General features: G+C 47.3%; 1 protein-coding gene across 2 annotated transcripts; it reads left to right on the forward strand.

Moving 5' to 3' along the window:
* Positions 1 to 87,060: 87,060 nt before the first annotated feature.
* Positions 87,061 to 235,606, forward strand: KCNC1 (potassium voltage-gated channel subfamily C member 1). 2 transcript variants are annotated; one of them, XM_072131873.1, is made up of 4 exons: positions 87,062 to 87,858; positions 208,043 to 208,976; positions 232,961 to 233,149; positions 234,828 to 235,606. In XM_072131873.1, exons 1-4 carry the CDS (start codon positions 87,289 to 87,291, stop codon positions 234,860 to 234,862), a joined length of 1,728 nt encoding a protein of 575 aa, XP_071987974.1. In that variant the 5' UTR covers positions 87,062 to 87,288; the 3' UTR covers positions 234,863 to 235,606. The 2 variants fall into 2 exon arrangements, with proteins under 2 accessions (XP_071987975.1, XP_071987974.1); XM_072131874.1 differs by lacking the exon at positions 232,961 to 233,149 and having other exon boundaries at positions 87,061 to 87,858.
* Positions 235,607 to 255,000: the final 19,394 nt, after the last annotated feature.

Consider the following 255,000-nt stretch of genomic DNA (forward strand, 5'->3'; position numbering starts at 1 on the left):
ATATGATATATCAGTGCGGGGGGGGGGATGATATTATATGATATATCAGTGCGGGGGGGGGGGAGATGATATTATATGATATATCAGTGCGGGGGGGGGGGATGATATTATATGATATATCAGTGCGGGGGGGGGGGAATGATATTATATGATATATCAGTGCGGGGGGAGATGATATTATATGATATATCAGTGCGGGGGGAGATGATATTATATGATATATCAGTGCGGGGGGGGAGATGATATTATATGATATATCAGTGCGGGGGGAGATGATATTATATGATATATCAGTGCGGGGGGGGATGATATTATATGATATATCAGTGCGGGGGGGGGATGATATTATATGATATATCAGTGCGGGGGGGGAGATGATATTATGATATATCAGTGCGGGGGGAGATGATATTATATGATATATCAGTGCGGGGGGGAGATGATATTATATGATATATCAGTGCGGGGGGGGGAGATGATATTATATGATATATCAGTGCGGGGGGGAGATGATATTATATGATATATCAGTGCGGGGGGAGATGATATTATATGATATATCAGTGCGGGGGGGAGATGATATTATATGATATATCAGTGCGGGGGGAGATGATATTATATGATATATCAGTGCGGGGGGGGATGATATTATATGATATATCAGTGCGGGGGGAGATGATATTATATGATATATCAGTGCGGGGGGGAGATGATATTATATGATATATCAGTGCGGGGGAGATGATATTATATGATATATCAGTGCGGGGGGGATGATATTATATGATATATCAGTGCGGGGGAGATGATATTATATGATATATCAGTGCGGGGGGAGATGATATTATATGATATATCAGTGCGGGGGGAGATGATATTATATGATATATCAGTGCGGGGGGGGAGATGATATTATATGATATATCAGTGCGGGGGGAGATGATATTATATGATATATCAGTGCGGGGGGGATGATATTATATGATATATCAGTGCGGGGGGAGATGATATTATATGATATATCAGTGCGGGGGGAGATGATATTATATGATATATCAGTGCGGGGGGGGGATGATATTATATGATATATCAGTGCGGGGGGAGATGATATTATATGATATATCAGTGCGGGGGGGAGATGATATTATATGATATATCAGTGCGGGGGGAGATGATATTATATGATATATCAGTGCGGGGGGGTGATGATATTATATGATATATCAGTGCGGGGGGAGATGATATTATATGATATATCAGTGCGGGGGGAGATGATATTATATGATATATCAGTGCGGGGGGGGAGATGATATTATATGATATATCAGTGCGGGGGGAGATGATATTATATGATATATCAGTGCGGGGGGGGGGAGATGATATTATATGATATATCAGTGCGGGGGGGGATGATATTATATGATATATCAGTGCGGGGGGGATGATATTATATGATATATCAGTGCGGGGGGAGATGATATTATATGATATATCAGTGCGGGGGAGATGATATTATATGATATATCAGTGCGGGGGAGATGATATTATATGATATATCAGTGCGGGGGGGATGATATTATATGATATATCAGTGCGGGGGGAGATGATATTATATGATATATCAGTGCGGGGGGGATGATATTATATGATATATCAGTGCGGGGGGAGATGATATTATATGATATATCAGTGCGGGGGGGAGATGATATTATATGATATATCAGTGCGGGGGGAGATGATATTATATGATATATCAGTGCGGGGGGGGATGATATTATATGATATATCAGTGCGGGGGGGGATGATATTATATGATATATCAGTGCGGGGGGGAGATGATATTATATGATATATCAGTGCGGGGGGGAGATGATATTATATGATATATCAGTGCGGGGGGGGGTGATATTATATGATATATCAGTGCGGGGGGAGATGATATTATATGATATATCAGTGCGGGGGGGGTGATATTATATGATATATCAGTGCGGGGGGAGATGATATTATATGATATATCAGTGCGGGGGGGGGAGATGATATTATATGATATATCAGTGCGGGGGGGAGATGATATTATATGATATATCAGTGCGGGGGGGGGGAGATGATATTATATGATATATCAGTGCGGGGGGAGATGATATTATATGATATATCAGTGCGGGGGGGGAGATGATATTATATGATATATCAGTGCGGGGGAGATGATATTATATGATATATCAGTGCGGGGGAGATGATATTATATGATATATCAGTGCGGGGGGGAGATGATATTATATGATATATCAGTGCGGGGGGGGATGATATTATATGATATATCAGTGCGGGGGGGGGATGATATTATATGATATATCAGTGCGGGGGGGGGATGATATTATATGATATATCAGTGCGGGGGAGATGATATTATATGATATATCAGTGCTGGGGGGGAGATGATATTATATGATATATCAGTGCGGGGGGGGAGATGATATTATATGATATATCAGTGCGGGGGGGAGATGATATTATATGATATATCAGTGCGGGGGGAGATGATATTATATGATATATCAGTGCGGGGGGAGATGATATTATATGATATATCAGTGCGGGGGAGATGATATTATATGATATATCAGTGCGGGGGAGATGATATTATATGATATATCAGTGCGGGGGGGGGAGATGATATTATATGATATATCAGTGCGGGGGGGGAGATGATATTATATGATATATCAGTGCGGGGGGAGATGATATTATATGATATATCAGTGCGGGGGGGGGAGATGATATTATATGATATATCAGTGCGGGGGAGATGATATTATATGATATATCAGTGCGGGGGGAGATGATATTATATGATATATCAGTGCGGGGGGAGATGATATTATATGATATATCAGTGCGGGGGGGGGGATGATATTATATGATATATCAGTGCGGGGGAGATGATATTATATGATATATCAGTGCGGGGGAGATGATATTATATGATATATCAGTGCGGGGGGGGAGATGATATTATATGATATATCAGTGCGGGGGAGATGATATTATATGATATATCAGTGCGGGGGGGGGGATGATATTATATGATATATCAGTGCGGGGGAGATGATATTATATGATATATCAGTGCGGGGGGGGTGATATTATATGATATATCAGTGCGGGGGGGGAGATGATATTATATGATATATCAGTGCGGGGGGGGATGATATTATATGATATATCAGTGCGGGGGGAGATGATATTATATGATATATCAGTGCGGGGGAGATGATATTATATGATATATCAGTGTGTGGGGGGGAGATGATATTATATGATATATCAGTGCGGGCGGAGATGATATTATATGATATATCAGTGCGGGGGAGATGATATTATATGATATATCAGTGCGGGGGAGATGATATTATATGATATATCAGTGCGGGGGGGGGATGATATTATATGATATATCAGTGCGGGGGGAGATGATATTATATGATATATCAGTGCGGGGGGAGATGATATTATATGATATATCAGTGCGGGGGGGGATGATATTATATGATATATCAGTGCGGGGGGAGATGATATTATATGATATATCAGTGCGGGGGAGATGATATTATATGATATATCAGTGCGGGGGGGAGATGATATTATATGATATATCAGTGCGGGGGAGATGATATTATATGATATATCAGTGCGGGGGGGGGATGATATTATATGATATATCAGTGCGGGGGAGATGATATTATATGATATATCAGTGCGGGGGGGGGGGGGATAATATTATATGATATATCAGTGCGGGGGGGGGATGATATTATATGATATATCAGTGCGGGGGGGGATGATATTATATGATATATCAGTGCGGGGGGAGATGATATTATATGATATATCAGTGCGGGGGGGGAGATATTATATGATATATCAGTGCGGGGGGGAGATGATATTATATGATATATCAGTGCGGGGGGGGGGAGATGATATTATATGATATATCAGTGCGGGGGAGATGATATTATATGATATATCAGTGCGGGGGGAGATGATATTATATGATATATCAGTGCGGGGGGGAGATGATATTATATTATATATCAGTGCGGGGAGATGATATTATATGATATATCAGTGCGGGGGGGGGGGAGATGATATTATATTATATATCAGTGCGGGGGGATGATATTATATGATATATCAGTGCGGGGGGGGGATGATATTATATGATATATCAGTGCGGGGGGAGATGATAGTATATGATATATCAGTGCGGGGGGGGGATGATATTATATGATATATCAGTGCGGGGGGGATGATATTATATGATATATCAGTGCGGGGGAGATGATATTATATGATATATCAGTGCGGGGGAGATGATATTATATGATATATCAGTGCGGGGGGAGATGATATTATATGATATATCAGTGCGGGGGGAGATGATATTATATGATATATCAGTGCGGGGGGGGGGATGATATTATATGATATATCAGTGCGGGGGGGAGATGATATTATATGATATATCAGTGCGGGGGGAGATGATATTATATGATATATCAGTGCGGGGGGGGGGAGATGATATTATATGATATATCAGTGCGGGGGGAGATGATATTATATGATATATCAGTGCGGGGGGAGATGATATTATATGATATATCAGTGCGGGGGGAGATGATATTATATGATATATCAGTGCGGGGGGAGATGATATTATATGATATATCAGTGCGGGGGGGGGATGATATTATATGATATATCAGTGCGGGGGGGATGATATTATATGATATATCAGTGCGGGGGGAGATGATATTATATGATATATCAGTGCGGGGGGAGATGATATTATATGATACATCAGTGCGGGGGGGGGGATGATATTATATGATATATCAGTGCGGGGGGGGATGATATTATATGATATATCAGTGCGGGGGGGATGATATTATATGATATATCAGTGCGGGGGGGATGATATTATATGATATATCAGTGCGGGGGGAGATGATATTATATGATATATCAGTGCGGGGGGGGGGAGATGATATTATATGATATATCAGTGCGGGGGGGGAGATGATATTATATGATATATCAGTGCGGGGGGAGATGATATTATATGATATATCAGTGCGGGGGGGGGATGATATTATATGATATATCAGTGCGGGGGGAGATGATATTATATGATATATCAGTGCGGGGGGGAGATGATATTATATGATATATCAGTGCGGGGGGGATGATATTATATGATATATCAGTGCGGGGGGGGGTGATATTATATGATATATCAGTGCGGGGGGAGATGATATTATATGATATATCAGTGCGGGGGGGTGATATTATATGATATATCAGTGCGGGGGGTGGGGGAGATGATATTATATGATATATCAGTGCGGGGGAGATGATATTATATGATATATCAGTGCGGGGGAGATGATATTATATGATATATCAGTGCGGGGGGGGGGAGATGATATTATATGATATATCAGTGCGGGGGGAGATGATATTATATGATATATCAGTGCAGGGGGAGATGATATTATATGATATATCAGTGCGGGGGGGGGGGTGATATTATATGATATATCAGTGCGGGGGAGATGATATTATATGATATATCAGTGCGGGGGGGATGATATTATATGATATATCAGTGCGGGGGGGGATGATATTATATGATATATCAGTGCGGGGGGAGATGATATTATATGATATATCAGTGCGGGGGGAGATGATATTATATGATATATCAGTGCGGGGGGGGATGATATAATATGATATATCAGTGCGGGGGGGGATGATATAATATGATATATCAGTGCGGGGGGAGATGATATTATATGATATATCAGTGCGGGGGGGGGGATGATATTATATGATATATCAGTGCGGGGGGGGGGATGATATTATATGATATATCAGTGCGGGGGAGATGATATTATATGATATATCAGTGCGGGGGGGGGATGATATTATATGATATATCAGTGCGGGGGAGATGATATTATATGATATATCAGTGCGGGGGGGGGGGGATGATATTATATGATATATCAGTGCGGGGGGGGGATGATATTATATGATATATCAGTGCGGGGGTGATGATATTATATGATATATCAGTGCGGGGGGGAGATGATATTATATGATATATCAGTGCGGGGGGAGATGATATTATATGATATATCAGTGCGGGGGGGGGGGAGATGATATTATATGATATATCAGTGCGGGGGGAGATGATATTATATGATATATCAGTGCGGGGGGGGGGAGATGATATTATATGATATATCAGTGCGGGGGGAGATGATATTATATGATATATCAGTGCGGGGGGGAGATGATATTATATGATATATCAGTGCGGGGGGAGATGATATTATATGATATATCAGTGCGGGGGAGATGATATTATATGATATATCAGTGCGGGGGAGATGATATTATATGATATATCAGTGCGGGGGGATGATATTATATGATATATCAGTGCGGGGGGAGATGATATTATATGATATATCAGTGCTGGGGGGGATGATATTATATGATATATCAGTGCGGGGGGAGATGATATTATATGATATATCAGTGCGGGGGGGGATGATATTATATGATATATCAGTGCGGGGGGGGATGATATTATATGATATATCAGTGCGGGGGGGTGATATTATATGATATATCAGTGCGGGGGGAGATGATATTATATGATATATCAGTGCGGGGGGGAGTGATATTATATGATATATCAGTGCGGGGGGGGGGGAGATGATATTATATGATATATCAGTGCGGGGGGGGGTGATATTATATGATATATCAGTGCGGGGGGAGATGATATTATATGATATATCAGTGCGGGGGGGGGGGTGATATTATATGATATATCAGTGCGGGGGGGGGAGATGATATTATATGATATATCAGTGCGGGGGGGGGATGATATTATATGATATATCAGTGCGGGGGAGATGATATTATATGATATATCAGTGCGGGGGGAGATGATATTATATGATATATCAGTGTGGGGGGGGGGAGATGATATTATATGATATATCAGTGCGGGGGGGATGATATTATATGATATATCAGTGCGGGGGAGATGATATTATATGATATATCAGTGCGGGGGGGGGATGATATTATATGATATATCAGTGCGGGGGGGGGGGGATGATATTATATGATATATCAGTGCGGGGGGGGGGAGATGATATTATATGATATATCAGTGCGGGGGGGGGAGATGATATTATATGATATATCAGTGCGGGGGAGATGATATTATATGATATATCAGTGCGGGGGGGGAGATGATATTATATGATATATCAGTGCGGGGGGGGGAGATGATATTATATGATATATCAGTGCGGGGGGGGGGATGATATTATATGATATATCAGTGCGGGGGGAGATGATATAATATGATATATCAGTGCGGGGGGAGATGATATTATATGATATATCAGTGCGGGGGGAGATGATATTATATGATATATCAGTGCGGGGGGGATGATATTATATGATATATCAGTGCGGGGGAGATGATATTATATGATATATCAGTGCGGGGGAGATGATATTATATGATATATCAGTGCGGGGGGAGATGATATTATATGATATATCAGTGCGGGGGAGATGATATTATATGATATATCAGTGCGGGGGGAGATGATATTATATGATATATCAGTGCGGGGGGGGGATGATATTATATGATATATCAGTGCGGGGGGGGATGATATTATATGATATATCAGTGCGGGGGGGATGATATTATATGATATATCAGTGCGGGGGAGATGATATTATATGATATATCAGTGCGGGGGGAGATGATATTATATGATATATCAGTGCGGGGGGGGATGATATTATATGATATATCAGTGCGGGGGAGATGATATTATATGATATATCAGTGCGGGGGAGATGATATTATATGATATATCAGTGCGGGGGGGGGGAGATGATATTATATGATATATCAGTGCGGGGGGAGATGATATTATATGATATATCAGTGCGGGGGGAGATGATATTATATGATATATCAGTGCGGGGGGAGATGATATTATATGATATATCAGTGCGGGGGGAGATGATATAATATGATATATCAGTGCGGGGGGAGATGATATTATATGATATATCAGTGCGGGGGGGGAGATGATATTATATGATATATCAGTGCGGGGGGAGATGATATTATATGATATATCAGTGCGGGGGGAGATGATATTATATGATATATCAGTGCGGGGGGGAGATGATATAATATGATATATCAGTGCGGGGGGAGATGATATTATATGATATATCAGTGCGGGGGGGAGATGATATTATATGATATATCAGTGCGGGGGGGGGGGAGATGATATTATATGATATATCAGTGCGGGGGAGATGATATTATATGATATATCAGTCGGGGGGGGGATGATATTATATGATATATCAGTGCGGGGGGTAGATGATATTATATGATATATCAGTGCGGGGGGAGATGATATTATATGATATATCAGTGCGGGGGAGATGATATTATATGATATATCAGTGCGGGGGGAGATGATATTATATGATATATCAGTGCGGGGGGGGATGATATTATATGATATATCAGTGCGGGGGGAGATGATATTATATGATATATCAGTGCGGGGGAGATGATATTATATGATATATCAGTGCGGGGGGAGATGATATTATATGATATATCAGTGCGGGGGAGATGATATTATATGATATATCAGTGCGGGGGGGGGATGATATTATATGATATATCAGTGCGGGGGAGATGATATTATATGATATATCAGTGCGGGGGGGTGATATTATATGATATATCAGTGCGGGGGGGGGAGATGATATTATATGGTATATCAGTGCGGGGGGGGGAGATGATATTATATGATATATCAGTGCGGGGGAGATGATATTATATGATATATCAGTGCGGGGGGAGATGATATTATATGATATATCAGTGTTGGGGGGGGAGATGATATTATATGATATATCAGTGCGGGGGGGAGATGATATTATATGATATATCAGTGCGGGGGGGGATGATATTATATGATATATCAGTGCGGGGGGAGATGATATTATATGATATATCAGTGCGGGGGAGATGATATTATATGATATATCAGTGCGGGGGGGGGAGATGATATTATATGATATATCAGTGCGGGGGGAGATGATATTATATGATATATCAGTGCGGGGGGGGGATGATATTATATGATATATCAGTGCGGGGGAGATGATATTATATGATATATCAGTGCGGGGGGGGGGATAATATTATATGATATATCAGTGCGGGGGGGGGGATGATATTATATGATATATCAGTGCGGGGGGGGATGATATTATATGATATATCAGTGCGGGGGAGATGATATTATATGATATATCAGTGCGGGGGGGGAGATGATATTATATGATATATCAGTGCGGGGGGGGGAGATGATATTATATGATATATCAGTGCGGGGGAGATGATATTATATGATATATCAGTGCGGGGGGAGATGATATTATATGATATATCAGTGCGGGGGGGGAGATGATATTATATTATATATCAGTGCGGGGGGGATGATATTATATGATATATCAGTGCGGGGGGGGGATGATATTATATGATATATCAGTGCGGGGGGAGATGATAGTATATGATATATCAGTGCGGGGGGGGGTGATATTATATGATATATCAGTGCGGGGGGGATGATATTATATGATATATCAGTGCGGGGGAGATGATATTATATGATATATCAGTGCGGGGGAGATGATATTATATGATATATCAGTGCGGGGGGAGATAGATATTATATGATATATCAGTGCGGGGGGAGATGATATTATATGATATATCAGTGCGGGGGGAGATGATATTATATGATATATCAGTGCGGGGGAGATAGATATTATATGATATATCAGTGCGGGGGGGAGATGATATTATATGATATATCAGTGCGGGGGGGGATGATATTATATGATATATCAGTGCGGGGGGGATGATATTATATGATATATCAGTGCGGGGGAGATGATATTATATGATATATCAGTGCGGGGGAGATGATATTATATGATACATCAGTGCGGGGGGGGGGGATGATATTATATGATATATCAGTGCGGGGGGGGATGATATTATATGATATATCAGTGCGGGGGGGATGATATTATATGATATATCAGTGCGGGGGGGGATGATATTATATGATATATCAGTGCGGGGGGGATGATATTATATGATATATCAGTGCGGGGGGGGGGGGAGATGATATAATATGATATATCAGTGCGGGGGGGGGGAGATGATATTATATGATATATCAGTGCGGGGGGGATGATATTATATGATATATCAGTGCGGGGGGGGGGGAAGATGATATAATATGATATATCAGTGCGGGGGGGGGAGATGATATTATATGATATATCAGTGCGGGGGGAGATGATATTATATGATATATCAGTGCGGGGGGATGATATTATATGATATATCAGTGCGGGGGGGGGAGATGATATAATATGATATATCAGTGCGGGGGGGGGGGGAGATGATATTATATGATATATCAGTGCGGGGGAGATGATATTATATGATATATCAGTGCGGGGGAGATGATATTATATGATATATCAGTGCGGGGGGAGACGATATAATATGATATATCAGTGCGGGGGGGGGGATGATATTATATGATATATCAGTGCGGGGGGGGGGATGATATTATATGATATATCAGTGCGGGGGGAGATGATATTATATGATATATCAGTGCGGGGGAGATGATATTATATGATATATCAGTGCGGGGGGATGATATTATATGATATATCAGTGCGGGGGGAGATGATATTATATGATATATCAGTGCGGGGGAGATGATATTATATGATATATCAGTGCGGGGGGTAGATGATATTATATGATATATCAGTGCGGGGGGAGATGATATTATATGATATATCAGTGCGGGGGGGGGAGATGATATTATATGATATATCAGTGCGGGGGAGATGATATTATATGATATATCAGTGCGGGGGGAGATGATATTATATGATATATCAGTGCGGGGGGGGGGAGATGATATTATATGATATATCAGTGCGGGGGGGAGATGATATTATATGATATATCAGTGCGGGGGAGATGATATTATATGATATATCAGTGCGGGGGAGATGATATTATATGATATATCAGTGCGGGGGAGATGATATTATATGATATATCAGTGCGGGGGAGATGATATTATATAATATATCAGTGCGGGGGGGGGGGGGGAGATGATATTATATGATATATCAGTGCGGGGGGGAGATGATATTATATGATATATCAGTGCGGGGGGTAGATGATATTATATGATATATCAGTGCGGGGGGAGATGATATTATATGATATATCAGTGCGGGGGGATGATATTATATGATATATCAGTGCGGGGGAGATGATATTATATGATATATCAGTGCGGGGGGGGGGAAGATGATATTATATGATATATCAGTGCGGGGGGATGATATTATATGATATATCAGTGCGGGGGGAGATGATATTATATGATATATCAGTGCGGGGGGGATGATATTATATGATATATCAGTGCGGGGGAGATGATATTATATGATATATCAGTGCGGGGGAGATGATATTATATGATATATCAGTGCGGGGGAGATGATATTATATGATATATCAGTGCGGGGGAGATGATATTATATGATATATCAGTGCGGGGGAGATGATATTATATGATATATCAGTGCGGGGGGGGGGAAGATGATATTATATGATATATCAGTGCGGGGGATGATATTATATGATATATCAGTGCGGGGGGAGATGATATTATATGATATATCAGTGCGGGGGGGATGATATTATATGATATATCAGTTCGGGGAAGATGATATTATATGATATATCAGTGCGGGGGGATGATATTATATGATATATCAGTGCGGGGGGAGATGATATTATATGATATATCAGTGCGGGGGGGATGATATTATATGATATATCAGTGCGGGGGAGATGATATTATATGATATATCAGTGCGGGGGGGGAAGATGATATTATATGATATATCAGTGCGGGGGGATGATATTATATGATATATCAGTGCGGGGGGGAGATGATATTATATGATATATCAGTGCGGGGGAGATGATATTATATGATATATCAGTGCGGGGGGAGATGATATTATATGATATATCAGTGCGGGGGGGAGATGATATTATATGATATATCAGTGCGGGGGGGAGATGATATAATATGATATATCAGTGCGGGGGGAGATGATATTATATGATATATCAGTGCGGGGGGAGATGATATTATATGATATATCAGTGCGGGGGGGGGTGATATTATATGATATATCAGTGCGGGGGAGATAGATATTATATGATATATCAGTGCGGGGGAGATGATATTATATGATATATCAGTGCGAGGGGAGATGATATTATATGATATATCAGTGCGGGGGGGGGGGGGAGATGATATAATATGATATATCAGTGCGGGGGGGGGGAGATGATATAATATGATATATCAGTGCGGGGGGGGGGATGATATTATATGATATATCAGTGCGGGGGAGATGATATTATATGATATATCAGTGCGGGGGGAGATGATATAATATGATATATCAGTGCGGGGGGGGATGATATTATATGATATATCAGTGCGGGGGGATGATACTATATGATATATCAGTGCGGGGGGGGATGATATTATACGATATATCAGTGCGGGGGAGATGATATTATATGATATATCAGTGCGGGGGGGGATGATATTATATGATATATCAGTGCGGAGGAGATGATATTATATGATATTTCAGTGCGGGGGGGGGGGAGATGATATAATATGATATATCAGTGCGGGGGGGGGGAGATGATATTATATGATATATCAGTGCGGGGGGGGGGAGATGATATTATATGATATATCAGTGCGGGGGAGATGATATTATATGATATATCAGTGCGGGGGGGGGGAGATGATATAATATGATATATCAGTGCGGGGGGGGGGGAGATGATATTATATGATATATCAGTGCGGGGGGGGGGAGATGATATAATATGATATATCAGTGCGGGGGGGGGGAGATGATATTATATGATATATCAGTGCGGGGGGGGGGAGATGATATTATATGATATATCAGTGCGGGGGAGATTATATGAAATCTTTGTGCTCTCAGATAGATTTCTCTGGACCTCCCTGTTGCCCCCGAAGAAGGGAACAACGACCACAAGGACTTCTACCCCCAGTTACCTAATGGTGAGTAGAGCAGCATCACATAGGTCTTGTGTCACCCTATCTATCTATCTATCTCCTATCTATCTCCTATCTATCTATCTATCATCTATCTATCTATCTATCTCTATCTATCTATCTATCTATCTCCTATCTATCTATCTATCATCTATCTATCTATCTATCTATCTATCTATCTATCTATCTATCTCCTATCTATCTATCTATCTATCTTCTATCTATCTATCTATCTCCTATCTATCTATCTATCTTCTATCTATCTATCTATCTATCTATCTCCTATCTATCTATCTCCTATCTATCTATCTATCTATCTATCTCTATCTATCTATCTCCTATCTATCTATCTATCTCCTATCTATCTATCTCCTATCTATCTATCTATCTATCTATCTATCTATCTCCTATCTATCTATCTCCTATCTATCTCCTATCTATCTATCTATCTATCTATCTATCTATCTATCTATCTATCTATCTCCTATCTATCTCCTATCTATCTATCTATCTATCTATCTATCTATCTCCTATCTATCTATCTCCTATCTATCTATCTATCTATCTCCTATCTATCTCCTATCTATCTATCTATCTATCTATCTATCTATCTATCTATCTATCTCCTATCTATCTATCTATCTATCTCCTATCTATCTATCTATCTATCTATCTATCTTCTATCTATCTATCTATCTATCTATCTATCTCCTATCTATCTATCTATCTATCTATCTATCTCCTATCTATCTATCTATCTATCTCCTATCTATCTATCTATCTATCTATCTATCTATCTATCTCCTATCTATCTATCTATCTCCTATCTATCTATCTATCTATCTATCTATCTATCTCCTATCTATCTATCTATCTATCTATCTCCTATCTATCTATCTATCTCATATCTATCTATCTATCTATCTATCTATCTATCTATCTATCTCATATCTATCTCCTATCTATCTATCTATCTCCTATCTATCTCCTATCTATCTCCTATCTATCTATCTATCTATCTATCTATCTATCTATCTATCTCCTATCTATCTATCTCCTATCTATCTATCTATCTATCTCCTATCTATCTATCTATCTATCTATCTATCTCTCCTCTATCTATCTATCTCATATCTATCTATCTATCTATCTATCTATCTATCTATCTATCTATCTCCTATCTATCTATCTCCTATCTATCTATGTATCTATCTCCTATCTATCTATCTATCTCCTATCTATCTATCTATCTATCTATCTATCTCCTATCTATCTCTCTATCTATCTATCATCTATCTATCTCCTATCTATCTATCTCCTATCTATCTATCTATCTATCTATCTATCTCCTATCTATCTATCTATCTATCTATCTATCTATCTATCTATCCATCTATCTCCTATCTATCTATCTATCTCCTATCTATCTATCTCCAATCTATCTATCTCCTATCTATCTATCTATCTATCTATCTATCTATCTATCTCCTATCTATCTATCTCCTATCTATCTATCTATCTATCTATCTATCTCCTATCTATCTCCTATCTATCTATCTCCTATCTATCTGTCTCCTATCTATCTATCTCCTATCTATCTATCTCCTATCTATCTATCTCCTATCTATCTATCTATCTATCTATCTCCTATCTATCTATCTATCTATCTCCTATCTATCTATCTCCTATCTATCATCTATCTATCTATCTATCTATCTATCTATCTATCTATCTATCTATCTATCTCCTATCTATCTATCTATCTCCTATCTATCTATCTATCTATCTATCTCCTATCTATCTATCTATCTCCTATCTATCTATCTATCTATCTATCTATCTATCTCCTATCTATCTCCTATCTATCTATCTATCTCCTATCTATCTATCTATCTATCTATCTCCTATCTATCTATCTATCTCCTATCTATCTATCTATCTCCTATCTATCTCCTATCTATCTATCTATCTCCTATCTATCTATCTATCTATCTCCTATCTATCTATCTATCTATCTCTCCTCTATCTATCTATCTCATATCTATCTATCTATCTATCTATCTATCTCCTATCTATCTATGTATCTATCTCCTATCTATCTATCTATCTCCTATCTATCTATCTATCTATCTATCTATCTATCTCCTATCTATCTCTCTATCTATCTATCTATCTATCTATCTATCTCCTATCTATCTATCTATCTCCTATCTATCTATCTATCTCTATCTATCTATCTATCTATCTATCTATCTATCTATCTATCTATCTATCTCCTATCTATCTATCTCCTATCTATCTATCTATCTATCTATCTATCTATCTATCTATCTATGTATCTATCTATCTCCTATCTATCTATCTATCTATCTATCTATCTCCTATCTATCTATCTATCTATCTATCTATCTATCTATCTAGACAACAGAAAATGGCAGCACTCCAATTGTGTGAAAAAAAGGGAGTTTATTCCATCCTATGCAACGTTTCAGCTGTATCCAGCCTTTTTTCACACAATTGGAGTGCTGCCATTTTCTGTTGTCTACATTTGGACTCGACTGAGACTATGGCAGACAGTGGTCTCCTCTCCCTCCTCCATGGAGCAGAAGCAGGTGAGTGTCCCTCACTGCTGAGTATCTGGAGCAGTGTGGCAGACAGTGACGTATTGTGCGGCCATTGTGGTCTCCTCTCCCTCCTCCATGGAGCAGAAGCAGGTGAGTGTCCCTCACTGCTGAGTATCTGGAGCAGTGTGGCAGACAGTGACGTATTGTGTGGCCATTGTGGTCTCCTCTCCCTCCTCCATGGAGCAGAAGCAGGTGAGTGTCCCTCACTGCTGAGTATCTGGAGCAGTGTAGCAGGCAGTGACGTATTGTGCGGCCATTGTGGTCTCCTCTCCCTCCTCCATGGAGCAGAAGCAGGTGAGTGTCCCTCACTGCTGAGTATCTGGAGCAGTGTAGCAGACAGTGACGTATTGTGCGGCCATTGTGGTCTCCTCTCCCTCCTCCATGGAGCAGAAGCAGGTGAGTGTCCCTCACTGCTGAGTATCTGGAGCAGTGTGGCAGACAGTGACGTATTGTGCGGCCATTGTGGTCTCCTCTCCCTCCTCCATGGAGCAGAAGCAGGTGAGTGTCCCTCACTGCTGAGTATCTGGAGCAGTGTAGCAGGCAGTGACGTATTGTGCGGCCATTGTGGTCTCCTCTCCCTCCTCCATGGAGCAGAAGCAGGTGAGTGTCCCTCACTGCTGAGTATCTGGAGCAGTGTAGCAGACAGTGACGTATTGTGCGGCCATTGTGGTCTCCTCTCCCTCCTCCATGGAGCAGAAGCAGGTGAGTGTCCCTCACTGCTGAGTATCTGGAGCAGTGTGGCAGACAGTGACGTATTGTGCGGCCATTGTGGTCTCCTCTCCCTCCTCCATGGAGCAGAAGCAGGTGAGTGTCCCTCACTGCTGAGTATCTGGAGCAGTGTAGCAGACAGTGACGTATTGTGCGGCCATTGTGGTCTCCTCTCCCTCCTCCATGGAGCAGAAGCAGGTGAGTGTCCCTCACTGCTGAGTATCTGGAGCAGTGTAGCAGACAGTGACGTATTGTGCGGCCATTGTGGTCTCCTCTCCCTCCTCCATGGAGCAGAAGCAGGTGAGTGTCCCTCACTGCTGAGTATCTGGAGCAGTGTAGCAGACAGTGACGTATTGTGCGGCCATTGTGGTCTCCTCTCCCTCCTCCATGGAGCAGAAGCAGGTGAGTGTCCCTCACTGCTGAGTATCTGGAGCAGTGTAGCAGGCAGTGACGTATTGTGCGGCCATTGTGGTCTCCTCTCCCTCCTCCATGGAGCAGAAGCAGGTGAGTGTCCCTCACTGCTGAGTATCTGGAGCAGTGTAGCAGGCAGTGACGTATTGTGCGGCCATTGTGGTCTCCTCTCCCTCCTCCATGGAGCAGAAGCAGGTGAGTGTCCCTCACTGCTGAGTATCTGGAGCAGTGTAGCAGGCAGTGACGTATTGTGCAGCCATTTGTGGTCTCCTCTCCCTCCTCCATGGAGCAGAAGCAGGTGAGTGTCCCTCACTGCTGAGTATCTGGAGCAGTGTAGCAGGCAGTGACGTATTGTGCGGCCATTGTGGTCTCCTCTCCCTCCTCCATGGAGCAGAAGCAGGTGAGTGTCCCTCACTGCTGAGTATCTGGAGCAGTGTAGCAGACAGTGACGTATTGTGCGGCCATTGTGGTCTCCTCTCCCTCCTCCATGGAGCAGAAGCAGGTGAGTGTCCCTCACTGCTGAGTATCTGGAGCAGTGTGGCAGGCAGTGACAGTGTGCGGCCATTGTGGTCTCCTCTCCCTCCTCCATGGAGCAGAAGCAGGTGAGTGTCCCTCACTGCTGAGTATCTGGAGCAGTGTAGCAGGCAGTGACGTATTGTGCGGCCATTGTGGTCTCCTCTCCCTCCTCCATGGAGCAGAAGCAGGTGAGTGTCCCTCACTGCTGAGTATCTGGAGCAGTGTAGCAGGCAGTGACGTATTGTGTGGCCATTGTGGTCTCCTCTCCCTCCTCCATGGAGCAGAAGCAGGTGAGTGTCCCTCACTGCTGAGTATCTGGAGCAGTGTAGCAGGCAGTGACGTATTGTGCGGCCATTGTGGTCTCCTCTCCCTCCTCCATGGAGCAGAAGCAGGTGAGTGTCCCTCACTGCTGAGTATCTGGAGCAGTGTAGCAGGCAGTGACGTATTGTGCGGCCATTGTGGTCTCCTCTCCCTCCTCCATGGAGCAGAAGCAGGTGAGTGTCCTCACTGCTGAGTATCTGGAGCAGTGTAGCAGACAGTGACGTATTGTGCGGCCATTGTGGTCTCCTCTCCCTCCTCCATGGAGCAGAAGCAGGTGAGTGTCCCTCACTGCTGAGTATCTGGAGCAGTGTAGCAGGCAGTGACGTATTGTGCGGCCATTGTGGTCTCCTCTCCCTCCTCCATGGAGCAGAAGCAGGTGAGTGTCCCTCACTGCTGAGTATCTGGAGCAGTGTAGCAGACAGTGACGTATTGTGCGGCCATTGTGGTCTCCTCTCCCTCCTCCATGGAGCAGAAGCAGGTGAGTGTCCCTCACTGCTGAGTATCTGGAGCAGTGTAGCAGACAGTGACGTATTGTGCGGCCATTGTGGTCTCCTCTCCCTTCCTCCATGGAGCAGAAGCAGGTGAGTGTCCCTCACTGCTGAGTATCTGGAGCAGTGTGGCAGACAGTGACGTATTGTGCGGCCATTGTGGTCTCCTCTCCCTCCTCCATGGAGCAGAAGCAGGTGAGTGTCCCTCACTGCTGAGTATCTGGAGCAGTGTAGCAGGCAGTGACGTATTGTGCGGCCATTGTGGTCTCCTCTCCCTCCTCCATGGAGCAGAAGCAGGTGAGTGTCCCTCACTGCTGAGTATCTGGAGCAGTGTAGCAGACAGTGACGTATTGTGCGGCCATTGTGGTCTCCTCTCCCTCCTCCATGGAGCAGAAGCAGGTGAGTGTCCCTCACTGCTGAGTATCTGGAGCAGTGTAGCAGACAGTGACGTATTGTGCGGCCATTGTGGTCTCCTCTCCCTCCTCCATGGAGCAGAAGCAGGTGAGTGTCCCTCACTGCTGAGTATCTGGAGCAGTGTAGCAGACAGTGACGTATTGTGCGGCCATTGTGGTCTCCTCTCCCTCCTCCATGGAGCAGAAGCAGGTGAGTGTCCCTCACTGCTGAGTATCTGGAGCAGTGTAGCAGACAGTGACGTATTGTGCGGCCATTGTGGTCTCCTCTCCCTCCTCCATGGAGCAGAAGCAGGTGAGTGTCCCTCACTGCTGAGTATCTGGAGCAGTGTAGCAGACAGTGACGTATTGTGCGGCCATTGTGGTCTCCTCTCCCTTCTCCATGGAGCAGAAGCAGGTGAGTGTCCCTCACTGCTGAGTATCTGGAGCAGTGTGGCAGACAGTGACGTATTGTGCGGCCATTGTGGTCTCCTCTCCCTCCTCCATGGAGCAGAAGCAGGTGAGTGTCCCTCACTGCTGAGTATCTGGAGCAGTGTAGCAGGCAGTGACGTATTGTGCGGCCATTGTGGTCTCCTCTCCCTCCTCCATGGAGCAGAAGCAGGTGAGTGTCCCTCACTGCTGAGTATCTGGAGCAGTGTAGCAGACAGTGACGTATTGTGCGGCCATTGTGGTCTCCTCTCCCTCCTCCATGGAGCAGAAGCAGGTGAGTGTCCCTCACTGCTGAGTATCTGGAGCAGTGTAGCAGACAGTGACGTATTGTGCGGCCATTGTGGTCTCCTCTCCCTCCTCCATGGAGCAGAAGCAGGTGAGTGTCCCTCACTGCTGAGTATCTGGAGCAGTGTAGCAGACAGTGACGTATTGTGCGGCCATTGTGGTCTCCTCTCCCTCCTCCATGGAGCAGAAGCAGGTGAGTGTCCCTCACTGCTGAGTATCTGGAGCAGTGTAGCAGACAGTGACGTATTGTGCGGCCATTGTGGTCTCCTCTCCCTCCTCCATGGAGCAGAAGCAGGTGAGTGTCCCTCACTGCTGAGTATCTGGAGCAGTGTGGCAGACAGTGACGTATTGTGCGGCCATTGTGGTCTCCTCTCCCTCCTCCATGGAGCAGAAGCAGGTGAGTGTCCCTCACTGCTGAGTATCTGGAGCAGTGTAGCAGGCAGTGACGTATTGTGCGGCCATTGTGGTCTCCTCTCCCTCCTCCATGGAGCAGAAGCAGGTGAGTGTCCCTCACTGCTGAGTATCTGGAGCAGTGTAGCAGACAGTGACGTATTGTGCGGCCATTGTGGTCTCCTCTCCCTCCTCCATGGAGCAGAAGCAGGTGAGTGTCCCTCACTGCTGAGTATCTGGAGCAGTGTAGCAGACAGTGACGTATTGTGCGGCCATTGTGGTCTCCTCTCCCTCCTCCATGGAGCAGAAGCAGGTGAGTGTCCCTCACTGCTGAGTATCTGGAGCAGTGTAGCAGACAGTGACGTATTGTGCGGCCATTGTGGTCTCCTCTCCCTCCTCCATGGAGCAGAAGCAGGTGAGTGTCCCTCACTGCTGAGTATCTGGAGCAGTGTAGCAGGCAGTGACGTATTGTGCGGCCATTGTGGTCTCCTCTCCCTCCTCCATGGAGCAGAAGCAGGTGAGTGTCCCTCACTGCTGAGTATCTGGAGCAGTGTAGCAGGCAGTGACGTATTGTGCGGCCATTGTGGTCTCCTCTCCCTCCTCCATGGAGCAGAAGCAGGTGAGTGTCCCTCACTGCTGAGTATCTGGAGCAGTGTAGCAGACAGTGACGTATTGTGCGGCCATTGTGGTCTCCTCTCCCTCCTCCATGGAGCAGAAGCAGGTGAGTGTCCCTCACTGCTGAGTATCTGGAGCAGTGTAGCAGACAGTGACGTATTGTGCGGCCATTGTGGTCTCCTCTCCCTCCTCCATGGAGCAGAAGCAGGTGAGTGTCCCTCACTGCTGAGTATCTGGAGCAGTGTAGCAGACAGTGACGTATTGTGCGGCCATTGTGGTCTCCTCTCCCTCCTCCATGGAGCAGAAGCAGGTGAGTGTCCCTCACTGCTGAGTATCTGGAGCAGTGTAGCAGACAGTGACGTATTGTGCGGCCATTGTGGTCTCCTCTCCCTCCTCCATGGAGCAGAAGCAGGTGAGTGTCCCTCACTGCTGAGTATCTGGAGCAGTGTAGCAGACAGTGACGTATTGTGCGGCCATTGTGGTCTCCTCTCCTCCTCCATGGAGCAGAAGCAGGTGAGTGTCCCTCACTGCTGAGTATCTGGAGCAGTGTAGCAGGCAGTGACGTATTGTGCGGCCATTGTGGTCTCCTCTCCCTCCTCCATGGAGCAGAAGCAGGTGAGTGTCCCTCACTGCTGAGTATCTGGAGCAGTGTAGCAGACAGTGACGTATTGTGCGGCCATTGTGGTCTCCTCTCCCTCCTCCATGGAGCAGAAGCAGGTGAGTGTCCCTCACTGCTGAGTATCTGGAGCAGTGTAGCAGGCAGTGACGTATTGTGCGGCCATTGTGGTCTCCTCTCCCTCCTCCATGGAGCAGAAGCAGGTGAGTGTCCCTCACTGCTGAGTATCTGGAGCAGTGTAGCAGGCAGTGACGTATTGTGCGGCCATTGTGGTCTCCTCTCCCTCCTCCATGGAGCAGAAGCAGGTGAGTGTCCCTCACTGCTGAGTATCTGGAGCAGTGTAGCAGGCAGTGACGTATTGTGCGGCCATTGTGGTCTCCTCTCCCTCCTCCATGGAGCAGAAGCAGGTGAGTGTCCCTCACTGCTGAGTATCTGGAGCAGTGTAGCAGACAGTGACGTATTGTGCGGCCATTGTGGTCTCCTCTCCCTCCTCCATGGAGCAGAAGCAGGTGAGTGTCCCTCACTGCTGAGTATCTGGAGCAGTGTAGCAGACAGTGACGTATTGTGCGGCCATTGTGGTCTCCTCTCCCTCCTCCATGGAGCAGAAGCAGGTGAGTGTCCCTCATCACTGCTGAGTATCTGGAGCAGTGTAGCAGACAGTGACGTATTGTGCGGCCATTGTGGTCTCCTCTCCCTCCTCCATGGAGCAGAAGCAGGTGAGTGTCCCTCACTGCTGAGTATCTGGAGCAGTGTAGCAGACAGTGACGTATTGTGCGGCCATTGTGGTCTCCTCTCCCTCCTCCATGGAGCAGAAGCAGGTGAGTGTCCCTCACTGCTGAGTATCTGGAGCAGTGTAGCAGACAGTGACGTATTGTGCGGCCATTGTGGTCTCCTCTCCCTCCTCCATGGAGCAGAAGCAGGTGAGTGTCCCTCACTGCTGAGTATCTGGAGCAGTGTGGCAGACAGTGACAGTGTGCGGCCATTGTGGTCTCCTCTCCCTCCTCCATGGAGCAGAAGCAGGTGAGTGTCCCTCACTGCTGAGTATCTGGAGCAGTGTAGCAGGCAGTGACGTATTGTGCGGCCATTGTGGTCTCCTCTCCCTCCTCCATGGAGCAGAAGCAGGTGAGTGTCCCTCACTGCTGAGTATCTGGAGCAGTGTAGCAGGCAGTGACGTATTGTGCGGCCATTGTGGTCTCCTCTCCCTCCTCCATGGAGCAGAAGCAGGTGAGTGTCCCTCACTGCTGAGTATCTGGAGCAGTGTAGCAGGCAGTGACGTATTGTGCGGCCATTGTGGTCTCCTCTCCCTCCTCCATGGAGCAGAAGCAGGTGAGTGTCCCTCACTGCTGAGTATCTGGAGCAGTGTAGCAGGCAGTGACGTATTGTGCGGCCATTGTGGTCTCCTCTCCCTCCTCCATGGAGCAGAAGCAGGTGAGTGTCCCTCACTGCTGAGTATCTGGAGCAGTGTAGCAGACAGTGACGTATTGTGCGGCCATTGTGGTCTCCTCTCCCTCCTCCATGGAGCAGAAGCAGGTGAGTGTCCCTCACTGCTGAGTATCTGGAGCAGTGTAGCAGACAGTGACGTATTGTGCGGCCATTGTGGTCTCCTCTCCCTCCTCCATGGAGCAGAAGCAGGTGAGTGTCCCTCACTGCTGAGTATCTGGAGCAGTGTAGCAGACAGTGACGTATTGTGTGGCCATTGTGGTCTCCTCTCCCTCCTCCATGGAGCAGAAGCAGGTGAGTGTCCCTCACTGCTGAGTATCTGGAGCAGTGTAGCAGACAGTGACGTATTGTGCGGCCATTGTGGTCTCCTCTCCCTCCTCCATGGAGCAGAAGCAGGTGAGTGTCCCTCACTGCTGAGTATCTGGAGCAGTGTAGCAGACAGTGACGTATTGTGCGGCCATTGTGGTCTCCTCTCCCTCCTCCATGGAGCAGAAGCAGGTGAGTGTCCCTCACTGCTGAGTATCTGGAGCAGTGTAGCAGACAGTGACGTATTGTGCGGCCATTGTGGTCTCCTCTCCCTCCTCCATGGAGCAGAAGCAGGTGAGTGTCCCTCACTGCTGAGTATCTGGAGCAGTGTAGCAGGCAGTGACGTATTGTGCGGCCATTGTGGTCTCCTCTCCCTCCTCCATGGAGCAGAAGCAGGTGAGTGTCCCTCACTGCTGAGTATCTGGAGCAGTGTAGCAGGCAGTGACGTATTGTGCGGCCATTGTGGTCTCCTCTCCCTCCTCCATGGAGCAGAAGCAGGTGAGTGTCCCTCACTGCTGAGTATCTGGAGCAGTGTAGCAGACAGTGACGTATTGTGCGGCCATTGTGGTCTCCTCTCCCTCCTCCATGGAGCAGAAGCAGGTGAGTGTCCCTCACTGCTGAGTATCTGGAGCAGTGTAGCAGGCAGTGACGTATTGTGCGGCCATTGTGGTCTCCTCTCCCTCCTCCATGGAGCAGAAGCAGGTGAGTGTCCCTCACTGCTGAGTATCTGGAGCAGTGTAGCAGGCAGTGACGTATTGTGCGGCCATTGTGGTCTCCTCTCCCTCCTCCATGGAGCAGAAGCAGGTGAGTGTCCCTCACTGCTGAGTATCTGGAGCAGTGTAGCAGGCAGTGACGTATTGTGCGGCCATTGTGGTCTCCTCTCCCTCCTCCATGGAGCAGAAGCAGGTGAGTGTCCCTCACTGCTGAGTATCTGGAGCAGTGTAGCAGGCAGTGACGTATTGTGCGGCCATTGTGGTCTCCTCTCCCTCCTCCATGGAGCAGAAGCAGGTGAGTGTCCCTCACTGCTGAGTATCTGGAGCAGTGTAGCAGACAGTGACGTATTGTGCGGCCATTGTGGTCTCCTCTCCCTCCTCCATGGAGCAGAAGCAGGTGAGTGTCCCTCACTGCTGAGTATCTGGAGCAGTGTAGCAGGCAGTGACGTATTGTGCGGCCATTGTGGTCTCCTCTCCCTCCTCCATGGAGCAGAAGCAGGTGAGTGTCCCTCACTGCTGAGTATCTGGAGCAGTGTAGCAGGCAGTGACGTATTGTGCGGCCATTGTGGTCTCCTCTCCCTCCTCCATGGAGCAGAAGCAGGTGAGTGTCCCTCACTGCTGAGTATCTGGAGCAGTGTAGCAGACAGTGACGTATTGTGCGGCCATTGTGGTCTCCTCTCCCTCCTCCATGGAGCAGAAGCAGGTGAGTGTCCCTCACTGCTGAGTATCTGGAGCAGTGTAGCAGGCAGTGACGTATTGTGCGGCCATTGTGGTCTCCTCTCCCTCCTCCATGGAGCAGAAGCAGGTGAGTGTCCCTCACTGCTGAGTATCTGGAGCAGTGTAGCAGGCAGTGACGTATTGTGCGGCCATTGTGGTCTCCTCTCCCTCCTCCATGGAGCAGAAGCAGGTGAGTGTCCCTCACTGCTGAGTATCTGGAGCAGTGTAGCAGACAGTGACGTATTGTGCGGCCATTGTGGTCTCCTCTCCCTCCTCCATGGAGCAGAAGCAGGTGAGTGTCCCTCACTGCTGAGTATCTGGAGCAGTGTAGCAGACAGTGACGTATTGTGCGGCCATTGTGGTCTCCTCTCCCTCCTCCATGGAGCAGAAGCAGGTGAGTGTCCCTCACTGCTGAGTATCTGGAGCAGTGTAGCAGGCAGTGACGTATTGTGCGGCCATTGTGGTCTCCTCTCCCTCCTCCATGGAGCAGAAGCAGGTGAGTGTCCCTCACTGCTGAGTATCTGGAGCAGTGTAGCAGGCAGTGACGTATTGTGCGGCCATTGTGGTCTCCTCTCCCTCCTCCATGGAGCAGAAGCAGGTGAGTGTCCCTCACTGCTGAGTATCTGGAGCAGTGTAGCAGGCAGTGACGTATTGTGCGGCCATTGTGGTCTCCTCTCCCTCCTCCATGGAGCAGAAGCAGGTGAGTGTCCCTCACTGCTGAGTATCTGGAGCAGTGTAGCAGGCAGTGACGTATTGTGCGGCCATTGTGGTCTCCTCTCCCTCCTCCATGGAGCAGAAGCAGGTGAGTGTCCCTCACTGCTGAGTATCTGGAGCAGTGTAGCAGACAGTGACGTATTGTGCGGCCATTGTGGTCTCCTCTCCCTCCTCCATGGAGCAGAAGCAGGTGAGTGTCCCTCACTGCTGAGTATCTGGAGCAGTGTAGCAGACAGTGACGTATTGTGCGGCCATTGTGGTCTCCTCTCCCTCCTCCATGGAGCAGAAGCAGGTGAGTGTCCCTCACTGCTGAGTATCTGGAGCAGTGTAGCAGACAGTGACGTATTGTGCGGCCATTGTGGTCTCCTCTCCCTCCTCCATGGAGCAGAAGCAGGTGAGTGTCCCTCACTGCTGAGTATCTGGAGCAGTGTAGCAGACAGTGACGTATTGTGCGGCCATTGTGGTCTCCTCTCCCTCCTCCATGGAGCAGAAGCAGGTGAGTGTCCCTCACTGCTGAGTATCTGGAGCAGTGTAGCAGGCAGTGACGTATTGTGCGGCCATTGTGGTCTCCTCTCCCTCCTCCATGGAGCAGAAGCAGGTGAGTGTCCCTCACTGCTGAGTATCTGGAGCAGTGTAGCAGGCAGTGACGTATTGTGCGGCCATTGTGGTCTCCTCTCCCTCCTCCATGGAGCAGAAGCAGGTGAGTGTCCCTCACTGCTGAGTATCTGGAGCAGTGTAGCAGGCAGTGACGTATTGTGCGGCCATTGTGGTCTCCTCTCCCTCCTCCATGGAGCAGAAGCAGGTGAGTGTCCCTCACTGCTGAGTATCTGGAGCAGTGTAGCAAACAGTGACGTATTGTGCGGCCATTGTGGTCTCCTCTCCCTCCTCCATGGAGCAGAAGCAGGTGAGTGTCCCTCACTGCTGAGTATCTGGAGCAGTGTAGCAGGCAGTGACGTATTGTGCGGCCATTGTGGTCTCCTCTCCCTCCTCCATGGAGCAGAAGCAGGTGAGTGTCCCTCACTGCTGAGTATCTGGAGCAGTGTAGCAGACAGTGACGTATTGTGCGGCCATTGTGGTCTCCTCTCCCTCCTCCATGGAGCAGAAGCAGGTGAGTGTCCCTCACTGCTGAGTATCTGGAGCAGTGTAGCAGGCAGTGACGTATTGTGCGGCCATTGTGGTCTCCTCTCCCTCCTCCATGGAGCAGAAGCAGGTGAGTGTCTCTCACTGCTGAGTATCTGGAGCAGTGTAGCAGACAGTGACGTATTGTGCGGCCATTGTGGTCTCCTCTCCCTCCTCCATGGAGCAGAAGCAGGTGAGTGTCCCTCACTGCTGAGTATCTGGAGCAGTGTAGCAGACAGTGACGTATTGTGCGGCCATTGTGGTCTCCTCTCCCTCCTCCATGGAGCAGAAGCAGGTGAGTGTCCCTCACTGCTGAGTATCTGGAGCAGTGTAGCAGACAGTGACGTATTGTGCGGCCATTGTGGTCTCCTCTCCCTCCTCCATGGAGCAGAAGCAGGTGAGTGTCCCTCACTGCTGAGTATCTGGAGCAGTGTAGCAGGCAGTGACGTATTGTGCGGCCATTGTGGTCTCCTCTCCCTCCTCCATGGAGCAGAAGCAGGTGAGTGTCCCTCACTGCTGAGTATCTGGAGCAGTGTAGCAGACAGTGACGTATTGTGCGGCCATTGTGGTCTCCTCTCCCTCCTCCATGGAGCAGAAGCAGGTGAGTGTCCCTCACTGCTGAGTATCTGGAGCAGTGTAGCAGACAGTGACGTATTGTGCAGCCATTGTGGTGTCCTCTCCCTCCTCCATGGAGCAGAAGCAGGTGAGTGTCCCTCACTGCTGAGTATCTGGAGCAGTGTAGCAGACAGTGACGTATTGTGCGGCCATTGTGGTCTCCTCTCCCTCCTCCATGGAGCAGAAGCAGGTGAGTGTCCCTCACTGCTGAGTATCTGGAGCAGTGTAGCAGACAGTGACGTATTGTGCGGCCATTGTGGTCTCCTCTCCCTCCTCCATGGAGCAGAAGCAGGTGAGTGTCCCTCACTGCTGAGTATCTGGAGCAGTGTAGCAGACAGTGACGTATTGTGCGGCCATTGTGGTCTCCTCTCCCTCCTCCATGGAGCAGAAGCAGGTGAGTGTCCCTCACTGCTGAGTATCTGGAGCAGTGTGGCAGACAGTGACAGTGTGCGGCCATTGTGGTCTCCTCTCCCTCCTCCATGGAGCAGAAGCAGGTGAGTGTCCCTCACTGCTGAGTATCTGGAGCAGTGTAGCAGGCAGTGACGTATTGTGCGGCCATTGTGGTCTCCTCTCCCTCCTCCATGGAGCAGAAGCAGGTGAGTGTCCCTCACTGCTGAGTATCTGGAGCAGTGTAGCAGGCAGTGACGTATTGTGCGGCCATTGTGGTCTCCTCTCCCTCCTCCATGGAGCAGAAGCAGGTGAGTGTCCCTCACTGCTGAGTATCTGGAGCAGTGTAGCAGGCAGTGACGTATTGTGCGGCCATTGTGGTCTCCTCTCCCTCCTCCATGGAGCAGAAGCAGGTGAGTGTCCCTCACTGCTGAGTATCTGGAGCAGTGTAGCAGGCAGTGACGTATTGTGCGGCCATTGTGGTCTCCTCTCCCTCCTCCATGGAGCAGAAGCAGGTGAGTGTCCCTCACTGCTGAGTATCTGGAGCAGTGTAGCAGGCAGTGACGTATTGTGCGGCCATTGTGGTCTCCTCTCCCTCCTCCATGGAGCAGAAGCAGGTGAGTGTCCCTCACTGCTGAGTATCTGGAGCAGTGTAGCAGGCAGTGACGTATTGTGCGGCCATTGTGATCTCCTCTCCCTCCTCCATGGAGCAGAAGCAGGTGAGTGTCCCTCACTGCTGAGTATCTGGAGCAGTGTAGCAGACAGTGACGTATTGTGCGGCCATTGTGGTCTCCTCTCCCTCCTCCATGGAGCAGAAGCAGGTGAGTGTCCCTCACTGCTGAGTATCTGGAGCAGTGTAGCAGGCAGTGACGTATTGTGCGGCCATTGTGGTCTCCTCTCCCTCCTCCATGGAGCAGAAGCAGGTGAGTGTCCCTCACTGCTGAGTATCTGGAGCAGTGTAGCAGACAGTGACGTATTGTGCGGCCATTGTGGTCTCCTCTCCCCCCAGCAGGATGGATCTTCTCTCCCTCCTCCATGGAGCAGAAGCAGAGCTGGGGGATCTTTGTGGAGATGCAGTTGGGACTCCGCACTTGTTGTGATGTCTTTGCTGCTGTAATATACAGGCAGTCCCCGGGTTACATACAAGATCGGGTCTGTAGGTTTGTTCTTAAGTTGAATTTGTATGTAAGTCGGAATTGTATATTTTATCATTGTAATCCCAGACAGAACTTTTTTGGTCTCTGTGACAATTGGATTTTAAAAATGTTGGGTTGTCATAAGAACCAGGATTATTAATAAATCTTCATTACAGACGCCGGTGATAACTGTTACAGCTGATTATTGTAGCCTAGGACTAAAGTACAGGAAGTTACCAATATCCAGAGGTCCGTCTGTAACTAGGGGTCGTCTGTAAGTTGAGTGTTCTTAAGTAGGGGACCGCCTGTATATGCTTGAGGTCGGTGAGGCGCTTTAACCCCTGTGGATTTGTCTCATCCACCCTTCTGGGGCTTATTCTTGATTCCTGGACTGTTTGTATGCCAATAATGTTTTTGCCCATTTGGAGGATGGCAGGGGGCAGAAGGGGCCGGTGTGCGGAGGTATTTGTGCAGGGGGGGCGACTACAGCCAGTCTCTGCTCCATCCATGGTCGGGAAGTCCTGCCATTGAGGTCTCCATAGATGAGGACTTTGTCCAGACTTTGGATATGAGCGGCTTCCCTCTCTAGAACATGGAAGCAGGACCCCGTCTTCTGGATTTACTTGGAGTGTACTCATAGAGTTAGAGGACCCGGGTCTGGTCCTATCAGCCCGCACCCGCTTGTCTGTTATCCCTTTGTCTGTTGTGCTGCTCGGACTTTCCGCAAGTCTTTATCTATTTCTTTCTCTCCACATAGATACGAGGACGTCAGGGAAGTCTTCCACAGTCTCCAGCTTAGACTGTCTGTCCAGCATCGTGGAGAGAATCTCTACCGGGAGCCCCAAGTGCCAGGATGGGGAGACACGGAGCGACACGTCCATCAGCATTCCCTCCCCCGACGCCTGTGGTCACCTCCCAGGAGACAGCTCTGTATATGAGGCGCTATAGATGGGACCGCATGATAGAAGAGACTGCTGGGTGGAAGAGACCGCTGGATGGAAGAGACTGCTGGATGGAAGAGACTGCTGGATGGAAGAGACCGCTGGGTGGAAGAGACCGCTGGATGGAAGAGACTGCTGGATGGAAGAGACTGCTGGATGGAAGAGACCGCTGGGTGGAAGAGACCGCTGGATGGAAGAGACTGCTGGATGGAAGAGACTGCTGGATGGAAGAGACTGCTGGATGGAAGAGACAGCTGGATGGAAGAGACCGCTGGATGGAAGAGACTGCTGGATGGAAGAGACTGCTGGATGGAAGAGACAGCTGGATGGAAGAGACGGCTGGGTGGAAGAGACTGCTGTATGCAAGAGACTGCGTGGTAGAAGAGACTGCGTGGTAGAAGAGACTGCTGCATTGAAGAGACTGCGTGGTAGAAGAGACTGCTGCATGGAAGAGACTGCGTGGTAGAAGAGACTGCTGCGTGGTAGAAGAGACTGCTGCGTGGTAGAAGAGACTGCTGCATGGTAGAAGAGACTGCTGCGTGGTAGAAGAGACTGCTGCGTGGTAGAAGAGACTGCTGCGTGGTAGAAGAGACTGCGTGGTAGAAGAGACTGCGTGGAAGAAGAGACTGCGTGGTAGAAGAGACTGCGTGGTAGAAGAGACTGCGTGGAAGAAGAGACTGCGTGGTAGAAGAGACTGCGTGGTAGAAGAGACTGCGTGGAAGAAGAGACTGCGTGGTAGAAGAGACTGCGTGGTAGAAGAGACTGCGTGGTAGAAGAGACTGCGTGGAAGAAGAGACTGCGTGGAAGAAGAGACTGCGTGGAAGAAGAGACTGCGTGGAAGAAGAGACTGCGTGGAAGAAGAGAGCCTTGGCTGCTCCTGACTGCACTGAGGCCGCGCCGGGCTCCGGACCACTTTTATAAGATTTTCTATATCCCTGTAATTTATAGACTGCTATATAATGCTACTGACCTGTGTGTAACATGGAAACTTTATATATTTATATGGAGGAAACGTCTTCTAATAAAGGAGCAAAATTAAAAAAAACAGACTCACCCGAAACCCAAAACACGACGTACCGGAGATGATGGAGTATTGTTAGATGAGGTGATGGAGATGATGTAGTATTGTTAGATGAGGTGATGGAGATGATGGAGTAGTGTTAGATGAGGTGATGGAGATGATGGAGTATTGTTAGATGAGGTGATGGAGATGATGGAGTAGTGTTAGATGAGGTGATGGAGATGATGGAGTATTGTTAGATGAGGTGATGGAGATGATGGTGTATTGTTAGATGAGGTGATGGAGATGATGGAGTATTGTTAGATGAGGTGATGGAGATGATGGAGTATTGTTAGATGAGGTGATGGAGATGATGGAGTATTGTTAGATGAGGTGATGGAGATGATGGAGTATTGTTAGATGAGGTGATGGAGATGATGGAGTATTGTTAGATGAGGTGATGGAGATGATGTAGTATTGTTAGATGAGGTGATGGAGATGATGGAGTAGTGTTAGATGAGGTGATGGAGATGATGGAGTATTGTTAGATGAGGTGATGGAGATGATGGAGTATTGTTAGATGAGGTGATGGAGATGATGGAGTATTGTTAGATGAGGTGATGGAGATGATGGAGTATTGTTAGATGAGGTGATGGAGATGATGGAGTAGTGTTAGATGAGGTGATGGAGATGATGTAGTATTGTTAGATGAGGTGATGGAGATGATGGAGTATTGTTAGATGAGGTGATGGAGATGATGGAGTATTGTTAGATGAGGTGATAAAGATGATGGAGTATTGTTAGATGAGGTGATGGAGATTATGGAGTATTGTTAGATGAGGTAATGGAGATGATGGAGTATTGTTAGATGAGGTGATGGAGATGATGTAGTATTGTTAGATGAGGTGATGGAGATGATGTAGTATTGTTAGATGAGGTGATGGAGATGATGGAGTATTGTTAGATGAGGTGATAAAGATGATGGAGTATTGTTAGATGAGGTGATGGAGATTATGGAGTATTGTTAGATGAGGTAATGGAGATGATGGAGTATTGTTAGATGAGGAGATGGAGATGATGTAGTATTGTTAGATGAGGTGATGGAGATGATGGAGTATTGTTAGATGAGGTGATGGAGATGATGGAGTATTGTTAGATTAGGTGATGGAGATGATGGAGTATTGTTAGATGAGGTGATAAAGATGATGGAGTATTGTTAGATGAGGTGATGGAGATGATGTAGTATTGTTAGATGGGGTGATGGAGATGATGTAGTATTGTTAGATGCGGTGATGGAGATGATGCAGTATTGTTAGATGAGGTGATGGAGATGATGGAGTATTGTTAGATGAGGTAATGGAGATGATGGAGTATTGTTAGATGAGGTGATAAAGATGATGGAGTATTGTTAGATGAGGTGATAGAGATGATGGAGTATTGTTAGATGAGGTGATGGAGATGATGGAGTATTGTTAGATGAGGTGATGGAGATGATGGAGTATTGTTAGATGAGGTGATAAAGATGATGGAGTATTGTTAGATGAGGTGATGGAGATGATGTAGTATTGTTAGATGAGGTGATGGAGATGATGGAGTATTGTTAGATGAGGTGATAAAGATGATGGAGTATTGTTAGATGAGGTGATGGAGATGATGTAGTATTGTTAGATGAGGTGATGGAGATGATGGAGTATTGTTAGATGAGGTGATGGAGATGATGGAGTATTGTTAGATGAGGTGATGGAGATGATGCAGTATTGTTAGATGAGGTGATGGAGATGATGGAGTATTGTTAGATGAGGTAATGGAGATGATGGAGTATTGTTAGATGAGGTGATGGAGATGATGCAGTATTGTTAGATGAGGTGATGGAGATGATGGAGTATTGTTAGATGAGGTAATGGAGATGATGGAGTATTGTTAGATGAGGTGATAAAGATGATGGAGTATTGTTAGATGAGGTGATAGAGATGATGGAGTATTGTTAGATGAGGTGATGGAGATGATGGAGTATTGTTAGATGAGGTGATGGAGATGATGGAGTATTGTTAGATGAGGTGATAAAGATGATGGAGTATTGTTAGATGAGGTGATGGAGATGATGTAGTATTGTTAGATGAGGTGATGGAGATGATGGAGTATTGTTAGATGAGGTGATAAAGATGATGGAGTATTGTTAGATGAGGTGATGGAGATGATGTAGTATTGTTAGATGAGGTGATGGAGATGATGGAGTAGTGTTAGATGGGGTGATGGAGATGATGGAGTATTGTTAGATGAGGTGATGGAGATGATGGAGTATTGTTAGATGGGGTGATGAAGATGATGTAGTATTGTTAGATGAGGTGATGGAGATGATGGGGTATTGTTAGATGAGGTGATGAAGATGAAGTAGTATTGTTAGATGAGGTGATGGAGATGATGGAGTATTGTTAGATGAGGTGATGGAGATGATGTAGTATTGTTAGATGAGGTGATGGAGATGATGGAGTATTGTTAGATGAGGTGATGGAGATGATGGAGTATTGTTAGATGAGGTGATGGAGATGATGGAGTATTGTTAGATGAGGTGACGGAGATGATGGAGTATTGTTAGATGGGGTGATGGAGATGATGTAGTATTGTTAGATGAGGTGATGGAGATGATGGGGTATTGTTAGATGAGGTGATGGAGATGATGGAGTATTGTTAGATGAGGTGATGGAGATGATGTAGTATTGTTAGATGAGGTGATGGAGATGATGGAGTATTGTTAGATGAGGTGATAAAGATGATGGAGTATTGTTAGATGAGGTGATGGAGATGATGTAGTATTGTTAGATAAGGTGATGGAGATGATGGAGTAGTGTTAGATGGGGTGATGGAGATGATGGAGTATTGTTAGATGAGGTGATGGAGATGATGGAGTATTGTTAGATGGGGTGATGAAGATGATGTAGTATTGTTAGATGAGGTGATGGAGATGATGGGGTATTGTTAGATGAGGTGATGAAGATGAAGTAGTATTGTTAGATGAGGTGATGGAGATGATGGAGTATTGTTAGATGAGGTGATGGAGATGATGTAGTATTGTTAGATGAGGTGATGGAGATGATGGAGTATTGTTAGATGAGGTGATGGAGATGATGGAGTATTGTTAGATGAGGTGATGGAGATGATGGAGTATTGTTAGATGAGGTGACGGAGATGATGGAGTATTGTTAGATGGGGTGATGGAGATGATGTAGTATTGTTAGATGAGGTGATGGAGATGATGGGGTATTGTTAGATGAGGTGATGGAGATGATGGAGTATTGTTAGATGAGGTGATGGAGATGATGTAGTATTGTTAGATGAGGTGATGGAGATGATGGAGTATTGTTAGATGAGGTGATGGAGATGATGGAGTAGTGTTAGATGAGGTGATGGAGATGATGCAGTATTGTTAGATGAGGTGATGGAGATGATGGAGTATTGTTAGATGAGGTGATGGAGATGATGGAGTATTGTTAGATGGGGTGATGGAGATGATGGAGTATTGTTAGATGAGGTGATGGAGATGATGCAGTAGTGTTAGATGAGGTGATGGAGATGATGGAGTATTGTTAGATGAGGTGATGGAGATGATGTAGTGTTAGATGAGGTGATGGAGATGATGTAGTATTGTTAGATGAGGTGATGGAGATGATGGAGTATTGTTAGATGAGGTGATGGAGATGATGCAGTAGTGTTAGATGAGGTGATGGAGATGATGCAGTAGTGTTAGATGAGGTGATGGAGATGATGGAGTATTGTTAGATGAGGTGATGGAGATGATGTAGTATTGTTAGATGCGGTGATGGAGATGATGCAGTATTGTTAGATGAGGTGATGGAGATGATGGAGTATTGTTAGATGAGGTGATGGAGATGATGCAGTATTGTTAGATGAGGTGATGGAGATGATGGAGTAGTGTTAGATGAGGTGATGGAGATGATGGAGTATTGTTAGATGAGGTGATGGAGATGATGGAGTATTGTTAGATGAGGTGATAAAGATGATGGAGTATTGTTAGATGAGGTGATAGAGATGATGGAGTATTGTTAGATGAGGTGATGGAGATGATGGAGTATTGTTAGATGAGGTGATGGAGATGATGGAGTATTGTTAGATGAGGTGATAAAGATGATGGAGTATTGTTAGATGAGGTGATGGAGATGATGGAGTATTGTTAGATGAGGTGATGAGATGATGTAGTATTGTTAGATGAGGTGATGGAGATGATGAGTATTGTTAGATGAGGTGATGGAGATGATGGAGTATTGTTAGATGAGGTGATAAAGATGATGGAGTATTGTTAGATGAGGTGATGGAGATGATGTAGTATTGTTAGATGAGGTGATGGAGATGATGGAGTAGTGTTAGATGGGGTGATGGAGATGATGGAGTATTGTTAGATGGGGTGATGAAGATGATGTAGTATTGTTAGATGAGGTGATGGAGATGATGGTGTATTGTTAGATGAGGTGATGAAGATGAAGTAGTATCGTTAGATGAGGTGATGGAGATGATGGAGTATTGTTAGATGAGGTGATGGAGATGATGGAGTATTGTTAGATGAGGTGACGGAGATGATGGAGTATTGTTAGATGGGGTGATGGAGATGATGTAGTATTGTTAGATGAGGTGATGGAGATGATGTAGTATTGTTAGATGAGGTGATGGAGATGATGGGGTATTGTTAGGTGAGGTGATGGAGATGATGGAGTATTGTTAGATGGGGTAATGGAGATGATGGAGTATTGTTAGATGAGGTGATGGAGATGATGCAGTAGTGTTAGATGAGGTGATGGAGATGATGGAGTATTGTTAGATGAGGTGATGGAGATGATGTAGTGTTAGATGAGGTGATGGAGATGATGTAGTATTGTTAGATGAGGTGATGGAGATGATGTAGTATTGTTAGATGAGGTGATGGAGATGATGGAGTATTGTTAGATGAGGTGATGGAGATGATGGAGTATTGTTAGATGAGGTGATGGAGATGATGGAGTATTGTTAGATGAGGTGATGGAGATGATGCAGTAGTGTTAGATGAGGTGATGGAGATGATGCAGTAGTGTTAGATGAGGTGATGGAGATGATGGAGTATTGTTAGATGAGGTGATGGAGATGATGTAGTATTGTTAGATGAGGTGATGGAGATGATGTAGTATTGTTAGATGAGGTGATGGAGATGATGGAGTATTGTTAGATGAGGTGATGGAGATGATGCAGTAGTGTTAGATGAGGTGATGGAGATGATGCAGTAGTGTTAGATGAGGTGATGGAGATGATGGAGTATTGTTAGATGAGGTGATGGAGATGATGGAGTATTGTTAGATGAGTGATGGAGATGATGGAGTATTGTTAGATGAGGTGATGGAGATGATGCAGTATTGTTAGATGAGGTGATGGAGATGATGCAGTAGTGTTAGATGAGGTGATGGAGATGATGGAGTATTGTTAGATGAGGTGATGGAGATGATGGAGTATTGTTAGATGAGGAGATGGAGATGATGTAGTATTGTTAGATGAGGTGATGGAGATGATGCAGTATTGTTAGATGAGGTGATGGAGATGATGGAGTATTGTTAGATGAGGTGATGGAGATGATGCAGTATTGTTAGATGAGGTGATGGAGATGATGGAGTATCGTTAGATGAGGTGATGGAGATGATGTAGTAGTGTTAGATGAGGTGATTGAGATGATGGAGTAGTGTTAGATGAGGTGATGGAGATGATGGAGTATTGTTAGATGGGGTGATGGAGATGATGGAGTATTGTTAGATGAGGAGATGGAGATGATGGAGTAGTGTAAGATGAGGTGATGGAGATGATGTAGTATTGTTAGATGAGGTGATGGAGATGATGGAGTATTGTTAGATGAGGAGATGGAGATGATGGAGTATTGTTAGATGAGGAGATGGAGATGATGGAGTATTGTTAGATGAGGAGATGGAGATGATGGAGTAGTGTAAGATGAGGTGATGGAGATGATGTAGTATTGTTAGATGAGGTGATGGAGATGATGGAGTATTGTTAGATGAGGAGATGGAGATGATGGAGTATTGTTAGATGAGGTGGTGGAGATGATGGAGTATTGTTAGATGAGGTGATGGAGATGATGGAGTATTGTTAGATGAGGTGATGGAGATGATGCAGTAGTGTTAGATGAGGTGATGGAGATGATGCAGTAGTGTTAGATGAGGTGATGGAGATGATGGAGTATTGTTAGATGAGGTGATGGAGATGATGTAGTATTGTTAGATGAGGTGATGGAGATGATGTAGTATTGTTAGATGAGGTGATGGAGATGATGGAGTATTGTTAGATGAGGTGATGGAGATGATGCAGTAGTGTTAGATGAGGTGATGGAGATGATGCAGTAGTGTTAGATGAGGTGATGGAGATGATGGAGTATTGTTAGATGAGGTGATGGAGATGATGGAGTATTGTTAGATGAGTTGATGGAGATGATGGAGTATTGTTAGATGAGGTGATGGAGATGATGCAGTATTGTTAGATGAGGTGATGGAGATGATGCAGTAGTGTTAGATGAGGTGATGGAGCAGAGGGTATTGTTAGATGAGGTGATGGAGATGATGGAGTATTGTTAGATGAGGAGTGGAGATGATGTAGTATTGTAGCTGGGTGATGGAGATGATGCAGTAATTGTTAGATGAGGTGATGGAGATGATGGAGTATTGTTAGATGAGGTGATGGAGATGATGCAGTATTGTTAGATGAGGTGATGGAGATGATGGAGTATCGTTAGATGAGGTGATGGAGATGATGTAGTAGTGTTAGATGAGGTGATTGAGATGATGGAGTAGTGTTAGATGAGGTGATGGAGATGATGGAGTATTGTTAGATGGGGTGATGGAGATGATGGAGTATTGTTAGATGAGGAGATGGAGATGATGGAGTAGTGTAAGATGAGGTGATGGAGATGATGTAGTATTGTTAGATGAGGTGATGGAGATGATGGAGTATGTTAGATGAGGAGATGGAGATGATGGAGTATTGTTAGATGAGGAGATGGAGATGATGGAGTATTGTTAGATGAGGTGATGGAGATGATGGAGTATTGTTAGATGAGGTGATGGAGATGATGGAGTATTGTTAGATGAGGTGATGGAGATGATGTAGTATTGTTAGATGAGGTGATGGAGATGATGGAGTATTGTTAGATGAGGAGATGGAGATGATGCAGTATTGTTAGATGAGGTGATGGAGATGATGGAGTATTGTTAGATGAGGTGATGGAGATGATGGAGTATTGTTAGATGAGGAGATGGAGATGATGGAGTAGTGTTAGATGAGGTGATGGAGATGATGCAGTAGTGTTAGATGAGGTGATGGAGATGATGGAGTATTGTTAGATGAGGTGATGGAGATGATGGAGTATCGTTAGATGAGGTGATGGAGATGATGTAGTAGTGTTAGATGAGGTGATGGAGATGATGGAGTATTGTTAGATAAGGAGATGGAGATGATGGAATAGTGTAAGATGAGGTGATGGAGATGATGGAGTATTGTTAGATGGGGTGATGGAGATGATGGAGTATTGTTAGATGAGGAGATGGAGATGATGGAGTATTGTTAGATGAGGTAAAGGAGATGATGGAGTATTGTTAGATGAGGTGATGGAGATGATGGAGTATTGTTAGATGAGGTGATTGAGATGATGGGGTATTGTTAGATGAGGTGGTGGAGATGATGGAGTAGTGTTAGATGAGGTGATGGAGATGATGGAGTATTATTAGATGGGGTGATGGAGATGATGGAGTATTGTTAGATGAGGTGATGGAGATGATGGAGTATTGTTAGATGAGGTGATGGAGATGATGGAGTATTGTTAGATGAGGTGATGAAGATGATGGAGTATTGTTAGATGAGGTGATGGAGATGATGGAGTATTGTTAGATGAGGTGATGGAGATGATGGAGTAGTGTTAGATGGGGTGATGGAGATGATGGAGTATTGTTAGATGAGGTGATGGAGATGATGGAGTATTGTTAGATGGGGTGATGAAGATGATGTAGTATTGTTAGATGAGGTGATGGAGATGATGGTGTATTGTTAGATGAGGTGATGAAGATGAAGTAGTATCGTTAGATGAGGTGATGAAGATGATGGAGTATTGTTAGATGAGGTGATGGAGATGATGGAGTATTGTTAGATGAGGTGACGGAGATGATGGAGTATTGTTAGATGGGGTGATGGAGATGATGTAGTATTGTTAGATGAGGTGATGGAGATGATGTAGTATTGTTAGATGAGGTGATGGAGATGATGGGGTATTGTTAGGTGAGGTGATGGAGATGATGGAGTATTGTTAGATGAGGAGATGGAGATGATGCAGTATTGTTAGATGAGGTGATGGAGATGATGGAGTATTGTTAGATGGGGTAATGGAGATGATGGAGTATTGTTAGATGAGGTGATGGAGATGATGCAGTAGTGTTAGATGAGGTGATGGAGATGATGGAGTATTGTTAGATGAGGTGATGGAGATGATGTAGTGTTAGATGAGGTGATGGAGATGATGTAGTATTGTTAGATGAGGTGATGGAGATGATGGAGTATTGTTAGATGAGGTGATGGAGATGATGCAGTAGTGTTAGATGAGGTGATGGAGATGATGCAGTAGTGTTAGATGAGGTGATGGAGATGATGGAGTATTGTTAGATGAGGTGATGGAGATGATGTAGTGTTAGATGAGGTGATGGAGATGATGTAGTATTGTTAGATGAGGTGATGGAGATGATGGAGTATTGTTAGATGAGGTGATGGAGATGATGGAGTATTGTTAGATGAGGTGATGGAGATGATGCAGTAGTGTTAGATGAGGTGATGGAGATGATGCAGTAGTGTTAGATGAGGTGATGGAGATGATGGAGTATTGTTAGATGAGGTGATGGAGATGATGGAGTATTGTTAGATGAGGAGATGGAGATGATGTAGTATTGTTAGATGAGGTGATGGAGATGATGCAGTATTGTTAGATGAGGTGATGGAGATGATGGAGTATTGTTAGATGAGGTGATGGAGATGATGCAGTATTGTTAGATGAGGTGATGGAGATGATGGAGTATTGTTAGATGAGGTGATGGAGATGATGGAGTATTGTTAGATGAGGTGATGGAGATGATGGAGTAGTGTTAGATGAGGTGATGGAGATGATGCAGTAGTGTTAGATGAGGTGATGGAGATGATGGAGTATTGTTAGATGAGGTGATGGAGATGATGGAGTATCGTTAGATGAGGTGATGGAGATGATGTAGTAGTGTTAGATGAGGTGATGGAGATGATGGAGTATTGTTAGATGAGGAGATGGAGATGATGGAATAGTGTAAGATGAGGTGATGGAGATGATGGAGTATTGTTAGATGGGGTGATGGAGATGATGGAGTATTGTTAGATGAGGAGATGGAGATGATGGAGTATTGTTAGATGAGGTAAAGGAGATGATGGAGTATTGTTAGATGAGGTGATTGAGATGATGGGGTATTGTTAGATGAGGTGGTGGAGATGATGGAGTAGTGTTAGATGAGGTGATGGAGATGATGGAGTATTATTAGATGGGGTGATGGAGATGATGGAGTATTGTTAGATGAGGTGATGGAGATGATGGAGTATTGTTAGATGAGGTGATGGAGATGATGGAGTATTGTTAGATGAGGTGATGGAGATGATGTAGTATTGTTAGATGAGGTGATGGAGATGATGGAGTATTGTTAGATGAGGTGATGGAGATGATGGAGTATTGTTAGATGGGGTGATGGAGATGATGGAGTATTGTTAGATGAGGAGATGGAGATGATGGAGTAGTGTAAGATGAGGTGATGGAGATGATGTAGTAGTGTTAGATGAGGTGATGGAGATGATGTAGTATTGTTAGATGAGGTGATGGAGATGATGGAGTATTGTTAGATGAGGAGATGGAGATGATGGAGTATTGTTAGATGCGGTGATGGAGATGATGGAGTAGTGTTAGATGAGGTGATGAGGATGATGGAGTAGTGTTAGATGAGGTGATGGAGATGATGTAGTAGTGTTAGATGAGGTGATGGAGATGATGTAGTAGTGTTAGATAAGGTGATGGAGATGATGGAGTATTGTTAGATGAGGTGATGGAGATGATGTAGTATTGTTAGATGAGGTAAAGGAGATGATGGAATATTGTTAGATGAGGTGATGGAAATGATGGAGTAGTGTTAGATGAGGTGATGGAGATGATGGAGTATTGTTAGATGAGGTGATGGAGATGATGGAGTATTGTTAGATGAGGTGATGGAGATGATGGTGTATTGTTAGATGAGGTGATGGAGATGATGGAGTAGTGTTAGATGAGGTGATGGAGATGATGGAGTATTGTTAGATGAGGTGATGGAGATGATGTAGTATTGTTAGATGAGGTGGTGGAGATGATGGAGTAGTGTTAGATGAGGTGATGGAGATGATGTAGTAACGTTAGATGAGGTGATGGAGATGATGTAGTATTGTTAGATGAGGTAAAGGAGATGATGGAATATTGTTAGATGAGGTGATGGAAATGATGGAGTAGTGTTAGATGAGGTGATGGAGATGATGGAGTATTGTTAGATGAGGTGATGGAGATGATGGAGTATTGTTAGATGAGGTGATGGAGATGATGGTGTATTGTTAGATGAGGTGATGGAGATGATGGAGTAGTGTTAGATGAGGTGATGGAGATGATGGAGTATTGTTAGATGAGGTGATGGAGATGATGTAGTATTGTTAGATGAGGTGGTGGAGATGATGGAGTAGTGTTAGATGAGGTGATGGAGATGATGTAGTAACGTTAGATGAGGTGATGGAGATGATGGAGTATTGTTAGATGAGGTGATGGAGATGATGGGGTATTGTTAGATGAGGTGATGGAGATGATGTAGTGTTAGATGAGGTGATGGAGATGATGGAGTATTGTTAGATGAGGTGATGGAGATGATGGAGTATCGTTAGATGAGGTGATGGAGATGATGTAGTAGTGTTAGATGAGGTGATGGAGATGATGGAGTATTGTTAGATGAGGTGATGGAGATGATGGAGTATTGTTAGATGAGGTGATGGAGATGATGGAGTATTGTTAGATGAGGTGATGGAGATGATGGAGTATTGTTAGATGAAGTGATGGAGATGATGGAGTAGTGTTAGATGGGGTGATGGAGATGATGTAGTATTGTTAGATGAGGTGATGAAGATGATGGAGTATTGTTAGATGAGGTGATGGAGATGATAGAGTAGTGTTAGATGAGGTGATGGAGATGATGGAGTATTGTTAGATGAGGTGATGGAGATGATGGAGTAGTGTTAGATGAGGTGATGGAGATGATGCAGTATTGTTAGATGAGGTGATGGAGATGATGGAGTATTGTTAGATGAGGTGATGGAGATGATGTAGTATTGTTAGATGGGGTGATGGAGATGATGTAGTATTGTTAGATGAGGTGATGAAGATGATGGAGTATTGTTAGATGGGGTGATGGAGATGATGGAGTAGTGTTAGATGAGGTGATGGAGATGATGGAGTATTGTTAGTTGAGGTGATGGAGATGATGTAGTATTGTTAGATGAGGAGATGGAGATGATGGAGTATTGTTAGATGAGGTGATGGAGATGATGGAGTAGTGTTAGATGAGGTGATGGAGATGATGGAGTATTGTTAGATGAGGTGATGGAGATGATGGAGTGTTGTTAGATGAGGTGATGGAGATGATGGAGTATTGTTAGATGAGGTGGTGGAGATGATGGAGTATTGTTAGATGAGGTGATGGAGATGATGGAGTATTGTTAGATGAGGAGATGGAGATGATGGAGTATTGTTAGATGAGGTGATGGAGATGATGTAGTATTGTTAGATGCGGTGATGGAGATGATGCAGTATTGTTAGATGAGGTGATGGAGATGATGGAGTATTGTTAGATGAGGTGATGGAGATGATGGAGTAGTGTTAGATGAGGTGGTGGAGATGATGGAGTATTGTTAGATGAGGAGATGGAGATGATGCAGTAGTGTTAGATGAGGTGATGGAGATGATGGAGTATTGTTAGATGAGGAGATGGAGATGATGCAGTATTGTTAGATGAGGTGATGGAGATGATGCAGTAGTGTTAGATGAGGTGATGGAGATGATGAGGAGATGATTGTTAGATGAGGTGATGAAGATGATGGAGTATTGTTAGATGAGGTGATGGAGATGATGGAGTAGTGTTAGATGAGGTGATGGAGATGATGGAGTATTGTTAGATGAGGTGATGGAGATGATGGAGTAGTGTTAGATGAGGTGATGGAGATGATGCAGTATTGTTAGATGAGGTGATGGAGATGATGGAGTATTGTTAGATGAGGTGATGGAGATGATGTAGTATTGTTAGATGGGGTGATGGAGATGATGTAGTATTGTTAGATGAGGTGATGAAGATGATGGAGTATTGTTAGATGGGGTGATGGAGATGATGGAGTAGTGTTAGATGAGGTGATGGAGATGATGGAGTATTGTTAGTTGAGGTGATGGAGATGATGTAGTATTGTTAGATGAGGAGATGGAGATGATGGAGTATTGTTAGATGAGGTGATGGAGATGATGGAGTATTGTTAGATGAGGTGATGGAGATGATGGAGTATTGTTAGATGAGGTGATGGAGATGATGGAGTATTGTTAGATGAGGTGATGTAGATGATGGAGTATTGTTAGATGAGGTGATGGAGATGATGGAGTGTTGTTAGATGAGGTGATGGAGATGATGGAGTATTGTTAGATGAGGTGGTGGAGATGATGGAGTATTGTTAGATGAGGTGATGGAGATGATGGAGTATTGTTAGATGAGGAGATGGAGATGATGGAGTATTGTTAGATGAGGTGATGGAGATGATGTAGTATTGTTAGATGCGGTGATGGAGATGATGCAGTATTGTTAGATGAGGTGATGGAGATGATGGAGTATTGTTAGATGAGGTGATGGAGGTGATGGAGTAGTGTTAGATGAGGTGGTGGAGATGATGGAGTATTGTTAGATGAGGAGATGGAGATGATGCAGTAGTGTTAGATGAGGTGATGGAGATGATGGAGTATTGTTAGATGAGGAGATGGAGATGATGCAGTATTGTTAGATGAGGTGATGGAGATGATGCAGTAGTGTTAGATGAGGTGATGGAGATGATGGAGTATTGTTAGATGAGGTGATGGAGATGATGGAGTATTGTTAGATGAGGTGATGGAGATGATGTAGTAGTGTTAGATGAGGTGATGGAGATGATGGAGTAGTGTTAGATGAGGTGATGGAGATGATGGAGTATTGTTAGATGAGGTGATGGAGATGATGTAGTATTGTTAGATGAGGTGATGGAGATGATGGAGTATTGTTAGATGAGGTGATGGAGATAATGCAGTATTGTTAGATGAGGTGATGGAGATGATGGAGTATTGTTAGATGAGGTGATGGAGATGATGGAGTAGTGTTAGATGAGGTGATGGAGATGATGCAGTAGTGTTAGATGAGGTGATGGAGATGATGTAGTATTGTTAGATGAGGTGATGGAGATGATGTAGTATTGTTAGATGAGGTGATGAAGATGATGTAGTATTGTTAGATGAGGTGATGGAGATGATGTAGTATTGTTAGATGAGGTGATGAAGATGATGGAGTATTGTTAGATGAGGTGATGGAGATGATGGAGTATTGTTAGATGAGGTGATGGAGATGATGGAGTATTGTTAGATGAGGTGATGGAGATGATGGAGTATTGTTAGATGAGGTGATGGAGATAATGCAGTATTGTTAGATGAGGTGATGGAGATGATGGAGTATTGTTAGATGAGGTGATGGAGATGATGTAGTATTGTTAGATGAGGTGATGAAGATGATGGAGTATTGTTAGATTAGGTGATGGAGATGATGTAGTATTGTTAGATGAGGAGATGGAGATGATGGAGTATTGTTAGATGAGGTGATGGAGATGATGGAGTATTGTTAGATGAGGTGATGGAGATGATGGAGTATTGTTAGATGAGGTGATGGAGATGATGGAGTATTGTTAGATGAGGTGATGGAGATGATGGAGTATTGTTAGATGAGGTGATGGAGATGATGGAGATGATGCAGTATTGTTAGATGAGGTGATGGAGATGATGTAGTATTGTTAGATGAGGAGATAGAGATGATGGAGTAGTGTTAGATGAGGTGATGGAGATGATGGAGTATTGTTAGATGAGGTGGTGGAGATGATGGAGTATTGTTAGATGGGGTGATGGAGATGATGGAGTGTTGTTAGATGAGGTGATCGAGATGATGGAGTATTGTTAGATGAGGAGATGGAGATGATGGAGTATTGTTAGATGAGGTGATGGAGATGATGTAGTATTGTTAGATGCGGTGATGGAGATGATGCAGTATTGTTAGATGAGGTGATGGAGATGATGGAGTATTGTTAGATGAGGTGATGGAGATGATGGAGTATAGTTAGATGAGGAGATGGAGATGATGGAGTATTGTTAGATGAGGAGATGGAGATGATGCAGTAGTGATAGATGAGGTGATGGAGATGATGGAGTATTGTTAGATGAGGTGATGGAGATGATGTAGTAGTGTTAGATGAGGTGATGGAGATGATGTAGTATTGTTAGATGAGGTGATGGAGATGATGGAGTATTGTTAGATGAGGTGATGGAGATGATGGAGTATTGTTAGATGAGGTGATGGAGATGATGGAGTATTGTTAGATGAGGTGGTGGAGATGATGGAGTATTGTTAGATGAGGTGATGGAGATGATGGAGTATTGTTAGATGGGGTGATGGAGATGATGGAGTATTGTTAGATGGGGTGATGGAGATGATGCAGTATTGTTAGATGAGGTGATGGAGATGATGGAGTATTGTTAGATGAGGTGATGGAGATGATGGAGTAGTGTTAGATGGGGTGATGGAGATGATGGAGTATTGTTAGATGAGGTGATGGAGATGATGGAGTATTGTTAGATGAGGTGATGGAGATGATGGAGTATTGTTAGATGGGGTGATGGAGATGATGGAGTATTGTTAGATGAGGTGATGGAGATGATGGAGTATTGTTAGATGAGGTGATGGAGATGATAAAGTAGTGTTAGATGGGGTGATGGAGATGATGGAGTATTGTTAGATGAGGTGATGGAGATGATGGAGTATTGTTAGATGAGGTGATGGAGATAATGCAGTATTGTTAGATGAGGTGATGAAGATGATGGAGTATTGTTAGATGAGGTGATGGAGATGATGCAGTATTGTTAAATGAGGTGATGGAGATGATGGAGTATTGTTAGAAGAGGTGATGGAGATGATGGAGTATTGTTAGATGAGGTGATGGAGATGATGGGGTATTGTTAGATGGGGTGATGGAGATGATGGAGTATTGTTAGATGAGGTGATGGAGATGACGGAGTATTGTTAGATGAGGTGATGGAGATGATGGAGTATTGTTAAATGAGGTGATGGAGATGATGGAGTATTGTTAGATGGGGTGATGGAGATGATGGAGTATTGTTAGATGAGGTGATGGAGATGATGGAGTATTGTTAGATGAGGCGATGGAGATGATGGATTATTGTTAGAAGAGGTGATGGAGATGATGGAGTATTGTTAGATGAGGTGATGGAGATGATGGGGTATTGTTAGATGAGGTGATGAAGATGATGGAGTATTGTTAGATGAGCTGATGGAGATGATGGAGTATTGTTAGATGAGGTGATGGAGATGGAGATGATGGAGTATTGTTAGATGAGGTGATGAGGATGATGGAGTATTGTTAGATGAGGTGATGGAGATGATGGAGTATTGTTAGATGAGGTGATGGAGATGATGGAGTATTGTTAGATGAGGTGATGGAGATGATGTAGTATTGTTAAATGAGGTGATGGAGATGATGGAGTAGTGTTAGATGAGGTGATGGAGATGATGGAGTAGTGTTAGATGAGGTGATGGAGATGATGGAGTAGTGTTAGATGAGGTGATGGAGATGGAGATGATGGAGTATTGTTAGATGAGGTGATGGAGATGATGCAGTATTGTTAGATGAGGTGATGGAGATGATGGAGTATTGTTAGATGAGGTGATGGAGATGATGGAGTATTGTTAGATGAGGTGATGGAGATGATGCAGTATTGTTAGATGAGGTGATGGAGATGATGGAGTAGTGTTAGATGAGGTGATGGAGATGATGTAGTGTTAGATGAGGTGATGGAGATGATGTAGTATTGTTATATGAGGTGATGGAGATGATGTAGTATTGTTAGATGGGGTGATGGAGATGATGGAGTATTGTTATATGAGGTGATGGAGATGATGGAGTATTGTTAGATGGGGTGATGGAGATGATGGAGTATTGTTAGATGAGGTGATGGAGATGATGTAGTGTTAGATGAGGTGATGGAGATGGAGATGATGAAGTATTGTTAGATGAGGAGATGGAGATGATGGAGTATCGTTAGATGAGGTGATGGAGATGATGGAGTATCGTTAGATGAGGTGATGGAGATGATGGAGTATTGTTAGATGAGGTGATGGAGATGATGCAGTATCGTTAGATGAGGTGATGGAGATGATGGAGTATTGTTAGATGAGGTGGTGGAGATGATGGAGTTTTGTTAGATGAGGTGATGGAGATGATGGAGTATCGTTAGATGAGGTGATGGAGATGATGGAGTATCGTTAGATGAGGTGATGGAGATGATGGAGTATTGTTAGATGAGGTGATGGAGATGATGTAATATTGTTAGATTAGGTATTGTATACACAGCCTCCCCCAGTATACACAGCCTCCTTCAGTAACCCAAGCCTCTCCATATACAAAGCCTCCCCCAGTATTTAAAGCCTTCTCCAGTAACCCAAAGTATACACAGCCTTCCCAGTATGCACAGCTTCCCACAGTATACACAGCCTCCCTCCTTATTCAGAGCCCCCCCCCCCCCCGCAGTGTCTCACAGTATACACAGCCTCCCTCCTTATTCAGAGCCCCCCCCCCCCCCCGCAGTGTCTCACAGTATACACAGCCTCCCCATATACAAAGCCTCCTCCAGTATACACAGCCTTTCACAGTATGCATAGCTTCCCACAGTATACACTGCCTCCCCCACTATCCCACAGTATACACGGTCTCCCCAGTATACAAAGCCTCCACCAGTGCCTCACAGTATACACGGTTTACCCCAATGGCTCACAATATGCACAGCCTCCCCCCATATTCAGAGCTTCCACCCAGTGCCTCACAGTATACACAGCCTCCCCCAGTATAAACAGCCTCCCCCAGTGCCCCACAGTGTACACAGACTCCACCAGTATACACAGTCTCCACTAGTATACACAGCCTCCTTCAGTAACCCCAGCTTCACCCAAATACAAAGCCTCCCCAGTGCCCCACAGTATACACAGCCTCCTTCAGTAACCCAAGCCTCCCCCATATATAAAGCCTCCCCCAGTATTCAGAGCCTTCTACAGTATACACAGCCGCCCCAGTATACTCAGCCTCCCCCAGTGCCTTACAGTATACTCAGCATCCTCCAGTGTCCTCCAGTATACACAGCCTCCCCGAGTATACACAGCCTCCCCCAGTGCCTCACATTATACACAGCCTCCCCCAGTATACACAGCCTCCCCGAGTATACACAGCCTCCCCCAGTGCCTCACATTATACACAGCCTCCCCCAGTATACACAGCCTCCTTCAGTAACCCCAGCCTCCCCCAGTATTCAGAGCCTTCCACAATATACACAGCCGCCCCAGTATACTCAGCCTCCCCCAGTGCCTCACAGTATACTCAGCATCCTCCAGTGTCCTACAGTATACACAGCCTCCCCCAGTATACACAGCCTCCCCCAGTGCCTCACATTATACACAGCCTCCCCCAGTATACACAGCCTCCTTCAGTAACCCCAGCCTCCCCCATATATAAAGCCTCCCCCATATATAAAGCCTCCCCCAGTATTCAGAGCCTTCCACAATATACACAGCCGCCCCAGTATACACAGCCTCCCCCAGTATACACAGCCTCCTTCAGTAACCCAAGCCTCCCCATATACAAAGCCTCTCCAAGTGCCCCACAGTATACACAGCCTCCTTCAGTAACCCCAGCCTCACCCAAATACAAAGCCTCCCCCAGTATTCAGAGCTTCTACAGTGTCTCACAGTATACACAGCCTCCCCCAGTGCCCCCCAGTATACACAGCCTTCCCCAGTATACACAGCCTCCCCCAATGTACACAGCCCACCCCAGTGCCTCACATTACACACAGCCTCCCACAGTATACACAGCCTCCTTCAGTAACCCAAGCCTCCGCATATATAAAGACTCCCCCAGTATTTAAGGCCTTCTCCAGTGTCTCACAGTATACACAGCCTCCCCCAATATACACAGCCTCCCCCAGTGCCCCACAGTATACACAGCCTCCCCCAGTATACACAGCCTCCTTCAGTAACCCAAGCCTCCCTCAGTATTTAAAACCTTCTCCAGTGTCTCACAGTATACACAGCCTCCCAGTGCCCCACAGTATACACAGCCTTCCCCAGTATACACAGCTTCCCCCAGTGCCCCCCATTATACACAGCCTCCCCCAGTATACACAGCCTCCCCCAGTGCCTCACAGTATACACAGCCTCCTTCGGTAACCCCAGCCTCACCCAAATACAAAGCCTCCCCCAGTGCCCCACAATGTACACAGACTCCCCCAGTAAACATAGCCTCCTTCAAAAACCCCAGCCTCATCCCAATACAAAGCCTCCCCCAGTGCCCCACAGTGTACACAGACTCCACCAGTATACATAGCCTCCCCCAGTATACACAGCCTCCCCCAGTATACACAGCTTCCTTCAGTAACCCCAGCTTCACCCAAATACAAAGCCTCCCCAGTGCCCCACAGTGTACACAGCCTCCTTCAGTAACCCAAGCCTCCCCCCCCCATATAAAAAGCCTCCCCCAGTATTCAGAGCCTCCCCCTGTATACACAGCCTCCCCAGTGCCCCACAATATACACAGCCGCCCCAGTATACTCAGCCTCCCCCAGTGCCTCACAGTATACTCAGCATCCTCCAGTGTCCTACAGTATACACAGCCTCCCCGAGTATACACAGCCTCCCCCAATGCCTCACATTATACACAGCCTCCCCCAGTGCCCCGCAGTATACACAGCTTCCTTCAGTAACCCCAGCTTCACCCAAATACAAAGCCTCCCCAGTGTACACAGCCTCCTTCAGTAACCCAAGCCTCCCCCCCCCCATATAAAAAGCCTCCCCCAGTATTCAGAGCCTCCCCCTGTATACACAGCCTCCCCAGTGCCCCACAATATACACAGCCGCCCCAGTATACTCAGCCTCCCCCAGTGCCTCACAGTATACACAGCATCCTCCAGTGTCCTACAGTATACAGAGCCTCCCCCAGTGCCTCACATTATACACAGCCTCCCCAAGTATACAAAGCCTCCCCCAGTGCCTCACATTATACACAGCCTCCCCCAGTATACACAGCCTCCTTCAGTAACCCAAGCCTCCCCATATACAAAGCCTCTCCAAGTGCCCCACAGTGTACACAGACTCCCCCAGTATACACAGCCTCCTTCAGTAACCCCAGCCTCACCCAAATACAAAGCCTCCCCCAGTGCCCACAGTGTACACAGCCTCCTTCAGTAACCCAAGCCTCCCCCATATATAAAGCCTCCCCCTGTATACACAGCCTCCCCAGTGCCCCACATTATACACAGCCGCCCCAGTATACTCAGCCTCCCCCAGTGCCTCACAGTATACTCAGCATCCTCCAGTGTCCTCCAGTATACACAGCCTCCCCGAGTATACACAGCCTCCCCCAGTGCCTCACATTATACACAGCCTCCCCCAGTATACACAGCCTCCTTCAGTAACCCAAGCCTCCCCATATACAAAGCCTCTCCAAGTGCCCCACAGTGTACACAGACTCCCCCAGTATACACAGCCTCCTTCAGTAACCCAAGCCTCCCCATATACAAAGCCTCTCCAAGTGCCCCACAGTGTACACAGACTCCCCCAGTATACACAGCCTCCTTCAGTAACCCAAGCCTCCCCATATACAAAGCCTCTCCAAGTGCCCCACAGTATACACAGCCTCCTTCAGTAACCCCAGCCTCACCCAAATACAAAGCCTCCCCCAGTATTCAGAGCTTCTACAGTGTCTCACAGTATACACAGCCTCCCCCAGTGCCCACCAGTATACACAGCCTTCCCCAGTATACACAGCCTCCCCCAATGTACACAGCCCACCCCAGTGCCTCACATTACACACAGCCTCCCACAGTATACACAGCCTCCTTCAGTAACCCAAGCCTCCCCATATATAAAGACTCCCCCAATGTACACAGCCTCCCCCAATGTACACAGCCTTCCCCAGTATACACAGCCTCCCCCAGTGCCTCACATTACACACAGCCTCCCACAGTATACACAGCCTCCCCCAGTATACACAGCCTCCTTCAGTAACCCAAGCCTCCCCATATATAAAGACTCCCCCAGTATTTAAAGCCTTCTCCAGTGTCTCACAGTATACACAGCCTCCCCCAGTATACACAGCCTCCCCCAGTGCCCCACAGTATACACAGCCTCCCCCAGTATACACATCCTCCCCCACTGTCCCACAGTATTCACAGCCTCCCCGCAGTAAACACAGCTTTCCTCTAGTGCCTCACATTATAAACAGTCTCCTCTAGTCTCCCACATTATACACAGCCTCCCCCAGTGCCTCACAGTATACACAGCCTCCTTCGGTAACCCCAGCCTCACCCAAATACATAGCCTCCCCCAGTGCCCCACAATGTACACAGACTCCCCCAGTAAACATAGCCTCCTTCAAAAACCCCAGCCTCATCCAAATACAAAGCCTCCCCCAGTGCCCCACAGTGTACACAGACTCCACCAGTATACATAGCCTCCCCCAGTGCCTCACAGTATACACAGCCTCCCCCATATTCAGAGCCCCCTCAGTGCCTCAAAGTATACACAGCCTCCTTCAGTAACCCCAGCCTCACCCAAATACATAGCCTCCCCCAGTGCCTCACAATGTACACAGACTCCCCCAGTAAACATAGCCTCCTTCAAAAACCCCAGCCTCATCCAAATACAAAGCCTCCCCCAGTGCCCCACAGTGTACACAGACTCCACCAGTATACATAGCCTCCCCCAGTATACACAGCCTCCTTCAGTAACCCCAGCTTCACCCAAATACAAAGCCTCCCCAGTGCCCCACAGTGTACACAGCCTCCTTCAGTTACCCAAGCCTTCCCCCCCTATATAAAAAGCCTCCCCCAGTATTCAGAGCCTCCCCCTGTATACACAGCCTCCCGAGTGCCCCACAATATACACAGCCGCCCCAGTATACTCAGCCTCCCCCAGTGCCTCACAGTATACTTAGCATCCTCCAGTGTCTTACAGTATATACGGTCTACCCCAGTGGCTCACAATATACACAGCTTACCCCCATGTTCAGAGACTCCCCCAGTTTATCACAGCATACACAGCCTCCCCCAGTGCCCCATAGTGTACACAGCCTTCCCCAGTATACACAGCCTCCTTCAGTTAACCCAGCCTCCCCCAAGTACAAGGCCTCCCCCAGTGCCAAACAGTGTACACAGCCTCCCCCAGTATACACAGCCTCCTTCAGTAACCCAAGCCTCCCCCATATACAAAGCCTCCCCAGTATTCAGAGCCTTCACCAGTGTCTCACAGTATACACAGCCTCCCCCAGTATACACAGCCTCTCCCAGTGCCCCACAGTATACACAGCCTCTCCCAGTATACAAAGCCTCTCCCAGTATACACAGCCTCCACCAGTATACACAGCCTCCAAGAGTATACACAGCCTTTCCCAGTATGAACTACCTCCGCCAGTGCCCCCAGTATACACAGCCTCCCCGCACTAAACACAGCTTTCCCCTAGTGCCTTACCTTATACACAGTCTCCCTAGTAAACAAAGCCTTCAACTGTACAACCTCCCCCAGAGCCTTACAATATACATGGCCTCCCCCAGTGGCCCACAGTATACACAGCCTCCCCCAGTGTACAAAGTCTCCCCCAGTGCCTCACAGTGTACACCCCCCCCCAGTGCCTAACAGTATGCACAGCCTCCCCCAGTGTACACCCCCCCCCCAGTGCCTAACAGTATGCACAGCCTCCCCCAGTATACACAGCCTCCTTCAGTATCCCCAGCCTCACACAAATACAAAGCCTCCCCAGAGCTCCACAGTGTACACAGACTCCCCCAGTATACACAGCCTCCTTCAGTATCCCCAGCCTCACACAAATACAAAGCCTCCCCAGAGCTCCACAGTGTACACAGACTCCCCCAGTATACACAGCCTCATTCAGTAGCCCCAGCCTCATGCAAATATAAAGCCTCCCCCAGTGCCCCACAAAGTACACAGCCTCCTTCAATAACCCAAGCCTCCCCCATAAAAAAAACCTCCCCCAGTATTCAGAGCCTTCACCAGTGTCTCACAGTATACACAGCCTCCCCCTGTGCGCCACTGTATACACAGCCTTCCCCAGTATACACAGCCTCCCCCAGTGCCCCTCAGTATACACAGCCTCTCCCAGTGCCTAACAGTGTACACAGCCTTCCCAGTATACACAGCCTCCCCAAGGATACACAGCCTCTCTTAGTGCCTAACAGTATACACAGCCTTTCCCAGTATACACAGCCTCCCCCAGTGCCCCACAGTGTACACAGCCTCCTTCAGTAACCCAAGCTTCACCCATATAAAAAGCCTCCCCCAGTATACACAGCCTCCTCCAGTTTCCCACAGTATACACAGCCTCCCCCAGAATACACAGCCTCCCACAATGCCTCACATTATACACAGCCTCCCCCAGTGCCTCACATTATACACAGCCTCCCCTGTATACAAAGCCATCCCCAGTACAGACAACCTCCCCCAGTGTCTCACAGTATACACAGCCTCCCCCAGTGCCCCACAGTATACACAGCCTCCCCCAGTATACACAGCCTCCCCCAGTATACACAGCCTCCCCCAGTGCCCCACAGTATACACAGCCTCCCCCAGTATACACAGCCTCCCCCAGTGCCTCACAGTATACAAAGCCTCCCCCAGTGCCTCAAATTACACACAGCTTCCCCCAGTATACACAACCTCTTTCAGTAACCCAAGCTTCCCCATATACAAAGCCTCCAGCCTCCACCAAATACAAGGCCTCCCCAGTGCCCCACAGTGTTCACAGCCTCCCCCAGTATAAACATCCTCGCCAAGTGCCTCACAATATACACAGCCTCCCCCAGTATACACAGCCTCCTTCAGTAACCCAAGCCTCACCCATATCTCCCTCAGGATTCAGAGCCTTATCCAGTGTCTCACAGTATACACAGCCTTCCCCAATGTACACAGCCTCCTCCAGGGCCCCACAGTATACACAGCCTCCTCCAGTGCCCCACAGTATACACAGCCTTCCCCAATGTACACAGCCTCCTCCAGGGCCCCACGGTATACACAGCCTTTCCCAGTGCCTCACATTATACACAGCCTCCCACAGTATACACAGCCTCCTCCAGTGCCCCACAGTATACACAGCCTTCCCCAATGTACACAGCCTCCTCCAGTGCCCCACAGTATACACAGCCTCCCCCAGTGCCCCACACTATGCACAGCCTCCCCTAGTATACATATCGTCCCCCAGTGCCTCACAGTATACACAGCCTCCCCCAGGGTCCCACACTATGCACAGCCTCCCCTAGTATACATATCGTCCCCCAGTGCCTCACAGTATACACAGCCTCCCCCAGGGTCCCACACTATGCACAGCCTCCCCTAGTATACATATCGTCCCCCAGTGCCTCACAGTATACACAGCCTCCCCCAGTGCCACACATTATACACAGCCTTTCCCAGTATACACAGTCTTCCTTAGTGCCTCAAAGTATACACAGCCTCCAAAAGTATGCACAGCCTCCCCCAGTATACACAGCCTCCTTCAGTAACCCAAGCCTCCCTCAGTATTTAAAGACTTTTTCAGTGTCTCACACTATACACAGCCTCCCAGTGCCCCACAGTATACACAGCCTTCCCCAGTATACACAGCTTCCCCCAGTGCCCCCCATTATACACAGCCTCCCCCAGTATACACAGCCTCCCCCAGTGCCTCACAGTATACACAGCTTCCCCCAGTGCCCCACAGTATACACAGCCTCCCCTAGTATGCACAGCTTCCCCCAGTGCCCCACAGTATACACAGCCTCCCCCAGTTCCTTACAGTAAACACAGCCTCTCCCAAATACAAAGCCTCCCCTAGTGCCCCACAGTGTACACGGCCTCCCCCGGTATACAAAGCCTCCCCCAGTGCCCCACAGTATACACAGCCTCCCCCAGTGCCCCACAGTATACACAGCCTCCTTCAGTAACCCAAGCCTCACCCATATAAAAAGCCTCCCTCAGTATTCAGAGCCTCCTCCAGTGACTGACAGTATACACAGCCTCCCCAGTGCCCCACAGTATACATAGCCTCCCCTATTATGCAAAGCCTCCCCCTGTGCCCCACAGTATTCACAGCCTCCCCTAGTATACACAGCCTCCGCCAGTGCCCCACAGTATACACAGCCTCGCCCAGTATGCACAGCCTCCGCCAGTGCCCGACAGTATACACAGCCTCCCCCAGTATACACAGCCTCCCCCAGTGCCTCACAGTATGCACAGTCTCCCCTAGTTCCCCGCAGTATACACAGCCTCCCCTAGTATACACAGCCTCCCCCAGTGCCCCGCAGTATACACAGCCTCGCCCAGTATACACAGCCTCCCCCAGTGCCTCACAGTATGCACAGCCTCGCCCAGTATGCACAGCCTCCGACAGTGCCCCACAGTATACACAGCCTCCCCCAGTATACACAGCCTCCCCCAGTGCCCCACATTATACACAGCCTCCCCCAGTGCCCCGCAGTATACACAGCCTCCCCCAGTGCCTCACAGTATACACAGCCTCTCCCCTTATGCACAGCCTCCGACAGTGCCCCACAGTATACACAGCCTCCCCCAGTATACACAGCCTCCCCCAGTGCCTCACATTATACACAGCCGCCACCAGAATACACAGCCTCCCCCAGTGTCCCACAGTATACACAGCTTCCCCCAGTATACACAGCCTCCCCCAGTGCCTCACATTATACACAGCCTCCCACAGTATACACAGCCTCGTCCTGCACATCACAGTATACACAGCATCCCCCAGTGCCTCACATTATACACAGACTCTCCCATTGCCCCACAGTATACACAGTCTCCCCCAGTGCCTCACAGAATACACAGCCTCCCCCAGTGCCTCACATTATACACAGCCTCACATTATACACAGCCTCCCCAAATATACACAGCCGCCTTCATTTACCCAGGCCTCCACATATACAAAACCTCCCCCAGTATTCAAAGCCTTCTCCAGTGTCTTACAGTATACACAGCCTCCTCCATTGCTCCACAGTATACACAGCCTCCCCCAGTATACACAGCCTCTCCCAGTCCTCACAGTATACACAGCCTCCCCCAGTATACACAGCCTCCCCCAATGTACACAGCCCACCCCAGTGCCTCACATTATACACAGCCTCCCCTGTATACAAAGCCATCTCCAGTACAGACAACCTTCCCCAGTGGCCCACAGTATACACAGCCTCCCCCAGTATACACAGCCTCCCCCAGTGCCTCACAATATACACAGCCTCCCCCAGTGCCCCACAGTATACACAGCCTCCCCCAGTATACACAGCCTCCCCCAGTATACACAGCCTCCCCCAGTGCCTCACAGTATACAAAGCCTCCCCCAGTGCCTCAAATTACACACAGCTTCCCCCAGTATACACAACCTCTTTCAGTAACCCAAGCTTCCCCATATACAAAGCCTCCAGCCTCCACCAAATACAAGGCCTCCCCAGTGCCCCACAGTGTTCACAGCCTCCCCCAGTATAAACATCCTCGCCAAGTGCCTCACAATATACACAGCCTCCCCCAGTATACACAGCCTCCTTCAGTAACCCAAGCCTCACCCATATCTCCCTCAGGATTCAGAGCCTTATCCAGTGTCTCACAGTATACACAGCCTTCCCCAATGTACACAGCCTCCTCCAGGGCCCCACAGTATACACAGCCTCCTCCAGTGCCCCACAGTATACACAGCCTTCCCCAATGTACACAGCCTCCTCCAGTGCCCCACAGTATACACAGCCTTTCCCAGTGCCTCACATTATACACAGCCTCCCACAGTATACACAGCCTCCCTCGGTGCCTCACAGTATACACAGCCTCCTCTGGTGCCCCACACTATGCACAGCCTCCCCTAGTATACATATCGTCCCCCAGTGCCTCACAGTATACACAGCCTCCCCCAGGGTCCCACAGTATACACAGCCTCCCCCAGTGCCACACATTATACACAGCCTTTCCCAGTATACACAGTCTTCCTTAGTGCCTCACAGTATACACAGCCTCCAAAAGTATGCACAGCCTCCCCCAGTATACACAGCCTCCTTCAGTAACCCAAGCCTCCCTCAGTATTTAAAGACTTTTTCAGTGTCTCACACTATACACAGCCTCCCAGTGCCCCACAGTATACACAGCCTTCCCCAGTATACACAGCTTCCCCCAGTGCCCCCCATTATACACAGCCTCCCCCAGTTCCTTACAGTAAACACAGCCTCTCCCAAATACAAAGCCTCCCCTAGTGCCCCACAGTGTACACGGCCTCCCCCGGTATACAAAGCCTCCCCCAGTGCCCCACAATATACACAGCCTCCCCCAGTGCCCCACAGTATACACAGCCTCCTTCAGTAACCCAAGCCTCACCCATATAAAAAGCCTCCCTCAGTATTCAGAGCCTCCTCCAGTGACTGACAGTATACACAGCCTCCCCAGTGCCCCACAGTATACATAGCCTCCTCTATTATGCAAAGCCTCCCCCTGTGCCCCACAGTATTCACAGCCTCCCCTAGTATACACAGCCTCCGCCAGTGCCCCACAGTATACACAGCCTCGCCCAGTATGCACAGCCTCCGCCAGTGCCCGACAGTATACACAGCCTCCCCCAGTATACACAGCCTCCCCCAGTGCCTCACAGTATGCACAGTCTCGCCTAGTTCCCCGCAGTATACACTGCCTCCCCTAGTATACACAGCCTCCCCCAGTGCCACGCAGTATACACAGCCTCGCCCAGTATACACAGCCTCCCCCAGTGCCTCACAGTATGCACAGCCTCGCCCAGTATGCACAGCCTCCGACAGTGCCCCACAGTATACACAACCTCTCCCAGTATACACAGCCTCTGACAGTGCCCCACAGTATACACAGCCTCCCCCAGTATACACAGCCTCCCCCAGTGCCTCACATTATACACAGCCTCCACCAGAATACACAGCCTCCCCCAGTGCCCCACAGTATACACAGCTTCCCCCAGTATACACAGCCTCCCCCAGTGCCTCACATTATACACAGCCTCCCACAGTATACACAGCCTCGTCCAGCACATCACAGTATACACAGCCTCCCCCAGTATACACAACCTCCCCCAGTGCCTCACATTATACACAGCCTCCACCAGAATACACAGCCTCCCCCAGTGCCCCACAGTATACACAGCTTCCCTCAGTATACACAGCCTCCCCCAGTGCCTCACATTATACACAGCCTCCCACAGTATACACAGCCTCGTCCAGCACATCACAGTATACACAGCTTCCCCCAGTATACACAGCCTCCCCCAGTGCCTCACATTATACACAGCCTCCCACAGTATACACAGCCTCTTCCAGCACATCACAGTATACACAGCATCCCCCAGTGCCTCACATTATACACAAACTCTCCCATTGCCCCACAGTTTACACAGTCTCCCCCAGTGCCTCACAGAATACACAGCCTCCCCCAGTGCCTCACATTATACACAGCCTCACATTATACACAGCCTCCCCAAATATACACAGCCGCCTTCATTTACCCAGGCCTCCACATATACAAAACCTCCCCCAGTATTCAAAGCCTTCTCCAGTGTCTTACAGTATACACAGCCTCCTCCATTGCTCCACAGAATACACAGCCTCCCCCAGTATACACAGCCTCTCCCAGTCCTCACAGTATACACAGCCTCCCCCAGTATACACAGCCTCCCCCAATGTACACAGCCCGACCCAGTGCCTCACATTATACACAGCCTCCCCTGTATACAAAGCCATCTCCAGTACAGACAACCTTCCCCAGTGGCCCACAGTATACACAGCCTCCCCCAGTATACACAGCCTCCCCCAGTGCCCCACAGTGTACACAGCCTCCTTCAGTAACCCAAGCCTCACCCATATAAAAAGCCTCCCCCAGTATACACAGCCTCCTCCAGTTTCCCACAGTATACACAGCCTCCCCCAGAATACACAGCCTCCCACAATGCCTCACATTATACACAGCCTCCCCCAGTGCCTCACATTATACACAGCCTCCCCTGTATACAAAGCCATCCCCAGTACAGATAACCTCCCCCAGTGTCTCACAGTATACACAGCCTCCCCCAGTGCCCCACAGTGTACAAAGCCTCCCCCAGTATACACAGCCTCCCCCAGTGCCTCACAATATACACAGCCTCCCCCAGTGCCCCACAGTATACACAGCCTCCCCCAGTATACACAGCCTCCCCCAGTATACACAGCCTCCCCCAGTGCCTCACAGTATACAAAGCCTCCCCCAGTGCCTCAAATTACACACAGCTTCCCCCAGTATACACAACCTCTTTCAGTAACCCAAGCTTCCCCATATACAAAGCCTCCAGCCTCCACCAAATACAAGGCCTCCCCAGTGCCCCACAGTGTTCACAGCCTCCCCCAGTATAAACATCCTCGCCAAGTGCCTCACAATATACACAGCCTCCCCCAGTATACACAGCCTCCTTCAGTAACCCAAGCCTCACCCATATCTCCCTCAGGATTCAGAGCCTTATCCAGTGTCTCACAGTATACACAGCCTTCCCCAATGTACACAGCCTCCTCCAGGGCCCCACAGTATACACAGCCTCCTCCAGTGCCCCACAGTATACACAGCCTTCCCCAATGTACACAGCCTCCTCCAGTGCCCCACAGTATACACAGCCTTTCCCAGTGCCTCACATTATACACAGCCTCCCACAGTATACACAGCCTCCCTCGGTGCCTCACAGTACACACAGCCTCCCCCATTGCCCCACACTATGCACAGCCTCCCCTAGTATACATATCGTCCCCCAGTGCCTCACAGTATACACAGCCTCCCCCAGGGTCCCACAGTATACACAGCCTCCCCCAGTGCCTCACATTATACACAGCCTTTCCCAGTATACACAGTCTTCCTTAGTGCCTCACAGTATACACAGCCTCCAAAAGTATGCACAGCCTCCCCCAGTATACACAGCCTCCTTCAGTAACCCAAGCCTCCCTCAGTATTTAAAGACTTTTTCAGTGTCTCACACTATACACAGCCTCCCAGTGCCCCACAGTATACACAGCCTTCCCCAGTATACACAGCTTCCCCCAGTGCCCCACAGTATACACAGCCTCCCCCAGTATACACAGCCTCCCCCAGTGCCTCACAGTATACACAGCTTCCCCCAGTGCCCCACAGTATACACAGCCTCTCCCAAATACACAGCCTCCCCTAGTGCCCCACAGTGTACACGGCCTCCCCCGGTATACAAAGCCTTCCCCAGTGCCCCACAGTATACACAGCCTCCCCCAGTGCCCCACAGTATACACAGCCTCCTTCAGTAACCCAAGCCTCACCCATATAAAAAGCCTCCCTCAGTATTCAGAGCCTCCTCCAGTGACTGACAGTATACACAGCCTCCCCAGTGCCCCACAGTATACATAGCCTCCCCTATTATGCAAAGCCTCCCCCTGTGCCCCACAGTATTCACAGCCTCCCCTAGTATACACAGCCTCCGCCAGTGCCCCACAGTATACACAGCCTCGCCCAGTATGCACAGCCTCCGCCAGTGCCCGACAGTATACACAGCCTCCCACAGTATACACAGCCTCCCCCAGTGCCTCACAGTATGCACAGTCTCCCCTAGTTCCCCGCAGTATACACAGCCTCCCCTAGTATACACAGCCTCCCCCAGTGCCCCGCAGTATACACAGCCTCCCCCAGTGCCCCGCAGTATACACAGCCTCCCCTAGTATACACAGCCTCCCCCAGTGCCTCACAGTATGCACAGCCTCGCCCAGTATGCACAGCCTCCGACAGTGCCCCACAGTATACACAGCCTCCCCCAGTATACACAGCCTCCCCCAGTGCCCCACATTATACACAGCCTCCCCCAGTGCCCCGCAGTATACACAGCCTCCCCCAGTGCCTCACAGTATACACAGCCTCCCCCAGTATACACAGCCTCCCCCAGTGCCTCACATTATACACAGCCTCCACCAGAATACACAGCCTCCCCCAGTGCCCCACAGTATACACAGCTTCCCCCAGTATACACAGCCTCCCACAGTATACACAGCCTCCCCCAGTGCCTCACATTATACACAGCCTCCCACAGTATACACAGCCTCGTCCAGCACATCACAGTATACACAGCATCCCCCAGTGCCTCACATTATACACAGACTCTCCCATTGCCCCACAGTATACACAGTCTCCCCCAGTATACACAGTCTCATCCAGTGCCTCACAGAATACACAGCCTCCCCCAGTGCCTCACATTATACACAGCCTCACATTATACACAGCCTCCCCAAATATACACAGCCGCCTTCATTTACCCAGGCCTCCACATATACAAAACCTCCCCCAGTATTCAAAGCCTTCTCCAGTGTCTTACAGTATACACAGCCTCCTCCATTGCTCCACAGTATACACAGCCTCCCCCAGTATACACAGCCTCTCCCAGTCCTCACAGTATACACAGCCTCCCCAGTATACACAGCCTCCCCCAATGTACACAGCCCACCCCAGTGCCTCACATTATACACAGCCTCCCCTGTATACAAAGCCATCTCCAGTACAGACAACCTTCCCCAGTGGCCCACAGTATACACAGCCTCCCCCAGTATACACGGCCTCCCCCAATGCCCCACAGTGTACACAGCCTCCTTCAGTAACCCAAGCCTCACCCATATAAAAAGCCTCCCCCAGTATACACAGCCTCCTCCAGTTTCCCACAGTATACACAGCCTCCCCCAGTATACACAGCCTCTCCCAGTCCTCACAGTATACACAGCCTCCCCCAGTGCCCCTCAGTATACACAGCCTCCCCCAGTGCCTCACATTATACAAAGCCTCCCACAGTATACACAGCCTCCCCCAGTTCCTCACAGTATACATCGCCTCCCCCAGTGCCCCACAGTGTACACAGCCTCCCCCAGTATACACAGCCTTCCCCGTATACACAGCCTCCCCCAGTGCCTCACAGTATACACAGCCTCCCCCAGTGCCCCACAGTATACACAGCCTTCCCCAGTGCCCCACAGTATACACAGCCTCCCCCAGTATACACAGCCTCCCCCTGTATACACAGCCTCCCCCAGTGCCCCACAGTATACACAGCCTCCCCCAGTATACACAGCCTCCCCCTGTATACACAGCCTCCCCCAGTGCCCCACAGTATACACAGCCTCCCCCAGTATACACAGCCTCCCCCTGTATACACAGCTTCCCCCAGTGCCCCACAGTATACACAGCCTTCCCCAGTATACACAGCCTCCTTCAGTAACCCAAACCTCCACCATACACAAAGCCTCCCCAGTATTTAAAGCCTTTTCCAGTGTCTCACAGTATACACCGCCTCCCCCAGTATACACAGCCTCTCCCAGTGCCCCACAGTATACACAGCCTCCCCCAGTATACACAGTCTCCCCCAGTGCCCCACAGTATACACAGCCTCCCCCAGTGCTTCACAGTATACAAAGCCTCCCCCAGTGCCCCACAGTGTACACCGCCTCCCCCAGTATACACAGCCTCCCCCATTGCCCCACAGTATACACAGCCTCCCCCAGTGCCTCACAGTATACACAGCCTCCCCCAGTGCCCCACAGTATACAAAGCCTCCCCCAGTGCCCCACAGTATACACAGCCTCCCCCAGTGCCTCACAGTATACACAGCCTCCCCCAGTGCCCCACAGTATACAAAGCCTCCCCCAGTGCCTCACAGTATACAAAGCCTCCCCCAGTGCCCCACAGTATACACAGCCTCCCCCAGTGCCTCACAGTATACAAAGCCTCCCTCAGTGCCCCACAGTATACACAGCCTCCCCCAGTGCCTCACAGTATACAAAGCCTCCCCCAGTATACAAAGCCTCCCCCAGTGCCCCACAGTATACACAGCCTCCCCCAGTGCCTCACAGTATACAAAGCCTCCCTCAGTGCCCCACAGTATACACAGCCTCCCCCAGTGCCCCACAGTATACACAGCCTCCTTCAGTAACCCAAGCCTCACCCATATAAAAAGCCTCCCTCAGTTTTCAGAGCCTCCTCCAGTGACTGACAGTATACACAGCCTCCCCAGTGCCCCACAGTATACATAGCCTCCCCTATTATGCAAAGCCTCCCCCTGTGCCCCACAGTATTCACAGCCTCCCCTAGTATACACAGCCTCCGCCAGTGCCCCACAGTATACACAGCCTCGCCCAGTATGCACAGCCTCCGCCAGTGCCCGACAGTATACACAGCCTCCCACAGTATACACAGCCTCCCCCAGTGCCTCACAGTATGCACAGTCTCCCCTAGTTCCCCGCAGTATACACAGCCTCCCCTAGTATACACAGCCTCCCCCAGTGCCCCGCAGTATACACAGCCTCCCCCAGTGCCCCGCAGTATACACAGCCTCCCCTAGTATACACAGCCTCCCCCAGTGCCTCACAGTATGCACAGCCTCGCCCAGTATGCACAGCCTCCGACAGTGCCCCACAGTATACACAGCCTCCCCCAGTATACACAGCCTCCCCCAGTGCCCCACATTATACACAGCCTCCCCCAGTGCCCCGCAGTATACACAGCCTCCCCCAGTGCCTCACAGTATACACAGTCTCCCCCAGTATACACAGCCTCCCCCAGTGCCTCACATTATACACAGCCTCCACCAGAATACACAGCCTCCCCCAGTGCCCCACAGTATACACAGCTTCCCCCAGTATACACAGCCTCCCACAGTATACACAGCCTCCCCCAGTGCCTCACATTATACACAGCCTCCCACAGTATACACAGCCTCGTCCAGCACATTACAGTATACACAGCATCCCCCAGTGCCTCACATTATACACAGACTCTCCCATTGCCCCACAGTATACACAGTCTCCCCCAGTATACACAGCCTCACCCAGTATACACAGTCTCCCCCAGTATACACAGTCTCCCCCAGTATACACAGTCTCCCCCAGTGCCTCACAGAATACACAGCCTCCCCCAGTGCCTCACATTATACACAGCCTCACATTATACACAGCCTCCCCAAATATACACAGCCGCCTTCATTTACCCAGGCCTCCACATATACAAAACCTCCCCCAGTATTCAAAGCCTTCTCCAGTGTCTTACAGTATACACAGCCTCCTCCATTGCTCCACAGTATACACAGCCTCCCCCAGTATACACAGCCTCTCCCAGTCCTCACAGTATACACAGCCTCCCCCAGTATACACAGCCTCCCCCAATGTACACAGCCCGCCCCAGTGCCTCACATTATACACAGCCTCCCCTGTATACAAAGCCATCTCCAGTACAGACAACCTTCCCCAGTGGCCCACAGTATACACAGCCTCCCCCAGTATACACAGCCTCCCCCAGTGCCCCACAGTGTACACAGCCTCCTTCAGTAACCCAAGCCTCACCCATATAAAAAGCCTCCCCCAGTATACACAGCCTCCTCCAGTTTCCCACAGTATACACAGCCTCCCCCAGTATACACAGCCTCTCCCAGTCCTCACAGTATACACAACCTCCCCCAGTGCCCCTCAGTATACACAGCCTCCCCCAGTGCCTCACATTATACAAAGCCTCCCACAGTATACACAGCCTCCCCCAGTTCCTCACAGTATACATCGCCTCCCCCAGTGCCCCACAGTGTACACAGCCTCCCCCAGTATACACAGCCTTCCCCGTATACACAGCCTCCCCCAGTGCCTCACAGTATACACAGCCTCCCCCAGTGCCCCACAGTATACACAGCCTCCCCCAGTGCCCCACAGTATACACAGCCTCCCCAGTATACACAGCCTCCCCCTGTATACACAGCCTCCCCCAGTGCCCCACAGTATACACAGGCTCCCCCAGTATACACAGCCTCCCCCTGTATACACAGCCTCCCCCTGTGCCCCACAGTATACACAGCCTCCCCCAGTATACACAGCCTCCCCCTGTATACACAGCCTCCCCCAGTGCCCCACAGTATACACAGCCTTCCCCAGTATACACAGCCTCCTTCAGTAACCCAAACCTCCACCATACACAAAGCCTCCCCAGTATTTAAAGCTTTTTCCAGTGTCTCACAGTATACACCGCCTCCCCCAGTATACACAGCCTCTCCCAGTGCCCCACAGTATACACAGCCTCCCCCAGTATACACAGTCTCCCCCAGTGCCCCACAGTATACACAGCCTCCCCCAGTGCTTCACAGTATACAAAGCCTCCCCCAGTGCCCCACAGTGTACACCGCCTCCCCCAGTATACACAGCCTCCCCCATTGCCCCACAGTATACACAGCCTCCCCCAGTGCCTCACAGTATACACAGCCTCCCCCAGTGCCCCACAGTATACAAAGCCTCCCCCAGTGCCTCACAGTATACAAAGCCTCCCCCAGTGCCCCACAGTATACACAGCCTCCCCCAGTGCCTCACAGTATACACAGCCTCCCCCAGTGCCCCACAGTATACAAAGCCTCCCCCAGTGCCTCACAGTATACAAAGCCTCCCCCAGTGCCCCACAGTATACACAGCCTCCCCCAGTGCCTCACAGTATACAAAGCCTCCCCCAGTGCCCCACAGTATACACAGCCTCCCCCAGTGTCTCACAGTATACAAAGCCTCCCCCAGTGCCCCACAGTATACAAAGCCTCCCCCAGTGCCCCACAGTATACACAGCCTCCCCCAGTGCCCCACAGTATACACAGCCTCCCCCAGTGCCCCACAGTATACAAAGCCTCCCCCAGTGCCTCACAGTATACAAAGCCTCCCCCAGTGCCCCACAGTATACACAGCCTCCCCCAGTGCCTCACAGTATACAAAGCCTCCCCCAGTGCCCCACAGTATACACAGCCTCCCCCAGTGCCCCACAGTATACACAGCCTCCCCCAGTATACACAGCCTCCCCCAGTATACACAGCATCCCCCAGTATACACAGCCTCCCCCAGTATACACAGCATCCCCCAGTATACACAGCCTCCCCCAGTATACACAGCCTGCACAGCATGGACGAGGTCTGTTACGCCTGGACCAAGTGATCGTGACCCGGTCTAGCGCTGCTCCCAAGCCCAAAATCCATGTAGTAGTAGTAATCCTCAGGATGTAATTGCTAGTAATCTGGAGCACGGGTCCTGTAGGTTTATTATACTCCTGTTGTACAATCTTCCACATGAATTTCTGTGCAGAATGATGATGTGTGGCTTCTGTCCGTTCACCTGGAGGGTTTGGATCTCTTCCTTCAAGGCTTAGTCTTCAGGATTCTTTATCATGTAGAGACTTTTACCCTTCATTCTGACAAAGGAATAGTGCAGCACGTGCTGTACCACTGGCGTCCTGCAGATGTCGCTATTCTTCCATTACTGATCGCTGCACATGACAAACATTCTGCCATGATAGTGAATGGAAGTATTTCCCAACATGCACTGATAACTGCAACAAGAAAAGATATACAAGACAACAACTTAAAGGCAATGTCAAAAGACCTGACTAGTGGGGAGATATGAAGCCATCTGGATCACATCTTTAGATAGTGGGGCTCATTTACTTACCGTCCAGAGGAGTTCACTTCCCCGCTCAGGTCCCCGGAGTTCACCTTCTTCTTCCTGGTGCATGTAAGTGTATTGTCCGTGTATAATGCGCTGTGCAGGGAGTCACTAAGATCCTGTGCCCGATATCCTGCATGTGTCACTTCCCCGCTCAGGTCCCCGGAGTTCACCTTCTTCTTCCTGGTGCATGTAAGTGTATTGTCCGTGTATAATGCGCTGTGCGGGGAGTCACTAAGATCATGCGCCCGATATCCTGCATGTGTCGCTTCCCCGCTCAGGTCCCCGGAGTTCACCTTCTTCTTCCTGGTGCATGTAAGTGCATTGTCCGTGTATAATGCGCTGTGCAGGGAGTCACTAAGATCCTGCACCCGATATCCTGCATGTGTCACTTCCCCGCTCAGGTCCCTGGAGATCACCTTCTTCCTGGTGCATGTAAGTGCATTGTCCGTGTATAATGCGCTGTGCAGGGAGTCACTAAGATCGTGCGCCCGATATCCTGCATGTGTCACTTCCCCGCTCAGGTCCCTGGAGTTCACCTTCTTCTTCCTGGTGCATGTAAGTGCATTGTCCGTGTATAATGCGCTGTGTGGGGAGTCACGAAGATCCTGCGCCCGATATCCTGCATGTGTCGCTTCCCCGCTCAGGTCCCCGGAGTTCATCTTCTTCTTCCTGGTGCATGTAAGTGCATTGTCCATGTATAATGCGCTGTGCGGGGAGTCACTAAGATCCTGCCCCCGATATCCTGCATGTGTCGCTTCCCAGCTCAGGTCCCCGGAGTTCACCTTCTTCTTCCTGGTGCATGTAAGTGCATTGTCCGTGTATAATGCGCTGTGCAGGGAGTCACTTAGATCCTGTGCCCGATATCCTGCATGTGTCGCTTCCCCGCTCAGGTCCCTGGAGTTCACCTTCTTCTTCCTGGTGCATGTAAGTGCATTGTCCGTGTATAATGCGCTGTGCAGGGAGTCACTTAGATCCTGTGCCCGATATCCTGCATGTGTCGCTTCCCCGCTCAGGTCCCTGGATTTCACCTTCTTCTTCCTGGTGCATGTAAGTGCATTGTCCGTGTATAATGTCCTGTGCAGGGAGTCACTAAGATCCTGTGCCCGATATCCTGCATGTGTGGCTTCCCCGCTCAGGTCCCCGGAGTTCACCTTCTTCTTTCTGGTGCATGTGCAACATCCCCCACCGGGGCCTAGCCTTTTCTCGGGCCGGGGCCCGCAGTACCTGAGTGGCTGGCGGTTGCGGCCTAGGCATGCTAGTGTCACGGTGCTTGGTACGTTGGAACCGGAGGGCTGTCCTACAGCCTGGCAGGTCTCCAGCAGGGTGGTGTTGGCAAGAAATGATGAGGGAGAGGCTGCTATAGCGGATCTCCCTGCGGCAACCCTTTGGTCTCTAGAGGATGAGTCTCTGTGTGGTGGACAGGATGCCTGTGATGATGGCAGCTGTAGTAGCAGGGACCAGACGGAGGCAGAGGTTGAACAGAAACAACTTACAGTTCTTTATTGGAAACGACAGGAACATCAGCAACGTGCCTTTAACAAGATGGTGGAGTACTGGAGAGGTATTTGGAGGGAGCCACAGGATGTAGATCACCAGCCTGGATGCAATGGCAGGCTGGGAGGTAGCTGTGTCCTGGAAGGATGCTTCAGCTTGATCCTGGATATCTACAGGTATCACCCTTGAAGGTAGGATGATACCCCTTTCCTCACTACCTAGCTATTAGCTCCACTTCAGGCAGGGGCTAGGCTCTTCCTGCTCTGGTCTGGTGTGCTAGCTGTACAGACTCCCAAGAGTCTGTACTGGAGAGACTCCAGTCTGCTTCTGAGCTACTGCTCAGCTAACTGCTCTCCAGAATATTCTTGGCCAGGGGGTTTTATTATCTCCCCTTGGTCAGGTGGTGGCTGCTCCTCCAATTACCTCTCAGCTCACAGAGACAGGATGTAACACAGATCATTGGATAAGCAAATCTTACATCATACAAAACACTTAACTCCTGCCCTGCCAGGCAGGATTAACCACTGCAATGTCCCCTGTGTGATGTGGTGACATGCTATGGGGCTTATTCGCAAGTACTCCTTCGCCATTGCATCGGTGAGGGTGTTGCATACCCCCGGGGCAATTGAAAGAGCCGCCCTCGGCTCGACTACAGATGGTTGGGGGCGCAGAGGTGGATACGGGCACTTCGGGGAAGTGCAGGCTATGTGAGGTGTAGGGACAAACCGCCCATGGTCCTGGAGACAGGCACCTGGGTTGGTGTCGGACTAAGACAAAAACATGTAAGTGCTTGACAGTTGGTCGCTGACGCCATTAAACCGAACTGTACAGTAGGAAAGGTGTGGTGTCATGTCCTGTAATCCACTCCTTGCACCAAGGCCTGTATATTTGTTATGTAAACACTTCTTCCCTGGCGACAATTATATAGTGTGTATATCTGCATTGCGTTAGCATATGCGACACGAGTACCTCCTGACTGACAACCTTACCCATAGTATGAGCGGCATCCAGGTGCTATCTTTGTAACAAACCCGGTCCCCTAAAGACCCGCAGTTTACGGACTTCCCCCACGTGCAAACCTCGGTTTGAGGGATAAGGTAGCGGTCAGTGTTTTACACAAAAAGACGGTCCGACACAGCCACACTACAACCTGTAAAGCCTATGAAAGGGTTAATGCAGACTACTGGCATATATTCTGACAGTGTGCAAACATGTTGTAAACTCACATTGGCTTAGGAGCCCAATGGGTAGACATCTTGAACGTTACAAACGTTACAGAGGTAGGCTACACAGGGTAGCAGAATAAAATGTCTCTTTACCTGGAAAGGAAAAGGCATAAAAGTGCATGCAGAATGTCCATACCTAGAAGGAAGGCATTAAGTGCAAAATGATAATAAATTACATGGCAACTTTTCCTTGGAGTTGGCAAAAGTCTCACAGAAGGTCTTTAATGACAAAGTCCATCTTCTGGGTACAGCCCTTGAGGTGGGGAAAAGTGCACTAAGAAGCAAAGGGTCTCCTCTATATGCAGAGGGACAGAGTCCTTTGTAGGAATCTTCTGCTGTGGCAGAGGAAGGGGTGCTATCATAGCACATGACAGTGGGCAGTTCAAGGAAAGTCTCTTGACTGAGATAAATAAGGGTAAGAGTCTCAGGACAGTTTCTGGCTCTTTGGGGTAAGGACAGAAATAAATATTTACAATGGACACAGTACCTGGAGAAGGCTACAGCCCTTCAGGGGTTAATCTTCTTGTTGCTCAAGAGCAATGGCTGCAGGCATGGGAGCAGGAACTGCAGCAAGGACTTCATCAGCCTGGGTGAAGAAAGCAGTGTTGAGGTCCGTCACCTGAAGACATCTGGTGGTAGAAACTGGAACTGCTGACATGGGACACCCAGAAGCTGGAGCTGGAACAGCAGGGAGGTCACCTGCGGCGGCAGGCATCTAAGCAAAGGAAGAAGACAGGCACTTCTCTGGCTGAACTTCTGTAGCTGGGGGCGCTGTGGAGCGCATGATGATGACCGCAGAAGCAGTAACTTCTTCACTGCTGACAGCTGAAGGATTGTTGTTCCTGGACTGACCTGTAGCTCTTGGGGGTGCTGTTGCGCTGGCGGTGGTAACCTCTGTAGCTGGCAGGGCGTTCTCACTGGACAGCCTGGGCCTCTTAGCAGGTGGTCCTGGATACTCCGCAGGACGGTCAGCAGCATTAGATAAGGGGTCAGGCCCCTTTAAGAGAGTCCCTTTTGTAGCCGGGCCTCCTATGGGGAGATGTTGACCCTCTGCAGGGAGGCCGGACTGTACCCCAGCCGGGGCTAAGGGAGATATAGTAACAGTCACTGTGATATAGGCCCTGGGGGCCATGGTACTCACATCCGCGGTGGTCCTCAGGAGGTCTGGAATCGGAGGAGGCAGCCGCTGTGGAGAATCCGCCATTGGAGACTGCGTACAGGAGACAGCAGTAAGCGGTGCAGCAGAGGAAGGGGCCCGAGGCTCGTGGGCAAGCCATGCGACACTTGGTTCTTCATCTCGGAGACTGTGCGGCATGTCGGCAGAACAGGAGACAGCCCGTGGAGAAATCCAAGACGGCCGATTAACCTCTCTGATGCTGGATGGCGGCTGCGCTGACTCTGAGGTACCTCGTGGGCTCTCACTGGCGTTGCAGCACGGGAGAGTTTCGCGCCAGTGGGCGGAGCTTGAGTCTTTCCCGCCAGGAGCTGTGGCGGGCTGAACTTTCTGCTGCGCCACAGCGTGCTGAGGCAGGATTCGGGCCATACGCACAGGGGCGGAGCTTAGCGATGCCTCTGGGTTTTCCCGCCAGTGAAGGTTTTGGCGGGCTGGAATTACTTGCTGCGCCACAGTTTCTGAGGTAAAATCTTCAGGCGCGGCAGCACTGGATGTAGCAGAGCTGACACAGTTCTTGCAAGGATTAACCTCTTGAGTGCTGGAGCGGTGCTCGACAGCGCGTGGAGCATTAACACAGTTCAATCCAGAAACACACAATCACTTGGGCCTAAACCCGGATGGCAGCAGGGTTAGGCAGCACAGTCTTTTCAATAAAGGATAGTCTCTAGTGCCAGAATAAGGCACAGAAGTAATGATCCTGTTCGTGACGCCACTTGCAACATCCCCCACCGGAGCCTAGCCTTTTCTCGGGGCCTGGAGTCAGCCGGGGCCCGCAGTACCTGAGTGGCTGGCGGTTGCGGCCTAGGCACGCTAGTGTCACGGTGCTTGGTATGGGGGAACCGGAGGGCTGTCCTACAGCCTGGCAGGTCTCCAGCAGGGTGGTGTTGGCAAGAAATGATGAGGGAGAGGCTGCTATAGCGGATCTCCCTGGGGCAACCCTTTGGTCTCCAGAGTATGAGTCTCTGTGTGGTGGACAGGATGCCTGTGATGATGGCAGCTGTAGTAGCAGGGACCAGACGGAGGCAGAGGTTGAACAGAAACAACTTACAGTTCTTTATTGGAACCGACAGGAACATCAGCAACGTGCCTTTAACAAGATGGTGGAGTACTGGAGAGGTATTTGGAGGGAGCCAAAGGATGTAGATCACCAGCCTGGATGCAATGGCAGGCTGGGAGGTAGCTGTGTCCTGGAAGGATGCTTCAGCTTGATCCTGGATATCTTCAGGTATCACCCTTGAAGGTAGGATGATACCCCTTTCCTAACTACCTAGCTACTAACTCCACTTCAGGCAGGGGCTAGGCTCTTCCTGCTCTGGTCTGGTGTGCTAGCTGTACAGACTCCGAAGAGTCTGTACTGGAGAGACTCCAGTCTGCTTCTGAGCTACTGCTCAGCTAACTGCTCTCCAGAATATTCTTGGCCAGGGGTTTTATTATCTCCCCTTGGTCAGGTGGTGGCTGCTCCTCCAATTACCTCTCAGCTCACAGAGACAGGATGTAACACAGATCATTGGATAAGCAAATCTTACATCATACAAAACACTTAACTCCTGCCCTGCCAGGCAGGATTAACCACTGCAATGTCCCCTGTGTGATGTGGTGACATGCTATGGGGCTTATTCGCAAGCACTCCTTCGCCATTGCATCGGCGAGGGTGTTGCACATGTAAGTGCATTGTCCGTGTATAATGTGCTGTGCGGGGAGTCACTAAGATCCTGCACCCGATATCCTGCATGTGTTGCTTCCCCGCTCAGCTCCCTGGAGTTCACCTTCTTCTTCCTGGTGCATGTAAGTGCATTGTCCGTGTATAATGCGCTGTGCAGGGAGTCACTAAGATCGTGCCCCGATATCCTGCATGTGTCACTTCCCCGCTCAGGTCCCTGGAGTTCACCTTCTTCTTCCTGGTGCATGTAAGTGCATTGTCCGTGTATAATGCGCTGTGCAGGGAGTCACTAAGATCCTGTGCCCGATATCCTGCATGTGTGGCTTCCCCGCTCAGGTCCCTGGAGTTCACCTTCTTCTTCCTGGTGCATGTAAGTGCATTGTCCGTGTATAATGTCCTGTGCAGGGAGTCACTAAGATCCTGCGCCCGATGTCCTGCATGTGTCGCTTCCCCGCTCAGGTCCCTGGAGTTCACCTTCTTCTTCCTGGTGCATGTAAGTGCATTGTCCGTGTATAATGCGCTGTGCGGGGAGTAACTAAGATCCTGCGCCCGATATCCTGCATGTGTCGCTTCTCCGCTCAGGTCCCTGGAGTTCACCTTCTTCTTCCTGGTGCATGTAAGTGCATTGTCCGTAAATAATGCGCTGTGCGGGGAGTCACTAAGATCGTGCGCCCGATATCCTGCATGTGTCACTTCCCCGCTCAGGTCCCTGGAGTTCACCTTCTTCTTCCTGGTGCATGTAAGTGCATTGTCCGTGTATAATGCACTGTGCGGGGAGTCACTAAGATCCTGTGCCCGATATCCTGCATGTGTCGCTTCCCCGCTCAGGTCCCTGGAGTTCATCTTCTTCTTCCTGGTGCAGTGTCCGTGTATAATGAGCTGTGCAGGGAGTCACTAAGATCCTACCCCTGATATCCTTCATGTATCGCTTCCCCACTCAGGTCCCCGGAGTTCACCTTTGCAACCCTTTGTAAATGAGCCCCATTGACTTTTAAGGAGTACTAATTTCCCTATTTCCTGCGGCAGAATTTTATAGTTCGCTCATTCCTGAAACCTCCTTCTTTTAGAGCCTGCTTTTCCATAGCCCCTTTCTTATGAGGACAGGCCACAGAAAAGGGAACATTAGAAGGCGACTGCTCCCGTAAATAAGACAATGGGGCACATTTACTTACCCGGTCCATTCGCGATCCAGTGGCGCGTTCTCAGACGCTGATTCGGGTCTGCCTGGATTCACTAAGGTCGTGCGCCCGATGTCCACCAGGTGTCACTGCTGATGTCCGCCGGAGTTCGCTGGAATTCACCTCCTTCGTTCCGGTGTATGTGAGTGCTACTCCCCACACTCGGGATTGGCTGTGGAGGAGCAGGGGGCGTCGCTAAGCCAAGTGATGGGTGTTTTCATATATTTGAAAAGGACACATGGAGGAGCTGTTTCACAAGGGTGGGGGGGATTGACTGCTCCTTTCCAGCCCCTCCCAGTGGGCAACTGCCTAGTCACACAGCAGATGGTAATGAAAGGTACAATATAACATATCTTTTTTTCTGTAAAACCTATTTTTAATACAAAAACACTTGTATGTACTATGCTCTGTGGGGTCTGGGGGAGTGCTAAAATGGGTCTCCTGGTGACAGGTTCCCTTTAAGAAAAGTGGAACTCCACTTAGTTGGTATATTACATATGGGGCAGAATGTGAGTCAGAGTGCCTCCTGCCTCAGGACCAGCCACCACTACATGAACCCAGTGGGAAGTTTAAAGGAAATCAACCACTGAAAAAAAAAACAACAAAAAAAGGCTACAAATACTCACCACCGCCCATAAAAGTTCTTGGGAACTTGGAAATATATCTCTGGGGTAGGTGGATGGGCCACAGATCTCCAACTAGGAGAGTCATTCAACAGCAGGACTGACTGCTCCATGACTTGAGGCTGAAATGGCGAGGTGGAGGTCTCTGCAATTGAGGATAATCAATACAATGGAAGTAAATGCACAGTCGGCCATTAAATTGATCTATACCTCAACTTTATGTGGTCTACTAGGGCCTATCAGTACACGCTGCACACACTGGTGCCTAATTACAGCAGAGGAACTTAGAGCAGGCAGAGACAAAGGGAACAAAGCATTCCCCTTGTCCCCCTACATGCCTGTAAACTCAAACTATGCGATTCTAAAGCTATGAGGTCCTAAATTATAGATTTGGGTCCATTGAGCCATTTTCATATTCAGCAGTCCAGGTTATTCATGAGTGTCAGGTACAGCCACCGTCCAAATGACTGAAAGTGGTTATAATAATGCGACACTCCTGGTGCTGGCATCCGCAATGTGCTTCCTGGTTCTGGCTGCAAACTAACTGCAGTCTGTGTGTATAAGAGAAACGAGTGCTACAGGATACAGCTATGCGTATAGGAAGAGAGAACATGTCAGGTATTTCTGTAGCTGATGTCTGTGTCTCTCACATGTGTATAGGAGGAGAGAACATGTCAGGTACTTGTGTAGCTAATGTCTGTGTGTCTCACACATGTGTATAGGAGGAGAGAACATGTCAGGTACTTGTATAGCTGATGTCTGTGTCTCACATGTGTATAGGAGGAGAGAGCATGTCAGGTACTTGTGTAGCTGATGTCTGTGTCTCAATATGTGTATAGGAGGAGAGAACATGTCAGGTACTTGTGTAGCTGATGTCTGTGTCTATCACATGTGTATAGGAGGAGAGAACATGTCAGGTACTTGTGTAGCTGATGTCTGTGTCTATCACATGTGTATAGGAGGAGAGAACATGTCAGGTACTTGTGTAGCTGATGTCTGTATCTCACATGTGTATAGGAGGAGAGAACATGTCAGGTACTTGTGTAGTTGATGTCTGTTTCTCACATGTGTATAGGAGGAGAGAACATGTCAGGTACTTGTGTAGCTGATGTCTGTGTCTCACATGTGTATAGGAGGAGAGAGCATGTCAGGTACTTGTGTAGCTGATGTCTGTGTCTCACATGTGTATAGAAGGAGAGAACATGTCAGGTACTTGTGTAGCTGATGTCTGTGTCTCACATGTGTATAGGAGGAGAGAACATGTCAGGTGCTTGTGTAGCTGATATCTGTGTCTATCACATGTGTATAGGAGAAGAGAGCATGTCAGGTACTTGTGTAGCTGATGTCTGTGTCTCTCACATGTGTATAGGAGGAGAGAACATGTCAGGTACTTGTGTAGCTGATGTCTGTGTCTCTCACATGTGTATAGGAGGAGAGAACATGTCAGGTACTTGTGTAGCTGATGTCTGTGTCTTTCACATGTGTATAGGAGCAGAACATGTCAGGTACTTGTGTAGACGATGTCTGTGTCTCACATGTGTATAGGAGGAGAGAACATGTCAGGTACTTGTGTAGCTGATGTCTTTGTCTTTCACATGTGTATAGGAGCAGAACATGTCAGGTACTTGTGTAGCTGATGTCTGTGTCTCCACATGTGTATAGGAGGAGAGAACATGTCAGGTACTTGTGTAGCTGATTTCTGTGTCTCACATGTGTATAGGAGGAGAGAACATGTCAGGTACTTGTGTAGCTGATGTCTGTGTCTCACATGTGTATAGGAGGAGAGAACATGTCAGGTGCTTGTGTAGCTGATGTCTGTGTCTCTCACATGTGTATAGGAGGAGAGAACATGTCAGGTACTTGTGTAGCTGATGTGTGTGTCTCTTACATGTGTATAGGAAGAGAGAACATGTCAGGTATTTCTGTAGCCGATGTCTGTGTCTCTCACATGTGTATAGGAGGAGAGAACATGTCAGGTACTTGTGTAGCTGATGTCTGTGTCTCTCACATGTGTATAGGAGGAGAGAACATGTCAGGTACTTGTGTAGCTGATGTCTAGGTCTCTCACATGTGTATAGAAGGAGAGAACATGTCAGGTACTTGTGTAGCTGATGTCTGTGTCTATCACATGTGTATAGGAGGAGAGAACATGTCAGGTACTTGTGTAGCTGATGTCTGTGTCTCACATGTGTATAGGAGGAGAGAACATGTCAGGTATTTGTGTAGCTGATGTCTGTCTCTCACATGTGTATAGCAGAACCTGTCAGGTGCTTGTGTAGCTGATGTCTGTATCTCACATGTGTATAGGAGATGAGAACATGTCAGGTACTTGTGTAGCTGATGTCTGTGTCTCTCACATGTGTATAGGAGGAGAGAACATGTCAGGTACTTGTGTAGCTGATGTCTGTGTCTCTCACATGTGTATAGGAGGAGAGAACATGTCAGGTACTTGTGTAGCTGATGTCTGTGTCTCTCACATATGTATAGAAGGAGAGAACATGTCAGGTACTTGTGTAGCTGATGTCTATGTCTCTTACATGTGTGTAGGAGGAGAGAGCATGTCACGTACGTGTGGAGATGAAGACTGTATCTCACATGTGTATAGCAAGAGAGAACATGTCAAGTACTTGTGTAGCTGATGTCTGTGTCTCTCACATATGTATTGGAGTAGAGAGCATGTCAGGTATGTGTGGAGATGATGTCTGTATCTCACATGTGTATAGGAGGAGTGAACATGTCAGGTACTTGTGTAGCTGATGTCTGTGTCTCTCACATGTGTATAGGAAGAGACAACATGTCAGGTACTTGTGTAGCTGATGTCTGTGTCTCTCACATGTGTACAGGAGGAGAGAACATGTCAGGTACTTGTGTAGCTGATGTCTATGTCTCTCACATGTGTGTAGGAGGAGAGAACATGTCAGGTACGTGTGGAGATGATGTCTGTATCTCACTTGTGTATAGGAAGAGAGAACATGTCAGGTACTTTTGTAGCTGATGTCTGTATCTCACTTGTGTATAGGAAGAGAGAACATGTCAGGTACTTTTGTAGCTGATGTCTGTGTCTCTCACTTGTGTATAGGAGGAGAGAACATGTCAGTTACTTTTGTAGCTGATGTCTGTGTATCACATGTGTATAGGAGGAGAGAACATGTCAGGTACTTGTGTAGCTGATGTCTGTGTCTCTCACATGTGTATAGGAGGAGAGAACATGTCAGGTACTTGTGTAGCTGATGTCTGTGTCTTTCACATGTTTATAGGAGGAGAGAACATGTCAGGTACTTGTGTAGCTGATGTCTGTGTCTCTCACATGTGCATAGAAGGAGAGAACATGTCAGGTACTTGTGTAACTGATCTCTGTGTCTCTCACATTTGTATAGGAGGAGAGAACATATCAGGTACTTGTGTAGCTGATGTCTGTGTCTATCACATGTGTATAGGAGGAGAGAACATGTCAGGTACTTGTGTAGCTGTGTGGGTCTCTCACATGTATATAGAAGGAGAGAACATGTCAGGTACTCGTGTAGCTGATGTCTGTGTCCCTCACATGTGTATAGAAGCAGAGAACATGTCAGGTACTTGCGTAGCTGATGTCTGTGTCTATCACATGTGTATAGGAGGAAAGAACATGTCAGGTACTTATGTAGCTGATGTCTGTGTATCACATGTGTATAGGAGGAGAGAACATGTCAGGTACTTGTGTAGCTGATGTCTTTGACTATCACATGTGTATAGGAGGAGAGAACATGTCAGGTACTTGTGTAGCTAATGTCTGTGTGTCTCACACATGTGTATAGGAGGAGAGAACATGTCAGGTACTTGTATAGCTGATGTCTGTGTCTCACATGTGTATAGGAGGAGAGAGCATGTCAGGTACTTGTGTAGCTGATGTCTGTGTCTCACATGTGTATAGGAGGAGAGAACATGTCAGGTACTTGTGTAGCTGATGTCTGTGTCTCACATGTGTATAGGAGGAGAGAACATGTCAGGTACTTGTGTAGTTGATGTCTGTGTCTCTCACATGTGTATAGGAGGAGAGAACATGTCAGGTACTTGTGTAGCTTATGTCTGTGTCTCTCACATGTGTATAGGTGGAGAGAACATGTCAGGTACTTGTGTGGCTGATGTCTGTCTCTCACATGTGTATAGGAGGAGAGAACATGTCAGGTACTTGTGTAGCTGATGTCTGTGTCTCACATGTGTATAGGAGGAGAGAACATGTCAGGTACTTGTGTAGATGATGTCTGTGTCTATCACATGTGTATAGGAGGAGAGAACATGTCAGGTACTTGTGTAGCTGATGTCTGTGTCTCTCACATGTGTATTGGAGGAGAGAACATGTCAGGTACTTGTGTAGCTGATGTCTGTGTCTCTCACATGTGTATAGGAGGAGAGAACATGTCAGGTACTTGTGTAGATAATGTCTGTGTCTATCACATGTGTATAGGAGGAGAGAACATGTCAGGTACTTGTGTAGCTGATGTCTGTGTCTCTCACATGTGTATAGGAGGAGAGAACATGTCAGGTACTTGTGTAGCTGATGTCTGTGTCTCTCACATGTGTATAGGAGGAGAGAACATGTCAGGTACTTGTGTAGCTGATGTCTGTGTCTATCATATGTGTATAGGAGGAGAGAACATGTCAGGTACTTGTGTAGCTGATGTCTGTCTCTCACATGTGTATAGGAGGAGAGAACATGTCAGGTACTTGTGTAGCTGATGTGTGTGTCTATCACATGTGTATAGGAGGAGAGAACATGTCAGGTACTTGTGTAGCTGATGTCTGTGTCTATCACATGTGTATAGGAGGAGAGAACATGTCAGGTACTTGTGTAGCTGATGTCTGTGTCTCACATGTGTATAGGAGGAGAGAACATGTCAGGTACTTGTGTAGCTGATGTCTGTGTCTCTCACATGTGTATAGGAAGAGACAACATGTCAGGTACTTGTGTAGCTGATGTCTGTGTCTCTCACATGTGTATAGGAGGAGATAACATGTCAGGTACTTGTGTAGCTGATGTCTGTGTCTCTCACATGTGTGTAGGAGGAGAGAACATGTCAGGTACTTGTGTAGCTATTGTCTGTATCTCACTTGTGTATAGGAAGAGAGAACATGTCAGGTACTTTTGTAGCTGATGTCTGTGTCTCTCACTTGTGTATAGGAGGAGAGAACATGTCAGTTACTTTTGTAGCTGATGTCTGTGTATCACATGTGTATAGGAGGAGAAAACATATCAGGTACTTGTGTAGCTGATGTCTGTGTCTTTCACATGTTTATAGGAGGAGAGAACATGTCAGGTACTTGTGTAGCTGATGCCTGTGTCTCTCACATGTGTATAGGAGAAGAGAACTTGTCAGGTACTTGTGTAGCTGATGTCTGTGTCTCTCACATGTGCATAGAAGGAGAGAACATGTCAGGTACTTGTGTAACTGATGTCTGTGTCTCTCACATTTGTATAGTAGGAGAGAACATATCAGGTACTTGTGTAGCTGATGTCTGTGTCTATCACATGTGTATAGGAGGAGAGAACATGTCAGGTACTTGTGTAGCTGTGTGGGTCTCTCACATGTATATAGAAGGAGAGAACATGTCAGGTACTCGTGTAGCTGATGTCTGTGTCCCTCACATGTGTATAGAAGCAGAGAACATGTCAGGTACTTGCGTAGCTGATGTCTGTGTCTATCACATGTGTATAGGAGGAAAGAACATGTCAGGTACTTATGTAGCTGATGTCTGTGTATCACATGTGTATAGGAGGAGAGAACATGTCAGGTACTTGTGTAGCTGATGTCTTTGACTATCACATGTGTATAGGAGGAGAGAACATGTCAGGTACTTGTGTAGCTGATGTCTGTCTATCACATGTGTATAGGAGGAGAGAACATGTCAGATACTTGTGTAGCTGATGTCTGCGTCTCACACATGTGTATAGGAGGAGAGAACATGTCAGGTACTTGTGTAGCTGATGTCTTTGTCTATCACATGTGTATAGGAGGAGAGAACATGTCAGGTACTTGTGTAGCTGATGTCGGTCTATCGCATGTGTATAGGAGGAGAAAACATGTCAGATACTTGTGTAGCTGATGTTTGTGTCTATCACATGTGTATAGGAGGAGAGAACATGTCAGGTACTTGAGTAGCTGATGTATGTGTCTATCACATGTGTATAGGAGGAGAGAACATGTCAGGTACGTGTGTAGCTGAAGTCTGTGTCTCTCACATGTGTATAGGAGGAGAGAGCATGTCAGGTACTTGTGTAGCTGATGTCTGTATCTCACATGTGTATAGAAGGAGAGAACATGTCAGGTACTTGTGTGGCTGATGTCTGGGTCTCTCACATGTGTATAGCAGAACATGATAGGTACTTGTGTAGCTGATGTCTGTGTCTCACATGTGTATAGAAGGAGAAAACATGTCAGGTGTTTGTGTAGCTGATGTCTGTGTCTCACATGTGTACAGGAGGAGAGAACATGTCAGGTACTTGTGTAGCTGATGTCTGTGTCTCTCACATGTGTATAGGAGGAGAAAACATGTCAGGTACTTGTGTAGCTGATGTCTGTGTCTCTCACATGTGTATAGGAGGAGAGAACATGTCAGGTACTTGTGTAGCTGATGTCTGTGTCTCACATGTGTATAGGAGGAGAGAACATGTCAGGTACTTGAGTAGATGATTTCTGTGTCTCACATGTGTATAGGAGGAGAGAACATGTCAGGTACTTGAGTAGCTGATGTCTGTGTCTCACATGTGTATAGGAGGAGAGAACATGTCAGGTACTTGTGTAGCTGATGTCTGTGTCTCTCACATGTGTATAGGAGGAGAGAACATGTCAGGTACTTGTATAGCTGATGTCTGTGTCTCACATGTGTATAGGAGGAGAGAACATGTCAGGTACTTGTGTAGTTGATGTCTGTGTCTCTCACATGTGTATAGGAGGAGAGAACATGTCAGGTACTTGTGTAGCTGATGTCTATGTCTCACATGTGTATAGGAGGAGAGAACATGTCAGGTACTTGTGTAGCTGATGTCTATGTCTCACATGTGTATAGGAGGAGAGAACATGTCAGGTACTTGTGTAGGTGATGTCTGTGTCTCCACATGTGTATAGGAGGAGAGAACATGTCAGGTACTTGCGTAGCTGATGTCTGTGTCTCTCACATGTGTATAGAAGGAGAGAACATGTCAGGTACTTGTGTAGCTGATGTCTATGTCTCACATGTGTATAGGAGGAGAGAACATGTCAGGTACTTGTGTAGGTGATGTCTGTGTCTCCACATGTGTATAGGAGGAGAGAACATGTCAGGTACTTGCGTAGCTGATGTCTGTGTCTCTCACATGTGTATAGAAGGAGAGAACATGTCAGGTACTTGTGTAGCTGATGTCTGTGTCTCACATGTGTATAGGAGGAGAGAACATGTCAGGTACTTGTGTAGCTGATGTATGTGTCTCACATGTGTATAGGAGGAGAGAACATGTCAGGTACTTGTGTAGCTGATGTCTGTGTCTCACATGTGTATAGGAGGAGAGAACATGTCAGGTACTTGTGTAGCTGATGTCTGTGTCTCACATGTGTATAGGAGGAGAGAACATGTCAGGTACTTGTGTAGATGATGTCTGTGTCACACATGTGTATAGGAGGAGAGAACATGTCAGGTACTTATGTAGATGATGTCTGTGTCTCACATGTGTATAGGAGGAGAGAATATGTCAGGCACTTGTGTAGCTGATGTCTGTGTCTCTCACATGTGTATAGGAGGAGAGAACATGTCAGGTACTTGTGTAGGTGATGTCTGTGTCTCCACATGTGTATATGAGGAGAGAACATGTCAGACACTTGTGTAGCTGATGTCTGTGTCTCACATGTGTATAGGAGGAGAGAACATGTCAGGTACTTGTGTAGCTGATGTCTGTGTCTCACATGTGTATAGGAGGAGAGAACATGTCAGGTACTTGTGTAGCTGATGTCTGTGTCTCTCACATGTGTATAGGAGGAGAGAACATGTCAGGTACTTGTGTAGCTGATGTCTGTGTCTCACATGTGTATAGGAGGAGAGAACATGTCAGGTACTTGTGTAGCTGATGTCTGTATCTATTACATGTGTATAGGAGGAGAGAACATGTCAGGTACTTGTGTAGTTGATGTCTGTGTCTCTCACATGTGTATAGGAGGAGAGAACATGTCAGGTACTTGTGTAGCTTATGTCTGTGTCTCTCACATGTGTATAGGAGGAGAGAACATGTCAGGTACTTGTGTAGCTGATGTCTGTGTCTCACATGTGTATAGGAGGAGAGAACATGTCAGGTACTTGTGTAGCTGATGTCTGTATCTATTACATGTGTATAGGAGGAGAGAACATGTCAGGTACTTGTGTAGTTGATGTCTGTGCCTCACATGTGTATAGGAAACGAGAACATGTCAGGTACTTGTGTAGCTGATGTGTGTGTCTATCACATGTGTATAGGAGGAGAGAACCTGTCAGGTACTTGTGTAGCTAATGTCTGTGTGTCTCTCACATGTGTATAGGAGGAGAGAACATGTCAGGTACTTGTGTAGCTTATGTCTGTGTCTCTCACATGTGTATAGGAGGAGAGAACATGTCAGGTACTTGTGTAGTTGATGTCTGTGTCTCTCACATGTGTATAGGAGGAGAGAACATGTCAGGTACTTGTGTAGCTGATGTCTGTGTCTCTCACATGTGTATAGGTGGAGAGAACATGTCAGGTACTTGTGTGGCTGATGTCTGTCTCTCACATGTGTATAGGAGGAGAGAACATGTCAGGTACTTGTGTAGCTGATGTCTGTGTCTCACATGTGTATAGGAGGAGAGAACATGTCAGGTACTTGTGTAGATGATGTCTGTGTCTATCACATGTGTATAGGAGGAGAGAACATGTCAGGTACTTGTGTAGCTGATGTCTGTGTCTCTCACATGTGTATTGGAGGAGAGAACATGTCAGGTACTTGTGTAGCTGATGTCTGTGTCTCTCACATGTGTATAGGAGGAGAGAACATGTCAGGTACTTGTGTAGATGATGTCTGTGTCTATCACATGTGTATAGGAGGAGAGAACATGTCAGGTACTTGTGTAGCTGATGTCTGTGTCTCTCACATGTGTATAGGAGGAGAGAACATGTCAGGTACTTGTGTAGCTGATGTCTGTGTCTCTCACATGTGTATAGGAGGAGAGAACATGTCAGGTACTTGTGTAGCTGATGTCTGTGTCTATCACATGTGTATAGGAGGAGAGAACATGTCAGGTACTTGTGTAGCTGATGTCTGTCTCTCACATGTGTATAGGAGGAGAGAACATGTCAGGTACTTGTGTAGCTGATGTCTGTGTCTATCACATGTGTATAGGAGGAGAGAACATGTCAGGTACTTGTGTAGCTGATGTATGTCTCTCACATGTGTATAGGAGGAGAGAACATGTCAGGTACTTGTGTAGCTGATGTGTGTGTCTATCACATGTGTATAGGAGGAGAGAACATGTCAGGTACTTGTGTAGCTGATGTCTGTGTCTCTCACATGTGTATAGGAGGAGAGAACATGTCAGGTACTTGTGTAGCTGATGTCTGTGTCTCTCACATGTGTATAGGTGGAGAGAACATGTCAGGTACTTGTGTGGCTGATGTCTGTGCCTCACATGTGTATAGGAAACGAGAACATGTCAGGTACTTGTGTAGCTGATGTCTGTATCTATTACATGTGTATAGGAGGAGAGAACATGTCAGGTACTTGTGTAGTTGATGTCTGTGTCTCTCACATGTGTATAGGAGGAGAGAACATGTCAGGTACTTGTGTAGCTTATGTCTGTGTCTCTCACATGTGTATAGGAGGAGAGAACATGTCAGGTACTTGTGTAGCTGATGTCTGTGTCTCACATGTGTATAGGAGGAGAGAACATGTCAGGTACTTGTGTAGCTGATGTCTGTATCTATTACATGTGTATAGGAGGAGAGAACATGTCAGGTACTTGTGTAGTTGATGTCTGTGCCTCACATGTGTATAGGAAACGAGAACATGTCAGGTACTTGTGTAGCTGATGTGTGTGTCTATCACATGTGTATAGGAGGAGAGAACCTGTCAGGTACTTGTGTAGCTAATGTCTGTGTGTCTCTCACATGTGTATAGGAGGAGAGAACATGTCAGGTACTTGTGTAGCTTATGTCTGTGTCTCTCACATGTGTATAGGAGGAGAGAACATGTCAGGTACTTGTGTAGTTGATGTCTGTGTCTCTCACATGTGTATAGGAGGAGAGAACATGTCAGGTACTTGTGTAGCTGATGTCTGTGTCTCTCACATGTGTATAGGTGGAGAGAGCATGTCAGGTACTTGTGTGGCTGATGTCTGTCTCTCACATGTGTATAGGAGGAGAGAACATGTCAGGTACTTGTGTAGCTGATGTCTGTGTCTCACATGTGTATAGGAGGAGAGAACATGTCAGGTACTTGTGTAGATGATGTCTGTGTCTATCACATGTGTATAGGAGGAGAGAACATGTCAGGTACTTGTGTAGCTGATGTCTGTGTCTCTCACATGTGTATTGGAGGAGAGAACATGTCAGGTACTTGTGTAGCTGATGTCTGTGTCTCTCACATGTGTATAGGAGGAGAGAACATGTCAGGTACTTGTGTAGATGATGTCTGTGTCTATCACATGTGTATAGGAGGAGAGAACATGTCAGGTACTTGTGTAGCTGATGTCTGTGTCTCTCACATGTGTATAGGAGGAGAGAACATGTCAGGTACTTGTGTAGCTGATGTCTGTGTCTCTCACATGTGTATAGGAGGAGAGAACATGTCAGGTACTTGTGTAGCTGATGTCTGTGTCTATCACATGTGTATAGGAGGAGAGAACATGTCAGGTACTTGTGTAGCTGATGTCTGTCTCTCACATGTGTATAGGAGGAGAGAACATGTCAGGTACTTGTGTAGCTGATGTCTGTGTCTATCACATGTGTATAGGAGGAGAGAACATGTCAGGTACTTGTGTAGCTGATGTATGTCTCTCACATGTGTATAGGAGGAGAGAACATGTCAGGTACTTGTGTAGCTGATGTGTGTGTCTATCACATGTGTATAGGAGGAGAGAACATGTCAGGTACTTGTGTAGCTGATGTCTGTGTCTCTCACATGTGTATAGGAGGAGAGAACATGTCAGGTACTTGTGTAGCTGATGTCTGTGTCTCTCACATGTGTATAGGAGGAGAGAACATGTCAGGTACTTGTGTAGCTGATGTCTGTCTATCACATGTGTATAGGAGGAGAGAACATGTCAGGTACTTGTGTAGCTGATGTCCGTGTCTCCACATGTGTATAGGAGGAGAGAACATGTCAGGTACTTGTGTAGCTGATGTCTGTGTCTCTCACATGTGTATAGGAGGAAAGAACATGTCAGGTACTTGTGTAGATGATGTCTGTATCTCACATGTGTATAGGAGGAGAGAACATGTCAGGTACTTGTGTAGCTGATGTCTGTGTCTCTCACATGTGTATAGGAGGAGAGAACATGTCAGGTACTTGTGTAGCTGATGTCTGTGTCTCTCACATGTGTATAGGAGGAGAGAACATGTCAGGTACTTGTGTAGCTGATGTCTGTCTATCACATGTGTATAGGAGGAGAGAACATGTCAGGTACTTGTGTAGCTGATGTTTGTCTATCACATGTGTATAGGAGGAGAGAACATGTCAGGTACTTGTGTAGCTGATGTCTGTGTCTATCACATGTGTATAGGAGGAGAGAACATGTCAGGTACTTGTGTAGCTGATGTATGTCTCTCACATGTGTATAGGAGGAGAGAACATGTCAGGTACTTGTGTAGCTGATGTGTGTGTCTATCACATGTGTATAGGAGGAGAGAACATGTCAGGTACTTGTGTAGCTGATGTCTATGTCTCTCACATGTGTATAGGAGGAGAGAACATGTCAGGTACTTATGTAGCTGATGTCTGTGTCTCTCACATGTGTATAGGAGGAGAGAACATGTCAGGTGCTTGTGTAGCTGATGTCTGTGTCTCTCACATGTGTATAGGAGGAGAGAACATGTCAGGTACTTGTGTAGCTGATGTCTGTCTATCACATGTGTATAGGAGGAGAGAACATGTCAGGTACTTGTGTAGCTGATGTCCGTGTCTCCACATGTGTATAGGAGGAGAGAACATGTCAGGTACTTGTGTAGCTGATGTCTGTGTCTCTCACATGTGTATAGGAGGAAAGAACATGTCAGGTACTTGTGTAGATGATGTCTGTGTCTCTCACATGTGTATAGGAGGAGAGAACATGTCAGGTACTTGTGTAGCTGATGTCTGTGTCTCTCACATGTGTATAGGAGGAGAGAACATGTCAGGTACTTGTGTAGCTGATGTCTGTCTATCACATGTGTATAGGAGGAGAGAACATGTCAGGTACTTGTGTAGCTGATGTCTGTGTCTCTCACATGTGTATAGGAGGAGAGAACATGTCAGGTGCTTGTGTAGCTGATGTCTGTCTATCACATGTGTATAGGAGGAGAGAACATGTCAGGTACTTGTGTAGCTGATGTCTGTGTCTCTCACATGTGTATAGGAGGAGAGAACATGTCAGGTACTTGTGTAGCTGATGTCTGTCTATCACATGTGTATAGAAGGAGAGAACATGTCAGGTACTTGTGTAGCTGATGTCTAGGTCTATGACATGTGTATAGGAGGAGAGAACATGTCAGGTACTTGTGTAGCTGATGTCTGTGTCTCTCACATGTGTATAGGAGGAGAGAACATGTCAGGTACTTGTGTGGCTGATGTCTGTGTCTCTCACATGTGTATAGGAGGAGAGAACATGTCAGGTACTTGTGTAGCTGATGTCTGTATCTCACATGTGTATAGGAGGAGAGAACATGTCAGGTACTTGTGTGGCTGATGTCTGTCTCTCACATGTGTATAGGAGGAGAGAACATGTCAGGTACTTGTGTAGCTGATGTCTGTGTCTCTCACATGTGTATAGGAGGAGAGCATGTCAGGTACTTGTGTAGTTGATGTCTGTGTCTCTCACATGTGTATAGGAGGAGAGAACATGTCAGGTACTTGTGTAGTTGATGTCTGTGTCTCTCACATGTGTATAGGAGGAGAGAACATGTCAGGTACTTGTGTGGCTGATGTCTGTCTCTCACATGTGTATAGGAGGAGAGAACATGTCAGGTACTTGTGTAGATGATGTCTGTGCGCAGGCGGCAGGTGAGGCAGAACCACTAGTAATGATTTACCACACATTACACACAGATGTGAACACATTGAAGGGTAACAGGGGTGATATCACTTTCTCTCTCCATGTGCTCAGCCTCATTAGCATAATGAAGTAAATATGATTTTAGAATGATTAATCTTTGCATTATTGAGATAGAGCAGAGACCTGATGACAGGTGTCCTGTAATAGGAATGTACAGTGTGACAGCTCCTATTCACTGACAGGCAGCACTGTACGGGGAGAGCTGATGATGCTGGGGATGTCTCATCTCCCTACAGTCAGGGGGACCATCCTCCGCCGGTAGGTCGTCCTGCTCTCGGCTGGGAGGGAGGCAGCAGAGAGGAGACCGCGCCGCCCGCAGGAGCAGGAGGAGGAGGCTGCGTGTCCCCTCCCGCCGAGCATCGTCCCTCCCGTGGAGCTGTCCCTTCAGCACCTGGATGGAGCCCTAGCAGCCGCCGATCACGACATGCTCGATAGACGACGCCGACATGGGCCAAGGGGACGAGACCGACCGCATCGTGATCAACGTGGGCGGCACGCGGCACCAGACGTACCGCAGCACCCTGCGCACCCTGCCCGGCACCCGGCTGGCCTGGCTGGCGGAGCCCGACGCCCACAGCCACTTCGACTACGACCCCCGCGCCGACGAGTTCTTCTTTGACCGTCACCCGGGGGTGTTCGCCCACATCCTGAACTACTACCGCACGGGGAAGCTGCACTGCCCGGCCGACGTGTGCGGGCCCCTGTACGAGGAGGAGCTCGCCTTCTGGGGCATCGACGAGACCGACGTGGAGCCCTGCTGCTGGATGACCTACCGCCAGCACCGCGACGCCGAGGAAGCCCTGGACAGCTTCGGGGGCGGCCCCGTGGACCTGGGATCCGACGACGGCGACGGCACCGGGGACTCCATGGCCGATGGGGAGGACGAGCTGGAGGTGACCAAGCGGCTGGCGCTCAGCGACTCCCCCGACGGCAAAGCGCCCGGGGGCCCCTGGAGGAGGTGGCAGCCCCGCATCTGGGCGCTATTCGAGGACCCCTACTCGTCTAGATATGCAAGGGTAGGTGCTGCCGGCATGCCGGGGGGACAGTGCCCGACACGACTACAAGCCACTAGAGCTACTCTGCCACATCCACTACAGCACCATATATACTACACCATATATACTACACCATGTATACTACACCACAACCTCTACTACACCATATATACTACACCACATCCACTACTACACCACATCCACTACTACACCATATATACTACACCATATATACTACACCACATCCACTACTACACCATATATACTACACCACATCCACTACTACACCATATATACTACTCCATATATACTACACCACATCCACTACTACACCATATATACTACACCATGTATACTACACCACAACCTCTACTACACCATATATACTACACCACATCCACTACTACACCATATATACTACACCATATATACTACACCATATATACTACACCATATATACTACACCACATCCACTACTACACCACATCCTCTACTACATCATATATACTACACCATATATACTACACCACATCCACTACTACACCATATATACAACACCACATCCACTACTACACCATATATACTACACCATATATACTACACCACATCCACTACTACACCACATCCACTACTACACCATATATACTACACCACATCCTCTACTACACCACAACCTCTACTACATCACATCTCTACTACACCATATATACTACACCATATATACTACACCACATCCACTACAGCACCATATATACTACACCATATATACTACACCATATATACTACACCATGTATACTACACCACAACCTCTACTACACCACAACCTCTACTACACCACATCCACTACTACACCACATCCACTACTACACCATATATACTACACCATATATACTACACCACATCCACTACTACACCATATATACTACACCACATCCACTACTACACCATATATACTACACCACATCCACTACTACACCATATATACTACACCACATCCACTACTACACCACAACCTCTACTACACCACATACACTACTACATCATATATACTACACCACATACACTACTACACCATATATACTACACCACATCCTCTACTACACCATATATACTACACCACATCCACTACTACACCATATATACTACACCACATCCTCTACTACACCATATATACTACACCACATCCACTACTACACCACAACCTCTACTACACCACATACACTACTACATCATATATACTACACCACATACACTACTACACCATATATACTACACCACATCCACTACTACACCATATATACTACACCACATCCACTACTACATCATATATACTACACCACATACACTACTACACCATATATACTACTCCATATATACTACACCACATCCACTACTACACCATATATACTACACCACATCCACTACTACACCATATATACTACTCCATATATACTACACCACATCCACTACTACACCATATATACTACACCACATACACTACTACACCATATATACTACACCACATCCACTACTACACCATATATACTACACCACATCCTCTACTACACCATATATACTACACCACATACACTACTACACCATATATACTACACCACATCCACTACTACACCATATATACTACACCACATCCACTACTACATCATATATACTACACCACATACACTACTACACCATATATACTACACCACATCCACTACTACACCATATATACTACACCACATCCTCTACTACACCATATACACTACACCACATCCACTACTACACCATATTTACTACACCACATACACTACTACATCATATATACTACACCACATCCACTACTACACCACATCCTCTACTACACCATATATACTACACCACATCCACTACTACATCATATATACTACACCACATACACTACTACACCATATATACTACACCACATCCACTACTACACCATATATACTACACCACATACACTACTACATCATATATACTACACCACATCCACTACTACACCATATATACTACACCACATCCACTACTACACCACAACCTCTACTACACCATATATACTACACCACATCCACTACTACATCATATATACTACACCACATACACTACTACACCATATATACTACACCACATCCACTACTACATCATATATACTACACCACATCCACTACTACACCATATATACTACACCACATCCACTACTACACCACAACCTCTACTACACCATATATACTACACCACATCCACTACTACATCATATATACTACACCACATACACTACTACACCATATATACTACACCACATCCACTACTACACCATATATACTACACCACATCCACTACTACATCATATATACTACACCACATACACTACTACACCATATATACTACACCACAACCTCTACTACACCATATATACTACACCACATCCACTACTACATCATATATACTACACCACATACACTACTACACCATATATACTACACCACATCCACTACTACACCATATATACTACACCACATCCACTACTACATCATATATACTACACCACATCCACTACTACACCATATATACTACACCACATCCACTACTACACCACAACCTCTACTACACCACATACACTACTACATCATATATACTACACCACATCCACTACTACACCATATATACTACACCACATCCACTACTACACCATATATACTACACCACATCCACTACTACATCATATATACTACACCACATCCACTACTACACCATATTTACTACACCACATACACTACTACATCATATATACTACACCACATACACTACTACACCATATATACTACACCACATCCACTACTACACCACATCCTCTACTACACTACATCCTCTACTACATCACATCCACTACTACACCACATCCTCTACTACACCACATCCTCTACTACACTACATCCTCTACTACACCACAACCTCTACTACACCACATCCTCTACTACACCACATCCTCTACTACACCACATCCTCTACTACACTACATCCTCTACTACACCATATATACTACACCACATCCACTACTACACTACATCCTCTACTACATCACATCCACTACTACACCACATCCTCTACTACACCACATCCTCTACTACACTACATCATCTACTACACCACAACCTCTACTACACCACATCCTCTACTACACCACATCCTCTACTACACCACATCCTCTACTACACTACATCCTCTACTACATCACATCCACTACTACACCACATCCTCTACTACACCATATATACTACACCACATCCACTACTACACCACATCCTCTACTACACCACATCCTCTACTACATCACATCCACTACTACACCACATCCTCTACTACACCATATATACTACACCACATCCACTACTACACCACATCCTCTACTACACCACAACCTCTACTACACCACATCCTCTACTACACCACATCCTCTACTACACCACATCCTCTACTACACCATATATACTACACCACATCCACTACTACACCATATATACTACACCACATCCTCTACTACACCATTTATACTACACCACATACACTACTACACCATATATACTACACCACATCCTCTACTACACCATATATACTACACCACAACCTCTACTACACCACAACCTCAACTACACCACATCCTCTACTACACCATATATACTACACCACAACCTCTACTACACCACAACCTCAACTACACCACATCCTCTACTACACCATATATACTACACCACATACACTACTACACCACAACCTCTACTACACCATATATACTACACCACATCCTCTACTACACCATATATACTACACCACATCCTCTACTACACCACATCCTCTACTACACCACAACCTCTATTACACCATATATACTACACCATAACCTCTACTACACCATATATACTACACCACATCCTCTACTACACCACAACCTCTACTACATCACATCCACTACTACAGCATATATACAACACCACAACCTCTACTACAGCATATATACTACATCACATCCACTACTACAGCATATATACAACACCACAACCTCTACTACACCATATATACTACATCACATCCACTACTACAGCATATATACAACACCACAACCTCTACTACAGCATATATACTACACCACATCCACTACTACATCATATATACTACACCACATCCTCTACTACACCATAACCTCTACTACACCATATATACTACACCACATCCTCTACTACACCACAACCTCTACTACACCACATCCACTACTACACCATATATACTACACCATATATACTACACCACAACCTCTACTACACCACATCCTCTACTACACCACATCCTCTACTACACTACATCCTCTACTACATCACATCCACTACTACACCACATCCTCTACTACACCACATCCTCTACTACACTACATCCTCTACTACATCACATCCACTACTACACCACATCCTCTACTACATCACATCCACTACTACACCACATCCTCTACTACACTACAACCTCTACTACACCACAACCTCTACTACACCACATCCTCTACTACACCACATCCTCTACTACACCACATCCTCTACTACACCACATCCTCTACTACACTACATCCTCTACTACATCACATCCACTACTACACCACATCCTCTACTACACCACAACCTCTACTACACCACATCCACTACTACACCATATATACTACACCATATATACTACACCACAACCTCTACTACACCACAACCTCTACTACACCACATCCACTACTACACCACATCCTCTACTACACCACATCCTCTACTACACCACATCCTCTACTACACCACATCCTCTACTACACTACATCCTCTACTACATCACATCCACTACTACACCACATCCTCTACTACACCATATATACTACACCACATCCTCTACTACACCATATATACTACACCATAACCTCTACTACACCATATATACTACACCACAACCTCTACTACACCATAACCTCTACTACACCACATCCTCTACTACATCACATCCTCTACTACACCATATATACTACACCATAACCTCTACTACACCATATATACTACACCACAACCTCTACTACACCACAACCTCTACTACACCACAACCTCTACTACACCACATCCTCTACTACACCACATCCTCTACTACACCACATCCTCTACTACACTACATCCTCTACTACATCACATCCACTACTACACCACATCCTCTACTACACCATATATACTACACCACATCCTCTACTACACCATATATACTACACCATAACCTCTACTACACCATATATACTACACCACAACCTCTACTACACCATAACCTCTACTACACCATATATACTACACCATAACCTCTACTACACCATATATACTACACCACATACACTACTACATCATATATACTACACCACATACACTACTACACCACAACCTCTACTACACCATATATACTACACCACATCCTCTACTACACCACATCCTCTACTACACCACATACACTACTACACCATATATACTACACCACATCCACTACTACATCATATATACTACACCACATCCACTACTACACCACATCCTCTACTACACCATATATACTACACCACATCCACTACTACACCACATCCACTACTACACCATATATACTACACCACATCCACTACTACACCATATATACTACATCATATATACTACACCACATCCTCTACTACACCATATATACTACATCACATCCTCTACTACACCATATATACTACACCATAACCTCTACTACACCATATATACTACACCACAACCTCTACTACACCATATATACTACATCACATCCTCTACTACACCATATATACTACACCATAACCTCTACTACACCATATATACTACACCACAACCTCTACTACACCACAACCTCTACTACACCACAACCTCTACTACACCACATCCTCTACTACACCACATCCTCTACTACACCACATCCTCTACTACACTACATCCTCTACTACATCACATCCACTACTACACCACATCCTCTACTACACCATATATACTACACCACATCCTCTACTACACCATATATACTACACCATAACCTCTACTACACCATATATACTACACCACAACCTCTACTACACCATAACCTCTACTACACCATATATACTACACCATAACCTCTACTACACCATATATACTACACCACATACACTACTACATCATATATACTACACCACATACACTACTACACCACAACCTCTACTACACCATATATACTACACCACATCCTCTACTACACCACATCCTCTACTACACCATATATACTACACCACATCCTCTACTACACCACATCCTCTACTACACCACAACCTCTATTACACCATATATACTACACCATAACCTCTACTACACCATATATACTACACCATATATACTACACCACATCCTCTACTACACCATATATACTACACCACATCCTCTACTACACCACATCCACTACTACACCATATATACTACACCAGATATACTACACCACATCCACTACTACACCATATATACTACACCACATCCACTACTACACCATATATACTACACCACATCCACTACTACACCACAACCTCTACTACACCACATCCACTACTACACCATATATACTACACCACATCCACTACTACACCATATATACTACACCACATCCTCTACTACACCACATCCTCTACTACACCACAACCTCTTTTACACCATATATACTACACCATATATACTACACCACATCCTCTACTACACCACAACCTCTACTACACCACATCCACTACTACACCATATATACTACACCACAACCTCTACTACACCATAACCTCTACTACACCGCATTCACTACTACACCATATATACTACACCACTTCCACTACTACACCATAAATACTACACCACATCCACTACTACACCATATATACTACACCACATCCACTACTACACCATATATACTACACCACAACCTCTACTACACCACAACCTCTACTACACCACATCCTCTACTACACCATATATACTACACCACATCCACTACTACACCATATATACTACACCACATCCTCTACTACACCATATATACTACACCATAACCTCTACTACACCATATATACTACACCACATCCTCTACTACACCACATCCACTACTACACCACATACACTACTACACCATATATACTACACCACATCCACTACTACACCATATATACTACACCACAACCTCTACTACACCACAACCTCTACTACACCATATATACTACACCATATATACTTCACCACATCCACTACTACACCATATATACTACACCACATCCTCTACTACACCACAACCTCTACTACATCACATCTCTACTACACCATATATACTACACCACATCCTCTACTACATCACATCCTCTACTACACCACATCCTCTACTACACCATATATACTACACCACATCCTCTACTACACCATATATACTACACCATAACCTCTACTACACCATATATACTACACCACATCCTCTACTACACCACAACCTCTACTACACCACATACACTACTACACCATATATACTACACCACATCCACTACTACACCATATATACTACACCACAACCTCTACTACACCACAACCTCTACTACACCATATATACTACACCATATATACTTCACCACATCCACTACTACACCATATATACTACACCACATCCTCTACTACACCACAACCTCTACTACATCACATCCACTACTACACCATATATACTACATCACAACCTCTACTACACCACAACCTCTACTACACCACATCCACTACTACACCATATATACTACACCACAACCACTACTACACCATATATACTACACCATATATACTACACCACATCCTCTACTACACCACAACCTCTACTACATCACATCCACTACTACACCATATATACTACATCACAACCTCTACTACACTACAACCTCTACTACACCATATATACTACACCACATACACTACTACATCATATATACTACACCACATCCTCTACTACATCATTTTTACTACACCACAACCTCTACTACAGCATATATACTACACCACAACCTCTACTACACCATATATACTAAACCACAACCTCTACTACACCATATATACTAAACCACAACCTCTACTACATCATATATACTACACCACATCCACTACTACACCATATATACTACACCACAACCTCTACTACATCATATATACTACACCATATCTACAACACCACAACCTCTACTACAGCATATATACTACACCACAACCTCTACTACACCACATCCTCTACTACACCACATACACTACTACACCATATATACTACACCACATCCACTACTACACCATATATACTACACCATATATACTACACCATATATACTACACCACAACCTCTACTACACCATATATACTAAACCACAACCTCTACTACATCATATATACTATACCACATACACTACTACACCATATATACTACACCATATATACTACACCACATCCTCTACTACACCATATATACTACACCACATCCTCTACTACACCACATCCTCTACTACACCATATATACTACACCACATCCACTACTACATCATATATACTACACCATATATACTACAGCACATCCTCTACTACACCATATATACTACAGCATATATACTACACCATATATACTACACCACATCCACTACTACACCATATATACTACACCACATCCACTACTACACCATATATACTACACCATATATACTACACCATATATACTACACCACAACCTCTACTACACCGTATATACTACACCATATATACTACACCACATTCACTACTACACCATATATACTACACCACATCCTCTACTACACCATATATACTACACCACATCCTCTACTACACCATATATACTACACCATAACCTCTACTACACCATATATACTACACCACATCCTCTACTACACCATATATACTACACCATATATACTACAGCACATCCTCTACTACACCATATATACTACACCACATACACTACTACACCATATATACTACACCACATCCTCTACTACACCATATATACTACACCATATATACTACACCATATATACTACACCACATCCACTACTACACCACATCCTCTACTACATCATATATACTACACCATATATACTACACCATATATACTACACCACATCCACTACTACACCACATCCACTACTACACCATATATACTACACCACATCCTCTACTACACCACATCCACTACTACACCATATATACTACACCATATATACTACACCGCATCCACTACTACAGCATATATACTACACCACATCCACTACTACACCACATCCACTACTACACCACATCCTCTACTACACCATATATACTACACCATATATACTACACCACATCCACTACAGCACCATATATACTACACCATATATACTACACCATATATACTACACCATGTATACTACACCACAACCTCTACTACACCATATTTACTACACCACATCCACTACTACACCACATCCACTACTACACCATATATACTACACCACATCCTCTACTACACCACAACCTCTACTACACCGCATCCACTACTACACCATATATACTACACCACAACCTCTACTACACTATATATACTACACCACAGCCACTACACCACATCCACTACTACACCATATATACTACACCACATCCTCTACTACACCACAACCTCTACTACACCACAACCTCTACTACACCATATATACTACATTACATCCTCTACTACACCACATCCTCTACTACACCACATCCTCTACTACATCACATCCACTACTACAGCATATATACAACACCACAACCTCTACTACACCACAACCTCTACTACACCGCATCCACTACTACACCACATCCACTACTACACCACATCCTCTACTACACTACATCCTCTACTACACCATATATACTACACCACATCCACTACTACACCATATATACTACTCCATATATACTACACCACATCCACTACTACACCATATATACTACACCACATCCACTACTACACCACAACCTCTACTACACCACATCCACTACTACACCATATATACTACACCACATCCTCTACTACACCATATATACTACACCATATATACTACACCACATCCTCTACTACACCATATATACTACACCACATACACTACTACACCATATATACTACACCACATACACTACTACACCATATATACTACACCACATACACTACTACACCATTTATACTACACCACATACACTACTACACCATATATACTACACCACATCCTCTACTACACCATTTATACTACACCACATCCTCTACTACACCATATATACTACACCACATCCACTACTACACCATATATACTACACCACATCCTCTACTACACCATAACCTCTACTACACCGCATTCACTACTACACCATATATACTACACCACATCCACTACTACACCATATATACTACACCACATCCACTACTACACCATATATACTACACCACATCCTCTACTACACCATTTATACTACACCACATACACTACTACACCATATATACTACACCACATCCTCTACTACACCATTTATACTACACCACATACACTACTACACCATATATACTACACCACATCCTCTACTACACCATATATACTACACCACAACCTCTACTACACCATATATACTACACCACATACACTACTACACCATATATACTACACCACATCCACTACTACACCATATATACTACACCACATACACTACTACACCATATATACTACACCACATACACTACTACACCATATATACTACACCACATCCTCTACTACACCATATATACTACACCACATCCTCTACTACACCATATATACTACACCACATCCACTACTACACCATATATACTACACCACATCCTCTACTACACCATATATACTACACCACATCCTCTACTACACCATATATACTACACCACATCCTCTACTACACCACAACCTCTACTACACCACATCCACTACTACACCATATATACTACTCCATATATACTACACCACATCCTCTACTACACCATATATACTACACCATATATACTACACCATATATACTACACCACATCCTCTACTACACCACAACCTCTACTACACCACATCCACTACTACACCATATATACTACACCACAACCTCTACTACAGCATATATACTACACCATAACCTCTACTACACCATATATACTACACCACAACCTCTACTACACCATATATACTACACCATAACCTCTACTACACCATATATACTACACCACATCCTCTACTACACCATATATACTACATCATATATACTACACCACAACCTCTACTACACCATATATACTACACCACATACACTACTACATCACAACCTCTACTACACCATATATACTACACCACATACACTACTACACCACAACCTCTACTACATCACATCTCTACTACACCATATATACTGCTCCACACAGCTCATTTACTAAAGCACACCCCTGTACAACATACCATATACTACTGCACACCTCTGTACAACACTCCATATACTACTGCACACCTCTGTACAACACACCATATACTACTGCACACCCCTGTACAACACACCATATACTACTGCACACCTCTGTACAACACACCATATACTACTGCACACCCCTGTACAACACACCATATACTACTGCACACCACTGTACAACACACCATATACTACTGCACACCCCTGTACAATACACCATATACTACTGCACACCCCTGTACAACATACCATATACTACTGCACACCTCTGTACAACACTCCATATACTACTGCACACCTCTGTACAACACACCATATACTACTGCACACCCCTGTACAATACACCATATACTACTGCACACCCCTGTACAACACACCATATACTACTGCACACCCCTGTACAACACACCATATACTACTGCATACCACTGTACAACACACCATATACTACTGCACACCACTGTACAACACACCATATACTACTGCACACCCCTGTGCAATACACCATATACTACTGCACACCTCTGTACAACACACCATATACTACTGCACACCCCTGTACAACATACCATATACTACTGCACACCCCTGTACAACACGCCATATACTACTGCACACCCCTGTACAATACACCATATACTACTGCACACCCCTGTACAACACACCATATACTACTGCATACCACTGTACAACACACCATATACTACTGCACACCACTGTACAACACACCATATACTACTGCACACCCCTGTGCAATACACCATATACTACTGCACACCTCTGTACAACACACCATATACTACTGCACACCCCTGTACAACATACCATATACTACTGCACACCCCTGTACAACACGCCATATACTACTGCACACCCCTGTACAATACACCATATACTACTGCACACCTCTGTACAACACACCATATACTACTGCACACCCCTGTACAATACACCATATACTACTGCACACCCCTGTACAACACACCATATACTACTGCACACCCCTGTACAGCACACCGTATACTATTGCACACCCCTGTACAATACACCATATACTACTGCACACCTCTGTACAACACACCATATACTACTGCACACCCCTGTACAACATACCATTTACTACTGCACACCCCTGTACAACACACCATATACTACTGCACACCCCTGTACAGCACACCGTATACTACTGCACACCTCTGTACAACACACCATATACTACTGCACACCTCTGTACAACACACCATATACTACTGCACACCCCTGTACAATACACCATATACTACTGCACACCCCTGTACAGCACACCGTATACTATTGCACACCCCTGTACAATACACCATATACTACTGCACACCTCTGTACAACACACCATATACTACTGCACACCCCTGTACAACATACCATTTACTACTGCACACCCCTGTACAACACACCATATACTACTGCACACCCCTGTACAACACACCATATACTACTGCACACCCCTGTACAGCACACCGTATACTATTGCACACCCCTGTACAATACACCATATACTACTGCACACCTCTGTACAACACACCATATACTACTGCACACCCCTGTACAACATACCATTTACTACTGCACACCCCTGTACAACACACCATATACTACTGCACACCCCTGTACAGCACTCCATATACTACTGCACACCCCTGTACAATACACTATATACTACTGCACACCCCTGTACAACCATATGCTACTGCACACCCCTGTACAATACACCATATACTACTGCACACCCCTGTACAACCATATACTACTGCACACCCCTGTACAATACACCATATACTACTGCACACCCCTGTACAACACACCATATACTACTGCACACCCCTGTACAATACACCATATACTACTGCACACCCCTGTACAACACACCATATACTACTGCACACCCCTGTACAGCACACCATATACTACTGCACACCCCTGTACAATACACCATATACTACTGCACACCCCTGTACAACACACCATATACTACTGCACACCCCTGTACAACACTCCATATACTACTGCACACCCCTGTACAATACACCATATACTACTGCACACCCCTGTACAATACACCATATACTACTGCACACCTCGTACAACACACCATATACTACTGCACACCCCTGTACAGCACTCCATATACTACTGCACACCCCTGTACAATACACTATATACTACTGCACACCCCTGTACAACCATATACTACTGCACACCCCTGTACAATACACCATATACTACTGCACACCCCTGTACAATACACCATATACTACCGCACACCCCTGTACAATACACCATATACTACTGCACACCCCTGTACAATACACCATATACTACTGCACACCCCTGTACAACACACCATATACTACTGCACACCTCTGTACAACACACCATATACTACTGCACACCTCTGTACAACACACCATATACTACTGCACACCCCTGTACAACACACCATATACTACTGCACACCCCTGTACAACACACCATATACTACTGCACACCCCTGTACAACTCACCATATACTACTGCACACCCCTGTACAATACACCATATACTACTGCACACCCCTGTACAACACACCATATACTACTGCACACCCCTGTACAACCATATACTACTGCACACCCCTTTTCAATACACCATATACTACTGCACACCCCTGTACAACACACCATATACTACTGCACACCCCTGTACAATACACCATATACTACTGCACACCCCTGTACAACACACCATATACTACTGCACACCCCTGTACAACACACCATATACTACTGCACACCCCTGTACAACACACCATATACTACTGCACACCCCTGTACAGCACACCATATACTACTGCACACCCCTGTACAACACACCATATACTACTGCACACCCCTGTACAACACACCATATACTACTGCACACCCCTGTACAACACACCATATACTACTGCACACCCCTGTACAACACACCATATACTACTGCACACCCTTGTACAACACACCATATACTACTGCACACCCCTGTACAACTCACCATATACTACTGCACACCCCTGTACAATACACCATATACTACTGCACACCCCTGTACAACACACCATATACTACTGCACACCCCTGTACAACACACCATATACTACTGCACACCCCTGTACAACACACCATATACTACTGCACACCCCTGTACAACACACCATATACTACTGCACACCCCTGTACAACTCACCATATACTACTGCACACCCCTGTACAACACACCATATACTACTGCACACCCCTGTACAACACACCATATACTACTGCACACCCCTGTACAACATACCATATACTACTGCACACCTCTGTACAACACACCATATACTACTGCACACCCCTGTACAATACACCATATACTACTGCACACCCCTGTACAGCACACCATATACTACTGCACACCCCTGTACAATACACCATATACTACTGCAAACCCCTGTACAACACACCATATACTACTGCACACCCCTGTACAATACACCATATACTACTGCACACCCCTGTACAACATACCATATACTACTGCACACCCCTGTACAATACACCATATACTACTACACACCCCTGTACGACACTCCATATACTACTGCACACCCCTGTACAACACACTATATACTACTGCACACCCCTGTACAACACACCATATACTACTGCACACCCCTGTACAATACACCATATACTACTGCACACCCCTGTACAACATACCATATACTACTGCACACCCCTGTACAATACACCATATACTACTGCACACCTCTGTACAACACACCATATACTACTGCACACCCCTGTACAGCACACCGTATACTACTGCACACCCCTGTACAATACACCATATACTACTGCACACCCCTGTGCAACACACCATATACTACTGCACACCCCTGTACAGTACACTATATACTACTGCACACCCCTGTACAACACACCATATACTACTGCACACCCCTGTACAACACACCATATACTACTGCACACCCCTGTACAACACACCATATACTACTGCACACCCCTGTACAACACACTATATACTACTGCACACCCCTGTACAACACACCATATACTACTGCACACCACTGTACAACACACCATATACTACTGCACACCCCTGTACAACACACCATATACTACTGCACACCCCTGTACAACACACCATATACTACTGCACACCCCTGTACAACCATATACTACTGCACACCCCTGTACAACCATATACTACTGCACACCCCTGTACAATACACCATATACTACTGCACACCCCTGTACAACACACCATATACTACTGCACACCCCTGTACAATACACCATATACTACTGCACACCCCTGTACAACACACCATATACTACTGCACACCCCTGTACAACACACCATATACTGCTGCACACCCCTGTACAACACACCATATACTACTGCACACCCCTGTACAACACACCATATACTACTGCACACCCCTGTACAACACACCATATACTACTGCACACCCCTGTACAGCACACCGTATACTACTGCACACCCCTGTACAATACACTATATACTACTGCACACCCCTGTACAACACACCATATACTACTGCACACCCCTGTACAATACACCATATACTACTGCACACCCCTGTACAACACACCATATACTACTGCACACCCCTGTACAGCACACCGTATACTACTGCACACCCCTGTACAACACACCATATACTACTGCACACCACTGTACAATACACTATATACTACTGCACACCTCGTACAACACACCATATACTACTGCACACCCCTGTACAACACACCATATACTACTGCACACCCCTGTACAGCACACCGTATACTACTGCACACCCCTGTACAACACACCATATACTACTGCACACCCCTGTACAACACACCATATACTACTGCACACCCCTGTACAACACACCATATACTACTGCACACCCCTGTACAACACACCATATACTACTGCACACCCCTGTACAACACACCATATACTACTGCACACCCCTGTTCAGTACACCATATACTACTGCACACCCCTGTACAACCATATACTACTGCACACCCCTGTACAACACACCATATACTACTGCACACCCCTGTACAACACACCATATACTACTGCACACCCCTGTACAACACACCATATACTACTGCACACCCCTGTACAGCACACCATATACTACTGCACACCCCTGTACAACTCACCATATACTACTGCACACCCCTGTACAACTCACCATATACTACTGCACACCTCTGTACAACACACCATATACTACTGCACACCTCTGTACAACACACCATATACTACTGCACACCCCTGTACAACTCACCATATACTACTGCACACCCCTGTACAACTCACCATATACTACTGCACACCCCTGTACAATACACCATATACTACTGCACACCCCTGTACAACACACCATATACTACTGCACACCCCTGTTCAGTACACCATATACTACTGCACACCCCTGTACAACCATATACTACTGCACACCCCTGTACAACACACCATATACTACTGCACACCCCTGTACAACACACCATATACTACTGCACACCCCTGTACAACACACCATATACTACTGCACACCCCTGTACAGCACACCATATACTACTGCACACCCCTGTACAACTCACCATATACTACTGCACACCCCTGTACAATACACCATATACTACTGCACACCCCTGTACAACACACCATATACTACTGCACACCCCTGTACAACTCACCATATACTACTGCACACCTCTGTACAACACACCATATACTACTGCACACCTCTGTACAACACACCATATACTACTGCACACCCCTGTACAACTCACCATATACTACTGCACACCCCTGTGCAACTCACCATATACTACTGCACACCCCTGTACAATACACCATATACTACTGCACACCCCTGTACAACACACCATATACTACTGCACACCCCTGTTCAATACACCATATACTACTGCACACCCCTGTACAACACACCATATACTACTGCACACCCCTGTACAGCACACCGTATACTACTGCACACCCCTGTACAACACACCATATACTACTGCACACCACTGTACAATACACTATATACTACTGCACACCTCGTACAACACACCATATACTACTGCACACCCCTGTACAACACACCATATACTACTGCACACCCCTGTACAGCACACCGTATACTACTGCACACCCCTGTACAACACACCATATACTACTGCACACCCCTGTACAACACACCATATACTACTGCACACCCCTGTACAACACACCATATACTACTGCACACCCCTGTACAACACACCATATACTACTGCACACCCCTGTACAACACACCATATACTACTGCACACCCCTGTACAGTACACCATATACTACTGCACACCCCTGTACAACACACCATATACTACTGCACACCCCTGTACAACACACCATATACTACTGCACACCCCTGTACAACACACCATATACTACTGCACACCCCTGTACAACACACCATATACTACTGCACACCCCTGTACAACACACCATATACTACTGCACACCCCTGTACAACACACCATATACTACTGCACACCCCTGTACAACACACCATATACTACTGCACACCTCTGTACAACACACCATATACTACTGCACACCCCTGTACAACACACCATATACTACTGCACACCCCTGTACAACACACCGTATACTACTGCACACCCCTGTACAACACACCATATACTACTGCACACCCCTGTACAACACACCATATACTACTGCACACCCCTGTACAACACACCATATACTACTGCACACCCCTGTACAACACACCATATACTACTGCACACCCCTGTACAGTACACCATATACTACTGCACACCCCTGTACAACCATATACTACTGCACACCCCTGTACAACACACCATATACTACTGCACACCCCTGTACAACACACCATATACTACTGCACACCCCTGTACAACACACCATATACTACTGCACACCCCTGTACAACACACCATATACTACTGCACACCCCTGTACAACACACCATATACTACTGCACACCCCTGTACAGTACACCATATACTACTGCACACCCCTGTACAACACACCATATACTACTGCACACCCCTGTACAACACACCATATACTACTGCACACCCCTGTACAACACACCATATACTACTGCACACCCCTGTACAACACACCATATACTACTGCACACCCCTGTACAACACACCATATACTACTGCACACCCCTGTACAACACACCATATACTACTGCACACCCCTGTACAACACACCATATACTACTGCACACCCCTGTACAGTACACCATATACTACTGCACACCCCTGTACAACCATATACTACTGCACACCCCTGTACAACACACCATATACTACTGCACACCCCTGTACAACACACCATATACTACTGCACACCCCTGTACAACACACCATATACTACTGCACACCCCTGTACAACACACCATATACTACTGCACACCCCTGTACAACACACCATATACTACTGCACACCTCTGTACAACACATCATATACTACTGCACACCCCTGTACAACACACCATATACTACTGCACACCCCTGTACAACACACCATATACTACTGCACACCCCTGTACAACACACCATATACTACTGCACACCCCTGTACAACACACCATATACTACTGCACACCCCTGTACAACACACCATATACTACTGCACACCCCTGTACAATACACCATATACTACTGCACACCCCTGTACAATACACCATATACTACTGCACACCTCTGTACAACACACCATATACTACTGCACACCCCTGTACAATACACCATATACTACTGCACACCCCTGTACAACATACCATATACTACTGCACACCCCTGTACAATACACCATATACTACTGCACACCCCTGTACAACACACCATATACTACTGCACACCCCTGTACAACACACCATATACTACTGCACACCCCTGTACAACACACCATATACTACTGCACACCTCTGTACAACACACCATATACTACTGCACACCCCTGTACAACACACCATATACTACTGCACACCTCTGTACAACACACCATATACTACTGCACACCTCTGTACAACACACCATATACTACTGCACACCCCTGTACAACACACCATATACTACTGCACACCTCTGTACAACACTCCATATACTACTGCACACCCCTGTACAATACACCATATACTACTGCACACCCCTGTACAACACACCATATACTACTGCACACCCCTGTACAACACACCATATACTACTGCACACCTCTGTACAACACACCATATACTACTGCACACCCCTGTACAACACACCATATACTACTGCACACCTCTGTACAACACACCATATACTACTGCACACCCCTGTACAACACACCATATACTACTGCACACCCCTGTACAATACACCATATACTACTGCACACCCCTGTACAACACACCATATACTACTGCACACCTCTGTACAACACACCATATACTACTGCACACCCCTGTACAACACACCATATACTACTGCACACCTCTGTACAACACACCATATACTACTGCACACCCCTGTACAACACACCATATACTACTGCACACCCCTGTACAACACACCATATACTACTGCACACCTCTGTACAACACATCATATACTACTGCACACCCCTGTACAACACACCATATACTACTGCACACCCCTGTACAACACACCATATACTTCTGCACACCCCTGTACAACACACCATATACTACTGCACACCCCTGTACAACACACCATATACTACTGCACACCCCTGTACAACACACCATATACTACTGCACACCCCTGTACAATACACCATATACTACTGCACACCCCTGTACAACACACCATATACTACTGCACTCATCCCTTATTCCTGTAGGTGTATATATCAGTGTATAGATGTAGAAATGTGTGAGTATACATCGGGGCACATTTACTTACCCGATGCAGCGGCGGGTTCTCCGACGAGGATTCGGTTCTCCCGCGATTCACTAAGGTCGTGCGCCCGATGTCCTCCAGGTGTCGTTGCTGCGCCGAGGTCCACCGGAGTTCACCATCCTATTCCGGGTGCATGTAAGTGCGTGTCAAGCTACAGTTTTCTTTTTTTAAATAGCGTGATTTTTCCGAATCCGTCGGGTTTTCTGACGCCCATCCCCCCATTTTTTCTCACATGCGCCGATGCGACACAATCCATTTGCGTGCGCCAAAAACCCGGGACAATTCGCCGCAAAACGATAAAATTTGGAAAACCTGGTGGAAAAACGTGATTTGGACCCTTAGTAAATGAGCCCCTATGTATTAGTAAGGACACGTACATCAGTGTATTATGTGCCGGAGGGTGCGAGGTCCTTCATCAGGTCCAGCGTTCTCCTGGTAGTAATGAATGACCCCCCCCCATGTTCTGGCTACTTGTGGGTGCTCAGACACTCGGGAGCTCGGTGCCCCAGTGGTTAATCCACCCCCGTTCCCGCCCTACATGACATTGTTGGGAGAAGGACCTTGAAGGGTCCGTGCTGAAGGTCAGGCATTCACTCCTTCTGTGATGGGGAGCAACGATCTGCAGGATATTAGCAGAAGGAGGGTCGTAAGGGTCTTCAGAGGGTTATAAGAGATGCCGGCCATGTGCGTGGCACAGGACCCTCACCCAGCTGCAATGCTCTGCAGAGTGGTGGCCAGGATCAGTGCTGCAATGCTCTGCAGAGTGGTGGCCAGGATCAGTGCTGCAATGCTTTGCAGAGTGGTGGCCAGGATCAGTGCTGCAATGCTCTGCAGAGTGGTGGCCAGGATCAGTGGTGCAATGCTCTGCAGAGTGGTGGCCAGGATCAGTGGTGCAATGCCCTGCAGAGTGGTGGCCAGGATCAGTTCTGCAATGCTCTGCAGATTGGTGGCCAGGATCAGTGGTGCAATGCTCTGCAGAGTGGTGGCCAGGATCAGTGCTGCAATGCTCTGCAGAGTGGTGGCCAGGATCGGTGGTGCAATGCCCTGCAGAGTGGTGGCCAGGATCAGTTCTGCAATGCTCTGCAGATTGGTGGCCAGGATCAGTGGTGCAATGCTCTGCAGAGTGGTGGCTAGGATCAGTTCTGCAATGCTCTGCAGATTGGTGGCCAGGATCAGTGGTGCAATGCTCTGCAGAGTGGTGGCCAGGATCAGTGCTGCAATGCTCTGCAGAGTGGTGGCCAGGATCAGTGCTGCAATGCTCTGCAGAGTGGTGGCCAGGATCAGTGCTGCAATGCTCTGCAGAGTGGTGGCCAGGATCAGTGCTGCAATGCTCTGCAGAGTGGTGGCCAGGATCAGTGCTGCAATGCTCTGCAGAGTGGTGGCCAGGATCAGGGGTGCAATGCTCTGCAGAGTGGTGGCCAGGATCAGTGGTGCAATGCCCTGCAGAGTGGTGGCCAGGATCAGTTCTGCAATGCTCTGCAGATTGGTGGCCAGGATCAGTGGTGCAATGCTCTGCAGAGTGGTGGCCAGGATCAGTGCTGCAATGCTCTGCAGAGTGGTGGCCAGGATCGGTGGTGCAATGCCCTGCAGAGTGGTGGCCAGGATCAGTGGTGCAATGCTCTGCAGAGTGGTGGCCAGGATCAGTGCTGCAATGCTCTGCAGAGTGGTGGCCAGGATCGGTGGTGCAATGCTCTGCAGATTGGTGGCCAGGATCAGTGGTGCAATGCTCTGCAGAGTGGTGGCCAGGATCGGTGGTGCAATGCCCTGCAGAGTGGTGGCCAGGATCAGTTCTGCAATGCTTTGCAGATTGGTGGCCAGGATCAGTGGTGCAATGCTCTGCAGAGTGGTGGCCAGGATCAGTTCTGCAATGCTCTGCAGATTGGTGGCCAGGATCAGTGGTGCAATGCTCTGCAGAGTGGTGGCCAGGATCAGTGCTGCAATGCTCTGCAGAGTGGTGGCCAGGATCAGTGCTGCAATGCTCTGCAGAGTGGTGGCCAGGATCAGTGCTGCAATGCTCTGCAGAGTGGTGGCCAGGATCAGTGCTGCAATGCTCTGCAGAGTGGTGGCCAGGATCAGTGGTGCAATGCTCTGCAGAGTGGTGGCCAGGATCAGTGGTGCAATGCCCTGCAGAGTGGTGGCCAGGATCAGTTCTGCAATGCTCTGCAGATTGGTGGCCAGGATCAGTGGTGCAATGCTCTGCAGAGTGGTGGCCAGGATCAGTGCTGCAATGCTCTGCAGAGTGGTGGCCAGGATCGGTGGTGCAATGCCCTGCAGAGTGGTGGCCAGGATCAGTGGTGCAATGCTCTGCAGAGTGGTGGCCAGGATCAGTGCTGCAATGCTCTGCAGAGTGGTGGCCAGGATCGGTGGTGCAATGCTCTGCAGATTGGTGGCCAGGATCAGTGGTGCAATGCTCTGCAGAGTGGTGGCCAGGATCAGTGCTGCAATGCTCTGCAGAGTGGTGGCCAGGATCGGTGGTGCAATGCCCTGCAGAGTGGTGGCCAGGATCAGTTCTGCAATGCTCTGCAGATTGGTGGCCAGGATCAGTGGTGCAATGCTCTGCAGAGTGGTGGCCAGGATCAGTTCTGCAATGCTCTGCAGATTGGTGGCCAGGATCAGTGGTGCAATGCTCTGCAGAGTGGTGGCCAGGATCAGTGCTGCAATGCCCTGCAGAGTGGTGGCCAGGATCAGTTCTGCAATGCTCTGCAGATTGGTGGCCAGGATCAGTGGTGCAATGCTCTGCAGAGTGGTGGCCAGGATCAGTGCTGCAATGCTCTGCAGAGTGGTGGCCAGGATCAGTGCTGCAATGCTCTGCACGTTTAGGATGGGCTCCCTGCAGGAGTGGTACCCTAATCCATGGGGGCGCGTACACCACCTTCTTCCTGGTGTATGTAAGTGCATTGTCTTGCGACACAATTTTAAAGTTAAATCTGAATCCGTCGGATCGTCCGGCATCACACTCCCCGATTTCTGTTGCATTAAAGGAAACCTACCACTTAGAATGGCAGGGGTAAGCTGTAAGTACCGAGCACCAGCTCAGGGTGAGCTCAGGGTGAGCTGTAAGTACCGAGCACCAGCTCAGGGTGAGCTCAGGGTGAGCTGTAAGTACCGAGCACCAGCTCAGGGTGAGCTCAGGGTGAGCTGTAAGTACCGGGCACCAGCTCAGGGTGAGCTCAGGGTGAGCTGTAAGTACCGAGCACCAGCTCAGGGTGAGGTCAGGGTGAGCTGTAAGTACCGAGCACCAGCTCAGGGTGAGCTGTAAGTACCGAGCACCAGCTCAGGGTGAGCTCAGGGTGAGCTGTAAGTACCGAGCACCAGCTCAGGGTGAGCTCAGGGTGAGCTGTAAGTACCGGCACCAGCTCAGGGCGAGCTCAGGGTGAGCTGTAAGTACCGAGCACCAGCTCAGGGTGAGGTCAGGGTGAGCTGTAAGTACCGAGCACCAGCTCAGGGTGAGCTGTAAGTACCGAGCACCAGCTCAGGGTGAGCTCAGGGTGAGCTGTAAGTACCGAGCGCCAGCTCAGGGTGAGCTCAGGGTGAGCTGTAAGTACCGAGCGCCAGCTCAGGGCGAGGTCAGGGTGAGCTGTAAGTACCGAGCGCCAGCTCAGGGCGAGCTCAGGGTGAGCTGTAAGTACCGAGCACCAGCTCAGGGTGAGGTCAGGGTGAGCTGTAAGTACCGAGCACCAGCTCAGGGTGAGCTCAGGGTGAGCTGTAAGTACCGAGCGCCAGCTCAGGGTGAGCTGTAAGTACCGAGCGCCAGCTCAGGGTGAGCTCAGGGTGAGCTGTAAGTACCGAGCGCCAGCTCAGGGTGAGCTCAGGGTGAGCTGTAAGTACCGGCACCAGCTCAGGGTGAGGTCAGGGTGAGCTGTAAGTACCGAGCGCCAGCTCAGGGTGAGCTCAGGGTGAGCTGTAAGTACCGAGCGCCAGCTCAGGGTGAGCTCAGGGTGAGCTGTAAGTACCGAGCACCAGCTCAGGGTGAGCTGTAAGTACCGAGCGCCAGCTCAGGGTGAGCTCAGGGTGAGCTGTAAGTACCGAGCGCCAGCTCAGGGTGAGCTCAGGGTGAGCTGTAAGTACCGAGCGCCAGCTCAGGGTGAGGTCAGGGTGAGCTGTAAGTACCGAGCGCCAGCTCAGGGTGAGCTCAGGGTGAGCTGTAAGTACCGAGCGCCAGCTCAGGGTGAGCTCAGGGTGAGCTGTAAGTACCGAGCGCCAGCTCAGGGTGAGCTCAGGGTGAGCTGTAAGTACCGAGCGCCAGCTCAGGGTGAGCTCAGGGTGAGCTGGTGCCGGTACTTACTTTCGTTAGTGTTATAAACCGCGGTATCGCGGTTTTAACACTTTTTAAACTTTAGAGCAGAAGAGGCTTCGGCGACCGTGCGCGCGCAGCATCTCCGCTATTTCCTATGTAGGTGCGCGCACGATCGTGCGCACGCAGCGCCGAAGCCTGTTCTGCTCTAAAGTTTAAAAAGTGTTAAAACCGTGATACCGCGGTTTATAACACTAACGAAAGTAAGCACCGGCACCAGCTCACCCTGAGCTGGCGCTCGGTACTTACAGCTCACCCTGAGCTGGCGCTCGGTACTTACAGCTCACCCTGAGCTCACCCTGAGCTGGCGCTCGGTACTTACAGCTCACCCTGAGCTCACCCTGAGCTGGTGCCGGTACTTACAGCTCACCCTGAGCTCACCCTGAGCTGGCGCTCGGTACTTACAGCTCACCCTGAGCTCACCCTGAGCTGGCGCTCGGTACTTACAGCTCACCCTGAGCTCACCCTGAGCTGGTGCCGGTACTTACAGCTCACCCTGAGCTCACCCTGAGCTGGCGCTCGGTACTTACAGCTCACCCTGAGCTCACCCTGAGCTGGCGCTCGGTACTTACAGCTCACCCTGAGCTCACCCTGAGCTGGCGCTCGGTACTTACAGCTCACCCTGAGCTCACCCTGAGCTGGTGCCGGTACTTACAGCTCACCCTGAGCTCACCCTGAGCTGGTGCTCGGTACTTACAGCTCACCCTGAGTTCACCCTGAGCTGGTGCTCGGTACTTACAGCTCACCCTGAGCTGGCGCTCGGTACTTACAGCTCACCCTGAGCTCACCCTGAGCTGGTGCTCGGTACTTACAGCTTACCCCTGCCATTCTAAGTGGTAGGTTTCCTTTAAAGTCGGCGCCAAAATCCAATTGCGTGCGACACAATCCATTTAAATAGCTGTCACAGCCGCGCAAATCCCCCAAATTTCTAAAATCAGGCAAAAGTGCGATCCGTGGACCCCATAGTCACCATTGACCTCTCTAGAGATCTGCAGAGTATTGCTCTCTTCACCCACAGATGTATGCATAGCGAGCTGTCCTGCAGAGCATTGCTTCCATGTTGTGTATTCTGCAGATGATCGCTTCCAGCAGCGCAGAATATCTCATACGTTTAGATTTGTAATAAACCTGAAAATTGACTGTTACTGCAGTTTCCATGGTAACGCTAGCTGCGCTCACTGTTCTGCTGCATTAACCCTCTGTCTGCTGGAGGGGAGTGCGGCCACAATCCTCAGCCGCTTCTCTTCTATTGCTCCCTGTGGACGGCAGATGATATCGGAGGCGCAGTCACTGCTTTCTAATGGATTTTTCCTCGAAACCGCTCGCTGGCCAGAACACGTCAGCAGCGCAGAGGATTTAAGGAGAAAAGTGGAATCTTCTTCTCGAAGCTCATCCACTCCTGACTTATTCACACAGAACTAATAGGTTACAGATCTTCAGGCGCGGCCACATGTATGTCCTGTACACGTATGACCGCTATCCGAGGCCATCCCCTGACTCCAGACCCCACCATTCTAGGCCATGCCCTGACTCCAGACCCTGCCATCCCCTGACTCTAGACCCCTGCCTTTCTTGACAATCCCCTGACTCCATACCCTTCCACCCTAGGCCATCCCCTTACTCCAAACCCCAACCATCCTAGGCCATCCCCTGACTCCATAACCCTGCTATTCTAGGCCATCCCCTGACTCCAGACCCCTGACATCCTAGGCCATCCCCTGATTCTGGACCCCTTCCATCCTAGGCCATCCCCTGACTCCAGACCCCAGCCATCCTAGGCCATCCCCTGACTCCAGCCATCCTAGGCCATCCCCTGACTCCAGCCATCCTAGGCCATCCCCTGACTCCAGCCATCCTAGGCCATCCCCTGACTCCAGCCATCCTAGGCCATCCCCTGCCTCCAGCCATCCTAGGCCATCCCCTGCCTCCAGCCATCCTAGGCCATCCCCTGACTCCAGCCATCCTAGGCCATCCCCTGACTCCAGCCATCCTAGGCCATCCCCTGACTCCAGCCATCCTAGGCCATCCCCTGACTCCAGCCATCCTAGGCCATCCCCTGCCTCCAGCCATCCTAGGCCATCCCCTGCCTCCAGCCATCCTAGGCCATCCCCTGCCTCCAGCCATCCTAGGCCATCCTCTGACTCCAGCCATCCTAGGCCATCCTCTGACTTCAGCCATCCTAGGCCATCCTCTGACTTCAGCCATCCTAGGCCATCCTCTGACTTCAGCCATCCTAGGCCATCCCCTGCCTCCAGCCATCCTAGGCCATCCCCTGCCTCCAGCCATCCTAGGCCATCCCCTGCCTCCAGCCATCCTAGGCCATCCTCTGACTCCAGCCATCCTAGGCCATCCTCTGACTTCAGCCATCCTAGGCCATCCCCTGACTCCAGACGCCAGCCATCCTAGGCCATCCGCTGACTCTGGACCCCTTCTATCCTAGACCATCCCCTGACTCCAAACTACTGCCATCCTAGGCCATCTCCTGACTCCACACCCTGCCATCCTAGGGCATTCCCTGACTCCAGACCTTGCCATCCTAGGCCATCCCCTGACTCCAGACCCCAGCCATCCTAGGCAATTCCCTGACTCCATAGTCCTGCTATCATAGGCCATGCCCTGACTCTAGACCCTGCCATCCTAGGCCATCCCTGACTCCTGACCCCAGCCATCCTAGGCCAACCTAGTCCATCCCCTGACTCCGTACCTTTACCATCCTCTGACTCCAGACACCTGCCACTCTAGACCATCTCCTGCCTCCAGACCCTGCAATCCTAGGCCATTCCCTGACTCCAGACCCTTCCATCCTAGGCCATCCCCTGACTCCAGAGCCCTGCCATCCGAGGCCATCCCCTGTCTCCATACCCCTGCCATCCTCTGACTCCAGACCCCTGCCATCCTAGGCAATCCCTGGACTCCAGACCCTGACTCCAGAACCAGCCATCCTAGGACATCCCCTGACTCCAGACCCCTGACATCCTAGGACATCCCCTTACTCCAAACCCCAACCATCCTAGGCCATCCCCTGACTCCAGCCATCCTAGGCCATCCCCTGACTCCAGCCATCCTAGGCCATCCCCTGACTCCAGCCATCCTAGGCCATCCCCTGACTCCAGCCATCCTAGGCCATCCCCTGACTCCAGCCATCCTAGGCCATCCCCTGACTCCAGCCATCCTGGGCCATCCCCTGACTCCAGCCATCCTGGGCCATCCCCTGACTCCAGCCATCCTAGGCCATCCCCTGACTCCAGCCATCCTAGGCCATCCCCTGACTCCAGCCATCCTAGGCCATCCCCTGACTCCAGCCATCCTAGGCCATCCCCTGACTCCAGCCATCCTAGGCCACCCCCTGACTCCAGCCATCCTAGGCCATCCCCTGACTCCAGCCATCCTAAGCCATCCCCTGACTCCAGCCATCCTAGGCCATCCCCTGACTCCAGCCATCCTAGGCCATCCCCTGACTCCAGCCATCCTAGGCCATCCCCTGACTCCAGCCATCCTAGGCCATCCCCTGACTCCAGCCATCCTAGGCCATCCCCTGACTCCAGCCATCCTAGGCCATCCCCTGACTCCAGCCATCCTAGGCCATCCCCTGACTCCAGCCATCCTAGGCCATCCCCTGACTCCAGCCATCCTAGGCCATCCCCTGACTCCAGCCATCCTAGGCCATCCCCTGACTCCAGCCATCCTAGGCCATCCCCTGACTCCAGCCATCCTAGGCCATCCCCTGACTCCAGCCATCCTAGGCCATCCCCTGACTCCAGCCATCCTAGGCCATCCCCTGACTCCAGCCATCCTAGGCCATCCCCTGACTCCAGCCATCCTAGGCCATCCCCTGACTCCAGCCATCCTAGGCCATCCCCTGACTCCAGCCATCCTAGGCCATCCCCTGACTCCAGCCATCCTAGGCCATCCCCTGACTCCAGCCATCCTAGGCCATCCCCTGACTCCAGCCATCCTGGGCCATCCCCTGACTCCAGCCATCCTGGGCCATCCCCTGACTCCAGCCATCCTGGGCCATCCCCTGACTCCAGCCATCCTAGGCCATCCCCTGACTCCAGCCATCCTAGGCCATCCCCTGACTCCAGCCATCCTAGGCCATCCCCTGACTCCAGCCATCCTAGGCCATCCCCTGACTCCAGCCATCCTAGGCCATCCCCTGACTCCAGCCATCCTAGGCCCTCCCCTGACTCCAGCCATCCTAGGCCCTCCCCTGACTCCAGCCATCCTAGGCCATCCCCTGACTCCAGCCATCCTAAGCCATCCCCTGACTCCAGCCATCCTAGGCCATCCCCTGACTCCAGCCATCCTAGGCCATCCCCTGACTCCAGCCATCCTAGGCCATCCCCTGACTCCAGCCATCCTAGGCCATCCCCTGACTCCAGCCATCCTAGGCCATCCCCTGACTCCAGCCATCCTAGGCCATCCCCTGACTCCAGCCATCCTAGGCCATCCCCTGACTCCAGCCATCCTAGGCCATCCCCTGACTCCAGCCATCCTAGGACATCCCCTGACTCCAGCCATCCTAGGACATCCCCTGACTCCAGCCATCCTAGGACATCCCCTGACTCCAGCCATCCTAGGACATCCCCTGACTTCAGCCATCCTAGGCCATCCCCTGACTCCAGCCATCCTAGGCCATCCCCTGACTCCAGCCATCCTAGGCCACCCCCTGACTCTGGACCCCTGACATCCTAGGCCATCCCCTGACTCCAGCCATCCTAGGCCATCCCCTGACTCCAGCCATCCTAGGCCACCCCCTGACTCCAGCCATCCTAGGCCACCCCCTGACTCTGGACCCCTGACATCCTAGGCCATCCCCTGACTCCAGCCATCCTAGGCCATCCCCTGACTCCAGCCAGCCTAGGCCATCCCCTGACTCCAGCCAGCCTAGGCCATCCCCTGACTCCAGCCAGCCTAGGCCATCCCCTGACTCCGGCCAGCCTAGGCCATCCCCTGACTCCAGCCACCCTAGGCCATCCCCTGACTCCAGCCATCCTAGGCCATCCCCTGACTCCAGCCATCCCCTGACTCCAGCCATCCTAGGCCATCCCCTGACTCCAGCCATCCTAGGCCATCCCCTAACTCCAGACGCCTGCCATCCTAGGCCATCCGCTGACTCTGGACCCCTTCTATCCTAGACCATCCCCTGACTCCAAACTACTGCCATCCTAGGCCATCTCCTGACTCCAGACCCTGCCAACCTAGGCCATCCCTTGACTCCAGACCCTGACTCCAGACCTTGCCATCCTAGGCCATCCCTGACTCCAGACCCCAGCTATCCTAGGCAATCCCCTGACTCCATACTCCTGCTATCCTAGGCCATCCTAGTCCATCCCCTGACTCCGTATCTTTACCATCCTCTGACTCCAGACACCTGCCGCTCTAGACCATCTCCTGCCTCCGGGCCCTGCAATCCTAGGCCATTCCCTGACTCCAGACCCTTCTATCCTAGGCCATCCCCTGACTCTAGACCCCTGCCATCCGAGGCCATCCCCTGTCTCCATACCCCTGCCATCCTCTGATTCCAGACCCTTGCCATCTTAGGCAATCCCTGGACTCCAGACCCTGACTCCAGACCTTGCCATCCTAGGCCATCCCTGACTCCAGACCCCAGCCATCCTAGGCAATCCCCTGACTCCATACTCCTGCTATCCTAGGCCATCCTAGTCCATCCCCTGACTCCGTATCTTTACCATCCTCTGACTCCAGACACCTGCCGCTCTAGACCATCTCCTGCCTCCGGGCCCTGCAATCCTAGGCCATTCCCTGACTCCAGACCCTTCTATCCTAGGCCATCCCCTGACTCTAGACCCCTGCCATCCGAGGCCATCCCCTGTCTCCATACCCCTGCCATCCTCTGACTCCAGACCTTTGACTTCCTAGGCAATCCCCTGACTCCAGACCCTTCCACCCTATGCAATCCCCTGACTTCAGACCCCTGCTATCCTAGGCCATCCCCTGACTCCATACTCCTGCCATCCTAGGCCATCCCTGACTCTAGACCCTGCCATCCTAGGCCATCCCTGACTCTAGACCCCAGCCATCCTAGGCCATCCTAGTCCATCCCCCGACTCCGTACCTTTACCATCCTCTGACTCCAGACACCTGCCACATTAGACCATCTCCTGCCTCCGGGCCCTGCAATTCTAGGCCATTCCCTGACTCTAGACCCTTCCATCCTAGGCCATCCCCTGACTCCAGAGCCCTGCCATCCGAGGCCATCCCCTGTCTCCAGACCCCTGCCATCCCAGGCAATCCCCCGTCTCCAGACCCCTGCCATCCCAGGCAATCCCCTGACTCCAGACCCTTCCACCCTAGGCAATCCCATGACTCCAGACCTTGCCATCCTAGGCCATCCCCTGACTCCATACCCATGCCATCCCCTGTCTCTAGACCCCTGCCATGCTATGCCATTTCCTTACTCCAGACCCCTGCCATCCTAGGCCATCCCCTGACTCCAGACCCTGCCATCCCCAGACTGCCGACCACTGCCATCCTAGGCCATTCCCTGACTCCAGACCCCTGCCATCCCCTGACTCCATACCTCTGCCATCCGAGGCCATACCCTTACTCCAAACCCCTGTCATCCTAGGCCATCCTATCACTCCAGACCCTGCCATCCGAGGCCATCCCCTGACTCCAGACCCCAGCCATCCTAGGCAATCCCCTGACTCTATACTCTGCTATCCTAGGCCATGCCCTGACTCTAGAACCTGCCATCCTAGGCCATCCCTGACTCTAGAACCTGCCATCCTAGGCCATCCCTGACTCTAGACCCTGCCATCCTAAGCCATCCCCTGACTCCGTACCTCTAACATCCTCTGAGTCCAGACACCTGCCACTCTAGGCCATCTCCTGCCTCCGGGCCATGCCATTCTAGGCCATGCCCTGACTCCATACCCCTGCTATCCTAGGCCATCCCCTGACTCCAGACCCCACCATTCTAGGCCATGCCCTGACTCCAGACCCTGCCATCCCCTGACTCCAGACCCTGCCATCCTAGGCCATCCCCTTACTCCAGACCCCAGCCATCCTAGGCCATGCCCTGATTCCAGACCCCTGCCATCTTAGGACATCCCTTTACTCCAAACCCCAACCATCCTAGGCCATCCCCTGACTCCATAACCCTGCTATTCTAGGCCATCCCCTGACTCCAGACCCCTGACATCCTAGGCCATTCCCTGACACCAGACCCCTTCCATCCTAGGCCACCCCCTGACTCCAGACTCTTCAATCCTAGGCCATCCCCGACTCCACACCCCAGCCTTCCTAGGCCGACCCGTCTCCAGACCCCTCCCATCCTAGGCCATCCCCCCATGGCCCTTCTCAGCCTAACATAAGCTCCTGTTTTATTGCCCCAGCTTATCTTAGTTGTATTTCTCTATATGTACTAATCATTTTAGTGTCACATCCCTCAAATGTTGTGTTTCTCTCTCAGTACTTTATTTTTATCCTCGCCTGATGAAGGGGCCTGTGCGCCTTGAATGCTAGCAACAAATATAATTATTCTGGTTATCCAATAAAGGCATCATTCCTTAAGCACTTTTGTAGTTTAAGGCAGAATAATTTATTGGGTTCTATGTAAATACGAAAAAACTTTCGGCAAGCAGTTTGGATAAAGCTTGATTCTAACGTGATTTGTGTGTCTGAATGACAACAAATTTTAATCCATGTGGCCTCTATTGGCCTACAGTACAATAGTTCAAATGTTGTAAACAATGAAAGGGACAATTGATATAAACAAATATATAATCTTACAGTTCGAGGCCGGGAGTCTCAATATAGAAACTAGACAGTCGGTAATGCCATTTAGTACTTGATTCACATAGCCAACATATAACTCGGGAACTTTTGTAGAAGTTACGTCCAGCAGTAATGGGAAATAATAAGCTGTCTCTTTCATGACTTAAAATATTTTCTGGACAACTGATTATGTTGTATAATTTTTGTTACCTGCACCTTCTAACCTCTGATCATAGAGCAGCCGGGAAGGGTGTAAGGCAGATCGAGGGAAAGTCCACTTGGATGCTACCCCAAAGCAGGTATGAGTCCCGGCATGCCCTCTCCCCCTCTGAAGAGAGAGAGGACACTCATCCTTTGCTCCATAGGGATAGAAAGGCACTGGCGGGATATAGGGGAGAGAGTTTATAACCTGTCCCTTCAGGTGCCCATGGCAACCAATCAGAGCTCAGCTTTCATTTTATAAACTACCGAGGGAAATTAACCCCCAAAACTGAATATATTTTAATAAATTGCTACTAGAAATCATTGCCCCTATCCATTCAACAATCAAGTCCTAAATCTGTATGCAAATAACCTGAGGTCCAATGACTCAAAATGAGTGGGAGGCACAGCCACACCCCCTACTGCTTGACTGACAGCATTTATAATGATGTGACACTCCTGGTGCTGGCTCCTCTCTATACTTCCCGGTACTAGCGCCCCCTGCTCCCTGTGCAACATGTGTAAGGGAGAATACAACATGTCAGGTACGTGTGTATCAGATGATGTATGTGTCTCTCACATGTGTATAGGAGGAGAGAACATGTCAGGTACTTGTGTATCTGATGTCTGTGTCTCTTACATGTGTATAGGAGGAGGGCACATGTCAGGTACTTGTGTAGCTGATGTCTGTGTCTCACATGTGTATAGGAGGAAAGAACATGTCAGGCACTTGAGTAGCTGAAGTCTGTTTCTCACATGTGTATAGGAGGAGAGAACATGTCAGGTACTTGTGTAGCTGATGTCTGTCTATCACATGTGTATAGGAGGAGGACATGTCAGGTACTTGTGTGGCTGATGTCTGTCTCTCACATGTGTATAGGAGGAGAGCATGTCAGGTACTTGTGTAGCTGATGTCTGTGTCTCACATGTGTATAGGAGGAGAGAACATGTCAGGTACTTGTGTAGCTGATGTCTATGTCTCACATGTGTATAGGAGGAGAGAACATGTCAGGTACTTGTGTAGCTGATGTCTGTCTATCACATGTGTATAGGAGGAGGACATGTCAGGTACTTGTGTGGCTGATGTCTGTCTCTCACATGTGTATAGGAGGAGAGCATGTCAGGTACTTGTGTAGCTGATGTCTGTGTCTCACATGTGTATAGGAGGACAGAACATGTCAGGTACTTGTGTAGCTGATGTCTGTCTCTCACATGTGTATAGGAGGAGAGAACATGTCAGGTACTTGTGTAGCTGATGTCTGTGTCTCACATGTGTATAGGAGGAAAGAACATGTCAGGCACTTGAGTAGCTGAAGTCTGTTTCTCACATGTGTATAGGAGGAGAGAACATGTCAGGTACTTGTGTAGCTGATGTCTGTCTATCACATGTGTATAGGAGGAGGACATGTCAGGTACTTGTGTAGCTGATGTCTGTGTCTCACATGTGTATAGGAGGAGAGAACATGTCAGGTACTTGTGTGGCTGATGTCTGTCTCTCACATGTGTATAGGAGGAGAGCATGTCAGGTACTTGTGTAGCTGATGTCTGTGTCTCACATGTGTATAGGAGGAGAGAACATGTCAGGTACTTGTGTAGCTGATGTCTGTCTCTCACATGTGTATAGGAGGAGAGAACATGTCAGGTACTTGTGTAGCTGATGTCTGTGTCTCACATGTGTATAGGAGGAGAGAACATGTCAGGTACTTGTGTAGCTGATGTCTGTGTCTCACATGTGTATAGGAGGAGAGAACATGTCAGGTACTTGTGTAGCTGATGTCTGTGTCTCACATGTGTATAGGAGGAGAGAACATGCCAGGTACTTGAGTAGCTGATGTCTGTGTCTCACATGTGTATAGGAGGAGAGAACATGTCAGGTACTTGTGTAGCTGATGTCTGTGTCTCTCACATGGGTATAGGAGGAGGACATGTCAGGTACTTGTGTGGCTGATGTCTGTCTCTCACATGTGTATAGGAGGAGAGCATGTCAGGTACTTGTGTAGCTGATGTCTGTGTCTATCACATGTGTATAGGAGGAGAGAACATGTCAGGTACTTGTGTAGCTGATGTCTGTGTCTCCATATGTGTATAGGAGGAGAGAACATGTCAGGTACTTGTGTAGCTGATGTCTAGGTCTATGACATGTGTATAGGAGGAGAGAACATGTCAGGTACTTGTGTAGATGATGTCTGTGTCTCTCACATGTGTATTGGAGGAGAGAACATGTCAGGTACTTGTGTAGCTGATAGATAAAACAGAAGGCAAGATGGCACTCACCGGTGGTGATAAGTCTTCTTTATTAGTGCAAAAACATACACAGGGAGGCAGGCAGTACCGATGAACCGGCTCAACGGTACTGCTTTCCTCCCTTTGTATGTTTTTGCACTAATAAAGAAGACTTATCACCACCGGTGAGTGCCATCTTGCCTTCTGTTTTATCTATTGGACTGTTGTTGCCTTTGGGATTGAGCACCGCCACGGTGTAGTCATATGCCTATATACCCCCTGTCCGCTTCATCACGCTGCCCTATCCGAACCCGGTGCCGGCTGTGCCCACGAACTCTTTGCCTTCTATTTTTGATTTCTTGTGTAGCTGATGTCTGTGTCTCTCACATGTGTATAGGAGGAGAGAACATGTCAGGTACTTATGTAGATGATGTCTGTGTCTCACATGTGTATAGGAGGAGAGAACATGTCAGGTACTTGTGTAGCTGATGTCTGTCTATCACATGTGTATAGGAGGAGAGAACATGTCAGGTACTTGTGTAGCTGATGTCTGTGTCTATCACATGTGTATAGGAGGAGAGAACATGTCAGGTACTTGTGTAGCTGATGTCCGTGTCTCCACATGTGTATAGGAGGAGAGAACATGTCAGGTACTTGTGTAGCTGATGTCTGTGTCTCTCACATGTGTATAGTAGGAGAGAGCATGTCAGGCACTTGTGTAGCTGATGTCTGTGTCTCTCACATGTGTATAGGAGGAGAGAACATGTCAGGTACTTGTGTAGCTGATGTCCGTGTCTCCACATGTGTATAGGAGGAGAGAACATGTCAGGTACTTGTGTAGCTGATGTCTGTGTATCACATGTGTATAGGAGGAGAGAACATGTCAGGTACTTGTATAGCTAATGTCTGTGCCTCTTACATGTGTATAGGAGGAAAGAACATGTCAGGCACTTGTGTAGCTGAAGTCTGTCTCACACATGTGCATAGTCGTAGAGAACATGTCAGGTAATTGTGTAGCTGATCTCAGTATCTCGTGTATAGGGGGAGAGAGCATGTCAGGTACTTGTGTAGCTGATGTCTGTGTCTATCACATGTGTATAGGAGGAGAGAACATGTCAGGTACTTGTGTAGCTGATGTCTGTGTCTATCACATGTGTATAGGAGGAGAGAACATGTCAGGTACTTGTGTAGCGGATGTATGTGTCTCACATGTGTATAGGAGGAGAGAACATGTCAGGTACTTGTGTAGCTGATGTCTGTGTCTCACACATGCGTATAGGAGGAGAGAACATGTCAGGTACTTGTGTAGCTGATGTCTGTGTCTCTCACATGTGTATAGGAGGAGAGAACATGTCAGGTACTTGACTATACATTACACACAGACATGAGCAGGGGGAGGAGAGGGGAGGGGTAACAGGGGTGTCACCATTTCTTTTCTCCATGTGCACAGCTATATTTACATAATCAAGAAATTATGATTTTAGAATAATTAATGTATGAATCTTCTAGATCAGGGGTCTCAAACTCGCGGCCCGCGGGCCAACTGCGGCCCGCGGGACAATATTTTGCGGCCCCCACCTGGTCGCGCTGCATGGAGAGGGCTCACGGGCTGAGCCCTCTCCATAGCCGGTAAGTCTTTTCTGCATATTGCAGCAAAGGCTTACCGGTAACACCCGCGATCGGTGCTAGCACCGATCGCGGGTGCTTTCACAGCGATGGCTGCCGACAAAGCTGCCGGCAGCCTCAAAAAGATAGCGGCGCATGGGCGCCGCCATCTTACCTGGGATCACCGCTCCCCGTGACGTCATCGGGGGGCGGAGATCCGTCTCCATGGTAGCCTCAGGTCTTCCGAAGACCCGAGGCTATTTCGTTTTAACCCCTTCATTACAATGTGCTGATAGCACATTGTAATGAATGAGGAGGAAAATCTCCATATACTGCCATACTGTAGTATGGCAGTATATGATAGGATCGATCAGACAACCTAGGGTTAAAGTACCCTAGGGAGTCTGAAAAATAGTATAAATAAAAATAAAAAAAAGTTTAAAAACTTTCCCTAGAACTGACATAAATATAAATAAACAGTAAAAATCATAAACATATCAGGTATCGACGCGTCCGCAAATGCCCGATCTATCAAAATATGATGACGGTTTTTCAGTGCGTTTAACCCCGTTACGGAAAATAGCGCCCAAATTCGAAAATGGCACTTTTTTGCCATTTTGAAAAATATAAAAAAATCTATAAAAAGTGATCAAAAGGTTGTACAGTCCTAAAAATGATATCATTGAACATATTATCAAATTTCGCAAAAAATGACAGCACCCACAGCTCCGTACACCAAAGTATGAAAAAGTTATTAGCGCCAGAAGTTGGCAAAATAAAAAAAAATATTTTTGTACAGTAGGTTTTAATTTTTGTAAATGTATGAAAACATTATAAAACCTATACAAATTTGGTATCCCCTTAATCGTACCGACCCAAAAAATAAAGTAGACATGTCATTTGGGGCATTCAGTGAAAGACGTAATATCCAAGCCCACAAGAAAATGGCGCAAATGCATTTTCATTGCATTTGGAATTTTTTTCCCGCTTCCGAGTACATGGCATGGAATATTTAATACCATCACTATGAAGTGCAATTTGTTACGCAGAAAACAATCCATCACACAGCTCTTTACGTGTAAAAATAAAAAAGTTATAGTTTTTTGAAGGTGGGGAGTGAAAAATGGACATGAAAAAACAGGAAAGGGCCCATAACCGGTTAATCCCCTTCCCTCCGGTACTTGAAGAAGATGAAGTCGCCGCTCTGAACGCACTTGGTGCAGGTCAGAGCGGCGACTTCATCTTCTTCGATGGGAGGGACACGGGGAGACAAGTACCGGGTGGGGGGGGGGGGGGGGAATGGAGTGTCCCTGACTGGGCTCAGTGCGGTAGGAGCTTGGGACCCCTCGGTGCACAGGACGCGTTCATAGAGAAAACACGTCTCCCAGCTCGGGGCTTTCCTTGCACTGGGAGACGCCGTGACATTTGAATCTGAATAATGATATTTTGTAAGCGCATTTTGTGTGGAAAACTTGATGCGGCCCAGCCTTACCCAGAATCTACCTCCAACGGCCCCCAGGTAAATTGAGTTTGAGACCCCTGTTCTAGATAAAGGGTTAGAGTGGTGGTGACAGAATTAGCTACAGAGACCTGATGACAGGTATCCTGTAAAAGCTGAATTAGGGAGATTAGTTGCCTTGGGGAACTGGAGCCGTCCTTTTTAGACACTTCTGATAAATCTTCCACTATAGAGATTATCACTAGACATGTACGAAATGTACATGTATGTCCGTTTTATAGTTCAAGGGAAGTAAGAGTTTTCTTTATCAAGACTTCGTCAGTTAGAGTCGCCTCTAGGCACGTGGAGACTTATAGTCATGTACAGGGGGATTCTGGAGAATATGCAAATAAGTTTTCCACGTTTAGGGTTAGGGATAAGGAAAACAATGGGGTTCATTTACTAAGGGCCCGATACGCGTTTTCCTGACGTGTTACCCGAATATTTCCGATTTGCGTCGACTTTCCCTGTATTGCCCCGGGACTTTGGCGCACGCGATCGGATTGTGGCGCATCGGCGCTGACATGCACGCGACGGAAATGGGGGGGCGTGGCCAAACGAAAACCCGACGGATTCAGAAAAAAACACCGCATTTAAAAAAAAAAAAAAAGTGTTGCGGAACTTGCACTTGCCTTCACCAGGAATAGGCCGGTGTACTTCAGGGCATTCCAGCGGGCCTCGGGGAACTTCAGTACAGCAGCGCCACCTGGTGGACTTCGGAGGAACTACCTTAGTGAATCCCGGCCGGACCCAAATCCTCCGCATAGAACGCGCCGCTGGATCGCGAATGGACCGGGTAATTAAATCTGCCTCAATGCCTCTTAGCACATTGGAGCTCCCTTAACATCAAACATGATGCAGGACTAAACTATGTTGGCCAGATGCCCCGCAGGAGTATCACACAGAAGACTTCCCAGTGCTGGACCCCCCGCAGGGGAATTACACAGAAGATTCCCCCAGGCTGGACCCCCCGCAGGAGGATCACACAGAAGATTCCCCAGTGCTGGACCCCCCACAGGAGGATCACACAGAAGACTCCCCTGTGCTGGACCCCCCCACAGGAGGATCACACAGGAGACTCCCCAGTGCTGGACCCCCCACAGGAGGATCACACAGAAGACTCCCCTGTGCTGGACCCCCCCCGCAGGAGGATCACACAGGAGACTCCCCAGTGCTGGACCCCCCCCCCCCTCCCCACAGGAGGATCACACAGAAGACTCCCCAGTGCTGGACCCCCCACATGAGGATCACACAGAAGACTCCCCAGTGCTGGACCCCCCACATGAGGATCACACAGAAGACTCCCCTGTGCTGGACCCCCCCACAGGAGGATCACACAGGAGACTCCCCAGTGCTGGACCCCCCACAGGAGGATCACACAGAAGACTCCCCTGTGCTGGACCCCCCCCGCAGGAGGATCACACAGGAGACTCCCCAGTGCTGGACCCCCCCCCCCTCCCCACAGGAGGATCACACAGAAGACTCCCCAGTGCTGGACCCCCCACATGAGGATCACACAGAAGACTCCCCAGTGCTGGACCCCCCACATGAGGATCACACAGAAGACTCCCCTGTGCTGGACCCCCCCACAGGAGGATCACACAGAAGACTCCCCAGTGCTGGACCCCCCACATGAGGATCACACAGAAGACTCCCCAGTGCTGGACCCCCCACATGAGGATCACACAGAAGACTCCCCTGTGCTGGACCCCCCCACAGGAGGATCACACAGAAGACTCCCCAGTGCTGGACCCCCCCCCCCCCTCCTCACAGGAGGATCACACAGAAGACTATCCAGCGCTGGACCCCCCCCCCCCCCATAGGAGGATCACACAGAAGACTCCCCAGTGCTGGACCCCCCCACAGGAGGATCACACAGAAGACTCCACTAGGCTGGACCCCCTGCAGGAGGATCACACAGAAGACTCCCCTGTGCTGGACCCCCTGCAGGAGGATCACACAGAAGACTCCCCTGTGCTGGACCCCCCGCAGGAGGATCACACAGAAGACTTTTCCAGGCTGGACCCCCCACAGGAGGATCACACAGAAGACTCCCCAGTGCTGGACCCCCCACATGAGGATCACACAGAAGACTCCTCCAGGCTGGACCCCCCACAGGAGGATCACACAGAAGACTCCCCAGTGCTGGACCCCCCACATGAGGATCACACAGAAGACTCCCCAGTGCTGGACCCCCCACAGGAGGATCACACAGAAGACTCCTCCAGGCTGGACCCCCCACAGGAGGATCACACAGAAGACTCCTCCAGGCTGGACCCCCCACAGGAGGATCACACAGAAGACTCCTCCAGGCTGGACCCCCCACAGGAGGATCACACAGAAGACTCCCCAGTGCTGGACCCCCCACAGGAGGATCACACAGGAGACTCCCCAGTGCTGGACCCCCCACAGGAGGATCACACAGAAGACTCCCCAGTGCTGGACCCCCCACATGAGGATCACACAGAAGACTCCCCAGTGCTGGACCCCCCCACAGGAGGATCACACAGAAGACTCCCCAGTGCTGGACCCCCCGCAGGAGGATCACACAGAAGACTCCTCCAGACTGGACCCCCCGCAGGAGGATCACACAGAAGACTCCTCCAGACTGGACCCCCCGCAGAAGGATCACACAGAAGACTCCCCAGTGCTGGACCCCCCACAGGAGGATCACACAGAAGACTCCTCCAGGCTGGACCCCCCACAGGAGGATCACACAGAAGACTCCCCAGTGCTGGACCCCCCCACAGGAGGATCACACAGAAGACTCCCCATTGCTGCACCCCCCGCAGGAGGATCACACAGAAGACTCCCCAGTGCTGGACCCCCCGCAGGAGGATCACACAGAAGACTCCCCTGTGCTGGACCCCCCGCAGGAGGATCACACAGAAGACTCCCCAGCGCTGCACCCCCCGCAGGAGGATCACACAGAAGACTCCTCCAGACTGGACCCCCCGCAGGAGGATCACACAGAAGACTCCCCAGCGCTGCACCCCCCGCAGGAGGATCACACAGAATGATTTTCCTTAGTAGGAAATATAATGCAGCTGATTTCCGGTAATGAAGAAAATGTCATTGATTCTTGAGAACTCGGTCTTCAATATGAAATGCATCAGATTCGAGTGATAGGATTTCATGTGTCTCCAGGAGAGAAAGCTGAGCAGATCAGATGTGTCCCCACAAGGACAAAAGCCGCCCTCAACCCCACAACAATAGCAAGAGCAGCAAGAAACACAGCAGATTCTGTGACCACCAACCACATCCGGTGTCAGATTAATACTATAATTATATATATACTAATATAATGTATACAAGCCTGTACATGTTATATATATATATATATATATATATATATATATATATATATACTGCCCTTACATAGGATGAGGCCTCTGTGGATGTAATATATATATATATATATACTGCCCTTCCATAGGATGAGGCCTCTGTGGATGTAATATATATATATATACTGCCCTTCCATAGGATGAGGCCTCTGTGGATGTAATATATATATATATACTGCCCTTCCATAGGATGAGGCCTCTGTGGATGTAATATATATATTTACTGCTCTTACATATGTGTTAAATTTGGGGAGTTTATATGTGAAGCTATGATAGAAAGGTCTTAAGAGCTTTGTGAGAATTTGTTGGCTTTATCGATGTGGGCCTTGTATTTGTGTTGTTTTTAATATGTATACCTAGTGAGATATAGAGACATCTTACAATTCATGTGTGGTCTTCCCAGAAGCATTTTAGGCAATGTCTAGTATTTATCTCGAATGGTATCCTAACTCTCTGAATTGACTCCTTCTGCACCTTAATTGCTTCCTGGCTTCTGCTAGGACAAGCTTCTGACCTTGCTTGGAACCACAACCAGGTGAAATGTTCTGGGAGAGGCTGCTTGAGTTACAGGTCAGTCAGGTGACTTGTGTGACAGTTGTATGATCCAATTGGCTGAAGGGGTGGCTTCTGGTCACTCAATTTATACCTGCCACCTGTTATTGACTTTGTATAACTTGCTTCGTTCTTATCTTCTAAAATCTGTGATTCTGACCTTTTGCCTCTATCTTGACTACGCTGCCTTACTTTTTAGTACCTCGTCATCATGTTGATTTTTGGCCTGGTTTGTTAGATTTGCCTTGTTATCTGTATTGTGTCGGTGTGTTTTTTATCTGACCACCAATTGTCAGCTGCAGCATCCACCAGCTTAGGTGGATGTAGGCAGGAGCAGAGCTTAAAGATCACTTCTTCCCTGGCATGGATGGAGTTTCAGAACTCTTGACATTGAAGGCTGCATGCAGTGTGGTGAGACTGGAGCACTTGACCCAAAAGGATGTGCAACACCCCTGCCAACGTTTAGGCAAGGGGGTAGTTGCAAATAGGGCCCTTTCCCTCTCATGATCCATCTGGTGAGCCTGCGCAGGGAGAACTTAGGTATCTTGCAGCTGTAGCCTCTGCCTGGAAAGGCAATAGTTAAATGTGCGCAAGTTGTTATCTAATCAGTTAGCTCAATTGTAAACTGGTGTGTGATTGTAGAGGTGCTACCACCTGACCAGGACTAAGGGGCCTTAGTCCAGTCCAGTCTGCAGATGGTCAAGTCCACTCTGCAGAGTCAGAGTGAACAGAGTCAGTGTGTAGCACACCTTTAGTGCTGCCACAGAAACAAATCCCAGGAACTGAGTCATGAGACTCTAACCCAGAGCTGCAGCTTCCACAGTTTGGACACAGCTCCATCTAAATTCTCCCAGCATCTACTACCAGGCTGGTGCCTTAACCTGAGGACCACTCTAGACAACCACTCCAGTACCAGAATCCGAATCTGCTGTTTGACCATTCTGGCCCGTTGCCTGCTACCTGTTGTTCAATTAAGAACCGTGATTTGATTTGCACAACGTTGCCTCTGTCTGATCCCTGGATATGGCTGTTACCACCACGGCTTCCCCATCCATTACCCAGGGACTTATCTTACAGACACTCAGGGGTTGCCCCAGGGAGAACCAGTACATCAGCCTCTCCCTCCATATTTCTTGCACACACCACCTGCTGGAGAGCTGCCAGGTTGTAGGACAGCCCTCCGGTCCCCATACCAAGCACCGGGACATCAGCGCGCCCTAGACCACAACTGCCAGCCACTCCGGTATTCTGGACCCCGGCTGGGGATGTTGCAGATGAAAATTTCTCGTTATCGTTTCTGGAGATGTACTTCTATACTTCCAGTCCCTTAAAGGTGTAGAAGAAAGAACAAGTGGAAAGCAACATCATTTTGACTTTTTCTTTTGCGCCTCCAAAGGTTACAAATCACCATCATCAATATATAGATTTATTTCTTGACCGATGCTGGATAATAAATTTGCCACATCCCTTTATAGGTAAACCATACCTCTGGCCCCTGTATATGGCAGTCATATAGACCAGACACAGCACGTTCTAGGAGACAGTTAGGGCCTGGAGTCTAGGATCTGGCGTCTTGTCTAGGTACGTTTTGATGGAAGCCATGAAGGTCCATGGTCCATGTGTAACTATGGCTAGACATGAGCCTTGGGAATGCTTAGCAGCATTTTCTGCTGATCCGCAGCAGTGATTTCTCCAGCTCTGCCCTTTAAGACCATTGCACAGCAGCGTTAATCAAAGAGAACGTGATGAATATTTTATTAGCAGCAGGTCAATACATTGAGAGCCTTTACATATCACTGGAAGGCTTGTACTTAGCAGTATGGAGGCTCCTGGTAGCAGCGAGGGGCAGACATAACCTCCTTGATGTGGCTTTGGTTTTACATCTTCAGCAGTGTTTGACATTTAGTATTGGCGGTCTATATGGTCAGGCTTGGCTCAGTTCTAGGACATTTTCCCATCTAGTGTACAATTGCCTCCACAATTACAGTGGGGTAAGATCCCCTTCTTATACATCTACTACACCTAGGAATGGAGTAATATATTACACTTATCAGTACAGACCTAAAAACGAACAATGCTTCAAATTCAAAGCCGCAATCGGTTCTATCAAATGTCTTATCTCCACTCCAGAAAATGTTAGAGATAATCTTCAAAAATGTTCTTCAGCACCTCATGTACTTGTAGTCGCCGCGTGGACTCGTCGTTGTCCGTAATAGGGCACTTACACATCCAGCAGCCTGTTCTAGATCCTATGCACGGGGCAAGCATATGGTGCAGATCACACGCAAGACAGAGAAAGAATTAGTTATTCTTTATACTCACAAAAAATTTTTTAACACTTTTACATACAAAAAGGAGTTCACCTTTTTTCTAAAAAAAAGTATTTGTTTGTATAAAGTTGAATCATGACACCACCGAACCAAACAATTCATACCCTTATTGCTATGATAGTTGTATGGTCCCATTATCCTCATAGTTACTGTACGAGCTCGGACACAAAGCTGTTAAACTGTTTCTACATTTTTCACAATAAGGTTCTATATTCTTGCTATGGGTCCTCTTTTTAATGTTTAGGTTTAAACAGAGATTCCAATTTTTTTTACATTTTTACATTATTCTTTCATTAAGAAGTGTCCACCTATCAGAACTTAGGGTTACACACCCCCTCCTTGTTAACCAATCTGCATTCTCCGAATAACACTCCCTCTTTTCACTTTTTACCTACACAGTTCTCCTTCCAGTCCGCTCACCGCTATGCCAACCAATCGTCAGCATAATCTCCACCCATCAGTTCTCCTTCTAGTCCGCTCACCGCTGTGCCGACCAATCGTCAGCATAATCTCCACCCATCAGTTCTCCTTCTAGTCCGCTCACCGCTGTGCCGACCAATCGTCAGTATAATCTCCACCCATCAGTTCTCCTAGTCCGCTATGCCGACCAATCGTCACTATTCTCTCCGCCCATTAGTTCTCCTAGTCCGCTATGCCGACCAATCGTCACTATTCTCTCCACCCATCAGTTCTCCTGCCAGTCCGCTCACCGCTATGCCAACCAATCGTCAGTATAATCTCCACCCATCAGTTCTCCTTCTAGTCCGCTCACCGCTGTGCCGACCAATCGTCAGTATAATCTCCACCCATCAGTTCTCCTAGTCCGCTATGCCGACCAATCGTCACTATTCTCTCCACCCATCAGTTCTCCTAGTCCGCTATGCCGACCAATCGTCACTATTCTCTCCACCCATCAGTTCTCCTGCCAGTCCGCTCACCGCTATGCCAACCAATCGTCAGTATAATCTCCACCCATCAGTTCTCCTTCTAGTCCGCTCACCGCTGTGCCGACCAATCGTCAGTATAATCTCCACCCATCAGTTCTCCTAGTCCGCTATGCCGACCAATCGTCACTATTCTCTCCACCCATCAGTTCTCCTAGTCCGCTATGCCGACCAATCGTCACTATTCTCTCCACCCATCAGTTCTCCTTCCAGTCCGCTCCCCGCTATGCTGACCAATCGTCACTATTCTCTCCACCCATCAGTTCTCCTTCCAGTCCGCTCCCCGCTATGCCGACCAATCGTCACTATAATCTCCACCCATCAGTTCTCCTTCTAGTCTGTTCACCGCTATGCCGACCAATCGTCACTACAATCTCCACCCATCAGTTCTCCTTCCAGTCTGCTCCCTGCTATGCCAACCAATCGTCACTATTCTCTCCACCCATCAGTTCTCCTTCCAGTCCGCTCATCGCTATGCCGACCAATAGTCACTATTCTCTCCACCCATCAGTTCTCCTGCCTGCCCTCTCACCGCTATGGCGACCAATCGTCAATACAATCTCCACCCATCAGTTCTCCTTCTAGTCTGCTCACCACTATGCCGACCAATCGTCACTATAATCTCCTCCCATCAGTTCTCCTTCCAGTCCTTTCACCGCTATGCCGACCAGTCATCAATATAATCTCCACCCATCAGTTCTCCTTCCAGTCGGCTCACCGCTATGTCGACCAATCATCACTATTCTCTCCTCCCATCAGTTCTCCTTCCAGTCCGCTCACCGCTATGCCGACCAATCGTCACTATTCTCTCCACCCATCAGTTCTCCTGCCAGTCCACTCACCGCTATGCCAACCAATCGTCAGTATAATCTCCACCCATCAGTTCTCCTTCTAGTCCGCTCACCGCTGTGCCGACCAATCGTCAGTATAATCTCCACCCATCAGTTCTCCTAGTCCGCTATGCCGACCAATCGTCACTATTCTCTCCACCCATCAGTTCTCCTAGTCCGCTATGCCGACCAATCGTCACTATTCTCTCCACCCATTAGTTCTCCTAGTCCGCTATGCCGACCAATCGTCACTATTCTCTCCACCCATCAGTTCTCCTGCCAGTCCACTCACCGCTATGCCAACCAATCGTCAGTATAATCTCCACCCATCAGTTCTCCTTCTAGTCCGCTCACCGCTGTGCCGACCAATCGTCAGTATAATCTCCACCCATCAGTTCTCCTAGTCCGCTATGCCGACCAATCGTCACTATTCTCTCCACCCATCAGTTCTCCTAGTCCGCTATGCCGACCAATCGTCACTATTCTCTCCACCCATCAGTTCTCCTTCCAGTCCGCTCCCCGCTATGCTGACCAATCGTCACTATTCTCTCCACCCATCAGTTCTCCTTCCAGTCCGCTCCCCGCTATGCCGACCAATCGTCACTATAATCTCCACCCATCAGTTCTCCTTCTAGTCTGTTCACCGCTATGCCGACCAATCGTCACTACAATCTCCACCCATCAGTTCTCCTTCCAGTCTGCTCCCTGCTATGCCAACCAATCGTCACTATTCTCTCCACCCATCAGTTCTCCTTCCAGTCCGCTCATCGCTATGCCGACCAATAGTCACTATTCTCTCCACCCATCAGTTCTCCTGCCTGCCCTCTCACCGCTATGGCGACCAATCGTCAATACAATCTCCACCCATCAGTTCTCCTTCTAGTCTGCTCACCACTATGCCGACCAATCGTCACTATAATCTCCTCCCATCAGTTCTCCTTCCAGTCCTTTCACCGCTATGCCGACCAGTCATCAATATAATCTCCACCCATCAGTTCTCCTTCCAGTTGGCTCACCGCTATGTCGACCAATCATCACTATTCTCTCCTCCCATCAGTTCTCCTTCCAGTCCGCTCACCGCTATGACGACCAATCGTCACTATTCTCTCCTCCCATCAGTTCTCCTTCCAGTCCGCTCACCTCTATGCCGACCAATAGTCACTATTCTCTCCACCCATCAGTTCTCCTTCCAGTCCGCTCACCTCTATGCCGACCAATAGTCACTATTCTCTCCACCCATCAGTTCTCCTTCCAGTCCGCTTATCGCTATGCCGACCAATCGTCAATACAATCTCCACCCATCAGTTCTCCTTCCAGTCTGCTCACCACTATGCCAACCAATCGTCACTATAATCTCCACCCATGAGTTCTCCTTCCAGTCCGCTCCCTGCTATGCCGACCAATCGTCACTATTCTCTCCACCCATCAGTTCTCCTTCCAGGCGCTCACCGCTATGCCGACCAATCGTCACTATTCTCTACACCCATCAGTTCTCCTTCCAGTCTGCTCACCACTATGCCGACCAATCGTCAATATTCTCTCCACCCATCAGTTCTCCTGCCAGTCCGCTCCCCGCTATGCCGACCAATCGTCACTATTCTCTACACCCATCAGTTCTCCTGCCAGTCCGCTCCCCGCTATGCCGACCAATCGTCACTATTCTCTCCACCCATCAGTTCTCCTTCCAGTCCGCTCACCGCTATGCCGACCAATCGTCACTATTCTCTCCACCTATCAGTTCTCCTGCCATCCCGCTCACCGCTATGTCGACCAATCGTCACAATACTCTCCACCCATCAGTTCTCCTTCCTGTCCGCTCCCTGCTATGCCAACCAATCGTCACTATTCTCTCCACCCATCAGTTCTCCTTCCAGTCCGCTCCCTGCTATGCCGACCAATCGTCACTATAATCTCCACCCATCAGTTCTCCTTCCAGCCTGCTCCCTGCTATGCCGACCAATCGTCACGATACTCTCCACCCATCAGTTCTCCTTCCAGTCTGCTCCCTGCTATGCCAACCAATCGTCACTATTCTCTCCACCCATCAGTTCTCCTTCCAGCCCGCTCCCCGCTATGCCGACCAATCGTCACGATACTCTCCCCCCATCAGTTCTCCTCCCAGTCCGCTCCCTGCTATGCCAACCAATCGTCACTATTCTCTCCACCCATCAGTTCTCCTTCCAGCCCGCTCCCCGCTATGCCGACCAATCGTCACGATACTCTCCACCCATCAGTTCTCCTCCCAGTCAGCTCCCTGCTATGCCAACCAATCGTCACTATTCTCTCCACCCATCAGTTCTCCTGCCAGTCTGCTCACCGCTATGCCGACCAATCGTCACTATAATCTCCACCCATCAGTTCTCCTTCCAGTCCGCTCACCGCTATGCCGACCAATTGTCACTATTCTCTCCACCCATCAGTTCTCCTTCCAGTCCGCTCACCGCTATGACGACCAATCGTCACTATTCTCTCCACCCATCAGTTGTCCTTCTAGTCTGCTCACCGGTATGCCGACCAATCGTCACTATAATCTCCACCCATCAGTTCTCCTTCTAGTTTGCTCACCGCTATGCCGACCAATCGTCACTATAATCTCCACCCATCAGTTCTCCTTCCAGTCCGCTCACCGCTTTGCCGACCAATCGTCACTATTCTCTCCACCCATCAGTTCTCCTTCCAGTCTGCTCACCGCTATGCCGACCAATCGTCACTATTCTCTCCACCCATCAGTTCTCCTGCCAGCCCGCTCACCGCTATGCCGACCAATCGTCACAATACTCTCCACCCATCAGTTCTCCTTCCTGTCTGCTCCCTGCTATGCCAACCAATCGTCACTATTCTCTTCACCCATCAGTTCTCCTTCCAGTCCGCTCCCCGCTATGCCGACCAATCGTCACTATAATCTCCACCCATCAGTTCTCCTTCCAGCCCGCTCCCTGCTATGCCGACCAATCGTCACGATACTCTCCACCCATCAGTTCTCCTTCCAGTCCGCTCCCTGCTATGCCAACCAATCGTCACTATTCTCTTCACCCATCAGTTCTCCTTCCAGTCCGCTCCCCGCTATGCCGACCAATCGTCACGATACTCTCCACCCATCAGTTCTCCTTCCAGTCCGCTCCCTGCTATGCCAACCAATCGGCACTATTCTCTCCACACATCAGTTCTCCTTCCAGCCCGCTCCCCGCTATGCCGACCAATCGTCATGATACTCTCCACCCATCAGTTCTCCTCCCAGTCCGCTCCCTGCTATGCCAACCAATCGTCACTATTCTCTCCACCCATCAGTTCTCCTTCCAGTCCGCTCACCGCTACGCCGACCAATCGTCACTATACTCTCCACCCATCAGTTCTCCTGCCAGTCTGTTCACCGCTATGCCGACCAATCGTCACTACAATCTCCACCCATCAGTTCTCCTTCCAGTCTGCTCCCTGCTATGCCAACCAATCGTCACTATTCTCTCCACCCATCAGTTCTCCTTCCAGTCCGCTCATCGCTATGCCGACCAATAGTCACTATTCTCTCCACCCATCAGTTCTCCTGCCTGCCCTCTCACCGCTATGGCGACCAATCGTCAATACAATCTCCACCCATCAGTTCTCCTTCTAGTCTGCTCACCACTATGCCGACCAACCGTCACTATAATCTCCTCCCATCAGTTCTCCTTCCAGTCCTTTCACCGCTATGCCGACCAGTCATCAATATAATCTCCACCCATCAGTTCTCCTTCCAGTCGGCTCACCGCTATGTCGACCAATCATCACTATTCTCTCCTCCCATCAGTTCTCCTTCCAGTCCGCTCACCGCTATGACGACCAATCATCACTATTCTCTCCTCCCATCAGTTCTCCTTCCAGTCCGCTCACCTCTATGCCGACCAATAGTCACTATTCTCTCCACCCATCAGTTCTCCTTCCAGTCCGCTCACCTCTGTGCCGACCAATAGTCACTATTCTCTCCACCCATCAGTTCTCCTTCCAGTCCGCTTATCGCTATGCCGACCAATCGTCAATACAATCTCCACCCATCAGTTCTCCTTCCAGTCTGCTCACCACTATGCCAACCAATCGTCACTATAATCTCCACCCATGAGTTCTCCTTCCAGTCCGCTCCCTGCTATGCCGACCAATCGTCACTATTCTCTCCACCCATCAGTTCTCCTTCCAGGCGCTCACCGCTATGCCGACCAATCGTCACTATTCTCTACACCCATCAGTTCTCCTTCCAGTCTGCTCACCACTATGCCGACCAATCGTCAATATTCTCTCCACCCATCAGTTCTCCTGCCAGTCCGCTCCCCGCTATGCCGACCAATCGTCACTATTCTCTACACCCATCAGTTCTCCTGCCAGTCCGCTCCCCGCTATGCCGACCAATCGTCACTATTCTCTCCACCCATCAGTTCTCCTTCCAGTCCGCTCACCGCTATGCCGACCAATCGTCACTATTCTCTCCACCCATCAGTTCTCCTGCCAGCCCGCTCACCGCTATGCCGACCAATCGTCACAATACTCTCCACCCATCAGTTCTCCTTCCTGTCTGCTCCCTGCTATGCCAACCAATCGTCACTATTCTCTTCACCCATCAGTTCTCCTTCCAGTCCGCTCCCCGCTATGCCGACCAATCGTCACTATAATCTCCACCCATCAGTTCTCCTTCCAGCCCGCTCCCTGCTATGCCGACCAATCGTCACGATACTCTCCACCCATCAGTTCTCCTTCCAGTCCGCTCCCTGCTATGCCAACCAATCGGCACTATTCTCTCCACACATCAGTTCTCCTTCCAGCCCGCTCCCCGCTATGCCGACCAATCGTCATGATACTCTCCACCCATCAGTTCTCCTCCCAGTCCGCTCCCTGCTATGCCAACCAATCGTCACTATTCTCTCCACCCATCAGTTCTCCTTCCAGTCCGCTCACCGCTACGCCGACCAATTGTCACTATACTCTCCACCCATCAGTTCTCCTGCCAGTCTGCTAACCGCTATGCCGACCAATCGTCACAATACTCTCCACCCATCAGTTCTCCTTCCTGTCCGCTCCCTGCTATGCCGACCAATCGTCACTATTCTCTCCACCCATCAGTTCTCCTTCCAGTCCGCTCCCCGCTATGCCGACCAATCGTCACTATAATCTCCACCCATCAGTTCTCCTTCCAGCCTGCTCCCTGCTATGCCGACCAATCGTCACAATACTCTCCACCCATCAGTTCTCCTTCCAGTCTGCTCCCTGCTATGCCAACCAATCGTCACTATTCTCTCCACCCATCAGTTCTCCTTCCAGCCCGCTCCCCGCTATGCCGACCAATCGTCACGATACTCTCCCCCCTTCAGTTCTCCTCCCAGTCTGCTCCCTGCTATGCCAACCAATCGTCACTACTCTCTCAACCCATCAGTTCTCCTTCCAGCCCGCTACCCGCTATGCCGACCAATCGTCACGATACTCTCCACCCATCAGTTCTCCTCCCAGTCCGTTCCCTGCTATGCCAACCAATCGTCACTATTCTCTCCACCCATCACTTCTCCTTCCAGTCCGCTCACCGCTACGCCGACCAATCGTCACTATACTCTCCACCCATCAGTTCTCCTGCCAGTCTGCTCACCGCTATGCCGACCAATCGTCACTATTCTCTCCACCCATCAGTTCTCCTTCCAGTCCGCTCACCGCTACACCGATCAATCGTCACTATACTCTCCACCCATCAGTTCTCCTGCCAGTCTGCTAACCGCTATGCCGACCAATCGTCACAATACTCTCCACCCATCGGTTCTCCTTCCTGTCCGCTCCCTGCTATGCCAACCAATCGTCACTATTCTCTCCACCCATCAGTTCTCCTTCCAGTCCGCTCCCCGCTATGCCAACCAATCGTCACTAAAATCTCCACCCATCAGTTCTCCTTCCAGCCTGCTCCCTGCTATGCCGACCAATCGTCACGATACTCTCCACCCATCAGTTCTCCTTCCAGTCTGCCCCCTGCTATGCCAACCAATCGTCACTATTCTCTCCACCCATCAGTTCTCCTTCCAGCCCGCTACCCGCTATGCCGACCAATCGTCACGATACTCTCCACCCATCAGTTCTCCTCCCAGTCCGCTCCCTGCTATGCCAACCAATCGTCACTATTCTCTCCACCCATCAGTTCTCCTGCCAGTCTGCTCACCGCTATGCCGACCAATCGTCACTATAATCTCCACCCATCAGTTCTCCTTCCAGTCCGCTCACCGCTATGCCGACCAATCGTCACTATTCTCTCCACCCATCAGTTCTCCTTCCAGTCCGCTCACCGCTATGACGACCAATCGTCACTATTCTCTCCACCCATCAGTTCTCCTTCCAGTCCGCTCACCGCTATGCCGACCAATCGTCACTATTCTCTCCACCCATCAGTTCTCCTTCCAGTCCGCTCACCGCTATGACGACCAATCGTCACTATTCTCTCCACCCATCAGTTGTCCTTCTAGTCTGCTCACCGCTATGCCGACCAATCGTCACTATAATCTCCACCCATCAGTTCTCCTTCTAGTTTGCTCACCGCTATGCCGACCAATCGTCACTATAATCTCCACCCATCAGTTCTCCTTCCAGTCCGCTCACCGCTTTGCCGACCAATCGTCACTATTCTCTCCACCCATCAGTTCTCCTTCCAGTCTGCTCACCGCTATGCCGACCAATCGTCACTATTATCTCCACCCATCAGTTCTCCTGCCAGCCCGCTCACCGCTATGCCGATCAATCGTCACAATACTCTCCACCCATCAGTTCTCCTTCCTGTCCGCTCCCTGCTATGCCAACCAATCGTCACTATTCTCTTCACCCATCAGTTCTCCTTCCAGTCCGCTCCCCGCTATGCCGACCAATCGTCACTATAATCTCCACCCATCAGTTCTCCTTCCAGCCCGCTCCCTGCTATGCCGACCAATCGTCACGATACTCTCCACCCATCAGTTCTCCTTCCAGTCCGCTCCCTTCTATGCCAACCAATCGGCACTATTCTCTCCACACATCAGTTCTCCTTCCAGCCCGCTCCCCGCTATGCCGACCAATCGTCATGATACTCTCCACCCATCAGTTCTCCTCCCAGTCCGCTCCCTGCTATGCCAACCAATCGTCACTATTCTCTCCACCCATCAGTTCTCCTTCCAGTCCGCTCACCGCTACGCCGACCAATCGTCACTATACTCTCCACCCATCAGTTCTCCTGCCAGTCTGTTCACCGCTATGCCGACCAATCGTCACTACAATCTCCACCCATCAGTTCTCCTTCCAGTCTGCTCCCTGCTATGCCAACCAATCGTCACTATTCTCTCCACCCATCAGTTCTCCTTCCAGTCCGCTCATCGCTATGCCGACCAATAGTCACTATTCTCTCCACCCATCAGTTCTCCTGCCTGCCCTCTCACCGCTATGGCGACCAATCGTCAATACAATCTCCACCCATCAGTTCTCCTTCTAGTCTGCTCACCACTATGCCGACCAATCGTCACTATAATCTCCTCTCATCAGTTCTCCTTCCAGTCCTTTCACCGCTATGCCGACCAGTCATCAATATAATCTCCACCCATCAGTTCTCCTTCCAGTCGGCTCACCGCTATGTCGACCAATCATCACTATTCTCTCCTCCCATCAGTTCTCCTTCCAGTCCGCTCACCGCTATGACGACCAATCGTCACTATTCTCTCCTCCCATCAGTTCTCCTTCCAGTCCGCTCACCTCTATGCCGACCAATAGTCACTATTCTCTCCACCCATCAGTTCTCCTTCCAGTCCGCTCACCTCTATGCCGACCAATAGTCACTATTCTCTCCACCCATCAGTTCTCCTTCCAGTCCGCTTATCGCTATGCCGACCAATCGTCAATACAATCTCCACCCATCAGTTCTCCTTCCAGTCTGCTCACCACTATGCCAACCAATCGTCACTATAATCTCCACCCATGAGTTCTCCTTCCAGTCCGCTCCCTGCTATGCCGACCAATCGTCACTATTCTCTCCACCCATCAGTTCTCCTTCCAGGCGCTCACCGCTATGCTGACCAATCGTCACTATTCTCTACACCCATCAGTTCTCCTTCCAGTCTGCTCACCACTTTGCCGACCAATCGTCAATATTCTCTCCACCCATCAGTTCTCCTGCCAGTCCGCTCCCCGCTATGCCGACCAATCGTCACTATTCTCTACACCCATCAGTTCTCCTGCCAGTCCGCTCCCCGCTATGCCGACCAATCGTCACTATTCTCTCCACCCATCAGTTCTCCTTCCAGTCCGCTCACCGCTATGCCGACCAATTGTCACTATTCTCTCCACCTATCAGTTCTCCTGCCAGCCCGCTCACCGCTATGTCGACCAATCGTCACAATACTCTCCACCCATCAGTTCTCCTTCCTGTCCGCTCCCTGCTATGCCAACCAATCGTCACTATTCTCTCCACCCATCAGTTCTCCTTCCAGTCCGCTCCCCGCTATGCCGACCAATCGTCACTATAATCTCCACCCATCAGTTCTCCTTCCAGCCTGCTCCCTGCTATGCCGACCAATCGTCACGATACTCTCCACCCATCAGTTCTCCTTCCAGTCTGCTCCCTGCTATGCCAACCAATCGTCACTATTCTCTCCAACCATCAGTTCTCCTTCCAGCCCGCTCCCCGCTATGCCGACCAATCGTCACGATACTCTCCCCCCATCAGTTCTCCTCCTAGTCCGCTCCCTGCTATGCCAACCAATCGTCACTATTCTCTCCACCCATCAGTTCTCCTTCCAGCCCGCTCCCCGCTATGCCGACCAATCGTCACGATACTCTCCACCCATCAGTTCTCCTCCCAGTCCGCTCCCTGCTATGCCAACCAATCGTCACTATTCTCTCCACCCATCAGTTCTCCTTTTAGTCTGCTCACCGCTATGCCGACCAATCCTCACTATAATCTCCACCCATCAGTTCTCCTTCAAGTCCGCTCACCGCTATGCCGACCAATCGTCACTATTCTCTCCACCCATCAGTTCTCCTTCCAGTCCGCTCCCTGCTATGCCAACCAATCGTCACTATTCTCTCCACCCATCAGTTCTCCTTCCAGCCCGCTCCCCGCTATGCCGACCAATCGTCACGATACTCTCCACCCATCAGTTCTCCTCCCAGTCCGCTCCCTGCTATGCCAACCAATCGTCACTATTCTCTCCACCCATCAGTTCTCCTTTTAGTCTGCTCACCGCTATGCCGACCAATCCTCACTATAATCTCCACCCATCAGTTCTCCTTCAAGTCCGCTCACCGCTATGCCGACCAATCGTCACTATTCTCTCCACCCATCAGTTCTCCTTCCAGTCCGCTCCCCGCTATGCCGACCAATCGTCACTATTCTCTCCACCCATCAGTTCTCCTTCCAGTCCGCTCACCGCTATGACGACCAATCGTCACTATTCTCTCCACCCATCAGTTGTCCTTCTAGTCTGCTCACCGCTATGCCGACCAATCGTCACTATAATCTTCACCCATCAGTTCTCCTTCTAGTTTGCTCACCGCTATGCCGACCAATCGTCAATATAATCTCCACCCATCAGTTCTCCTTCCAGTCCGCTCACCGCTTTGCCGACCAATCGTCACTATTCTCTCCACCCATCAGTTCTCCTTCCAGTCTGCTCACCGCTATGCCGACCAATCGTCACTATTCTCTCCACCCATCAGTTCTCCTGTCAGCCCGCTCACCGCTATGCCGACCAATCGTCACAATACTCTCCACCCATCAGTTCTCATTCCTGTCCGCTCCCTGCTATGCCAACCAATCGTCACTATTCTCTTCACCCATCAGTTCTCCTTCCAGTCCGCTCCCCGCTATGCCGACCAATCGTCACTATAATCTCCACCCATCAGTTCTCCTTCCAGCCCGCTCCCTGCTATGCCGACCAATCGTCACGATACTCTCCACCCATCAGTTCTCCTTCCAGTCCGCTCCCTGCTATGCCAACCAATCGGCACTATTCTCTCCACACATCAGTTCTCCTTCCAGCCCGCTCCCCGCTATGCCGACCAATCGTCATGATACTCTCCACCCATCAGTTCTCCTCCCAGTCCGCTCCCTGCTATGCCAACCAATCGTCACTATTCTCTCCACCCATCAGTTCTCCTTCCAGTCCGCTCACCGCTACGCCGACCAATCATCACTATACTCTCCACCCATCAGTTCTCCTGCCAGTCTGCTAACCGCTATGCCGACCAATCGTCACAATACTCTCCACCCATCAGTTCTCCTTCCTGTCCGCTCCCTGCTATGCCGACCAATCGTCACTATTCTCTCCACCCATCAGTTCTCCTTCCAGTCCGCTCCCCGCTATGCCGACCAATCGTCACTATAATCTCCACCCATCAGTTCTCCTACCAGCCTGCTCCCTGCTATGCCGACCAATCGTCACAATACTCTCCACCCATCAGTTCTCCTTCCAGTCTGCTCCCTGCTATGCCAACCAATCGTCACTATTCTCTCCACCCATCAGTTCTCCTTCCAGCCCGCTCCCCGCTATGCCGACCAATCGTCACGATACTCTCCCCCCATCAGTTCTCCTCCCAGTCTGCTCCCTGCTATGCCAACCAATCGTCACTATTCTCTCAACCCATCAGTTCTCCTTCCAGCCCGCTACCCGCTATGCCGACCAATCGTCACGATACTCTCCACCCATCAGTTCTCCTCCCAGTCCGTTCCCTGCTATGCCAATCAATCGTCACTATTCTCTCCACCCATCAGTTCTCCTTCCAGTCCACTCACCGCTACGCCGACCAATCGTCACTATACTCTCCACCCATCAGTTCTCCTTCTAGTCTGCTCACCGCTATGCCGACCAATCGTCACTATTCTCTCCACCCATCAGTTCTCCTTCCAGTCCGCTCACCGCTACGCCGACCAATCGTCACTATACTCTCCACCCATCAGTTCTCCTGCCAGTCTGCTAACCGCTATGCCGACCAATCGTCACAATACTCTCCACCCATCAGTTCTCCTTCCTGTCCGCTCCCTGCTATGCCAACCAATCGTCACTATTCTCTCCACCCACCAGTTCTCCTTCCAGTCCGCTCCCCGCTATGCCGACCAATCGTCACTAAAATCTCCACCCATCAGTTCTCCTTCCAGCCTGCTCCCTGCTATGCCGACCAATCGTCACGATACTCTCCACCCAATAGTTCTCCTTCCAGTCTGCTCCCTGCTATGCCAACCAATCGTCACTATTCTCTCCACCCATCAGTTCTCCTTCCAGCCCGCTACCCGCTATGCCGACCAATCGTCACGATACTCTCCACCCATCAGTTCTCCTCCCAGTCCGCTCCCTGCTATGCCAACCAATCGTCACTATTCTCTCCACCCATCAGTTCTCCTGCCAGTCTGCTCACCGCTATGCCGACCAATCGTCACTATAATCTCCACCCATCAATTCTCGGTCCAGTCCGCTCACCGCTATGCCGACCAATCGTCACTATTCTCTCCACCCATCAGTTCTCCTTCCAGTCCGCTCACCGCTATGACGACCAATCGTCACTATTCTCTCCACCCATCAGTTGTCCTTCTAGTCTGCTCACCGCTATGCCGACCAATCGTCACTATAATCTCCACCCATCAGTTCTCCTTCTAGTTTGCTCACCGCTATGCCGACCAATCGTCACTATAATCTCCACCCATCAGTTCTCCTTCCAGTCCGCTCACCGCTTTGCCGACCAATCGTCACTATTCTCTCCACCCATCAGTTCTCCTTCCAGTCTGCTCACCGCTATGCCGACCAATCGTCACTATTCTCTCCACCCATCAGTTCTCCTGCCAGCCCGCTCACCGCTATGCCGACCAAACGTCACAATACTCTCCACCCATCAGTTCTCCTTCCTGTCTGCTCCCTGCTATGCCAACCAATCGTCACTATTCTCTTCACCCATCAGTTCTCCTTCCAGTCCGCTCCCCGCTATGCCGACCAATCGTCACTATAATCTCCACCCATCAGTTCTCCTTCCAGCCCGCTCCCTGCTATGCCGACCAATCGTCACGATACTCTCCACCCATCAGTTCTCCTTCCAGTCCGCTCCCTGCTATGCCAACCAATCGGCACTATTCTCTCCACACATCAGTTCTCCTTCCAGCCCGCTCCCCGCTATGCCGACCAATCGTCATGATACTCTCCACCCATCAGTTCTCCTCCCAGTCCGCTCCCTGCTATGCCAACCAATCGTCACTATTCTCTCCACCCATCAGTTCTCCTTCTAGTCCGCTCACCGCTACGCCGACCAATCGTCACTATAATCTCCACCCATCAGTTCTCCTGCCAGTCTGCTAACCTCTATGCCGACCAATCGTCACAATACTCTCCACCCATCAGTTCTCCTTCCTGTCCGCTCCCTGCTATGCCGACCAATCGTCACTATTCTCTCCACCCATCAGTTCTCCTTCCAGTCCGCTCCCCGCTATGCCGACCAATCGTCACTATAATCTCCACCCATCAGTTCTCCTTCCAGCCTGCTCCCTGCTATGCCGACCAATCGTCACAATACTCTCCACCCATCAGTTCTCCTTCCAGTCTGCTCCCTGCTATGCCAACCAATCGTCACTATTCTCTCCACCCATCAGTTCTCCTTCCAGCCCGCTCCCCGCTATGCCGACCAATCGTCACGATACTCTCCCCCCATCAGTTCTCCTCCCAGTCTGCTCCCTGCTATGCCAACCAATCGTCACTATTCTCTCAACCCATCAGTTCTCCTTCCAGCCCGCTACCCGCTATGCCAACCAATCGTCACGATACTCTCCACCCATCAGTTCTCCTCCCAGTCCGTTCCCTGCTATGCCAACCAATCGTCACTATTCTCTCCACCCATCAGTTCTCCTTCCAGTCCGCTCACCGCTACGCCGACCAATCGTCACTATACTCTCCACCCATCAGTTCTCCTGCCAGTCTGCTCACCGCTATGCCGACCAATCGTCACTATTCTCTCCACCCATCAGTTCTCCGTCCAGTCCGCTCACCGCTACGCCGACCAATCGTCACTATACTCTCCACCCATCAGTTCTCCTGCCAGTCTGCTAACCGCTATGCCGACCAATCGTCACAATACTCTCCACCCATCAGTTCTTCTTCCTGTCCGCTCCCTGCTATGCCAACCAATCGTCACTATTCTCTCCACCCATCAGTTCTCCTTCCAGTCCGCTCCCCGCTATGCCAACCAATCGTCACTAAAATCTCCACCCATCAGTTCTCCTTCCAGCCTGCTCCCTGCTATGCCGACCAATCGTCACGATACTCTCCACCCATCAGTTCTCCTTCCAGTCTGCTCCCTGCTATGCCAACCAATCGTCACTATTCTCTCCACCCATCAGTTCTCCTTCCAGCCCGCTACCCGCTATGCCGACCAATCGTCACGATACTCTCCACCCATCAGTTCTCCTTCCAGTCCGCTCCCTGCTATGCCAACCAATCGTCACTATTCTCTCCACCCATCAGTTCTCCTTCCAGTCCGCTCACCGCTACGCCGACCAATCGTCACGATACTCTCCACCCATCAGTTCTCCTGCCAGTCTGCTCACCGCTATGCCGACCAATCGTCACAATACTCTCCACCCATCAGTTCTCCTTCTAGTCTGCTCACCGCTATGCCGACCAATCGTCACTATTCTCTCCACCCATCAGTTCTCCTTCCAGTCCGCTCACCGCTATGACGACCAATCGTCACTATTCTCTCTACCCATCAGTTCTCCTTCCAGTCCGCTCACCGCTATGACTACCAATCGTCACTATTCTCTCCACCCATCAGTTCTCCTTCTAGTCTGCTCACCGCTATGCCGACCAATCGTCACTATTCTCTCCACCCATCAGTTCTCCTTCTAGTCTGCTCACCGCTATGCCGACCAATCGTTACTATAATCTCCACCCATCAGTTCTCCTTTTAGTCTGCTCACCGCTATGCCGACCAATCGTCACTATAATCTCCACCCATCAGTTCTCCTTCCAGTCCGCTCACCGCTATGACTACCAATCGTCACTATTCTCTCCACCCATCAGTTCTCCTTCTAGTCTGCTCACCACTATGCCGACCAATCGTCACTATAATCTCCACCCATCAGTTCTCCTTCCAGTCCGCTCACCGCTATGACTACCAATCGTCACTATTCTCTCCACCCATCAGTTCTCCTTCTAGTCTGCTCACCGCTATGCCGACCAATCGTCACTATAATCTCCACCCATCAGTTCTCCTTCCAGTCCGCTCACCGCTATGACTACCAATCGTCACTATTCTCTCCACCCATCAGTTCTCCTTCCAGTCCGCTCACCGCTATGCCGACCAATCGTCACTATAATCTCCACCCATCAGTTCTCCTTCTAGTCCGCTCACCGCTATGCCGACCAATTGTCTCCGCCCAATCAGCAAACAATATACTGGGAAACTTTCCAATTCAAAATTTACATTGAGACCAAAAAGGTTGCAAAGTTTTTAATTAATACTACCAAAAAAGTCGCCCGGCTTTCGACCAATTAACCCTTTTCGTCCACTAGGGCTAAAGTGAATTAATAAAATGTAACTTTTATTCCATAATTTTTAAGTCCAATTCAGTGAGAAAGATTAAAATTACAAGCAAGCAGTGCCCAGACCCATAGTAGTATGGGATATAGGGGAACCATCCTATAGCAACAATGTATCTAGACGAATGGAAGTTCACTTCCCCCTATATATCATTAATAGTTAAAGTTGCGGATAGACTTATCCCTATTTATCCCTAAGTTCCAGACCAAAGGGGATGAGGTTCTATCGGCCCTAGAGTAGATCCTATGGCTCAGCCTATAGGTCTTAATCCCTAGGGATAATGATAGGTACACGACACTGGCTGCTGCTCATTAAAAATCATTAAAAACCCGCAGTCAGCCCTAAACCCCTGATGACGCAAGTCAAGGCGAAACATGTCGGGTGGGCTTAGCTGATGTGTTGTAGGATTTTTAATGAGCAGCAGCCAGTGTCCTGTATATCTTTACATTTATACGGCTTGCTTAGGGTACGGGGACAATGTCATGTAACTGGGTGAGGCTGCATTGCCCTGTGTGATGCTTGGGGCCGTTATTATAAGCTTGTGTGAATGCAGCCGAATACTGCGCTGCTTAGCAGTATAACAATAGAAGAAGAAGTCATCTCACGAAGCGCATGGAGAAAACTGCCGCGCCCCAACGATTAGGAGCCCCAAATCCTTATTCAAAAGTTCTTCTATACATTGCCGTTCTGTATACCCCATAGAAGTTTATGGGAAGGTATATAAAATGCGCTGGATACAGTTGTGCACCGCATACGCGCAGTTTCCAGAATCAGTGGGAGGGGCATTCTGTCAGACAGCCAATAGCCATCCTTTGCCAGCCAATGTATTATATACAGATACAGTAGGGATACGGTGACACACAGATCCATACAGCACGGAGAAGCCGCACGATCCTGTGAATGAGCCCTAGATTGATGTCCAATCCAAGCTGAGAAGGTCTGACCACTGGATTAAAGGGACAGCGCCCCTATTGTTTCTTTGGTGCCGTTGTTCTGAGACGGCCTAGGAGCATTTTACTATGTGGATTAGATCAACGTGGAGTAACATATCACTTCCTGTTCTGTGGATGTGATTGCAGCTTCCTGTTGTGCTTTTCAGCTATTAACAAGCTGCCTGCTGCTGCTGCCGCGACTGCTGCTGCGGCTGGACCGGGGGCGACTCAGGATGGAGATTTATTGTATTAAATGTAAAAGATCATACTTTTCCTAAGGAAATATCTGTAGATAATAACAAATATCTTTAGGGTTCAAAGTCTGGGCAGGGTCGGCAAAGTGGGCAATCTTATTTCAAATGAATTGTGTTTCTAGGTGCCAGGGATCTGGAGATATTCAGGTTTAAAGTGAGGATTTCTGATGCGATCTTTATATATAACAATCACTCCTGGGCCACTTTAACAGTTAATATCTCTGTTTTCCTGACACTTAGAAATACAAATGAAGATTCATATAAAAGAGGAAAAAAAGAAGTGAGTTTCTAAGTGTCACAGAGCCAGAGATACAGCCCCCTGAAGTGTGACCCCCCTCCAGATTCTTAGGAGAGTTTGCTGCACACAGGAGCTGCTGCTCCTCACAGATAATGGAAATATTCACTTTATATGTAACTACATTATAAGAAGAAATAATATCAACTAATATTCATTTTTTTTTACAGATAATGGGGCAAATTTACTAAGGGTCCGAACGCCGCATTTTCGTTGGGTTTCATGATTATTTCCCGTTTTTGGCGCACGCGATTGGATTGTGTTTCATCGGCGCCGGCTTGCATACAACACAAATCGGGGAGGGCGTGGCCATCAGACAACCCGACTGACTCGGACAAACCACGGAATTTAAAAAGCAAATTGTGTCGCAGGATCAGCACTCACATGCACCGGGAAGAAGAAGGTGAACTCGGGGACCTCAGCGGAGAAGCGACACATGCAGGAAATTGGACGCACGATCTTAGTGAATCGTAGCAGACCCGGATATTCGTCGGACAACGCACGGCGGGGATCGCGACGGGACTGGGCAAGTAAATGTGCCCCATTGTGCGATTCCATGAACATTCGATCCTCTTCGCCTAATATGGGGACATATTAACACTGCCACCCAGAACTTGTCCATAAAGTTATATGTAACACCAAACACACATGTTCCGGAATAAAGTTTTAAACTCCATTATTTACTCCCGTGTTATGACGTTCTCACTCTCATTCTTATGGACCTCGGAGGGTTCTGTTATTGCGTAGATAATACAGATAATACGTGACTTATTATCTCATTAGCCTGGTGTATGGATATATAGTTATTATTTGTGTTACATTGTGTAAGGAGCGCACAATGATAGATCTGTATGACATCAGTGCAATATTCTGCAGAAATTATTTGGTGTCCCCTGTGGATGTAAAGTGCCCTTTGCTCCATATTTTGGTGAATATCCACATGTGGGGTCTGTGTGATCTCCTCACTTCTTGCCGTTTTAGGAAAGTATATTTTCTTTTTATAAGTATCTGGATTTGTACAGATTTCAGAGGATATTTAGAATTTTCATGCAATTTTTACATTTTATTGCTGACTGCTGCAAAGTTGCATGAAGGTGGTCGTGTATGAATTAAAAAGTTATTTACAGGGTGATTTTTGGAAAAAAAATATTTTGACAGAATAGGAGCTTTTTATTTTGTGTGTGATACATTTTTAAACTCAACTTTAAACTTCTGGAAAGCAACCAAATATGTCATGGATTTTGTTTTAGCATTTTTGGGAGTGTAAATTCTTGAGGTTGAGTATTGTAGTATATAAATCTGCTCACTTTGTATTTAAATCCCTATTTTTGCGTAAACCTCCGCTTCAATGTGAGTTTTATGTAAAAACGTACATTGTTAAGGCATTTTCAATGCACTTTTTGTTTAATAATATGTTTATCACAAAGTTACATGAGGGTGGTCCTGGCTGTCAACTGTTATGACCAATGCATCGCCTGGTTGTCTGCTTTCAAAAATTATATAGGTTTTATGGGTGCTGATGGAAGTGCAACATGATGTGGCTTGAGACAGTGTGAGACTGGTGCTAGGGCTATCCTGACAGCCACATGTGATAATAATGGCCTGTGCTATTACACCTGGAGGCTAGGGCTATCCTGACAGCCGCATGTGATAATAATGGACTGTGCTATTACACCTGGAGGCTAGGGCTATCCTGACAGCCGCATGTGATAATAATGGACTGTGCTATTAAACCTGGAGGCTAGGGCTATCCTGACAGCCGCATGTGATAATAATGGACTGTGCTATTACACCTGGAGGCTAGGGCTATCCTGACAGCCGCATGTGATAATAATGGACTGTGCTATTACACCTGGAGGCTAGGGCTATCCTGACAGCCGCATGTGATAATAATGGACTGTGCTATTACACCTGGAGGCTAGGGCTATCCTGACAGCTGCATGTGATAATAATGGACTGTGCTATTACACCTGGAGGCTAGGGTTATCCTGACAGCCGCATGTGATAATAATGGACTGTGCTATTACACCTGGGGGCTAGGGCTATCCTGACAGCTGCATGTGATAATAATGGACTGTGCTATTACACCTGGAGGCTAGGGCTATCCTGACAGCCGCATGTGATAATAATGGACTGTGCTATTACACCTGGAGGCTAGGGCTATCCTGACAGCTGCATGTGATAATAATGGACTGTACTATTACACCTGGAGGCTAGGGCTATCCTGACAGCCGCATGTGATAATAATGGACTGTGCTATTACACCTGGAGGCTAGGGCTATCCTGACAGCCGCATGTGATAATAATGGACTGTGCTATTACACCTGGAGGCTAGGGCTATCCTGACAGCCACATGTGATAATAATGGACTGTGCTATTACACCTGGAGGCTAGGGCTATCCTGACAGCTGCATGTGATAATAATGGACTATGCTATTACACCTGGAGGCTAGGGCTATCCTGACAGCTGCATGTGATAATAATGGACTGTGCTATTACTCCTGGAGGCTAGGGCTATCCTGACAGCCGCATGTGATAATAATGGACTGTGCTATTACACCTGGAGGCTAGGGCTATCCTGACAGCTGTATGTGATAATAATGGACTGTGCTATTACACCTGGAGGCTAGGGCTATCCTGACAGCTGCATGTGATAATAATGGACTGTGCTATTACACCTGGAGGCTAGGGCTATCCTGACAGCTGCATGTGATAATAATGGACTGTGCTATTACACCTGGAGGCTAGGGCTATCCTGACAGCCGCATGTGATAATAATGGACTGTGCTATTACACCTGGAGGCTAGGGCTATCCTGACAGCTGTATGTGATAATAATGGACTGTGCTATTACACCTGGAGGCTAGGGCTATCCTGACAGCTGCATGTGATAATAATGGACTGTGCTATTACACCTGGAGGCTAGGGCTATCCTGACAGCCGCATGTGATAATAATGGACTGTGCTATTACACCTGGAGGCTAGGGCTATCCTGACAGCTGTATGTGATAATAATGGACTGTGCTATTACACCTGGAGGCTGGGGCTATCCTGACAGCTGCATGTGATAATAATGGACTGTGCTATTACACCTGGAGGCTAGGGCTATCCTGACAGCTGCATGTGATAATAATGGACTGTGCTATTACACCTGGAGGCTAGGGCTATCCTGACAGCTGTATGTGATAATAATGGACTGTGCTATTACACCTGGAGGCTAGGGCTATCCTGACAGCTGCATGTGATAATAATGGACTGTGATATTACACCTGGAGGCTAGGGCTATCCTGACAGCTGTATGTGATAATAATGGACTGTGCTATTACACCTGGAGGCTAGGGCTATCCTGACAGCTGCATGTGATAATAATGGACTGTGATATTACACCTGGAGGCTAGGGCTATCCTGACAGCTGCATGTGATAATAATGGACTGTGCTATTACACCTGGAGGCTAGGGCTATCCTGACAGCTGCATGTGATAATAATGGACTGTGCTATTACACCTGGAGGCTAGGGCTATCCTGACAGCCGCATGTGATAATAATGGACTGTGCTATTACTCCTGGAGGCTAGGGCTATCCTGACAGCTGTATGTGATAATAATGGACTGTGCTATTACACCTGGAGGCTAGGGTTATCCTGACAGCCGCATGTGATAATAATGGACTCTGCTATTACACCTGGAGGCTAGGGTTATCCTGACAGCCGCATGTGATAATAATGGACCGTGCTATTACACCTGGAGGCTAGGGCTATCCTGACAGCCGCATGTGATAATAATGGACTCTGCTATTACACCTGGAGGCTAGGGCTATCCTGACAGCTGCATGTGATAATAATGGACTGTGCTATTACACCTGGAGGCTAGGGCTATCCTGACAGCTGCATGTGATAATAATGGACTGTGCTATTACACCTGGAGGCTGGGGCTATCCTGACAGCTGCATGTGATAATAATGGACTGTGATATTACACCTGGAGGCTAGGGTTATCCTGACAGCCGCATGTGATAATAATGGACCGTGCTATTACACCTGGAGGCTAGGGCTATCCTGACAGCTGTATGTGATAATAATGGACTGTGCTATTACACCTGGAGGCTAGGGTTATCCTGACAGCCGCATGTGATAATAATGGACTCTGCTATTACACCTGGAGGCTAGGGTTATCCTGACAGCCGCATGTGATAATAATGGACTGTGCTATTACTCCTGGAGGCTAGGGCTATCCTGACAGCTGTATGTGATAATAATGGACTGTGCTATTACTCCTGGAGGCTAGGGCTATCCTGACAGCCGCATGTGATAATAATGGACTCTGCTATTACACCTGGAGGCTAGGGCTATCCTGACAGCAGCATGTGATAATAATGGACTCTGCTATTACACCTGGAGGCTAGGGTTATCCTGACAGCCGCATGTGATAATAATGGACTGTGCTATTACACCTGGAGGCTAGGGCTATCCTGACAGCCGCATGTGATAATAATGGACCGTGCTATTACACCTGGAGGCTAGGGCTATCCTGACAGCCGCATGTGATAATAATGGACTGTGCTATTACACCTGGAGGCTAGGGCTATCCTGACAGCCGCATGTAATAATAATGGACTCTGCTATTACACCTGGAGGCTAGGGCTATCCTGACAGCTGCATGTGATAATAATGGACTGTGCTATTACACCTGGAGGCTAGGGCTATCCTGACAGCTGCATGTGATAATAATGGACTGTGCTATTACACCTGGAGGCTAGGGCTATCCTGACAGCCGTATGTGATAATAATGGCCTGTGCTATTACACCTGGAGGCTGGGGCTATCCTGACAGCCGCATGTGATAATAATGGACTGTGCTATTACACCTGGAGGCTAGGGCTATCCTGACAGCTGCATGTGATAATAATGGACTATGCTATTACACCTGGAGGCTAGGGCTATCCTGACAGCTGCATGTGATAATAATGGACTGTGCTATTACACCTGGAGGCTAGGGCTATCCTGACAGCTGCATGTGATAATAATGGACTGTGCTATTACACCTGGAGGCTAGGGCTATCCTGACAGCTGCATGTGATAATAATGGACTGTGCTATTACACCTGGAGGCTGGGGCTATCCTGACAGCCGCATGTGATAATAATGGCCTGTACTATTACACCTGGAGGCTAGGGCTATCCTGACAGCTGCAGGTCATTGCCCCCGGGGGATTCTCCCAGATCTGGGGGGAGAGAGGAAAGACTCAGATGACTTGTCCTGGGAGTCTGTGTGATAAGAAGATATGGAGGGACCTATGGACTCTACATCATCATGTGATTGGCCAGGACAGTGGTGGGGGTGGGATTATGGGCAATGTATGCGCTGTGTGTATGTATATAGGATGGGATACAGATCATTACTTATCTGCCCCTCCGTCTCTCTGTCCCTCTATACATTTCCCTGTATTGTACATTAATATTAAAATAACAACAATATCCAATGGATTTTTATAGGGGATTTATTAACTGGCCCCCAAATCCAAGCAGATTTTACAGGCGCCTTTAGTTTTTATTCTGTTTTATTGCTATTTTTTACAGGTTGTGACTGTCTTAACATTTCTAGCTGAAAAGCAGATATCTAGTTATTACAGTGTTAGTGATATTATGATGATTTATTAATGTGAACTGATCACTCGGAGGCACGTGTGACCTCTTCACGTGTCCATCTATTACGTTTAGGATGTGAAGGGAAATATTTTCTGGTTGGAGAACAGTTTTCACCATCAATGTCAAATTTTAAGTATTTCTTATCAAATGTTTAATTTTGAATCTAAATTGCATGAAGGCGCCTATAAACTAACCCTATAAACTAACCCTATAAACTAACCCTATAAACTAACCCTATAAACTAACCCTATAAACTCTTTAATGCAATTTTCAGGCGCACAGTTTTTGCGCCATTTTTGCGACTAAACACCAAACTAGCCGCGCAGCAAAAATAACCAGCTTTCCCTCATTTATCCTAGCAATCCAGATGTTTTGTGCGCCTAATGATATTCATTACTTGCAATGTCTTCATTTAGGCGCAAAAACACTCCAGCCCGTAGGTGGCGTTATCTGACAAGAAAGCACTAAGCCCCTTTGCAGAACAGCTCATTTCTAGCGGCAAAGCTCAGCCAGACACTAGAATATATAATAGATACATTAGATACTCTGCAGACACTAGAACAGATAATACAGACATTACATACACTACAGACACTAGTACAGATAATACAGTCATTACATACACTGCAGGCACTAGTACAGATAATACAGACATTACATACATTACAGACACTAGTACAGATAATACAGACATTACATACACTACAGACACTAGTACAGATAATACAGACATTACATACACTGCAGACACTAGTACATATAATAGATACATTACATACACTGCAGACACTAGTACAGATAATACAGACATTACATACACTACAGACACTAGTACAGATAATACATACATTACATACACTGCAGACACTAGTACAGATAATACAGACATTACATACACTGCAGACACTAGTACAGATAATACAGACACTACATACACTGCAGACACTAGTACAGATAATACAGACATTACATACACTGCAGACACTAGTACAGATAATACAGACATTACATACACTGCAGACACTAGTACAGATAATACAGACATGAGATACTCTGCAGACACTAGTACAGATAATACAGACATTACATACACTGCAGACAGTAGTACAGATAATACAGACATTACATACACTGCAGACACTAGTACAGATAATACAGACATTACATACACTGCAGACAGTAGTACAGATAATACAGACATTACATACACTGCAGACACTAGTACAGATAATACACACATTACATACACTACAGACACTAGTACAGATAATACAGACATTACATACACTGCAGACACTAGTACAGATAATACAGACATTACATACACTGCAGACACTAGTACAGATAATACAGACACTACATACACTGCAGACACTAGTACAGATAATACAGACATTACATACACTGCAGACACTAGTACAGATAATACAGACATTACATACACTGCAGACACTAGTACAGATAATACAGACATTACATACACTACAGACACTAGTACAGATAATACAGACATTACATACACTGCAGACACTAGTACAGATAATACAGACATTACATACACTGCAGACACTAGTACAGATAATACAGACACTACATACACTGCAGACACTAGTACAGATAATACAGACATTACATACACTGCAGACACTAGTACAGATAATACAGACATTACATACACTGCAGACACTAGTACAGATAATACAGACATTACATACACTACAGACACTAGTACAGATAATACAGACATTACATACACTGCAGACACTAGTACAGATAATACAGACATTACATACACTGCAGACACTAGTACAGATAATACAGACATTACATACACTGCAGACACTAGTACAGATAATACAGACATTACATACACTGCAGACACTAGTACAGATAATACAGACACTACATACACTGCAGACACTAGTACAGATAATACAGACATTACATACACTGCAGACACTAGTACAGATAATACAGACATTACATACACTGCAGACACTAGTACATATAATACAGACATTACATACACTGCAGACACTAGTACAGATAATACAGACATTACATACACTACAGACACTAGTACAGATAATACAGACATTACATACACTGCAGACACTAGTACAGATAATACAGACATTACATACACTGCAGACACTAGTACAGATAATACAGACATTACATACACTGCAGACACTAGTACAGATAATACAGACATTACATACACTGCAGACACTAGTACAGATAATACAGACACTACATACACTGCAGACACTAGTACAGATAATACAGACATTACATACACTGTAGACACTAGTACAGATAATACAGACATTACATACACTGCAGACACTAGTACAGATAATACACACATTACATACACTGCAGACACTAGTACAGATAATACAGACATTACATACACTACAGACACTAGTACAGATAATACAGACATTACATACACTGCAGACACTAGTACAGATAATACAGACATTACATACACTACAGACACTAGTACAGATAATACAGACATTACATACACTGCAGACACTAGTACAGATAATACAGACACTACATACACTGCAGACACTAGTACAGATAATACAGACATTACATACACTGCAGACACTAGTACAGATAATACAGTCATTACATACACTGCAGACACTAGTACAGATAATACAGACATTACATATACTGCAGACACTAGTACAGATCATACAGACATTACATACACTGCAGACACTAGTACAGATCATACAGACATTAGATACACTGCAGACACTAGTACAGATAATACAGACATTACATACACTGCAGACACTAGTACAGATAATACAGTCATTACATACACTACAGACACTAGTACAGATAATACAGACACTACATACACTACAGACACTAGTACAGATAATACAGACATTACATACACTGCAGACACTAGTACAGATAATACAGACACTACATACACTGCAGACACTAGTACAGATAATACAGACATTACATACACTGCAGACACTAGTACAGATAATACAGACACTACATACACTGCAGACACTAGTACAGATAATACAGACACTACATACACTACAGACACTAGTACAGATAATACAGACATTACATACACTGCAGACACTAGTACAGATAATACAGACATTACATACACTGCAGACACTAGTACAGATAATACAGACACTACATACACTGCAGACACTAGTAGAGATAATACAGACACTACATACACTACAGACACTAGTACAGATAATACAGACACTACATACACTACAGACACTAGTACAGATAATACAGACATTACATACACTGCAGACACTAGTACAGATAATACAGACATTACATACACTACAGACACTAGTACAGATAATACAGACATTACATACACTACATACACTAGTACAGATAATACAGACATTACATACACTGCAGACACTAGTACAGATAATACAGACATTACATACACTGCAGACACTAGTACAGATAATACAGACATTACATACACTACAGACACTAGTACAGATAATACACACATTACATACACTACAGACACTAGTACAGATAATACAGACACTACATACACTGCAGACACTAGTACAGATAATACAGACATTACATACACTGCAGACACTAGTACAGATAATACAGACATTACATACACTACAGACACTAGTACAGATAATACAGACATTACATACACTGCAGACACTAGTACAGATAATACAGACATTACATACACTACAGACACTAGTACAGATAATACACACATTACATACACTACAGACACTAGTACAGATAATACAGACACTACATACACTGCAGACACTAGTACAGATAATACAGACATTACATACACTGCAGACACTAGTACAGATAATACAGACATTACATACACTACAGACACTAGTACAGATAATACAGACATTACATACACTGCAGACACTAGTACAGATTATACAGACACTACATACACTACAGACACTAGTACAGATAATACAGACATTACATACACTACAGACACTAGTACAGATAATACACACATTACATACACTACAGACACTAGTACAGATAATACAGACATTACATACACTACAGACACTAGTACAGATAATACAGACACTACATACACTACAGACACTAGTACAGATAATACAGACATTACATACACTGCAGACACTAGTACAGATAATACAGACATTACATACACTGCAGACACTAGTACAGATAATACAGACACTACATACACTGCAGACACTAGTACAGATAATACAGACATTACATACACTACAGACACTAGTACAGATAATACAGACATTACATACACTGCAGACACTAGTACAGATCATACAGACATTACATACACTGCAGACACTAGTACAGATAATACAGACATTACATACACTGCAGACACTAGTACAGATAATACAGACATTACATACACTGCAGACACTAGTACAGATAATACAGACATTACATACACTGCAGACACTAGTACAGATAATACAGACATTACATAAACTACAGACACTAGTACAGATAATACAGACATTACATACACTGCAGACACTAGTACAGATAATACAGACATTACATACAATGCAGACACTAGTACAGATAATACAGACATTACATACACTGCAGACACTAGTACAGATAATACAGACATTACATACACTGCAGACACTAGTACAGATAATACAGACATTACATACACTGCAGACACTAGTACAGATAATACAGACATTACATACACTGCAGACACTAGTACAGATAATACAGACATTACATACACTGCAGACACTAGTACAGATAATACAGACATTACATACACTGCAGACACTAGTACAGATAATACAGACACTACATACACTACAGACACTAGTACAGATAATACAGTCATTACATACACTACAGACACTAGTACAGATAATACAGACATTACATACACTGCAGACACTAGTACAGATAATACAGACATTACATACACTGCAGACACTAGTACAGATAATACAGACATTACATACACTGCAGACACTAGTACAGATAATACAGACATTACATACACTGCAGACACTAGTACAGATAATACAGACATTACATACACTGCAGACACTAGTACAGATAATACAGACATTACATACACTACAGACACTAGTACAGATAATACAGACATTACATACACTGCAGACACTAGTACAGATAATACAGACATTACATACACTGCAGACACTAGTACAGATAATACAGACATTACATACACTACAGACACTAGTACAGATAATACAGACATTACATACACTGCAGACACTAGTACAGATAATACAGACATTACATACAATGCAGACACTAGTACAGATAATACAGACATTACATACACTGCAGACACTAGTACAGATAATACAGACATTACATACACTGCAGACACTAGTACAGAAAATACAGACATTACATACATTACAGACACTAGTACAGATAATACAGACATTACATACACTGCAGACACTAGTACAGATAATACAGACATTACATACATTACAGACACTAGTACAGATAATACAGACATTACATACACTGCAGACACTAGTACAGATAATACAGACATTACATACACTGCAGACACTAGTACAGATAATACAGACATTACATACACTACAGACACTAGTACAGATAATACAGACATTACATACACTACAGACACTAGTACAGATAATACAGACATTACATACACTACAGACACTAGTACAGATAATACAGACATTACATACACTGCAGACACTAGTACAGATAATACAGACATTACATACACTACAGACACTAGTACAGATAATACAGACATTACATACACTGCAGACACTAGTACAGATAATACAGACATTACATACACTGCAGACACTAGTACAGATAATACAGACATTACATACACTGCAGACACTAGAACAGATCATACAGACATTACATACACTGCAGACACTAGTACAGATAATACAGACATTACATACACTGCAGACACTAGTACAGATAATACAGACATTACATACACTGCAGACACTGGTACAGATAATACAGACATTACATACACTGCAGACACTAGTACAGATAATACAGACATTACATACACTGCAGACACTAGTACAGATCATACAGACATTACATACACTGCAGACACTAGTACAGATAATACAGACATTACATACACTGCAGACACTGGTACAGATAATACAGACATTACATACACTGCATACACTAGTACAGATAATACAGACATTACATACACTGCAGACACTAGTACAGATAATACAGACATTACATACACTACAGACACTAGTACAGATAATACAGACATTACATACACTGCAGACACTAGTACAGATAATACAGACATTACATACACTGCAGACACTGGTACAGATAATACAGACATTACATACACTGCAGACACTAGTACAGATAATACAGACATTACATACACTGCAGACACTAGTACAGATAATACAGACATTACATACACTGCAGACACTAGTACAGATAATACAGACATTACATACACTGCAGACACTAGTACAGATAATACAGACATTACATACACTGCAGACACTAGTACAGATAATACAGACATTACATACACTGCAGACACTAGTACAGATCATACAGACATTACATACACTACAGACACTAGTACAGATAATACAGACATTACATACATTACAGACAGGAGCTGCAGACTATTTACAGTTCATCACCTTCTATTTACAAAAAATTCTGCGGAATCCTGAGCTCAGAGCAAGAGCTGAGAACTTTGCAGAATGTGAAGATAGTGTATCTGCAGTTCCTAGAGTGATAGAGGTGATAGAAGAATACGGGGAATGGTCAGGACTTCAAATAAATTGGGCAAAGTCACAATTGCTTCCTCTGGATTCGAAGGTTAAAAGGGGACTGGCAGATTATGAGATCTCTATCTGTGAGGATAGTTTCAGATATTTAGGTATACAAGTTGCTAAAGAATTGGATAGGTTTGTGGAAATTAATTTGTTGCCACTACTGAAGGCTATAAGAGAAAGAATGCGCTGCTGGGACAGGTTACCGTTATCAAGAGCAGATAAAATCGGTCTTATCAAAATGATGCTCCTCCTACAAATTTTATTTGTTCTTTCAGCTAGCCCAGTCTGGATGGAGGAGTCGATGTTTAAGGTCATCGAGGCAATGCTGAATGATCTTATATGGGGACGGAAAAAAGTTTGCATGAAGATATGCCACCTATATCGCCCCCTGGAGGAAGGGGGGATGGGAGTCCCATTCTTTAAAGGTTATTTTATTGCATCACAAATTAGTAGGTTAGTAAAACGGGAAGGTAATGAGGCAATTTTGGGGGTGTTAAGGGATGCACGGTTGAATATTCACGGTTTTTTGGAAAAAACACAGTTATGGGAAAATTACCAGATAAAAGAGTTATTTAGTATCCCGGACTCCGGGTTTTGGAAAAGCTTAGGGGTTAGATATGTATAACAATTTTTGTCTGAGGGGGAGATTAGACCCTTCTCATATTTTGAAGGAGTATATCACTTAAAAAAGGGGACTTTTTGAGATATGGCCAAGTTGCGCATGCACTTGCAACTTTATAAAAAAAAAAGGGGGATAGGTTTGAGGGTGGTGGCACATGAGTGTTCAGATATGGTAGTGAATAATAAAGGGAACCCTAGGAATATAAACAAATAGTGAAAGGGGTGTCACTTAATGGTAAACATCATTCTTGCATAAAATTGGAAAGGGCAATAGAGGGGCACACGAGGGTCAGCTGGGAGCGAGTGTATAGGAGCCTGAAGAGTTGCTCAATAGGATGGAATCATAGACTTATACAGTTCAGCATTATTCACATGATTTATTACACGCCATCAGACCTATCGAAAATGAAACTTAGAGCTGACAGTAAGTGCCTGAGATGTTCCAGCACAGAGGCAAATTTTCTCCATGTTATATGGTACAGCCCGATTATTCAAACCTTTTGGGATGAAATCTGCACCCATGTGACAGCAGTTCTAGGGATAGATGTTGCACTTAAGAATGCTGTTTTGGGAGATCTGGAAGGGGTAGAATTAGATCGAGCAAAACAACAACTGGTCCAAAGGGTGTTACATCTGGGCCGGGTTTGTGTAGCCCGGAAATGGGGTACCGCAGAACCCCCAACTAAGGAACATTGGTTGAATTAGGTGGATAGGAATAGGCAATATGAGAAGGTATGGTTTCACAGGCAGGGAAGGAGGGGAAGGGAAAAGTGGAGCTATATTTGGGGAATATGGAGATAAATTCTCCTTCTCTCCTCTCTCAATTTAAGCAGGTGCTTTTTTTTGTTTGTTTTTTTTGTTTATTTTGTCTTCTTTTTTCTTCCATCGGTACTGAGGGGGGGTGGGGGAGGGTGAGTGGGAATGAGTTAGAATATGCAAAGATAATTCTGAACAACTGAATGGGGCAATAGCCGATGTGCACTGAATGGGGCAATAGCCGATGTGCACTGAATGGGGCAATAGCCGATGTGCACTGAATGGGGCAATAGCCGATGTGCACTGAATGGGGCAATACCCGATGTGCACTGAAAGGGGTGTTCTAGTGCACAGTCTGACTGTGCGGCACTTTTATTGTAGAGCCTAACAGAAGTGTGTCGCACACTCTATGCTAAAGGTAAACCAAAAAAGTTGGTGCACTCTCACCCCTAGTGCAGGGGGTGTGAAGAAATCATGAATCTGGAGCCTTCTGCACACTCCACAGACAAACTGAACATAGTACAGACTGCACATGTGCGCCATTGATCCCAACCTGTAATGCAGGGATAGAAAGTGGCTTGAGTTCTTCCTTCCATACAAATAAAAGGCTGGCGTTGAGTGCGATGATGCAGGGATCCACGGGCAAGCACCAACAGGGCCAATAGGAGAGAGGAGATAAAAAGTGCAAAAAAGATTCAAGTGCAATCTACTGGGAGGGAGAATATATATGAAAGAGTGACTCTCACCTTGTCCAGTAGAATATAAAGCATGTAATAGATATATTAAAGAAGAGGAGCTGCTCCCGACGGGACTCAGGTCCGTAAATCCGGTGTATTGAAGATCCACGAGGTACTGTCCCGTTCTGGGAGGCGCTGCTGCACTCAGTGAATGGATCGGACTCTTGTACCCATAAAATGTTTTTAATAGAATGGTAAAACACAACGCGTTTCGGCTCCGGGCTGGAGCCTTCGTCAGGTGAAAAATGACAAACCTAGTAGCTCATTTAGAGAATAGTACTAATGCTGATTCTGCCGTGTGTATGCAACATGCCAATACGTAGGGGAGGATAGCGCCCTCCCCATGTTAGGAGCTGTCTAGGGAAACTGATCGCCTCTCTGGGAGGTTTCCAAAAGTAGAACACTGTGTAATTGCAGCTGGAGTCAACATATTTATTGTCTTTATCCAATCATATGCCGTGTTCTTTACTGTAAAGCAAACTGGAAGCTGGTTGGACAGTGCTGACCCCCCACTAGAGGGAATAGAACACCCTTCTGGGTGGTAGCACATGGTCAGAAAAGTAGGTGCAAAAAACACAGGTATATGGGTGCGCGCTGCCCCTAGAGCTAAAATGTAACAGTAAAGTCCAAGATGTGTGTTAAAGGCTTTATTTTTATGGACGACGCGTTTCGAGGACGAATTGTTCCCTTCCTCAGGTCCAAAGGCAACATACACTAAAAAACATCAGACAAAATAAAAAGGTATCATAAATAAATGGGTACAAAGAAAGGCGTAAAACCAAATCAGAAATACATATGGGATATAAAAAATCACTCCAATATATAAAAATTAACTTAGATAAAATGCATAAATAATAGAACAGATAAATAAAGAATCTGAATATATGCAATATGTGACGATGCATGAAATTAGACCAATACTGGATACAGCGAGTATACAGCCAGATAGATGCATAAATATTGGAACCGATAAATAAAGGACCTGAACATATGCAATATTAGATGATACATAAAATTATGATATAGACTGGATACAATGTAATGAATGTAATAGGCAGTAAAAATACAGTTAAAATATATATACCGTATATATAAATACGTATATATGTAAAAATATAAGTAATATATGTGTAATGGGTATACTGTGATATGATATGATGGTGGTGGTCATGGTATGATGGTGGGAGGGGTAGTCCTATAAGGGAGAAGAGATGTGGGTGCAATGTAGAGACTCACATGTGCTCGGCTGGGGTGGGATCTCATAGACCTCGTCTATGGCATCACAGATAGTGAATAGATAGATGAATGGATCTAAGGAAGGGGGGAGCAGGTGAGCCGGTTAGAAGGGCTGCGGCACTGTAGTGAGGCAGGAGAGGCCGATCTCTCGGGAGGGTAGGGATATATAAATAAAGTAGTAAACGGGGGGCTTGAGGGTGGTGTGAACCAGGGAGGCTGAAACTTACCGCTGGTGGAATATGGGGTGTGAGTCTCGCTGCATGTCAGAGTATAACAGCGGCATGGGGGATTTCCCGGGTTTATATGCGAGAGACAAAAAAAAAATTGTTCGTTTGGCTGCAGCCAAATAAAGTAAAAAAAAAAAAATGTTCATTTGGCTGCAGCCAAATAAAGTAAAAAAAAAAAAAATTCTAATGGCAATTTTTAAGGGATTAGATTAGAACTAGTGGAGAATGGGGGAGTTGATTGATCTGGGGATATGTGGCTGGATAGTGTGTGCAAAAGAGTGGAGGATGCCCGGATTGGGTATGGATGATGGCATATATATCGGGACATGAGGATTAGAAGCTATATTACAGATTAACAAAGATTGTATTATAAATGTATGGTGTCTGCCGGGTGCTTGTATGGTGGACAGACTAGAGGAGCCATCTGTACGGGCAGCAGATACTCCATAAACAGCAATAACATAGAAAGACATTAAGTAAAATAATTAAAAGTCCGGCTGCTGTATGGGCATGTGTCAACTGAAAATATGCCCAGAGTCCAGATAAGCGGGTTTGTGCGTAATGTCGGACCCACCGGTGATCGCTCTGAAGCGCCCAATCACTAGATTTTGGGACATCAATTCTTGTATCTTCTTCTTTGTATTCTCTTTCTGTCCCTGTGTGTCCTGGATGGCGGGTCTTCAGACTCTTTCCAAGCACTCGTTCAGGCCATTGGGATGCAGTGTGTTGAGCTTGTAGATCCAAAAGTTTTCACGCTTGATCAGTTGGTCCAGTCTGTTGGGGTGAGTTCTTGGAATTTGTTCAATGGGAATCAGAAAAAGGCTGCATATGTCCCTATTGTGGTGTGAAAGACAATGGGGCAGATTTACTTACTCGGTCCATTCGCGATCCAGTGGTGCGTTCACTGCGGTGGATTCGGGTCTTCCGGCGATTCACTAAGGCAGTTCCTCCGACGTCCACCAGGTGTCGCTGCTGCGCTGAAGTCCGCCGAGGTCTGCCGGAGTTCACGATCCGTTGCTGGGTGCAGGTAAGCGCGTGTCCAGGGACACTTTTTTTTTAAAATGCGGCGGTTTCTCCGTATCCGGCGGGTTTTCGTTTGCCCATGCCCCCCGATTTCCGTTGCGCGCTCGCCGTCGCCGATGCGCCACAATCTGATCGCGCGCCAAAAACCTAGGGCAATTCAGGGGAAATCAGCGCAAATCAGAAATATTCGGGTAACCCGCCGTAAAAACACGATTCGGGCCCTTAGTAAATGACCCCCAATGTCTCGAGACGCTGTGAAGGGGAAAACCTGCCTTGATCTTACTTCGGTGCATGTTAATTCTTTCCCTAAGGGTTTGGGACGTGCAGCCAACGTATTGTAGTGTACAGGGACATTGAAGGAGATATACTACGAAATCGGAGCTGCAGTTGACAAATGAATCGATGTAAAAGGTTTCCTTGGTAGTGTGGGAGGTAAATGTGGTGGCTCTGTGAATGAGAATCTCACAGGTCTTGCATTTTGCTGATCCGCATTTATAAGCCCCTTTTAGCTCAGGAAAGAAACTTATATGGGACTAGATGGTTTCTTCTTTTTGAGCCTTGATGGGGCCAGTATATTTTTTAGGGTAGGCGCCCTTCTAAAGGTAATTTTCGGTTTGTTTGGTAAGGAATTTAAAATATGGGGGTCCTTCTGCAGGATGTTCCAATGTTTGGTGAGTATTTTTCTGATGATGTTATGGTCCGTAAGTCTTTTGTCAGTGACACCCTGCTGACAGATACCCTGAGAAAAATACTTGAATTCCCTCGACAACTGGAGGGGGATTCCCCAAGGAAAAAAGGGACACCCGTGGCTTCCCTACCGCCAGACTCACCCCAGGACTCCCAGGTCAACCAAAGGCCAACTCCGGCGAAGTTTCTTAATACCTGGAGCCAGAGAGAACCAAGACTGCAATGGTTTTTCTGCCGCCTGTTTGGAGAATGAATGTCATGAGTTAAACTACAAACCCTTGAAGCTACGGGATGATCTTAAAGGGAAGAACATTTAAGTCCCTGAGATTTCACCTCACCGGCCTTAATTGACACTGGCTCTCCACCACTGCTACCCAAGAGTGTTGAAGGCTCTCCAGAATTCCCTTCCATCCCGATTCAAGAGACAATGCAAGTCCTGGTGGCGCAGCAGAAGTTTGCTGGCCCTGATGGAGAGTCCGGTTCGCCTGCAACCTGGAACTGAGATGTTGGTATGCTGCTAAGCCTAAATGGAGTCCAAGGTCAATATTACCAGGCCTTGGTAGAACCCTTACAAGCCAATGAAGACCTACCGATTTTGGTGGCCAGAACTTTGGTCACTATATCCCGGGGACAAGTCCCTATCTGGCTATTGAATGTCGGAGACTATCCTGTGGATCTGAGAAGATACAAAGCCATTGCCATCTTCTTCAGTATCCACCCCGAAGACTTGGTGGAAACTGCCTGTCCGCCTCAAGACAGTTAAAATTCAACAAAAAGTGCTGAAGGCGAACATGAGGATTTCACCCCTGCGGATCAGGTGCAAGGTGTACTGGAAGTCATCATGCAACATCACCAGGCTTTCAGCAAACACCCATTGGACCTTGGGCAGACCACCTTGATTCAGCATACTCTCCAAACAGGGCTTAAGGGCTGTGCTATCCCAGCTCAAAAACGGAACCGAAAGGCACATAGCCTATGCCAGCCATTCCCTCAAAGAGCCGCAACAGAATGATCAAAATTATAGCTCGTTCAAGTTGGATTTCCTGGCATTAGCCTGGGCAGCGAGCGAAAAGTTCAGCTTCCTTCTTCACTGTCTTCACTGACAAGAATACCTTGGTGCATCTGAATACTGCCTGACTAGGGGCACTGGAGCAACGGTGGGAATCCAGGCTGGTCAATTTAAACTTCACCAGGACTTTCAACTTGAAAGGACTTTCCATAGATGCCCGTGGGAAGACTTTGAGATGCCCGCCTTTAATGCCGTTTCGTATGGCTTGATGCCGAGATAGTGTACTCCATGCCCTCTGAGGCTGCTCTGCTCCACAACAAGGAAAGTCTGTGCCACCAGCAGAGAAGGACCTCTGGTCGAGTTTACAGTCCGAAAGCTGAGCAATCAGAGAAGTAATGGACTACCTTTCCAATGGGCGAGTGCCTGAAATTCTGGATTCTATTACCTATGTTCGACTGTACCAAATTGTGATCCCCAGGAGGGATGCCAAGATAGTGCTGGATATATATCATGATCAGTCCAGACACTTTGGCACTCAGAAGACTGAGGCTACCCTCTGGAGGCGGTAACATTAAGCACGATATCAAAGTCTGGTGTCGGGAATAACTGTCCTGTGCCATCGTTCACGTAGAGTGACATAATCAAGGGGTTGTCTTGCACCCCATCATGAGCCAGCGCCCCTTGGAGATTGTGGCCCTTAACCATGTGAAGTTTGAGTCCAGTCGGTCCGGCCATGTGTACGCGATGACTATCATCTATCATTACACCAAGTTCGTGGTGGGGGAGCCAGTCAAGGACCTGGCGGCCATAGCCACTGTGGCTGCCCTATGGAAAAGTTTCATCCTATCCTATGGGTGTCCAGATAAGATCCTCGTAGACCAAGGAGCAGCGATCGAGTCTCAACTGTTCCAAGAGTTGTGTACTCTTTATGGCTGTAAGAAGCTAAGGACCACAGCATATCACCCACAGGGGAACGGGCTCAGTAAGAAAATTAACCAAACCCTCATCAACATGCTGAGGACCCTACCACCTGCCAAAAGGGCTGAGTGGCCGAAACTCCTACCTGAGTTGGTGTACCTCTACAACAATACCACTCACTGCTCCACTGGATACAACCCCTACTACCTGATGTTCAGGAGGCATGTCCATCTGCCAGCAGAGAAGGTCAACCTAAGGATCAAAAATGCACAGAGCAAACAGAAGCAGGACTTTGATCACCATGACTGTGCAGAACCACTTGTCCCCGGAAAGCGAGATTGGCTGCAGAACAACCATCCCGCCAGCAAGCTAGATGGGCGTTGGGATAGTGAGCCATGCCTAGTTAGGGTCATTATCTCCCCTGAAGTCTTCAAGATTTCAAGAGGATACCGCCCAAAACTCTGGGTGCACAGGAACCGGCTTAAGAAGTGTTTCTGTTACTTTATTCCTCTGACAAGATCTTCGCCTCCAGCATCCAGTCCCAGTGACCCTCTTTGTTCACCAGCCCCCACTTTTGTTGACCTTTTTTACTGTGCCTCAGTTCTGTGTGCTTGTTTTCACACCAGCAAGATCTTTCCCTGAGAGACTGTTATCTTTACAGCAGTCACCCATGCGGCTGCCCCTGGAGGCTACTGTCATCGCCGATCCTGAGGTACCTGAGTTTCTGGTTCCAATGCCTGATGATGAGGACGACAGCAAGGAAACAGTGGATTGCAGATCCCAGAAAGGGACAAAAGGAAAGACTTCTGCCTACCTGCAAGAGTACAAGCTCTATCAGCGTAAGGGCTGCAAGCCTTAACTTCAAGGTACTGTTGAATTTGTATATACAACCTTTTTCTGATATTTTGCTCCCAGTTGGGCTGAGCCCAAAATCCCCTTATTCTCATAAGAGCCAGAAACTGTCCTGAGACTCTTTTCCCTTTCTCCATAAGCCAAAAACTTTCCTGTACTTACCCCCAGTTGTGCTAGAAAACACCCATCTCTACTGAAAGCCGACACCACTATATTTCTACTAAGGGCTTTGCCCCTCATGACAGAAGAGATTTTGTGTTTTTCCTGTGCCAGAGAATGGACTGATGTAATTGAGCTCTCTGGGAGACTTTAAGTAGATACTCTTCCAAGAAAAAGGACACTTAAATACTTCTGATCAATATTATGTTTTCTCTTTTAGGTAAAATGGACATTCCTTATTGATGCTCTGTAATATGCCTTTCTTTTTTCAGGAAATGGACATTGTCATTGTTGCTATCATGAGTAGCCATATGTAACGTTATGTAACATTTTTCAAGTGAATTACGCATTGTGTCTTCTATAGCCAATGAGATGTTTGCATAAATATAGTAACAAGTACTATATCTTAGTGTGCATTAACCCTTTTATAGTGGGCGGTCTATATTTGTATTTCTGTCAAATCATGGCCGCAGGCTTATGCCTAAAATCAGAGCTGTGTACTTGTGTGGCCTCTGTAAACTGCAGGTTTTTAGGGGACTGGGGGTGTCTAAGCAGTGACACCTATACATTGCACACTAGGGGAAGACCCCAGGTATAGCATATCATATTTTATGTGTCTATGATTATGCCACTTAGGTGATGTTTCCTTGGACAAAATTCAGGCCTTGGTGCAAGTAGTGGATTACAGGACCTGACACCTAGCCTTACCTTAGATAACCCTTGCCGTTTAAGGGCAATAGCTACCAACTGTATTGTTTTCTAGGTAATGTACTTGTGCGACACCAACCCCAGTTCCATTAGCTAGTACCATGGGCAGTTTGTCTCTCCTACACTCCAAAAGCTGCCAGGACTTCACCCAAAGTGCACTGTAGTTTTTGCACCTCCAGGTTGTAGCATGCGCGGACCTTCTGGAGGCTGTGTACTACCAATCATCCCCAGCCTATATCCCCACCCGGTCCATAGTCAAACCATGGGCGGCTCGCTCAATTACCAAGGGGGTATGCAATAACCCTGCCAATGCATAGGATGTGTAGTTGTTGCAAATAGCGCCCTCTCCATGTTAGGAGCTGTCTAGGGAGACTGATCACCTCTCTAGGAGGTTTCCAAAAGTGGAACACTGTGTAATTGCAGCTGAAAACCACTGTGTGGGAGGGTAAGAGTTAACATATGTATTGTCTTTAACCAATGATATGCTATGATAGGTCTAAGCAGAGGAGAGTGAGTAGCAAGTCCAATCTGCAGCTCCTGTGCAGACGCACTACCAGGGAGCAGAGGTGTCACAGGCCACTGCCTGCCCCATTGGGGAGTCAGGAGACTAACCCCCAAAGCAGAGGTCCACTGTCCGGACTCGGCTCCATCTTACCCAACCCAGTTCCTACCAGGCTGTGAGCACCACTGCCTGCGGACCAGCTATCTCCTACCAGCTTTCCAACCTGCTGAACCTGCTGCTGATATAAGGCCATTGCATGTGGTGAAGTTCCTATAAAGATCTGTGAATTGATTTGCACAACGTTTCTCCATGTGATCCCTGGATCATCGCCCAGGGATCCCTATATACACCTCGGGGGTTGTCCCAGGGAGCCTCTCCCTCCACTTTTCTTGAACGCACCCCCTGCTAGAGACCTGTCAGACTGTAGGCCCGTCCTCCGGTCCCAATACCAAGGGTGCATAAGCCACTCAGGTTTTCTGGGCCCCCAAGAAAAGGTCAGGCCGGGTGGGGGATGATGCATGTAGTAAGGTCATACACAGGGGTGAACCTACACTATCTGCTGCCTGAGGTGAGCTATAGAACGGTGCCTCCTCCTCCCCATCCAGGTTATGTTTTTTAGTAAGAGAGTTCTCCATGCAATGTCTCACACCTTTGCTGACATCGGGTGTGAATAGACAGGTCCTGATTTTTAGAAGGTGACTGCACCCCATTTTGCTGCAGGTGGTGATGGCCTCATGGCGGGTGATACATGTGTAAGGGTGTCTATAATAATAAGAGCCACATTCAAGCTGAAGAGACTTCTATAGGTAGAGGTGGGTTATTATTGTATATTTGGGCAATGAAATGTCTTCAGAAATAGGACACAGTAGGAGGCGACGTGAGGGCAGCCCTGTCATGTGGTGGGTGGTTGTGTTCAGTCATGGGACACCCCTTCTTACTGCAGCACATTCCGCCTAAAAACCCTTTTATTTAATTTACGTGGAACATATTTTGGGTGAATCACAGCTTTTTTAATTTCTTCTATTTCTCAAAGAGATCAAAGTCCTGTTCCATTTGGACTTATCTTGACACTCAGAAGCCGACATCTGCAATGATGAGAAGAGAATTTTTATTTTATTTTCAAAAACGTTGTCTTCTAAGACAAAAATTAAATTAACTTTCCTCAGGTCATAAGTCAGCAGAATGAGGCCATCTCGACTCCCGAAAGCTAAACTGGAGATTTAATTACTTCTTCAACAGAGGATTACAATAAATTCTGCTTTAACCACGTTATATATGTCACGGGTGCTCCTGCGACCCACATCGTGGGTAGCGTGCTCACCTGTGCTCCTCTCTCCTGGTCAGCGCGGCGCCGGCACCACTTACCTGTTCCTGTTCTGGCTTCCGCGGCTGTGTGCCTGACTCCTAGGGGCACGTGCGCGGCAGCTCCCGAAGATTTAAAGGGCCAGCGCACTGCTGATTGGTGCTGTTGATTCCAGGATAGGATTAAAAGCCGGCCTCTCCCAGCATTCCCTGCCGGATCTTCCTAGTGTGACTTCGGTTCTGTATTTGACTTTGATCGTGTTCCGCCTGCCCTGACCTGTTGCTTCGTCTCCAACTCTGATTCCGTGCTGCCCGTCCTGACCTGCTGCCTGTCCATGACTACGATTCTCCTTAACGTCCCTGTACCTCGCCTTGGCTGTCACCGCGGACAAAGTCACACCCTAACCCTAACCTGGTGGTATTACGCAGCAAGTCCAACCTGCTGTGCAGCGGCTCTGGTGAAGACCGGGTGCCACTTAGATTCCGTTCCCAGGTGTCGGCTTATGTCATCGTCCGCGGTGGTCCAGTGGGTCCACTACCCCTGGAGCCTGAAAATATAGAATATCTAATTGCAGCGATGAAGAGATTGGGCTGCTGGACGTCTGTAGAGTTAGCAGTTTTCAGAATATTTAAATAATTTTGGGGAATTTGGGTTAAAACTGGTCTGCTCTTGTCTCTGACCTGATGCTGCATTTCTCCTCATTTCTTACCTTATTATAGGTGAAATCTAATCCAGATCTAAGAGATTGATTTTGAATGATTTAGCTTCTCCCTTTGCATACTTTTAACTAAATAGTTAAAACACTTGTTAAAACATTAACAAGTGTTAATGCCAGAAGGAAGGTGGGTCCCCCCATGGCTCTTGTCAGCATTGTCACCTTAGCCACATAAGCCAGAAAATGGAGTGATATTTTGTGGAATCGTGGCGATCCTCTGGTCCTACATATCTGGACCTTCAGATAATTCTACAAAGATGTGAATGAATATCTGGAGCCGATTAGACCTAATGACGCTTTAGTAAATGTTAACTGCGTGCAGGGAACTTACTCCCTTTGATATAATGGGGCAGATTTACTTACCCGGTACAGTCGTGATCCAACGGCGCGTTCTCCGACGCTGATTCGGGTCTGCCAGGATTCACTAAGGTCGTGTGCCCGATATCCAGCAGGTGTCGCTGCTGCGCCGAGGTCCGCCGGAGTTCACCTTCTTCGTCCTGGTGCATGTGAGTGCTTGATATTGCAACACAAATTATTTTTTAAATTCTGCGGTTTTTCCGAATCCGTCGGGTTGTCCGTCGGACGGCCAAGCCCCCCGATTTCTGTCACATCAAAGCCAGCACCGATGCGCCAAAATCTGATTGCGTGTGCCAAAATCCCAGGGCAATTCTGGGCAAATCGGAAATAGTCGGGAAACTCAACGAAAGTGCAGTGTTGGGACCCTTAGTAAATGAGCCCCATTCACTTCTGGTAAGAATTGTTTCATATACATTTACAAAGTGATATTAGAAGTTCCCTTAATGACTCATTAACATCCTGCAAATGGTGAATGCACAGACTGAGGGGCCATATAGAAAACCACAGAGAAAGACACACGTCACAAGTTCAGTGGAGACTCACAGCGGGAAACCTGTGCCAACCCAAATAAAGTCACAATGCAAGGGGTACACGAGCAAATATACATCATCAACCCTCATCACACAGTACAAGCCCCTAACCAAAGCGGAACAACATGATAAAACCTGTGAAAGGAGGGCGAATTCCTTCACAGCGCAAGCCCCACACCTGAGGATGTCTCAGGTCGGACGGAGATAATCGAAGGTCAAAAGGTTTAGAGGTTTTTCCTTACCTGCCGCATTAACCAGAGATAAAACCTTCAGCTGGGATTCTCTGCCAGTTATTAGGGTTATTAGACTGATATTGACTCGTTTTACTTACTTTCCCCTTTGCATCTCTGACATTTACTATACTGCTATCTTTTGTCTTCAGCTTTGACTTTTATTCTTCCCTGACTACTGATTTTCTTTGTCCTGGTGCACTATCCTGCCATTAATTCACATCACTGACACATTTATAACTTTTCTTTCACCCTACCCTTCACTTTACATGGAGTAGGAAACATTGGCCAGCTGAAGGCCATCACTTAGGGTTGTCATCAAGTGTTTGGGTCCAGTTGGCGTATCGGGCCACCACCTTATTTACCATATTTACTGGTCCATACTGAAGCCTTCTGGAAGATTGAGACTTGCACCTGACTAATCAGTGCATCTGACTCATTCGTGTAGGCCACCACACATCCAATTCATTGGGGACCCTGCTACCTGGGAGACCAGGTGTATCCCAGAAATATACAGCCTCCTAAGCACATCTACGGATCCCAGTCCCCTGCCAGAGCTCATCTTTCTGCTGTCTGGGGTCACAGTATCTTTTTTACTAACACTTATTGGTGTAGGGTTCACACTTTGGGTAGCACAGTCTTTGTATTTTCCATTCGTTGCTGGAATAGTTTATTAAAGGTTAAGTTTTAACCAGTTTATACTCCCTTTACTTTTTCTCAGTGAACAGTGTCCTTTAATAGGGAGGGTAACATTCTTATACCCCATTTTCAGTGAATGCACCACCACCAAATTGCCATCCTAACCTTAAAAATGATCTGTAGTCCACCTTAGCTTTTTGGGAAAGCATCAGCTCTATGTCATTGTTCCAACCCCAATGGGAATCATAATCCGGGTGGAAATCTGAATGGTGTTGTAAGAAGTAGCTCATTGCTCTGAATGGGATCAGGTTTTAGGCTTCTGTGCTTGAAGCCACACCCAGAGCTGCCTGTGATTGACAGCTTCTTCTGGGTGCGAGTTTGAGCTCCTCTGTCTGCAGTTGTGGTTTGAGTGATGGACGGCTGAGCCAGTCAGTGCTGGGGGCGGTGTCCATAACTCCCTTATATTTTGCCCAGCACCTTCAGAGGGTGCTGGTTATTCAGTCTGATATCTTGTTGTTTGCTATTCTGGGTAATGACTTCTGCTTTGGGTACCGACCATTCTATTGCTATCCGATTCTCTACCTTTCTGTTGCCATCTTGGTTTTTATCCGGTTTTGTATGACTTGGGTTTTTAAACAAATCTGATAGGGCAGCCCTAGTAGTCTAAACTTTATAAGACTGGTTATGAGTTTGGATGACGAGAGCGCCCATATCGTGGTGCAGACAAGGCATTTATAAGCTCTTCAATCTCCGGCTTCCTGTTGCAAGGTTCGCTCTTGCGTTGTTGCAGCTTATGTTTGGGATGTTTCCCTACTGTCCTTATATAGACAGTGACATCACTGAGCGACGTATACACTCAGCCAAGATACCACATCTTCCCCCATAGTGTTTAATGGCTCAGCCCAGACAGCAGGATGTAGCTTGCTTCATTCTCCATTTTACGCAATATACAACATATACTGTGCAAGGAAAGGCAAAAACTATGCCTCCTTCTGCCACTATGGGGCACATTTACTTACCTGGTCCGAGGAGTTCACAGAAATTGTCCGTGCATAATGCGCTGTGCGGGGAGTCACTAAGATCCTGCACCCGATATCCTGCATGTGTCGCTTCCCCACTCAGGTCCCCGGAGTTCACCTTCTTCTTCCTGGTGCATGTAAGTGCATTGTCTGTGTATAATGCGCTGTGCGGGGAGTCACTAACATTGTGCGTCCGATATCCTGCATGTGTCGCTTCCCCGCTCAGGTCCCCGGAGTTCACATTCTTCTTCCTGGTGCATGTAAGTGCATTGTTCATGTATAATGCGCTGTGCGAGGAGTCACTAAGATCGTGTGCCCGATATCCTGCAAGTGTCGCTTCCCCGCTCAGGTCCCAGAAGTTCACATTCTTCTTCCTGGTGCATGTAAGTGCATTGTTCATGTATAATGCGCTGTGGGAGGAGTCACTAAGATTGTGTGCCCGATATCCTGCAAGTGTCGCTTCCCCGCTCAGGTCCCAGGAGTTCACCTTCTTCCTGGTGCATGTAAGTGCATTGTCCGTGTATAATGCGCTGTGCGGGGGGTCACTAAGATCGTGCGCCTGATATCCTGCATGTGTCACTTCCCCGCTCAGGTCCCCAGAGTTCACCTTCTTCTTCCTGGTGCATGTAAGTGCATTGTCCGTGTATAATACGCTGTGCGGGGAGTCACTAAGATCGTGCGCCCGATATCCTGCATGTGTCGCTTCCCCGCTCAGGTCCCCAGAGTTCACCTTCTTCTTCCTGGTGCATGTAAGTGCATTGTCCGTGTATAATGCGCTGTGCGGGGGGTCACTAAGATCGTGCGCCTGATATCCTGCATGTGTCACTTCCCCGCTCAGGTCCCCAGAGTTCACCTTCTTCTTCCTGGTGCATGTAAGTGCATTGTCCGTGTATAATACGCTGTGCGGGGAGTCACTAAGATCGTGCGCCCGATATCCTGCATGTGTCACTTCCCCGCTCAGGTCCCCGGAGTTCACCTTCTTCCTTGTGCATGTAAGTGCATTGTCCGTGTATAATGCGCTGTGCGGGGAGTCACTAAGATCGTGTGCCCGATATCCTGCATGTGTCGCTTCCCCGCTCAGGTCCCCGGAGTTCACCTTCTTCTTCCTGGTGCATGTAAATGCATTGTCCATGTATAATGCGCTGTGCGGGGAGTTACTAAGATCCTGCACCCGATCTCCTGCATGTGTCGCTTCATCGCTCAGGTCCCCGGAGTTCACCTTCTTTTTCCTGGTGCATGTAAGTCCATTGTCCGTGAATGCGCTGTGCGAGGAGTCACTAAGATCCTGTGCCCGATATCCTCCAGGTTTCGCTTCCCCGCTCAGATCCCCGGAGTTCACCTTCTTCTTCCTGGTGCATGTAAGTGCATTGTCCGTGTATAATGCGCTGTGCGGGGAGTTACTGAGATCCTGCACCCGATATCCTGCATGTGTCGCTTCCCCGCTCAGGTCCCTGGAGTTCACCTTCTTCTTCCTGGTGCATGTAAGTGCATTGTCCGTAAATAATGCGCTGTGCGGGGAGTCACTAAGATCCAGCGCCTGATAGCCTGCATGTGTCTCTTCCCCGCTCAGGTCCCTGGAGTTCACCTTCTACTTTCTGGTGCATGTAAGTGCATTGTCCATGTATAATGCGCTGTGCGGGGAGTCACTAAGATCCAGCGCCTGATAGCCTGCATGTGTCTCTTCCCCGCTCAGGTCCCTGGAGTTCACCTTCTACTTTCTGGTGCATGTAAGTGCATTGTCCGTGTATAATGCGCTGTGCGGGGAGTCACTAAGATCGTGCGCCCGATATCCTGCATGTGTCACTTCCCCGCTCAGGTCCCCGGATTTCACCTTCTTCTTCCTGGAGCATGTATGTGCATTGTCCGTGTATAATGCGCTGTGCGGGGAGTCACTAAGATCCTGCGCCCGATATCCTGCATGTGTCGCTTCCCCGCTCAGGTCCCCGGAGTTCACCTTCTTCTTCCTGGTGCATGTAAGTGCATTGTCCGTGTATAATGCGCTGTGCGGGGAGTCACTAAGATCATGCGTCTGATATCATGCATGTGTCACTTCCCCGCTCAGGTCCCCGGAGTTCACCTTCTTCTTCCTGCTGCATGTAAGTGCATTGTCCGTGTATAATGCGCTGTGCGGGGAGTCACTAAGCTCCTGCACCCGATTTCCTGCATGTGTCGCTTCCCCGCTCAGGTCCGCGGAGTTCACCCTCTTCTTCCTGGTGCATGTAAGTGCATTGTCCGTGTATAATGTGCTGTGCGGGGAGTCACTAAGATCCTGTGCCCGATATCCTGCATGTGTCTCTTCCCCGCTCAGGTCCCCGGAGTTCACCTTCTTCTTCCTGGTGCATGTAAGTGCATTGTCCGTGTATAATGCGCTGTGCGGGGAGTCACTAAGATCCTGCGCCCGATATCCTGCATGTGTCGCTTCCCCGCTCAGGTCCCTGGAGTTCACCTTCTTCTTCCTGGTGCATGTAAGTGCATTGTCCGTGTATAATGCGCTGTGCGGGGAGTCACTAAGATCCTGCGCCCGATATCCTGCATGTGTCGCTTCCCCGCTCAGGTCCCCGGAGTTCACCTTCTTCCTGGTGCATGTAAGTGCCTTGTCTTGAGACCCAAATTGAAAGTTAAATCCCCCGCTCAGTCCGAATCAGCCGGATGATCAGACATCCGTTCCCCGATTTCTGTCGCATGAAAGTAGCGCAGCTGCGCCACAATCTGATCACGTGCGACACAATCCCAAGCACGAACCACTGTTAAATACCTGTCAAAGCTGTGTAAATCCCGAAAACAGCGAACAAACTGACGAAAGTGCGATCTGCAACCCTTAGTAAATAAGCCCCTATGTGCGTAGCACTTGTCTCTGCGTCTTCCTCTGTCCGTGGTATGCGACTCAGGAGAAGCTGATTGTGTGTTTTTTGGCTCAGGTTGCTGGATGTTTAGATCTAATTGCAGCACAACCATCTCCCCTGCAGTTCTGGTCCAGTAACAGTTAACCCTCTGTGACTGACAGAGCTCCGGCTCACAATTAGTTCAGTGCTGGTTGTAGAGATTTTCTAATCAGCTCCAAATTTTGGTCATGGGTTTGATTTCTTGGCTCTGTGACTATTGTTGTCTGTTCAGTCCTCGCCTCCTTGCACTTTGGCGTAGGGGGGACTTGGGTCCGTTCTAAGGGTAACGAGTAATGAGTAAGTCCGTTTCAGTGTATACTCTCAGCGTATACAGCGGGAGCTTTCCTCATATACGCTGAGTGTATAAGAAAGGTGACGTGTGAACCGATTACTTTGTATAATTTCCCCACATTTTTACAAATTTACTGGATATTGTCATTTTGATATTTTCTAAGAGATTCCTAAAAGATTTTTCATGAGCAACACATCAAAAAAGAAATTATTCTGGTAACTTCAACCTCTGGTGATTATTTGGCTTTTGACAAATGGCAAGTGATAAACTGCTGAACCTAACGTAGGCCACCAGAATACAAGAATACTGAAGCTGGAGGCCTGTAGCTTTCTAGATAATTGTGCAGCAAGCCTTTCCCCCACTGGAATAAATGAACCGCAGAGTTATCTTGCTTTTGGACCGGTTTCTGATCCTTTTCTTTTGAATCCCCCCCCCCCCTGTCTTTCCCCCAACCCCCTGTGTGCTTACCTAACAGATATTGGTGCTTATCTATCAGATATCGGTTCTTACCTATCAGATATTGTGCTTACCTATCAGATATCGGAGCTTACCTATCAGATATTGTGCTTACCTAACAGATATTGGTGCTTATCTATCAGATATCGGTTCTTACCTATCAGATATTGTGCTTACCTATCAGATATTGTGCTTACCTATCAGATATTGGTGCTTATCTATCAGATATTGTGCTTACCTATCAGATATTGGTGCTTACGTATCAAATATCAGTGCTTACCTATCAGATATCGGTGCTTACCTATCAGATATCGGTTCTTACCTATCAGATATTGTGCTTACCTATCAGATATTGGTGCTTATCTATCAGATATTGGTGCTTATCTATCAGATATTGTGCTTACCTATCAGATATTGGTGCTTATCTATCAGATATTGTGCTTACCTATCAGATATTGGTGCTTATCTATCAGATATCAGTGCTTACCTATCAGATATTGGTGCTTATCTATCAGATATCGGTGCTTACCTATCAGATATCGGTGCTCACCTATCAGATATCGGTGCTCACCTATCAGATATCAGTGCTTACCTATCAGATATTGGTGCTTATCTATCAGATATCAGTGCTTACCTATCAGATATTGGTGCTTACCTATCAGATATCGGTTCTTACCTATCAGATATTGTGCTTACCTATCAGATATTGGTGCTTACCTATCAGATATCGGTGCTCACCTATCAGATATTGGTGCTTACCTATCAGATATCGGTTCTTACCTATCAGATATCAGTGCTTACCTATCAGATATTGTAATTACCTAACAGATATCGGTGCTTACCTATCAGATATTGGTGCTTACCTATCAGATATCGGTGCTTACCTATCAGATATCGGTTCTTACCTATCAGATATTGTGCTTACCTATCAGATATTGGTGCTTACCTATCAGATATTGGTGCTTATCTATCAGATATTGTGCTTACCTATCAGATATTGGTGCTTATCTATCAGATATCGGTGCTTACCTATCAGATATCGGTGCTTACCTATCAGATATCGGTGCTTACCTATCAGATATCGGTTCTTACCTATCAGATATTGTGCTTACCTATCAGATATTGGTGCTTACCTATCAGATATTGGTGCTTATCTATCAGATATTGGTGCTTATCTATCAGATATTGGTGCTTATCTATCAGATTTTGGTGCTTATCTATCAGATATTGGTGCTTATCTATCAGATATCGGTGCTTACCTATCAGATTTTGGTGCTTATCTATCAGATATTGGTGCTTATTTATCAGATATCGGTGCTTATCTATCAGATATCGGTGCTTACCTATCAGATATTGGTGCTTATCTATCAGATATTGGTGCTTACCTATCAGATATCAGTGCTTACCTATCAGATATCGGTGCTTACCTATCAGATATCAGTGCTTACCTATCAGATATTGGTGCTTATTTATCAGATATCGGTGCTTATCTATCAGATATCGGTGCTTACCTATCAGATATCGGTGCTTACCTATCAGATATTGGTGCTTACCTATCAGATATCAGTGCTTACCTATCAGATATCGGTGCTTATATATCAGATATCGGTGCTTATCTATCAGATATCGGTGCTTACCTATCAGATATTGTGCTTACCTATCAGATATTGGTGCTTACCTATCAGATATCAGTGCTTACCTATCAGATATCGGTGCTTATATATCAGATATCGGTGCTTATCTATCAGATATCGGTGCTTATCTATCAGATATTGGTGCTTACCTATCAGATATTGGTGCTTACCTATCAGATATTGGTGCTTATCTATCAGATATTGGTGCTTATCTATCAGATATTGGTGCTTATCTATCAGATATTGGTGCTTACCTATCAGATATTGGTGCTTATCTATCAGATATTGGTGCTTATTTATCAGATATCGGTGCTTACCTATCAGATATCGTGCTTACCTATCAGATATTGGTGCTTATCTATCAGATATCGGTGCTCACCTATCAGATATTGGTGCTTATCTATCAGATATCGGTGCTCACCTATCAGATATCGGTGCTCACCTATCAGATATCGGTGCTTACCTATCAGATATCGGTGCTTACCTATCAGATATTGGTGCTTACCTATCAGATATCGGTGCTTACCTATCAGATATTGGTGCCTACCTATCAAATATCGGTGCTTACCTATCAGATATTGGTGCTTACCTATCAGATATCGGTGCTTACCTATCAGATATTGGTGCTTATCTATCAGATATCGGTTCTTACCTATCAGATATTGTGCTTACCTGTCAGATATCGGTTCTTACCTATCAGATATTGTGCTTACCTATCAGATATTGGTGCTTATCTATCAGATATTGTGCTTACCTATCAGATATCGGTTCTTACCTATCAGATATTGTGCTTACCTATCAGATATTGGTGCTTACCTATCAAATATTGTGCTTACCTATCAGATATTGGTGCTTATCTATCAGATATTGTGCTTACCTATCAGATATTGGTGCTTATCTATCAGATATTGGTGCTTATCTATCAGATATTGGTACTTACCTATCAGATATTGGTGCTTACCTATCAGATATTGGTGCTTACCTATCAGATATCGGTGCTTACCTATCAGATATTGGTGTTTACCTATCAGATATCGGTGCTTACCTATCAGATATCAGTGCTTACCTATCAGATATTGGTGCTTATCTATCAGTTATCCGTGCTTACCTATCAGATATTGGTGCTTATCTATCAGATATTTGTGCTTACCTATCAGTTATCCGTGCTTACCTATCAGATATTGGTGCTTATCTATCAGATATCGGTGCTTACCTAAAGAGTTAGAGATTCCTAAAAGATTTTTCATGAGCAACACATCAAAAAAGAAATTATTCTGGTAACTTCAACCTCTGGTGATTATTTGGCTTTTGACAAATGGCTAGTGATAAACTGCTGAACCTAACGTAGGCCACCAGAATACAAGAATACTGAAGCTGGAGGCCTGTAGCTTTCTAGATAATTGTGCAGCAAGCCTTTCCCCCACTGGAATAAATGAACCGCAGAGTTATCTTGCTTTTGGACCGGTTTCTGATCCTTTTCTTTTGAATCCCCCCCCCCCCCCTGTCTTTCCCCCAACCCCCTGTGTGCTTACCTATCAGATATCGGTGCTTATCTATCAGATATTGTGCTTACCTAACAGATATTGGTGCTTATCTATCAGATATCGGTTCTTACCTATCAGATATTGTGCTTACCTATCAGATATTGGTGCTTATCTATCAGATATTGTGCTTACCTATCAGATATTGGTGCTTATCTATCAGATATTGTGCTTACCTATCAGATATTGGTGCTTACCTATCAGATATCGGTGCTTACCTATCAGATATCGGTTCTTACCTATCAGATATTGGTGCTTACCTATCAGATATCGGTGCTTATCTATCAGATATTGTGCTTACCTATCAGATATTGGTGCTTACCTATCAGATATCGGTGCTTACCTATCAGATATCGGTTCTTACCTATCAGATATTGGTGCTTACCTATAAGACATCAGTGCTTACCTATCAGATATTGGTGCTTACCTATAAGACATCAGTGCTTACCTAACAGATATTGGTGCTTATCTATCAGATATCGGTTCTTACCTATCAGATATTGTGCTTACCTATCAGATATCGGTGCTTATCTATCAGATATCGGTGCTTACCTATCAGATATTGGTGCTTACCTATCAGATATCGGTGCTTACCTATCAGATATCGGTTCTTACCTATCAGATATTGGTGCTTACCTATCAGATATCGGTTCTTACCTATCAGATATTGTGCTTACCTATCAGATATTGGTGCTTACCTATCAGATATCGGTGCTTACCTATCAGATATCGGTTCTTACCTATCAGATATTGGTGCTTACCTATAAGACATCAGTGCTTACCTATCAGATATTGGTGCTTACCTATAAGACATCAGTGCTTACCTAACAGATATTGGTGCTTATCTATCAGATATCGGTTCTTACCTATCAGATATTGTGCTTACCTATCAGATATCGGTTCTTACCTATCAGATATTGTGCTTACCTATCAGATATTGGTGCTTACCTATCAGATATTGGTGCTTATCTATCAGATATTGTGCTTACCTATCAGATATTGGTGCTTACCTATCAGATATCGGTGCTTACTTATCAGATATCGGTTCTTACCTATCAGATATTGGTGCTTACCTATAAGACATCAGTGCTTACCTATCAGATATTGGTGCTTACCTATAAGACATCAGTGCTTTGGTGCTTATCTATCAGATATCGGTTCTTACCTATCAGATATTGTGCTTACCTATCAGATATCGGTTCTTACCTATCAGATATTGGTGCTTACCTATCAGATATTGGTGCTTACCTATCAGATATTGGTGATTATCTATCAGATATCAGTGCTTACCTATCAGATATTGGTGCTTACCTATCAGATATTGGTGCTTATCTATCAGATATCGGTGCTAACCTATCAGATATTGTGCTTACCTATCAGATATTGGTGCTTACCTATCAGATATCGTGCTTACCTATCAGATATTGGTGCTTACCTATCAGATATTGGTGCTTACCTATAAGACATCAGTGCTTACCTATCAGATATTGGTGATTATCTATCAGATATCGGTGCTAACCTATCAGATATTGTGCTTACCTATCAGATATTGTGCTTACCTATCAGATATTGGTGCTTATCTATCAGATATTGGTACTTACCTATCAGATATTGGTGCTTACCTATCAGATATCGTGCTTACCTATCAGATATTGGTGCTTACCTATCAGATATTGGTGCTTACCTATAAGACATCAGTGCTTACCTATCAGATATCGGTGCTTACCTATCAGATATCGGTGCTCACCTATCAGATATCGGTGCTTACCTATCAGATATTGGTGATTATCTATCAGATATCAGTGCTTACCTATCAGATATCGGTGCTTACCTATCAGATATTGGTGCTTACCTATCAGATATTGGTGATTATCTATCAGATATCAGTGCTTACCTATCAGATATTGGTGCTCACCTATCAGATATTGGTGCTTACCTATCAGATATTGGTGATTATCTATCAGATATCAGTGCTTACCTATCAGATATCGTGCTTACCTATCAGATATTGGTGCTTACCTATCAGATATTGGTGCTTACCTATAAGACATCAGTGCTTACCTATCAGATATCGGTGCTTACCTATCAGATATCGGTGCTCACCTATCAGATATTGGTGCTTACCTATCAGATATTGGTGATTATCTATCAGATATCAGTGCTTACCTATCAGATATCGGTGCTTACCTATCAGATATTGGTGCTTACCTATCAGATATTGGTGATTATCTATCAGATATCAGTGCTTACCTATCAGATATCGGTGCTTACCTATCAGATATCGGTGCTCACCTATCAGATATTGGTGCTTACCTATCAGATATTGGTGATTATCTATCAGATATTGTGCTTACCTATCAGATATTGGTGCTTACCTATCAGATATTGGTGCTTACCTATCAGATATCGGTGCTTACCTATCAGACATTGGTGCTTACCTATCAGATATTGGTGCTTACCTATCAAATATTATTGTGCTTACCTGTCAGTTATTGCAGTGCTTATGTATTAGTTATTTTTGTATCAGTTATTGGTGCTTGTCAGTTTTTGTAGTACTTACCTGTCAGTTTTTTATTAGTGCTTACCTATGAGTTATTGCAGTGCTAACCTATCAGTGTTGTAAATGAGTGATGACCTCATTTGTTTTATATGTAGGTCAAGTACATAAGTGCTGCCAGAAACAAGAGCGGATTCATTGCCCCACACAACATTTTGTACAGACAGATATCCAGGCTATTCTCAATCTGGAGCAGATTCATTTTATCAATCAGATTGCAAGTTTGGCCATACTCAATCACATTGAAAATTGGATTCTGCAGGCTGCGGCGGGACCTTGGTGGGCGGACGTGCATTGCTGGATATCATTGTCATTGACGTCAAGTGTCTGCAGATTTATAGGAAATCCTAAGATATTGAGGTAATAAAAATGCAGAGGGAAGATGCTCCCTAACAAAACTCCGCTCAGGATCCAGGTTTTGATCACATTTTCGGCCTCACCGTGTTCTGGTCCATAAGAGTCGTGGCCAGAGGATCAATCAGGGTCTCTTTTGATATTTTTTTTTTCCTACAGATCAAATCCTAGTCCACCGCGTTGCTACGTGACCCTGATGCACACTTTGGGGGTCATTTATTATGACCTTTTAAAAAGAAAGCTGCAGTGTTTTTTCCCCCTTTCCGCGCCTCTTGCGCCTTAATTTATGACGTATCGGCACCATAATATTGGTGTTTTCCAACACTCTCAACTTGTTCTATTTTTGGTCTAGTGAGTTGTAAACCTTTTATTCTGTGCGCCAATTCTTTGCCTTTCCAGAATCCCTATGGAATATGCGGGCGTCCTCTCCTGTAAGGTGATGGCAGCTCATTGATATATATGTGGGCTCCTCATATGTACAGCGCATGCCAAGTGCCCTGATACAAGACCAAAAGAACTGCGTCAGCTTTCCTTATGATCCGCCTTCATTTGCATAAGAAGTAATGTAAATGTTTAGTGAAATTCATCTGGATGAATAGAAAAATGATTAGTGACGAGCAGAGAGAAAGCTGCAGCTGCTTCCATTACCAGAGGTTGGCAGAGAAGTGGCCGCAGGGAGGAAGGGGCTGTGTCACCCTCTTTCTATACAGCTGCCAAGGAAAAAAATATTCTCCGTACTTTGTTCTTCTGCCCCTAAGAGGGGTAACTAGACAGGACACCAATGGTGGCTCATTCATTAATAAAGTTGCAGGTTTTGTGTTTTTGGCACATGACTCATGCAGTAATTTACTCTGGGATATTAGATTGTGGGATTAATGAATTGGCGCCCATATTGTTCGACCAAAAAATATGTGTGATTGTCAGGAAAACAGATTTTATACTGCTTCAACATTATGGGAGGTCATTCCTTGCACCAAATAAAGACCCAAGACCGGCAAAAAACTGGAGTAAAGAGGATAATGAATGTCCCTGATTGTACCGGGGTCAGACAGTAGGTGTTCTCCTGATGGTACCGGGGTCAGACAGTAGGTGTTCTCCTGATTGTACCGGGGACAGACAGTAGGTGTTCTCCTGATTGTATCGGGGTCAGACAGTAGGTGTTCTCCTGATTGTACCGGGGACAGACAGTAGGTGTTCTCCTGATTGTATCGGGGTCAGACAGTAGGTGTTCTCCTTATTGTACCGGGTCAGACAGTAGGTGTTCTCCTGATTGTACCGGGGTCAGATAGTAGGTGTTCTCCTGATTGTACCGGGGACAGACAGTAGGTGTTCTCCTGATTGTACCGGGGTCAGATAGTAGGTGTTCTCCTGATTGTACCGGGGACAGACAGTAGGTGTTCTCCTGATTGTACCGGGGACAGACAGTAGGTGTTCTCCTGATTGTCCCGGGGACAGACAGTAGGTGTTCTCCTGATTGTACCGGGGAAAGGCAGTAGGTGTTCTCCTGATTGTACCGAGGTCAGATAGTAGGTATTCTCCTGATTGTACCGGGGACAGACAGTAGGTGTTCTCCTGATTGTACCGGGGACAGACAGTAGGTGTTCTCCTGATTGTACCGGGGACAGACAGTAGGTGTTCTCCTGATTGTACCAGGGACAGACAGTAGGTGTTCTCCTGATTGTATCGGGGTCAGACAGTAGGTGTTCTCCTGATTGTACCGGGGACAGACAGTAGGTGTTCTCCTGATTGTACCAGGGTCAGACAGTAGGTGTTCTCCTGATTGTACCGGGGACAGACAGTAGGTGTTCTCCTGATTGTACCGGGGTCAGACAGTAGGTGTTCTCCTGATTGTACCAGGGACAGACAGTAGGTGTTCTCCTGATTGTATCGGGGTCAGACAGTAGGTGTTCTCCTGATTGTACCGGGGACAGACAGTAGGTGTTCTCCTGATTGTACCAGGGTCAGACAGTAGGTGTTCTCCTGATTGTACCGGGGACAGACAGTAGGTGTTCTCCTGATTGTACCGGGGTCAGACAGTAGGTGTTCTCCTGATTGTACCGGGGACAGACAGTAGGTGTTCTCCTGATTGTACCGGGGACAGACAGTAGGTGTTCTCCTGATTGTACCGGGGACAGACAGTAGGTGTTCTCCTGATTGTACCGGGGACAGACAGTAGGTGTTCTCCTGATTGTACCGTGGTCAGACAGTAGGTGTTCTCCTGATTGTACCGGGGTCAGACAGTAGGTGTTCTCCTGATTGTACCAGGGACAGACAGTAGGTGTTATCCTGATTGTACCGGGGACAGACAGTAGGTGTTCTTCTGATTGTATCGGGGTCAGACAGTAGGTGTTCTCCTGATTGTACCGGGGACAGACAGTAGGTGTTCTCCTGATTGTATCGGGGTCAGACAGTAGGTGTTCTCCTGATTGTACCGGGGTCAGACAGTAGGTGTTCTCCTGATTGTACCGGGGTCAGATAGTAGGTGTTCTCCTGATTGTACCGTGGACAGACAGTAGGTGTTCTCCTGATTGTACCGGGGACAGACAGTAGGTGTTCTCCTGATTGTCCCGGGGACAGACAGTAGGTGTTCTCCTGATTGTCCCGGGGACAGACAGTAGGTGTTCTCCTGATTGTACCGAGGTCAGATAGTAGGTATTCTCCTGATTGTACCGGGGACAGACAGTAGGTGTTCTCCTGATTGTACCGGGGACAGACAGTAGGTGTTCTCCTGATTGTACCGGGGACAGACAGTAGGTGTTCTCCTGATTGTACCAGGGACAGACAGTAGGTGTTCTCCTGATTGTACCAGGGACAGACAGTAGGTGTTCTCCTGATTGTATCGGGGTCAGACAGTAGGTGTTCTCCTGATTGTACCGGGGACAGACAGTAGGTGTTCTCCTGATTGTACCAGGGTCAGACAGTAGGTGTTCTCCTGATTGTACCGGGGACAGACAGTAGGTGTTCTCCTGATTGTACCGGGGTCAGACAGTAGGTGTTCTCCTTATTGTACCGGGGACAGACAGTAGGTGTTCTCCTGATTGTACCGGGGACAGACAGTAGGTGTTCTCCTGATTGTACCGGGGACAGACAGTAGGTCTTCTCCTGATTGTACCGGGGTCAGACAGTAGGTGTTCTCCTGATTGTACCGGGGACAGACAGTAGGTGTTATCCTGATTGTACCGGGGACAGACAGTAGGTGTTCTTCTGATTATATCGGGGTCAGACAGTGGGTGTTCTCCTGATTGTACCGGGGTCAGACAGTAGGTGTTCTCCAGATTGTACCGGGGACAGACAGTAGGTGTTTTCCTGATTGTACCGGGGACAGACAGTAGGTGTTCTCCTGATTGTACCGTGGTCAGACAGTAGGTGTTCTCCTGATTGTACCGGGGTCAGACAGTAGGTGTTCTCCTGATTGTACCAGGGACAGACAGTAGGTGTTATCCTGATTGTACCGGGGACAGACAGTAGGTGTTCTTCTGATTGTATCGGGGTCAGACAGTAGGTGTTCTCCTGATTGTACCGGGGTCAGACAGTAGGTGTTCTCCTGATTGTATCGGGGACAGACAGTAGGTGTTTTCCTGATTGTACCGGGGACAGACAGTAGGTGTTCTCCTGATTGTACCGGGTACAGACAGTAGGTGTTCTCCTGATTGTACCGGGGTCAGACAGTAGGTGTTCTCCTGATTGTACCGGGGACAGACAGTAGGTGTTCTCCTGATTGTACCGGGGTCAGACAGTAGGGGTTCTCCTGATTGTACCGGGGTCAGACAGTAGGTGTTCTCCTTATTGTACCGGGGACAGACAGTAGGTGTTCTCCTGATTGTACCGGGGTCAGACAGTAGGTGTTCTCCTTATTGTACCGGGGACAGACAGTAGGTGTTCTCCTGATTGTACCGGGGTCAGACAGTAGGTGTTCTCCTGATTGTACCGGGGACAGACAGTAGGTGTTATCCTGATTGTACCGGGGACAGACAGTAGGTGTTCTTCTGATTATATCGGGGTCAGACAGTAGGTGTTCTCCTTATTGTACCGGGGACAGACAGTAGGTGTTCTCCTGATTGTACCGGGGACAGACAGTAGGTGTTCTCCTGATTGTACCGGGGACAGACAGTAGGTCTTCTCCTGATTGTACCGGGGTCAGACAGTAGGTGTTCTCCTTATTGTACCGGGGACAGACAGTAGGTGTTCTCCTGATTGTACCGGGGACAGACAGTAGGTGTTCTCCTGATTGTACCGGGGACAGACAGTAGGTCTTCTCCTGATTGTACCGGGGTCAGACAGTAGGTGTTCTCCTGATTGTACCGGGGACAGACAGTAGGTGTTATCCTGATTGTACCGGGGACAGACAGTAGGTGTTCTTCTGATTATATCGGGGTCAGACAGTAGGTGTTCTCCTGATTGTACCGGGGTCAGACAGTAGGTGTTCTCCAGATTGTACCGGGGACAGACAGTAGGTGTTTTCCTGATTGTACCGGGGACAGACAGTAGGTGTTCTCCTGATTGTACCGTGGTCAGACAGTAGGTGTTCTCCTGATTGTACCGGGGTCAGACAGTAGGTGTTCTCCTGATTGTACCAGGGACAGACAGTAGGTGTTATCCTGATTGTACCGGGGACAGACAGTAGGTGTTCTTCTGATTGTATCGGGGTCAGACAGTAGGTGTTCTCCTGATTGTACCGGGGTCAGACAGTAGGTGTTCTCCTGATTGTATCGGGGACAGACAGTAGGTGTTTTCCTGATTGTACCGGGGACAGACAGTAGGTGTTCTCCTGATTGTACCGGGTACAGACAGTAGGTGTTCTCCTGATTGTACCGGGGTCAGACAGTAGGTGTTCTCCTGATTGTACCGGGGACAGACAGTAGGTGTTCTCCTGATTGTACCGGGGTCAGACAGTAGGGGTTCTCCTGATTGTACCGGGGTCAGACAGTAGGTGTTCTCCTGATTGTACCGGGGTCAGACAGTAGGTGTTCTCCTGATTGTACCAGGGACAGACAGTAGGTGTTCTCCTCATTGTACCGGGGACAGACAGTAGGTGTTCTCCTGATTGTACCGGGGTCAGACAGTAGGTGTTCTCCTGATTGTACCGGGGTAAGATAGTAGGTGTTCTCCTGATTGTACCGGGGTAAGATAGTAGGTTTTCTCCTGATTTTACCGGAGACAGACAGTAGGTGTTCTCCTTATTGTACCGGGGACAGACAGTAGGTGTTCTCCTGATTGTACCGGAGACAGACAGTAGGTGTTCTCCTGATTGTACCGGGGACAGACAGTAGGTGTTCTCCTGATTGTACCGGGGACAGACAGTAGGTGTTCTCCTGATTGTACCGGGGTCAGACAGTAGGTGTTCTCCTGATTGTACCGGGGACAGACAGTAGGTGTTATCCTGATTGTACCGGGGACAGACAGTAGGTGTTCTTCTGATTGTATCGGGGTCAGACAGTAGGTGTTCTCCTGATTGTACCGGGGTCAGACAGTAGGTGTTCTTCTGATTGTATCGGGGTCAGACAGTGGGTGTTCTCCTGATTGTACCGGGGTCAGACAGTAGGTGTTCTCCTGATTGTACCGGGGACAGACAGTAGGTGTTTTCCTGATTGTACCGGGGACAGACAGTAGGTGTTCTCCTGATTGTACCGGGGACAGACAGTAGGTGTTCTCCTGATTGGACCGGGGACAGACAGTAGGTGTTCTCCTGATTGTACCGGGGACAGACAGTAGGTGTTCTCCTGATTGTACCGGGGTCAAACAGTATGTGTTCTCCTGATTGTACCGGGGTCAGACAGTAGGTGTTCTCCTGATTGTACCGGGGTCAGACAGTAGGTGTTCTCCTGATTGTACCGGGGACAGACAGTAGGTGTTCTCCTGATTGTACCGGGGTCAGACAGTAGGTGTTCTCCTGTTTGTACCGGGGACAGACAGTAGGTGTTCTCCTGATTGTACCGGGGTCAGACAGTAGGTGTTCTCCTGATTGTACCGGGGTCAGATAGTAGGTTTTCTCCTGATTTTACCGGAGACAGACAGTAGGTGTTCTCCTTATTGTACCGGGGACAGACTTTAGGTGTTCTCCTGATTGTACCGGGGACAGACAGTAGGTGTTCTCCTGATTGTACCGGGGTCAGATAGTAGGTGTTCTCCTGATTGTACCGGGGACAGACAGTAGGTGTTCTCCTTTTTGTACCGGGGACAGACAGTAGGTGTTCTCCTGATTGTATCGGGGTCAGACAGTAGGTGTTCTCCTGATTGTACCGGGGACAGACAGTAGGTGTTCTCCTGATTGTACCAGAGTCAGACAGTAGGTGTTCTACTGATTGTACCGGGGACAGACAGTAGGTGTTCTTCTGATTGTACCGGGGTCAGACAGTAGGTGTTCTCCTGATTGTACCGGGGTCAGACAGTAGGTGTTCTCCTGATTGTACCGGGGACAGACAGTAGGTGTTCTCCTGATTGTACCGGGGACAGACAGTAGGTGTTCTCCTGATTGTACCGGGGACAGACAGTAGGTGTTCTCCTGATTGTACTGGGGTCAGACAGTAGGTGTTCTCCTGATTGTACCGGGGACAGACAGTAGGTGTTATCCTGATTGTACCGGGGACAGACAGTAGGTGTTCTTCTGATTGTATCGGGGTCAGACAGTAGGTGTTTTCCTGATTGTACCGGGGACAGACAGTAGGTGTTCTCCTGATTGTACCGAGGACAGACAGTAGGTGTTCTCCTGATTGTACCGGGGACAGACAATAGGTGTTCTCCTGATTGTACCGGGGACAGACAGTAGGTGTTCTCCTGATTGTACTGGGGTCAGACAGTAGGTGTTCTCCTGATTGTACCGGGGACAGACAGTAGGTGTTCTCCTGATTGTATCGGGGTCAGACAGTAGGTGTTCTCCTGATTGTACCGGGGACAGACAGTAGGTGTTCTCCTGATTGTACCGGGTACAGACAGTAGGTGTTCTTCTGATTGTACCGGGGTCAGACAGTAGGTGTTCTCCTGATTGTACCGGGGTCAGACAGTAGGTGTTCTCCTGATTGTACCGGGGACAGACAGTAAGTGTTCTCCTGATTGTACCGGGGACAGACAGTAGGTGTTCTCCTGATTGTACCGGGACAGACAGTAGGTGTTCTCCTGATTGTACCGGGGTCAGACAGTAGGTGTTCTCCTGATTGTACCGGGGACAGACAGTAGGTGTTATCCTGATTGTACCGGGGACAGACAGTAGGTGTTCTTCTGATTGTATCGGGGTCAGACAGTAGGTGTTTTCCTGATTGTACCGGGGACAGACAGTAGGTGTTCTCCTGATTGTACCGAGGACAGACAGTAGGTGTTCTCCTGATTGTACCGGGGACAGACAGTAGGTGTTCTCCTGATTGTACCGGGGACAGACAGTAGGTGTTCTCCTGATTGTACCGGGGACAGACAGTAGGTGTTCTCCTGATTGTACCGGGGACAGACAGTAGGTGTTCTCCTGATTGTACCGGGGTCAGACAGTAGGTGTTCTCCTGATTGTACCGAGGTCAGACAGTAGGTGTTCTCCTGATTGTACCGGGGACAGACAGGTGTTCTCCTGATTGTACCGGGGACAGACAGTAGGTGTTCTCCTGATTGTACCGGGGTCAGACAGTAGGTGTTCTCCTGATTGTACCGGGGTCAGACAGTTGGTGTTCTCCTGATTGTACCGGGGACAGACAGTAGGTGTTCTCCTGATTGTACCGGGGTCAGACAGTAGGTGTTCTCCTGATTGTACCGGGGACAGACAGTAGGTGTTCTCCTGATTGTACCGGGGTGGGTGTACGATGGGGGGGATTTATTATTGACTTTCTGCCAAAAAACTGGCATTTATTTACCTGGCTGCGCCTGTTGTGCCTAATTTAGAGGCACAATATTTGTCATTTCATGTCACTTTTCTTCCCTGAACACTGTTTTTGGCGCACACTTAGAGCTGTAAAAAGGTGCTCTATGGAGTTTCACCATCAGGAACATGGAGACAGTTTTAAATCTTTTTCGGTCCTGCTCCAATTTATCAACCGCTTGCCCACAATCTAACACCCTTGTATAAATTTTGGCACTATGCCCCCTCTGAGTTGAGGTCTGGTAAATCTGGCCTTCGCATGGACCAGGAAACAGATATGTGATATATCAGAATTTTTTGGAATGTGGTATTTGTTGGTATGATGCATGTTCTGAGTGTTCCCTTTTATGTATTATATGTGTGTATTAGGCTTTAGTACATTGTTATGGCTGGGAGTACAGGCATTCGTGTTATAGACTGAAGCCTCATGCGCACAGTCACACGGCTCCACGGCCAGTGCATCCATGGATGTTACACCATCAGTTACATAAAAGTAGCGTCTTCAACTTTATTTATCACAAACATCAGAATAAAATAAAACAAGATTCCAAATGATTGCACATTTACTAAACATTGGGAGGAAATCACTTTAATAATGCTCATTAGCCTAAAATATTCAATCCAAAGGCAGGTCAACATCTCTGCTATTTGTTCTTCGGGAGCCTCCCAGCTAAATGGGCGCCAGCAGCTGTGACCGTCGCGGTGCTCCGTAGCTGCTGAACGCACCCGCTCTACCTCAGAATTTTTTTGGAGGACACTTAATCCCTGGCAGCCTCTGCTTCAGTAATTCTATCACTGAAAGAGGCTGTGGGAGTTATGGACTATTTCCTCAATGTCAGAAGAAGTAGTAGTAAAACAAGAAAGGAGCAATGAGAAGGTGATCGTGTCAGACACCTTCCAGTCAGACCCTGAGGGAAGGGCGACTATAGCGCCTCTTGTTGGCACGACGGAAGGGCTGGGACACACTCCATTTAAACAAAGCTGCAGCTCCTGGTAGTTCAGGCCATTCGCACGACATAACAGACGACAAGTTCCATGAAGTTCACTTCACCATTTATGTCTCCAGACGGAGAGCTCCAAGAAGAGGTCAGAGACGGTCACCAGGTCCGCTGCCTCTTCTGAGGGGGAAACTCAGTGAGATACAAATGACCAGAGTGGGGCCAGCACGAAAACCCCCTCCTAATAAATCATTTAACCAGCGCTGGGCCATAGCAGAATTCTCAGACGTCCGGAGGACGTGCGAAGGAGGATGATCATATCATTTCTGACATACAAGCGCTGATTGCACCAGATATTGGACCAGCTCTATTGTCCATTGCTGGAACCTCTAGTACTCCAGATATTCTGGACTCCTTTTTATGTAACATACAGTTTAAGATGACGTCCGCGGTCGGTCCCCTATTGTTAATGCAGTCCAAGGCAGTACAGGAGGGCTGCTTAAAGAATAAGCCTGGCTAGGAAATTATTTGCAGATTATAAAAAGCCTGCCCATAATTTTAAACATCCGTTTCGTACAACAGGTCGGTCATTCAAGTCCCAGGGACTGGCCAGTGACTATTCCCAGGGACCTTATAAGAAGGAGTCCACCAAGGCAAGAGGCTCCTCTTCAGCCAGAGGTAGTCCCGACCGACTCAGAACCTCCAAAAGAGGTCAATCAGGTAAATTGGAACACCATTCATTCCAGGGCATATTTGAGTGCCTGAGAGCAGTTCAATACGGATCGTAGGGTCAGGGTCTCAGATCATAATAAATGGTCTGTATCTGCCTTTGAAAAAATTTCCCTTATAGCGGAAAAAACTCACTTTACCACAATCAAAGAATTGAACGAGGTGCTGGATTCAGCAATAAAAGTGGGAAACAATTCAAAAGCAGAGGTTGATCCGAACTGTTGGATAAGCCACATGTTTCCGGTAGTAAAGTCAGATGGTTCTCTAAGACCAGTGCTAAACGTCAAACCTCTGAACAGATGGATGGAAAGTATAACAGACTTGAGGCTTTTATTAGAGATAGACATGTTTCTTGTAAAAATAGACCTAAAAGACGCTTTTCACACAAATCTCAATTGCCCCAAAACACAGAAGGTTACTTCAGTTCTATTGGAAAGAGCACATGGAACACTGGAATGTGATGGTGTTCGGCCTCTTGAACGCTTCATATATGTTCACACGAGTGTTAAAATCCATCATAACACACATTCTGTGGATATCTAGATCCATTTAGATCCAGTCCAGTTGATGGTTCACTGTGATGTGTTGGGGAGGACAAATGGGCAGAGGTCCAGAGGTTTGCCAAATGCCATCACACTGAGTTTAATCAGAAGATTAATAATCGTGCAACCTGATCTCCAAACAGGTGCCGAGAACCACAAATGTGGTTATGTTCCAATTTAAGAAGTGGAGTAGGATGGAACGTAAGACTCAATCACCCAGTAAGAGGAGAGTTACAGAGATGGGAGATGCTTCTGGCTCCCTCTCCCTCATTAATTCCAATGCCTCAGGTGGATGTGGTTATAACATCAGACGCCTCCCTGACAGGTTGGGGAGCCTTTGCAGCAAAAGGCACAATAAGGGGTGTATGGTCAGAAAAGCATCGAAGGTTTCAGAGTGTCTTCATATGATAAAGAACACGATTCCCCATCAGACTATTGCACCTATAACCCTAATGGGGGGAACACGGGCCAGGCAGTTATGCTTGGAGACCCTAAATTTATGGAATTGGGAAAATAGACTTAAGAGCTCAATATGTTTCCAGGACAATCGAACGAGATTGCAGACGCTATGTGCAGACAGAAACAGTCGCTAGCTACAATAGCACTGACTACACACAGTTTCTCAAAAATAACTCATCAGCTGGGGTCAGAAACCACAGCACAGACTCAAGTATTTGTAGTGAGAGCGTGGCCTCCACGGGCATGGAGAGTGGATGCTCTATCCTTTCCGTGGCCTATACACCATTTCATCCCCCGAATTCAACACACACTACAAAAATTTAGGAAGAGAAAATTTCTCTTTTTGTCCTGGTGCATTCACTTTGGCAGTCCAGGCCGTGGCATCCCAAACAACACAAAATGCAGAAACACAGGAAAATCCTGTTGGGGAATAGATCCGAATGTATGTAGGGTCCACTGGACCTGCTACAAATTAATGTGGATTGCAGCATTGATAAGCTCTTCAGATACCCAGAGCTAACAGGACAGGTGAACAAATTACCTAATGAGTAAACTTGCTGTAGATAAAGATCTATAACCCTAACCCCAAGACCGAAATCGAAACAGGGTTACAAGATTCGGTCCATATATGGAACTCATTCGAGTTCCTGGCACAATAACATAAAGTATTGCAATAGGTTCTGCTCTTAATATTATAAGCCCAAACCTGACTGAAATCAAAGTGTTTATGAGATTAATAAGGGAGCCGTAGCATCCAGACCAATGGTTCCCAAATATACATCCATGTAGGATGTAGACATCTTACTCAAATATTTGAGCTCTTTAGACCCGGACACACTGTCAGGACAGCGGCTATAAAGCTGGCGTGCCCAATGGCGCTAGCCTTGGCAGCAAGAACGATGGATCACTGATCCAGAAATAAGGAACTGCGGTTATCACAGACGTGATCCTTAACGGCAGAACAAAAACATCACACATAGACCAAAGTCTAGAAGAGATTGACTTAAATGAAGATCCACTAGACCCGGACTTATGCATAGTTTTGCAATGAGAAAATACCTAGAACTAACACAATCATTAAGGGGGAGAATTGCAGAACTGTTTATCATGTCCAGAACCCCAATCAGGAGAGCATCTCCCAACAGGGCACATTCAGTCAGAGGTGCTGCTGCAACCAAGGCACTAGCCAACAAGGGACAGTTGGACACGATACTGACAGCAGCGACGCGGTCTTCCAAATGTACATTTATTAAGCATTATTGGAAAGAGCCACTACCAGGTATTAGCGGGTGCTGGGTGGCTGCCTCACGAAGAACTTAGCTCAGTTTGTAGAAGTCTATGATCTACAAACTGCATTTGTTTTAGGGAATAGGTCAGCCACCCAGCAACAGCTCTCACCCTCTTTAGAAGTTTTAGGTATCCTAGTAGTATCTCTTAGGAAACTAAAACGATTCTATTCCAATAGGATCGTAGACTCAGAAATCATCCATGTCACAGGATGCGACAGAAGTTAGGAAATAGTTTGGCGAGAACAGAATAGCAAGCATCCATCTCTTCTGTTATTGGACTTCATCTCAGGTCCAGTTATCTGTTGTACATCCAGGCAAAAAAAAGAGTCATTGTGTATGTAGAGTCAAGTGGAAAGTTTGACAACTCAGTAAAGATATATACACTCAGCGGCCACTTTATTAGGTACACCACGCTAGTAACGGGTTGGACCCCATTTTGCCTTCAGAACTGCCTCAATTCTTCGTGGCATAGATACAACAAGGTGCTGGAAGCTCCTCAGAGATTTTGGTCCATAGTGACATGATGGCATCACACAGTTGCCGCAGATTTGTCAGCTGCACATCCATGATGCCAATCTCCCGTTCCACCACATCCCAAAGATGTTCTATTGGATTGAGATCTGGTGACTGTGGAGGCCATTTGTGTCCAGTGACCTCATTGTCATGTTCAAGAAACCAGTCTGAGATGATTCCAGCTTTATGACATGGCGCATTATCCTGCTGAAAGTAGCCATCAGATGTTACAGGGTACATTGTGCTCATAAAGGGATGGACATGGGCAGCAACAACACCATGACACCACCACCACCAGCCTGACCCGTTATACAAGGCAGGATGGATCCATGACACCACCACCACCAGCCTGAGCCGCTGATACAAGGCAGGATGGATCCATGACACCACCAGCACCAGCCTGACCCGCTGATACAAGGCAGGATGGATCCATGACACCAGCACCACCAGCCTGAGCCGCTGATACAAGGCAGGATGGATCCATGACACCACCACCACCAGCCTGACCCGTTATACAAGGCAGGATGGATCCATGACACCACCACCACCAGCCTGAGCCGCTGATACAAGGCAGGATGGATCCATGACACCACCACCACCAGCTTGACCCGCTGATACAAGGCAGGATGGATCCATGACACCACCACCACCAGCCTGAGCCGCTGATACAAGGCAGGATGGATCCATGACACCACCACCACCAGCCTGAGCCGCTGATACAAGGCAGGATGGATCCATGACACCACCACCACCAGCCTGAGCCGCTGATACAAGGCAGGATGGATCCATGACACCAGCACCACCAGCCTGAGCCGCTGATACAAGGCAGGATGGATCCATGACACCAGCATCACCAGCCTGAGCCGCTGATACAAGGCAGGATGGATCCATGACACCACCACCACCAGCCTGAGCCGCTGATACAAGGCAGGATGGATCCATGACACCACCACCACCAGCCTGAGCCGCTGATACAAGGCAGGATGGATCCATGACACCACCACCACCAGCCTGACCCGCTGATACAAGGCAGGATGGATCCATGACACCACCAGCACCAGCCTGACCCGCTGATACAAGGCAGGATGGATCCATGACACCACCAGCACCAGCCTGAGCCGCTGATACAAGGCAGGATGGATCCATGACACCACCACCAGCCTGACCCGCTGATACAAGGCAGGATGGATCCATGACACCACCACCACCAGCCTGAGCCGCTGATACAAGGCAGGATGGATCCATGACACCACCACCACCAGCCTGACCCGCTGATACAAGGCAGGATGGATCCATGACACCACCACCACCAGCCTGACCCGCTGATACAAGGCAGGATGGATCCATGACACCACCACCACCAGCCTGACCCGCTGATACAAGGCAGGATGGATCCATGACACCACCACCACCAGCCTGACCCGCTGATACAAGGCAGGATGGATCCGTGCTTTCATGTTGTTGTACCAAATTCTGACCCTACCATCCGAATGTCGCAGCAGAAATTGAGACTCATCAGACCAGGCAACATTTTTCCAATCTTCTACTGTCCAATTTCCATGAGCTTGTGCAAATTGTAGCCTCAGTTTCCTGTTATTAGCTGAAAGGAGTGGCACCCGGTGTGGTCTTCTGCTGCTGTAGCCCATCTGCCTCAGAGTTGGACGTACTGTGCGTTCAGAGATGCTCTTCTGCCTACCTTGGTTGTAACGGGTGGCGATTTGAGTCACTGTTGTCTTTCTATCAGATCGAACCAGTCTGCCCATTCTCCTCTGACCTCTGGCATCAACAAGGCATTTCCGCCCACAGAACTGCCGCTCACTGGATGTTTTTTCTTTTTCGGACCATTCTCTGTAAACCCTAGAGATGGTTGTGCGTGAAAATCCCAGTAGATCAGCAGTTTCTGAAATACTCAGACCAGCCCTTCTGGCACCAACAACCATGCCACGTTCATAGGCCTCAAATCACCTTTCTTCCCCCTACTGATGCTCGGGAGAACTGCAGGAGATTGTCTTGACCATGTCTACATGCCTAAATGCACTGCCGCCATGTGATTGGCTGATTAGAAATTAAGTGTTAACGAGCAGTTGGACAGGTGGACCTAATAAAGTGGCCGGTGAGTGTATATATTGCATGAGACCTGACAGGAACAAACACTTCTATGACTCATGACGGTACATTAGGGGTCAGACTTAGGACTTGGGGGGACATTAATCATAGGGGGCTCAGCTTCGCCTATTTTTGCGCCTGGTTTGTTCTTTTTTTTGGCTTGTGATTTATGATGGTTCTAGTTCTGCCTTAGTAAATGTGTTTTGGAATTGTCACTTCGGTTCATTAGCGTATGATTTTGCACCAAATTTGTCTCTAATTTTTCCCCTACAAAGTAATGGAACCAGATAAAAAAAATATGACAGCACATTCAGGGCTCTGCACATAAATTATCGGCTTGTACAAGGTCCGGACCACATTGTGATGTAAATGCGGGGACTAAAAGTTACAGATATTTAAAAAAAATTCTTGCTCAGTCTTTGCCTTTTTTATTATAATGTACAGGACATGGAGTCTTATAATATTCTCAGATCTGTACAATAAGACAGAGTGGAGAAATTTTATCCTGAGCTGAAGGTGAGTAGCACTTCTGCCTTGCAGCGCTGGGGTGCTGTGTTCAACTCCAGGTCAACATCTGCAAAGAGATTGTATATTCTCTCCGTGTTTGCGTGGGTTTCCTCCGGGTCCTCCCATTTCCTCCCACACTCCAAAACATACTGGTAGGTTGTTTAGATTGTGAGCCCTATGGGGACAGGGACCCATTTGTCATGCTTTGTGCAGCGCTGCGGTATCTGTGTGCGCTATATAATTAAAGAATTATTATTATTATAAGGATTTTTTTATGTTGCATAGAGGTAATTTTACATTTGGCAAACGAAAACCTTTGTTTTTAGTAATGAAAAGTGAAGTTTTTTGAAAGTGCAGCTGCTCAGAGGCGGGTCATTTTTGTGCCTTTTTTCACCTTTTAGGCGCAAATCAGTGATAGATCCCGAGCAAACATCTGTATAGCAGCCGCTCACTGTGTCAGATAATAATGCATTGTTGTCCCTGCGCTGGCACTTGCATTTATTACAATTGTGCTCTGTTTTCACTTGAGGGCAATGGTGTTCACCTTTTTTTTCATGTTTGCTTTATTGTGTGGCTGGGATAAATCTTTCCAATACAACTTTCTACCACGGCAGGGAAAGCGGTGCATTTATGTGGGACATGGCTTTGTACTTTTCCTGGCCCCTTTTAGGTGCTGACTCTGCACCTTTTTAATGGTTTTTATTATTGTGTTGTTGCTTTACTTTCTACGATTAAATAAAGATTTTTCATATTGGTCATTTTTGTGCATCACTTTTCTCTTTGAAATTTGCAATTATGGTCTGATGCACGACCGTGGTTACCTTGAGCAGTGCCGGCCTCATTCTGTAAGAGTACACTATGTCAGATAAGGCACAGGGACTCAAAACTGTCCCCCTGGTGTCTGAAAAATGTTCTTAAGGAGGAGGTTAAGCCACCGAGCCTTCTGGGAAAAATTCTGAGGTAGAGCATGTGATCAGTATGCACCACGTGACTGCGGCGGCTACGGAGCGCCGCTCTGGTCACTTTTAGTGCATCAGCGGAATTCACAAGAGGCAGCCGCTGGCACCCATTAGCTGTTGCTGGGTGGCTCACCTATTCCCTAGAACAAATGCACTTTGTAGATTATAGATTCCTGCAAACTGAGCAGTCTTCACTAAAGTAGTGGACCAAAACTGGAAACTCAATCCAACTACAAATGGATACCTCACCCATATTCGAATAAGTGCTTTAGGCGCCCCCATGCACGTTCTGTGTATGAAAGCTTCCTCAAGGAGTTCACATGTACTTACCTGTCTACATTTAAATAGTCACAATCTTATCTTGTATCACAGCAAATCCAGAATTGCCAACTTCCGATCCCATTCAATCCAACTTCTGCCTCAGAAATGTGGCTCCCACTATCACACCATGAAGTTGGGACCGGCACTCACACAGGCAGGGGTCCCCCAATCAGATGACACCGGACCAGGGACGCCCCACTCCCAGAGACACTGTGAACGTGTGGAAAACAATACCTCAGCGCAGTTTGTATGATTGTTCCTAGAATAAGGGAAATAATTCTATTAGCACATCAGGACATACATACTCCGAGCTAAAAGGGGGCACTGCCCTCTTCATTACATGGGGAATCATTTCATTAAAATATTAAAGTGCAATATTCTTATGTTTAACCCCTTAGCACATTTTGTACTAGTTCTGCGTAGGCTCCCGCTATTACCAGTACTAGTGCGGCGCTGAGCCAATGCCGGTTCGGGAGTCTCGTGGTGTCAGCAGCAATCTACAGCTGACATCCCCAAGTAACACCCACGATCTGAGTGCGGTGTTTAACCCGTTAAATGACACGGTCAGCGCGAACACGGCATTAAACTTGCCTGCCAGGTGTCTCTGCCCCACAATCACCCCCTGCTCCGTCTTCAGGGGGTGCCAATTCCTATGGCAGCCCTGGGGTTCGTGCAGGACCCCAGAGCTGCCTGCAGGCAGTGCCAATAAGATGGCGTCTATGACGTCATCTTACAGGCACAGTGTCAGCCTATGCATGTGCATGATACAGCTAACACCCTGCAATACATCAGTATTATACATCAGTATAACCCATAAATCACTGCGTCCGTAACAACCCGTAGAAAAAAAGTAAATAATTATTGAACCCGTACGAAGGCTGTAAAAATTAGATTAGATTATATTTTTACCTATTTCATTCCACAAAAAATGGAATAAAAAGTGATCAAAAAAACATATGTACTCCAGAATTGTCCTGGTGCAAAGTACACTATGTCCTGCAAAAAACAAGCCACCCACAGCTCCGTAGCCGAAAAATTAAAAATGTTCTGCCATGATAGATTTTTCCCACATTAGAGTTTCATTTGGCAAATTTAATAAAACATAAGAAAAAATATTCAAGTGTGATCCCCGTAATCGTATCGCCCATAGAATTAAGATCACGGGATTATTATATACGGCAACGCCACAAAAAAATTCATACATTTTAAACAATAGGAGATACCAGCCCCAAAATGGTAACACTGGAAAAAGCATCTCATCCCGCAAAAAATGCCGCCACATGGCCCCAATAACGAAAAAGCTAAAATTTTAGATCCTACAAAAGGGGCCAACAAAGAAAGTAAAATCCTGGCAGATGCAGGGCGCTCCTTCCCTTCTGCGCCTCACTGCGCCCATAAAACAAGTAACGGCCACATGTGGGGGGTCTCTGTACTCGGGAGAAGTAACGGCCACATGTGGGGGGGTCTCTGTACTCGGGAGAAGTAACGGCCACATGTGGGGGGGGGGTTCTGTACTCGGGAGAAGTAACGGCCACATGTGGGGGGGTCTCTGTACTCGGGAGAAGTAACGGCCACATGTGGGGGGTCTCTGTACTCGGGAGAAGTAACGGCCACATGTGGGGGGGGGGGTTTCTGTACTCGGGAGAAGTAACGGCCACATGTGGGGGGTCTCTACACTCGTGAGAAGTAACGGCCACATGTCGGGGGGGTCTCTGGACTCGGGAGAAGTAACGGCCAGATGTGGGGGGGGGGTCTCTGTACTCGGGAGAAGTAGCGGCCACATAGGGGGGCCTCTGCACTCCGGAGAAGTAACGTCCACATGTGAGGGGGTCTGTGTACTCGGGAGAAATAACGGCCACATGTGGGGGGTTTCTGTACTCGGGAGAAGTAACGGCCACATGTGGGGGGGTGGTCTCTGCACTCGGGAGAAGTAATGGCCACATGTGGGGGGGTCTCTGTACTCGGGAGAAGTAACGGCCACATGTGGGGGTGGTCTCTGCACTCGGGAGAAGTAACGGCCACATGTGGGGGGTCTCTGTACTCAGGAGAAGTAATGGCCACATGTGGGGGTCTCTGTGTTCGGGAGAAGTAACAGCCACATGTAGGGGGTCTCTGTACTCGGGAGAAGTAACGGCCACATGTGGGGGGTCTCTGTACTCGTGATAAGTAACGGCCACATGTGGGGGGTCTCTGCACTCGAGAGAAGTAACGGCCACATGTGGGGGGGGTCTCTGTACTCGGGAGAAGTAACGGCCTCATGTGGGGGGTCTCTGTGCTCGGGAGAAGTAACAGCCACATGTAGGGGGCCTCTGTACTCGGGATAAGTAACGGCCACATGTGGGGGGTTTCTGTACTCGGGAGAAGTAACGGCCACATGTGGGGGGTCTCTGTACTCGGGAGAAGTAACGGCCACATGTAGGGGGCCTCTGTACTCCGGATAAGTAACGGCCACATGTGGGGGGTCTCTGTACTCGGGAGAAGTAACGGCCACATGTGGGGGGTCTCTGTACTCGGGAGAAGTAACGGCCACATGTGGGGGGGTCTCTGTACTCGGGAGAAGTAACAGCCACATGTGGGGGGTCTCTGTACTCAGGAGAAGTAATGGCCACATGTGGGGGTCTCTGTGTTCGGGAGAAGTAACAGCCACATGTAGGGGGTCTCTGTACTCGGGAGAAGTAACGGCCACATGTGGGGGGTCTCTGTACTCGTGATAAGTAACGGCCACATGTGGGGGGCCTCTGCACTCGGGATAAGTAACGGCCACATGTGGGGGGTTTCTGTACTCGGGAGAAGTAACGGCCACATGTGGGGGGTCTCTGTACTCGGGAGAAGTAACGGCCACATGTAGGGGGCCTCTGTACTCCGGATAAGTAACGGCCACATGTGGGGGGTCTCTGTACTCGGGAGAAGTAACGGCCACATGTGGGGGGTCTCTGTACTCAGGAGAAGTAACGGTCACATGTGGGGGGGGGTCTCTGTACTCAGGAGAAGTAATGGCCACATGTGGGGGATCTCTGTACTCCGGAGAAGTAACGGCCACATGTGGGGGGTCTCTGTACTCCGGAGAAGTAACGGCCACATGTGGGGGTCTCTGTACTCCGGAGAAATAACGGCCACATATGGGGGGTCTCTGTACTCCGGAGAAGTAACGGCCACATGTGGGGGGTCTCTGTGTTCGGGAGAAGTAACAGCCACATGTAGGGGGTCTCTGTACTCGGGAGAAGTAACAGCCACATGTGGGGGGTCTCTGTACTCCGGAGAAGTAACGGCCACATGTGGGGGGTCTCTGTACTCCGGAGAAGTAACGGCCATATGTGGGGGGGGTCTCTGTACTCAGGAGAAGTAACGGCCACATGTGGGGGGTCTCTGTACTCCGGAGAAGTAACGGCCACATGTGGGGGGTCTCTGTACTCCGGAGAAGTAATGGCCACATGTGGGGGTCTCTGTACTCCGGAGAAGTAACGGCCACATGTGGGGGGTCTCTGTACTCCGGAGAAGTAACGGCCACATGTGGGGGGTCTCTGCACTCAGGAGAAGTAACGGCCACATGTGGGGGTCTCTGTACTCCGGAGAAGTAACGGCCACATGTGGGGGGTCTCTGTACTCCGGAGAAGTAACGGCCACATGTGGGGGGTCTCTGCACTCCGGAGAAGTAACGGCCACATGTGGGGGGTCTCTGTACTCCGGAGAAGTAACGGCCACATGTGGGGGGTCTCTGTGTTCGGGAGAAGTAACAGCCACATGTAGGGGGTCTCTGTACTCGGGAGAAGTAACAGCCACATGTGGGGGGTCTCTGTACTCGGTAGAAGTAACGGCCACATGTGGGGGGCCTCTGTACTCCGGAGAAGTAACGGCCACATGTGGGGGGTCTCTGCAGTCGGGAGAAATTGTAGAACAAATTGTAAGCTGGGTTTTCTCTTTTTATGTTTTGGAAATGTGTAAATTTTAGGGCTAAATGAACATATAACAGACAACATTTGACCTTTCTAAATTTCACCTCCATTTTGGTTAACAGTCTTCCTAAAAGCTGTTTCTGTTAGTTTGAGGGGTGCAGATTTGAAAATGTGTTGATTATATTTGGGGGTTTTAATGCTAAATATTTAAAATTTCATTCAAAATAGTATTTATCCCCAAAATAGTCAATTCTGAAAATACGGAAAATCGCTATTTGATTTGTAGCGAGACATCAAAATAAATTATCCAGACATTTCACAAATGATGAAAATGTAAAGTAGACGATGGGAAATGTTATTCAGCAACTTATTTAGGTGATAAATCATCTGCCTGAAAAACAGTTCAACAGTTATAACCATATAAAGCCACGCAAGTCAGAATCCAAAAAATGGGGCTGAGCCTTAAGCTACACAATGGCCCTGTCTTTAAGGGGTTAAACCCCATAAAAGTGCCACAGTCAGATCAAGGGGGCTGGGGGGCATTTATTCGTGACTTTCTGCCATTTTCTTCCCTTGCTGCACCGGTTAGGGTTATTTATTAAGTGTTGGCGCCACAATACCGCTGCTTTAAGACACTCACAACCTTTTGTTTTTGGACCGCTATGGAATCTGACACTTTTCCTTCTACTTCACTAACGCGTTTTTCGGCATACAGTTAGAGCTGCAAAATCCTGGTCTGCAGAGTTCTATTTCACCTTCATGAATGCGGAGGTAGGTTACACCATTTCCAGCCATGCGTCTATTCATTAATCGCTTGTGCCACGGTCTTGCATCCCTGTGCCAAATATATTTTGTGCAACAAAAAAACAGAAGCTATTCATTTGCTATATCTCAGATGTGATAATACTAAACTTTGTAATTTACTTGAAATAAAGCAGCACTGGATTTTTTCTCTCCTGTTTCTCCTGTAGTGAGCAGTGTAATCATCAGGATCATTAATCTGTCAGCTGTCAGTGAAGAATGGGGCAGAAAGCTGATTTTCAGAAACTGCTTGAATAAGGAAGAAAGGGAACAGATTTCTCTAAAAATGTATATTACAAAGTTTACTATCATCGTCTTCACTATTAATGTATGAAATGAAAGGTTTTGTCTGCGGCTTTTGGTTGTATGTGATATTCGTTCAGAGACGCTCCTTTATACTGTCACACCAGGTTTTCCGCAGCAGTCAATTAGGACGCCGCTTGGACATGTGCATAGTTTGCAGTAAGAATTATGTAGACTTATCCTAGTTACCTGGACTTTGTTATAGAGAAATTAGGAGCCTCATTATTGCAAATTCAGGGGTAATTGACTAAAATAAATTTTTGGGATGACATAAAAATTGTACAATGATTGTGTAATAATCACTTTTACTTCTGCTTTTGTTTTTGACAGTACGTGGCATTTGCCTCCCTCTTCTTCATTCTGGTTTCCATCACCACCTTCTGTCTGGAGACTCATGAACGATTTAACCCCATTGTGAACAAAACAGAAACTGAAATCATTGGGAATGAAACCCAGCATCGTTTTTACATTGCATCAGAGACAGAAGCCTTCCTGACTTACATTGAAGGAGTCTGCGTGGTCTGGTTTACTTTTGAGTTCCTGATGAGAATTACCTTCTGTCCGAATAAGGTGGAATTTATCAAAAACACTTTAAATATCATTGACTTTGTGGCCATTCTTCCTTTCTATCTGGAGGTTGGACTTAGTGGCCTGTCTTCCAAAGCTGCTAAGGATGTCTTGGGCTTCTTGAGAGTTGTGCGATTTGTGCGAATTCTTCGAATATTCAAGCTGACCAGGCATTTTGTTGGTCTTAGAGTTCTTGGACATACTCTTCGTGCCAGCACAAATGAATTTCTGCTGCTTATCATTTTCTTAGCATTGGGAGTTTTAATTTTTGCCACAATGATCTATTATGCTGAGAGAATAGGTGCTAATCCCAACGATCCAAGTGCCAGTGAACACACACATTTCAAAAATATCCCAATCGGCTTCTGGTGGGCTGTTGTCACCATGACCACTCTTGGCTACGGAGACATGTATCCTCAGACATGGTCTGGCATGCTGGTGGGGGCATTGTGTGCTCTTGCTGGTGTGCTCACTATTGCTATGCCTGTACCTGTCATTGTGAACAATTTTGGAATGTATTATTCCTTAGCTATGGCTAAGCAGAAGCTACCAAAGAAAAAAAAGAAGCACATCCCGCGCCCTCCCCAACTGGGATCCCCCAATTATTGTAAATCTGTTGTAAATTCTCCACATCACAGCACTCAGAGCGACACTTGTCCGCTCGCGCCAGAAGAAGTTTTAGACACTAACAGAGCAGGTAGGAAACCACTTAGAGGAATGTCTATTTGATCATCACCATTCATTCCTTGTAGAGAATTGAAATTCAGTTCAACGTCTTTACTAGCAAATGCATGGGGCATTGAGCAATTGATGGTTCCATAACACACGCTCAGAGTATGTGTGAGTTGGAAGTCTAGGTCTCTGGGATGCGTGAGATGAGTTAGAAGATTGTTGTCACAATTTAGTGGGCAGACAACCCTTCTTCTCCATAGCAGGAAGGGTTCACTTTTGGTGGAGAACAAAATGAGAAAATGCTGCATAGGACATTCCTGGACTATGAATCCCATTCAATATGTTACACAAAGGGAGATCTCGATTAAGCTTGTATCTTAAGGCTAATTGGGGTTGGGATTTGGATGAAACGAGGTCTGCATGAATGAACCTTCAGCTCTATTAGCACCCGAGACCGAGTGTAAGAATACAAAGAATAAGACTAGAAAAGCCAGAAATCAAGTTTGTCCAAGAGCTAAATACAAGTAGTTTGTAGCACTCTAGGAATCTCTTCTCTACAGCACACTAGGGCAAAGAATATTCTTTTATAGCAAAAAACCTTTGGATTGTGCAGATATGTAGAGCGGTATTGGACACTAATGTATCACTATGTGACAATCTGATCCAAGCCTGAGCAAATGAGGGTCTATGAACGTATCCCATGGCTAGTGGTCGTTCATTGGATTTATCTCAGTTTTATGAGATGTATTTTGCATCTAATGCTGGGGCTTTGAATTCACCCCATTGCCTACCTCTACCCATGGAATATTAGTGGTATTAATATGCCAGGGTACAAATTGAAAAGCTAATTCTCTTGTGACCAATACAATCTTGAAATATTCCAGGACATTTCTTTCCCTCTGCAATCTTCATAATATGATTTGTATCTTGGTGTTTGGAAACGGACAGATTGAGATCACTTTAGTATTAAATAATTCACCAGCAAAATCACTTTCCCTAACAAAGGGTGAATGTAGAGGAAGCGATGAGAAGACGTGAGCAGTGCAGCATCATTCATTCACTTGTCCTGGCTCCTGTGTGCATGCTGCCCCACATTGTGAGAAAAACAAAGCAACGGGAAAGTTGTCCATGGGCCGCAAACCTTTGTTTCTCTCACTTCATTTTATGTTACTTTGTGTCTCTATGTTGTTTCTACATCTATATACTGGTAGCACTTTAGAGAGTCGCTAGGGTGGGGAGGTTCTGATATAGACCTCACATCGTGCAAATGATGATGGATCATTAACCCATGTTGGGCTAGATTCAAACCATTTCAAATATAACTTCATGGCCCTAAATGTCAGCCGGTTAGAAAACAAGGCCCTACCTAAAGCGCAACAGTATTTTATGGCGCTATATAAATAAAAATTATTATCATCATTATTACCATGGGATATCAAAGCATCACATGAATCACTTCTACATCGTAGTCCAGTAGAAGGGAGTAGTAAGACGGCATTACAAGTCACATTCGATTAGTTCATCAAGGTGCTCCTCGTAGCTGGAGGTTCTGGTGCCTAAAAGCCAAAGTCAGGTATAGTCAATGGAGGAAGCATTGATAAAGATTCAGTGTGAATCGAAACGTCACGCTTTTATACCTGAATAAAATCGTTTGGAATTTAATCTCCTCGGTGCTGTGGCTTCCACCATTGACTATCATTGACTATCTACATCTAATACATGGTGAGTTTGACCAACCTGACATGGAACATTGGCGGACTAAAGCATTTTAGGATTATCCTTTGTTTAGATATCAATTACCAACTTTATTCAGGAGCAGAAGGAAGAAGTCTGCAAAATGAAGGAGACCTAAGGTAAGTATTGCTACAAAAAGGAAGTCCATGCTAGCTCTACAGAGGTAGAAGAAGCCCTCAGGAAAGTGAATCGGCTATATAGGAAAGATCCTACATGAGCTAGCACCATCCCAGATACAGAATGGGGAGGAGGGAAATAGGTTATACATGTCACCAAAGATTTGGGAATGTTGGGAAATATGTCATGTCACGAATAGGGATGAGATATATGAGGATGAGATACATGCGGAATCTGGAAGAAATTAACAGGAATGAGGGACTGCAATAAGGGAGGATAACCAGTCATTAACTTGATGTGGAAATGTATAATGGGAAAGATGGAATATTGGAAAGATAAAGGATTGTACCAGACATGGCGCAAGTTGTTAGATATTCTTACAGGTAGCATCAATACTACAAGGGTCATGATCTTCTGATGACAAATGACCCCATCAGCGAACTCCCATACACCTAGCAACTTCTGACGACCCATACAGTAAATGTTTACTGCTATAATAAGCCCATTTAACCACGTGAACCTTGTAAGAGGAATAAAAAATCATGCAGACATTCAGCTTATACTTTTACTGTCAACATTCCTCACACCACAGCATGACTAATACCGTTTGGCCCTGACGAAAACATGGCTACTCTGCTCGTCCCACACCCGAACATGGCAGACACCGCTCGTCCCAGACCAAAACATGGCTACACCGCTCGTCCCAGACCAAAACATGGCTACACTGCTCGTCCCACATCCGAAGATGGCAGACACTGCTCGTCCCACATCCGAACATGGCAGACACTGCTCGTCCCAGACCAAAACATGGCTACACTGCTCGTCCCACATCCAAAGATGGCAGACACTGCTCGTCCCAGACCAAAACATGGCTACACTGCTCGTCCCACATACGAACATGGCAGACAATGCCCGTCCCAGAACATGGCTTCTCTGCTATTCCCACACCCGAATATGGCAGACACCGCTCGTCCCAGACCAAAACATGGCTACACTGCTCGTCCCAGACCAAAACATGGCTACACTGCTCAACCCAGACCAGAAGATGGCAGACACCGCTCGTCCCAGACCAAAACATGGCTGCACTGCTCGTCCCAGACCAAAACATGGCAACACTGCTCGTCGCACACCCGAACATGGCTAACACTGCTTGTCCTAGACCAGAACATGGCAGACACTGCTTGTCCTAGACCAGAACATGGCTAACACTGCTTGTCCTAGACCAGAACATGGCTACACTGCTTATCCTAGACCAGAACATGGCTACACTGCTCGTCCCACAGACCAGAACATGACTGACACTGCTTGCCCCATACCAAAACATGGCTGACACTGCTCACCACAGACCAGATCATGACTACACTGCTCGTCCTAGACCAGAACATGGCAGACACCGATCATTCTAGACCAGAACATGACTACACTGCTCATCCCAGACCAGAACATGGCTACAATGCTCGTCCCAGACCAGAATATGGCTACACTGCTCGTCCCACACCCAAACATGGCAAACACTGCTCGTCCTAGACTAGAACAGGGCTACACTGCTATTCCCACACCCGAGCATGGCAGACAACGCTTGTCCCAGACCAGAACATGGCTACACTGCTATTCCCACACCATAACATGGCAGACACCGCTATTCCCACACCCGAACATGGCTACACTGCTCGTCCCAGACCAAAACATGGCTACACTGCTCGTCCCAGAACAGAACATGGCAGACTCCGCTCGTCCCAGACCAAAACATGGCTGCACTGCTCGTCCTAGTCCAGAACATGGCTACACTGCTCGTCCAAGACCAGAACATGGCTACACTGCTTGTCCCAAACTGTAACATGGCTACACTGCTCATCCCAGACCCAAACCATGGCTACACTGCTCGTCCCAGACCAGAACATGTCTACACTGCTATTCCCACACCCAAACATGGCAGACACTGCTCGTCCTAGACCAAAACATGGCAGACACCGCTTGTCCCAGACCAGAGCATGGCTACACTGCTATTCCCACATCCGAACATGGCAGACACCGCTCGTCCCAGACCAAAACATGGTTACACTGTTCGTCCCACACCCGAACATGGCAGACACTGCTTGTCCTAGACCAGAACATGGCAGACACCGCTCATCCTAGACCAGAACATGGCAGACACCGCTCGTCCTAGACCAGAACATGGCTACACTGCTCGTCCCACAGACCAGAACATGACTGACACTGCTTGCCCCATACCAAAACATGGCTGACACTGCTCACCACAGACCAGAACATGACTACACTGCTCGTCCCAGACCAGAACATGGCAGACACTGCTCATCCTAGACCAGAACATGGCAGACACCGCTCATCCTAGATCAGAACATGGCAGACACCGCTCATCCTAGACCAGAACATGGCAGACACCGCTCATCCCAGACCAAAACATGGCAGACACCATTCATCCCAGACCAAAACATGGCTACACTGCTCGTCCAAGACCAGAACATGGCTACACTGCTTATCCCAAACCAAAACATGGCTACACTGCTCATCCCAGACCCAAACCATGGCTACACTGCTCGTCCCAGACCAGAACATGTCTACACTGCTATTCCCACACCCGAACATGGCAGACACTGCTCGTCCTAGACCAGAACATGGCAGACACAGCTCGTCCAAGACCAGAGCATGGCTACACTGCTATTCCCACTCTCAAACATGGCAGACACCGCTCGTCCAAGACCAAAACATGGTTACACTGGTTGTCCCACACCCGAACATGGCAGACACTGCTTGTCCTAGACCAGAACATGGCAGACACCGCTCATCCTAGACCAGAACATGGCAGACACCGCTCGTCCTAGACCATAACATGGCTACACTGCTCGTCCCACAGACCAGAACATGACTGACACTGCTTGCCCCATACCAAAACATGGCTACACTGCTCGTCCCACAGACCAGAACATGACTGACACTGCTTGCCCCATACCAAAACATGGCTGACACTGCTCACCACAGACCAGAACATGGCAGACACCGCTCATCCTAGACCAAAACATGGCAGACACCGCTCATCCTAGACCAGAACATGGCAGACACCGCTCATCCTAGACCAGAGCATGGCTACACTGCTATTCCCACACCCGAACATGGCAGACACCGCTTGTCCCAGACCAAAACATGGTTACACTGTTCGTCCCACACCCGAACATGGCAGACACTGCTTGTCCTAGACCAGAACATGGCAGACACCGCTCATCCTAGACCAGAACATGGCAGACACCGCTCGTCCTAGACCAGAACATGGCTACACCGCTCATCCTAGACCAGAACATGGCTACACTGCTCGTCCCAGACCACAACATGGCTACACTGCTCGTCCCAGACCAGAATATGGCTACACCGCTCGTCCCACACCCAAACATGGCAAACACTGCTCGTCCCAGACCAGAACATGGCAGACACAGCTCATCCTAGACCAGAACATGGCAGACACCGCTCATCCTAGACCAGAACATGGCAGACACAGCTCATCCTAGACCAGAACATGACTACACTGCTCATCCCACACCCGAACATGGCTACACTGCTCGTCCCACAGCCCAGAACATGGCAGACACTGCTTGCCCCATACCAAAACATGGCTGACACTGCTCACCACAGACCAGATCATGACTACACTGCTCGTCCTAGACCAGAACATGGCAGACACCGATCATTCTAGACCAGAACATGACTACACTGCTCATCCCAGACCAGAACATGGCTACAATGCTCGTCCCAGACCAGAATATGGCTACACTGCTCGTCCCACACCCAAACATGGCAAACACTGCTCGTCCTAGACTAGAACAGGGCTACACTGCTATTCCCACACCCGAGCATGGCAGACAACGCTTGTCCCAGACCAGAACATGGCTACACTGCTATTCCCACACCATAACATGGCAGACACCGCTATTCCCACACCCGAACATGGCTACACTGCTCGTCCCAGACCAAAACATGGCTACACTGCTCGTCCCAGAACAGAACATGGCAGACTCCGCTCGTCCCAGACCAAAACATGGCTGCACTGCTCGTCCTAGTCCAGAACATGGCTACACTGCTCGTCCAAGACCAGAACATGGCTACACTGCTTGTCCCAAACTGTAACATGGCTACACTGCTCATCCCAGACCCAAACCATGGCTACACTGCTCGTCCCAGACCAGAACATGTCTACACTGCTATTCCCACACCCAAACATGGCAGACACTGCTCGTCCTAGACCAAAACATGGCAGACACCGCTTGTCCCAGACCAGAGCATGGCTACACTGCTATTCCCACATCCGAACATGGCAGACACCGCTCGTCCCAGACCAAAACATGGTTACACTGTTCGTCCCACACCCGAACATGGCAGACACTGCTTGTCCTAGACCAGAACATGGCAGACACCGCTCATCCTAGACCAGAACATGGCAGACACCGCTCGTCCTAGACCAGAACATGGCTACACTGCTCGTCCCACAGACCAGAACATGACTGACACTGCTTGCCCCATACCAAAACATGGCTGACACTGCTCACCACAGACCAGAACATGACTACACTGCTCGTCCCAGACCAGAACATGGCAGACACTGCTCATCCTAGACCAGAACATGGCAGACACCGCTCATCCTAGATCAGAACATGGCAGACACCGCTCATCCTAGACCAGAACATGGCAGACACCGCTCATCCCAGACCAAAACATGGCAGACACCATTCATCCCAGACCAAAACATGGCTACACTGCTCGTCCAAGACCAGAACATGGCTACACTGCTTATCCCAAACCAAAACATGGCTACACTGCTCATCCCAGACCCAAACCATGGCTACACTGCTCGTCCCAGACCAGAACATGTCTACACTGCTATTCCCACACCCGAACATGGCAGACACTGCTCGTCCTAGACCAGAACATGGCAGACACAGCTCGTCCAAGACCAGAGCATGGCTACACTGCTATTCCCACTCTCAAACATGGCAGACACCGCTCGTCCAAGACCAAAACATGGTTACACTGGTTGTCCCACACCCGAACATGGCAGACACTGCTTGTCCTAGACCAGAACATGGCAGACACCGCTCATCCTAGACCAGAACATGGCAGACACCGCTCGTCCTAGACCATAACATGGCTACACTGCTCGTCCCACAGACCAGAACATGACTGACACTGCTTGCCCCATACCAAAACATGGCTACACTGCTCGTCCCACAGACCAGAACATGACTGACACTGCTTGCCCCATACCAAAACATGGCTGACACTGCTCACCACAGACCAGAACATGGCAGACACCGCTCATCCTAGACCAAAACATGGCAGACACCGCTCATCCTAGACCAGAACATGGCAGACACCGCTCATCCTAGACCAGAGCATGGCTACACTGCTATTCCCACACCCGAACATGGCAGACACCGCTTGTCCCAGACCAAAACATGGTTACACTGTTCGTCCCACACCCGAACATGGCAGACACTGCTTGTCCTAGACCAGAACATGGCAGACACCGCTCATCCTAGACCAGAACATGGCAGACACCGCTCGTCCTAGACCAGAACATGGCTACACCGCTCATCCTAGACCAGAACATGGCTACACTGCTCGTCCCAGACCACAACATGGCTACACTGCTCGTCCCAGACCAGAATATGGCTACACCGCTCGTCCCACACCCAAACATGGCAAACACTGCTCGTCCCAGACCAGAACATGGCAGACACAGCTCATCCTAGACCAGAACATGGCAGACACCGCTCATCCTAGACCAGAACATGGCAGACACCGCTCGTCCTAGACCAGAACATGACTACACTGCTCATCCCACACCCGAACATGGCTACACTGCTCGTCCCACAGCCCAGAACATGGCAGACACAGCTCATCCTAGACCAGAACATGGCAGACACCGCTCATCCTAGACCAGAACAAGGCAGACACCGCTCATCCTAGACCAGAACATGGCTACACTGCTCATCCCACACCCTAACATGGCTACACCGCTCGTCCTAGACCAGAACATGGCTACACTGCTCATCCCACACCCTAACATGGCTACACCGCTCGTCCTAGACCAGAACATGGCTACACTGCTCATCCCACACCCTAACATGGCTACACCGCTCGTCCTAGACCAGAACATGGCTCCACTGCTCGTCCCACAGACCAGAACATGACTGACACTGCTTGCCCCATACCAAAACATGGCTGACACTGCTCACCACAGACCAGAACATGGCTACACTGCTCGTCCCAGACCAGAATATGGCTACACCGCTCGTCCCACACCCAAACATGGCAAACACTGCTCGTCCCAGACCAGAACATGGCAGACACAGCTCATCCTAGACCAGAACATGACTACACTGCTCATCCCACACCCGAACATGGCTACACTGCTCGTCCCACAGCCCAGAACATGGCAGACACAGCTCATCCTAGACCAGAACATGGCAGACACCGCTCATCCTAGACCAGAACAAGGCAGACACCGCTCATCCTAGACCAGAACATGGCTACACTGCTCATCCCACACCCTAACATGGCTACACCGCTCGTCCTAGACCAGAACATGGCTACACTGCTCATCCCACACCCTAACATGGCTACACCGCTCGTCCTAGACCAGAACATGGCTACACTGCTCATCCCACACCCTAACATGGCTACACCGCTCGTCCTAGACCAGAACATGGCTACACTGCTCGTCCCACAGACCAGAACATGACTGACACTGCTTGCCCCATACCAAAACATGGCTGACACTGCTCACCACAGACCAGAACATGGCAGACACTGCTTGTCTTGGACCAGAACATAGTTGGTTACTGTGTCGGATTAAATATTCAGGTTTTTTTGGGGGGGTATCTTAAACTTATTCTTTTTTTTTACCCCTTTACTTTTTTTTTTTTGTTTTAATTTTTCAGCAGAGAGAACAGTAGACATGCATTCCTTGCAGCTCCTATATACAGATCACATATAGTAGAGTGTAGATTGGTAATGGTCCACCAGATCAATGGAAAGGCTCTCGTAGCCCTTTCATATATTTATCTATGTCACATCCAAATATCTATCTAAAATAAGGAAAGTGCTGAGCAGCACAGCAGGAAAACCTTGTTACTGGCCACGTTACTTGCGCGTAGATCCACGGGGAGACAGGACGAATGCTTTATGAAGAGCACTTATCTGGCTGGAGTCCTGCCTTCTCTGTGGATCTATCATTAAAAAGTTCATAATGCATGAGAAGAGTTTGGGCTCAAGTCCTGGCATCAAAAGAAAGTAGCAGCACACCCAATGGTAAAAAAGTGAATATACACCTGATCCGAAACAGAGTTACTCCCTCTTCTGCAGTTGGCGACTGGGAGTGCTGCCGTTTTCTTTTTTCTATCTATTTCTGTATGTGACATGTCTATAGGGTATAGATAGTAACATCCCGATCCCTAAGAATAGCTTCATGCATAAAATCCTCGACATGTGACCACAGCCCTAGTGCATTGAGCCCAGAGTTATTCCTGCTATTGGATATTTCAGCTTCTGGGTATTTTTGCATTGAACACTTTTAATTGACAGGAAAACAGAGCGGGTAACGTAAGATTCAGCAGGGAGTCAAATACTCAGACGTCTCATGAGCTAAGAATAAACGTGGAATGAATCAGCCGCCGCGCACTCCACTTACTAGAAACTCCTGCTGACAATTCTTTTGTGTTCTCTCAAGGAAAGTCACAAATGTAATTCTGAAAATTGTCTGTAAATATGTTCGGGAGATTTTAATAGATTGTGAATATCATGTAGCAGACTGTGGGGCACTTCTTGGTAAGGAGAGAGTAAACAAGGAGACGTGCAGTCCCAATTCTGTCACACGGGCACAGTCTCAGCTGAGTCACATGGGTGCAGTCTCGGCTGAGTCACATGGGTGCAGTCTCGGCTGAGTCACAAGGGTGCAGTCTCGGCTGAGTCACATGGGTGCAGTCTCAGCTGAGTCACACGGGCAAAGTCTCAGCTGAGTCACATGGGTGCAGTCTCGGCTGAGTCACAAGGGTGCAGTCTCGGCTGAGTCACATGGGTGCAGTCTCAGCTGAGTCACATGGGTGCAGTCTCGGCTGAGTTACATGGGTGCAGTCTCAGCTGAGTCACATGGGTGCAGTCTCGGCTGAGTCACACGGGTGCAGTCTCGGCTGACTTACATGGGTGCAGTCTCAGCTGAGTCACATGGGTGCAGTCTCGGCTGAGTCACATGGGTGCAGTCTCGGCTGAGTCACATGGGTGTAGTCTCGGCTGAGTTACATGGGTGCAGTCTCGGCTGAGTCACATGGGTGCAGTCTCGGCTGAGTTACATGGGTGCAGTCTCAGCTGAGTCACACGGGCACAAACTCGGTTAAATCACATGGGTGCAGTCTCAGATGAGTCACATGGGTGCAGTCTCGGCTGAGTCACAAGGGTGCAGTCTCGGCTGAGTCACATGGGTGCAGTCTCGGCTGAGTCACATGGGTGCAGTCTCGGCTGAGTTACATGGGTGCAGTCTCAGCTGAGTCACATGGGTGCAGTCTCGGCTGAGTCACATGGGTGCAGTCTCGGCTGACTTACATGGGTGCAGTCTCAGCTGAGTCACATGGGTGCAGTCTCAGCTGAGTCACATGGGTGCAGTCTCGGCTGAGTCACATGGGTGCAGTCTCGGCTGAGTCACATGGGTGCAGTCTAGGCTGAGTTACATGGGTGCAGTCTCGGCTGAGTCACATGGGTGCAGTCTCGGCTGAGTTATATGGGTGCAGTCTCAGCTGAGTCACACGGGCACAAACTCGGTTAAATCACATGGGTGCAGTCTCAGATGAGTCACATGGGTGCAGTCTCGGCTGAGTCACATGGGTGCAGTCTCAGATGAGTCACATGGGTGCAGTCTCAGATAAGTCACATGGGTGCAGTCTCGGCTGAGTCACACTGGCACAAACTTGGCTAAATCACATTGGTGCAGTCTCGGCTGAGTCACATGGGTGCAGTCTCGGCTGAGTTACATGGGTGCAGTCTCGGCTGAGTCACATGGGTGCAGTCTCGGCTGAGTTACATGGGTGCAGTCTCGGCTTAGTCACATGGGTGCAGTCTCGGCTGAGTCACACTGGCACAAACTCGCTAAATCACATGGGTGCAGTCTCTGCTGAGTCACATGGGTGCAGTCTCAGCTGACTCACATGGGTGCAGTCTCGGCTGAGTCAAACAGACACAGTCTTGGCTAAGTCATATGGGTGCAGTCTCGGGTGAGTCACACTGGAACAGTCTCTGCTGAGTCACATGTGAGCAGTCTCGGCTGAGTCACACGGAGGCATTCTCTGCTGAGTCACATGCAGTATTGGCTTGGGCCCAAGCCCCGGTAGTGACGGAGGAGACGGGCTGGTACCCGGCATGAATGGCCCTACCCAATGCCGTGGGCCTTGGAACAGTCTAGTTTGTCCAATGGCCCATTTACATTTTCTGATTCATTGCCCCAATACAGTGCTCCTTTTAGCATTGGGTGCATATTGAAGCAGCCAATGCAGTGTGTATAAAAAAGGGTAAAAAAAAAACATTTTACTTTTTAACTCCTTGTTGTATAGGCACAGCAGGGGCACATGTAGGAGGCATTGGCTTATCTTTTACAGGATGAGATGCATTTTGTTATGAAGGGTTTTGTCCTATTGATGAAAATTATGAAAATGTATTAACTTTTTGTTGGGGTCAGTAGGGAGAACATCAACTCAGTAATTGATTTTTGACACTTCAGTATAACCCTCTAGACATTTTTGAGATTGCTCGTGGGCAGCTGAATACATCAAGAGGCTTCGGATTTTCGTTGTATCCGGTTGGGGGCCTGCGCTGGGTTTAATTTTACGCCACTCCCCGCAGTCAGTACCACTCCCCGACTACGCCACATTTCTTTATCTTCTTCTTACGTTTGACAAATTTTGTATTATAAAACATACTATAAATTGGGGAAAAATCTATAGTTTTTGCATCGCCATCTTCTTACAGATATAAGACTTTCATTTTTTGTTGGTTGAGGGCTTATTTTTTGTCAGGCATTCTGTACTTTACACCAGTACCCTTCTGGCATAGATGCGTTTTTTTGTGATCGCTTTTTATGGCATTTATTATTCACAGTGTTCATCGAGCAGGTTCAATAATGATATAGTTTTATTGTTTTTTGGTTGTTATTGATGCGTTAATACCATATGTGTAGGGTTTGGTTCACTTTTTTCCCCATTATATGTGACTTTTATTTACTTTTATTTTAAAACTTTGGTTATGCTTTTGTTTATAATTTTTTTTAGTCTCACTATGGGACATGAACAAGCAAACTATAATATCCTGTAATACTGATGTATTTCAAGATATTACCGTATCACTCTCAGTCTGTGCAGATGCCTGTAAGATCCTGATTGGATTGCGGGATTGCCATAGCAATAGTAAGTGCCCCCATGAGTGGCGCTTTGAGGGCTTGGGCAATCGTGGGGGGGGGGGAGAATCCCCCTGAAGGCATTGAAAGTTGCGCATTCAACATGTTAATCACCTGCGGTCGGAGGTCACTCTGACCACGGGCGTTACAATGGGGTGTAGGGTCAGTAACGAGCTGAACTGGCATCAGCTCAGTTCTGGATATATCTGGCGTAAGGTGGGAAGGGGTTAATGTTTAAAAAAAGAAAATTTTGCACGGACATAAATATTTCTATAATTTGCAGCTTGAAACATTCATTTGGTTGCCTCTTTTTTGTTTGATCATCTTGAGTTGTCTTGCAATAAATTCTAGTAATTGTACAAGACATGGAAATATTTGAAGATTTTAGAGACAAAATCAGGATAGAACTTCACCCTAAGCTCCAAGACTTAAGGGGGAAAGAACTGCTTGTAGAGCCCAGAAACACGAGGAGAAAGCTAACCCAAATGGAAAGACAAGAAGAGATGGATCCACCTAAGGTTACTTACCCACATCCTAAACGTGGAGGCTCTTTGTACAAATCCTTGAATTGGTTTCGTCTGCCTAACAGACAGACTTCCTGTGTTGGATTGGTACTCGATACAAGACGCAGTAAAATCGGGAGCTGGACTAGACAAGAGCCAGAATTGGAAGTTGCAAGACTTTCAGTGTTTGGAATAGTGACCCCTTATTCCAAACACTGAAAATTGCCCAACTTCCAATTCTGGCTCCGGTCCATCCCTAACCCACAGAACATATACCAGGGAGGGACTGGAGTCAACTTGCACCAATACTTGCATCAAAAATGAAAAGTTGCAAATTCATTAATTAGGTGTAATTGTGAAAACTAGTCTTTGCAGATAGTGGGGCACAATTCTTACCTGCGCGATCCCCAATCCGGACTGTCTGACGAGGATGCGCCTGATATCCTGCATGTGTCGCTTCCCCGCTCAGGTCCCCGGAGTTCACCTTCTTCTTCCTGGTGCATGTAAGTGCATTGTCCGTGTATAATGCGCTGTGCGGGGAGTCACTAAGATCCTGCGCCCGATATCCTGCATGTGTCACTTCCCCGTTCAGGTCCCCGGAGTTCACCTTCTTCTTCCTGGTGCATGTAAGTGCATTGTCCGTGTATATTGCACTGTGCGGGGAGTCACTAAGATCCTGCGCCCGATATCCTGCATGTGTCGCTTCCCCGCTCAGGTCCCCGGAGTTCACCTTCTTCTTCCTGGTGCATGTAAGTGCATTGTCCGTGTATAATGCGCTGTGCGGGGAGTCACTAAGATCCTGCACCCGATATCCTGCATGTGTCACTTAACCGCTCAGGTCCCTCGAGTTCTGCTTCTTCTTCCTGGTACATGTAAGTGCATTGTCCATGTATAATGCGCTGTGCGGGGAGTCACTAAGATCCTGCGCCCGATATCCTGCATGTGTCGCTTCCCCGCTCAGGTTCCTGGAGTTCACCTCCTTCTTCCTGTTGCATGTAAGTGCATTGTCCGTGTATAATGCGCTGTGCGGGGAGTCACCAAGATCCTGCGCCCGATATCCTGCATGTGTCGCTTCCCCGCTCAGGTCCCCGGAGTTCTCCTTCTTCTTCCTGGTGCATGTAAGTGCATTGTCCGTGTATAATGCGCTGTGCGGGGAGTTACTAAGATCGTGCACCCGATATCCTGCATGTGTCGCTTCCCCGCTCAGGTCCCCGGAGTTCTCCTTCTTCTTCCTGGTGCATGTAAGTGCATTGTCCGTGTATAATGCGCTGTGCGGGGAGTCACTAAGATCGTTCACCCGATATCCTGCATGTGTTGCTTCCTCGGTAATGTGCCCGGAGTTCACCTTCTTCTTGGTGCATGTAAGTGCATTATCCGTGTATAATGCGCTGTGCGGGCAGTCACTAAGATCATGGGTCCGATATCCTGCATGTGTCACTTCCCCACTGCGCCAGTAGTGTATTGCGGCTGCACTATGTCCGTCCACATAATAGTGGTGCACACCGGTTTAACTGAGTGCACTTAGGTAATTCGCCTTTTGTGTGTGCAGGGGGCGCCAGTAAAGAAAAACGTGCGCCGTGTGCCTTATTGCATCACTAGTAAATGTGGAGAGAACTGTGTTCAGAAACAGGAGGATCAGAGAACTGCAGGTGAGGTGTGAGGTGTGAGCTGCCTCTAGAGGTCATTGGAAAGCTTGTTTTGAGGCATCTTCTTATATTGCACTAAAAGCATCCCGGAGCATAGTAGCCTCCATAATTCTAATGGAAGCAGCCTGCAGCAACCAGGTACTGCCAGGACCATAACCAACCACATTAAAACCTTTGTATACCCCAGTAAGGTGTCAAAATCAACTTTCAAGTGATGCGCAAATTATTCATATTAGTCATATTTATCAATTATTCACAAAGTCATATTGGTCACTCCTGAAGTCAAGGGCCCACATAGTGTAGTGTGCAGGGGGCGCCAGATTCATGAATTGTGTCGCACCTTGCAAGTGTGCAGCAACTTTTTCTGGGTGCACTTTGTTCATGCTGCAGAATTGTGGTGCAAGTCAGTAATAAATGTGGTGCTCGGTCGGTAATAAATGTGGCGCACGGTTGGTAATAAACGTGGCGCACGGTTGGTAATAAATGTGGTGCACGGTCGGTAATAAATGTGGCGCACGGTCAGTAATAAATGTGGTGCTCGGTCGGTAATAAATGTGGCGCACGGTTGGTAATAAGCGTGGCACACGGTCGGTAATAAATGGCGCACGGTCAGTAATAAATGTGGCGCACGGTTGGTAATATATGTGGCGCACGGTTGGTAATAAACGTGGCGCACGGTCGGTAATAAATGTGGCACACGGTCGGTAATAAATGTAGTAGACGGTCATTAATAAACGTGGCACTCGGTCGGTAATAAATGTGGTGCGCGGTCATTAATAAACGTGGCGCTCGGACGGTAATAAACGTGTTGTTCGGTCAGTAATTAATGTGGCGCTCGGTCAGTAATTAATGTGGTGCACGGTCAGTAATTAATTTGGCGCACGGTCTAGTAGTAACAGCCTCTTCAGCCGCACATTTGTCTGTCTTGTCGGACACAGAACAGTCACAACACAAAACTGGCACAGACACTTTAATAAATGTGGGCCAAGCTCTCAAGGCCTCCTCTGCTGATGTCCAGATGTCTTCCAGGAGGACACACCATAGCGTAAGGGGTATTCATAGGCAGGAGGACACACCATAACAGCGTAAGGGATATTCATAGGCAGGAGGACACACCATAACAGCGTAAGGGGTGTTCATAGGCAGGAGGACACACCATAACAGCGTAAGGGGTGTTCATAGGCAGGAGGACACACCATAACAGCGTAAGGGGTGTTCTTAGGCAGGAGGACACACCATAACAGCGTAAGGGGTGTTCATAGGCAGGAGGACACACCATAACAGCGTAAGGGGTGTTCATAGGCAGGAGGACACACCATAACAGCGTAAGGGGTGTTCATAGGCAGGAGGACACACCATAACAGCGTAAGGGGAGTTCATAGGCAGGAGGACACACCATGACAGCGTAAGGGGAGTTCATAGGCAGGAGGACACACCATAACAGCGTAAGGGATGTTCATAGGCAGGAGGACACACCATGACAGCGTAAGGGGTGTTCATAGGCAGGAGGACACACCATAACAGCGTAAGGGGAGTTCATAGGCAGGAGGACACACCATAACAGCGTAAGGGGAGTTCATAGGCAGGAGGACACACCATGACAGCGTAAGGTGTGTTCATAGGCAGGAGGACACACCATAACAGCGTAAGGGGTGTTCATAGGCAGAAGGACACATCATAACAGCGTAAGGGGTGTTCATAGGCAGGAGGACACACCATGACAGCGTAAGGGGTGTTCATAGGCAGGAGGACACACCATAACAGCGTAAGGGGTGTTCATAGGCAGGAGGACACACCATAACAGTGTAAGGGGTGTTCATAGGCAGGAGGACACACCATAACAGCGTAAGGGGTGTTCATAGGCAGGAGGACACGCCATAACAGCGTAAGGGGAGTTCATAGGCAAGAGGACACACCATAACAGCGTAAGGGGAGTTCATAGGCAGGAGGACACACCATAACAGCGTAAGGGGTGTTCAAAGGCAGGAGGACACACCATGACAGCGTAAGGGGAGTTCATAGGCAGGAGGACACACCATAACAGCGTAAGGGGTGTTCATAGGCAGGAGGACGCACCATAACAGTGTAAGGGGAGTTCATAGGCAGGAGGACACACCATAACAGCATAAGGGTTGTTCATAGGCAGGAGGACACACCATAACAGCGTAAGGGGTGTTCATAGGCAGGAGGACACACCATAACAGCGTAAGGGGTGTTCATAGGCAGGAGGACACACCATAACAGCGTAAGGGGTGTTCCAAGACAGGAGAACACTTTATAACAGCGTAAGGGGTGTTCTTAGGCAGGAGGACACACCATAACAGCGTAAGGGGTGTTCATAGGCAGGGGGACACACCATGACAGCGTAAGGGGTGTTCATAGGCAGGAGGACACACCATAACAGCGTAAGGGGTGTTCATAGGCAGGAGGACACACCATAACAGCGTAAGGGGTGTTCATAGGCAGGAGGACACACCATAACAGCGTAAGGGGTGTTCATAGGCAGGAGGACACACCATAACACCGTAAGGGATATTCATAGGCAGGAGGACACACCATAACAGCGTAAGGGGTGTTCCTAGACAGGAGGACACACTATAACAGCGTAAGGGGTGTTCTTAGGCAGGAGGACACACCATAACAGCGTAAGGGGTGTTCATAGGCAGGAGGACACACCATAACAGCGTAAGGGGTGTTCATAGGCAGGAGGACACACCATGACAGCGTAAGGGGTGTTCATAGGCAGGAGCACACACCATGACAGCGTAAGGGGTGTTCATAGGCAGGAGGACACACCATGACAGCGTAAGGGGTGTTCATAGGCAGGAGGACACACCATAACAGTGTAAGGGGTGTTCTTAGGCAGGAGGACACACCATAACACCGTAAGGGATATTCATAGGCAGGAGGACACACCATAACAGCGTAAGGGGTGTTCCTAGACAGGAGGACACACTATAACAGCGTAAGGCGTGTTCTTAGGCAGGAGGACACACCATAACAGCGTAAGGGGTGTTCATAGGCAGGAGGACACACCATGACAGCGTAAGGGGTGTTCATAGGCAGGAGGACACACCATGACAGCGTAAGGGGTGTTCATAGGCAGGAGGACACACCATGACAGCGTAAGGGGTGTTCATAGGCAGGAGGACACACCATAACAGCGTAAGGGGTGTTCATAGGCAGGAGGACACACCATAACAGTGTAAGGGGAGTTCATAGGCAGGAGGACACGCCATAACAGCGTAAGCGATATTCATAGGCAGGAGGACACACCATAACAGCGTAAGGGGTGTTCATAGGCAGGAGGACACTCCATAACAGCGTAAGGGGTGTTCCTAGACAGGAGGACACACCATAACAGCGTAAGGGATATTCATAGGCAGGAGGACACACCATAACAGCGTAAGGGGTGTTCATAGGCAGGAGGACACACCATAACAGCGTAAGGGATATTCATAGGCAGGAGGACACACCATAACAGCGTAAGGGATATTCATAGGCAGGAGGACACACCATAACAGCGTAAGGGATATTCATAGGCAGGAGGACACACCATAACAGCGTAAGGGGAGTTCATAGGCAGGAGGACACATTATAACAGCGTAAGGGGTGTTCATAGGCAGGAGGACACACCATAACAGTGTAAGGGGTGTTCATAGGCAGGAGGACACACCATAACAGCGTAAGGGGTGTTCATAGGCAGGAGGACACGCCATAACAGCGTAAGGGGAGTTCATAGGCAAGAGGACACACCATAACAGCATAAGGGGAGTTCATAGGCAGGAGGACACACCATAACAGCGTAAGGGGTGTTCAAAGGCAGGAGGACACACCATGACAGCGTAAGGGGAGTTCATAGGCAGGAGGACACACCATAACATCGTAAGGGGTGTTCATAGGCAGGAGGACGCACCATAACAGTGTAAGGGGAGTTCATAGGCAGGAGGACACACCATAACAGCATAAGGGTTGTTCATAGGCAGGAGGACACACCATAACAGCGTAAGGGGTGTTCATAGGCAGGAGGACACACCATAACAGCGTAAGGGGTGTTCATAGGCAGGAGGACACACCATAACAGCGTAAGGGGTGTTCCAAGACAGGAGAACACTTTATAACAGCGTAAGGGGTGTTCTTAGGCAGGAGGACACACCATAACAGCGTAAGGGGTGTTCATAGGCAGGGGGACACACCATAACAGCGTAAGGGGTGTTCATAGGCAGGAGGACACACCATAACAGCGTAAGGGGTGTTCATAGGCAGGAGGACACACCATAACAGCGTAAGGGGTGTTCATAGGCAGGAGGACACACCATAACAGCGTAAGGGGTGTTCATAGGCAGGAGGACACACCATAACACCGTAAGGGATATTCATAGGCAGGAGGACACACCATAACAGCGTAAGGGGTGTTCCTAGACAGGAGGACACACTATAACAGCGTAAGGGGTGTTCTTAGGCAGGAGGACACACCATAACAGCGTAAGGGGTGTTCATAGGCAGGAGGACACACCATAACAGCGTAAGGGGTGTTCATAGGCAGGAGGACACACCATGACAGCGTAAGGGGTGTTCATAGGCAGGAGGACACACCATGACAGCGTAAGGCGTGTTCATAGGCAGGAGGACACACCATAACAGTGTAAGGGGTGTTCTTAGGCAGGAGGACACACCATAACAGCTTAAGGGGTGTTCATAGGCAGGAGGACACACCATAACAGCGTAAGGGGTGTTCATAGGCAGGAGGACACACCATAACAGCGTAAGGGGTGTTCATAGGCAGGAGGACACACCATAACACCGTAAGGGATATTCATAGGCAGGAGGACACACCATAACAGCGTAAGGGGTGTTCCTAGACAGGAGGACACACTATAACAGCGTAAGGCGTGTTCTTAGGCAGGAGGACACACCATAACAGCGTAAGGGGTGTTCATAGGCAGGAGGACACACCATGACAGCGTAAGGGGTGTTCATAGGCAGGAGGACACACCATGACAGCGTAAGGGGTGTTCATAGGCAGGAGGACACACCATGACAGCGTAAGGGGTGTTCATAGGCAGGAGGACACACCATAACAGCGTAAGGGGTGTTCATAGGCAGGAGGACACACCATAACAGTGTAAGGGGAGTTCATAGGCAGGAGGACACGCCATAACAGCGTAAGCGATATTCATAGGCAGGAGGACACACCATAACAGCGTAAGGGGTGTTCATAGGCAGGAGGACACTCCATAACAGCGTAAGGGGTGTTCCTAGACAGGAGGACACACCATAACAGCGTAAGGGATATTCATAGGCAGGAGGACACACCATAACAGCGTAAGGGGTGTTCATAGGCAGGAGGACACACCATGACAGCGTAAGGGGTGTTCATAGGCAGGAGGACACACCATGACAGCGTAAGGGGTGTTCATAGGCAGGAGGACACACCATGACAGCGTAAGGGGTGTTCATAGGCAGGAGGACACACCATAACAGTGTAAGGGGTGTTCTTAGGCAGGAGGACACACCATAACACCGTAAGGGATATTCATAGGCAGGAGGACACACCATAACAGCGTAAGGGGTGTTCCTAGACAGGAGGACACACTATAACAGCGTAAGGCGTGTTCTTAGGCAGGAGGACACACCATAACAGCGTAAGGGGTGTTCATAGGCAGGAGGACACACCATGACAGCGTAAGGGGTGTTCATAGGCAGGAGGACACACCATGACAGCGTAAGGGGTGTTCATAGGCAGGAGGACACACCATGACAGCGTAAGGGGTGTTCATAGGCAGGAGGACACACCATAACAGCGTAAGGGGTGTTCATAGGCAGGAGGACACACCATAACAGTGTAAGGGGAGTTCATAGGCAGGAGGACACGCCATAACAGCGTAAGCGATATTCATAGGCAGGAGGACACACCATAACAGCGTAAGGGGTGTTCATAGGCAGGAGGACACTCCATAACAGCGTAAGGGGTGTTCCTAGACAGGAGGACACACCATAACAGCGTAAGGGATATTCATAGGCAGGAGGACACACCATAACAGCGTAAGGGGTGTTCATAGGCAGGAGGACACACCATAACAGCGTAAGGGATATTCATAGGCAGGAGGACACACCATAACAGCGTAAGGGATATTCATAGGCAGGAGGACACACCATAACAGCGTAAGGGATATTCATAGGCAGGAGGACACACCATAACAGCGTAAGGGGAGTTCATAGGCAGGAGGACACATTATAACAGCGTAAGGGGTGTTCATAGGCAGGAGGACACACCATAACAGTGTAAGGGGTGTTCATAGGCAGGAGGACACACCATAACAGCGTAAGGGGTGTTCATAGGCAGGAGGACACGCCATAACAGCGTAAGGGGAGTTCATAGGCAAGAGGACACACCATAACAGCATAAGGGGAGTTCATAGGCAGGAGGACACACCATAACAGCGTAAGGGGTGTTCAAAGGCAGGAGGACACACCATGACAGCGTAAGGGGAGTTCATAGGCAGGAGGACACACCATAACATCGTAAGGGGTGTTCATAGGCAGGAGGACGCACCATAACAGTGTAAGGGGAGTTCATAGGCAGGAGGACACACCATAACAGCATAAGGGTTGTTCATAGGCAGGAGGACACACCATAACAGCGTAAGGGGTGTTCATAGGCAGGAGGACACACCATAACAGCGTAAGGGGTGTTCATAGGCAGGAGGACACACCATAACAGCGTAAGGGGTGTTCCAAGACAGGAGAACACTTTATAACAGCGTAAGGGGTGTTCTTAGGCAGGAGGACACACCATAACAGCGTAAGGGGTGTTCATAGGCAGGGGGACACACCATAACAGCGTAAGGGGTGTTCATAGGCAGGAGGACACACCATAACAGCGTAAGGGGTGTTCATAGGCAGGAGGACACACCATAACAGCGTAAGGGGTGTTCATAGGCAGGAGGACACACCATAACAGCGTAAGGGGTGTTCATAGGCAGGAGGACACACCATAACACCGTAAGGGATATTCATAGGCAGGAGGACACACCATAACAGCGTAAGGGGTGTTCCTAGACAGGAGGACACACTATAACAGCGTAAGGGGTGTTCTTAGGCAGGAGGACACACCATAACAGCGTAAGGGGTGTTCATAGGCAGGAGGACACACCATAACAGCGTAAGGGGTGTTCATAGGCAGGAGGACACACCATGACAGCGTAAGGGGTGTTCATAGGCAGGAGGACACACCATGACAGCGTAAGGCGTGTTCATAGGCAGGAGGACACACCATAACAGTGTAAGGGGTGTTCTTAGGCAGGAGGACACACCATAACAGCTTAAGGGGTGTTCATAGGCAGGAGGACACACCATAACAGCGTAAGGGGTGTTCATAGGCAGGAGGACACACCATAACAGCGTAAGGGGTGTTCATAGGCAGGAGGACACACCATAACACCGTAAGGGATATTCATAGGCAGGAGGACACACCATAACAGCGTAAGGGGTGTTCCTAGACAGGAGGACACACTATAACAGCGTAAGGCGTGTTCTTAGGCAGGAGGACACACCATAACAGCGTAAGGGGTGTTCATAGGCAGGAGGACACACCATGACAGCGTAAGGGGTGTTCATAGGCAGGAGGACACACCATGACAGCGTAAGGGGTGTTCATAGGCAGGAGGACACACCATGACAGCGTAAGGGGTGTTCATAGGCAGGAGGACACACCATAACAGCGTAAGGGGTGTTCATAGGCAGGAGGACACACCATAACAGTGTAAGGGGAGTTCATAGGCAGGAGGACACGCCATAACAGCGTAAGCGATATTCATAGGCAGGAGGACACACCATAACAGCGTAAGGGGTGTTCATAGGCAGGAGGACACTCCATAACAGCGTAAGGGGTGTTCCTAGACAGGAGGACACACCATAACAGCGTAAGGGATATTCATAGGCAGGAGGACACACCATAACAGCGTAAGGGGTGTTCATAGGCAGGAGGACACACCATAACAGCGTAAGGGATATTCATAGGCAGGAGGACACACCATAACAGCGTAAGGGATATTCATAGGCAGGAGGACACACCATAACAGCGTAAGGGATATTCATAGGCAGGAGGACACACCATAACAGCGTAAGGGGAGTTCATAGGCAGGAGGACACATTATAACAGCGTAAGGGGTGTTCATAGGCAGGAGGACACACCATAACAGCGTAAGGGGTGTTCATAGGCAGGAGGACACTCCATAACAGCGTAAGGGGTGTTCATAGGCAGGAGGACACACCATAACAGCGTAAGGGGAGTTCATAGGCAGGAGGACACACCATAACAGCGTAAGGGATGTTTATAGGCAGGAGGACACACCATGACAGCGTAAGCGGAGTTCATAGGCAGGAGGACACACCATAACAGCGTAAGGGGTGTTCATAGGCAGGAGGACACACCATAACAGCGTAAGGGGTGTTCATAGGCAGGAGGACACACCATGACAGCGTAAGCGGAGTTCATAGGCAGGAGGACACACCGTAACAAGGTAAGGGGAGTTCATAGGCAGGAGGACACACCATAACAGCGTAATGGGTGTTCATAGGCAGGAGGACACACCATAACAGCTTAAGGGGTGTTCATAGGCAGGAGGACACACCATAACAGCGTAAGGGGTGTTCATAGGCAGGAGGACACACCATAACAGCGTAAGGGATATTCATAGGCAGGAGGACACACCATAACAGCGTAAGGGATATTCATAGGCAGGAGGATTTGACTTCAGCCCTGATTTTATACGACAAATTTGCATATCACTTCCAAGATGATTTTCTGCATGAAGCCATCTAACCGGGGTATTACATGAATGAAAGAACAAGGTCTATTGTAATCTGCATGATGAAGTACTGTCTAATAATTAACCCTTGTATACCCAAAAATACTGGAGGCTGCAGTCACAGCCAAGTACAAGGCAACAAGTGGAATATTTATGTCCATGCACGATTTCAGTTTTTCCTCTATTTTAAATCTTTCATTATGGGACATTGAACACAGAACGAGGGGGGACTACAAGGCTGAATAGTGACAGGGACTGTAGACTTCCTTATCCCTTACCCCTATCATTATGTGTCCAATCTGCCAACATCTCCAGCCTCCTTCTTCTTTGGTCACAAAGAAATGGAGACTACATTTTTAAACTAGATAAGAAAACAGAATTTACACAAATGAGTATATTTATAGAAATCCATGATTTGAACTCGCATCACACTCCCAACGCATGCTGCCCGGATCGTGCGGCCCCAGCGCTGCAAACCAGAACTGAGCTGACATGCTGAGTTCTGTTCCGTTTTGCAGCGTCCGGCCGTGCGATCCGAGCAGCACACGTTGCGAGTTCATCGCATTACACTCGTGAGTATAGAAGGGACCTTAAAAAAACCTAGTTGATTTAGCCAAAAAGTTGCTCCACAGTCTGTTTTGTTGGGCGTGATTGGGTCATTTCCACTGGCATGCTGCAATGAGCTCCACATCCTTCTATTATTTACTGCAATGATCAGTGTTTCAATAGCCTCTTTGTTATATTTGAAGATTCCAAACTGAATGGAGAGGTGGCCAAAGCAGCGTTGGCAAATGAAGATTGTCCCCACATAGACCAGACTATAACGCCCGATGAGGGCCTGTCCTTTACGCAGTCTAACACTCGGGAGAAAGGTGGACCCTACTTTCTCCTTTCACCCGATGATTATCCAAGCACGCCCGATGGAGGAGTCAGAAAGGGTATGTAGATGAGTTTTATCAGAGAACCGATAGCCGGGGATTGTGCCGTGTCAGCAGATGCAAGGGTTGCAGACGCTTCATGTTTATGCTGTGTTCTATCCCAAGTCTTCCACTGTACAATGTTAGTGAGCAGCGTAGGGCTGACCTGTACAATGCTGCATTCAGAACCCCAGGTCTAACCCATGATGTGCCTGTGTCCACTGAGATGCTAGAGATACTTAGCGGAACCAGTTCTATACAGACCTGTGACTGTTACATACATACTCAGTGAATGGCACGGCATTGACCAGGGGGTCATATACACAGAGCGATAGCTGCACACACATCCTGTCCATAGACAACCAGATACACACAAATACCGTGTCTCCTATGTGCCAAACAATGTTTGTGGCCAAAAAAAAAATTGGTTTTGTCACCACTTGTCGGCCCATCAGACGTATGTTATTGTTTTTACTGTCATAATCTGATTCCATGTTCCCTCTGCATGTGTAATGGCTGCATGCTATGTCTGTAGCTGCAAGCAAGTGGGTGGTATCACTATGGCAACAGGAGGAATCGTGTACGAAATCCTGCATTCCCATCCCAAATTGTATGTCAGCAGCTGCCGGTGCCGCCACGTAGACACAAGATAGCAGCTGCAGATTCCAATTATCCCCATTTCTAGTATAGGAGAATATGGTGTGGAGCCTTGCCAGGCAGATGCAGATAGCTCGCTATATGTAGAGTCTAAGATGTCTAACCGTCTCATCCACAATATTTCAAAATGGTTTTTCTTCCAAAATGCTGGAAATATTGCCAATGCATGTGGAAAGAAAAGTCAGCCCTGAGGCACAGAACAAAGCACGTGTATAAGGCAGACTCGGAGCAGACGCTGTCATGTCCTCTGTGATCTCTCATCTTGTCATCTCTCCATAGTTTGGCTCCGTTGGATTTTGTTGCCAAGTGATACGACTCTCAGCATGTAACACTGCATGGGAATCCCGCTGAAATGGCTACACTGTTGACTTCATTCTTAGTCCATTCAACTTTATGATCCACTGCTGTACCTTGCATTTCATCTTCCAAATGAAGCTTCTTAAAATAAGAGTCATATGTAACGTTACTGGGTCCACGCTTGGCCTCTCACTCTTCTTTCTCTCCCATTCATCTTGTAGCATGGATCAGTAGCAGAGAATGGTCTAATAAGCTTTGTAATCATTCCCTTTACCATGCTCCCGTTTCCAGCAGTAGCACCCCGGTGCCACTGATAAGCACAATGTCCACTAGAGAAAGGTGAAGGGGAGCGGGCCATACGCTGCATGATCTCGGTACATAGGACCACATATGCTAGTGTCTTGCTAGTTTGATGCTTTTCTCTTGGCTAACATTGGATCTCACTGGCTTCTGTCCTTTGGTGGAAAAAACGGAGACAAAGGAAGAATCGGTATCTCTCAGGATATTCTTTGAGCCATAGGAACCCTGCAAGAGTCTGCGCACGTAGGATGAGTTGTTGCATGGGCACCTATTAAAGTAGAAAGCAATATTCAGCTGCATGGAAATGACAACTAAGTTCTATTGGAGAAGAAAATGGCTGCCTCTGCATGTAGCTCGACCTACTTCTTCTCATTTCTTTCTTAAAATTACTGACAAGCTTGAAAGACCACGGAGGAGTCTTAAGTCTTCATTGTATTCTTTACAGGCATGTTCTTACAAAGAGCATCGTGTCATTGCTAAATATGCAAACAGGGGCAGCCATGGCGGCCTGGGCCGATGTGCACGAAAGACTCACCATATGGACAAACACAGCGACATCAGGCACCGGACCTCCCCGCAGGGTTCGGGAAGCGATTCAGCCTCGTCTGCTGCCAAATGTAAAACTGCAGAGGAATCTATTTCTTTATTTCTTTATTAAGCATGACTTGCATGATGTGAGGATGCAGAGGATGCTGTTCAGAGGTAAAATGCATAGATTTTCTTTTACATACATTATGTAGCAAACTGTAAAGATTTTAACCTGTGAACTCATCTGCTTGGGGTTGACTTTTTGTATACAGACTGACAGCTCTAAACAAGAAGTGCACTCTGGCAGCCATCGGTCACATTGACCACACACTCTATAGCGTCTCTATATGGACAGTGAAGATTTTGACTTGTGAATATCTGGATTTTATTTTCCTGTTTTCATTGGCATGCTTGTGAATATGGAGCCTATATCTGACCACAACTGGCCTAAAGGGACTGTCCATATTAGGTCTCTTGTAACTGAAACATGGCGGGAATCCTGATAGATTGTTCTTATTCAATGATCAAAATTGGATTTCACACAAAATGTGTTAATTATATGCTGGGACTTGCAAATCTGAAAACATCTTTCAAAATAAGAACAAACCTGCATTGTATGCAAATATGTTTTGGGCAAAGATGCATGCAAAATGTTATGCAGAAATGTGCATGAAATAAATTTTGTATTGTAATTTCTGCTGCCTGCTCTATAGAAAACTATCTTGGAGAAAGCATAAAACTGGAATGTGCGCTGAAAGTCATTGCATGAGCAAGAAGCTGGAACTCATACTTCTTCCTTTCTAGGTAGCCATTTGTAGGTAAGTGATGCGGTAATATAAAATCTACAATATTACTTCACATTCTTTCATTTTCAGCAGTTTGTCAAATATCACTGCAGAAAAGAGATTGCTGTCATTACAGAACATTTAAGGGCTTGTCCAAAGTTTGATTGTTACGCCCTGATGCTCCATTCAATTCTATGGGAGCGCTGGAAATTGCTGAGCACAGCGGTATCACTGTAAAATATGGGATGTGCTCTGACCTGGAGATGCTCACAGAAGCGGGGAGTGTCCAGTGCCGCATCCGGATGAGGAATGACAGATCCCTGCCGGGACAGGAACATTGTCTGCGCTTCCACACATTCCATGGTCATTCCATCCCCATAATAAATGGTTGTCCCTGAATACAAAGAAAGAGGTATTTACTACAGACCCGTCACAAAATCCTGAAGAAGGAAGTTGTTCCCCTTTAAATAAAGATGTGAAGAAATAAAGTGCCAATATGTTGAGGAAAATGACCCATCCAAGAACATAAAATAGTGAATACAAAGAAATGAAGGGATTATTCTAGTAAAGCTGGTAGAGTATTAGGCAGATCCTCTGTATGAGAGTGTGTCACCTGAGGACTATGGTAAGGGGCAGTATCTGGTGCAACCTCTTCAATATGTAAGGTGACAGAAATTCTGGCTCAGCTCATACAGCACTAATGAAAGTCTAATATAGACAGAGAATATCAATGCACAACAAAATACATTTTAGCAGTAGGTGTCAGGCAGCTGCTGCCAAGGGAGAGAAGATCACAGGATGCATCAAAACAGGACAATGATATAACATTCTCCTTTATAAGTATCAATCACCAAAATACAAGAGGTGCAGTTTTGGGTTAAGGTAGGCACAATAAGGGAAATTTTTACGGCATTGTCTGCCAGGTTTCTGTTGGACAGGGCATATATAACGACCCAACTCCACCAGTCTTGTTAGTTTTGCTCCCTGCCACGTTGGGCACCTGTTACTGTGTGAATGAAATGGAAAAGTGGCAGAGACTATAGCTGAAATCTCTGCCAGTGCAGACCTACTCTAGACTGGAGCCTCCTAGTACATCCGGCCAGCAGCGGGGAAATGAATAGCTGCCCCTCAATGTATGCAGCACTTCCCCCAAATGATGGGCTATGTACATCTTTGCCAACTTTTTTTCTATTTTACCTTTTTGATCTATAGAAATACTGAAATCATTGTACAAACTTTCTTCCCGACACATCACCAGTAGAATCTGAGTAATTGGAGTTTAATATTAGTCATGGTCGGTCCATGTGATATTGTCAAAGACAGACCATGAAGCTGGTGACTGTATTCTTTGCATTATATTGATATATGATGCAAGGAGTCACTGCTTCCCCGCTAACCAGCATTGCTGGTTGTGTATTCATTATTTAGCATCTAGGCCAGTGGTGGCGAACCTATGGCACGGGTGCCGGAGGTGGCACTCAGAGCCATTTCTGTGGGCACTTAGACCATCGCCCCACGACAGAGTTCATCAAATAGGACCAAATCTTCCTGCAGTCCCAGGCAACTTAAGCGACACTTCATTAGCTGTATTGGTGGCCTCAGGGGGCCGATACGATTGAAAGATGTGGAAGAACAGGTAGAAGTAAGTTACTGCTTAAAATGCCACATTGGCGCTACACGGTAAATAAGTGGATTTTGGTTATAGTTTGGGCACTCTGTCTCCAAAAGGTTCGCCATCACTGCTCTAGGCCCTTCTTGAAGCTCTCTTCTGTCCCTGCTGTGACCAGCGCCTGAGCTCGGCTATTCCAAAGAATGTCAGTTCTCATAGTAAAAAAGCCCCTGTCGCCTCTGGTGATTAAACCTTGTTTTCTCCAGACGGAGACCCTCGTCATTAAACCTGGAACAACTTTCCACCATATTGTTTCTATGGAACATTCATACATTTATATAATTAATTAATCATGTCCCCTCCTAGTCGTCTCTTTTTGAGACTAAATAAATCTAGTTGTTTTAATCTTTCCTAATAACTGAGACCCTCCATAACCCTTATCATTTTTGTGGCTATTTGTTATATCCTCTACAGCGCTTGGGCCTTCTTTTTATGGACTGGTGCCCAGAACTGGACTTCATATTCCAGGTGAGGCCGAACCAATGCCTTGTACAGTGATAATATTACATCCCCATCCCAAGAGTCTATAGCACTTTTGATACATGACAAGATCTTGCTGGCTTTAGAGGCAGCTGATTGATTTTGCATGCTTCTAACCGTTCTCACGCACATGCTTCCTGTCTCACATCAGAAAGCTCAGTCCTGATTCTAGCCTTTCTCATGTAGATACCTCCTGTCTCACAACAGAAATCTGTATGCTGCTTCTAACATCCACCTTTCTCCCAGCAGACAGCTCCGTCCAGCTTCTAACTTCTCTTATCCATGTGCCTCCTGTCTCACAGCAGACAGTTCAGTCCTGCTCCCAACTTCTCTCACCCACATGCCTCCTTTCTCACAGCAGACAGCTCAGTTCTAATTCTTCTCTCAGCCATACATCTCCTGTCTTACAGCAGATAGCTCAGTTGTGCTTCTAACTTCCCTCATCGATAAGCCTACTGTTTCACAGCGGAAAACTCATGCTTCTAACCTCTCATATCCACATTCCTCCTGTCTCACAGAAGACAGCTCAGTTCTGCTTCTTACTGTTCTTATCCACACGCCTCCTGTCTGAAAAGTGACAGCTCAGTCATTCTGCTAACTTAATCTAAAGCTAAGCTAAAATGTGCTTCTAACCTTTACCATCCACATGCCTTGTATCTCACTGCATACAGTTCAGCCCTGCTTCTAACCTTCCTAATCCACACACCTCCTACCTCACAGAAGAAAGCTCAACCATGCTTGTAACCTCCCTCTTCCACGCCTCTCCTGTCTCAAAACTGACAGCTCAGTCCTGCTAACGTCCCTCTACAGGACCTGTTGAAGACAACATGTGGCCCTGTACAAAATTAAAAGTAGGGCCTTGAATCCTGAAACACTCTACTAATCTTTGTTTTCTACATATAATCTGCATTGTGATATCCTTCAATCGTACCTGTTTATTCTTTGGGCATGCCCATATATTGCATGGACAGGGAGCATGCTTGGGGTTTAGGCTTTCCCGTATGGTTTGTATAATGATTTAGATTTTTTTTGTGTTGCCCTACTCCCCCTCCTTTTTTCTAGCTGGTATTTTGTATATCTAAGGTCTAAGACTTGAGAAAGCGGTATCCAGCGCAAAACATTTGTTGCCGGCGTCCCTCTCTGCTCTTCTGCACTTGTGAATGAAATTCTACACATGGCGTGGGTGAGTGACGGGTATTTTGTATAACAATATTGAAGAAAAGCGGATGTCCATAAGTAATAAATATAGCAATTTTATTGGTTACACAGATACAAAGAAAGAGAGCTAAAAACAATTAAAAAAGCATCCTGGGTGCTTTACATGTCCCCATGTCCCCAGTGCGCGACAATAAACAGATAAATGAGCGTAAACAGGATACACTTTTCATGTGTAAGGCACCATCAATACAATATACAATATTACACTTGAACCATGATTATGGTCACATAGATAAACAATGCAGAAGGTGCTAGGGTAGCCACAGTTTACCTGAATAAAGGACGTCAGTGTTAGGCACTGGGGGCAAAAATCCCTATTATCTAATTCACTGTTATTAACACAAATCCAGCATTTCACAGATATCAGACCTCTATCAGTCCTGCTGTACACAATTTCAGTTGCCCCTAGACACGACTCTGCAACTTCTGACTTAGGGTCGGGCAGCCATTCTGGAATCCCCTTTGCTGCTGAATTTCTGTTTCTTTCTGCTCTGTGCCTCTAGCCCCACCCCCTGCAGTCTAGCCCCACCCCCTGTAGTCTACCAAGGAGCTCACAGACACCCACTGTTCACTTCCTGCCAGCACCACATCGTGAGTAGAGAGAAGCTGCAAGCTACAAAATACAAGCAGATAAGTGATCCGGGGGAAAGGGGGAGGCAGACACATATCTGTGAGAACATAGATGTAGCAGCGCTGACAGTGTAAAAGTCTGTCATGCCTCTGTGTAATAGGCACCTCATCATCTCTCATCTGCCTCATCTCTTTCAATGTGTCAGTGTGGGATTGTGGTGCATGCAATTGGAAAGCTTCACTGCTTTCATGCAACAGAAATGGGGGGGGCTGCCGTTGGATGATCCAACCGATTTGGACTGAGCGCGGGATTTAACTTTCAAATTGTGTCGCAAGCCCAAGCACTTATATTTACCGGGAAGAAGAAGGTGAACTCCGGGGACCTGAGCGGGGAAGTGACACATGCAGGATATCGGGCGCACGATCTTAGTGACTCCCCGCACAGCGCATTATACATGGACAATGCACTTACATGCACCAGGAAGAAGAAGGTGAACTCCGGGGACCTGAGCGGGGAAGTAACACCTGCAGGATATCGGGCACAGGATCTTAGTGACTCCCTGCACAGCGCATTATACACGGACAATGCACTTACATGCACCAGGAAGAAGAAGGTGAACTCCGGGGACCTGAGCGGGGAAGCGACACATGCAGGATATCGGGCGCAGGATCTTAGTGACTCCCCGCACAGCGCATTATACACGGACAATGCACTTACATGCACCTGGAAGAAGAAGGTGAACTCCGGGGACCTGAGCGGTGAAGTGACACATTCAGGATATCGGGCGCACGATCTTTGTGACTCCCCACACAGCGCATTATACACGGACAATGCACTTACATGCACCAGGAACAAGAAGGTGAACTCCAGGGACCTGAGCGGGGAAGTGACACATGCAGGATATCAGGCGCAGGATCTTAGTGACTCCCCGCACAGCGCATTATACACGGACAATGCACTTACATGCACCAGGAAGAAGAAGGTGAACTCCGGGGACCTGAGCGGGGAAGCGACACATGCAGGATATCGGGGGCAGGATCTTAGTGACTCCCCGCACAGCGCATTATACACGGACAATGCACTTACATGCACCAGGAAGAAGAAGGTGAACTCCGGGGACCTGAGCGGGGAAGCGACACATGCAGGATATCGGGCGCAGGATCTTAGTGACTCCCTGCACAGCGCATTATACACGGACAATGCACTTACATGCACCAGGAAGAAGAAGGTGAACTCCGGGGACCTGAGCGGTAAGCGACACATGCAGGATATTGGGGGCACGATTTTAGTGACTCCCCGCACAGCACATTATACACGGACAATGCACTTACATGCACCAGGAAGAAGAAAGGGAACTCCTGGGACCTGAGCGGGGAAGTGACACATGCAGGATATCGGGGCACGATCTTAGTGACTCCCCGCACAGCGCATTATACACGGACAATGCACTTACATGCACCAGGAAGAAGAAGGTGAACTCCGGGGACCTGAGCGGGAGGCAACACATGAAGGATATCGGGCGCAGGATCCTAATGACTCCCCACACAGCGCATTATACACAGACAATGCACTTACATGCACCAGGAAGAAGAGGGTGAACTTCTGGGACCTGAGCGGGGAAGTGACACATGCAGGATATCGGGCGCAGGATCTTAGTGACTCCCCGCACAGCGCATTATACACGGACAATGCACTTACATGCACCAGGAAGAAGAAGGTGAACTCCGGGGACCTGAACGGGGAAGTGACACATGCAGGATATCGGGTGCAGGATCTTAGTGACTCCCCGCACAGCGCATTATACACGGACAATGCACTTACATGCACCAGGAAGAAGAAGGTGAACTCCGGGGACCTGAACGGGGAAGTGACACATGCAGGATATCGGGCGCCGGATCTTAGTGACTCCCCGCACAGCACATTATACACGGACAATACACTTACATGCACCAGGAAGAAGAAGGTGAACTCCGGGGACCTGAGCGGGAGGCAACACATGAAGGATATCGGGCGCAGGATCCTAATGACTCCCCACACAGCGCATTATACACAGACAATGCACTTACATGCACCAGGAAGAAGAGGGTGAACTTCTGGGACCTGAGCGGGGAAGTGACACATGCAGGATATCGGGCGCAGGATCTTAGTGACTCCCCGCACAGCGCATTATACACGGACAATGCACTTACATGCACCAGGAAGAAGAAGGTGAACTCCGGGGACCTGAACGGGGAAGTGACACATGCAGGATATCGGGTGCAGGATCTTAGTGACTCCCCGCACAGCGCATTATACACGGACAATGCACTTACATGCACCAGGAAGAAGAAGGTGAACTCCGGGGACCTGAACGGGGAAGTGACACATGCAGGATATCGGGCGCCGGATCTTAGTGACTCCCCGCACAGCACATTATACACGGACAATACACTTACATGCACCAGGAAGAAGAAGGTGAACTCCTGGGACCTGAGCGGGGAAGCGACACATGCAGGATATCGGGCGCAGGATCTTAGTGACTCCCCGCACAGCGCATTATACACGGACAATACACTTACATGCACCAGGAAGAAGAAGGTGAACTCCGGGGACCTGAGCGGGGAAGCGACACATGCAGGATATCGGGTGCACGATCGCCGGACACTCCGTACTTGGTGAACTCCAGCGGCCGGGCAGGTAAATGTGCCCCAATAGGGGTCATTTACTAAGGGCCCGAATCGCGTTTTTCCGTTGCGTTATCCGAATATTTGCGCTGATTTTCCCTGAAATGGCCCGGGGTTATGGCGCACGCGACTGGATTGTGGCACATTGGCGGCGGTATGCACGCAACGGAAATCGGGGTCGTGGCCTTAAGAAAACCCGACGGATTCGGAAAAACCGTCGCATTTTTTAAAAGTGTCGCTTGACAGGCGCTTAGCTGCACCCAGTGTAGGACGGTGAACTTCAGTGAACTCTGATGGAATTCAGCGCAGCAGCGACACCTGGTGGACATCAGGCGCACGACCTCATTGAATCGCTGGAAGACCCGAATCCTCCACACAGAACGCGCCGCTGGATCGGGACAGGAACGGGTAGGTAAATGTGCCCCAATGGGGGTCATTTACTAAGGGCCCGATTCGCGTTTTCCTGACGTGTTACCCAAATATTTCCGATTTGCGCCAATTGTACCTGAATTGCCCCGGGATTTTGGCGCACGCAATCGGATTGTGGCGCATTGGCGCTGGCATGCACGCGACGGAAATCGGGGGGGCGTGCCCGAACGAAAACCCGACGTATTCAGAAAAACCGCCGCATTTAAAAATGGAAAATGTGTCGCTTGTGAAGCGCTTACCTTCACCTGGTCCAGCTCGGTGTATTCCGGCGCGTTCAGATTATTTTCAGCGCAGCAGCGCCACCTGGTGGACGGCGGAGGAACTACCTTCATAAATCCCGTCCGGACCCGAATCCTGTTCAGAGAACGCGCCGCTGGATCGCGAATGGGCCGGGTAAGTAAATCTGCCCCAATGTGTCTGTTTAGAGAGGCCCTGCCCACACCCTGGAATCTTACACTGACCACCACTGAGTGATAGGAGCTAAAACAGCAATTAAATTAAGTAAAATTGTAAAGTACGGGGTTAAAATGATCTTTATTGTGTAAACATCACTAGGCGATTGAGATGTGAGAATTTTCTTTCTTGGGAAAACCCCTTTAAGTCCCTTCTCCAGTTGAGATCCAGGCGAGGAGCAGCCATACGCCCCCGATTTATTATGTTAGTGAGGCAAATTGTTCTAGGTTCAGTTTTCCTCAGTAATGTGCAGAGTCGCCAGGAGAAGACTGGAGCGCGTTGGGGTGCACCCTTCTCAGTTTAACCCTTTACTGCATTTGGGCGTTCCAGCAGGGGAGTGTGAAGAGGGCTCACGGGCTGCACAATGCACTGTCACTAACTGTCGGTTTTCATTTTTGTAAATTTATGAAAATATTATGAAACCTATAGAAATGTTGTATCCGGAGATGGCACCGACCCAAAGAATAAAAGAACCGTGTCATTTATGGCGCACAGTGAAAGCTGTAAAAAAAGAATATGGTGCAGATGCGTTTTTTCCCCATTTTCACTGTATTCAGAATTTTTTTCCCACTTCCCAGTTCACGGCAGGGAATATTAAATACTTTCACTATGACAAGCCCTCACCCTAAGTTATAGGTTTCAAAAGGGGGTGTGAAAAGTGAAAACGCAAAAATGAAAAAGCGCCACATTATGTCGGGACTTCAGACATAAACGCTTATCCACAAGGAAAAGCCACTTTCGGTGCACAGTCGCAGTGGACACGGTGGAACCACAACACAATACTGGTGCAAACACAAAGCGCCAGAAAACCGCCACAGACGCGTGAAAAAGAGGAAAAAGATTAGAAGAAAAGTGGAAAGGATTCTGGGAAATATGCAAATATGCCGAGTAAATCTCCCCACTGTTTATTGTCTGTGCATAAAATTAGAGCAAGAATAAGGTCAGAGGTCATCAAGACAATAAAACACATGGACTGACCAGAAATATTATCAAAGCTGCTCAAATCAGAAGCAAAGCATTATACACTTAAAGGGGTGCTCCCATTTCAGCAAATTAATGTTATTTTTTGTACAATGAAAAATTCTACAATTTTCCATTATACTCTCTGTATCAATTCCTCACAGATTTCTAGATCTCTGCTTGCTGTGATTCTATAGAAAGCTTCTATGTTTACTTCCAGTGGACAGAAATCAGGTGCGTGGTCACACAGGTGCACGGCTCATCAGTATCATAGAGTATAATCAGAGCTGTGTGATATAACGAGCCGTGCACCTGTGTTATATAACGAGCCGTGCACCTGTGTGATATAACGAGTTGTGCACCTGTGTGATATAACGAGCCGTGCACCTGTGTGATATAGCGAGCCGTGTACCTGTGTGATTTAACGAGCCGTGCACCTGTGTGATATATAACAAGTCATGAAGCTGTGTGATATAACAAGCCGCGCACCTGTGTGATATATAACAAGCCGTGCACCTGTGTGATATAACAAGCCGCGCACCTGTGTGATATAACGAGCCCTGCACCTGTGTGATATAACGGGCCGTGCACCTGTGTGATATAACAAGCTGTTCACCTGTGTGATATAACTAACCGTGCAGCTGTGTGATATAACGAGCCGTGCACCTGTGTGATATATAACAAGCCGTGCACCTGTGTGATATAAAGAGCCGTGTACCTGTGTGATATAACGAGCCGTGCACCTGTGTGATATAACGAGCTGTGCACCTGTGTGATATAACGAGCCGTGCACCTGTGTGATATAACGAGCTGTGCACCTGTGTGATATAACGAGCCATGCACCTGTGTGATATAACGAGCCCCGCACCTGTGTGATATAACGAGCCATGCACCTATGTGATATATAACGAGCCGTGCACCTGTGTGATATAACGAGCCGTGCACCTGTGTGATATAAGGAGCCATGCACCTGTGTGATATAACGAGCCGTGCACCTGTGTGATATATAACGAGCCGTGCACCTATGTGATATAACAAGCCGTGCACCTGTGTGATATAATGAGCCGTGCACCTGTGTGATATAACGAGCCGTGCACCTGTGTGATATAACGAGCCACGCACCTGTGTGATATAACGAGCCATGCACCTGTGTGATACAACTAATTGTGCACCTGTGTGATATAACAAGCTTCTCACCTGTGTGATAGACCAACCCTTGCACCTGTGTGATATAACAAGCTGTGCACCTGTGTGATAGTACGAAATATGCACCTGTGTGATATAACAAGCTGTGCACCTGTGTGATAGTACGAAATATGCACCTGTGTTATATAACGAGATTTCTATCCCCGGGAAATAAACAAAGAATCCTTCTAAAGAATGACAGCAAGCAGAGATTTAGAAAATAGTGAGGAATTGATACAGAAAGTATATTGGAAAATTGTTTAAAATTTGTTTGCTGAAATGGGGCGACCTCTTTAAACTCCATCTTTATGCACAATTAAATCAAATAATCACAGGACAACAGCAACTTCATTTGGACCGCAGCCTGTGAATATCCCAAGTAGGTCACCGAAGCAGCTGGAGCAATGATTGGCTCATCACAAGGACCTCAGGTCTCCTGCATGGGACTCCTCGCCTGTTATCATGTCCCATGGGGGGATCAGAAACCTGTAAATATCTTCAGTAGATGTTTTCCACAGATTCTTTCACCTCCAGTAAAGATGACAGATGAGTGGGGTCAGATACTAGGAACCTCCACTCATCCACATCCATTCCTTGTGTAGTGACGAGGAGCTCAGCTGTGGTCCTGCAGGAGAGGCGGGAGTGAATAAAATCAGATGAATGATGGGGCTCCCAGGTGTCCCCATCACATTATGAGCAGCATCTCATCTGATCAATAAGTTATATATATGTTATGACTTTTGGATCGTTATTTTTTTTAATTGTGTGAACATTTGAGTCAAACATTATTGGTCACCATAGAGATGCTGTCACACTGTGCTATCCTGGACCGTTTTTTGCATTTTGCATTTCTTGCATTTTCAAGCATGACCATATCATGGATCAGACCCCTTGTGCTGCTTACCGGGGTATCCGATCCTCTTCTGGGCAGCCACGAGGTCTGCCAAATGCCCTGGGACTGCCCAATCTCTTCCGCAGTCAGACCCCTTCCTTGACAAGGTGGAGCATGGCAGGACGTAAAAGGACAGTCTCTCCTTATGCAGATAGGGAAATAGGCTCAGTGCGGTACCGGATCGGAGAGAATTTGTTCGCTGACTGAAGAGATGACCAGAGGCTTTTCGAGAAGAACCACAGGGATGTGATGCCGGGAGACTAGAGCAGCATCCATGAAGTTCCCCGCAGAGTCCAAGAAAGCGCAGACCTGAATCTGAGTGCAGGTGGCGAAGCTGAGGAGCACAGGAACAGGCATGGAGAAGCTTTGCTCACACCTAGGGAAGCTTCTCCCAAGAACCCTAGGTACTGGCATTTCCCGGACATTTGGGACAGACTGGACAAGCTCCATTGAAGTGCTCCGGACCAGCATAATTCAAGCAGAGGTCCTTTTTTAAAGGTCACAGTCAGGGCTGCATCATTCCAGGAGAGCTTGGAGGCCAGGGTGCGGAACTGTACAACATAGTCACCTACGAACAAGTCCCCTTGGCACAGGTTCAGCTGTGCAGTCTCAGCTGAGGAGGCTTGTGCAGGTTCTTCAAATACAGCCCGGAATTCCGCCAGGAATGCAGTGTGAGTCGCCGTGACCAGATCACATCTGTCCCATGGAGGGGTAGCCCAGGCCAGGACCTTCCCGGAGAGGAGGCTGACAATGAATGCCACTTTGGAGTGTTCAGTGACAAACTGGGAATGGAATAAGTTCAATGACGGGAGCACTGGGTAATAAAGCCCCTGCACAGCTTTGGGTCCCCATCATACTTGTTGGTCAGAGACAGTCTTAGCCTTGGTTCAACGGCAGGTAGAAAGCTGGGGTAGCAGGAGAAGCCGCAGGAGTATGGCGCTGATGCTGTTGCATGGCGGTAACTTGTCCAAGTTGTTTTCCTTTCAAAGCAATCTGCTGGGACTGCTGGACCACAACGGAGGCCAGTTTCGGAAGCTGCACCTTGGATGGGTTCAAGGCCGGATCTTACTGTCAGGTTTCTTGGGTAGTGAACCCCCTGGACCAGCGCGGACAATAACACAAGCCAACACCTGTGGCAGGATGGTCTTGCGGTGCCACTAGGTCATTCCACAGGCGCGACTTGTCCGCGGTGGCAGCCAAGGTCGAGGTACAGAATCACAAGGCAGTCTCGTAGTCAGGAACATGCAGATGGTCAAGGCTGGCGGCAAAGATGCGAGGTCGGGGACGGAGCAGTATGTCAGGGCTGGCAGCGAAGGATCACGGTCAAGGACAGATCCGGGGTCACGAGAGGTCAGAACACAGGTAAAGCACAGGGGAAGCTTTCTCTTCGGCATGAAGCTCCAAGATCCGGTGGGGAAGGCTGGGAGCAGGCTGGGAATTGGTCAGCCCCAATCAGCAGCGTGCTGGTCCTTTAAATTTGCAAGCTGGGCACGGGTGTGCCTGCAAACTGAGATGTGGATCGCAGGGGCACCGGTGACATTCAATTTCAAATTTATAAAAGTAAAAAAAAAAGTAAAAAAAAATAAAGTTTAAACATTAGAATAAATTTAAAAAATTCATAAATAAAAATAAAAGCCCCTAAAATGTCACTTTCCCATACAAACAATTAATAAAGAATAAAAACCGCAAACACAGAACCCCCACTCCACACATATTTTATATTGCTGTGTCCATAACAATCTGTATAATAAACAGAATCATTACTGGACCTGGCAGAAAGAAAATGCAAAAAACATTCTGGGAAAAGATCCTTTTTAATTAATAAAAATGCTCCAAAGATTAAATGTTCTGCCCTCTAAAATAAGAACAACGCTTCTGGCAAAAAATAAGCCTATAACCAGATTCGTCAGCTGAAAATAAAAAAGTTATGATTTTGAAAAGATGGGGTGATTCTAAAATGTTTCAAATTAGTTTTTATTCAGTAAAATTGAATAAAATATACAAAACCCACATATTTGGTGTCTCACAATCACAGTGAACCCGGAAAAAAATAAACTCTCCAAAAAAAGATCTTTTTTAATTAATACCCTTTGAAAAATGTTCTAAAAAGTGATTTAACCCCTTAACGCTGAAGCCACTTTTCACCTTCCTGACACGGCCCATTTTTTCAAATCTGCCCTGTGTCACTATAAGTGGTTATAACTTCGGAACGCTTTAACATATCCAAGTGATTTTGAAATTGTATTCTCGTGACACATTGTACTTCATGTTAGTTAAAAAATTTTGGTGGTATGTTTTTCATTTATTTATGAGAAAATCAGATATTTGGTGAAAATTTTGAAAAATTCTCAATTTTCTAAATTCAAAATGTTCTACTTTTTCCACACATAAGTCATAACACCAAAAAACTTGATAAGTAATATTCACCAAATGTCTACTTTATGCCTCCGTGGATTTTTATGCATCTTCTCATGTTTGTAGGATGTTCTGGGGATTTGAACGTCAGGTGCGATTTTTCACCTTTTCATAAAAAACGCTGATTCCTGCTATTGAGGGACCTGCTCAGGTTTCAGGTCACTTTGAGAGGCCTAAATAAAAGTAAAACCCCATAAATGACCCCATTATAGAAACTACACCCTCAATGTACGAAAAACAACTTTTATGAAGTTTGTTAACCCTTTAATTGTTTTACAGGGGTTAAAACAAAATCGGATGAAATTTTGAAAGTAAAATTTTTTTTGGCTAAATGAATGTGTTTTACATAAAATGTGCAAATTCTCATTGGATAAAATACCAAAACACTCCACAAAATTGGATCCCCAATCCCTCCCGAGTCTAACAACCCCCCATACGTGGTGGTGACTGCGAGGGGCACACGCCAGGGCATCGAAGGGGAGCTGCGCCATTCAGAGCAGATTATGCATTGTCACTTTTTATTGGCTGTACAATCTTTATTTTTTTGGCAATTTGGACACATAATGGGCTTACTTTTTGCGACATGAGATGCACTTTACAAATACTTCATTTTAGTGGGTCTGTAGCTTATTGATGAGATTTTATTAACTCTTTAATGTATGCAGGAAATGAAAATTGTCAATTTTGTTTTTCTTTTTTTTGTATGTTTTTGGGGTCGTACAACGTACACTAAAAATACTATATTATCTTTATTGTTTAGATCACTACGATTACGGTGATACCTCATTTATATTGTTTTTTTATATATTTTTACAATTTTACTGGAAATAAACGATTATAAAGAAAATGTCATTTGTTTTTGCAGTGCCATCTTTTCGGAGATATAACTTTAATATTTTTTGGTTGACAGAGCTAGTTTAGGGCTTATTTTTTATGTGTTGAGTTCTCCTTTTCAGTGGTACCATTTTGGCGCACATAACTTTTTTTGATCACTTTTTGGAACATTTTTGTGAAGGGATTTTATGAAAAATTTACATTTTTGGCGAATTTTTCGGGTTTTGTTTTTACGGTGTTCACCGTACGGGTCCCATAATGTTTCTGGCTTATTGTACAGATTGTTACGGACGTGGCGACACCAAATTTGTGGGGTTTTTTTGTGATTGTCAGGTTTTTTATACTTTATTAGATGTGTATAGGGAATGTTTGTGTTTAGGGGACTTTAACTTTATGTAATTAATTCTTTTTATTAAAAAGTGTGTTTAATTAGTGTTTTTAACTTTTTTTCTTTACTTTTACAGGTCGGCTTGAACAAGCGATCCTCTGATCGCTTGTTCAAGCTCTTCTTTACCTAATACAGTGTAATACAGATGTATTGCGCATGCTCAGTGTGTTACAGCCAGGACGCGGCTCCAGAAGAGCATCGCACAGCCCCGGGACACTGGCAGATCCCAGGGCTGCAATCGGAGCCGGCGCCAGAAAAATCACATAGTATTACTTCATAATGCGCCATGCAGTAATACCATGTCAAATGTCGGGAAGGGGTTAAAATGTTACACGCTCCAAAGTAAGACCACTAAAAAGAACAACGCTTTTCACAAAAAATAAGCCCTTAACCAGATTTGTCAGGCGAAAAGTAAAAAAATTATGCATCTGAAAAGACGATGATGCTAAAATTAGCAACATTTTCGCCAACTTACATGGTAAACGGCCCAAAAAAACCCACAAAAAATCTTTCTAAAAATTGATGATTTCCATTTCCTCCACCAACAAGGAGTTAATAAAATCTCCCCAATTGGCTATAGATTCCCCAAAATTATGTACCTGAAAAGTGCATCTCATGTGGCATAAAAACCCAAAACCATAGCCTTACAATGTGACAATACAGACCGGCTCCGGATGGCTCCTTCCTTCTATGCCCGGCCGTGCGCCCGTACAGCAGCCACCACCACACATGGGGGATCGACACTCGGGAGAAATTGGGGATCAAACTTTGTGGAGCCTTTTTTCATTATTATTATAATATAATAATATAATGTAATATAATATTATTATCATCCCTTGGCATTGCAAATGTTTAATTTTCCACTCCAAATGAATGTATTGTCAAAAAATATTACAATTTGTAGAACACACCTTTATTTAGTTTTAACCCCTATAAAACACCTAAAGGGTTAACAAACTTCTTTTTCATACGCTGAGGGGTGTAGTTTCCATAATGGGGTCATTTACGAGTCTCGCTATTATTTAGGCCTCTCACAGCAGGTCCATCTAAATACGGGTTTTGATGATTTTCCAAAATATGTGAAAAATGGCCCCAAATTCTGAGCCTCATAACATTCTAGTAAAATATGTGGAATCTTAAAAAAACATACAACATAAAGCAGAGATTTGGGAAATGTACGTTAGGAAGTAATTTGGGTGCTGTGACATTTGCTTCAAAAGTAGAGAATTTCGAACTTTGAAAATAAAGATTCTTTCAATATTTTTGCCAAATTTCTGTTTTTTGTGATCTAGTACATTCAAAATTAGATTCATACAAAGCGATATGGATAGTTACTTCTCAAAAGCCGTTGTACATTTACAGTTACAAGACAAGTTTCAAGATACAATAGTTTCGTCAGTAGCTCTGAAAACCATTCCAAAGAGAACATAACAAAACTTCTAACCTTACCAGTTTGGTTCAGCGTGTATTCTATAGGTCTTTATTTCTATTAGGGGCTTAGTGCCACTGGTTTCTTTAGGTCTCAGTGTCTGGAGTATGGATCATTGTGGACGCCTTCCAGTGTGTTGTGTCGTGTCTCAATAAAGACTCGCCTTATGTGTTTGATTGCAAGTCCTGAATCTGTTTGGAGAGCAATGTGTCATTTGTGAATCGCACCAAATACCCCAAATGTGACTACATTTTTCGGTTTTGTTCCTGTGTTTAAAGACTAGCGCTTTGTATGGAAGAATCTGATTGATTAACGTTTTCCACATTCGTAGTGTGGGGGTGTTTGGGTCGTACCATCGCAATGCAATAAGCTTTCTCGCTATGAAGAGTGTTTCCTGTAAAAAGATGCGGTGGTAGTGGGACCATTCTTCCTCTGATAGAGTTCCCCAAATGCATCTAATAGTACCCAAGTGGATTTCCAAAAAGAATCTTTTAGGGACTGGCACCGCTGCATGTTGTAGGATATACAAGTATTTTGGTAGGGCTATTGTTTTATCCAGATTCTTGCCCCCTCCTACAGAAAGGGGCAGTGACTTCCAGGCATTATATTTAGCTCTAAGAAATGTTAGGATGGGTTCTATGATATGTTGTACGGCTTGTTGGTTAAATTTGTTGATTATAATCCCTAGGTATTTAAATTTGCCAACTACGGTGGGTCCGGCCACAGTGTCTTGGCCTTGCCATGTCTGATTCCCCCATGGCATGTATACTGACTTGGCCCAATTGATCTGGAGGCTGGAGAAAATGCCAAAGTCATTGATAATGTTTATGGCTTTGGAGAGTGAGACTGTAGGGTTGGAAAGAAAGAGGACCATATCGTCCACATATAAGCCTACTCTATCCTCCCTGCTACCCACTCTGATGCCTTTATATACAGGGCCCGCCCTGATTCTTAGGGCCAAGGCTTCTATTGCCAATGTGAATAATAAGGGTGATAAGGGGCATCCCTGGCATGTTCCTCTAAATAGTTGGAATTCTGGGGATAGCGTCCATTAATTAATAGTCTGGTTTTAGGGAATTTGTAGAGGACGGAGATTGGGCTTAAAGTTAAATCTCTTTAGACACTCCCTCAGGAAAGGCCATTCTATGGAGTCAAATGCCTTGGCGGTGTCTAAGGACGCCAAGGCCCAGTCACCGCTCGATTGGTTTCAATACCTGAACCCTTTTGACATTGTTTGTAGTGGAGCAGCCAGACGTGAACCTGGATTAATGTCCTAATGAATAATTCATAGAATCACTTTTTTAAGTTAGTGTCAGGCTCCAGGGGTAGTGGACCTACTGGGCCACTGCGGATGATGAAATAAGCCGACACCTGGGACTGGAGTTTAAGCGGCACCCGGTTTATCGTCAGAGCCCACTGCAAAGTGGGTTGGACCTGTTGTGGCGTGGTACCGGGCACGAGGGGCACGGGTGAGCCAGCAACCCGCGATATGGGTCGCGGGAGCACCCGTGACATCCAATTTCACTTGAAGCTGGTTACACAAGGACACAGTTGTTCGTGGTGCACAGTTTGCCCCTTAAGGAGCTACTCCTGGTATAAGCCCGGACCACACAGTCTTTGAAAAAGTCCACAGAAATAGAGAAAATAATTTCACTATGACCGGAGCTCCAAATATTCTTCTTCTCCCTCGTTCAGCACCACTCTTCAGTTTCTCCTGCTGAAAGTATGTCACCGTTCAGACTAGCACCATCGCACTCTCATTCTCCTCCTTTAATTATATTTGTAGCTGGAAGAAAATATGCCGGCAGATGGTGTGGTACGTTCCAATAAAGTTAAAATTTATTTCAGTTCATCATACTCACAAAAATCCATTAAAAATGCGCATATCACAAATTCACATAACGGGACGCTAGCTTTCCTATCCGCCCGACTCAGGGTTTCGCCGGCAAGGCTTCTTCCGGGGCGTTGCTAGCGTCTCAAACACCCGTCCCTTCTTTTATACATATTCCTAATCTACTACGCATAAAGCTTTATTTTCAACTAACACTATTTTATATATATTCAAAACCCCCATAAAATCAGTTTACACATAAGACTAATATAGCGATTAATATTCCATTAGGTTTCTCACCAGCAATGTTTTCACATTTCCCATATAATTCCATATTAGATATTAGATACAATGATAATACAATCATTACAATCCTCTGAACAAATGTTACAATGTTGCGATTGTATAAATTACACATACAGTTTACAAGTAGGGACGATTAAAATTTCCACCACCAGGTGTCACTCTAGTACTAGGATTCCTAATTAATCTCTCCTGACTTCTCAGTGACACCCCCCCCCCCCCTTTCCTCTCCATCTCTACCCGAAGCCATCGCTTAACCCTTCTGCTTCCACCATCGTCTCCAGATGGATCTCTAACTCGTTTATTCCTGGGTGCTTAAAACAAATCCTGTGCATACCATACTAGTCTAGTGTGAACAGCGCTTCATTCCAGAGCTTCCTCAATAGGTGAGAACTACATGATGCATATGATTGAAACATAGTATAATATATACATATGATAAATTCCTATAGTTTAATTAGATTCCATAATTATCTACAAATATCCAATGTCCTATATAGTGTGATGTTTTATAAAAATGCTCATACTACCCTATCTTCTAACTAAATTATTAAAGTGCCTCGTGCATTCCAGTTTTATTCCATATGTGATTTTTATGTTTTAATATTTATAAGAAATGTGGATATTATCCAATCTGCTTTATATCTCTACCCATTATCCCTTTTCTATTGATGTTCACCCTACCCTGATGTATGGTTGTGATGTTCTGTGATTTGATGTGCTAAAGATATGATATATTTATTTTAGTGTCATCTATTCGTAAAGTGTCCAATTATCTTTCCTTTGTTAGTATAGTATCATTTTCTTTATTGGTGACTGAACAGTGTGCATATAACCAAACTTAGTAATCTTTTAAGAGGCATTTTAATTCAAAATCAATGTTTAGACCCCTCGGGGCCAGGGTGTCCAGTTTATGGATCCAAAATCCTTCTCTTCTGCTCAACTTAGTGCTCATATTTTCCCCTCGCCAGTGTGATTTTATTTTTTCAATGCCACAGAAGGTTAATCCTTTCGGGTCCGAATTATGGAATCTCTTAAAGTGGGCTGAAACACTGTGACTCAATAGTCCCTTTTTAATGTTTCTACAGTGCTCACCAATCCTGGTTTTAATTTTGCGGCCAGTTCTTCCTACATATCCCATATTACAAGGACAAATCATTAGGTAAACTACATTACTCGTATTGCAGTTCATGTCACAAGTAGCTATAATTTTCTGACCATTGATTTCTATGTTAGTCAAGGAAGATTTAGTTTCTTTACATGCTTTACATTTTTTGCAATATGTAAATTTTTTGTCTCTATTGTCAAGTTCTCCTTTCATATTTATATAGCTCCTTGTGAGTAAATCTCTTAAGGAAGGAGTTTTGCGAAAAATGGTTGTTGGTTTATTTGCCCCTATTACAGGGTCTCCTCTCAATATGTGCCAGTATCTGTGAATGATTGATTTCGCTTTATTGGAGAACGTAGTTATAAACAAAGGATTAATGGCTTCACTATCGATATGTTGTTTTGCTGTTCCCTGTTTCTCTAAAAAGAGTTCCTCTGGATATCCCCTTTCCCTAAATCTACTCTTAATAATTTCTGT

Source organism: Engystomops pustulosus, unplaced genomic scaffold (assembly GCF_040894005.1).
Source record: "Engystomops pustulosus unplaced genomic scaffold, aEngPut4.maternal MAT_SCAFFOLD_162, whole genome shotgun sequence".
NCBI lineage: Eukaryota > Metazoa > Chordata > Amphibia > Anura > Leptodactylidae > Engystomops > Engystomops pustulosus.

Coding starts and splice junctions, on each gene's coding strand:
- KCNC1 (XM_072131873.1), top strand. CDS start 87,289: ATGGGCCAAGGGGACGAGACCGACCGCATCGTGATCAACGTGGGCGGC. Junction 87,859..208,042: donor ACTCGTCTAGATATGCAAGG/GTAGGTGCTGCC, acceptor TGTTTTTGACAG/TACGTGGCATTTGCCTCCCT. Junction 233,150..234,827: donor CGATGGAGGAGTCAGAAAGG/GTATGTAGATGA, acceptor TATTCTTTACAG/GCATGTTCTTACAAAGAGCA.